This window comes from Poecile atricapillus, chromosome 1 (genome assembly GCF_030490865.1).
Source record: "Poecile atricapillus isolate bPoeAtr1 chromosome 1, bPoeAtr1.hap1, whole genome shotgun sequence".
NCBI lineage: Eukaryota > Metazoa > Chordata > Aves > Passeriformes > Paridae > Poecile > Poecile atricapillus.
In genome coordinates this window covers 124393609-124680642 of record NC_081249.1, presented here as the reverse complement: position 1 = coordinate 124680642, position 287034 = coordinate 124393609, and the positions used below count along the sequence as shown (strand labels likewise).

Here is a 287034-nt window from a genome sequence, read left to right as displayed (position 1 = left end):
AAGCAGTTTTGAGCAAACAGGTGCAGGGCCAGGAAAGGGGATATCCACAAGGCCTTTCAGCTGCTTCGGGGCGAGAGGTCATTATTTGTTCCCAAAGGAAGGGGTGCTGAAGGGCGGCAGCTGTGCCATACGCTTGTCCTCTCAGGGAATGGCAAATTCCTTTAGCACGTCACAAGATTTTTAGGGGCTTTCCGAATTCTGCCATTACTTGCTGGGTACTTGATAATTGTGGCTCTCTCTCTCTTTGTTGTTGGGGGGTTTTTGGTGGTGGTGGTTTGGTTTTTTTTAACAAATCTTTTGGGGTCACTGTGGCACCCCCGGACACGGAGCTGGGCACGGCGGGGCAGGAAGGGGAGCGCTCCGGGCGGGGACCCGGGGCTGTCTCATCGCTGGGCTCCGGCTGCCACCTCGTGGTGGCCCAGCCCGGTGTTCCCCGGTGATGCTGCGGTGTTCCCGGGCTGTCTGGGTGTCCCGGGACAGCCACCCCGCCGCTGCTGCCCCTGCCGGGGAAATGCGATGCGACACCGTCCCCTCCCTCCCTGCCTGCCTGCCTCCTCTGTACCTGCTCCAGGAGCCCGTTCTCTTCCTCTGCCAGCTCTCTATGCCCACAGACATCCCGTCAGCCTGGGGAGAAAAGGAGGTTTTTTGTTACCAGGGGCCTGTGAGTTAATTCAGCCACATTTCCCGAGGGAAACCCGGCGCAGGGCGGGAGGACAATGCTGGATACGGCATCCCGCAATCCCGCAGCTCGGGCTTTCCTAAGGGCGGTGAAGCAGAGCGAGTTAAAAATGTGTGAGGGAGGTTAATTCCCTGCAAAGAGCCTTTTCTCAGGTGTAGGCGGCCCGAGGCTGCGGGAGCCGGGCTGAGCCGAGGACGTGCCCAGCATCACGTACTCCCCTTTCGGGAGCAGGACTCGCCCTCATCCCTTCAAGCCACAAACGGGATGGGCGTGTGTGAGGAGAGGACATCAGGCCGTGCTTCAGGGCTAATGTGGCCAAAATAAAATGCAAACAGAAATTTTGTGATACTTCGTGGATTTAGAGGTTGCTGTGGCTTCCACACAATCACTGTGAACTCCAACTCTCTGGAAATGCCAGGATTCAAAAGTACAGAAAAGCACTGTCTTATGAACTGGCTTCCTGGGTATGTCAAAAATACCATCCTTCAAAAAATGGGAAAGGCCAGTGGTTGTTTTAACATGTAAGATGAAAAAAATATTTGGCAAATGTAGTTGCATGTCACCTCCAGAAGAAATTAAAATTGGAATGATATAATGCAAAACAGTTAAATTAAAAACATCCTGAAAAGCCTTGAGAGGGAGATTTAATGAGGCAGTTTTTAACACCTATATGCACAGCCCCAGAAGAACAGCTTGACAAGAGCCCTTCTCCCACCTTTTGTGTCATATTTTAGCCTAATTGACAAAAGAAATGTAAAAAAGGATATGAGCAGCAGGGTCAGGAGAAAGCCTGTGGCAGACTGGACAGAATATTGATAACAAGGGGAAAAGAAATCACAATCTCCAGCACAAATGCACTCACATTCCCCCATCAACCATTTAAATTCCTTAATAAGACCCCCCCAAAAAAGAACCCTTTCTACCCTACTCAGCGTGCTCATAGCTCACATCACTTTTCTGCCTGCCAAAGGAGCTTGATCCAGCACCAGTTTTACACGCAGTTGTTAATATAATTGCTAATTAATAGAGTGCCTGCTGTGGCCGCAGCACACAGGAGCCTTTGACAGGATCCAGGCCTAACAATGTCTTCATGCAACCTCAAGAGTGACACACCTGCTGTCACTGTCATTGTTACATTATTTCTGAGCACACCTTGGTATTTCAGATGGGATTAAAAGCTCTGGCATAGACATGAGACAGTTTCAAAAGCAGCCTGGACTTGGTGTTGACACAATTTAGCTGTTTCAATGCCTATCAGAGCAAGTGGAGACTTCTCACTCTGTTGTGCAGCTCAGCCGTGACTCAAGGTGCAAGTGCTGGGGAAATGCAGGTTCTCTGGGGTGCTGGTTCCTCAGTCCTGACTAAAAAAGAATAAAAAACAAAACTCAACAAAACAAACCACGCTTAAAAAACTTATGGTCAGACTTTGCTTAGATATTTTCAGAAAGTCCCTCTCACACTGGGGCCGAATTTTTGCATTTGGAGCAGTGCAAGGTTATGTTCTCTGAGCCATTTCCTTTGCCACTGATGCTTTGGGCCATTTTACTCTCTCCAAGCCATGAAGTCAACCACCACATCTTCCTGTGAGGGAGGAACACGCTTCATTTTTCAGCCAGTCTTTCCTCCCTGTCAGAAAGATCCACGTGCCCATGGACTGCTTATTCCCAGACAGAAGGTGGGAAATGATGGAGCAGGGTACAGCCTGCTCACACCCAGGCTGCCACCAAAAGCTGAGTGGTGTGGCACTGCTCCCTGTGGGGATGGAGGTGGCACCTTCTGTGTTTGCTGCTTTGCTTTAGCATGGCCTGCATGTGAGGGTTGCACAATGCCTCTGCTGGCCTGTGGAGCTTTCTGGGGAGATGGCTTGCCCAAAATAACCAAAAAATCCCAAGCCTGGTCTCGCAGCTTAGCTGCACATGGCCCCTGTGGCAAAAGAAAGTCACCTGCCCGTGCTCCAGCACTCTCTCCTTCCTCACTGTCACCTTTACAGATGGCAAGAGCCGAGCCTGCAGCTGCTCTCAGCCCACCTCCAGCCAGCAAATCCTTCCCACCAGCAGGAGAAAATCCAGAGATACATTCCTTGAAATCGTACTTCAAGGAGCGGCGCAGGCATGGGGCGCGGTACGAGAGCCAGCCTGTCAGAGGGGAAGGGGACAAGGGAACGCCACCAGGTGCTGGACAGCCGTGCTGGGCCAGGCTGCAGAGCAGGGACAGTCCTGCACGGCTCGAGGGCAGCTCTGCCTCTGCCCAGTTCTCCTTGCCACTGGTGTCCCTGTGGCTGCCAGCAAATTGGAGGTGCTGAGTGCTGCAGGCTGGGGCAGCTGCTGCAGCAGAGAGCTGCTGGATGAGTGCTGAGCCCGGGGCAGCCTGTGCCGGGTCCAGGGGAACTTCGGCTGAGCCCACACCAGCCCTGGGAGAGCGGAGCTGCTCAACCACTCGCTGCTCTTCCAGTTTTCCATTCTTTTCTCATTTTCATCTCGCCCCTCCTGATGAGCCCCAAGTCCCTACGTGCCGAAGCAGGGCGAGAAGACTGACACGATTTTTCCAAAGCCCCCGGCGAGTCGTGGGACTCGCAGCCCAGGGCTCCGCCAGCCCCTGCCCCGGCAGGCCGGCCAGGCAGCGGCAGCTGCTCCCCCAGAGACGGGGAGAACAATAAGGAATACCAGATCTGCCGCAGGAATGCGGGAGATACCGTGGCGGGGGGCCCTGAGAGTCTGGGCGGCATTTGCTCACGGCTTGGCCGCAGCCCAGGGGATGCGCGGGGGATGCGCGGGGGATGCGCGGGGGATGCGCGGGTCCCTGACAGCAGATGGCAGCCGGACACCGCCGCACGGCCCCGGCGAGCCCGGGGAGCAGGGCCCTGCTCGGCAGGCTCCTAATGAATCACATCTGCGGATCCCGCCCGGGGAGGCAGAGCCGGGATGCGGGGGTTCTACCGCGGAGCCCGTCCCACGCTCGGGGCCGCCTCACCCGTGTACGTGCGGCACCGCACCGCTGCTGCTGCGCCACAAACCCACAAAGCCCAGCAGCAGCCAAAACCTCTGCCGGGGGCTGCGCTGGCCTCCAAAGAAAGGAGGGAGAGGAGCGGGCAGATGATGGCCGAGGCTGTCAGCACAGCTGGGCATCGCGGCTCGGGGCTCCAGCCAGCCGTGCCCCCGCTCCCTCCTGTGCCCACCCTGGGCACCCCCAGCTCTCGGGGGGACTGGAACCAGGCTCTGCAGCCGCCGCTGCCCAGGCCTGACACGCCAATTAGGGAGTCATTACTCTGTTGAGTAACATTTTCCCTCAATGACTTAGGAACTTTAACCCAATTTTGAAATGTAGGGGAGGCTAAGTTGGATTACCTTAGCTCAACTGCTCGTGTTCTAAGCCCTTGAGAAGTGGGACTGGAGGTTTTTTTCTTCCAGAAACCTTTTGTTGGCAAAATCCTTGTTTTTATCTTAGCTCAGACACCAAGAGGGGGAGTTTTCAGCTTCCAAAAATAAATCAGACATCATGATGCCTGTAGGGTATTTGTTTCTCCATAGGAATGTGAACCTGGTGGTTTAATTTAAGGGAGGCTATGCTAACTCTCACATTTTCTACATTCCTCTTTTTCCTGATAGATCAAGATCGACAGGTTTGAACTGTTGTTTTAATGAAAACCTACTACTCCTGAGAGGGTTTCCTGTTTTAGAAAGATGATATTTCAGAGCTACAAGATTCCAAACAATTTGACTTGCTATCACCTTCGTCAGGTCCCTTAACCTCCTTGCGCCTTTGCTGGGCACGGATGAAAGATGGGTGATGTTTACCCAATAAAAAAGCACAGAGACATCTGCAAAACAGTAAAGTGTCCCCAAAAAGAAGGATCTTCGAGTGATACTCTGAATCTGTGCTCACCAGGTGCAAATCAGAGATTGCTGAGTGAGGCCTGGAAAGCCCCATTCACACCAGGGCACAACCAGAGCTCCCTGGCAGCCCCTTGCAGTGTCACCTCCAGCTCCTCCAACTTTATTCCTGATTCCTGGCAGACAGAACACCTCTTCTGAGCTCTTGGGTAACAACCACGAATCGAAGCAGCCTCTAATTAACTGGAGTTAAATCACCACATAGTTTCATGGAAATTAGGCCAGCACTCCAGCCAAGCCCTCTTTTGTCATGTCTCGTTCAAGCTGCTGAATCAATCCCAGGTAGGTTTTCCCCTCCCCTGTGCATGTGGAGCCCTGGGGTAAACAAGACCAACCTCAGCAATGCATCTCTGGAGAGTTTTCAGAGCTTAACCTCAGCATCTCAGAGCAAGTCTGGGGTAGGTGCAAATCCCTTGTTGAAGGTTCAAGTATTTGTTTTAAAGTCACGAGTACAACAGGACTCCTTGAATACATTTTTGGTCCAGGAAACTGAACTTCAGCTCCCAGTTTCGTTAATTCTTCAATCCAAAATGTTATGTTTTCTTTGCTTTTTTTTTTTTTTCTTGACTTTTAAAGGCAATTAGGATTTTCCAACTGTTCTAACAATTTAGAACCCCTAATATGTAAAAACACTTTCTTGTGTTACAAAAGTTTCTCCAAATTGTAAAATGCATTACAAAGGGAAGTGAGCCAGCCCCATGCACACTGCTTGGGCTGCTCTTCTGGCAGAAAATGACCACTGGCAGTGTTCAAGGCATGGAAAAAGGACTTATCACCCAGATCCTTCAAACAGTCAAAACCGCCTTAGCTGGGCAAACCGGCCCTGATTTCTCAGAACTAATCCCTGGAGGTAGAGGTCTGCTGACGTCAAGCCTTCTGTAGTTATTGCAGGGCTCACAGCCCTCCAAACATTCTATCTGCAAGCCCCAGTCCAGCCCACTGCACGGAGAAGCTCTTCAAAAGCTTCTGATAGGGACGGCTGGGATACGGGAATGTCGAGGGCTCTCGACACCTCCCCGCTCACCTGCTCTGGCTGTGCAGCCAAGGGTTTTAGGGATCTTTGAAATTTACACATCAAGAAGCCAGTTGCTCTCCTGCTTGACTCAGAAATCCTCCTGGAACATTGCTGCCTCCTGCCTGAGCTCCTCTTTTAAAGCCAGGTTTTCTGCCTGCTATCTGAAAGAAGCCTATAAAAGAGGAGAGGACAGCAAAGCTCAGGAAAGCACTTATCTGACTTATAGAAACTCACAGGTGCAACAGGAAGGAACGCACATGCCCATCAGGAAAATGGGAAAGGCATTAATGATTTTCAAAGCTAGACTCTCACTTGTTATTTCTCTCTGGCTATTATTTTTGAAAGACTTGAGGGTTCCTTTTATCAGGGAAAGTTTCCTGAAAAGTTCTTGCAAGAAGAGCTTTTTTTTTTTTTTTTAATCCCTTTGCATTTCAGGTACATGAAACACTTCATGAGCCGCTCCCCCTGAGTACTGCTCAAGGGCAGAAGTAATTGGGATTTTGGGGGATGCTGAGACTTATCAGCTTGCTGGAGGAGGTGGAGCAGAGCCAGCAGCTGTGATGAACCAGCCCTGCGCCGCCGGTGGGATGGCACATCCCTGCCCCTTAGAGCTGCCAGGGAGCTGCTTCCTTCAGGATGCAGAGCTGCACATGGGCTCATTTTCTGCTTCCCCCTGTTCTGCAGTGCAGACATCCCCTGGGGTCCCAAAACTGCAGGATGAAAAACTCATCCTTCCTTCTGGCCCGGATCCTGGACAGACATGTGCACATGCTTAGCGCTGAGCATGTGAGTAGCAACACCGATCTCCATGGAGCAATCCACGTGCTCGAGCCTCTGCACATTTGGGAGCAGGGGAGAGGAGGACACTGGGTTCTCTGATTGCCTGCTTTACATACCACTCCTGGAGATCCCACCCAAAAGAGAGCTGTGCAGCGGGATGGCGCTGAGCTACACAGCTATTTTTATTTCCACCTCTCGTGGCCTTGCTGAGACCTGCTACGAATTATCTGGGATATCACACCCCAGACAAGTCCAAACAACAGGTCTGGCTGCAGACTGTCTGTGTTTAGAGGGGTGATTTAGTTACTGCTTTCCCCCCACCCCGTCCTCTTCCTTATTCCCATTAGTGACACGTTGGCTGCAGAGAAAACTTATTCATGCTCTAGAAATGTAATATTTACTGAAAACAATTTTTATTTGGCTTGGCTTCTTCCCAGTGCCATAAAGTGATAGCCAGCCCCAAGTGCTTACATAGACAACATGTGCATCTGAGTCATATTTATGATCCCCGTTATAAAAAGACACAACCTTGTTGTTTGGTGCAATAGGATGGGACTGAAGGCATCAGCACGTCTTGAGTGTAGCCTGTCTCTGGAATCTGCAGAAATTTGCCATGCTCCAAATTTAGAACTTGTGGGTGGAAGCTCGGTCAGGAGCCAACTTTTTATACCATTACATCACAGGAATTGAGGGCTTCATGCCAAGGATCCAAGGAAATTAATAAAGAGCAGAGGCTGTCCAGCTGTTTGAATTTAAAGTCATGGAAGAGAGGTAATTATTAATAAATACAGCTTTATTCGGAGCATCGTCATCTCGCCGCTTAAATTGAACATATCCCCTCTCTTTACTGCAGCTTACGATTCTGTTAGAACTTGCAAAGACAATAGGAAGGAATTGACTTCTGCAAGAGGGAGGCCTGGGGAAGCTGGGATCCTTCTCGACAGAGGCCACGCTCCAGTGAGGGCTCCGAGCGCACGCGTTCGCCGGGGCATCGCCGCTTTCCCGGCTGCGGGAGGGGGCTGGAACGTGGCGAGCGTCCTTCCAGCTAAAACACACAAGGTCTCCAATGGACAGGGATCAAAGCCACAGACAGCTAATTTGAAGAGAAATTCAATTTGTTTGACCTTGCTGTGCCGGGGCAGCCAGTGCAAGCTCAAATGTCAGAGCCTCTGGGGAGCTGATGGTAAAGCTTGGGGCTGCTTACCAAGAGGCACAAGAGTGACCTGAGCGACCTTCCATCCTCTTTGGGATGCTCTGTGTGTGCCCACAGCCCCAGCAGGGCTTGGCCCTGGGTGCAGATTGTGGCTGGGGCTTGGGGAAGGGCTGTGCTGGTGCTGGGAGGGGGCCACTGCCCTGTGGCCCCGCAGATTGCGGAGCCCAGGTCTGCCACGCTCCTCGTTCGGTGCTTCAAATGCTCAGCGCACGCCCCAGGCACCTTCCCAGCCCCAGCCTGCAGCCCCCAGCAGGACAGGCTCTGCAGGAAAACACCTGGCTCTGCACACTGAAAGGGGTCAGGGGTCCCAGTGCTCGGTCTGCATGCCGAGGGCTGAACACAGGCTTGCCATGAAATGCACGGCCGGGAGAATACAGCAGTGTCTGTGGAAAAGGGGCTCCCCTGATGCTCAAACCACAGAAATGTTGGTATGCAGCTTCAGAGATTTACAGCTTACATTGGCCTCAAGGGTATGCAAAAGCTATGAATAATTAAAAATATGGCTCTGGGTTCTCTAGGAAGTTCCCCATTTCCATTTTACAGATAAACAAGCTGATGTAGAAAGCAACAGAAAGCTGCTTCAGTGGAATGATTCTGTCAGCAAACCAAACATCAGAGCTCCCTGGGAGATGCTCCTGCACCCACAGATTCCTCATCATGCTTGCACATGTGTCTCTTGCAGCAGCACATACCAAAGAGTTTTATGCATGGTGCCTCACCAGGAGCCAGCACAGCAAAGACCGGGACCTGCAGCCTCCAACAGCCCCTGCTTTTGTCTAAGCACACACACATATAAAATATTAAAAAATATGGTTTAAAAACCATGGCCAACGGGTAAAAAAAAAAAAATTGAAAAGAATCCCTTCAGCGATGTGGTCACAGGGTGACAATTCCCACAATGGAAAGAAGACAGTCACTGATAGGGATAAAAAGCAGAAATCAAGTCAGTTCAACCCAATGATCTTAGAATAGTTTAGGTTGCAAAGACCTCTAAGTCATTCCTCACTTCTTAAATGTGGTGTTTCCACCTGCAACACAGGCATAGACATGCAGGGGTGTTACAAGAAGTCAGGCTGCTCTAGATTCAACAGGCTGCTCTAGATTCTTTTACTGGATAAACCTCTTGTACTTTACCTAGAAAAATACAATGCCAACCGTTTACTCCTGCCAGAGAACCCACGGAGATGTCCTGGCCCCTGATCAAGTACAATGCTATGTATTTTTTCTCCCAGCGTGTAGCTGCTCATGCTGGACTGTGTATTTTATGTTTTTGTGAGCAGCTGTGAACATCTAAAGATTAAAACCCTTAGGTTTATTGAACATCCCACTTACGGTCAAGAGATGCTCTTCTGTGATGCATGACTCACACAGAGAAACTGGGATACTGCTGGGTGAGGAGAGCCTTTGGATGTTGCTTCCCTGTGGGATGGGAGACCTTTCTGGGTTCTTTCTGGAAACCTGGAGTTGGAGGGGCTCCTGGAGCTGGCTTGTGCATGCTGAGAGCATCTTACATGGCTCTGAAGCACCTCCCCACCTCACCAACGGCACGAGGAGACTTTGAGGAGGGACAATACAGGGTTTTCCTCAACTGGTAAAAATACCTGTAATACAGGACTGAAAAGTATGAATGGACTTCAGTGACTGGATAACATGCAGAGAAATTTTAAAAAAAAAAATAATTATTTGGGCAGAAAATACCCCCAAAAAATATCACCAGATATTTGCCAGAGCAAAAAGGCAAAAGAGTTTTTATTTCCAATATGAGTGCCCCTGGTAGACTCAGACTGAGGAGTGAAGTAGCCATTTTACCTGCAGTCTAATGCTGTTTGGTACCCCAAAGCTTTTTGGTGCCTGGTCCTCCTGCATGAGAGAGTCTGCAATGGCAATGCCACTGCTCCTTCTGCATGTGGATAAAGGTAGAAGAAAAAAGTCTGCAAAATGAGCAGTCTTAAGGGTACCTTCATGCACCCCAGCAGCTGGGAATGCCTGTCTGCCACAGGCTCACTGTGCCCAGCCTTTCCTTTCAGATTTTGCAGGACAGTAACCTCACTTCCTGGAGCATTAGACAAGCAATTGTAATTAGCAAGTGATTCTATGGAAATAGCTGAAATGCTTCAAGCTATAGCCCAAAAAATTTCTAACCCATGGCCAATCTCCAACTCTCTTCCCACCGAAGCCACAAGCAATCCCTCCTGCCCCAATCTACAGTTCTTAGAAACGCAGTGAGCGTTTAAAATTTTGGAGACCTTGCCTGCTCTTATAACAGGGCAAGAGCCAGATTTCCAAAATGCTACTCATGCTGCATAGAAACTTCCTTCTCAGAAGTCCCCTTGTTTCCAGCAGACAATCCCTTATTTCACTACTAGTTCTAGATGCAGCCAAGCATCATCCTATTTAAAAGTCATCTTCCAGCAGCAGTAGCAGCAAACACATTTGGCCAGCTAATTCACCTTCTGCAGTCGTGGAGCTGGACTAACAACAACCTGCTTTATCTCCTGGCAGAGTGGCTTGTAAAACCAACTCCAACTGGTAGCAGAGAAATATATAAAACATGGAGAAGGTTTTTTATGAGAAGGTGGGTTTGTGCCTTCTTATTTTGACTTGTTTCCATGAGAGTCTTAAACGTCTCAAACCCTGGAATTAAGGAACCTTGGTTGCGCCTTATTTTCCAGCAGTTTCTTTAAAAGATGAGTCACTTGGTAAGCACGGGAAGCATCAGAGTAATTGCTTTGATGTCTTTTATAGAAATTTGGGATGGATTTGAAAGAAATGAGGGAAGTGCTGTTATTTCCTCTTGGAATGGCAGCCTGACATGACTGGTGCTGTTATACAACAAAGGGAGCAAACAGCAGTGCACACGCGAGCCTGGCAGCGGCCGAGGAGCTCGTCCTCCTAGGCAAGTTAAGATCTGGATGCTGATGGACTCAGCAAACAAACACTCATGTTTATTATAACAGAATGAACAGAATGTACCACAGAGAATGTGACTCACTTTTCCATAGGACGCCTGTCTGTTCTCCGGGTTTGGATAAGGAAACGTTGCACCTCTCACTTACAGTTTGTTTTACAAAGCTTTAATGAGCCTGTCCCAGCGAGCTGTCGCCCTGCCACATAAAACCTGATTCATTTGCCTTTGTGAAAACAAGCATGGCTTTTGACAGGACACCCTGCACTAGGCCCTACTAAATCAGCCAGCCAGACTCACTCACAGGTGGTTTGAGTCTGGAGTGCTTTTTGAAACAAAAATATGCAGCCAGCCTCAGCAGCATGTCGGCTGTTTTCCCTTGGGTGACAGGCTGTCCTGCTGCATCCAAAGTAACCCTCCTCCTCCTCCTCCTCCTGCTCTGAGGGACAGAGTCTGCCTTTTAAACTGGCCTTTAAAACCACAGCTTTCCGTAAGAGAGTTTGTTGAAAGCAGAGTTCGGGGAAGGGGCAATGAAGAAACAATCACGTTTTTATTTCAAAACACATAAAACTCAAAAAGAAAGCTGCTTATTAATTCACAGGAAATTCTGATTAAAGTAGGTGTCCTTACAAGACCCTCCTGCAAGAAATTCAAATGAAGGGAAGGGGAGGGAAAGAGATTTTTAAGTAAACAAGAGAGAAGAGCCAGGGAAAAGTAGAGCAATGAGCAGAGTCTCAGGTGGCTGACTTGGCAGAGCAGGGCGTGAAGGAAGGAAGAGGCTGTGGGACAATGAGCTGCTGGCGTTTACAGTAGTCAAGAAGTCTCCAGAGTTTGTGACTTTAACCACAAGTTGCTTAACAATACTGTATGACCCTTCTCCTTAGCTTCCAGCCCCAGCCATGCCCGTACATCACTCTCTGAGTCAAGAGAGGGAATGCAGGTGCAGGGTGGTGGTGTTGGACAAAGGAGAAGGAGGAGGGCTGGCAGAAGAGGTGTTTCACTGCCCCCTGAAATTACAGGGCTCATGATGAGAGACAGCTCCTGGCTCAGGTCTCAGTCCCTGGATAGGAGAAGGCTGGTGAGTAACAAGTTTGGGATTGAGGGGCTGCCCTGTGGTGTAGACAGGGTCACTTACTGCTAGAAAGACTTTTGTTTCCCCCCCTGAAGTCAGTGAGGGCTTTCCAGTGCCAGAAGAGAATCACAAGAGAAGAGAAATGTTGTGTTTGTCCCTCCCCAATGATGGCTGCAGGAGAGCAGAGGATCCAGTAGAGAAGAGGTGAATGTGAACTGGCACTTCAGAGACCAACTTGTTGCTGTGGCCTTCTACCAGGCACTGAAAGTTACTGTGAAAGGCACCCTTGATTCATGTTTGTGATGGAGATTAACCTTAGCTAAGACTCTGCAAGTTAGAAAACCATTTCAGATTAAGAAATGAAATATTCCCCAGGCTAAAGACTGCTCAGGTTATATATCTCATCCCTATGGGAATTTGCAAGGATCTGCAAATACATTGTTTTAAAACTACCAGCTGCAATGATGGAGAAACTAACTGAATGACAGCAAAGCAAACCTAAAATAGTTACCATTAACCCCAGGAGGGCAGGGGGTGTGTTGAGCTGTGGTTTTCTGTGCCTGGTAGCGATGTGTCATCATAAAGAGCCTACATTTAACAGCAGAACAATGCTGTGCATGGTGTCACCTTCCCAGGGGTTCATGGTGCAACAGCTTCTCCAAACTGCTCCATTTCCACTGCTGAAGCAGCTCATTAAAAAAAATAAATATCCTCATACAGCTGGGAATTATAAAAATCTGCAAGAGCCTGTGATGCCAAGGACCTTTATTTGGAGGCACACCTCTGTTCCTAGTGCTTTGGAAGCTGGTCTTTTCCAAAAATCTTTCTATAGATGCTACAGCAAGGATGGATCTGGCCACAGTCCATGCAGCATGAGTGATTACATCTTAAAGGGATATTCCCTCTCTTTAAAAATTCCAATTCTTCTTAAAAATTCTAACCCATCTTTGTGATGGATTAAAAAAAACAACCCATCACAAAAGAACCAGCCCTTGTGCCTATGTCAGTGTCTTAGCTGTATAAATTTAAACATTCCATTGTAAGCTAAGATTATCTTGCCTCTTGCCCACTGAGACATGTGGGTTTGGCTTTATAAGACTCCATAACTGGCCTGCTTGAACCCTGTCCAGCAAGTTTTCATCTAAATTGATTAGGACTTGGAACGTATTTCCTTGGACAAATTGTGTTCTAATGAATAGAACACTCCCTCACAGCTGTCCTGCCAGAAAGCCAAGATTTTTTCTGTCTAAAAATCATCCCAAAGTGACCCTTAGATAAAGTTCAGAATCCATTTTCATTTTTTTAATTAAGAAAAGGTTTGCTTAATTCCATTCCATACATTTCAGTGCTAGGCAGCTGACACACGATTCCCCCTAAACATTTTACTTTAAAGAATTTGGTTGTGATGTCAGGTCTGCCACAGACAATACTTTTCTAAACACACTGTTTACATTAAACACAAAACATGAGGATGGTTTCAGCAGGAGGAGAAGCCTCTCTCACCCCTGTAAAGGGCACATAGAGCAAACTCAAGGTTGGCTCTATTCCCCACACGATAAATTTAAACATTAATGGCAACAAACAGGGAACATCACTAGAAAGCCTCACCAGAGATTTCCACAGTGCCCTTCTCCAGAGACAAGGCTTTCCAAGAGACCCCTCCTCACCCCCAGTAAGTACCTTCATGAGCTCACCTTCAAGTCCAAGAGTGGACTGGCTGGGAATTCCTGCCATTAATTATTGCTGGCCAAATGAAGACAGCACTTCCCCTGGCCACTCCAGGGTAAAAGCTCTCCCAGTTAGGATGAATGCACCTTTTCCTTTTAGCATTTTGCTCCACAGTTGTTCTCCAAGATGTCCCAGCTTGAAACCTCAGTAAATGTTTGTGTTATGATTAGCCTATCTGGAATTTTTATTCTATGACCACTCTCATGGTAGACAAGGAGGATTTCATTCAATCCAGAATTCCCAGGGGACATCCATGGTTACATCATATTCCTTATCTCCTAGTAAGAGTATTTCTAGGAACCAGGAGTACAATTTGAGACAAGATCAGATCCTTTCTAGTCTTGAAAAAGATGGTTCTGACCCATGTGGAAATAATATGTCTTCACCACGTTTTCAGGACTTAACTGACACGTGGCGCTCAGAAATTAAATATGTAAGCAGAAATTTAAAGGATCTGGACTTTCAAGAAACACAATTTCCCAAGACTTTAAATATTGGTTATATCTTTAATAAGTAAGGAAACTGAGGCAAAGCCACTTCTCCTCAATCCTGAATGGAATTTGACTACTTCAGCTTCCAGCCACGTTCAGAGAAGAAAAGTAAATAGTGAGAAATTCCTCTGTACAGAAGCAATGAGCATCATGGTACTGCTTGTGGAAAATGGGCCGTAAAAAGACAGGACACGCTGAGCTTCAGAAATTTACCTGGAATCCTCTGGAGAAGATGGTAGCTGCTGCAGTTATTCTCCAGTGCCTTTACTGAAGGTTGGTTCAGTCACACCGACATGATTGGTCAAAATGCATCATTAGATAGCAAGCTTATGCTGCTTTGACAGATTCAGAAAAATATCATGCACCTCTTCTAGAGCCCATGCTGTCTTTGGCTGTGGGTGAAGAAAACTGGGTACATCTGCAGCCATTCCTTTGAGCTCCATTTAAAAAAAAATAAATTTCTGTGTGCTGTTAAACCACTAGAACCTAAATATAATGACAGGGAATGAACACGGACAAGATTTGCTAACACTTTATCACACTGTGTTCTGCAGCCTGCTATTGTCTGGAGATGTGCTTGTAATGGGCAGATTATACAGCATTAAACCCTCCTGAAAGCATAGACAGAAAATATGATATAATCTTGCTGGGAGCAATTATCTTTAAACACAAGAACAGCTTCAGTGCCCAGTGGAGAGCGGCAAGCAGTTATGGGCCCAAGGCAAAACAATGACCAGCTGCCAAGAAACATCCTCGTTAGCCTTTGTTAGAGTTTGCCTTTTTAAAGTCATTGTGCAGCATAATTAAGTTGGTAACATGCAGATGAGAAAGTGGAAAAAAATGTGAAGACATAGGGAGATGAAATGCTAAAGCACTGAAAGATGTCACCTCCTCTGTGAAGTGCTTATATTGTGAAATAAAAAGAGAAGAAAGAGCGAGTCATTTCAGGATAAGTCTGGAATGAGAGATAAGAAGATTACAATCTTCTGGTAGTCTTCCACAAAACCTCTTCATTTGCATTCTGCATCACAAGGGCTGAGTAGGAACACAAAGCAAGAGGGCAGGAGGGCAAGTTATGGAGAGCAGACAAGAACTGCAGCCTAAGAAATGGGATTTCAAGACATGGCTTGAAATGGTGGCTCTTTCAAGATCCTGAGAACCTGATCCACGTGTTCCCTGAAATGGCAGCAACAAGAGCTGAAGGCTTGGTCAAGCCTAAGTCATCAGAGAATGATTAACTTGGAGATCATGGGTGTACAATGGGATTAGAAAGCAGAAAGGGAGCGGAACCCTTGTGATCACCCTCTGGTGGCTCCTGTGTGCTACCAAGTTGATCACAGGCTTTGAGTCTTTTTTTGGTTGTGTTCCAGCTTGTTAAACACGCTCAGCTCCTCTCACTGTGTTTATCTGTTTCGTAGTGTGGGATGTGTGACTAGTTTTATGACATTATTTAAAGCTTTTAAGCAGAGACAGACAAAAACATTTAGACAGAGACAGCAAACTATCTCTTGAGCTGAATATGAGATTTCAGGCCAGATCCCAGTTATCACGTCCAGGTCAAGTTCCCCTTGGGCTGTCTTGGGGAGCAGCTGGGAATTTCCTGTTCCTGAGGTGACCCACAGGTGGCATAAGACCAGACAAGGCCACACTTGTGCTGCCCGCTCCCCGCTGAGAAAGCAGGGGCTCCCCAGATATCGGGTGACAGGAGGGGACAACAGGCATCCACCGCTGCTGTCCCCTGGCTAGGAGCCCAGCAGGCTGAAGCTCCAAAATTCACACAAGCATTTCCTGCCTTCACCTCTGCTAAGAGCTGCTTCAGTGTGCCTGGAAGCACAGGTACCAAAAAGGAGAAAGCAGTGAGCTGCTCCTAGGATTTGTGCAGCAAGCAGAGGGCTCTGCCCTGGCTTGTGCTCCTGGCATGACTCAAAGGCTGGCATCCAGTGGCCCCCCTTTTACAGACAGACAGGCAGGAGACTCTGGCAGCAAGACCAGGCATTCCATTCTCTTTAACTCTTACAGACCCAGCAATTAATCAGCACCCAGGAGTCACTGGGTTGCCAACATCCCTGGCTCAGGCTGGATTTCCATTCTGCTTCAATGACTTCTGCCCAGGGACTCAGTCTCCAGGAAAAAACCCCAAAAAACAGCTGCTGAACACCAGATACACCAGGTACAAGGTCGTGGTGGGTGGTGTTTTGCAGGATCCATCCTTGCTGATGGACTGCACATTTGTATCTCCGTGTCTGGATGGAGGGACAGAAGGGTTATAGGAAAGGCACAACACAGCATGATACGGAATGAGCCAAAATGTCAGTGCTAAGCAAGCAGAACACAGAACCAAAGAGCGATGGGAACGGAGTAGAAAGCTCAGAATTATGGACAAATTAATGAACCAGCAGTACTGGAAATGGAAACAAGCTGTCAGACCTTCATCTCTTACAAGGAGCAATGAAAATATTGTAATTTCTGGTGACTTCGATGGAAATAGAGTTATGCAACACTGATATTGTTCACAGTGATTTAATTAAGACCCTGTCAGCACGGTCAAGCCTAATTAACCTGGTATTTAGCCTTTTGTAGGAGTCAGTTATAAAAATGTTCCCTGCACTAAAACCCAGCATTCTAGAAATGGTCCCAGTCCTAGAAGGGTCACCTTTTGGCACAGCAGGCCTTTGAGACCATCCCACTAAGGTGCTAAGATATCTCTCTCTGAAAAGTTTAAAAGTTCATGCTGCATTCCTTGTCTACACAATCCTCTCCTTGCAGTTTGTGGGAATCTGGGGTGTCTGAGGAATGCAGAGTCAAGCGTCCTGGCTGCATCCCATCACCGAAATTATTTCACAGAGAATTAATCCCCAATCCTGACACTTCTTGTCGTGTGAGATTCGAATCTCTGCCTTTCTGTGCTCATTACAGCTCAGCAAATGCAAAGACTAGACAATGGACTTGCGCCACTAGTGAACATTTTGGTTTCTGGGCTGGACAGTGACAGAAGGAGTTCACTATGTGGAGGAACAGGCTCCTCTGGGTGCCAGCAAGAGCCTATGGGTAGAGCATGCCATAAACCCCAGCTGCTGTCATGTACAGCCCTATTCACTGGGGCCACAGCACCTCTAGCACTACCTCCTGCAGCTGTGGGACATGCCTTTCTGCTTGCCTTGTGGCAGCAAGCACACAGCAGCCTGGAGTCACCAGTGAAATCAGTTAGGTCTCTAGTGGCCTCTCTCACAGGGTATTATAGATAAGATTCAAATAGAGGCTGAAAAATTAATATAAATGAGGGCAACAACCAACACTCCCAGAAAATCCCATGTTCTGCAACTGTTATTGCTTCATCAGTGACAGGAAAAGAGCAGTGTTCTAAAATAGAAGTTCACTTAATTGAATTTCCCTTAAGGCACAGAAAATAAGCTTCCATGAAGTAGTATCAATTGTTTAACAATAACATGTTCTCCCAGCTGAAAACTGGGTTAGGAATTTGTATTGTATTTTCACAAAACATAATTCCAGGCCCAGTTTCTTCCTCCTCCTTGAGATATCCAGGCAGATTCCACCTTAATGACCACTGAGTTAGACTGTGTGGGTCAGTCAATGTGTAATCAACGTTCAGCTTCTCCACACCCCTACTTAACAGAGCCTGCTGGATCCACCACAGGGGCTTTAGATGCACAAAGCCATTAAGGGAGCTCTTTGATTAAACACCTTTATATTTAAGGGATTTTTTATAAGTACCTCTGCATCTTTCTTTATCTTCTGTGAGGTTCATGACCGTGTCAAGCCCAGGTGAGATCAGCTGCACACAGGGCTCACATCCTTGTCCCTCCTAGAGGGCAGGCAGAACTGGACACCTCAGGGTACTGAAAAATACAGAGGAACACTCAAAAGCTGCAGGGCAATGAGGACTCTTACCTTTTTCTGGTAATACAGAAAGTGTTAACAACCAACGCTCACGTATTCACGTGTGAAATATTATCTTCCTGAAAGTTTGTCATAAATGTGGCTCAGAAGGCAGGTATGGCCACGCTTTCCAAGTCTGTGCAGCAGGAAGAATATTTCCTAGGGAATAAGGTCAAAATATTAGCATTTAACTGAATCAGTACGGGCCAAATTAATGAAGTTACTGCTCCATCACAGACTTCCACACGTGAAACCTGAGAAAGCGGTTGTATCAACAGCACATCAATCCATGGCACTGGTCACCAGAGCAGAAAACCCAGCCTCCAGTTTCAAAGCTTCATTCAGCTTTGGCACAGGAAGGTTAACTGTTGTTTAAACAATGCTTCTGAACAGATAATGTTAATTAAATGTTTGCATTCAAATCTTATTACACAGTGCAATATGTTTGCTTTCTACACAAACACTGAGCATCCGGCGCGGAGCAGAAAGCTGGGGGGGCAGACCCTAATGAGTAATAGTTCAATCCCATGGATCCTTTTAAAACTAAAGGCAAGGAAGGGAGAATGTTTGCCATCTCCACACTCTGTGTGTATCTGCCTCTAAGTTTCTTCTTATTCTCCAGGGGTTTGCAAAATTATGTGTTTAAATATTCATTATCCTTCTACTCTAATACTGCTTAAAACTCCTTTTTCAAGCCCAAGGATGACATAGCCAGTGGATGAAAATTATATTCCGTAAAAACAGAGTCTTGTAGCAGCACTGGGTAAGTCAAACACCCTGATGTGGAGGAAAGCAGCTAAATCATCCAGTCAGATGGGAAATGCTGACAGTCCCTTAACCAGAGCAGCTCTGCGATACAGAGAGGTGTGCAATTTGGCTTTGTTAAGCAGACATCATGGAACTATTTATTCTGTCCTCAAGCTGAGCAGGAAGTTTATTAAGCTGGCCTGTTGCTGGATCTATCACCTGGCTGCTGTGTCCTATGGAATGCAGAGCTGGATGGGCCCTTTCTGCACTGACGTCATGCGCTGCCGCGAGGAGGATTTCTCCACGAGCCTGAGACCCATTCTCTGACCCCAGGAGCACATTGGATGCTGTGCATCCAATTCCTGACAGGAATGCTTCATTTTGCTCTTGAGCAACCATTTCTGAGCAAGCCAGGAGCAGAATCCAGCTTTTCTTGGCTGAAAGAATTGGGATGTCCCAAAATGGGGCTTTTTAAACAGATGAGTGAAAAAGCAGAGAGCCCAAAGGACCATTGCTCTCCAAAGAAAATCATACAAATCAACAAGGAAAAATTCCTCTCCGTAGTTAGGCTTTCTACGATGGTCAAACAGCTGTGTGCTGTTGGGCTTAGCTCTGCTCCAGCAAGCCCTGAATATCCGCTGCACCGTCTCAGCAGGGCCCCAGGGGACACAGCGAGCTCCCTGGGCCTGCCTTGGGCAGAGGCTCAGCAAATCCACTCTGAGTGTGCCCTAGATCTCCCGTGGGGTGCTGTCTTGGTTGGACAACAGCTCCTTGCACACCCCTTCCTGCCACCCCATCACCCTCCCTCCCCTGGGCTGGCTCTTCCCTTCTTTGCCGAGCTGTGGCTCCCAGCCCTGCCAAGGGGGTGTCACAGCTGGGGACAGCCTTGTGCTGCCACCGACTGCTCTGGCAGCCTGGAAAGCTGCAAATGGGGCACTGCTTCCCGTGCAGGGCAGCTCCCACCTTCCCCCAGGTGTTCATGGGGTGCTGGACATTGGTTGGGAGAGGACTGAACCCACCTGGAGGCGCAGGGAAGAGAACGGGCGTGATGACCGAGCTTTTCAGACCTCATGTGAGCCACCGAGCTCCCCTGCAAAAGCAGCAAAGAGAACAAGGGAGCCCCTGTTCTGTAGTTTCTCTTTTCTGTGCAGTGAGCTAAACATGACCATCCCCTACTCACCAACACAGGCTGTGGGGCAGAACTGTTTTTTTCCCACTTTATTTGCCCTCCAGAAACAACTAACAGGTCAATATCAATCCCAAATAATTTCCCTTCACTCTGATGAAAGTTTTCTCTTCAGAGCAAAGAGCGTTGTTTTCAGGCTGCCCTTAACACCTCCCAACACACATGTAAAATTTTGCTGAATTTAGCCAGTGGACATATTTTCAAAGTGATAATTAAAAAGATGACTTGTTTTCGGCTAAAACAGTACAAAATACTCTAGGTACTTTGTCCAAAGAATCCCTCCCAGATTTACAGCAGGCCAACTGGATTCATAAACTGTTCACAGGCGAGTAATCAAAGAGATTTAAAATAGGAAATATTTTCTCCTCTGTTTGTGATGATTTTTTCAAAATCAGATGGCAGATACAAAATCAGCAATGTTGTATTTTTATGTACTTCTGTTACATATATATAATATGTAATTTATACAAATGTATAAAGGCCCTTCCCTGGCACTTTCCAGCAGCCTGCAGAAGGTCTCTTAAGAGATAGGCATTTTTTGAAATCTGAACAGGGACACACTCATCCAAAACACACCAATATTTTTGGCTTGTTCTGATCAGAGAAGCTTTAACAGCTATAAATATTTCAAGGAGGTTGGATATCTCTTGAGATGGAGCATTACATCTTTCCACTTCCAGCTTACCACGGTGGAAGCAGGCAAACCCCAGCGCCTGTACAGGCACGTGAACCCAAGCAAAGGCCACCCCTCAACACCCCTTCTTGGCCTGATGTTGTTGTAATTATTCCTTCTGTTTCTGCACCCTGCCTGCTTGGCTTTGCACTTCACTGAACCTCAGAGTGACCTCCATGGGCTGCCACAAAACTCAGGTCCATGGGTGTCACTGCTTGAAGCAGGGCTGTCACCAGCACCAGGGTTCAGCTGCTGTCCCAGGCACCACCAGGGAGTTTTGGCATAAAACCCACAGCAATATTCAAACTTCAGCCCTGCCTGAACTGGTGACCCCTCCAAGGACCACTTGAGTCTTTGCAGTCCTGACAGTGGTCAGGAATTCCCTCCTCTGGAGAAAGCAGTGTGGAATGAAGGTCCTCAGCTCCACAGAAAGTGGGTATTGCTTCACCAAGCCCAACAATGTTACGAATTTTTACAAACTGTAAAAACAACCAGATTCCAAGCTTTGAAGTGGGGAGGAAAGCTACCTCTATGCTATAATTACATTTTATTTGGACTTCTTTTTCCATACATGAGAGCTGGGGCTGAAAGCACTTATTACAGAGCACAGAGGAACGTAAAGCGTGCTCTCATTTAAACCAGCCTCCATCAAAATACACAACAGAGATAAAGCTTTAGTGTAACTGGACAATGCTTTCTAAATTGCTGTCCTGTCTGTTCCCTTTGCAGAGGATTAACATCCACCTGTATGAATGTTTAACCTGTGCTGGCAGGAGTGGGACTGGGAGGGTAAGACTGCACAGGACCCTGCTCCTGACCTGCTCACCCAGCCCCTGAGGCTCCACACTGAAGAGCAGGCAGAACTGGTACCTGTTACATTTCTCACTTCTCAGCAGGTTCCTCATGCAGCTGCAGGAGGATACCCCCAGAGCAGCCTCCTGGGCAGGCCAGGTGCTGAGGAACAGACTTGTGACTGTGTGATGCCCTCATTTTGCTCTGAAGTTTCTTGCCATTAGTCATGTCCTACGCATTCCATCCACTTGCATGGTGAAAAGGCTTTTAGAGCGAAAAAAATCCAGATACTTTCTGCAAGTTCATTGAAGTTCAGTAAGCTGTTTTATCTCAGTGGTAGGAACACATCCACTTCAGCTGGAAAACTTCCTGGCAGAGTGCAGGTCTAACAGAGGAGTCAGTACTTGTCAGCCATGCAGGAAGCTTGAGAGCTCCCTTCTCAGCAAACCTTACACCTTCCTCAGCACTCACCATGCCTTAGCACATGCCTGCAACTACATGCCCCACAATGATATCCTAGTTTTAAAAGTTCTGGGGTTTTTTTATTTATTTTTTTTTCAGAGTTTGAACTTTGGTTTTGTTTTGAAACCTTCCCCCTTTTTTCCTGACTAATGCAGCTCACAAAGGAACACCTCCCTCAGGCCAAAAGCACAGAGGATGCTTGTGATGAACTGCCAGGATTTTAACAAGGGTGTCCTCAGCACCTCAGAGCTGCACATCCATGGAATGTGGCCCATATTAATAATACTTTAACTACTCTCAACACGCTCAGAGACAGCCTTGATGCCAACCCACAGCTTCCCAGGGGCAGAATGACAGCATCCACACGGGCTATTAACCTGAAAGACAAACGTTTGCATTTTTTGCTAATTCCCTCAAGTACTTAGTTTTTCGGAATCTCTTTCCTCATGTTTGCCCTCACAAGACCACGGAATTACCTATTTTAGGCTGAAGGAGGCCAGTCATGTGCTGGCATTAGTTGTGGGAACTGTCACTTGTTTATGACTGTAGCACTCTTGGTGCAAAGACAAAGTACCAGATTTACAGTTGAAGGGCTTTGCCCAGGAAATTGCTCAGACACATGCAAAACCTCACCAAGAAAGAGCCTTTGGGGGATGTAGGTATGAATCATTCACAACGTGCCTGGGGAGCATTCCTCTGCACATCCAGGAGCCAGCCTGGGAGAGATGGCTGCCTGTGCACCCTGTCCCTACCCTGGGGCAAGCCAAGGAGCAGAGCAGCCCTTCCCCCAGTGGCACAAAGGTATCAGCTGCTCTCAAAATTCTATATTGACACTCCAGCTGCAGGAGTGCAGCTGATCTCTGCAGAAAGGGGGCCAAGGCTTAGCCTTTCCTACGGTAGATGCCACTATGGCATCAGGAGAGATCAAGAACCTCATAGTTTGCCCAAACACTTTTGAATTACTTCATCAGAAGGAATATTACAGGCAGCAGGGATCTGAGAGAGTCACTCATCCAGGGTGATTTTATGCTGCTCTTATTGGAAGATGTTGCAACAAGATACTCTGTGCATTGTTTACATTCCCAAAATGACGAAACCAGAGGATGGAACAAATGAAACTAAAACCCTGGGCTGCTTCATGTAGCTTCTGCACCTTGGCAAATCAAGGTCTAAACAAAACCCGAAAATGTCTCCACATCATTTTCTCCCCTTTGTCAAGGGGATAAAGGAGGATTTTTTAAGTGCTGCTAAAGGATGAACTATTAGCATCACTTCCTTGTCTCCAGTTTGTTAAGAGAACTCAGTGGTGACCCCCCTTGTGCCTGGAGACGAGAGCTGTCACAGGAAGGTGAAGAAAATACCAGCAGGGCTGAGAGAAAGCACAGCAAGAGAGCAAGTTTAGTGTTACAGACTTTGTTGCCAAGTGGAGGCAGATCTTTTCTTGTTGACATGACACAGGCTTTACTCTTGGGCTAGGTGTGCTGTGCAGGAAAGAGCTGGGATCCCCCCCAGCTGCTCCACTGCTCTTGCTCTGGTTAATCTCTACCAGAAAGACACTTGCCAACCCTCTCCCTCTTCCAACCATCCTAAGTATCAAGGTTAAAGATCAAAATCCAAAAACAACACATGTTGAAAGACTTGTCTTCTCTGCAAGTGAGAAGTAAGCATGTCTAACTCTCCAGGCTGCGTGCTTTTCAGTGTGGGCATGCTGCGTTATCAGTTTACGCGATAGCTTTCACCAGGGCATTGCACCACGCGCTGCAAACCAGCCACTCTTTAACCCCCAAAGGCAGGAAAAAATGAACCTCTTCTGTATCTCACCGAGCAGAAGAACTAGAGAAATTCAGGGATTTCTGCAGGATCACATAGAATCAGCACTGTGAAGGGAACCAAAATAATGTGGATGCACAGGAAAAAGTCCAAACTTCACAATTTGTCTGATTCTCATGGGATCACAGGCTCTAACATTTTACCAGGTCAAGCAAGTCACGGTCTGCTCAAGGATATACATTCCTTTTTTATCATGTAACCACTGTGTGACCCTGACAAGAAGTTCAGAGGGTTCTTTTCTCTCTTGCTGCCTTTCTTAAGGGGAGGGAAAAAAAGGAAACAAGGTAAGCATACAATAACAAAGCAATTCCTCCAGCCTCACTTCATTTCACTTGCAAACAGCACCAGTACTTTTCTGTTCAGGTATGTAGGTTTTTTTATATACACTGTATATACACACACATATATATATGTATATATTTAATACATATTTTTCTGTTCTGGAATAATAATAATCTGTGTTCAGGGCACAGCCCCAGCAAGAATCTCACACTAGAAGATAATTATCTTGCTACAGTCGTGCACCAAGAAACAGCTACTCTAGCATGGACTGGGAGTATCCCATCTAGAAAAAGGCAACCAGAGCTTGGAAATGAAGGTGCTGTGGGACAGACACCCAGTCCCAGCAGGACCTCTAATCCTCATGCACCCCTCTTACCACAGAGCTGTGCTCCCCTGTGAGCAGCAGCACTACATTTCCCCTTCTGGGCCACAGAGGAAGAGTGAGGGAGATGCAAGGGCTGGTGTTGCTTTTAGTTCTAGATGAAAACCATGTCTGTTGAGCAGTACCAAAGAAAAATAAACTAGGCATCCCACAAAGTCATCCAACATGTCTGTTCACACTCCTAGTAAGTGACAGCTTCTACCTTTTGCAACCAGTGGCATCAGCAGATGTTATGAATTTAGCAATCCAACATTTCAGTGAAGCGTAAACAAATTATAGTGAACAAATGGTCTTGAAATCTGAACTCAGAGATATTTTCTTGTAACTCAGAACCTGATAGGGCTTACAGATCAAGCAGGGAACTTCCCTCAAACTTTAGAGGAGCTTATGGGAAGTGCAGTCCTCTGCAGCAGACATTCTTCTTGGGAGATTCATTCTTCTTAAGCAGAAAACATTTTAGCCATTTAAAAACCCCTTAACTTTAAAGCTAGCAGGCATTCTGACACTGCATGCAGAAGGCTGGATTCTCACTCATTTCCCAGGAGGCTTGAAGACTGCAGCCAAGCAAAAGGATGCCAGAAAGATGCCTCCCACAGACTTGCAGGAACCCTTCTAGCTTTTTAAAACCTGAGAAGACCTTTGGTCCAAAGCTTTGCAGTGTGGAGTTCCCAGAAATGGCAACACACAAAGAAAAAAACACCAAGCCCTGGAGAGCTAACCTTATTAATAATCCGCTTCTCCCTACTTAAAGTTGCTTGGGATAGAAACACTGAATCTCAAACCCAGGAAATTATGAGTGTGAAGCTGTCATGCCCAAATAAGCATGGCAGAGCTCCCAGTGACTTCACACAGTCAGCTCTCAAGTTACAGAAGTTGGAGCTGGATTTACAAGTGGCACCAACCAAACCTCCAAATCCAGATCCTGAGGCACCTTCAAAGCCTGGACACAAACCTTGTGCCTTCTGCCAGTGGCACGGAGATGCATAAACATCCAGGGGCTGGAATGCTGCTCTCAGTCCACTTGGGTGACAAAGTGCACACTCATTGGAAAGGTCAGAGACTGAGAGCCTGTTCTGCACTTTTATTGTACTTGAGGAGGAGACATGGGTGGATGGAGAACTGACTGCTGCCAATAGAAACATTGTTTCTTATTCACAGGGACATGCAGCAGCAAAACCAAAATTACTCAAAACAAATAATACTGAAATTACTGGGGTCAAGGACAGTGGAGCCAAGAACACCCAAGAAGGGTGGGACAGGTATATATCATCCTGACATTTAGAAGGACTTTTTAGGGTTTAACTCTCCTGGTCTCCTGAAGAGAGTCAGTGGTGTGATCAAAAAACCTCTCCTTTCCTCTTCTGGAGCTCTTTGAAAGGGACAGCCGGTGTCTCTGGTTGCAGACACATTTTCCTGCCGAGGAGGGCTCCGGCTGCCAGGAGAGCTGCACAGCAGCTGCAAGTGCAGCCACCAGAGCGAGGGATGGCTTTCCCCCACCCATCAGAGCACTGCAGTAGTTGGACCTTTTGGCTGAGCAGCGGCTGTGACTGAGAGCCACTTTGGGTTCCTGACCCAAACCCCTGAATTTGGCCAAGTGTGGCTTTGCTTGCTACAGTGACAGCACAGCCCAGACCATGCAAGTGCAGTGTGAGCAGAAATGCACTCACAAGTTCCAAACTACCATCCCAAGCAACACAGAAACGAGCCCATCAAGCTCCCAAAACCTCCTCTGGCCTCTGACCCCCAGTGGGCCCAGCCTGGCGAGCTTCCCCTCTACCCCCATTTGCTGCAAAGCAAAGCAAAGCAAAGCTTACACAAAGCCAGCTAGCTCAGAATCCCAGATTAGAAAGTGTCACCAGTTAATGTCACCTGATGGCATTGTTTAGCTAGGGATACTTTTTTTTTAACTGCATGTTTATAGCACTCGTTTTGATAGAATAACCACAGCACTTAGTGTTGGCTTTCATCTCCCTCATGTGATTCACCCCTTGCATTTTCCAGGGCTCAGCTGTGATGGCTGGAGTGGTTCAGCTATCTGCACTGGTGCTGCAGACTGGCCTGTGCCACCAGGCTCAGATCTGGGGCACAAGTGCTGGGAGTGGGGGGCAGTTCAGCTCAGGAGGGTTTAGTCACCCTGCCCAAGGGGGACAGGCTCTTATCTCTGCAGCTGGCTCTGCTGCCTGTCTGCTGACTGCAAAGGGACAGGGGCTTAAAAGGTGGATTTGGCTTCAGTCTCATCTCTAAATGTGTATGTGTATCTTTGTTTTATAGATACATATTGCTCTAAATACATATATATATTAAGAGATACTTTTGCTTTCATATCCACATAAATGCACATAAATGTTTTGAAAGCTTCCCCTCTCAACCAATGAGGGAAAAATACCTTGGTTTGGACATACCAAAAAATTCCCACAGGAGTTTGGAAGAAATATCCCTGCCTCCCAACTCAAAAGCATCCAGAGACTCCTTGAGGAGGTGCCAGGGGCTGGCAGGACAGAGCAGAGGCAACCAGAGCCCCCCTGGCCCAGCCCTGGCACGGAGGAACCCAGGGGGTGACACAGTGGCTGTGCCCCCTGGCCCCAAGAACGAGGTGGGTGGAACAGCAGCTGCATTGAGCAACGTAAAGGTGCTGGGGAAATAATTTCAGTTTCCTGTAGGGTTTCATCATTTTACATATTTTTACATAAGCCAGTATAAAACCTCTTGGCTTCTTCCAACAGCATTAAATAAACATGCAGATTTCCATCAACACTCCTTGAGCTCGCTCTCTTGCCAGTTTTCAGGAAAAAACTGCCCATACATGACTTGCCAATTTTGATGGAATTTTGCCTCAAATAATTTTTAACTACTTAGTACAGATCACATTTATTATCACCATCAGTGGAAAATATTATCTTCCCAGATTTCCTTCTATTGTAAGCAGTGGGAATAAAATTAATTCACTCTGCAATTATACAAATATGCAAATCCATGACAAATACAGCATTGAATGCATTTTCTCCAGTTCCTATGCTGTTTGCAGCTTTGTTTCTGGCAGCACCAATATCCTTCTGCTGATGGTTGGATTGCCCTTCAGCCTCAGAATAATTCCTGGAGTGAAATTATTGATTAATGCTCTTGTGACACACTAACTCATATGGCATTAGGGAACTATTTTTATTGCTGGAGTCCATTTGTCCCTCGTACGTGCACACATTTTGAGTTCACATTTGATGCATCTCGCAAGCTGTGCTAGAGTTTGATGATTTCCATCACCCCACTGCAACTCCAGCTCTCCTGTTAAATTCCATTAAGCACTAGGGGTCAGACAACTGTATCAGAAACATAAAGCAATTTGCTAAAGTATACTTTTAATGAGGCTTCAGGGAGGGAAAGGATGACATGTACAAGTTACAGTTTAGGAATCAGACCTAAGCTTACAGCGGATAAAGTCTAAACTGTGATGAGCCTCTGACAAATCCTCAGCATAACCCCATGCCAGGATTCTATCAGCAGTCTGTATGACCCTCACTGTATCATGTGTTAGGATTTACCTGTAGCTGTAATTTACCACTTTCTCTTTAGATAGAAACAAACCCCAAAGAAATACAGCAAATACCTCAAACACCAAAAAGCTGCTTGTGAATTCAATTTCTGTTGCTGCTGAGCATTCTCACAGTTGTGTACAAGGAGGTGGGAGTTCAGTTTTCTTGCAGTGAAGCCGAGGGTTGGTTCCCACCCCAAAAACCTGTGTGATTTTTGCTAGGCACCAATCACTGTGAGGAACAAATGCACAAAAGAAGACACTCTGATGACAGTGCCAGCAGGACAAAACAGAGCCCCAGGTGACCCCAGTGCTCACAGAAACCCAAACTTTCCTGGATACACCTCCACTAAAACCCACCTCAGCCCTTCGTGGGCACCTCTGTCCCTGCTGCAGGGGATGAGGGAGCCAGACAGGATCAGTGTACACAGTGAAACCCTTCAGCCAGAGTAGATCTGCTGCTCAGTGGAACAGGATGCACACAGAGCTGAAAATGGGAACATTTCAGCTGTGTCAGAGCTCCTCTTGCCTTACCAGCTGTACCATTAAGGCAGCCTAGTTGCAGGTGTTCATCTACACTGTCCCCCACCCTGTTTTAACTAAAGGTGGTCTCTCTGTCTTGTTCCAAGTAGAGGCCAGGCTGGAAAATGTACAGGACCTCTGGATTCCTCCTAATGATCCGGCTGCTTGCACCAATTCCCCTTCCTTCTAACACTTCTCTGTCCCCCTAATCCTCCACAGCCACCTAACTGAGGCTTGTAGCACTGCAGTAACTGGGCAGGAAGACAAGCTCTAACTGAGGATTAGAAAAAAAAAACAGCCAAAGACTGCAAAAATACAAATGATTCAAGGCACGAGTAGGGTTTTGCATACCTCTCTCTCTGGGCTGTTGGGTCACTTAAGCATTGTGCAATTGGTGCTGACTGCAGTTGTTGGGAAAGGTAAGAGAACCAAACAATAAAAGCAACCTTAAGGAATTCTGCTTTGGGGAAGAGAATTGCACAGTGCAGTGCTGTTCTCTCCAAGTGCCTCCTAGCAGGCAGCACCCTTTGGAGCCAGTGGAGTTCTTCCACCCCAGTGCAAAAGCTCTGTTTGTCCGATGCCTTTTGGAAAAGAGAGGACAGCCAGTACCGATGTGCAAGCAAACACCACCGTGGCTCTGCAGGCAAAGCTGTTTTCCCTCTGCCACAACAAGCTCTGTAAGAACAGATGCAGACATTAGTCTGATTTGCACTGAATTTTACTAAACTCCTCTTCTCAAGGTAGACTGATGTCCCTCATTCTTAAAAGGCAAAAACATTTTGAAAATGTCTTGCTTTCTCCAAGACTGGGAAGAACCAGAAAGCTAAAACAAAGGGGGAAGGGGGAGCGACCCAAGCTCTTTGTTCCAGTTGGCATGAAAGAATCATTCTTACAATAGCTCATTTTCTCCTTCCCCCCAACAGCTGACAACTCATGGCAACTAAGGACAGGGCTGCTATTGTCGTTAAGCAAATGCTTGTCCAATCTACGTAGGAAAAAGAAGAGCTCCAGAGATGACGACATGTTCAAAATGCTCCAAAAATGCTCGCAAGGGCATCCCAGGAGGCAAATAAAGAGACAGAGCAGTGGGGGAAAGGGTTCCTGAAGTGAAAACGGGACAGAGAAGTGGCCTTGCAGATGCAGCTGCTGCAGAGGTTGAAGAGTCAGACTGCTTGACCCAGACAGGGACTCAGGCTCTAAGAGTCACCGCAGATACCAGACTGTGGTCATCCTCTGCAAGCCCTTACTCCTGCAACCACACTTTCCTGGGGAACACCACACCCATCACCATTCATTTCTGCAAGAAGTGATGGCAAAGGCACTTCTGAGCACAGGGAGAGTCCCTTTTCCTGAATCCTACCCACAGGAGAGCTTATCTCAAGCATTCAATGGCCAGTGTGCATTGAGGACACATGCTTAAGATCTTCCACCAAAAATTGCTTTAAAAACCCGTGAACAATCAAGCAAACAAACAACTCACCACACTCCCACACAAAATGTGTTTATTGTTAGAAATCTCCTCTTTCTGTACAAAGCCTGAACTCTCCCCCACATAAAGCATTTCTGTGTGTTCACCACTCCAGCCACACACTTCAGGGGAGGATGGGGGCTATACATCACAACCTTAACACGCAGGATGGGCTCCAAACGAAGCACAACACACATTTTTCCATGAGCAGTCCTAATCCTCAAAGCAGGAGCACGAATGACTACAGCCCAGCCATGGCAGCATTTATTTAGTGGTTGGGATAAGGGCAAGTCTGCTGTCAAGGTTATCAGCCTCCTCACCACCATGTCCCATAAGCCCTTCCCTTCATAACAAGCTGTGCAGAAGAGCTCCTGCAGTCACAGCAGAGCTGGGTGGTGACGTGCCTGACGTGGAGACCCAGGCACACAAATGAGTTTCTCCTCTGCAGCAGCAGCGAGGGACACGGCCAGAGGCTGCAAGAGTCACAAGAGTGGCTGGGGGAAGTCTGGCACAAGGGGCTTTTCAAGACCCTCATGCTTTAATACAGGTGAAATTTCAGCTGGGCAGGCTTTGTGGACCTCTCTTTATGAAATTACTCCAGAGGCTCCAAGTCTAAGCAACAGAGTCATCGAAATCAAGCACCTGGGGGCTCCCAGAGGCACGGACTCACAAGTTCCTATTGTGGGTTGTTCATCCCTGCAGAGGGCTTTGGTCACAGAGATTTTACCCATTTGCAATCCCAAATTTACAAAACTAACCTGCCGCCAGGCATCACTGACTGTCCAGACGGACCAGGCTCCACAGAGCAAGGCTGCCTGGTAGGGGCAGGGGTGACATCCTGTGTGCCTGGTGCCAGACCCCTCCTTGGCTGCCCCTACTGCCCTGCTCCTGACAGCTTTGCATGTCTTCAGACATGCTTGCAACAGTCTGTTTATATTCATCACCACGAACATCTCCGTGCTTGCCAATGTTTTTAAACTGGTGCTGGCTCGGATGCAAAAAACAAGATGGATGTGAGGGCAAGAAGAATCATGGGAATTTAAATTTCACTCCAAGCCTCAAAATTCCATCTTCTTCCACTTGGATGCCACAACTCACAGTATGTAAAGTCCCAAGATTTTACACAGCAGTGGCAACACATCTGGGGAAGCCTGGCTCAAGAGTCCAAGACTTCTTTGGTTACACTGCAACGCTGGGCATTTGTAGTGATCTGCAGCTAAATCTACTTTTGGCTGCAGCATTCCCTGCACAATGGTTGTGGATGTACAAGTCAACCCTACAAAACCACTGCATTTCGTTGCCAGCCTCGTGCAAACCCTTCAGCAAAATGTTGGCTGCACACAGCTGTGCTCTGGCAGCAGTGAAATGGGACATGCAGCACCACAAGAGAGCACAGCCACAAAGAATGGCTTTTACTGTGCTGGCCCTCAGAGATGCTTTCGCAAAAAGGAGGAAAAAAACCCCTCAGCTTTTTCAGTCTGATAGATTTTTTTTCTGAGAACATTATGCTTCAGTTCTCTTATCAACTACTGAAGAGTTTGGAGCTTCTCAGATTGTGAAATACCTAAGAAGCCACAGCAGACAGGCACTATGCAGATAAACAATCTCAGCACAACAGCAGCTGCAGAAAGGCAGTAAACATGGCCTTCTGCAACTAAACACTGTAAGACAAAAACAAGAAAGCATCCATGATTAGGGCGATTTATAGCCTAAAATAAACCTGAAGACTGATGAAGAACACGAGACCAAGAGAAACCATCCCTTCCATTTCACCAGTTTTGTAATTGCTTTGGAACAGGAGAGGAGAAGAATTTAAGGGATTAGGGGAAAGTCATTCTTCATTCCCCATGAGTCTGATCCAGAGCTTATTGAAGTCAATTAAATGAATCCTGCTCCAGGTCCACTGGATTTTTTTTGGATCAGGCCACATGAGATGATTCCTAAAGCGGCTGTGCATGAGGGACCAAGTTTGTTTCAGAAAAACATATATATTTAACCAGCACTTTCCTTTAAGGTAATCAAAGAGCCCACGAGGCAGTTAAAACTCAACACATCTAGCCGCAGCACACAAAGGTGAATTTCTGTGAATAGCATCAGTTTAGGAAAACAACATTTGTTTTCAACATTTTTTCCACCCATTTACTGCTAGCATGCCCAGGATGAATAAGGGTGATAAAAGAAAATAGTGTTGCTCTCTGCTCCTTCCCTCCAGCCCAGTGAATCTGCACATTTGAACTTGCACCTTTGAACTTTCACTGTGTGCACTCAGGCTCATTCTTCCCTTGAATTTTTGTGTTATTTCTTTTACAACAGCGAGGAAAACCTGCAAATGTGAAAAGCTGATAGCACATGACAAAAACAGGAGAACCCACATGCAGATTTGAGTTAAACTGCTCTTAATTCATCATTTACAGTTGTTTGGCTTGTCAGTCAATGATGACTCTTTAAGTTGGAGTTTCCCTTGAAATTCTGATTTTACAAGGAAGTTTTTATTCAGGTCTCTGTCCAGAAGGGGGAAAACCAATGGTTCTTGCAGTCACTATCTTTTGGGTCACACTTTTGGTTTGCTTTGGTTTGTTTGGTTTTTTTTTCCTGATAGGAACTTTCTGAAGCAAAGGCCAAATCAAGAAAAATGCTGGTTTCTCAGCTTCCATTATGGAACAATGGAATGTTCTTCTTTGAGAAAACAAAGCCACAAAAACTTAAGGAAAAGAATCCCCCAGGGTCACACTGTGTGCAGTGAAGAAATGTTCAGCAGTTCATGCAGGTGACTTCACTGGGTCAGGAGCTGCCTGTGCTCTGAAATTCCTTGACAAACATTCCTGGCTTTAACCTTTCCAGGACTGAACTAGCTTCTTTTGGCCTCAAAATTAATTAAGATAATTTTGATGATTTTGCTATTTTGAAAAAAGAAACTTTTATCTTTGGAACAGGTGCTCTTCCAGATATATCCAGCCCTACAACAGAGATATTGTACAACTCCATCATCGCTGTACTAAGAGAAGTGTTCATTTCTTCATAACCTAAAATATTCCTAAAGAATGTGAAGCACAAACCATGTCTGTACTCAAACCAGGTCTTAGAAGTAGTGATGCTTATAGAAGGAAATAATTTAATTAGCCTTATCTCAACAAGGTCTCTTTCAGCAATTAAAAAAGGGAAAAAAACACAAAGAAAAAAATGCCATGTTCTGTTCTAACTCTAAAGTTAGTACTGACTCTTGCTGCTAAGGTCTCAGGTCTCAACCAGAAAAACAATTAACAGAGCTGCTCTCTTGAGGCATGTCATGTATACACTTACTCCACTATCAGGGTGCCCACACTGCCCAAAATCTTCTCATCTTGTGCGTTCTAAACTCACTTCTCCTGATGCACTGACAGCGTCCCAAACTATTGCTACACCACAGAGATGGGTAGAAGCTCATGAACGCCTAAAAGTCAAGAAGTGATTCTTTGTGCCCATGTGTCCTCTACTCCAACAGCTCAGTTGTGCCATGGAAGTGAGTGCTTGGATCCCAGGGGAGTTTGAGCTGAAGTGGTGCTGGAAGTGTGGAGGTTTTACCTGAGGGGTGGTGGAGCCATGGGCCTGCAGCCAGGAGCAGGGAGAGCCACAGGGTGCTCCTGCTAAGGTGTCCCTTCCCTGTTTTTAAGTCCAAGTGCTCTTATGGAAAATGATGCAGTTATAGCTCCTCCCTCGAGCAAGGGAACTGGCTCTGTTTTTAGGGAAGGATGAACTGGCAAAAGGATCAGAGTGTTGGAGCTTTGACGGGTTTTTTTGCTGCTTTAACACGGTGAGTTTCTTCCCCCCTGCCCCTTTCCAGCTCTTACCCAGAAAACCCTGATTGTATCCTATGAGGAGGAGGTCCTGAGAAATGAGTCTCAGCTCCTTCTGCTGGCATTATTTGTGCATTCATGACCCATTTAACTTGGCCATACTGACAGCAGTCACTGCTCTAGAAAGTGACATAAAAGTTTTGCTGTGTTTCCACTCTTTCTTTAAGTGAGAGCTCCAGTTGAGACAGAAGTAGCTCCTCTCAAATAGTGCAGCTAAGGACAGGCAGCAGGACTCTTAAGAACCCCTAAGGAAGACAAGGAGACCAGAAACATTTTGAGTCAGAATCCTACTTTTTATTAATTCCTGCCTTTTCCATTCTGGAGAGTGCTGTACATGTGTAGTGCTGGAGCAAACAGAATATCTTGTTTTTGCTCAGTGCTACCAAGTCTGGCAATCACACCGTTGGATCAGAGGTTTACTATTTAGCTCTGCATTAACAGTGGGCTGGCCTGCACAATAATTTTCAATCTGGGGCAGAAACCACAAATGATTAGGGCTGAAGTAGTTGTTAGCCATGAATGATAGGTCTTTGGAGCTTCCAAGTCCATTTTCAGTTGTTGTTCAGGATTTCTGGAAGACTTTTCACCAGTTGAATTAAGAAGTCAAGTAATGGTACATTTGTGTATTCTATGTGTCTGTTTTTTGTCAGTGTATTTGCACACATTTCGTTTTCCAGGACACTCTGATTCTGGAGAGGCAGCAGACATTTGAGAAGGCTGAACTGAAGTGCAAACTGACCAATATATTAAAGCAGCAGAAGCTGCAGGGGAGCCAAATTCCTACAGAAGTGAAGACATAAGAGAGAAATAAAAAGAGATTAAAAAATTGCAGTGATACAGCCAGTTAGTTTTATCTAGTATGGGTTGTTTTAGTTGCATCTCCTTAGGCATTTTTGCAAGAATACTTAATCTCTTTGGGAAGAGGAGGGGAAAAGGAAGAGACTCTGTTCAAGGATTATTCCCTAGACATGTCCTCCTACAAGGAAAGCTTGTAGTAGTTCTGCACCGAGCTGCAGAACTCTTCTCTTGGGAAGATGCAGCGCTCTCAAAGCAGGTGACCAAGGATACCTCTGTTACAGCTTTTTATTTGCAATATTCCTGCCAGCACAGCCCCATTATTGAGCTTCCCTGCTGTCCTGATCTGGTCTGTCTGCTCTGATATTTTGAATCTGGAAAGTGATTTCCAAATCAGAGACACAGTGAGGAAAGAGGAACATGCCATCAGTCTCCATGGCCTACTTGAACTTCGTACTAGTCTGAACAACACTGACTTGCCAACAGGATTCCAAGAAAGCATGGAGGCTGCTTTATTTTTAAATTTGCTTGGGAATATGCCTCTCAGCTGCTCCACAGGAAACAGTCAGCCCATCCATTATAATTACTTTCTTGAGACCGGATTTGAGGTATTTTATGAAGTCTATGAGGTATTTTATTAATTATGCAAGATTGGGGAACTATCTGAGTTTCTTTGAGATCCTGCAGATGGGCCCATAAAGGACAAACAAAGTAAGTGCTGCAAAAGACAAACATAAACATGCCTGCAAACACAATTGTTCACTCTGCCTCGAATTACAAAACAGCATTTTTCACATGGCTGGAGTCTTAGGTCATAGCAAGTGTCAGTGGAGAAGAATTCAGAGAGGCGAGGATGCAATACTCTAGAAATACGTCTGGTAGAACCTGGCTTTGGAAGTAACTCTTCTCAGAGAAAAGGCTTTAATAATAAGCAAGTGTATCAGATTTCTGCAAACACACTGTTAAGGTCGGCAGAGCAGCTGGCAGCAAGGCGAGTTCTGTGACCTGCTCCTGAACCCTTCAAACTCATTTCCTGTCAAACATCAGACCCAAGAGGACAAGCAAAAAGCTGTTAAGCTCTTTTCTAGAAGAGTCTGAGATTAGAATTCCAGTAATGGCTCAAATTCCTTTCCAGTTGTCCTGAACTGGCCACTTGCAGTGATTGCTATGCCGTATGGCAGCGCTGTCCTCCGCCGGGGAAAGGAGGAGAGAGGAGGTGGGAGGAGGAGTGAGGCCATGGAAAACATGGAAAACAGGATCCAGCTTTTCCCACAGCAAGCAGGAGAGTCGGATGTGCCGTTCCCTTGAAGAAATCAGCTCTGATAGGGGTGGGTGGGAGCAGGTGGTGGGGATTGCCCAGCTTGTCCTGAGCGGCAGAGGTGAGCCTGGATGCCTTGTGCCTCTTTCCAAAGGCAAACATCCAACATCCACCGTGCTCCTTCCAGCGCTGGAAACACACAGCTGCACAGGTTTTGTGGAAACGGCTCTTGAGATCTCAAGCAATACCTCTTTAAGATCTTCCTCTGTCCCAAAGTGCATCCAGCAGTTCAGAACACATAAATCAGACAAGTCTAGCAAGGAATATCTATCCAGTTGCTTCTGCGCAGAACCTTCCCAGTTTTCTGCACCAGCTCTGCAAGGGAGTCCAATTTCACAAGGAGTCACGGCAAGCACCTCAAATGCCCTTTGCGTTTATTTGGCAAGACCATTCTGGAGCCAAATTCTTCCATATCTTGTACCATATCTATGGACAAAAAGGTATTGTTCAACACCAGGACAGATCCCCTTTCCTTCCATCTTAAGGAATCACCAGTATTTCTCCCTTTCTCTTTTTCTTTTTTTTAAAGTTTACTCAGTCATCATCAACCTTTCTGTCAGCACCTCCATCTCTACAACAAAGAAACAAATATTATGATGAGATTTTGGTTTTCCATGTTTCCGAGTTGAGAGGCAGCAGGGATCTGAAAACAAATCTGATAAACTTTAATTTACTGTATCTCAGAAGCGATCTTCAATTTCATCTTTCATTCCAATTATACCGTTATAAACTAAACAATATATCTAAATATATAGCAGACTATTTGTATTAAGATGTAAATCCAATAACAAAGAAAAATGTTAAGGAAAACAAGAGAAGTAAACTTTCAGCAAATTAATCATAACATTTGCTTTCCATGTGGGTGAAAATGCGAATAAATCATTACAGACAGACTTGCTTGTGATTTTGTTTTTGTTTCTCTATTATTCTGTCTATTATTGGCCAGAGGCTTATATTCATTTCTGGAAATGAGCCAGCTTCTGATAAAAAGCACTTCTATAGCAGGTGTATAAACTGAACAAATTCTAGCGTCAACAAAAAGTTAATGTTTGGCAGGATTTTTGGATTTGGGTCTGTTTCCTCTACTCAGTTCATTAATACAAAGTTTAACTGCCTTCCTTCCCTAACCCAGAAATAGCAAACAACCTCTCCTCTTTCCCCCCAAATCACACAGCTCCTAATCACTGGTTTGTGTCCCAGGGACTCCACTGCTGCACACAAATCACAGTGGCCACCACACAATCCTTCATGTCAGGAAGGCTGGAGAACGCTTCAGCGGGATTAGATGTGTTTTCCAGGTTTACTGCTGAAAATCCTGGGAAACCTAGGGACGGACAGAGAAGCTAACATTTTAGTTGAGCTCAGTGACTCTGAATTGGCCAGTGCAGCTGCTGGCTGAGCAGGGACTGACCTGCAGCCAGCACGTAAAAATGCAGGGCTAAACAAAGAACAAATAAATAAGGAAAATGCCACCCTCGGAGAACAAGGCTTGAGCTCCTCGGGACAAACCACAGCATAACAAGATCAGCTCCCTCATCAAGGGCACAGCCAGACTCTGCTTTCCCCTCACAGACTTTCTTTCCTGAAAGCAGATGTTCTGTTTGGTGGATCAAGGTGGGATTCCTACATATTGAAGCATCCTGATGAGCAGCTACAGCCTTTACCAGTGAGCTCCATGCGGCTCCAGCCAGGAATCTCTTTGTTCCCAGCGTTCATTACAGAGCTCTCAACGCCTGTCTGCTCTTTCCAAACATTTGGGTCAGAACTTGAGCTTCACAGGCTCCCCCCCATGAAGCCCTAGATGTGTTCAGGAGTATTTCTGAACTTTGAAAAAGCTTGGATGCACCTGGGGCGTGTTTCAGTGTGAACTGAGAGTAGCTGTGACCTCTCTGGAGCAGAGGAGGTGTGCACAAGCACAAGTTTGTACCTATCAGGGTAGCTTGAAGAAGTGCATGAGGACAGAGATTTATACCAGATCCTGTAGAATGTACTGAAAACCATGTTCCCAAGATACTAATCACAGAGCATCGAGAGGCCTAGCACTCCAGACAAAAACAAGTTTTTTTTTTCACTTATATAAATCACTTCATAGCAACCAAACCAAAAACTAAACTTGTCAGTGCCAGGTCTCACTGACCTCAGTCCAGGACAGCAGTAAATACATGTCTACCCTAATTAAGTCCCGTTTGAGTTAACAAGTTAAAAACATATTTACTGCTGTTTTGAATGAGAACATTTGCATTTTCATCTATTCTTACAATTAGGGCCCTGTGGAGAGCTAAAAACAATTCCAAATTCATTATCAAAGTATAAATAAATCAGAGCAGCACTTCCCCATGCTGATATGGCCAAGGCATTTATGCTCAATAAACCATGAGATATGTGAGGTTTACCCTAGAAAAAAGGATATCAGAATAAAACTAGAAGCAAACTCTGTACTGCAGATGCATTTCAGGCTCTAGCAGAAAATGTTCTTGAAAACCACCAGGCCATATTGGCTAAGATTTTTTTGGAAGGCATTACATACCAGCCCTCAGGATCAGTCCCATTCAGACATCAAGGTACAAGTGAGCCCCAAATAAGGGGCACAGCTGAGGACAGGAGCACAAATGGCTCAGGAGGTCAGCACAGAACCATGTGCTGATCAAAGCCAGACAAAACACTGCCTGAAGACTTTCTGCATGCCTAGGTAGCCCTGTGCCAAGATGATGAGTTTGGTACATCCTTTTTTACTGCTTAGTAGCCTTCAAAGTAAAGTTGGGGAGGCCCAGTTAAAGTTGGGTTTGGTAAAAATCACTGGAGTATCATGCAGAAGCAGCTTTGTAACACCCTGGATTGCTCTGGAGAACTCTGCTGGGAGATCCTGAGACTTTGCTTGTTCTGGCTGGCCATCATTGGAAGGAGACCTACAGAGCTAAATTAAAATAAGAATATATGCAGGGCGATTGAAATTTAAAGGCTGCCTCACTCAGAATATTCTGAGTTGGAAGGGACCCACAAGAGTCATCGAGTCCCAAAAATAGTGGGAAGGAAATGGAGCATGGCTGTGCTCCTGTCTCTCCTGCTTTTGAGCAGAGTGGATGCCAGCTGCCCACAGAACTGAGAGAGGGAGCTGGGCTGCAGGTAGAGGCTTTGAAAGAAGGTTGTTTCTGTCATGAACTTTAAGGGAATTGGAGTGGATAACCACTGGGGGAAGAGGGAGCTACAGCTGATCACATATCCCAGCAAGAAACACAGCTCACTAAATGAGGTTACTAAAAGAGGCAAAAAGAGGACAAGGTTAGAACACTACAAAAGCCAATGACTATTTCTACATTGAAGAGTTTAGAATAATAGCTCCCAAGCAAATTGAAAACAAGAAACTGAATCAGGTTCAGATGGTCTGCTCCTGAATAAACTTCACTGGGGAAGATATCACAAGGCACTGCTGAAGCATAAATATCCAAACCCAGTGAAACAATACATTTCTCTTTTGAGGTGAGGCATGGAGTGGGGAGAAAAAAAACCCCTCACAGGTCTAGGCAAGGTTAGATCAGCATTATTTAATATTATCAGGGAGAGATGAACTCAATTTATTACCAAAGGCCACGTGAGTGTGTGAAGTCCCTCAAAACCAAATCAGTTTTAAGCTGTGGCTCCTTCCCTCTCTCCCTCTCTCCTCCCTGCCCAAATTCAATGTGTAATCTACAATAGCATTGGCATTTTGGAATCCAGTCTTACAGATACCTCAGGCTTTGGCATAAAAACAAATAGTTGTCATCTGGAGTAAAGCATCTGGGAAACTGGATGACCAAGTTAAATAGGAATTGGTTGGAGTCTTCAGAAAACCTAATTTTTTAGGGATTACAAAGGTGGAATTTAGGATTAGTTGTTTCTATTGAACAGCATGCAGTGAATTTCACTCACTAGTAGAAAGTTATATTGTACCTGAATATTTTGCAAAAGTTTCTGAAGGACATTGTCAAACAATCTAAAATGATTTTTGGGAATTCTCTTGAAAGCATTAAGAAGCATACTCTGCAGTCCTAGGGCTCATTTGGAAGATGCTAATAAAACTAACCTCTCAAACCTTTTGCATTTGACTTCCCATCTAAGCAGTGTTTGTTACACCCAAGGACAGTGTAGTAAAACAAAAACTTCCAGCAGAAGTTTTTAAATAGAATGTTCATCTTCCAAAGAGCAGGAGTTTGGTTGCAAAGCAAACATTGCAGCACTGTCATAAATGCCCTATAGCAGAGATATTAGTACAGCAGAGATATTATTAACAGTAAGAGGAATTTCTAGGTCAAGAGTATCTCTCTAATAAGATTCCTGAAGACAAAAAAACCCCACATCAATGAAAACAAGCAAAAATTACTCCCAAATCCCTCTCATCCAAGCACTCAGATCCTGCAAGGTCATATTTGCAGTCCATAAGTTGTTCTGCATTAAGAAGGGAACAGAAGTCTCAAGAAGGAGAAGAATCACAACCCCAGAGTGGGAGCCACCTTCACTGTAAATTAGGCAACCCCTTCTGTATTTTAAACCACAGCATGCAAAAAGATAACTGTTCACAGAGTGAAAAAATACACTACACTGTTTGTCCTCTTGGTCTCACTACAAAAAGGACTAGAAGATCTAGAACAAGGAGACATAAATAATTTTGAGATATGCCAAAACTTTGGAAATGCCCACCCAGAAAAACTACACAGAGTGTAAATTTTTGCTTTATTCAAGCCAAGAACTTCCCCAGATAATGACAACAAGATGAGAAACTCAGGATAATCAGAATAAATAGAACATCTGGATAACTACGAAAAAAATGTAGGAGTAAGCTATCACATTGCAAGAGTGAAAGCCTGACCCTGGTGCATAATTTTGTAGGACTTTAGAGACTGCAAATGCTCTCTGGTATTATGGACAACAGTATTTTGTTGTGGAAAAGGCAGAAGGACAGAGGATCTGTCCCTGTTACTGAGCAGCAGGCGTGGGATGCTCCCTCTTGAGATTTCTCTGGGTCCATGAACAGATGCAGGCCATGTCATGTTCCTCACAGAATCCACTGCACTGTTCCAGCTTCCTCAAATCTCATGGTGGGATACAGATGTGGTTGGTTCCTGAGATAATGAACTGCTGAGATAAAAGGCAAATAAAGAGGACAGAAGAAAAAGATGAAGTACAATTTTCTGCTGTTTCTGCCTCTCAATTTACAGGATCTTCCATTTGTCTCACTGCAAAGCAGTGTTCTCAGTTAGCACTTCCTGAACTGGTTCCATTCTCCATGGGTTAAAAGCACAAATAATTCATATTCAGCTGAAGGTTGTGTAGGCTGGAGCAAATCCTTTATAGAAAAAAAGGCTGCTATTTTTTCTATGTGTCCATGCCTTGGTGTGGTTTGGTTTTAAAGCATGAAGTTGACCTCACGATGTCTCTGAACTTGTGTCTTTGGAAAATTGAAACAAATATCAAACCTGAGAGCTGGGGTTGCTCAGCCTTGGAGAGGAGAAGGCTCTGGGGAGACCTTAGAGCACCTTCCAGTGCCTGAAGGGGCTGCAAGAGATCTGGAAAGGGATTTCTTCAAGTGCAGGTAGTGACAGGACAAGGGGGAATGGCTTCAAACTGAAGGAGAGCAGGGTTAAATTAGATATTGGGAAGAAATTCTTTACTGTGGGGTGGTGAGGCTCTGGCACAGGTTGCCCAGAGAAGTTGTGGATGCCACATCCCTGGAGGTGTTCAAAGCCAGCTTGGCTGGGGCTCTGAGCAGCCTGGGACAGTGGAAGTTTCTCTGTCTGTGGTAGAGGGGATGGAACTGGATGATCCCAACCCATTCTAGGACTCTCTCCAATGAGCAGAACCACAGACCCTTCAGAAGGAATGCTTATTACTTTAGCAAAACCAGAGTTAAAAGGAAGATGTGCTACTGTTTTTACATTCTAAATAGTGGATAGTGGGGAAAATGGAAAAAAATGTAAATTAAATAAATGGTTTCAGCATGCTGAGCACAGATGCCAAAGACACAGAAACATTTTTGTGGTGTCTTGACAAAGCAATTTTTTCTGTGACACACTGTAACAATAGCCCAGAAAACTTGACTGGAACCCTGGCACTGACCAGCACAAAGCCACGTCTAAACAGAGAGCAATGCAGGATGTGCACTGCAAGCCGCATGAAATGCAACACAAATAATTTTTCAATGCAAACCATGTGAAAAACCTCCATCTGAAGGCTCTGAGGTAGAGAAATAGCGGCAGCACTGAGTCTGAAAGCGTTGCTTGTCCCTCTCCCGCAGTAAGAACACCGCTGGAAAGCCGTGTTGGCAACCAAGCTGGAGCAGGGCCTGTGTCACTTCAGGATTGTGTGAGCACCAACCAGCTCCACTGAACATCTGGAATTCTGATTTCCTGTGCCATAAAACACTGGGGGTTACATCTCACAGCTTCACTGAAGTTTGGTTTGAACCAGAGCGACAGATCTGCGCCCTCCTGTGCTTTTAGAGGGTTCCTTGGCCTGTGGCTTGACAAGGAGGGATCCATCAAGTGCAGCACAAGGAAATGTCTCTGAGTTTCTTCTCTGGGTGGATCTCTCACAGCATGGTGATCAAAAATGACTGTGCTGACTCCAGGAGGGTGTACAGGAGCAAAGAGCTGCCCTTCCTTCACTTGAGGAGCAGCTTCCTGTCCCTTTTCCAGCGCTGGAGCTGTCCATCCTAAAGTGTGCAGTGACACTGAGGGTGGCATGAACACACCACGGGGCTTTGTGCAGGAACTCAGCTCACCTGGATGCTCCTCCATGTGCCTGGGCATGAAGGTGCAGCTTGAGAAAGAAGGAAAAAGAAAAAAAAAAAGAAAAAAGAAAATGAAAAAGAAAAAGAAAAAGAAAAAGAAAAAGAAAAAGAAAAAGAAAAAGAAAAAGAAAAAGAAAAAGAAAAAGAAAAAGAAAAAGAAAAAGAAAAAGAAAAAGAAAAAGAAAAAGAAAGAAAAAGAGACAAAGAAAGAAAGAGAGAGAAATAAAGCAATAAAGAAATAAAGAAATAAAGAGAGAGTGAAAGAGAGAGTGAAAGAGAGTGAGAAAGAGAAAGAGAGAGAGAAAGAGAAAGAGAGATAAAGAAAGAGAGAGAGAGAAAGAGAGAGAGAAAGGGGGAGAGAAAGAGAGAGAGAAAGAGAAAGAATTAGAGGTCTGCAGGCAGTTCCAGGGCTCTGCTGACCCAGGGGTAATTGCTCATTACACATAATAATGAATCTCATACACCTCATACCATACCTGGCAGCTAGGAATATGTGCTTTACTTATAAATAATTCCAGAGATAATTGGGAAAAATTCTGTAGCCAATACTGTAAATGATGGCTCTACAGCAGTTTATTTTGAGCCGTGTCTCTAAAGGAGGGTGTTGGAGGACTGAGCCCCATTTAACACAGTAAACATAACCAACCCAAGGGAGAGCTCTCCTTGGGCTGTGCTCTCACACTGCTGAATGCTGTGACATGAAAGTTTTCCATTATTTTGCAGATAACCAGATCACAGTGCATAGGAAGCACTAACCAGTTTCCATAGCTGCTGCATTCCTGAAGAGCTACAGCTGACTCTGCAATAAAATAATTCCTGCATCTTATATTCATCTTGATTACTGCTTGTAACAAACACAATCTCATAATTTCTTTTGTGAAATCATAAATCCACAGAATTAAAAGCAATTTATGGTGTCACTTCCAAACTCATGTGAAGTTTCCCAGCATCCCATGGTTATTAACATGTATTATTTTTGTCCTTTTTCCAGAACACAGTATTTTGGAAATTATGATGGTAAATCCAGAGAGGACAGAAACATGGTTCCAAAGTACTCTGCTGAAAGAAAGGCAACTTTAATAATAATACCAAATACTGGTTTCCATGTGGCCAGAGCTCAAACTCAATTTAACAGATATGATAACCTTCATGAGGGATGGAATCTCTGCTTTGCTGAACTCAGGGCGAGCTCTGCCAAATAGTTAAGCAGGTCACAATTTCACCCCCTGAAAAAGACTTCAGGAATAACAATAAAAAAACAAAGGAACTAAGAATAGCCCTTTTCCTGGTCCCACATGTATGACAGCTGTTCAGCTGCACATTTTCCTGAATTTTGCTACCTATGACAGCAAAGAAATGGGCCTGTCAAACAACGTGCCAAGAAAATGGAGAGCTCCAAATATTTTTATCGTTGACAATGCTATTCAGGAAGTTAGTTATAAGTCAAACTAAGTGCTGCAGAATCCAATATATGCTGTTTATATTCATGTAATCACAGAGAAATGCTCTAGTTGGCTGCAGTACCACTCAAGAGCAGAGCAATTGATCCCTTCTGAGAGTCAGCTGAATCCAAAAGTGCTGCAGCAAAGCGAGGAAAGATCCATCTCGTGGAAGATGCTTGGCTTATCTGAAGTTACTGCTACAGCCATTAAAACACAGTAGCTGAGGGATCTTTAAAAAGTGCTTTAAGATGATGTATCCATCCTATTGCACAGAGGAAAAGAGCTGACTGCAGCTTCCATCCTATTCCATGCCTCCCAGACCAGCCATCTAAATGGAATTCACCTGCAGTTACAGGTAAATTCTCCAGTTTGCCACACACTAAGTCTTGTCATGGTTTCTAGCATGAGCTGTTTAACATCATGTAAAAAAGATTCTGCCTCGATTGGCACAGTCACACACCTGTCAGTGACATGTGCAATGCACAAAATGCAAAATGTGCAAATATACACTCCCTGGATCAGAACTGAGGAATCTTATTGTTGGAGTCAGAGGCACAGAGTGTGTGCCCTTATCTCTGATACCTGGCTCTGACATCCAAGAAAACACTGAATTTCATATAACACCATGGAAACAACTGTGAAAGTTAAATAGAAAAACTAGGAGTGTGAGTGTGTAAGTTAGAGAGTTTTCTTAAGTCACTGGGTGAAAAAGTTAAACTAGTTTAGAGAACAGAAGACAAGATGGCGGATTTAGGGTGTTGTCTCTTCCTTCCTCTTTCTTCTTCATCTTCTTCTTCCAGAGGTTTTTGGGTAGTAATGAGCGATTGGATAGAGAATGCTGCAGTGCAGCACACAGGTGGTGGGTCATTGGGTCACTAAGAAAAATAGTTTACTTAGCATTTGTTAATTGGGTAAATGAACATATAAAAAACCTGGAAGAAAATCTTTGTTAGTCATTTTGCACCTTTCTATCTTAGTGCACGTAGCTCCTTGTACCTTCTATACATGTAATGCAGATAAAAGAAGAATAACCAAGTCTGAACAAGAGAAAACTGCCTCTCTCTCATCAATCTCAGTCCAAAGGGGAAAAGAACCCAACCATGAATGTCCTATCAAGACACTTCTCTCTTCTGAGCACAGAAGATTTCTTGTTGCTCATAATTGTTACAGAATTTAAAGAAATAAAATGTTTTCTGACATAGCAGAAGTATGAATTTTTTTCAGATAAAACATAAAACATAGCTAGTTAACAAGGGGAGAACCTGCCCATGCTTTCTAACACACTGTACTGCAAAATGAGTCGAGACTCCTTGGTTGGGAGATGGAAGTGTTTGCATCTGTGAAGAGTCAGTCTGCCTTCAGTGCCTCATGCAGCAATTACTTACACATGCTTTTAGAGCAAATTACAACATCAAAATATTCTCCATCACATTAACAGAATGTCCAAACTGTCTTTTATTCCACACAACTTCAACACGTTCAGCATATGTGCAGATTTGGTGTTTAATGTGGAAAAATTCCACTGACATGATTAGGCTCAGAGGTATTTCTGATCTACACCAAATCCTCTGGGAAGTCAGGATTGGATACAGAAAGGCTCTGGTGTAATGTAGAAATTAGATGCTGAAGGTGGGTTAGCTTCACTTATCTTCTCCAGTTTGTTTAATTTTTATTTGCTGATTCTGAAGCATTTTTTTTCCACAGAGGCACATATGGAACAAAACTGTGCAATAATGTAGTAAACAACAGCTGCAGCCACCTTTTGGCTTCTTTCTGTAGCACATTAGCAGCTTTTGCTAGGACTTGGCAAAGCTCTAGGTGTTACCACTCAAAGGGAAGGGAAAGCACCTCTGAATTTACCTCAGAGCTGACAGAGATCAGCTCCAGCAGGATGCACTATCCACAAACTTTGCATAAAATGTTCTGTGAGAGACCAGTGCAACAAACACATCCCAAGGGCTCCACCGAGTCCTGCAGCTGGGCTTGGGACAATGATTTGAATGATATGCAGAAGCTTCCCTTCTCAGGACAGAGTTCATCCCTTGGATGTCAGTCTGACCCCACACACCTCAGTGCTCCCTGTGAAGCTGGCTGAAGGTGACATGTTGAGTGGCACACAAAAAAAATCACCAGGGAATCTCTCATTGCAGATATAGGAATCCTTTAGCACAAGAGACATCTGTGAACATCTTCCCATCAACAAACCATCCAGAAGAGAACATGCCTTCAAGCACAGCAGCCTCCTATTCCCAAAATACCTCGACAAAAGACTGCTGCAAACCGAGCTCTTACTGCTCAAAGCCTCCCATATTTTAGCAGTTTCTAGAGGACAACAATTCCTGGAATTGCACCATTAATCCAAACTTCCAGCACTTTCCCCCAAACTCCATATGCCTCACAGTTCTCTTTTGGAGCACCCTTTGGTGAATCCCATTTAGAGCTCTGGTGCAGGCTTGTGCCACTTCCCTCCTGCCATTTCATCCACCCACAATGTGCCTCTGGCAAGGGCCAGGTTAATCACCTGTGGGTCTCATGGCAATCCTCTTTTCCCCTTCAGAAAATATCAATTTAAATAACATATACTAAAATGATAAAATTAATGCAAACTGCATGTTATTCTACCCCAAATTTGTTCTCAGTCATTCCCTTCAGAAGAAAATGTTGCCATGTCCCTGAAACATAATTCCAAGGCACTGACCCCAGATAAAAACACAGTTTATAATTTCTATCCTTCCTGGGTTTGAGATTTTTAGTCTTCTGTTCTTCCAGGGTCTCTGCCATCCAATGCAATTCCAAGCAGTATGGCAACCTTTTCCAAGTTCTGTAAGTAAAGAACAATTTCCCATTTTCTCCATTTGCCTGGCTGCTGCTCTGCCCACTCCTCTGCCCCTCTCCTCATTCGATGCCACCTTGTGTAACAAGGCAAGGGCAAAGGGTTTTAGGACCTACTTTATACTTTTCCTATTTTGCACGTGTTGTGTTTGTAAATGCCTTCTCATAGAGGCCTGGACTTTGCATTTTATAGAGAAATGCAGGATAACACTCATAATTTAAAAGCATTTTGTACCATATTAGTATTAATACAGCAGTGAAAAATTCAGATGTTGGCTGCTGTGAGGGTTTGCTTCCCAAGCACTCCTTTCTCTTTGTAACTACAATCCACGTTTGGTCTCAAAAAGGGATTACAGGTTCCTCTCTCCTCTCCCATTCTCTTCCAGCCTTGCAGAGATTGATGACATTAACTTCTGATTTTGCAAAAAATCCTGTCCTGTTTTTCAAGGGCTGTATGACTATTTCTTGTTGAAGTGCGCAGTGCCACTGGGCTTTTGTCTAAAAAAGAACAACTTTACCTAACACAGCAGAAGCTCAGGTTTGTTTTAACTATATATTAGCAGTTCAAAAATTAAGTGTTTGTGTTACTTCCCAAGCTCCTTTAAGAGGAGTAAAGGTGACAGTTCTAAGCAGCATTACTTTCCTCAAGTATTTTTGAGCTCACTTTTACTGCCAGATCATATATTTTGCTTTTTCCCTATGCAGATGAAACGGAACAGTCATGTTTGCTATGTGGTTTCTGGTTGAAAAAACATTCAGTGGATGTACCAAAGGAGAATTTGTTTTAGGTGTGGTGTTGGTGTTTCAAACTGCTAGGAATTCTGTCCTACAGAAAACAACAACATTAATTACATAACATCTCAAAATAACATTAGCAATAATTAGTAATAGGATACAGCAGTGTAGTAGCGATTTTTGGTCAGTTCAGCTACACTGAAGAAAGCCGAGAAAATTTATAATCAAATGGTTTTGGTTAAAGCAACAAACACAAGGCAAAGGCGTTTTATTATATGGATAAAATCCTGTATTGTAGGTTATTCCACATTTGAGAATACCCATACAGCAGATAAGCATGTTACATCATGGAAAGAATGGCCCAAATTTGGAAATTCAAGAAGAGACCTGACAGTGCATCCTTTATACCCATCTCCAGCAGCTGATAATAATTTGGCCAAGTCGGTGCTTGATAAACAAAGCTGTGATGTTGTCCTGGAAATTCACTGATAGCAACATTAGCAATGGTATTTCCAAAGACCAGAGTTCAGAGTACTTGACGCTGGCTTCACGTTAACCTCTTTCCCCAGCGCTGTTAAATCTAATTCCAAAGAGCGATAATCACATGTCAGATGCTGAGGGTGTTTGAAATCCAGGCTCAGATCCAGTGTTATCCCTAATGGCAGCCCAGCAGACCACACTCAGCTTCCCTGCTCCCCCAAATTCCAAAATACACATGTACAGCTTGAACTGGCCACTTGTTTCAGAGCGCTTAGAGAAATAAAGAACTTCTCCCTTTTGGCTTGCAGCATTCCAGAGCACCTGCAAGTATTCTAGGCACCCCCAGGGAAGGAGCTAACATGGATCATCTTTGCTTCTCAAGAATTGCTCATCTAAACTTAGGCCTGATCAGACAAGTAAAGGTCAAAAACAAAACAGGGAGTGAGACAAGTATGGAGAGAGGTTTTGGGGAACAGATCAAGCAACTGCTTCAAGGGAAGCAAAGGAGAGGGGAAGCTGCTGAAGGTGGATGGGATCTGCCTCCAGGGCCTGCTCACCTGCAGCTCTTCCCATTTGCACTGTGAGCTTTCCTTCACCCCCTCTGCTCCAGGCACTGCCTTTTTCCTGTCTCTGCTCTCTGCTCTGCTCCGTCTGCCAGCTGCATTTGCACTGAGCTGCTCACATCTGCTGTTTCCATCTCAGCTCTGCACTGGCATCCCCTCATTGCTTTGCCAGGCACCAGCAACCAGCCAGGGCTTGTTTTTCCCCTGCCCTTCTCTGCTTCCTGACATCCACAGGTTTCATAATCTCACTTCTTCATGGCTTGGTGAGAGGAGTTTTATCTAAAATCCTAACTTCTAATAGACTCCAGTGAGAGCAGTAATACTGCTTGTAATTGTAATATTACTTTGTAATTTGGAGTGTCACTGGAGGCCTCATCATACTCTCATGTAACTCAAAATTAATGAAAATTAACAGAAATCACTGGGCTGCAGTCCCAATATAAATTGAAGGAACTCTGTCTGGTTGGGTTGCACATACATATTTTTCAAATAAAGTTATCAGTTTTCTTGAGATACTATCATGAAATAAGGAAAGCTGTCCTTATCTCAAGTATTGTATGAATTTAATTTAAAAGAATTAAATATGCATAATGTTTCACTGTGAAATGGGGAGCAGGTCTGAGGAAAGATAAAGTAGGAAAGTTGCACAGAACCGTGTTTCCAGGAAATACCTGAACACCATAAGGCAACAGGCATGCAGTGACCTAGACCAGGGGAGAAATATTTTTCAACTGAGGCCTTTCAGACAACAACTAAAATAATTTAGTGGTAGTCCATAGCAAGTTGTTGGATTATGCATGACCTTATTTACAACAATCCTTAGTTTTGGTAGCAAAAAAAGAAAATCTGCTTGCATGGCAAAAACCTGTGTGCAATAACTAAAACACATTAAGCATCACAGGAAATATCTACGTGTTTGGGTTTTGTTCCTAGGCTGAGAAACTTATCCCACCTGCCACTGTGTGGTCAGCTGTGTGGTTTTACTGACTGAAATAATAACCAGTAAAACCAGTTTATCTGAGAAATTCTTTTCTCTCCAGAAATTTGTGTCACTGAAGAAAGGAGGTCTCGAAGGCACGAAGAAGGGCATGCAGAATGTAGATTCCTGGTTAAAACCAGATGTCTGATTGCTGCAGGAACAGAATGACACTTTCTGAGGCTGTCAGGAGACCCACAGCCTGCCCTGACACTGCTACACACATCACACGCTCCGTGGACAATTACACCATCCCACATCCCAAAACCAGCTCCCCAATTTACTCCTGGCTCTGGTTCATTAGCACTTGATGGGATATTTTCCAGCTTTTTTGTACTTATACCAGATAAAGACTAACTGCAAGCTTTCCTTTCAGTCAGGGGCCTGAAGTGAAAGAAACTGAGTTAATTTTGACTTAAATTTTGACTGGTTTTTGGACAGAAAATGGTTTTAAAGACAAAGTAAAGTAGTTAAGTACAAAAAATGGAAGAATTATTTATTTTTATTTTGCTGTGAAGCAAATACATTATTTACCCCATTCAGGGAACACTGAAAATGAGCGATCTCTGATTAAAAAAGAATATTAAAATAATCTGGTGGACATCACCAGGTTTTGGAGCTCCTGTTTGGTGACAGGCTTGGATTACAAGAATTCTGAGTTGAGCAGTGAGAGAAATTCATTAAACAGCAAAGTATTCATTGATATTTGCTCAAAATACACTGATAAACAAGGAACCAATAAATAAAATAAATTCAGATTATGCCTCAGGTTTTTTTAGGTGAGTACAGGGGCAAGAAGGAGTGCTATTTAATACCTGAAATATCTATACCTTTGTATTTCCTTCCAGGATGGAAGTGTGGTCCTTTTAGCCTATTTACATCTCCTTCTACAGCCTGTTTTACAGATAAAAGTATCATCTCTCTGTGGATCTCCTAAAAGAGATTTAAACACAACATCTTCACCAAAGAGTAGACAATGGAAAAACTGAAACTGTGCCAAAATTAAGCATAATTTCCTATTCACAAGTGTGCAGATTCTGATTTCTGAGCAAAATTTGAAGAGGGAGGAAGAATCTTGAACTATACCATGCCAGCTGAAACTGGACAAAAGGTAATTTCCCACTGGATGTTGACTGGTAAGTGAAGAGAGGAAACAATAGTGAGCAGCATCCTTACTGACAGTCAATTCATGAAAAATTGGATGTGAAAAAACTCAGAGATGAAAATTTCCTAAATGAGAATGTGGATGCTACCCTTGGCTTGCACAGTAGCCAAAATTGGGGAAGAAATGGATCACATACAGACAAACCCCCAGAAAGTAGGTGCGACAGTGATACTCAGCATGAACTTCAGCAGAACTGGGGAATGGGTAGATTAATTCCATTTTTCTGACTCTCCAAAGCAACCACAGGATAATCATGAACAGACAAAATATTTGGATGATCACAAATATGAAAAATGAGAAATGTGGTGCAGCCACTTCAATATACTCCAAGAATATTACAGGATGAAAAGGCAAAAATGACAGTATTTGGACAAGATCACCGCATTTTTGTTATGTCTGAAATTCACAAAATATCAGATACAAGTAATGTGTGTGGGATGTGACATAAAATTTTGAACATTTGTTCTTGGGTCTGTTAGCTGTTTGTGTACCATTACATAACCAGTGACCCACATGTGTGGCATGCTAAGTATTTTATTTTTTAGTGTAGTAATTCTAAGGCTCCCTCAAAAGAAAGGGTTTTTATGGAAAACACTTGCTAGATAGGAAAATCACTGATATAATACCCCAGTAACAACCCTTCAAAGCCTAAACTCGCTTCATTCCTCCACCTACGCCGTGGATGTTTTGTTACTGAACACAGAGAAGGGCAAACAATCCTCTCCCCTCATGCCAGACTCGGAATGTTGTAATTCTCTTTTCCACAGTAGGAATGTTGTGATGCACACTGTGGGAATAGTGATGTGACACAGCAGAGGGAGCACCTCTGCTCATCCCCATCTCCTGGGTGGATCTTTCTAGAAAATTTTCATGGAATATGAAGTTGAATCCCTTTGTACACAGCATTTTTCCCAAATTCTCGGTTCCTAATTCTCTGCTGCTGCTGCTACAACTCAAACACACTGGCAAACCCTGTAGCTGAAGCTGTGCTGACTCATCCACATTTTCTCCAAGTCTCTGTTGGGATCTTCATTTTACAGAGAGGCCTTCAGGGACACCTCAAACTTTGTGTCTTCATAGCAAAAGCCTTTTTTTACCATCCCCTTGTCTATTCCTTACACAGACACCACAAACACCACGCCTCTCATTTCAGCTTTTATTTGGGTATTTTTAAGTTAAGTTGCTCAAGTCCATTTTCCATCAATACAGACACTAAAAACTGAGATCAACATTTAAGGCAACATTAGCATCCATGCCAAGCTCAATATGCAAACCACGTCCTCCAAGCAGCACAGCATCCCAGAACTGCCACAGCTCCTCCATCACACGTTCCCTTCCCGTCTGGCCTCTGCTGTCCCACGCCACGCTCAGGAATTCCATTCTGATGCACAGTCTCAAGTAAGACCTTGCCATTTGTGTTTTTTTATTTTTTTATAGTTTCTTTTTTAGGAACAAGACCTTTTTTGCACAAGGTGACACGAGTGAGATACGCCTCAGGGTGAAAGTACGCAGTTGACTTACGTCACGATACCGTACAGAATCTTTTTTTAAAAAATACATTTAACATCATTATTCAATGACTTTAGTATGGACATTACACATATTTAGCCTTTTGGTAAAGGCTGTATGTTGAGAGTTGTTAGAATGATAATTTTGCTTTAAATTCTGATTTCTTTAGTGTTACTGTTGACAAGTGTTTGAGTTAGGGATGCCCAAGTGCAACTTCCAGGTAAGAATATTTACAAGTATACAAAAGACCACATAGTTTTGAATACACCCACTATTCTTAATACAGAGTAAATAAGGATTTGTCTTGTGCCCATGGAACATTTCAACAGGTGGGTCTTGCTTTTCTTTTTTCCTCTTTTACAGTAAAAGGAAAGTTTTTACTTTTCCTTAAGGAGTGTATTTATTACAAGATGGTTAGCGTACATATATCACGTAACATACACGTGTTAAAATTAACCAGTTACAAAATAAGCAGTGGTATGTATATCTTCATATAACCTAAGAACAGGATCAGTATTTTACAAAGTACATATAAAAGTACTTCATATACAAAGAAAAATACAAATGTGCAAACACCATTGTCACAGGTGGAAATTTGTCAATTGAAAAATGCTAGAAAAATCCTTCATATTTTTGTTTTGAAATTGCAAATGCATTAAAAACAGCTGCATTTCCTATTGTGTGTGGTGAGAAATCTATGTTCCTTTCTGACAAAATACATTAGTTATAAAAAAACCCACAAAGTTTAATAACTGAAAAATCTTGTAAGTATAGTCAGTTTGGTTAGGCTGACATTAAATTACAAGCAGAACATCTGGAAAAATGAGAAAATAGTGAATCATATATACAGACCTTTTGTAATATTAGTGTGCTATTTAACATATTAACATTTCAAAGTAAAAACAATGGCTTAATTACCTACATATTCTACTCAAAGTCCTCATTATTCGTAGACTGTAAAATTTCAACTAATTTGGGGCTATTAAAAATGTTTTGCCAGGATTTTAAGCAGAACAAACACAAGTTCATCAAAAGTAAAAATCTATAAACAGTCTTCCAATTAATGTGCAAAAAAATGTTTAAAAAGTATCAAATCACAACACCTCAAACTTGATTATGTACATATCTAATATCTGTAAATGCTGTTAACTAGCTAGTTTTGTTTTGTTCTGCTACAAATAACTTACCTCTGTCCTGCAAAATGTCTGCATTGTAAAGACTTCAGTGCAAGTGCTTGCTTCATTGTTTAGTGCATTATCATGTTTGTTATTTTTTATTTTACAGTGAGCAGAACAGCATATAAATTAACACATACAACTCACACACAAAAGATCCTTCATCTACTGAATTCCTAGTTTGTTGTTTTGCTCCAGGGTAGTGTCAGCCAGTTTTCTTTTGTTTATCCCATTGGAATTGCAAATAGAATCTAAAATAAAAAGTGCTATCTATGGTCTCCAGGTAATCCCTAGGTTTTGAAATTCCATAACGACATTGCAGAAGCACTCAGCAGAGCACGAGATAAGAGAATGACCCACACACTGAGAAGACACTTGAAAGTCTGGCATCAGGCAATTTCACTTGTTTTGGTCTTTAAAAATATCGACTGTCTATAAACATTGGCAACCTGGTGTGTGTGTCACTGGACCCACAAGCTTCATTTCTTTATTTGTTTTTAGGAATTGTAGGCATGTTCCCTCTTATTCAGGACTGGCTTGGAAATAAGAACATTCTACTTAAAAATCTAAATAAAGTGGAAATATACTTCTTGTTGAAGGGAAAATTTCTACACTTTCTTTTGGACAGGTTTTCTAAAATAATAGCTCTGAACTGAGAAAACTGGGATCAGATGCTAGTGCAAATACAGCCCAGTTTTATAGCTAGGAATTGTACTGAAGAAAGAGCAAATTCAGGATAAATGGATTATTATTTTTTCAAGTCCCTCCTGCAGAAAGAAAATAAAAAATAACAGTTACAGTGGTTATAATTATTAAACAGAACTCATTATGAACTTTTATGGCTGAAATGTAAGGAAGGCGGGTTGTGTGTCAGTAACATTCCAAAACTCAGTTTCTTCCAGGATGAGGTGCTTTAAATGGGACTTTATCATGGAACATTTTCCTCCTTTCTATGCATCTGAAATGCAACTCTGGATCCTGTCCATCCACTGTTGAGCACTCTGTGCATCTTGGGCACAAAAGTTATACACACGTTTATTTGTCTTCAGCTGCAAAGGAAAAACAAGGACACAAAGAAGTCAGCACATGGAAAAGAAAACCTGCAATAAACTGCAATACTCAGTGTGCCCATTGTGTCTGAATGTATCATTTTTGAACTATTGCTGTTGAGAGCGATGCCAGCTACATAAATTTTTTTTTGTCTGAGATGGCACAACAGCTCCTTCCTAGCTCACACCTTCTAGCAGGACTGGAAGCAGGAGCTTAAAAACACAAGGGAAGGAAGTTTCACATAAAGACCAGATATACTTACATCAAAAAATGCCTTTTCACTGGCATGTTTTGGAGCTCCAATTGTTGGAGAAGCAGGAATCACAGTTTCCACTTCTGCAAGGTCTATGTGTCCCTTACAGCTCGTATCCTCACCAGAGTCATAATATCGCAGCTGGAACACGAGAGAAAAAGAATCCACACGTGCTTTTAGATGGACCTTTCAGATTAATTCCCTTTTCCTGGATACAGCCTGGGGGCATTCACTGCTAAGGGTGGGAGGCACAAAGATTACTAAGAGCTGAGGAGGTGGGGGAAGAGTATTTTGTCCCCAGAGCTCCAGAGCAGAGAAGAAAATAACAATGGATTGCTCTGGGCAGAGGGCATGTGAGGCAGGAAAGCAGAGCCTTTTCTTCACTGGTCATTACATGAAACTTCACTGAGGCATTGATAGAACACTTATTCTCTGCATTTCAAGAATTTAAAGTGATCAGCAGAAATTTAAGTGTAATTTTAGGTAATTATAAGCCACACAAAGCTCACATTTTCCTGTACTGCACATAGAGTTTGAATGAAGTCTGTGTTTTTGTTTTTTTTTTCTCCTTACAAAGGAGAAAAAAATGATGTGATATGAAATGATTTGATATGAATATTAAACACTCTGTAAACTGAGTTTCAACATGCAAACAAATTCCAAAAAAAAGTCCCAACAACAAAACCCCCACAAATTCCCATAAGCCAGTGCAAAATAGCAACATAAACTTTCACAGCAAAAGTCAAATAACAGAACTCCAGCTAGGATTGACCTGTATTACTCCTGCATCTATCATACTCAGAAGGTTATTTGGTTATACAAAAAATGTAAAAATATCTTGTTTTCCTGCAAAATGAACCTCTTTCCCTATACACAAGATACATAGGATATATTAGGAAGAATAATTATGAACAGCACATTTGTTGGTATTGACCACACTGATCTCCAAGTACTCAATTAGCATTTCAAGAGATGCCTGTCTTTATCTATACTGCACATTTTAAAATGTATTGACTAAAATGAATTAATATTTTTTTAAACAAAAGCATACATGAGTCTGAGAAGTTAGAACCCCCACTTTGTGGAATATTTGTCTCAGAATATTTTACTGCCTGATGACCCAACATTATTTGAAGTACACAAGATCATAAATTTCTACTGCAGAATTCTGGCGTTCACTGTAAATTGGATAAAAAGTTTAGACCAAGAGATGTCTATTTTTAGTGCTCCTTTTTGTACAGTGATTAGGTAGAACACTTATGAATAATTCTGCTACTAAATTTACAGCACTCTGACTAATTTAAAATACTCCTATATATTTTTAAAATCCTCTCATATATTTTTTATAAAATACTCCTATATGTTTTTTTCTTAAAAATAAAAGGCAAAATACAAAACCCCCTCCATCCACTCAGAATTCTGTATCAGCCACAAGATACACAAGACAAACATTGATAGGTTATGAATGATGTAGCACAGATCACATGGAAAACCATCATTACTAACATTGTTTGTAAGACCAATCTAAAAAAACTCAATAAATAAAAAAGAAGCAACATAATAATAAAAAATTCCATTATCTGGAAAGGTTTTACCTGGTGTTTTGTCACATCCAGCACAAACCAGCGAGGTTTCCAACCTTTCAGCAAAGCTCCTCTTTTGTACAGCGTACCTTCAAAAGATCTGAGAGGGACAGAACACACAGCAGCATGTGATTCCATAATATGGATACCACTGAGAAATAAAACCCCCAAAAGGATAGATATTAAACACTTACTACATTCATATTAAACACTTATTTTCCTGCAGGACAACTAGTAAGATTTAAACCAATAGTTTAGCTATATCACAGGTAACTGTGATGCACAGACAAAAAACCCTTTTGGTACTTTGGATGCATTAAATGTTCAACTGCAATTTGCTTGTGCATCAAAGGAAAGGGAAGGGTGAAGGATGCTGGAGACAGAAGAGGCCCACCCACTAAACAACTAATGTAATCAAATCCAAAAAGAAGGAATAAGGTAGCCACAAAATGTTCTGTGAGCATAAAAGTTTCATTTCTTCCTAAGGCAGAGACTTGTACCAACCTAACAAAATACTCATAAATAAACTGATTATTCAGTTTACCTATTTTCATCATTCTTTGATGTGAAATGATTGTACAGCGTCGTTGTTCTTCTGTCTACCCCATTAGAGGGAGAGATGCTTGAACTCTGCTCCTCACCCAACCCACTGTCAGGTATTTCCAACAAAGACCTCTTTTGATAGGAATGCAGATTAGGAGACATCATTCCTGAGGAGCCAGAAGGATGTCTCCGGAGCTGAAAAAGAGGGAAAGAGAAAAAAAAGGGTAATGCAATGTGTCTTGCATTGTGAGACAGGCTCAGTGCTGTACTGATAATAAATAAATACATGGTGAAACAGGTAACTTGGGAACTACTGTGAGGCCAAAGAAAGATTTTCCTAATACAAGTCAGTGCTGCCTCAGAGAAGAAGCCAGAAGGATGGCAATTCTCTGCATTTCTTAGGTAGAAGGGTTCACAAGATGTGAGAAATAAGCATTCCAGAAAAGCTTCAAATAATATATGAAGTGACATAATACTAAACAGTGTTTGCCTTGCTTTCTCAGAAGCATCTAAAACTAAACAGAGATTTGGGCACAATAAATTTTCCTGATTTCAAAGGGAGGAAGGAGGGAAAGGAAAAACTACACCTTCCAAGAGCTAATTTACAGATCCATGTAATTTTAGTAGAATCTCAATAAACTGGAACAAGAGGGATCCTGTACTTGGTCTTAATCTAAATGACAACACTCTACAGATACAGTCTTGAACTGGTAACTCACTGTGCAAAGTGCAGAGGCCAAGCTCCCAAAAAGCAGTATCTAGGATTACTCCTGGTACACACAGAGAGCAAAGAGGCAGCCTTTCACTTAGAAAATATCTATATTGACAGCTCTTCTTGTTACCACAGTCAGGAATTGGACACAAAAGCGTGAATATTTCTTATCTCTACTTAGAAACTATATCTTCATTCAGCCATGGAAATATCTTTACTTATCTCTGAGAATTTGTCATATCCTTCTGGCTGCTTTCAGGAATTGAGCTTTTTTAGTACTTCAAGAATCTTTTAAATATATAAAACCATATATCTGTGCATTTGTAAAATGCTCATTTTATCTGTGATTTAAACTACTCTGGAAAGGCAACTAGATAAACAGCACAAGTAAAAATATATTTTTCAACATGAAGAAATAAAAAGCCAATATCATGGGTTAGAACAACATATTCAGTTTTTCAAAAGCAGTCTTTTACTCCAAGAAATACAGTGATTTTGTCAGTGCCTCAGGTAGCCTATATAGCAGGAATGGAATTATTCTACTGGACAAGCTCTTTTCTACTTACATTGTCTTGTCTGGTGTCATCCTTTAGATTCATTTTGACCCTTTCCCACAAAAGCTGCCACCTCTCTGGGCTCTGGTTTAATTTACTTTCCAACCTTTCGATTTCCTGAAACAAGTAACAAGGGTTTTAAGCATAAACATTTCTAACTGATCACTCCCCAGTCATTTTGAAACAACCATTCTCTAGTCAGTGTTTTCACCCAGTGAAGCTCAAACTCCTCTGTCATATGAAGAATAAACTGAGATCCATCAGAATCAGGAGTCAAAGACACCCAAGGCCAGCATCAGCCACATTTGCTCTTCCCAGGCTGGAGGAGCCACCAGGATTTCAGTTCTCCCCCAGTTCTCCTGAACACACAAAATCCAACACCCACTGCCCTAACAGAAACACAACACTGATAAGGACAGGCTGTATTTTATGAAAATATTTACAAAGAACAAATTCTGTGCTGCGACACCAACATTGTACATTGGCCAATATTAACATTTACCCTGGTTTATAAAATGTGATACAAAGCTGTAATAAAAGAAGGAAATGAAACAGAAAGATTTATTCAATTTGGATGCCAAACTGTAACAACATGTTCTTGTTGTGGAACTTGGGAATATGACCTATGTTGATAACCTCCAGTTAGGGTTATTTCCTGTTAATAAAACAGTGCAAAGTTAAGTAAAAAGAGGCAATTTTATGAGTTTATGTTTACTTGTGAACACTCATTGATACATTTGTCAAGACTTTGAAGTGTGGTCCATATTCCTTGCCATGCTTCTTAACTCCATTTTTATTTTCAACAACCACATTGTTATGAAAATCTCCTTATTAATTAAATAAAATTAAAACTTCAATTTTTCAAATTCAATTAAGAATTAATGATGGAATAAAAAATTGCCACTGGAAAGGCTTCCCATGCTATATAGAAGACAACTAAACACTTAAGACATTTATTTTCGAAGTAGAGAAAGTAAATCTCTACTTACTTCTACCCTACCTAATAATTTAAGTAGACTTCATAATATTGTCCAATTTCTATTGGTCTTCTGATTGAAAATTTTTTCAGGAAATTGCTATTAATTGAAAGACAGAAAATTATTATACTTTTAAAGTAAGAAAACATTTTGATAAGGAAAGCAACTTCTGAACTAAATTTTGAACTCTTAGGTGAAAATAAAAAGCCAGCATTTGACAACGTTTCTATAAAATTTTCTACAAACTTTTCCTCCCTGAAAGTAAACTAGAAAACTCCAAAGTGAAACTAAATATAAGAAATGTGGCTTAACAGCAAGAATCAAACAAGAAGCTTTAAATGCCGAAGGTATGAAAGTCACATATGCTCTCTTTCTGCTAAGAAATAAAACCAGAATACTTTTGTTTGGAGTATCTTCAGGTAGTTAAAAAAATAAGGAATGATGAACACAAGCCAGGCTAAAGCCTTCTCTAGATTACTTGTCTTTGAAAGTGCTGAATACATTTCTGGAGGCATACAACAGAATCCATTTACCACACATTTTAAAAAGTAACATTATTTCCAAATTGCTGCTAAAGGATATAAGCTCTTTATTGCTCTATGTTAGTCAGTTTAATCTGATCATTCTCTTTCTGCCCTAGTCTTGACTTCTGAGTACGAGTCCTTCTCTGTAGAATCTGGAAGTAACTGAAACGTGTTACTTAGCAACTGGGTCACATTCCTTCTTTTTTGGCTCCACAGCAAGTAGTGCTTCCAGAACTTAAAATGAAAAACTTTCATGAAAAACTTTCAACAATCTCCTGTATATAACTTGAAAAGTTAGGACTAAATTCTCCTTTAATAGACCTCATGTAAAAAAAAACATACATGGCAATAAATCACTAAGATTTACTCTTGCCTCTTCATTTTAAAATTTTACAGAAAGCAGCCGATTTTTTTATTCCTTTCCATGTGTGGAATGGACTCTGAGTAGATGTATTTCCTTGAAAGAAAAAAAAATCTTTAAATATATCTCTCTGGTTCATCTCCTGTTGTCCAGGCTTAGAGGAGAATATATATATAAAAAGAAAGGTTAGAAAGGTTTCAACAAATTCAATTATGAGACTATCCATTTCCTGCAATTAATAACAAGCAATCAGCATTACTGTGCCTTTCAGAAGATCTGCTAAATAGCCTGCTTTGGGGATATTTGAATGTTACAGACAGGAGTTACATCTGCAGGAGCTCCAGAAGCCTGGAGACTGATCACCTCCTCTGCACCCACAATGTGTCTGTGAATGCACACAGGTTCATTTCTCACAATTCTTACAAGTACCAGAATCTGATCCGCTCTTAAAAGAAAAGCATCACATTCTACCATGAAAATTCTGAATTAAGGCACTCAATAACTTCTCTGTTTCACCTTTACATCCAGAAGCGCACTATCTAGTTTTCAATTGAAAAATATCTTTAGAACAAACAAATTTGGGCTTATCATTATAAACTAAGCGAGAATCAATCTTCCCCAGTAATTTATGATGCTAAATATGGTCTCAGTTGAAACATTTTTTGGATACCAACACATTCTCAGTGGATTTATGATTAAAGAGAGGTCTTTCTCCTACATCAGCAATAGCCCTAAATTAACAACTTGTTTTAAAAGAAAGTTCACTTTGCTTTTTAAACTTAGAAGAATATTTTTGTAACCTTTATACAACCTCTCCAAAGTTTTCCAAATGTTCTCTCCATTGCTATCTTTTATTACTATAATCTAATTCACAAATAACATTTAAACTCTATAAAACCTGACCCACATATCTTTAGCCTATAGTATGGCAGTTTCCCTGTTATATGGCAGTTTCTCACAGTTGTGGATGTGGATTGTCTGGCATCTACCCCGGGAAGAAATGCAGGAGAACACTGTTGTATTCCTGATGTGCTTCTGGCTCTGGTTACCTGATACAAAAGCTCTCTGTGCTTTGCTGAAAAATCCCTGCAATGACCCTTGCTGAGAGGCTGCTCTTCCTTTGCTTCTGGCAGGTTAGAAGCTCTGAGAAATTCTGACTTATTTTGAGTCAAGGGGGATTTTTACATGAGATTCTCTTTATTTATTATTTTTTTTATTGGGCATTGCTCCTTTGTTTGATCAATTAGGATTGGAAGGAGCAGACCAAAAGGAATTTGAGGAATGTGCCAGAATAAAGCTAACTCTCTATCAAAATCTTCAAGGATTCACATCCATTCAGAAGTTTCCTGCATTAAGACTTGCAAAAAGTCATCATTGATTCAGGAGAATTGGGGGCCTACAGCATATCCTGATTTTCCAAGCATTGGAACAGTGGGCTCCATAATCCCAGCTTTAATATAAGGTAAAGTCTGCAAAGAGTTTTCAAAATAAAACACTGCACACAGGGATGTGTTTCTGGACATACAAGAGGCTTGAAACAATGGAAGTGAAGAATGCCCTGGTCATTTTCCTGCACTGTCAATTATGATAATAACCAAATGTCAGGCTGTTAATTAATTGTAATCATCAAGTATCTTCACCTTGAAGAGAGGACAGATGTTAAATCACTCTAAATAACTACAACAATGATGATAATGGGAACATTTTTCATTTTCTAATGAAGAAAGAAGAAAACCTAAGCAGCCTAAGTGAGCCCGAACAAGAAAAAGCCCAAATCAAGCATCTATTTAAAGTAACAAAATATTTTAAAGAATCTAAATTTATCAGTTTGGTTCTAGTAAACATGAATAAACTAAGAGCAATCATGGCAAGCTTTTTTGAGAAATGTGGGCCAATATTGAGTTAATGTTTATGTATCTGCTTCCCAATTAAAATCAACAAGTGTCAGATTCTATTTTCTGATCCGTCCAAGACATTGGGTCGTTATTTTACCACACACCTACTTTAAAATGAGGAGAAAGAGGTCAAGAAATCAAGATTCACCATTTGCCCACATGAAAATAGCTGTTCCTGCATTTCCTACAAAAGGCAACCTAAAATTTTATTTATTCTTTAAAGCAGACAGTGAAAAAATGAATCCATGAGGAGTAATTGACTACAATTAAAGCACACTCCCAGGGAAGTGTGAATTCAGAACATCATCAGCTTTGCAGGAAGTCTGATTGATTCCCAGAACCAGCATCACATCTCCAGATCATCCAGTCAGTCTTACTAAAGAGTTGTTTTGACATCTATCATGATCCTTTTAATAACAGTATATCTGTAAGGCAATAACTTCAATAAAAATTAAACATTAATTTTGTGAGCATAACAGAATTTACTGTTCTGTGCAACACAAGTACTCACATTTAAAAGGCTGGTGATGGCATCAGGCTGTATTTTTTTTACATCATCATAACATGGCCACACTATTTTCCTCTTACTCTGAGAGACTGAACCATCTGTTTGGTCATTTTCTTCTGAAACACTGCACTTTGCAGGTACCATGGTCCAATCATAGGAAGGTCCTGTAGCCAAAATCTCTTCTACATAATAATCCCACTTTTTGAGGCTGGACATATTTACATTTGGCTTCAGTGCCTATTTGAAACAAAGTGTTATTATAATGACATGAAGAAAGCCTTTGAATTTAAGATTTACAACACAATACCTGTATTTTCCAGATTATTCTAAACTGAATTCTACAATGGTGAGTGTACTGTGAATTTTCTAAAATTACTCAAGACACAGCCCAGTCTAGGGGACAGACACTATCATAGAAGACAGAGATGATGTGATTCAATCAGATTGTTATGAAATGCATCCCATTATGACTCTAAGGTCAATGACTAAAGTCAGTTCCCCTTTAAAGACAATTTTAATAATAATTTATATAATGTAATGAAATCAAAGAAGGAACCTCATTTAGTTTACTAGGATGCATGAATGCATGTTGCAGAATTTGGCCCTTTAAATTACATTTCCATGACTTTCAGACACTGCTCCAATCAATCAGGTAAGGTCAATTTTGTTCACCAAATACTTAACTTGGTTCAGAACAATTAAGATATCAAAATGCACTCAAGGAATCACTCAGAATAACAAATCACCTGTTATTCTATGAAAAATCATACCTCAATTTCAGCAGGGGCATAGAGGTAATTGAAGAAAATAGGGCTCCTTTTATGCATCTTTTCAATACATTCCCAAATACAAATTCCTTTCTTGGCATGCTTATCTCCTTTATCTTCAAACAATGTTCCTGGGGAAAAGAAGAGCAGCAAAAGGATGGCTTTTTAATAATGCTCAACAAATGGTAAAGTACAGCCTAAAGAAATTTCACAGATTGATGGTATAGCAAAGTCTACTATTAAATGTCACCGCAACAGGAAATAAAGAAGATAAATAATAGAAATTAACCATTTTTTGGAATGAAATGATTGCTCGAGTCTAATCTGCCCCACAGCTACCACAGTTTTCACAAAAATCATTAAAATTGATCATATGCCATGAGAAGCAGCCCACAAAGCAGAGAAATTTGGAGCATGTTTTAGTGGACAAGTCCCAAGAGCAGCCTCAGCTGTGGTTATGTAGCCCCAGTAAGGTGGCTCTGAGGGCAGCTAAGGCCTTGGGAGCAGAAAGGTTGCACATGACAGATGGAGTGAAACAGAAAATATAAAAAGAGAAACTCTGAAGATAATGCAAGAGGAAGAAGTGGGAGGTAATCGATGGAAAGGCTTTTCTTTCCTGCAACTTTATGCACTCTCTGATGGATTCACAGAGATTCTGTTTCTGTTAAAAGAAGGTATTTAGTAGGGAAAATGGATCTATGTGGAAAAATTGCTAAAAACCCTGAGGCATGGCACTAATTTCCTGCACTTTCTCTCAGGGCCATCAGAGGCATGGCTCAGGAATCACTGAAGCAGAAAATAATACATTTTTCTCACTTCCATTTTGCTTTCTAGATCTGAAATGTGATGATCATTATGTGGTCACCACATAGCTACTGGACCACCTTAACCCAGGCAAACTTTTGTAGACCAAATATTGAGGAGAAAAATATCAGCAACTACAAAAGCAATATGCAATACACAAAGTTCACACATACCATGTTCTAGTCTTTCATAATCTGAATCCAGAAGAAATGTTTTAAATCGATTTGATATGTGATGAAAAGCCAGAAACTTCAGATAATATTGATTGAACTCAAACTCTGTCGGGTATTGGTTATGAATCTAAAAAATAAAATTAAAAAAATAAAGAAAAAAAAAAAGGAAAAAAGTGGATATTGAGGTATAATACAAAGAGATATGTAAGAAATAATAAAGTGAAATGACAGCAAAACAATTCCCCCATGAATGCTGAAAACAAATTGCAAGTGTCACAAAAATCCTTCTAACATTTTGTCATAGATTATGTATTATGTCATGTCATAAATTAATGTAATGTCTATGCTGCAAAAACATTTCAGAGCTGATAGAGTGAACTGTGTAATCAGCAAAATTATACTCTGTACAAACCCCATGATTCTTCCAGGAAATCCAACTGGATATAAAATTTCTATGATAATTCTTCAGTCACCATGTAACTTCACAGGTAAAGATGCTACTCCTGGGTGTGGCTGGAATTCAAACTTTAACTGAAAGGTTTCAAGTTGGATTTCTTGCTATTGCTCAGAGCCCCACGAGGCAGACAAGTAAAGAGACAATGCTGCAAAGGACATTCCATCTACCACCCCTGACACAGCCAATTTCTCAAGTACTTACTAGTCTACACATATCTCTTCCTTTTCAAAATATGACCTAAAATACTAGAATATGAAAAAGACCCCACACTGAGGAGGTGTCTTGCCATTATTCTTTTAAAACAGTAAAAACCATGTCATTCCTTAAATTGTTACCCTCATTAGGCTGTGGATCTGTCTGATTCAGTGAATGTCTCCAACGTGAGTCAGGAGCTGATATTTATTTAAGAAAACTATACAAGATTATCAGAGTACAGTGCTGTGAAATGGCTGATTCTTCACAGCTGCTTCTCTTTAACATTATCATAAAGAGCCTGATGTAGGATTTTAAGCATGAAGTTTAATATTCATGGCAAAAAAATTTAGCATTAGTTACTGATATTTATACTTGATATCCATATAAAATGAAAGATTCTAAAACTCTTGATGAGATAGTGCTTGGAGAAATTTCATGAGTTAATTTAAAATTTATTTTTCAAATAAGTTTGTGACTCATGATCTTTACTTTCAGAATAAACATGGCAATTACCTGAAAATTCCCAACTGCAGTGGAAATAAGTATACCTTGCATTTGAAAAAGAAACTGCTGATTCAGAATTTCACATTTGAAATAAGCCCCACAATTTGATGTCTCACATCAAACCTGCAACACACCTTTACTTCTGCAATCTGTATCTTGTCTTTTGCATTCCCACCACTCATTTTCCTGTTCCAGATTTTCTCTCTAATCTCTTATCAGTTTCTTAGCTTGCCAGTGACTCAATGGGGCTTTTTCAGTACTGATGGGAACCATTATGAAGATTACTTGAAACTCCTTACATTTGGATTCCCACATAGACCAGCCAAATAAAGGGGCAAAAAGTGTCAGGCAAGGAGAGGTTTTCTCCCGAACATACAACAGTGACAGGAAAATCCCTTGAAAGGACCTAGAAACACCCACACAGCATTTCAGTCAGAGAATTTGTTGTTACTGTATCTCAATATTATCTTGGGGCTGGGCATTTAAAGTGCTAAGATACTTTAAGACATGTCAGTTCAATATACCCACTCTTATTTAATCCCCATTTTGCCCCTGATACAAATACTACATTCCTGCACTGATTTGTAACAATAAAGCTAAGCAATTTTTTTTTCTATAATAAATTTAGGACTTCAATTTTATAGACAAATATTTAGCTCTATTTATAAAAAAGTTATTTTTCCATATCTTCTTTAGTACATATTTTCTCCTTGTGTTAGGAGAAGGTTTTTTTAATATACTGTAAGAAGGAAAGGCAACATTCTGCTATTTGACATGAAATATATACAGGGTCTTAACTTCTACTTATGGTCCAACAATTATTTTAATCCATGTAAGAGTTACAAGAACAAGCTGCTGATAAAATCCTGTCATAGATTTAAATTTTGTGGGTGATTCCCTTTCTGAGATTTCTGGATTAACTATAAGTTATTATAATATAATTTAGTTTTTAAGAGGAAACAGCTATAAAACATTTCTGAAAGAGGTAAACAATGCAGTAATTGTTGTCATAATCTCCATAATATATGAACATTTAAACCCTGATTAAACCTGTATGTCTTTCTAATATTATGATTAGAGAAACTCAGCACTTTGGAGCTCTTTTTAAAATGACCATGTTCTCACTGAAGTATCTCCTAAATGTATTTAATATTATTAGTTAATTATTAATATTATAGATCTATCAGCCTTCCTTAGCTTTCTAATACATTTTGGCTTTTTAATTCCATGATATATCAATTGTTAATTAGTCTGAATGAGGAAAATAGCACTCCAAAGCTCCTGTGCTGGTAATGGCTACAAGGCTGCAACCCCTGGAATAACTGAGCACGTCTCCCGTGGGAGCAGCACTCACCTCCTCTTACACAGGGCACTGTGACAGTTCCTCACTGAGCTTGAAAGATGTCAGCTCTAGAAAATCATCCTGTTTTAATTATATTTAATAAATTACCACATAGATTCCGAAGAAAAATAAGAAAAGCTTCCTCACTGACATCACTTGCATAAACTCAGTCTCCTTAGAAGCAGGGAAAGTATCTGCCAGATGCTGCTATTGTGAAAGACTGATTTTGCATTAATAATTCAGCTGACACCTGGAGATATTGGCATAAACAATGACTTTTTATAAGATGATGCAGTTCTAATTTAGGAACCACTGCTTCATTTGTTTTCTCTGTATCTTTAGTTTAACACATGACATTTAATGCATGTACTGGCTCAGTGGTAATTTTCTTACTGCACCCAGTGTATGGATTCTAAAGGTTAAAAATACTTTGAAAGGACCAAATGTTTGCTTCCAGTTAATGGGTAAATTTTAAAAACTGATCACAATATATTACACTTCAGGGTCAAGTTGCAATCTAATTGGATTCTGTAATTCTGTACGAATTTGCACAGAAACCAATGAAACTTCCCAAAAATTTTCAAGTACAGGTGATGCAAAAACTTTATGGTAAATTCATAATAAAATCCAACTAATAATTTGACTTTAAAATCAATTTCCCCAAAAATCACAACCACACTGTTAGAATTTGGTAACTCACTACTATGCCATCATCACGAGTTAGAAGAATAATCTAACTCTAGTTCTAGAAAATTCTAGAATTGCACTCTCCATGGGACTGTAGGCTGTTCAGGTTACAGACAAGTCTGTATTATCTATATGGGACTGATCATGCTCCCCATGCCCTGTCTTGGATAAAGATAACACTGGGTAAAACAATTACAACCCTTACACAGCCTTCTCTTTCTTCACAAGAAGTTATGCCTCCTTCAGATGGAAAAGCTGAACTGCTTCTAATGGTCTTTTCTTCCAAATTTTCCCCAACATTTTGGCTGGGAAAAGCAGGCAGGCTCCCAAGAAGCCCTGAGCTAAGAGGCTGGAAGGATGCTATCTCCACCAGAGCAGCAGTGAATAGCTCCTGATGGGGATGTGCACACAGCTTAAACTCACAAAGCAGAAAACACTGAAATTTAAAATGTATCTGCTAATAACCTGTATATTTCATAAGATAAAGTCAGATACCTGCTGAGTGGCACCAAAGCTGCTACCTGAGGTGAATTACAAAGGTAATGTTGTATTTCCTTGACACATTCACATGTGTGCAGCCTGAGGTGAAATTGTACCTGACAGTTTTCAACAGCAGGGATTTATCCCACTTTGCATTTCATTCTAACCTTTAATGGTGGGATGATTATAATTCACTCCATATCCTTAGAAGTGTAGATTTTGTTAAACATAACTTAAAGGAAAACTCAATAATTCTGCCGTGAAGAAAACACGGTTCATTCCATTTTGTGACAACAAACCCAAATCCTTGAATTTAATTTTTAACTTTCTTCTGGATAATCCATTTGTCTCCAAAATCTGTGACATCTCTGAAACACTTGAGAAAGAAATACTGCACAGGTATGTGTGGATAATTTCTTTGTAATGACAACTTTCTAAGATCTATTACAGTAAAACTGAAGTATTTCCAGGGGCAGGAACAGGATGTAGGCTATGTCTGCATTAGCAAGCAATCAGAAGCAGCTCAGAGGAGACAGACTGAAGCTCCCTGCAGCCATACTGCACATCTGTGGCTTTACCTGGACTAAATTTAGTCCAGTTGAGTGGATGATTCCACTTTCCATTGGTGACCCCAATGGTTTTAAGCTAAGTGACAAATCATTGGTGCAAATTTAAATTCTTCCCCCCCAGAAATCTAGTGCAGAAGCACCAGATCAGCATCAAAAAATTTTAAGGGGAGGTGCTGGAAGGATTCACTTCAAATTTACACTACTGCTTAAAATCAGAGGTAGGTTTACTCCATCCTACTAATGGATGGTGTTAGCCAATCAGCCAATTTAAGCTTAGAGAAGGCACCTGAAAGCAGAGAGAACACAGCACCATGACCAACACAAATTATTAATTTTCAGAATTGAATGGACCACCAGGCAGATGGGTTTCAGTACTAGAGCACATGGCAATTTTGCCCTGTTGTAGCCATTGCAATCAAGAATATTTTTTTTTTCTTTTTCTATTTCAGAAAAGGAGCAATAACCCCAAGCTTATTGTAAGAAAAAGTGTGACATTTGGGCAGATTAACTTATTTTAACAAAATATAGAGTACTGACTCTCTTTTGAGAAATCTCCTAGTTTCAAATAAAAAACAACCTTACGACCACAGCCACTGGGAAATGGATGAAACAGAAGATGTGGCAAATATTTCTAAGGTTTCCATAAGGGGAAGGCAATGTAAAGTCCGAGAATATGATTTATTAACTTTTGAGATAGCAATAATGATGGCTGTTGGTGTTTACATTGGGACACCAACAAAGCTGGGGATTTTTTCCATAACATGTTTGTCACTCATCTTCTTATAAGCACATCCATTATCAATCTCACAGAGATATATCTAAAGATTGCTTTCCACTGGTTTAGACAGTTACTTCATCTGTGGAGTTTTCTCCAGGTAGTGGAGTAAAACTACTCAGAGACTCTTTCATGCAAGTGTTCACTGTCAATGTGTGTTCCCAGTAAAAAGGCTGGTGCTTTAACAGTGATTTTCTGTGACACATAGTCATCCATATATTTTAACACATGTAAATAATGTCAAGGAAACGTCCAGCTTTTTCAGTGAGAAAAATCAGAGAAGTGGGGAAAGAAGGACACATGTGCAAGAGGAACTATGCAAGAACCCCTCTTATGTTTCCATACACAGAATCTGTTCAAAGAATTTACATTTAATGGTTTGATATGAAGAAAAGGACAGACTTCAGAATTAACCCAGAATGAGTATAATTGTCTTAATTTCTTGCTACACAACACAACTGTGGTATCCACCTTCTTCTGGGCATGGACTAGACATAAAAACCAGAACATCCAAGAACCCCTGGTTTACAGCTGTCATTGTTTCCAGAACTGGTGCAGTACAAGCCCTCTTCAAGGCTCATCATCAGGCACAAGGAATTAAAAACTGTCTAGTCAAGGTACTAGAAATCAGTCCCTTCTTCCTTCTGAATAAAGGATTTTAAAAAAGCCAGCCATAGCTTAAAAACCTTCTAATTGAAATCTCTACACAAATTACCTCAATAGATCAGTACTACCAACCACCCCTCTGAGTCTGCTTTGGGACAGTTTCCTCTAGATAAACATTGCAGCTCCTCTTGAGGTGAATTCCATCCACTTTAATAAAACCTGATGTTTGAATAATGTTAATAGTCATCTCCCAAACCTGTATCCATAACATCTACAATATTGGAATATACACATTTCTTCATGAAACCTTCTGGTAAGTGGAAGTTAGAGATGGGCTTACCTGATGGACACAGTCTAAGAACTGTAAGAAAACAGGAGCAAATCCACTACCCTGACAGTTGAGGGTCAGATTGCTGCGCTGACTGAATTTATGACCAAAGGAGAGCCATTCTTTCTCCACCAGCATTCGGAAGCCTTCGAGAGTCCTGTAGAAGGGATCACTGAGTAACTGCACCAGAGACACCACCTAGACCACAAGACAGAATATTCTGTGTTAGGAGTGACAGAAGTCAGGAGAAACCTTTAGCAAATAAATATAAGCATTCACTCATCTGTTTATTGTTCAAGAAAACAAAAGCTTTTGTATAAACTCAATGACAAGTATTTTATCACATACATTAACTACTTTGATGAAACAAACCAAGTAATAATCCACATGAAAAAGCTTCAATTGCATTGAGACTTTATGGTTTCTGTGGAAGTAAAGCCTAAGCAGCTACAGACTTGGGAGCTGATTACAATGCTTACTACATTTAAATTATGTTTGAAATATAACCCCTTTTATAATCAACATTTAAAAGATAGTATCTACTACCTCAGCAAAAAAAAAACATTCAAGAACTGGTCCAGAGGGTGACTTTAGAGCTTTCTCCCCAGCCAACTGCAGTCTTTTTTTATACACAACATCTAAGAAGACTTTAAAATGCAGCACAGCCTTCTTGCACTTCTATGTATCTCCCCTCTCTACTCTTCACTGTTTGACAATGATCCCAATAATTATGGTCTCATTCTTTTGTGTGCTTGTTTACCTGGTATTTAGTCGGTATTATGGCTGCATATAAAGGTTTTATTTACTAGAATTATGGGTATCTGTGTTTATCCTCTGAATTATGAAGCAGCAGCATGGACACAATGCATCTATTAAATCAGGCAGCAGAGATCTTGATTCACCCAATTTACAATTTGAGGTGATCTGTCCTTGCAGCAGGTGTTACAGGCACTTTGGCACAAATTCAGTTTTCTCCCTGTGTGGTCTCCTAACATTACATATGGAAACTGAATGGAAGAGAATAAATTTCTCCTGTGCTTAAAATGTTTAAAATGATAAATGGACAGTTGTGGCAACTTTTAGCTTTCATTCTTACACATGGTCAGGTGCAGGAATGCAGATTTTATGTCTTAGCCTTAGAACTGTTAAGACCATCAGGACCTTTGGAAGGAATTTATTGCAAGGAATCATCTCATGAAATAAATTGCAAATGAATGCAAGGATTCACGCATTCTGGTTTCTTCTCTGCTGCCACAACACAAACTTATTCATGTTATACCAAATTATCTGTCACTTGTGTAAAAATGTATTGCCTGGTGTTTTTTCTTAATATTTAACTATTTCAAGGTTTTTGTAGCAGCTTACTTGAGCAGTAATATCCCAGCCATCTTCCAAACAAACCAAAACAGAAGAACCATTTTCCAGGAGTTCAGAGATGATCACACCCAGCTGCATTATCCTGTGAAGCTACAAAATATTGTGATTGAGTAACACACTCTAGATAAATCTTTAGATAATATCAATAAATTCAATATTTTCATATTAAAAAATGTATTCCTGGATCTACATATAGCACAGAGATATACATTGATGCAACCAACCAGGCAAAAATAAAATGTAACAGTCTAGGGATTTGCATCTGAACTACAATAAAACTAAGGGAAGTTTTGAAGATAGGAACCAAAAGTATTAAAGCCAATGAGTACTGCAATAAAATAGCTGTCATAAAAAGGAGAATGGGAACAACACAGTTGACAGATTTACTAGAGAGAAATTCCATCCTGGGCTTAACACTAAAATAATTTCCTGTGAAATGTTAAGATTCCATAAAGTCACTAAGTACTTTGATGGGAGAACCCATGCAAGATATTTACAAGACAACATTACTAATATTTAGTCCCATGGAAGTTGGAAATTAATGAATTGAACAATACTAAAAACAAGAGAGAAACAGTTTAGATAGTTGGGCATAAAATATATGAAAACAGGACACTTTAATTATTTGCACTTTAATACTCATTACACAGTGATGCCAAAATAAGCAGGTTAAAGAAGTTCAGGTGACTCTGGGCAATTTTATCTTACTATGAGATTTCACATCATTATTACTAAAAAGAAAAATCTATATGATGATTTTACCATTTTTGTACACTATGACAGCACTCTTGGTAAACAACATAATAGGTAATACATAGCAATTCAGTTTTTTACAGCAGAGTGAAACTGTTCTTTGTGCAGCACTGAATATAATCCAACCAACAGAAGCAATAGGAAAGATGAAAGCCTGAAAGAAGGAAGAAAACAGTATAGGAAAACAAACAAAAGATGGTAACAGTCATCTAAGATCATTTATGCAAGAAAAAAAGTAAGTTCAGAAAGTACAAAAGGCACAGGAAAGTGAGAAGAAAATTAAATTGAAAAAAATAAGAAGAAAAAGGATCAACCAAACCACAGTTTAACCCTTATTCATGGCAGTCTGCTTTCTTCCTCTTAAAAAACTGATGAATATTGCTATGGAAATTGTGATAGAAAAACCTTGACCCCTCTGAGCATTCTCATAGCCATTAATTAGAAAAAAAACCCCAACCCAAACAGACTAATTTTCCTGCAATTTTTATAGGAAAAGACTGAAAAGAGAACCACCTTTAAAACCAACCTTGTTTATTCTTCTATGCTTTCTTAGGCAGTAGAAGAAAGGCTGGTTTTTTCCACCTTTTAACAGGAAACAGATATGCAATCTGATTTTACAGATTCATTATTAAAAATGCAAAACATTATTTTTATCATTTGTGTTCAGAAGATAGGGCAGCACTTCTATTTTCTTCTATGTATTCACATTCTTATGAAGAGATAGCCCGTACTGTGTTATAATCAGTAATGTTAAACTTCTGTTGCCCAGAAGAGAAAAGCATAATACAAAGAAAACATTTCTGAGATGACAGATCTATGTTCTTTCATGGGAATAGCAGAAAATGTGCCAAATCAGTCATAAATTAACTTTATCAGTCATAAATTAGCTTTATCACAACAGTCAGATATGACATGATTTAAACCACAGAAATGTGGTTTAAATGCAACAAAGCCAGTGTGTGACATTATGTCCTAGTCCTCAGCAGAGTGATGCACTCAAAGCAAAGGATGATGCTCTGAAATGTGCCAGGAGAGGAACTCCTGGAGTTCCAGGGGAATATGCCTGGAGAGGAACTCCTGGAATTCCAGGGGAATATGCCTGGAGAGGAACTCCTGGAGTTCCAGGGGAATATGCCTGGAGAGGAACTCCAGTGCTATCCACCCTTGATCCCTGGGCTGCTACAGGGGACATGTTTATTTCATCAATTCAATGATTAATTTATTTGCACTCATGAACTTGCTCAACCACTCTGTGATGGAAAATGTTCACATGATGAGGAAGTCAAGTACTTTTCATGCTCTCCCAACTTCTCCCCTTCCTGAAAACCTTGGTGGTCATGACCAGCTCCTGTTCTCACCTCAGGGAAGAAGTTAAGCCACTCCCTGCAGCACATTTCAACCAGGAGTGCATTTCCTGATGTGTAATAACTGACATGTTACTCACAAGTATTTCCTTTTCAAGAAATCAGCATAAGTTTTTGCTTTCTGTGATTAATTGCATTTGAGAAAAGTATATTCTGCAGTGATTCCTAATGTAACAAGTAGCTGTTAAAGTGGTGTTAAATTCACCCTAATTAAACATTTAGGGTGTTAAAGTCACCCTAATTAAAGTGGTTTTAGAGTTACGAAGAGCTGGCTTTCCCACATCTTTCTTAATTTGAATCTTGCAAAGTTTGCTCCAGACTTACCTCTGTTTGGTTAATATTTATGTAAAGGAATATGAGATAGGGAAATCAAGGTACAGATTCAGAGAGAAGAGAGTAACACATATAGAATCCTTTCTTCCCCATGAACACTTTCCCATATCCCACAACAGATGTTCACTTGATTTTTAACTTGTACATATCAAAATCCAGGGTGGGAACACATATGAAAAGTCAAATATTGGTTTTAAAATCAAAAAGCTCGTTTACTGTTCCACACTTTCTTCTTCTGATTTTTAAATTATATAAGAAAAAGTAATTTAAAATCAAGACCATGAATTTATACAGATCAAAAACCCAATCATCTCTCCTTGTGTGTGTTCAAATGTTATAAAACATAAATTTTTTTATAAAAATGCCTCCCATATTTGTAAATGTTATTCACAAATATGATGGCATTGTGTAATGCCAGAACAGACAGCATGCAAAGTGCTTACAATGAGCAAAGAACAGCTGGTTAGAACACAATAGTCCTCTGTCACAAGAGCTTGGAATTTATTTTGTGTGAGCAGTACTGCATATAGATTATCAGAAGTACCTGTCAGATAAATTACCTGTGGGAACCACTCTGACTCCCCAAGTGCTTTGAGGAATGTTGCCTCAGAATCAGTAGGAATAGTGCTGGGAACACAAGCTCTCATCAGCTTTTTAAAGCTCGCCTTTGTCTGTCGGATGTCACTGAATTCAACAGGAACAAATTCACAATTCAAAGCAAAATCAAGTTTGAAGCCCTGTATGAAAAGGACAACAGCAGATGTAGTTTAAAAGGGAAGCATATTTTTCACTGACAGTCTCCTTAAATCCCAAGGTCTTGCCTGTTTTACTGCTAAGTAATTAATTCCTCATGAAAAATCGGTGTAGTTAAACACCTGCCCAGGATAATAAAAAATATATGATAAATAAATATATAAAATACATTTATAAAATAAATACTATAAAATAAAGAATATAATAGTATTATAATATAATAATAGAAAATATAATATAAAATATAAACTATAATATAAAATATATAAAATATAAAATATATAAAAATAAAAAAAAATATAAAATATATAAAGAGAGATAAAATACAAAATATAAATCCTTGTGAAATGTACCACAATGAAGTACCCAACTATAACAGCAGAATGTACTGCACAGCACTCATGTTTTCAATAATAATTAGAATTATTCTAGCAGTAATAGAGGTGAAGAACCAAAGTTGAATGACAATCTGTTCAGTTCTTTAGACACAACATAGCATACTTCCTTCAACATATTTAAAGCTAATCAACAATAAACAAATGAAAATATCTGTATGGCTGACATGTGAACAGTGCAGGACACATTTTGGGAGTTCAAGAAAGCAGAAAAAAGTAACCTCAACACCCAAAAAAAAGCCCCATAACTGCAAACCAGCAGAGTCATCTAACAATCACTGGACACTGAGGGAGTTGTTTGTCTGAAGTACCTTGTTCAGCACAGAAAAGTAGCTGGATGGTTTTCCTAGCAGAATTCCTCATGTTTTATTTAACTTATGGCATTTAGCAATAGGAGAGGAGGACTGAATTAAGAGAACAAGTTTGCTGACTGAAAAAAACCCACCAGAACCCAATGGATTACCATGAAAAGGATAATATGGAGAACATTATTAGGAAAAACAAGTCTCATGTATGAAGCATCACTGAAGACGTTCATGCCAAACTTTTTGAGTTTTCTTCAGAAATTGCTTTCATTGAATTAAACTTGGCCTGCAAATAATCTTCATTAAGCCCCTTCATAGAATGCCAAGCAAAAATGCAGGAAAGTGAAAGCCTGGTTTTAATTCTGTTTATATTTTGGCATGGCTCAAAAATAAATTCAATAACTCAACAATAGTAAGTTGAAGTAACGCATGACAAAAGCAACTGAGGAAAGTAGCATCATTTCTTTAAAATGTTGTCTATTTCTGTTCTCCTTATCAATTTATGGGATGTGGTAATTAGCAGAATAGAGCAGTAATTTCTGCTACACAACTGTAGGTGCATGACTGAACTCTTCACTTATCGTTCATCAAGAAATCCAACAAATAGAAGCAGCCATTATTAGTAGAATATAGTAATTTAATTCTGTGTAATTGATGCATTATTCTGTTACAGCATGTCTCCTCCACCTCCTGATAGAACATAATTTCAGAAAAAAATGAATAGTGATGTATTTTCCTACTACCAATAATGGGTTTTAGACCTTTTGTATTTCAAAACATACATTAATATTTTATGTATGTTAATATTCTGAACAAGAAAGTAGAAAAAAACCCCGTTTTTTTAAGCTTTGAATGCAGAGTTCAAAAAAAACCCTGAAAACATTTTCAGAAAACAAGTAAAACTACTAAAAATTAGAGGACACCTGTTTTTCAAAAAATGGCATCTAAAACATTAAAATCTATCAAATAATATGTACAAAATTGTAGCCATTGTGGTCCTCTTCATGTAACCAAATCAGGAGTTCTGGGTTGGCCTTATTCTCATCACTGGCTTTATGTGAATTTAGTGCTGCCCACATTAATGAAGATTTCCTTCTCTGATAATTGCTTCCCTGGCTAACAACATCTTGTTTCCTTCATAACATATTTCCATGTTATCTTGAACATCATTTACTGTTTGTAACAGCATGAGAATAATTAAACTCAACCAAATTAAAACTACATTAAACATAAAAAAAAAAAAAATAAAAAATTGTAATTACCCGTAACTGAGATTTTTCTCCAAATATATAAAGGGCTGCTTGTCTCCTCAGAAGCTGACTTTGCAGGAAAGAGCTGCTGCTGTAGGGAGGGGTGTTATCTTTCCCTGCAAGTCTTGCACCCACATCAATGAATGGAGTCTGAGTGTTGATAAATCGGTTGCTGGAACGAAGGCTCGCCCATACACCTTCACAAGGATGAAGAATATTTAAAAAACACTTTGTGTGAGGCACTGGAGACCATAATTAATTAGACATATGCTTAAACATGTCACATGCATCCCTCACAGGAGATAATTAACGGCATGTATTGGAAAGAAATAGATTTGTAACAAAAATTGCCAAAACCATCCTATTGCACTGTTGTTTAAGCTCAGCCACTCATCTAACGCTGCACTGCGCTTTCTGCTGTAGAGAAAACAGCTGCTGGGGTATCAGTAATACAGTGATAAATCCCAATCTGCAAATAGCAATGGCCATGTAAGAGCATGGAAATGAAATTCCTAGAGGGACAGAAATCAGGAAAGTACAGAAATCCCAAAGCCAGCAACAACATGAAGTGCAGGGTGATGTGGAACCATGGACTGCATCTGCAAGCAGCAATTTTTGAATGGCATCACACCAATATCCCAACAGCACTCTGAGTTTGCACACTGCTGCTGCAGCTCTATTGGCACTGCCAGGGGAAGAAACTCCTGCAGCACACAGACATTCTCTAATCTTATCATGCTTGAGTAAGTTTGGGTGATTTTAATGTAAAGTAGTGATAAACCAGATTGCCAAGGCCTGTTTAGTGCTAGAAGAAAAGAAAAGCAGTAAATATTTTTCTGTTTCTTCTACCTCAATTAATAACCAGAGAATGTTTTTGTGTGTGCAATGTTAAGCATATGAAAGGTATTGGATTCTCAGAGTATGAACAGCACTACTTGAAAATCAAATCCCTCAAAGTATACTAAATTTGGCGTCCAAATGGCAGTGTGAAATTCTTTATCCCACTATGCAGTAAATCAGATTATCAGAAGAGACTCTTGTCCATAAATCTGTGAAGCAAGATATCCAAAAGAGGCACCAGAAATACCTCACAGTACTAGAAATTTAGATACTATAGGACTGACACCCACCTCTCTTCAGGAAAATACAGTAATGTGCAAAGTTAACATTTCTTTCACAGAGGAAAAAATATGCAGATAACAGTAAATTCCACTGAAATAGTTCAACCAACAAAATAATATTACTCTGTTTTTTAGAAGCAGGATTGGGTTTCTATTAAAAAATAATTCTGTACAATAACCCTCAACAGGGACTTGTCTGTACAGCTTAGCTTGTCTGCCTGTCTGGCTGCTGGTCTGGGATGTGAGCAGATGAACTGCAGCAACTGAGAGTGGCTGACAAGGAGTTCTGAGTCAGAAACAGCTCTCAAAAGCTCCCACTTCACAGCCAGCCACTTTTATAAAACACCTCAAGTGGTAAAGGAGCGTGTTTAGCACAAATTTTTATTCTACGTTGCAGCTACTACACGTGAAATAGTAAAGACTTTAGCAAGCAGAAATCACAGCAAACACAGTAAGAGAAAAAAGTTCTCATTCATTTGGTATGAAAAATGGAAGTTCCAACACAGACTGCTGTCCCTAAAAATGAAGTGTACAAAAATACACAGTGACACTTTGGAGCATTTCACAAATGCACCCATCCTTAGAACTTGTGGCACACCAAAAGCAACAAAAGTGGCTACAAACACATGCAGATGACCATGTTTACCAGCATGGACAGCAGTGATTAAAAGGCACAATTATGTTTCTATTGTACTTTTGCCTAGTAGTTTATTTTTGTTAGGAGTATCTTGCTTTCATTATTTGGCATACACTGTATTATTATGACTTTCTGGTTTGGCAATAATCAATTTTCCCCTGTTGATTAACATTAATAACTATGGAAAGTAATTAATTGACAAGGTAACACTGTTTCTTAGCTATTTTACTAAAGCAGTAGGAATACTAACTCTTTTCCAGACCCGATTTTCAGCTGTTTAAAGCTTTCACAGAGAAAATTTTCTACATATTGCTGTATTACATCACTGTCACTGTGCATACATTCAGTGGGCAAAAAACCTCAAACCATAACAAATCCACACCACTGAGCTAAACACCCCCAAATTTTAATGGAGAAATGTTAATGCAGAAACAAAGCTTTCTGTCAGTATCACTTTAGAATGAATTAAGACATTGTAGCAGAAGATGGTAGAAAAGAATGGGCTTTCAGGACACAGAATACAGTACCTTGATGGACTCTTTCCTTAGTTGCTGATTTGGAATTTGAATGAGTGAAACATTTATCTCTGTACCCAAGCACTGGCAGATAACAGTTAAGACAGAAGGAGGAGGAATGGAATGCACATTGCAGCGAAACACATTGCAGGAGAGAAGAAAAGGGTTACTTATTAATTTCCAAAGATCTGGTATATATTGCATTTCTTTATAGTACATGATTTATCAGACAGCACAAATCTTAGGCATCACAAGACAAAACATCAATCAAGCCACAAAACCAATATAAAATGGGAAGGAGGTATCCATTTATCAAACAGGAATAATTTTCATTGTCATTGCAATAGTTTCAAACATGTAGCAAAGCCATCATGTGTTTTTCCATAATTATAATACCAAAGGAAATGTAATGATTAAATCATTCTGTTGAATAATTTATTGAAAGTTTCTATCCAGTTGAAAGTTAGTTTAATTAAAAATCTCAACAGTAATGCCTGTTACAAAAACTGGTTTAGTCTAGGGACGTTAAGTGTAGCATTTGATGGACCTCAAAATTAAAGCAGAATGCAAGATATTAGTTCTATACACCTTAAAACATGTTTAAAAGGCCTGTGTACAAGTATATAATTTAGAAAACATGTAGTATCTACCACAGAAAGAGACCCTCTCTCCCCTTGCAAAAATCATCATTTTCTGTGAGAGCCTTATATGTTTATCAGTGCATGTGTCTTTGGCCCAAAATCCACATCAACATAACCGACTCCTTTTAATACAAATATTCTACTAAAGTAGAATACTTTAGTATTCTTTTGAAGAATTTGAGTGAATTGTATTTGAGTACACACTCAAAACATTAATGTTTCCTGCTTTGAAACTAATTCTCTGAGCTGGGTCTGTATTTTTTAATTATAAATATCCTAGTATTTCTCTAATAGCAGCAAAACATCCTGAGAAAACTTTTTATTCTGCTAAATTACACGGCAATGCCAGGTATGAAGTGCTGCTCTGTAGAACCACATTATACTTACAAAGCAATATAAGTGGAAAAGCTATGGCTTTTGAGTGAACTTACAATTCTCATGAAAAATATCAACCATGAAAAGGTCAAAGTATGAAATTATATTACAAAACATAACTATTAGACCAAATATTTCAGATCAAAACCAACTTGACTGAGCTTTGGGCAGATGCTTCGTGACAACGTTCCAGATAAAGTAAAAAAATCATACTTGACACAGACACAAATATTCAGAACAACTGATGAGTGTTCAGAACAATGATGGTTTTTAAAAAATGAGAAATATGATTCAGGCACTGGAACATGTATCCTAACTTATATTTTTAAATTATATGTATTACAAATAAATGGTCTGGCACAAAAAAATAGAAAATGTAATTTTCTACTGCTGTATCATAGCTGAACCTGATTTTTGAGCCCTGCTATGTGTGATAATAAATACAAGGAAAGAAAGAGTGCTCCAGAATCCAAACCACAAAAACACTGCTATTGTATTTTGCAGTGTAGTGTATAACCCATAGCTGCTTGCTGCTTCACACATGAAATATATCTAGCTGTGAAAAAGTAGTCAGGAACTTCATAACAGATTTGAGAACAATTTTAGAGATTTTATATACTCTGTGTATTTTAAAATTTCTTTTAAAAGAATTGTGTCAGCTAATCTAAAAAACCCCCAGGGAGATATTCCCTTTCTCTGCTCCCTCTTCCCTGTCAACTTCTCACCTTCCCTAGGGCTCCCACTGTACTTGTCAAACATTCTTATGTTTCAGCAAAGTCCTCCCAAGTCCTGCTGAGCTGTGAACAGACACCTTTCAGATACCCAAGGCAGGTGTGGCAGCGATCCAGAAAGACACAAGATAACTTCCCTGCCCTCTTCCTGATTACTGCTGAAATTTAGCCAAGAGATTTCAATGTCCAATAAAACAACACGTCTGTGACCTAATACTGCCTTCAGGCTCCTTTTTTCTTCTTTGAGTAGCAACAAACTCATCCTATCACACTTACCACGAACTCTAATCCTAGAAACCAGCAGCAGTTATTTCAGTAATCCCTTTATCTTCAAAAGACAACTTCCACACAGCAACCAGCAAACTTTCCCTGACTTATCTGCACCACTTGGCTGCTGTTGTGCTGGCACAAGGGGATGGAACACAACCAAACCTCTGCTGTCAGCCAGCAGCACTGCCACTGCTCCAGCCTGGGCACAGCATCATTTATCCAACAGCTGCAGCCACTGCTCCCTCCTGCTCTCTTCAGCCCCAGCTGTCTCACCCAGACCACCAGCTTTATTCATCCCCAGCTACGACACAGTAAGAACACAGGGAGCACAGGTCATAAACAAAACTCTTTGATAAGAAATATGCATTTCCTATGATTAACGAAAATGCACAGAATTCCCCATTCTTTGGTGATCCCCATGTCCTCTCCTGCCCTTCCTCTCTTCCCTTCTGCTACAATTCTCTCATCACTTCCCTATACATCTCTTCCTTTTTCCCTCCCTCTTGTGTTTTTCCTTCTCTCATTTCCTTAATCCCATCCACCTCTTCTGGAAGTTTTTCTCTATAAGTACTTTTATCCTTCCTCATATGAGGCTGTGGGTTTTGTATCACACAAGAAGATTCAGGTTGGAATTGACCTCAGCAGGTCTATGAAAATCTAACTCATTTTAGATGAGGTATCAAAAGAGAAGAAAAACAGCTTTTAGATGCTTAGAAATAATTGTAAAAGGAGCCTTCATGGCTGAAAGGTAATAAATCAAATATAAATGCGCTCTCTTACAGAATAGATTCATCCCTATTTTAACAAATGTATTTAAGAAATTTGGTGCACTAATTTATGCACACGTTGCACATTAAAAAAATCATGACTTCATCAGACTAGAAGTGTAAAAGTAGTTGGAATCCCTCAAACATAATGAAAGGTTCTTGTAGAAATGACACTGATGAGCCCCTGTGCTTAAGAACAACTATTTCCAAAGAATGTACTGTACCTCTGCTTACTAGACCTGGCCACATAACTCTCTAATCCGTAGAGTAAAATTATTCACAGATTATTTGTAATGTTATGAAGCATCAGCTAAGTTTCAGACACGATTTGGAATGATCTGTAATTGCAGATTCTAAATTCTATTAAATTCTTATATAAAAATATGCATTTTCAGGCCATACATATACAAATTAAAAATATGGATGAATCCCAAATAATTTAGAAATATAATCCCTATCTGAGTGCTTAATTTTTCACTAATTCCAACATGAAACCAACTTTATTTCAATGGTAAGTAAAGGATTTGAACAGAAATTAGATCATGTTGTGGACTGAGGCCAATCTAATTTCTGTTTTGTTGTTTCACAGAGCAATGAATCAATAAAGAGTATAATTATTTTTATTTCACTAACATTTTTTCATCATTTATTACTTCAAATAATAGACTTTGAGCTAGTCTTACTAACCTCCTCGAGCAAAGCTATTGGATAGATTTACATCCAAATGTCCTGGCACTACCTGCTTAAACACAGTAGACATTCTTGAAGCCCTCGTTTCAGTGCCTAAAGTCAGCCAAAAAAAGAATAGAAGATTAAAAAAGCTACAGTGTTAACCAGACTAACACTTAATATGACTGATAAAATGCTCTTTTTCACCCAATACAGCAAATTCTTGCCAATTTTGTACTTTAGATTTATTTTTTAAGACAAATGCGTACATTGGCAACAGTATGGAGGTGTTAGATACAGCTAAGCAATCAACATATTTTACAATAAATGAAGCAAAGCACACACACTTTGGGATGGTGTTACTTTACAAGAAAAGCCACTGTTTGGCAGTATTAGGCCAATTGCAACCAAGTAAGACAAGACAGAGACACAATTTCAAGTCACAAAGTCCTTCCTGACATGTTGGGGTTACCCTCACCTAAACCTCACCAGGGTTCATCATAAAATAAATGAAATAAAACATGGATTAATTTCTTCATGGTTCCACCAAGGCATAACTCAAATAGTGTATCTTATTAGAGTTTTCACTGCAAAAAGAGCTCTACTTGGAAATTACATTAGTAGAAACCCATTATGATATGCAGTGCATAAAGAATATGTCTTCCATTGCTGCTACACCTAAACAATGTTATCTGTTCTGATCTTGCAACCTCATACTTCCTAATTATACAAAACAGAGCAGATTTTGCCTCATTATATAAAATAGAGCAAATTTTGCAACCTTTTAAATTTTGTAGTCTTTTATTCAATATGCAGTTTATGCTTAATTAGTTCTAAAAGACTTTACTAGATCAATATTGAAAAGTATTTCAGAAAAGATTATAAACATCCTTTACACAAAGAAAACATATTCACTGAAAGTAAAAGCAAATAGGCTCTGGAAAGTCTAAGAATAAAGAAACAACAGAATTCATATGGAACTAGCACCAAATTAGAGAAAAGTCACTTCTCAGCCAGAAAAAAGCAGTGTACAAACCAATTTTACCTGGAGACAGAGCAATGGTTGGGCTAACAGTGAGAGTATTACTGCCATTCATTTTGCAGTGGACGGATATCACATTCAGCAAGGCTTGTAGGTATTTCTCCTGCTCTATACTGCTTGAAGATTCTAGAGAAGTGGGAGCTAGAGTCACAAGAAGAATGGAATGCATTAAAAAAAGAAAAATATGATTCGTAAATACATAGAATAAAAGGCTTACTGTGTAAGGCAGAGCATGGAAAATGTCCTGGTTTGCCTGTCAAAGGTTCAAAAAGCCTTTCCTCTGATGACAAGCTGTTCATCACCTGGCTGCACAGCAGGATGCAGCAATGTTCTCTTGCATTCCACACAAAGCTGAACTTCTGAAACTTTTACCTCATGGTCACTAAGTAAAACATTCATCACTGGCCATTGTGTGATCAGCACAAACCGAGTGAAGATAATGCAGCTTTCCCTTCACTCTCCAAACAAAAGTAACATTTCTAAGTTTGTGCTACTTAAAAATTAAAACCACACTCAACCAGCTCTTCCTCATTCCAGAAAGGGAAGGTTACTTACCTGTACTTGGAGGTTCCTTGAGATACAATATCCATAAAAAAAGTCAAGAAACCATTAACACAACACACAACCAAGGGAAAAATACCTCAAAAATAAGAAAAACAAATAATCCCAATCAGAAAAACTCCACCCATTGTGTCCAGGTGCAAGGGCTTAAGGAAAGGAGACGAAGTTCAGGTCCTGAGCCACAGCACAATGACAAAATAGTTAATGTTTTTTTCAAATGCCAACCAAAATTTTGGAAATTCCAGTTTATTGCACACATCTTTGGACTTTACATAGGGCAAAAGTTTCATAGCTGCTTAAACCAGCATTTGGTATCTTGCTCGCAAGAGCCAAGATTTGGAATAAGAGACAAAGAATTTGATTGAGTATATTTTGAAAAACACAGTGGTAATTTATAAATAGTTTTCTCCAATGATAATCCAATCTCATTCTATGCTGGAGACTAATAGACAGTAAGCTAATTAGATGGAGGTGGCAAAAGGCATTTCAAGATAGAAATTAGTATCTGAATGGGAAGTACAATTAGGATGTGATGATGTTTCCTACAGGAAACATGCTGTTTCTGTCTGACAAAGTGGAAAAAGCCTGAGCAGGAACATTATTTTCTCTTCTATTCCCAAGCAGGATTTACATATCCTGAAATCCACTGGGATGATCTCTGGGTCCTCTAGACCTTGAAGTAATACTACAAAAAGTCAATTTAGGTCTTAACAATTTAGTTCAATTGAAAGAAATGAACTGTCTAAATGCAAGGATAATGTCTATGCCACTCACACTGTCACAGTTCTATTTTGTAAAGAGTACTGTGTGTGTTTTAGAAAACAGTCTGACTTACATCAAAGCCTGTCATTGAACCAAGCAGGTATCAGAACTAAAGACTGAGGGCAAAAATGTCCTTGTGAAGGATGGGAGATGGAAAATTTGCCCTTCATCCTTATCACAATTCATCCCACCACAGCAGCATACAGAGATGACTCAAAGATTGCCCCATCCCAGCACAGGTCAACTGGGGTTTCTATGAAATGACCACCTCCCAAGGGCTGTATCACATGTGAAGGTCACCACAGCAACATGGATTTAAACAAAAGATAAGAGATGGAGAGTCTGGTAGCAATTTTTTCCCATTTAATTTTGTGTTTATCTCAGGAAAGAAATGCACTGCTTAGTCCTGAAATGCTAATATGTGCTTTATATGCCTGGTCACAGGTTGCTCCACCTTTATCTTACAAGTCACTACAATACAATCACTAATTAAGCCTGAAACAAGATAACTGTTCTCTTGGATAGTGTTACTACATCCAAGAAACATAAATGTTCTTTCCACAGGGTAGCTGACCAATAAATGCTAATTTAAGTGTAGAATGTCATATTTAGAACTACATTGCTCTGCAACAAAATTCTCAGCGAGGTCAAAGTAATTCAGAAATCAACTTGCAGATTTCAAGGAAGATTTCAAAAGGAGGTATATACTCTCCATCTCATATTTGAACATCTGTTAATAATTATTTTTTTTGGACAGATGTTAGAAAATACAATTTTGTTGCACATGCAGTTTGGTTCCACACAGAAATTAAGCACTGTGCATAATTTCTCTAAAGATATGTTCTGTGCTTCTTGTATAACATATTGACCTCCCACTATGCTTTGAAAACTTGCGTAACACACCACGTAACAGGAAATCACAAAAATTAAGTTCCAGCAGGCCCTCCTTGTTTCTCTGTATCAATCCAGAACTCACCAATAAAAAAATCTACCCCAGTGAAGTCTCTGCTTAGGAAAGAATGAATTTGTCAGCTTGAATTTAATTTCAGATTATCTTTGTCCTTTTAGTTTGCTTCACAAGGCGCTTTTCATTATAGACTTTCCTTCTCTGCACACAACTCCTGCTGAGGCAGCTGTGTGTAACTACCTTTGTTCATCACCTTTGTTTCAATGAGCTTAACTTCATTAAGAGTAAGATAAGCACCCTAGAAATATTCTCCATTTTCCTTGCTGCACCTTCCTGAGGGAAGTCTCCAATTTCTTCACACTTTAAAGGAAACAGTAACTCCAGAAGCAAGTGTCAGACACAGCTATTGTCAATCCATTTATCTACTCCATAATATTCTGCTGGACAAATGGCAATGGCAATATAAAAGGTTATATAAAATTAAGAAAAGAAACCATCAGGAAACTACTACAGAAAACATCCAAGTGTTTGTCTTTGCATAATTTTGAGATTATTCCTGCAAGTTTTTTTTCAATTTATTCTCTATTTGTAGCAGGTTCAAGATGCCTCATCTGCATTTCAGCCAGGACAATCAGTGTTAAATCAGTTGAAGATTTAACATTTGAATTGCCATGCCTGGGATTCACACCATGAGCATGTGGAAGAACTGGTGTAGCCACCAGCTTTGGCAGCTGCTGTGTCAACTATGGGTGGTACTTCACTGATTCATTTTATTAATCTTTTCCACAAAAAGGCATGATATAAATTTCAATTCATTGCCTTCATTGTTCATCACTCCAACTAAAAAAATGCTCCCACAAAACACTGAAGAGATACACTCAATCAATGTTATAGCAATGAATATTCAGTAGATAATTAGTGATTCTCATATTAACCTTAATAGTCAGTCCAGACACTAACATTAAAAACATTTTTCTAATATCTTTGAAATACTGAGATTTTAAAGGTGCATTTGATACACACAAAAACTCCTTATGTCTGATATAAATTGCTCTTAAAAAGAAGGAAAAATGTGACTTTCATCAAGGTATTCTGTGAAGGAAAAATTATGGAGGACTATGTAAAAAATATTTAAATCATTAAATCGTCAAATTACTTTTATGGCACTTGTGCATAAGTGTACAGTATGCTTCTTAGAGGTTTTGAAAAATTCTATAGAACATGAATAGAGTCAAAACTTTTAGTTGCATTCTAGCTATTACTGGGGAGAAACCCAAACATAAACAGGACAAAAGAATTTCTTTGCTGCCTTAATGAGTTTCTGGTACTCCAATTCGACCTCGCATTTCCTCTTCCTCCAGAAAGAAAAATTATGGCCTAATTCTGGAATAATTTCTAAACAACTATCAGTTTGATTAAAGAAAACAGAGACTCGTTCTTGGCATGAAATTAACTCTGAAAAAGCTATCAGCATGAGATGGAAATGCAGGCAGTCAGAAGTATCCTGAACACTGCCTGTGAATGATGGAAGTCAACAAATGTTATTTCCAAAATGAATGTTACCCTAATATTACATTCTTCTGAAAAACTAACTATTCTGATAAATCCTGTGTTGGTCCAATCCCTGTCCAAATCATTAATTCATATTTTTTTAACTGCTTTCATACCGTTCAGGATTCTGACATACAGTAGCTAATAATATCAGATAACCACTGATACCCTGAGACTTTTGATTCAATCGAATCACTGATTTTCCTCTGGCACAATAAATGTTTCCAGGTGAAATTCCCTCTCCAGAAAGCCTGGCTGCATCAACTCACCCGTGGGATGTGTGTTTTGGGATTTGAAGAGGCCCACCACACTTTTTCCATGGAAGCCCCCAGACCTCAGCAGCAGAGTGCTGTTTTTAGTGTTCTTCCAGCAGACCACGGGCAGGCGATTGTGGCGGTAGCAGCGAGCCACTCTCTGCAGGCTGCTGTCCTGCACAGACTGGGGCACCACCAGCAGCCCAGGATAACTGCATTGACAGCAAAATAAAAACAAACAAACCCAACTCAACAATTAAAATTGCTTTCAAAATGCTCAGCAATGAAAAAAAAACCAAGATTCTTAAAATGACAAGTTGAAAACGCATCTTAACAAAATATACCTTAACTGTTAGAATTACTTTCATTTGTAAAGTAATTTTTAGTTCAAGCCTAGCAAATATGTTAATTTAAGCAAACTGCATTTTAAATATAAATTGAATTATGAAAATTTTTTAAGACTGTCATTACTAATCATTTTCCATTTAAGGTTACATTTTATTTGGTATTATTTCTCTTCTTAGCATATCTCTTATCTGTCACTACAATGAAGCCATATTTTAAGCATGACAGAAAACAGAATTTTGAGGTACACAAATGATGCAGTAGTTCTGTTTTGAGAATTGTATATGAAATATGAGAATTGAAAGGAAAGAATGTTAGATTGCCTAAAGTATCACAATGAAAACAATAGCTTTTGGTTTATGGAAAAATACATTTAAATTTTACAGTCAGAGTAATAGAATAGAGTGCTTGACACTGCATCTTTTGTTCTGTTTAAAACACTGCTATCCACTGAGAGACCAGGAAATTCACTGATATAATACCTTTAAAGACAGGAAACACAGAAGATGGTAGTTTTGTTCATGTCAGTGAAAGAAGGATTTAAGCAATATGAAATAGGATTTTCTATCTCCTCCAAAAAATCAAGTGCCAGTATCATGTGTAAGGAGAAACTAAGATGAGGAACAAGCAACAGCTACTGCTTACTAAACAACTTCTATTCTCTCTACAATATACACTATTTCTGCAAATTCAATTCTTGGACATTTATTCAACTGCCCTCAGATAAAATAAATGTACATAGTCTACACAGCAACCACAGCAATATAGCAGTAGGTAAGTATTTATATCCTGAGATTTGTAATTCTTTCAGATACTAATTATATTTTCAAAAAAGCCTAGAGAATATTAAAAGCTCATGGTTTTAGGGGGGGGAAAGGGTTGTCTGCATAATGTTCAAAGCATAATGAAAATGGACAGATTTCATGCCTTCATCTGCATTGTATTCCATGGTGACTAAACAAAACCAGTACTCTAGACAAGTCAGAAAACAAGAAAGGATCTAGTATTTTTCTTCTGTGCCCTTCTTCCTGCCAATTCCATTGTCCATAATGAAAGCAATGACCAGCCTAAACTGGCTCCAGAGAATGCAAATGTCTTCTGATATGACTCATGCAGATAGGCTTTTGTATGAAAAGGGATTTTTGTGGGCAGTGTCAGTAAACTCCATCAGCTTACACAACAAAAAAAAAAAAAAAGACTTAGCAACACTGATGTGCTAAAACACAGCATGTGACTTTCAGCACATGACAAACTTTTGAAGTAAATACTTTCATGAAGTCAACTCCAACACATACTTTTTAATTTGAAGAGAATAGTTATTTATAATTGCTTCTGAAGCTCGCTTTTTTATTTAGGAACAGAAGAGATTTTAAATGCAAATACATAAATGCAGATATGAGTACATGTGCCTCTAGTTTCAGCTACTTCATTGGTAAACTCACCTCCTGCAGAGGGAATACATCCTGTTCAGTGCAGTTATTCTTAAGTATTCTGTTTTTGAGCGAGAAGAATTAGTGCTGATGGTCCCCAGCCCCAAACGCTGATAGTCCCTAAAACAGGCTCTTTCTACTAATTGCTCCATGGTTGATTTTTCTGATGCTTTCAGGGTACCACTGGTGTGCAGCTCGCTGTCATCTGAAACTAAAGGGAAAAGTCTTACTGGGGAGGCCAACAGTTACACAGCAAACACAGCTACTTTCTTCTAAACAAGTTTGTCCTGCTCTCAGTGATCAATGGCAAGATCCAGGACATGCAAATCACAGTTTACAGAGTTTCTAAGCACTAAAATAGTATTTTAATAATATTTAAAAATAGTATTTTAGTCATCAAACCTGACTAGCATGAAGTTACCTACTGTGCTTGTGACTGGCATGGCTGACATCTCTCTGGCTAAAATCCTGGCGAAAGTTATCTCACATATTCATTTGAACTGAATTGAAGACAGATAATTTCTTTACCAATTTACAAATTCTTTACAGATTCATTACAGATCCAAGATAAAAATAAACCACACAATTTTTTTTCAAACTATCTTCAGAAGAGGTAACAATTTTTTAAGGCTTGGTCCAGCCTAAGAAATGTTTCAGTGTTGTAATTTCACAAGACATGACTGTTGGGTTCTGAATGTCTCAGTTCCAATGTCAGGCAGCAGCTTTCTTCAGCCGTGCATATCAGCTGCCCTTTCCAAAGCAAAAAAAAACTTCAACCATGAGAGATAAAAAACTATGTCACAAGTTCAGACTACTCTGAAATTCAAGTCAAGCAAGGTCTTTGTACAAAACCCGCCACCTGCCTATTAGTGACACTTTCAAGCATTTCCAAATACTTCTGAGAGCAGATTTACTGCTCAGAGCATGTATCAGACACTTGCTACCACCTGAAGCATTGAAACATGTGCATAAGAGAAGGGATGAGGCACTGGAAAGTACATGAGGATTTAAACTTAAAACAGGATTTCATAAAATAGGAATTTAAACTTATTTAGAAAATAAAAATTATGCTATAATTAACATTTTACTGGCAGTAGACAACATTCAGAATTTACAGGACTAGTACCTCTAGGATTTTTTTTCTGCGCATCTTAGTATGAAAGCTAAATGAAGAATTTTCTTTGCCCTTTCAGCTAAAGAAAAAAAAATTCTCTATTTGGCCTAAATAATAAAGTTGAACACTCTGGATCTCTCCTCTTTTTCCTCTTTTTCTCATATTTGTCATGGTAAAAAGAAGTCACACAACATCTGAAGTATGAAGTGCACGAATGGCAAACTAATTTAAATGAGTTTCAGAAATACTTTTTTGGGGTCATACGAAATCTTGGTATTTAACAGGTTTGAATGGAAAGCTGTAACTGTCTCAGGATAAAGGTGTGCTTTGTGAAACATCTTTTCCCCAATGGATTTTTCTCCCATGAAAGCAGGTACATTGGTGATCAGACTGTGCAAAACACTCTCCTGTGCATAGAATGCTAAACTTAAGAGCTCCTATCCACGTCCTTAAACTGAAGAGGGAGATGAAGATATATTTTGTTGTCTCAAGTTTAATGTGATTTATTTGCTTTTGAGAAATACAAGGAATAATCCCTCTGTGTTACTGTTCTTGAGATATGACTATTTTCAAAAGAAGGCTTCACAGTCTCTTGTTTTATTGAACACACCCATATGAGCACTGTAAGTAAGAGAATTTACTAATGATTGAGAGATTCTAAAGTCTGAAAACAAAGAGATGAGGAGGAATTTGAGGGAAATTAGATGTTCATTGGCAACAACTGATAACTACAGTACTGTGCCCAGTTTTTAAAATCGCATTGCAAGTTCTATATGGGCTACCTAAAGAAGCCTGAGAAAAGAACAATGAAGATGATCAGAAGTCCATCAAGACTAATTAAGAACTGAAAGAACTGCATAGATTTAACATTCAGAAGACAACAGAAGAATATTACAATAGATCATAAATCCATTCTGCATTGCAATCAGAATGAGGGGAATCATCTCTTCTCTCTGTATACAGTAGCAGAGTAAGAAACAAAGGGTTTAAATTGCAGCAAGATGATGTTTAGTCCTGAACCTCAGAAAATTGCTTATTTTCTCCAGCATTCAGGATGGTTTAAGTATTAGTATGAGCTGCCTAGAGCTGTGGAACCTTCACCTTCGAAAGCTTTTAGGAAGAAGTTAGGCAAACACCTATGAGGAACAGATGAAGTATGTTGATCTTGCCTTGGGGCAGAGTTGGACTGCTTGATCTCTTGAAGTTCTTTCCAGCCCTATCTTTAATATTTCTTTTTTAAGACAGCGCATCACCTGCTGTAGATAGCTCATTGTTGGCAGACCTGCATAGTTTCCTACACTTCAGTTTTTGAGACTTGAAAAGTAGTCAAAAACAAAGCCAAAGCCAAAGTCACAGCAGTCAATATCAAAGGAATTGCAGTGATTCCTCCCCGTGGCTCTCTGGGCTCTGTCTGAAGCAGAGTCACTGCTGTTGACAGCTCTCTGTCCCTGATGTGCCAGTGCTGCATGGAAAGAAAAGCAAACTCAGCCTTTGGTCACCTTAACACATTCCCAGCCAAGACACCTGGAAAGCAGCAGGCCTACAGACTCCCAAGTTATAATTTTACATTTTTTTTTTTTAGGGAAGGAAAAAAGTGACTATCACTAATCTTATAGAGCACCTGTGTTCATGGAACAACACCGTTGTTTTGTCCATTGGCAATGCAAAAACTATTCAAACTTCTCTGTCATTAAGAGACTGAATACACAGGTATGACTGTGCTTGGTGTCTGTGGGTGACACAAAATCACCCCAAAATCACCCAGGTACAGCCTGCAAAACTGTTTCTGACCAAAGAACATGTAACATTAGAACACATGCTAACTCAACACCTCAGGAAGATGCTGGAAATTCAATTAAGAATGTAATTCTTTAGCACTCTAAAGACACCCTGTGTTTCCCAAAGCTTTCTTTTTGCCTATTTCTCATCACTTTATCTGGAATGAAGGAAGAGAAACAGTATTTTTAAGCTTGCCTGGACTGGCTTTCTTCCATTTCAGAGAGAACAGAGGCTTCAGTCCTGCTTTAGACAACTTTCATACATCTGCTCCTAAGTCACATGAGTTGACTTGCTCAGTGACCAAATATTCAACAGGAAAATTTGGCTTGTTTGATGTTTGGAAGAAATTATCAATGTTTGAAGAACACTTCATTATCTGAGATGCCTCTGTTTTGTTTTTTTTTAAAGAAAGAATGCTTTGACAAAACAACACCTGTTTATGTAGAGGAGAATCTGGTTCCCTCTAGTGGTTTATTATAAATTAGCAGTGGTCCAGATAAGGCTCTACAGACAGCAGCATATGGGAGGAAAAGAGGCTTTTTGGGGAAAGTCAAACTCCACACCATCACACAAACTGCACAAAATACCCAAACCCCTTTCTACCTTCTACCCCAAAACAATTTCAACCAAAAATATGGGAAGTGATAATTTCAGTAGTAACAAGTGCTGCTGCTTTCAGAAATCATTTGCCAGTTCCACACCTACAAAAGTCTCCAATTTGCTCATTCTTGCACCTCACCAGTTACTGCTTCCTCATCACAGACTAGCTGCAGATGTCAGATGTCTAGAGATAAATGGAAGCTGCAGCATGCTTCTGTGCTGTTTCATCTCCACTAGCATGATGTAAAAATGATCTAAAAGATATCATATCTAAATAGTTTGATAATTAAAAAATAATCTAGTACTTTGCTGTACCACTGAATTAAGTCAACTTCCTCTTCTCATTGCAAAAGAAAACACTCACTAAAGGCACAGATTTGAAACCCTTCTCTTTCCTGTCTAGGAAAACCCTTCAATTTCTTGCTGAAGGCATTTCTCATTCAATACACCAGAATGGAAGCATTAACAGGATAGATTTATTAACCAACATGGATAAAATGTCACACTGTTACCAGAGATATCATCATCTTCATTCCAGCCAGGCCGATTCCCTCTTTCCTCCACTATGGTGCCTGTTTTCTTCTTCAATAAGTACTGGCGCCCAATTGTCATCTTCCCAGCACGTTTTGCTCCCTTCACAATGCTTTTGGAGAAGGTACTAGAAATCCAAAACAACAAAAGTATTTGGAAAGATTCATCTGATTCCACCTGATGGCATTTACAGATTTTTATGATGAACACAAATAAAAAAGATTTATTCTTTTTTCACTTAATACAAACAATTATAAACTTCAGAAAAATTGCTTCCTATATCAGTTTTTAAACAAAAATTGTAGTACTTTGTGATAAATTTGTGTCTTTTCTCCTACTGGTAATGAATAAGCAGATATCATCTTTCTTTAGGTTTGTGGTTTTTTGCCAGTAATGTGATAAATCTAGAAAGCTGCCAAAGGAAAGGCAGGAAAGATAGAAATTACCTTTAAGTTTTAAGATTTCATGACTAGCTTGGGATTCTATTTCCTGTGTCAACAATGCACCAATCAACAGAGAATCACAGGAGCTACTACTCTGGAACAGACTAATGATGCAGCTGGTTCAATAAAAACGCTACTCCTATTTTGTGCATTTCAAAATGTAATAAAGTGCTCATTCAAATCTACTGCAGCCAGAAGTTTAGGTAAAAAATATCATTCCTATCCCAAATAAACATCTGCCTACCTGTTAATACAAAGAAATGCAAAATACAAAGATATGCAAAACAGCAATCACTTTATTTTGACATGATCTCCACTGGTGCAGAGCTTTCAGGTTGTTCAATGCATTGGGATAAACAAGAACATCAGAAAAAAGAAGGAAGACCGTACCGGAATGAAGTGTTCTTTTCTTTCTGTTTTGGTAGAATTATCTGTGGTGCTGTTTGCCCTGCTGCAAAGGCAAAAGTGCTGAAGATGGACTGAGGATAACGGAACTTCATCAACTGTTTCTTAAATATTTCCACCACTTCGGGACTTACTTCTTCATCAAATGCTACTTTAATTAACTGTGTTTTAAAGACATGACATGTTAGAAACTGGAAAACAACCTGAGAATTTCAGAAATTGAAAGATTCTAAAATATAGTAGCAAATACCCATATTTACACAGTATTATGGCCTTCAAAAAAATACAGATATATGTACATATGTCTCATTTATTTTGATTGCTATTACACTTTAAGAGTTTTTTATTTCCTATTTTAAATTTATGTCCTAATACTAAGGTATCTTCACTAGGCAGCATCTGGAATTCTCGTAAGATCAAATACAAAATATTTTGGTTATTCCAAGTCGTAGTGCTGGCATTTAGACATCTACAACAGTTCAAATTCTGGTCACATGGGACAGCTTAGCTGGGAAATAGTCTGCCAGCTCTGCCCCTACACTGGGAACTGAGGTTGGTAATGCTCTTCAAAGACTCAGCAAGCCAGCAATTTCAACATTCATATGTCAGAGCCATTATATTTCTATTACTTCGATGTTCCAATTTTGGCCTCACCTTGCGAAGTATAGAAAACTGGTAGTAACAAAAATGTGAGTGAAATCTGCCCCTTAAAAAGGAAATAATCTTGTGCTGTTCAACACTGATACATCCACCTGACTAAAAATGCTTTTTTGAAAGGTTCTGGGGGAAAAAAAAAATCCCATCCAATCATCCTCCGCTGAAGGGAAGTCAACAATTCGGGGAAAACAAATAAGAGACAGAAAATACGGAATCCATAAAGAGGCCCAAAAGAACTCTAAGAATGTGGAGAAAGCAAACAAAGAAATAACATAGAGCTCTATTTCTGAGTGCATACCTAGACACCTTTTAAATTCTTTTGCTTGCCATCTAGGAGGTGGATTTCATCCTTGCTTTTCCAATTTCACTTGTTTTGTAAATACTTTCCAAATGACTAATGGCTCTGTTGTTCTAGGACCTCCTTGAAAGGAGCTCTTCAGTCTTTCAGGGTTACACTGATCCGAAGTTTTAAAGATATCACACAGCAGAGTTGCACAAAAACCCATCTGAAAATCATAATTAATAAACAAAGGGGAGGGGCTATTTCATCCCATATTGAACCCTGGCTGTTACATAGGGGACAGAGAAAAAGCTGTTTGTGGATTGTTTTTGTTCTCATAACCTAACACAAAACTATGCTAAACAAAAGCAAAGATGATGTTTGACCCGAACCCAGCTCTGAAAACACTGAGCTGTGTCTGTATTTATCACATCATAGAAGCATGCTAAGTATTCTGGTAAAAAGATTTCTGGAAAATAAAAGTCCTCTCAGAAGTCCACAAGAACAATTTTTTTTTTTGCTTGTTTTACTCATTTTCATTCCTAATTTTGTGCTTTTGAAAAGAATACTGAAGGATGATTAGCTAAATAATGTTCATTATCGTAAGGAACTACCAAATTTTGTTATGTTTTCCAATGTTGGAGTTATTGTTCTCAATGAAAATATGCTTCTGCAGTCAGTCAACCCAGCAAAGCATTTCCTATCTTAAGCACTGCAGTCTACTTTCAGTCCATAATACAAAATTCTTTCCTTGCAGCTTTTGATCTCTTAGGGTTTGACCAAGAATGAAAACTCAGGAAAGACTTCAGGATTCCTAATTTTCACAAGTCCATCTCTATCAACTGCCCTGCAATACACACATTTGTTGAACACACTGCTGGGGATCCTACAGAAAATTCCAAGATCTGCCTGTCATTGGTTCTATCCTAAAGATTCCTGGCAGTGCAGCTTCCATGTGTGACATCCCATAACTTTCTCCCATAGATTTTAAAGAAAAGGTGCTTTTTAAAGAAGCTTTTAAGAAAGATGGTGAAGTGACAAACCTTGAGAAGAAAGCAATACTCAGAGCTTTTCCATATTGATTCCATGTAGCTGGAGGAGAGAGAAAGCAGGTTCTCACTAGCCTCCCTATAGGCCTTTACTTACATGAAGAGATTCTGGACCCAAACCAGCCCTTTTCTGGTTCCAAAATAGGTGAGGAAAGCAGTGAAAGAAATCCAATGTGAAAATAGCAACCCTCTGTAAATATCAAGTGGGCCAAGAAATGACAGGGTTTCTGTGAGTTCTGCCTTGTCTGTTGACCTTACAGAAAACCGGACTCTTCACAAATACCAGGGCAAAGTGCTGCTCGTAAATATTTTGAGCTGACTGTAGCCACATAAATTTTCACAAAACTTCCTTTTACCTGAAAAGTGGCTGAACTGATCTGCAGCCCTTCCTGCATGCTCTGCTGCAGCTGGTTCTGGATACTGATCTTCTTCTCCTTAGTCATGGAGGCGATAGGAAAGCTCCGGATCACGGTCTGCTCCCCAACTGAGGATACAACACACAGACATTTGTTAGATCACACAAGCAGCTCTGCTCTGCTCACACTGTTACTGGAATAACAAGAGTAAATACAAAGCAACATGAACATGATGGTGTAGGATTAATTTCAGGCAAAAATACCTGAAAAGTTGGCAAATTCCTAAAGCGTCATTTGTAATCTGAATTTCTACTCTATTTCAGCTGTGATGATTAGAAAAATATTCTCCTTCCCTCTGAATCTTTCTACATAATGGAAATGCACCCCCAAAACCTAGGTTGGTGGGGGGTAAAGAAACAATTTCAAGTTTATTCAGATTTCATAATGCAATATATAACCTATAAACAGAAATTACATACTTTGGTATCTTTACATATGACCATGAACTTTCCAAATAAATTTATACTTCTGAACAACAATCTGCTTAGAAATGGCACATGTTAAATCATGAAAAATTATCATTCAGAAGAGCTGACATATTAAGAAAATACTGTTATTTCCAAGCAATAATTTTAGACAGAATACCGAGTCATGAATATTTTTCCTTTCATTTGCTTCCAGTGTCTGAAAAACACTGTTTAATGATGTTGATGCTTGAACAGGTGGAGAGGCCAAAATCCTGCCTATCTGAAGGACCACAATGTTTGGATTTTCTTACCCAGTTGATCATGAGGAGTGCCTTTAAATATAATTCTGTAAGTGGTAAGGAACAAAGCTCCTTCAGCAGGGAGGATATGAGGACCTCCAAGCAGTCCTCCTGTGGCTTCCTCTCTGCCATCAGGATCCAGCAGCACACGGAGACCTTCGCAAACAAATTCTTCTCCTGGCAGTAAAGTTGGCCGTAGAATTTTGGGCTGATGCAAATAAATGGAAGTGTAAGTGTAAATCAGTGTTATACCTCAGGCTAGTAATAATATTTGGTTTTAAAAGCTTGAAAACAAAATTGTTATGACACTGAGTCTAAAGAAGGGAGATGGAGTCTGGACTCAACGAAGAGAAATGGGTCTCAAAAAGCAGTGGGCATGCAACAGCTTGTTTATGATCAGAAGTCTGGCTCTACTGGTTTCATATTTCATGAGACCAAAGCCAAGCACTTTATTTGTCACTGGTGGAAATTTTCTTTTAACGTTTTGATATTTCCTCGTAATATTATGAGAGGAAAAAAAAGATGACAAGATTTCATGAGTCTAATATTTGTAAAGAACACAAATATGTTTCATAACACTTGCCTTCTGTATTGGTGGAAGCCTCCTACTCTCACGATGAACAGCCTCCAGAGTCTCTATGTGCATTGCTACAATGCCTGGGAAGCAGGAATACCATAAGTTAAGTCTCACAATGTAAAAGAGAAAGCTGCCCAATAATTAAAACTCTGGTAATTCTGAAATTCTCAAATTTTGACATCAAGGACAGAATTATCTGAGATTCAACAGCATTTAGAGTCTGGAGAAGAAATCTTACACTCTAACTTATCTGAAGGTAACTCAAATTAGAAAATGTGTTTGTTTAATTAGGAAAAGAAAAAGAAAGACTATAAAGCACCTTCTTGTGACAATTCTCACCTGGTATCATGCAGTGCAGACCTTTGATGTGATCCTGTGTGACCCCACTTTCTGTGCAAACCTTGTCAATAAATCTGGTGATGAAGCGCACGACTGCGTTTGCAACATCGTTGTTCTCCGAGTCCTCAAATCCACTCTCAGTGTCGTAACTCTCTGCAACGCTGCCCGCAATGCTATGGGCAGAAATAAAAGCAGTAACAAGTGGGAACAATTCAGCTGGTGATGCACATAAGACACTTGGATAGACACTGACAATCTGTGGGGTTTTTTTCCAGTTACAATTCGCAAACCTTGCTAAAAGCATATGGTGGTACCACAATTACATTGCACTCTCATTTCCAGAACTTCATGAATGGTGACATAGGACAATTTTCTCTCCATGAGTCTGGCACAGAAAGGCCCAGAAGAGAAAAAATAGCTTTTTGGAAGTGAGCTCTATGTTTTCTCCTCATAAAGTCAAGCAAAATATTTGCAACCAGTGGTAAGCAAATATCCAGTTACATAGAGAAAGATACATTAAATGTACATTTAGGTTGCAGAGCAAAGCAGTCAAAAGCTAAAAGAATCGTAAGAAAAATGTTTTGTGCATTAGATAAGCAAGCAAGTCAGTGGGAGATGTACTTTGAATGTCTAAAAATGCCTCCCATAATAATATTTGGGGCCAAATTCATAGATTGCAACATACACCACAAGCAGGCTACTGAGCACGTCCTAATGCCTGAGATTAGAGGTGTCTAGTCAGCAGAAATTAGTAACTCCAGGGGGAGTTTCATCCTGATAGTCTTTTACTTGATGCCAGTGTTCTCACATAGTGTTCTATAATTTTATCAAGTGAGAATTTGTACAGAGAGGTGATAATGAAGACAATAAACAAAGAGGGAGGAAATGTTATGAAATTGTTATGAAATGTCCTGGATTTGCATACTAGGGAATGAATGGAACTGGTGTTATACTCCTACTGCTTCCTTAGTAATTTAACCTTTGCCATTGTGGTTTAGCCCTCTTGCTTTTTGTGACCTCAGTGCCTTTCCTCCTTTGCAGCTGTTGTACAGAAATGCAGATTTTATAGATGCTATACAAATGCTTTCTCAATTTTAGGTTCATACAGTGATTTTTTTCAAGTTATATAAAAACTATCAGAGTGGGTTTGGGGCTGGTGTTTTCTTTCTCACCCATGTTTGTCTTCAACATCTGCATTACTAGATTAAAAATCCTCACTGGGACAATACATTGTTCCTTTAAATGGAAGTAAATCACTCCAAAGTTCTGCTATTTGAGAGGAACCATGTTAGACTTCTACTATCCTTAACTACTGAACTTGAAAGGAAGCAAAGCTGCTGAAACAATCTGGTTTTTAGAGTACAGCCACTTGGCAAGCCATGGTCCATCCTGCTGGATGAGCACCTGGATACTCACCTGTTTGTGACAATGCTGTTGCTTCCACTCTCCCAGTCCCCGGTAGCTGATGTTCTCAGCAGCTTATTCTTGCTTGTATCCAGTGGTACCAGCAGGTAGACCATGAGGTTGGCAAAATGAATGGCCTGGCTGAAAACTGTGCTTTCCTCATTCTGGACTAGCTCCTGCTGTGTCTGTTTATTAAGGGTTGGCCATAACCTCAGCTGCTCAGCAGCCAGGTCCATCGCTGTCTTATCCTGGTCTGCGGGAGTTTTCTCCTGGAAGACACAGAGAAAGAAATATAAAGACATAGAAGAAATTATAAAGCTACAACTTAATGCTTAGCCAAAGCTTTAACTATTAAATTGCTAATTAAACTTCTTCAGTTATTTAAATTACATATTGTTTTAAAAAGAAAGAGCAAATAACTATCCTCCATAGGGTTTAAGGAGAGTTATGATTATGGGAACTGAGCTTTGAGGTCAGTTCACTGAAATGCACCAGTAGCACAATGTGGGCAGATCTAAATAACATCATTGCTTTTAAGGTCTTTTTTCATGCCATCAGATCTTCCATGTTTCCTCAGAGTGGTTTGGTGATTTTAACATAGCTGCTCTCACTTAGCTCAAATAAGAACAAGCATAAATCAGATTGAGAAATAAAATGCAGCTCATGGCTCAATGCTGGCAATATTCTCCAAATTCCTAGGATGTTCAGGTGAGGGAAGCTTTTATATAAATAGTTTCCAGACCAGCTGAAACATTCATGCTTTTTTATGTTGGAGTCCAATTCGAGCATTAGCTTAAAGCAAACTAGGTAGATGGCACACAGTCAAAAGTAGAATAAAGGAATCTGGCAGCTGATATTAGTGACCTAAAGCCTGATGTTACATTAATGAATGACTAGGTATCTTACAAATGTTTTTTTCCACACTAAATTGAGCTAACATCAAATTATGATGCTTTGCAGATAAATGTAAATTTCTATTATTTCTCATGTTACTTTATACTGTGTAATACAGAAGAAAATGAAAGAAAACCACATAAAATTGGAAAAAACATAACTCTTTGTAACCTAGGAGACAATTAATATACGAACAAAAATATTACTTTACTATTTTAATATATTCTCCTACCTTTTGTTTCAGCTGTACTGCATGGTTGTCATCTTTGGCTGTAAGGTAGAGGGAGCGAACTTGATTTTGCACATTGCTATAGAAGGTTGTTTCCCAAAACTGTTGGTTAGTCCAGATAGGATGATCTTGTACACAGGTGTAAGCAAATTGACTAACCCCAGGTGCTAATTTCTGAAAGCAAAAAATGTGCAAAGTTGACAAATCAGTCCTATTATTCAATTTCTTTTAAGGGCTATGGCTTCAGAGCTGACACACACATGTGTATATATATGATTAGTGGTACAAACTGAAATGTAAAATATATCAACTTTTGTACTGCAATATGGGATAGAGAAATTATCTCCAGTTTTGTGCCATTCAAGAAATTAACACACAGGTCTAATGCCAGTGCAAGGCACGGTTTTCTTGATTCAGAGTAGAAAAATGAGAATTGAGGTAAGAATTTAGTGATAAAAGCACAGAACACTTTCGTAATATAAAACAACTTGCTTGCCAACAAACCACAGGATTTTTAATAACCTAGTGTACAACACAGAAATCAGTATTCAAACAGATGAAAATTATTTCTCATTTTATTTAGAAGTGTAGTAATGAAATTTAAAGCGAGTGTCAACTGAGTCCTTCCAATAAACAGCAGAAGATTAGATAAATCGTTATCTTCAGTGTTATTTACTGAACTGCATGACCCAAATCCAGTTCCTGAAAGAGTGCTAATTTGGGTATGTTCTTTGAAGTCACAAGGATTTGGATCACTGTAAAGTCTCAAACAAACCCAGAATTGTTACAGCATTAGTCATTATGAATGAACCATTTTTTTCAAGTACATCTATTTATTTAGGTTGCACTAGTCTCTGAGGGAGTTGTTTAATATTCTGGATAACCACATACAGAGAAAAGAAATTTATTTCAATGACCCAAATCATAAAGAATTAAATCCTTTATCATACACTCTTACTTTCTGAAAAAATAAGGCCACAAAACAATGTATTGTATTCTGCATGTAGCAAAGCAGCAGGTCATCTAAATTTGTGCTTAGGATTATTTCTGCAGCAGAACTGAAGAATAAAGGACATTACTGGATGCCTCATTAAATGGCTATCACTCACAATACTACCCATACCTGAAACACACACTGTATCTAGAACTTAAATTCTACTTTAGTGATTGTATTCTGAACCACTTTCCTGGAGAGCATGACTGCTACTCCATTTAATATTTGTAATTGTAGAATTCTACAGAACAGCCAGTACTTATAATATTTCCCTAGCTGGCACTTGGGCATTCAAATGGGAGGGTAGGAAATTACAACCAAAAATTTTATAGTCTGGTTTACTGATTTCTGGTTTTGCAATTCTTCAGCCTGTGTTTTCCTCACTGTGCTCTTCCAAGTACAGCATGAGCTGAAAGTCCTGATCATGTGCCATGTATTTATTCCCTATCAAAAGTTCTTGAAAGTTCTACATCTGAGGAAATGCTGTGTGACATGCTAATAAAATTTACCCAACTGAAGTGCCTTCCTGTGCTTAGCCATCTAAAAGTGAGCAGCATAATTTTGATTTGATCACGTGGAATTTCATCAAAATTTCTTGGTAACCTGTTAAGAAATCTACATCTATTTAAATAATGTTAAATGTGACTTTGTTCATTCAATCCAGACTGAGAGAGCAGAGAGCTGGTTTGTTTAACAGATGCCCAAGTTTCAGTTGTGGTGCAGCTTACGGCAGATCACAGGAAATGATAACTGATCTCCCACGCCTGATCCCGTTGTTAAATCACAGAACAGCTCAGCACAAACAGTGTCCTAATGATCTTTGTAGGGATTTCTGGATATTCCCTTGAAAAAACCTAATCATACAAAAGACACATTACAGGGCCCACTAACTGATCTGGCCCAAGCATTGACCTACCTCAAAATCCAGATGCACAAAACCTGTGTTACAGAGGAATAGGGATGATGGGTAAATCATGGAATAAATATATGGACAACATAGCTTGAAAGCAAAGGTTGCTGCTAAAGCCATATCATGACTTATTTTGATTTATTATTTGTTTTTTTCACTGGGACTGAATTCCCAGTCAGACAGATCTGCAAAAAGGGAGTATGAATGTCAAGAAAGAGAGGGAAGGAAAAAGGGGAAAGGAAAGAAAATAGGGAAGGAAAACCAAAAGGATAAAAGAAAAAAAATATCTGTTCAAGCCTAGCTAGCTGTTAGGGCTAACTCACGTCAATTTGTGCAGTAAATGCACACAAAGGAGTGAACTGACCATCAACCTCTGCAGTTGCCTTTGATGCCTCAACCGAAATCAGGTAATTCTGTAAACTGGGTAGAAAAGAGGAGATCTTTGACACAAACTCAAAAGGAAGTTTAAGCTCCTAATCCTGGGTCTAAAGAAATAAAAATGAGATAAATGATTTTCACATGGGGCAAACATGACAGGAAAGCTGAGGGGCTTTTAGATGCTCTTCCTGTGCTCATAATTTAAAATCACCAACAGCCATGTACAAAACATAATTTTTAAACAATGGAGATTTATGTTCAAATATAACGACATAAATCAACATTGACAATAACTCCTAGACCAAATAAAAGAAGTTTGTTTACAAAGCATGAAAGAAAACACATCAAAAAGGCTCAGTGATCATAAATATTATCCTTCTCATCACCTGCATGTTTTGAAACAAATGGCAAAACCTGATAGTGGCCAGAGCACGGAATCAACATCAGGACTTGCAGTTCCTGGCTCTGTCAGTTATTTTGGGCAAAATCATTTTGGATTCTCTGCTTGTTTGGGTTAGTTTGTTTGTAAAAGAAGCAGTGAGAATACCAACCTCAAGAAGCAGACTGTTGTTCCTATGCAGCCTAAATCCATGGACTAAAAATATTCTTGGTACAAATATAAGCATTCCATGAAGTCTCTATATTCTCTATGCTGAGAGTGCTTAGTCAGCCCATTTCCCTAGAACAGAAATCCAACTAACACATCAAAAGGGCCCCAGTGTTTACTGCTGCATTCAAAAGAATTTGCTCAGAATTTCTCCAGTTTAAGTAGGGCAGTAATTTGGTGTTTTCCATCAAGAAATACTACATATATAAAATATATCTTCACCTAGCTCTCCGTAGGGCAGCTAAACTACACTGATATTTGTGCTCTTTCTCTCTGTCCCAATAACTCACTCCTGCCAGACAGAATGAACACAGGAGGCAGCAAAAGAATTTCCTACTTATAAGGGAGGATTTAGGGACTGACAGCTTAAAAGAGACTCCAGAAGAAAATAATAAAAATTGTTCTGAACTGATGAAGTCCTTATTCTAAAGCTGTCAGTATGACAGAAAAAGCCTTGAGGTCTAAATTGTAAAAACCAACAGAAAATCAGTTAACTTCTACAAAGGACACAGTCCTTCAAATATATTAATGAAACTTCAAAACCCATGAACACTCCCTTCCCAAATTCCATATGAAACACCTATATGTTTACTCCTGTCATATGATTACCATGTGATTACCCCCATTAAAATAATTAATTACATACCACAGCTTGTGAAAATACAAGGCAGGTTTAGGACTTCCAATGTCTGACTATAAAGGCAACTTCCTGAATCCAGGCATTATCTTTCCATTATTTCCACCCTACTGAGAGATACTGGATAACACCTTCCTAGAATTTTCCCCATTTCCTGACACTGGATTGTGATTTCACTGATTGTGAAAACGATATTTGCAGCTCAGTAAGAAATATGCACCAGTTCCAAGACTCCCAAACTTGCTGTGGGGTCCAGGCCCTTAAAGAATGTCTTTGTAACATTAAATTATCTAGATTGTTTGGTTCTGATAAAGAAAAGCATCTGTTGTGCTGGTCACTCAGCAGTTACTACCCTCTACACCACAAAAGCTTAAAGAAGGAACTTTGTTTTAGCAAAACAGAGGATCCAACTATTGATTATGAAGTTAAAAAATTATTTTCAAAACAAAAAGAATAAAAACAAAGTATGAATATACCTAACTGCTCTTTTCTCACAGGATTTTGCTGCATGTCTCTCAGTTATGGAAATGAAGGGGCAGACTCGATACTGCACTATTTTTTAGAGAAATACAATTTACTTCAGAAATCAAGTGTATTTCTGTCTCCAACTGACAGCCTGAGTTATTGGTTTGGATAAATTTGCTGGGAGAATGAAGCAGAACAAGTGAGAAGGAGGGTGCTACCAAACACAAAGAGCAGCTTCCTGCTCAGCTCCATGAGGAATCACTGGCTGTGGATTATCCATCCAACCTCTGTGAGGAAGCTACTGCAGCACCTTTGCATGCCAAAGCTCTTCCTCTCCTCTGCTGGTTACAGTCATCCCTGAAATCTGCAGGTGCAGGCTTACAGACCATCAGGACACAGTGGCAGTGCTAATTGGAAGAGCTGCTGAGATAAAGATGCAGCCAGTCAGCACCTACTGCACATCACAAGTGGGTACCAGGCACTGCAGGCAACAGCTGCCCCTGCGCAGGCAATGCAAGCTGAGCTGTGCATGGAAACACGTTCTACGAGCCAGTCCTGCAGCCACACCTCTGCTGTGCCCACACAGATCCTGGGAAACCCAGCAAGACTTTGGAGTTGTCCCCCAGGAGCAACCCTCACTGCAGGTAACACTGCATCCCAGTGTGTGCCTGAATCACAGGACAACAGAACGCCTGGCTTGGGAGGCACCTTGAGGATCATCCAGCTCCAACATCCCTGCCATGGAAGGGACACCCCCACTCATCCAGGGTGTTCAGAGCCCCATCCAACCTGGCAGTGAACACTTCCAGGGATGGGGCATCCACAGCTTCTCTGGGAAACCTTCCCTCACATCTCATCACTATTGCAATAAACAATTTATTCTTATTATCTATTCTAAACTCTCTTTCACCTTAAAGCCGTTACACGCACATACTCCAAAAACTATATGAATATGGTTTTGAGTCTGACTGTGTGCTGCATGGATGACATCAGTCAAGAAAATTCAATTCAATGAATGGCTTTCCCATTTGGACTGAAGTATAAAATTACACCCACACGTATTGTGCACACGAGTGTGGGGAAATGTCATAAAAGCATGAAGGAAGAACTGGAAAGCTTCTGTTAATTTCTATTTTACTGCTTTAGAAAAAGGAAGTGAAATACTAAATTGAGCTTCATCTCCAACCTGAAAATCCCAACAACAAAAACGAAAACAATTTGCCCCCTCTCCTGCCTTCAGAAAGCCACCAAACCAGACTCAAGATTGACTTCTATTTTAAAATAAAATGAGAAGCAAAGTGGTTCATCACACTGTTTATCTACTATTATTCCACCATGAAAAATAAAGGGAAGGTCAATTCACTCATAATTCAGCGCTACCAAATCACAGCCAGGTACACTAAACCAGCAGAGGGCAATAGAATTCTAGAATTTTGCAAAAATGGGATGTAATTCTGGATGGAGCTTTATTTACTGTATACATTTTCTGGCAAAAGTCACTTAAACATGTAATTACTCACAGTCTCTAATCCTAGATTCCTGAAGGTCATGTGTAATTTACTAGACATTACTTAAAAGCCATGCAGAATACCTCAGATTTCTACATAGATTTATCAAGACAGATATAGGCTAATACAAAGTTCCTTGTAACATTAAATAATACACAAAATAACATAGTTCTTTCTCCAAAGAGATAAAAAGAGATTTAAATAGTTCCACTATAAAAAAAGAGAAAGGAAACTAAAATCGTCTAAAGCTAAGTATGTTCAGATCCCCCAAAAAAGAGAGAAGATATTTTCATACAAGAAGTTCAGAGTTCTAAATAAGGCTGAACTCCACGAAGTGGATGAGAAATAGTTTGATTTTTCTCCCTCTATAGAGTTTTGGTGGGTTAAATCCATTAGTTCAGATAAAGATTTCACAAATTCTCAGTTGAAGTGTTGAATCCATCTGAAGAGTTTTTCAAACTTTGACACAGTTATTTTAAAAATCTCCTAAAAAGTCACTGAATCCCTTTGGATCAGGTGGTTCAGCAGTGAGTGTGCACCTGTGAGTGCATCAGAATGGTGGCATTGGCTCTACCCACAAAAATAACCCACAGCAACAAAGTTGTTATCCAGGTCTGTGCTTGTGAAAAAATAAACCCTGTAAATCTCACAAGTTTATGGGTTTTATCTATATTCAAATACTAGTTCTTAGAATTATTGACAGCCTGATAAGTAACTTAAAGCCCAGTTAAATAAAGCATGTAATAATCCCCCGGGGGTAATAGAGTATCTGCTTTAAGTTCTTGTGTTACTTCATTCTAGTAGTTCTTTAATTATTATTTACTTCTTCTATGGTAGCATTCTAGGCCTTCACTGGTCAAATTATTTCTGAATTTCTCTCAATATGCAGTATTTCCTTATCTGAAGAAACTATTAAAACAATAGTCCTCAAGTAGCCCTCAAGAAGAGGATGAACAAATTTGAAAGATATAAGGGTACAATACAGAATATAAATTGCAAATTCATAGGATTTTAACAGTAGTAGATCTCATCCTGACAATACAAATTATAAATACAAATTATAAATACACAACTCAGTTCAGGTGAAAGCAAGAGGATGGGCAAAATCAGGGACCCAAATATTATGCAGAATTTTTGAAGTATGGACAAGAAAACTGAGCTTGCACTCTGAGCTAAGCAATTTGAGAGATTAAGCAAAATCCAGTTTGACCAGCAGACAAAGAAAATGATTGTGGAGGTGCTGAATGGAAGTGCCTTACAGAGCAGGATATTGTCAGGAGCAGTTGTACCAAATGGTAAGATGCAGTTTTGGCATGTGCAGCATGTGAAGAAGAGGAGAGCCACACACCTGCCCTGAAATTCTTCTTGGCACAGTGTTATGAACTCATGGCAATGAGCTGATGTGGCATTCACAAGTTCAGAGAGCTGTGATGAATCAGAGGAAGCCAAGAAGAGCATCCTACCAAGAATTCCAACTGCAAGTACTGTCATGAAGGGTATAGAAACAGCAAATGGAAAAAAAATGCAGTGATATGGATGAAAACAAGAGTATTATGGGCTTAAATCACTTGGATGTGTAAGGAAGAAAAGCAGTTTTGCCACCTCAGTTCTTTGGTCACAGTTTAATTTGTTGATGAGCTATCTAGGATTGGCAACTGAGACATTCACACAGAAGCAGACAATACACCCAAACAGAACAGCTATTTTTCTCTCTTAGCATCTGTAAGCATTTGCTCTCTCATGGAAACATAAAATAATGCTGCTCAAATCATGAAGGATAGTAGTGCTACAATGAAACAGAGCTCAATGATGGAAATTGTGTTTTCCTGCAGGAAGTTCCATTCCCCTGGGATAAGGACATGGTGATGAGGAGGCAAAGTTGAATTTACACATATGGAAAACGCACAGGCGAATCTGTTACTTCATTTACATTCCTTCGCTTTAAGGTCAGAAGCTTTACCAGATTTTAATTAAGCCACCAGAAATTCTTTCACGGTGAAAATTCTAAGTGAATCAGAATTTCTGTAACACTGTAATCCCCCCTAGAAGTAACAACGTAAAGAGATGGGCTACAACTAATTTAAACTTGTTAAACCAGAGTTACGTATCATTTGGAGAAAACATGCTCAAGTAAAATCAGTTACAAATGATGTGATCCAATATAGAGGAAATGCAACCAATGATTTCTCCTTATTCCAGGCAATAGCGGGTCAGTTCCTCAGAAACAGAAATTTACTACAAAATGTATCTTAATTGGGGGGAATTTCCTTTTTTTTCTTCCTGACCAAGTACTTCCTCCCACAAACCACTAAGGAAAGGAACTACAGATTGCTAAGTTATGTTTTCCATGATGTTATCATTTTGGGAAAGCCAGACTCTTCAACAGAGCAAATTTACCCCAGTAATTAATTTCCTAAATTCCTTGTAAAGACACATGTTAAAAACATTCTCTACTTAGTCTCTCCTATTAATATGCTAAGCACTTGTATTATACTTTCCTGTTTAATTTCTTTTTCCCCCACCTAAAAAATAGTTTTGGAATCCAGATATTCTCTACTGCAAGGACATAAAATGTATTCTACTGGCATGTATTGTGTATCCATTCAGAAGCAAAGTGCACAGGCTAAAATCTTAAGGGTTAGATTTGGCTGCCTGTGCAAGGGATACAGCAAAACCACTCAATCATAACTAACAAGAATCCTCAGATTCCTGTTTTAGCTTGAAAAGTATGTTTACTTTTACAAAAACGATTTACTGAACTATAATATTTCTATGAAAATAATATTCATTTTAATGATGTAATTTTAATAGAGTTTAATGGATGTAATAAAAACTTTTGACTGGAGCAGTATTTGGAAATATTGACAGAACTTTGACCATTGCCTTAAAAATGCTCTTCCATGACCCCACTCAAATTCATAAGCACCTGCCAAGTAACCACATTATGCTCTCTGAAAAGTCAATAAAATCCTGTTTTTAGGTCATGTCTTTAAAAACTTCAGCCCTAATTAACTTACTGGTGCACAGAATCACCAACAGTAATGATGACTATTATGAATAATGATGACTGTCATGAATCATGAACAATAATGATGACTCCATAGCTTCCTTCCAATGCTTCAAACTGTCTCGCTTCAAGTATTATTACTTATTTCAAATACTCTTTGAAATTCAAAAGCTCTTGAGGGTAAGTATCTCCATTTTTCTCTTCTTTTGTACAAAGGCAGCACCACCAGTTCTGGTCCACAGCTGAGGCTCCTGGATTTTCCAGGAATTCAAATAAAGCTTATTTACACACTTGATAATAATGTTGTAAATATTTTTTTGTGGTTCAGCTTCCCCCCTACTATCCATTACATGACACAGCCATGTTCTTTTTAAGCAGGCAACTTAATGTATTTCTATATTAAATGGATTAGCATTCTGAGAATGGATAAACAAAATAATTTTAGTACTAAAAATAATGTTGCTTAATACTATTTCAGTCACAAAAACATTTCCATAGACTAAGATAGTATCAGAACTGGCAGGATAGAGATACAAAAAGAAAATTAATGGAAGCAGACAAAACTCCTTGCCAAGACAATAAAGGAAGTCTTTCACGATGGGAGTTTCCTAAATCAAAGCCAGCAATTCAAGAGTGAACAATTTTAAAGTAGAAGTGATTTTAATCCAAGCACACCAGAGAAGGACAGAAAGTTTTAGAAGGAGCTATAATAACTAGGTGCAAGAATGAAAATACTTCAGTGTAGAAAGCTAACACATTACAGAAAGTCTTCCTAGCTTTCCAGGAGGCTAAAAACATGCTGAGGATTATGACAATTACTTGGGACAATCACAGTTGTGCAGAAATTAAAGTTAAAAATCAAAACTCATGTTAAATGTAAAAAAAACCACTAATTTTGCTTTTCTAAATTAACTGCATTTTCCAATAGCTTTATGCAATTCCCTGTTATTTACATAAATTCTAAAATAAACACTAATATACTATTGTTATAAAGTAACAGAGATAACGTTAGTACCAAATTATTCCACTGTTTTCCACAGTACAGGTGGACCAATATTCCACTGATTCCAGCTGACACTAACTGCAAAATTTGCCTGACAAAGACATAAAAATGCAATCAAACTCTTGACCCATCACCATGGATTTTCCACATCAGCCTTTTGTGGGGTGCCCTCCCTGTGACTTTGCAGCTGCTGCTACACAACAAAGAGCACATTAAAAATGATGAAGCTCCTGTTACATAATTAACCTTGAACTGGGTCTCTCTTGGAAGGGGGGGTTCATGATAATGATTAAAATATTATAAGCTTTCTGAATTTTACTAGAACCACCTCAAATCCTCAGGGAAAGCTTTTATCCATGAAACTGGGAATCCCTCTTATGCCCAACAGGCTCTGGAGTTGAGCAGTCATTTACTCAGGCACTTCAAGGAGAAAAGACTTTCTTCCATTGAGTACCTGCCATAACTGTTACTGAAACTTGGTAATCCATTTCAGCTAGGAAAGCACACACTCAAATTACTTTCATTTTATCATTGTGCTGTGCAAAACACCATATATATTTCACTTTGGAAAACATTTGAAGTATTTCTAATGGTGCATTAATGTGCAATACTTCCAGTTTCATGCTTTTTTAGTAATTCAGCTTTTTACTTAATGCACAGTTTTGTATCACCTGGAAGATTATGAAAAAAGCCCCTGGACTAAAATCCTTTTCTTCATGAAAATGCTGCCAGGATAATTCTTAAGATGACCTGAAGAAATGTTCTGTACTATAATTCAAAGTTTTTAAGTTAAATTATTTACACCAAATTTTGCTCTTTTAAAAACTCTGAAGAAAGTCTCCTATTTTATGTAATTATATTTCATTCTCAACAAAGGCACAGGAACATGAAGTACAAATAAAAAATGGGCAGCCAAGCACATGAACAGCCCAATGATGCCATATCCAAAGGATTTCAGCCTGTCCCAGTCTGCAAAGCTGCAGACTCATTTCTCTCATTCCATTTCAAGCTCTACAAAAAAAATTCACATCAGTATCCAACTGAAATTTTATTTGAAACTTTGTGGCTTAGAAGCATTAAAAAAAAAAAAAATCAGTTTTCTCTCTCTCCCTCCCAAGAATTACATAATTTAGTCCCATAAAAATTATAAAGCAGTCTCCAGTTCATCTTGCTAAAAGACAAATGTCAATTTGAATGCAATATATAACTGTGAAATGTTGCGTTTGGGTTATTTTTGCCTAAACTGGATCAGCACTCTCCAAGTACATATCAAACCATTAAAACAACTGACTCAGAAATTCAAATTAAACACCTGTGATTCTCAAAAATAATACTGCTCTGAACATTGCAATTTAAAGAAATGCTTGTTTATAAATGTGGAAACCCATTCATAATATCTACATGGAGATACTCTCAGAATAGGATATTTTTATTATGCCACTTCCTTTATTCAAACACCTTTGAATGCCAAACAACAAAAAATTCGCAAGTGCGTTACTGTGGGTTATGCAGTGTGGTAGAATATACTCAGAAAGGAAGCACAGATGATCATACACACTTTTAACCATAACATTTTAGTTATAATATTTTGGAAAAGATCCCTGAGGGGTAGGAAATGTTACTATAACCTGTACAATCAGGTTCACAGGGGAACACAACTGTGTCTAAGGTTCAGAGGATGCAAGGAAGGCTGATCAGTGTCAAACATCAGCTCAGCTGCAGATGGAGAGGTGGCCTCTGCCTGGGGTAGCAGCGGGGAATGACGGAGTTTGCTCCCTGTGTTGTTGTCCAGGACAGGCTGGAACTGGTGCCTGCCACTGATCCTGCCTGTGTGCACTCTGAGTCTCCCAGTAATGCAGCGTGGGGCTCACCACATCCTGCCACCTTGGCAAGGACCCAGAACGAAGCAGGGAATCCAAACCCTGGGAATCTGACAATGCCGCTTGCGCAACCGTCAAATTGTCTTCCTTGATGAGTTAAGAAAAGGAAAACATGATTAAAATACGTCCCTTTCCTCTTGTCCTTTCTTCCCACACGTAGAACAAGACCTCTTTTCCGAAGCACCGAGGAATACTACATTTCCACTTCATCCACAGAAGAAGTGAACCACATAGCAAATAAGCACGGGTCATTCGTACCATGAAAACATGGAAAAATTCTTTTATCTTCACGTACAAATACATTTTATTTATATTGTTTCAATTTTAAACAAAATTCCAACGGTCTTACTAATGGTAAACTAAAACCTTTTTCTAACCCAGAAGCAAAAATTTGTTTGTTTTTGTGACATTAACAGTACACACCAAAGTCCACTGTCACTGATGAGTCACACTTTGCTAACAGCTTGTGTCCAATATTTAAAATTTTTAAAAAGCACTGGGACTATTTTTTCTAGAAAAATTCAATTATTACTCCAGGCCACAAATATGCACCCAGTGCTGACTTCCTGTCTATGACTTTAATCCCATCAGCTCTGACTTAGAGTGCGATCAAATCCTGCCTGATCAAGTTTCACAATAGATCACTCACCAGACTTCAGGGAGAATTCTGAAATTTCACCAGACATCCCAAGAGCTTCTAGCACGCTGTACACAGTGTGATGTTTCTTGTAATTTTAATTGGATCTGTGTAGAAATACCCTAGACTAGTTTCTAAACAAGCAAAGGCATTAAGACAAGATGGGTTACATCATGCCAGCTTGCTCCCCTCTTAAAATTTTCTGCTGTTTTACCAAAAATATTTTAAAATCCCTCAAGGCTAATGCATGACACAACCATTCCAGAATCTTACCAACATCACCTCCAAGTTTTAAGTTGTGTTACTGCCCAGTTTCTTGGCTTATCTGCTGAACTCAAACAAAACCATGTCCTTCTCGTTATTTATACACCTCAAACACTTGGTGACTGCACTATGTTCAGTAAAACACAGCAAAGTTATTTAGGAAGCACAGGAAATTGTTTCATTTGTGCTCTGCTTTGTCTTAGATAAATAAAATGAAGCCTAACATTTCATGAACACAACAGTCCTTCCATAAAGGAACTGTGATGTTGTGTAACTTCTCTCTACTACCTCATTGGAAGCAACAGGAATTACACTAACAATGAAAGGCTGTGACATGAAATCCCATCATGATTTCCCATCAAAATGTCACAGCAAACATAGATGGTAAAATATCAGGCTGGACTGAATTCTATATACTCTTAGAACTCTACTAGACTTTTAGATTTACTACAGATTTTGTCATTGATAACTTGATTTGGAGCGCTGCCTGTGCAATCACACCAATGTACACACAAATGGAACCCTGTGCCACTGTCAGATGCACAATTCCTGTCTATTCCTGGCTACTAAGGACATTGTCCAGTCTCAAAAGGGGTGAAATGAGATTTAACAGGCTACTGCCATTAAACATGGCATTCTGAGAAGAGAAACACCAATAAAACAAATGCACTCTCCTTCATCCTTGGGAAGCATCAACACAATCATACGGCAGAGGTAAGAGAATTCTTCCTGTTGAAGCACAGGTTCATGCCAGGTAGAACATATTCACTCTAGTCTATGACACAATTTTGAAAACCTCTAGAGAAGCTGAAAAATCCTCCTCCAAAAAGTATAATTTTTTCACTAAAAAAAACCCCCAAAACTCAAAACTATAAATTCAATTCAGACTGAACCTTAAACTGTTAATCTGAATTTTAACTAATCACTGCAAAGTTAGTCAAATAATCTTATGTTCTGAACAGCGTGTCAGTTTGTGTTTAGTATGAATAGTTGTATGCCAAAATAAGTCCTTTTGCCAAAGAATTGTATCTAATGGGACATACCAAAGGGGACCATCACTGAACCTGAGGATTAGATCTGGGAAAAACAAAATTCTTTTTCTATTATGCATTAACAGCTGGCTTTTGCAAGTTAATAGTCAGGTTATTTTAATTTTTAATTCAGGTCAGGCACATTAAAAAACTCATTATGCTTCTTCCATCCTGGGACTCACAGTTTCCTGAGTGTATTTTTAGAGTTAAATAGTCTAGGCTATTAAAAAAAGATTTTAGAGAACTTTCTGTGAGAGAAATGGTGTGAGATCTTGGTACCCCTACCAAAAAATACAAGCGTGTAGACGAAATTACTTAAATATAGTTTATATTTAATCCAGATTTTTTTATCTGCTTGATGGTGAAATCAAAACTTGTTTAAGCTTATTTCAAACCTCCTGATACAACATTTAAAAGTCTCTTATTGTCTTGTTTGGGTTGTTTTTGCTTGCCTACTTGATCAAACTTAGGTAGGAACCTAACCAAACTGCTATAACACCTCAAAACACTCCCTGTACCTCTCAAGGTAAACAGCTATGTAGACTCTCTTGGCTATTCTTATAAGGAAAACTAAAAACCAGTAAAAATAAAAAGAATGCAGAAGTTTCTTCAAAATGTAGAATTTATGCAGTAGTAAGAATAAAATAGGGAAGAGGGAAATTTCTGCAGCTCATTAGCTCTTCTCTCAAATTAAGTATTTGTGGCAGCAGCAAATGTGAAAGAACAAATCTGCTACTGAAGGACTCAAACCAGAGGGAAGAGAAAAAGATAACTTTTGATCTAAAGATGGGAGAAAGTCTATTTGATGGGATTGAAAAATTTACCATCTCACCATGCTACCTTACATAATAGAATGAAAATACCCTGCGCACTCTTCCCTAAAAGCAGTTGGGGGTTATTATGTACCCCACAACTAAATTAAAACACATTTAAATAAAACTTTTTTACAGTTCAAATAATTAGAAGAGGATTTTTCCTCTTTTTTTGCCACTTCATGATCTGTACACGTTGTTAAGTAGTAGTTTAAATAAGAAATGTCAAGAAATCTTCTCCACATTTAAGTTTGTCAAAATTGCTCTTGCTTTCAACAGATGATTCTGGTTTCCATGATTGGTAAATTATGACATTTTTAATTCTAAAAACAACATGACAGAATCTATTTCTAGTTTAAAAAAAACCCAGAAATGGATGATAATATATAATTTAAACTAAAAATAACTGATTTCTCAGCTTTTTGTTGCAGAAACCTTGGTTTCCATTCAGCTAAAATAGGGAACTTTTTGCATTTTACTTCTGGCTACTCCTAAATGCTTCATTAGCCATCTGAAAAGTGGAAGGTTGCATTTTTCAATTTCTATAGCACAAATGTGTAAATAAGCTGTCAAAGCAACTACTGTTCTGCAATATCACAGTGTACCAGTTACCAATGACTAAGCACTTATTTCACAAATTGGGTTGTATAACAACATTCACATTAAATAAAATTTCTTTAATACTGCAAGCAAGTCCACATTCTGAACTTATCTCCTCAGGTATGTACATCCTAAAAAGCAGGACTGGAGCTACCCAGAACTGGTGAAAACACTACTGTATTGGGACACTAAAACAAATACAGTCATACTACAAGAGTTCTGCTTCTTAAATAACTACTTATAAAATTCGCATTATTTACACTTTTGTATTTACTATCATATTGTCTTTTGCCACTATCAAACATTATGTACTTTCCTCCCCAGAAAGAAACCCAAACAAGAAATCGAAAACAAATATAAAGTTGAAACAACCCATTCATAATATCCTCCAAAATTAACAACTACACAGACTGAAAACTTGTACTTTTGGCCAAGTACTTTATTGGCCAACTGTACTACAGTGGCCATTGCATTAAATTGGCCAGTGCATGTTTAACATGCCAAATTAAACACACTAGTACTGAAATAAATAAGTTTTACAGAGTAACATCAGAAATTATTATTTTCTATTATTTTAGTGACTAAGTATAATTCAATGATAATTCTCTAACCCATCATGTAGCCTGCATTTAGTTCTGGGTGTATGTCTCATCATCATAATGACCCAACATTAATAAATGTCCTTCTGGAATAACGACCATGCCACTCTATTTGATGACTTTCATTGACATTCATATATTTTAGAATGAATCTTCCTACCTGTCATGTATCTCCTATCATGCCTTTCTCCATTTTAACAATGTATGTGATGTAAAAAAAATACAAAATAGCTGTGGTTTGCAATAGAAACTTACCCTATAGAAGGCAGTTGTCAGAGGCAGCAATGCTGCAGCAATGCTGTATTCTTCTGAAGATGAACAATCCTGCAAGAAAAAACAAAGAAGTAAATAAGCAAAACCATTTAATGTACTGTAATTTCATTTCTGCCTTATGGAGTTCCTCTGGCATCCTTCTGACACACAACATAATCTTTAATCATTCAATATCAGGTAAAAATAACACATATTCATCTGTGTGTATATACATATATCTTCATATATCTGTATCTTCTCATGATTTCTCCTAGACAGGTATTGCTGTAATCTTTCCCACTTTAGAAATTTATTAGCTAATTTCTAATTCATATGTCTGAAGTACAAATTCACTGACATAGTTTATACATAATAAGGAAAATTTTCCTCATTTAGCAAACAATAAAAAGGTAGCTTGCTTCCATTTGGGCCAAGAGCAAACCTGACTAAAATGGAAGTGATGTGATGACCAAAGAATGCCCTTTCAAAACGTCTACGTGAAGGAAGTGACATTTATGCAATATGAAATAATCACCTCCACAGCCTCTACAAAATTTTGGCACAAGGTTAACTTTAAAAGAAGATGAAAACCCATTTTCCTCAAGTCTTTGAATACCTCATTTAACAGTCAAGTGTGTCATTCATGTCTCTCTAGGCAGAGAAGGGTATGCCAAAGTAAATCAACTAGTAATTGTGCTGATGAAAGTCGTGATTTTATTACAGAAGTCTTTTAAAAGAAAGCAGAATTGGAATGTAACTTAATATTTAAGAAACAAACTACTTGAATTTTTATGACCATAAAAAAAAAAAACAACCCAAAACCAAAACAAAAACCAAAAAACAAAAAATACCCAACAGGAGTTAAAAATGATACTTTTTAAAGAAGTGATTAGGTGTTTTTTCAGCAGGTCTTTTTGCCACCATTACAGAACACAATAACACACATAGCTGTATTAGACAATTGTATCATCACTGTGCCCCTGGATGATCAATGGGCAACCAACATTTCCAGCTGAATAATTTATTTTAATATTTTTAACATCATTGTTGCAGTGGACACCGTGCAACTCAAACCACTCCTATTAACTGTAACAACTGACCAAATGCCAAAATTGAAATATCTCGTGTTCCTCTGCCAGACTTTATGTTCATGCCTTCATCTCCTGTAAGAGTAATCTAAAACAGAGAAACTAGCAAAAACCTGGAATCAGCCAATTGTGACAGCAGAAATATGAAATCTACATTACAAAAACAATAATGTTAAGCATCATTAGGATGTTACTTGTATCCATCTCATTCTTTGTTCTTAAATGGCTGCAGAGTGACTGTGGATTGCAGGTTTAAAACAGCAGACCAAAAAAACTCATCACAAGAATATTTTGCTTCTCATTATTTTAAAGTCTATTTCAACCTTTGTGACTTTTCAGTAACAAATCCTTCATCTTCTATTACTTTAATCAAGCTCACCTAAATGGAATGCCAATGTCCATTATAGTTAAATACAGCAGCATTTAGAAAACTGCTCACACATATATTCTGAAAAGGGATACAAGTTCACAGTTGTGAAGGTTTATTTCTGCACAGAGTTACTGAGGGTTTCAATGTGTCTCACTCTGCACAAATGCAAGAATGTTAACTGTGCACGGACAGCACGAGCTTGGCAAGTGCTCACACTTCATAACACACTTCCAGTCTGGTAGAGGAAAAGTAACAAAAATGGACACTGAGAAACTCAAAAAATGTCTCAATGATGCCTCTCAGTACTGCACCATGCATATAGCAAACCCAAATTAGTTTGTAAGATCTCAGAGCATAAGGCTAAAGGACACAGCCTCAGCTGCTTTCAATTTTCCATTTCTGCATTATTCCCTATTGTTATCCACATCCTTAATCCCCATTTGGAAGTAAGCACACACATTTTTAGTTTAATATATGATAAATATTCTCAGTACTTTTTCACTTAACAAGAATGCTTCCCACTTAAAATTTGACTTTCCAATCTTTAGAAATGTGCAACAGCTTACAAAGAAATACATATCTTATTTCTGTCCATAATTATTTGTAACCAGGTATCAAATAATCCATCCTCAATTTCAGGTTACCTACTTAATCCCTTAGCTCAAACTATTTGAAGGACTTTGGGCTTTTATCCAAAATATACATAAAAATATCTTTATAAAAACTGAGCAATGTATCTTCACCTAGAGAGCATTCAATACTCCAAGAGCTAACATATGTCTCAAAGATATATATCATCACCATATAAACAACACATTAGATTATTTTTCCATTCCTTCCTTCAAGTATGAAATTCTCCACATATTCCATGTCAGCAGTACATGGACTTGTAGTATGGAAGTGTTATCTCTTTATATTTTTTTTTCTTCTCCTGGATATGACAAGGAATACAAAGCGATCTCAGTTAGGAATAAATTACAACACTGTTGTTTTAAGATGAGTGGAAGTAATTGTTTACCTGTTTTGTAGCTGCAAGACAGAATGCCACAGTTCAAAGAGATGTTCTACTGAAATCTCAGCTTCTCAATTTTACAGACAAACCAAAGTACTGGAAATATCATGTATGTGTTTTAGGCAATTAATTTAGACTCCTGAAACAATGCAATCCAGCTGCCTTATATATAATGTCTTTACCAATTGTGAAAAACATCTCTTACTGCTGCTACAAAAGCAGACAAAAATCAGATACCAAAAAATAATCAAAGCTTTTCCATCTAATTTGCACAAAATGAAGCTGTAACACATCTGGGGAACAAAAATTATTTTCAGCAAATTAATCACCAAAAAACCAACGGCCTTTAACAGTGAAATACAGATTACACCATGACATATGCAGAGTACTACTTTGAATCCATGCCTAATTGAGTGAAAACCTGGCACATTGTCCTGGCCATACTGATCCTATATCCAGACAGTTGCTGAACTCTGTAGCAGATTGGAAGTGTTACAGGAATTCATGTACACTTAAAATAGCTTTGCTACACTGAATTGACAAGTGAATAATAAAAGGAGAATGTTTTTCCTTACATCACTTACTTTGACAATGCATGTGAATTACTCTTATACTCCAGTCAGTTTAAATACGCAGCAAAACTCTGGTGGTTCGATATTGCCATCGGATTGCAGAGCTGAGAGCTTGGAATTTACAGATTTTAATATTTACACATTTTGACTGCTTGGCTGGACACATAGGGCTGATATGGGGAGGAACTGATGGCTTTTGGAATCTGGTAGGTAGCTTAGGCTTTTGCTGCTGGAGGAGAGTCAACTCTGCTCCTCACTCTTGGTTTTAGAACAGGTAGTGCCCGGAATCCTTGCCTGGAAAACAGGGTATTGTACACCACCATGAAGCTGAGATCCCTCTGCAGTGTGGTCCTAGAGATGAACAGCTGGGAAAAGCCACCCCAGGAGATCTTCCTTGATCTGCTCCTGGACATGCAGGTTCAAGAAGGCTGGTAGCCCCTCTGATATCCCACAAGAGCAAGCCCAAGCCAGTGAAGCACCATGACAGTGCACAAAAATTACCTCTCCTCCTGCATTAAACAACAACTCACACCTAGGGATTTCTGCTGGCTCTTAGTCACATGATAAAAATCTAGAAGACATGTATGGAACACCTCAATAACATGAGAGGTGGAATTTTCTTTTTAAATTCATCTTGATAGTCTCTCTCATTAACTGCTACCCGATACAGTATATTCCTGCATTAAAATCCATTCTGCTTTAGGCTCTAAGCTTTTCAGACACCACGTTTTTAATAATCTGCAGAAATCCGAGTACGCCAAAAACTTGGGATCCAATTTTGCCTTACATTCAGGAACACCATGAATACATGGAATTCCCCACAGGCCTGACTATTGCACAAAGTCACCGTAGCATGCAGTGAATGCATCCAAAGTAAAAAGCTGAACATGGCAGCACTTGATCCATCCCTTTCTGGCAGCACAGTAGGATGTGTGCATGCTCTGTTAAAAATGCTGCTCAACACTGCACTGTCCCTCTTGAGAGTAACAGAAGTCAATTTTTAGGAATAAGAAGAGCATTCATCACCCTGCAGGACTAAGCTCAAAATTAATCCAGAAAAAAAAAAAAAAGAGAAAAAAAAAAATTATTTATTTTTTTTTTTAAAAAGGCAGAAACTTTAGGATCAGATGTGTTTTTAAAGCACTAACCCAAGAACTGTTAAGTCAGCATGTGTAACCACGTGCAGAACATCGGCTACAAATTACAGGTGAAACCTTAGTTACAAATTCAACAGCTCACTTAGATGGTGTCAGGATTTAATTCTAATTCTTACAGATGTATTATGTAGGCAGAGTTTTACTGAATCACAGAATTGTTATTACTGATGCAGTTTATATTTTGGAAATATGAACTGTCAATCCTAATGCACAAGCTACTTCTTTGGTATAAAGCAGTTACAATCCAGCTTAGAAAAAAATGTTTTTTTTGCTAAAAGGAATAGATATTCAGGTAGAACTGCAATGTTCTTAATAATTAAACTTTAATATTAATGAGGTTATTTTAAATTTTCATTAGAAAATCTGCATAGTTTTTATGCATTCATATACAAATACAATATTAATGTAATTTAACTATTAAAAATGATGGGTTTGATCAAAGAAAACCTATTCTATGTAAATTGAATTTACCACCAATGTCCTTTGCAGAATTAAAAATGCAAGTAAATAAACTGACAATTTAACAATATTGGATTATAGCTAATATAATTATATGCTGTCTTGAAAAAACACAGTCCTACTTGGAATTTCCAAAATAACTTTTAAAAATATTTAACTTACAAGTTTTAACTTCACAAATAAAGCAATAGTTAAAATTACAGAGTTTGTTGGAATAAATGCCAATATGACAATGTAATCACTTATATTGCCTTTACTAGCATCACATAATTAACTTCAGAAGAAAGTTTTGAATCTTCTTATTGGAATCATAAGCAAAACTTTTTTTTCAGTGAAAATTAATATGAATTTATTTTCTTGCTAATATTCACACAGAGCTTTGCCCAGTGAAGTTACCATCAATGCCAGCTGCTCTGCTTTATAGTGGGATCAAACTTTTCCTTTTTTATTTGCTGACAAAGGTGAAATCAAACCTTATTGAAGCAGCTACAATTTTATTAAGTGGAACTCTTCTGGGACCTGAGAGACAGGATGAAAAGTAGACATACTGGGAAAGTCCATCGAGCTGACTACCTGTTGCCTTATCTCTGACAGAACTACAACAACAAGCTGAAAATTTGGGAGATACAGCCTGACAAAATTCTCATTTTTTTTAAAACTTCTCGTCTTGATAAGAATATAAAGAGCTTTTCAAAAGTATTAATTCACAAAAACCAACTCTTCCTTCATAAATAACCCTAATACATTTTATGTGTCACTCATTAACACAAGCTTTTAATTCCATTTCTGTTCTACCTAAACATTGCTGCAGGGATTCACAGTTAATAAAACCAAGACAAGAACACTCTTACTGTCCCTGGTTTCCAGGTTTAACACTGATCAGGATCACTCTCTGGGCTTTTGATGAGCAGCATCTCATTCTGCTGCCTGGTCTGACAGCAACAACTGAACTTGAAATCCAGATCCCAGACTTGACCTGTGCTCTGAATTCTGCTACAGGAACAGTCTCTTCACCCTTTGTGGCCACCACAGAGTGATGATGCCAGTGCAGAAGACAAAGGAACAGCACCCAACCCAGGAGAATTCTCACTGATTTGTTTTGACTTTGTGATCTTTCTGCCTGATCAGAAGCCTTTGCAATGACCATTTAATTAAGGAACCTATCCTGTCAGCAACACGATATGCAAGATGCTGTAGAGCTGCCATTCCAGGCAGGAGATCCAGCTTTATCTTAGAGGTATTTTACTTCCTGAGGAACTTCATGTTTGTCTTCACCTGCCCTTGAAGCATACTGGTATAAGGAACAGAATTCAATCAAGGCAGTTTAGATGCAATTCCAGATGCACAAAGTGTTCAGTGGTCTTTAAGTTCCCTTTTGCTTTACTCCACACATTCACAAGCTAGCAAATGCAACAGATTTTCTCTGTGCAGCCCCATCCTACTCCTGATTTCACAGCAAGTGAAAACAAGAAACAACATTTCACTCAAAGAAGAGCTGTCAAACCCACCCCCACCCCCACGCTTTCTCAATAAATACATTTCCGTCTAGGCTTGAGGTTAGTCATTTCCTCCTCCTTGTTACAAATTACATTTAGGAGATCAGGGACCTCAATTTTTATATGCATAAATTACACATTTGTCACTGTATTTTTCCTGTACCCCAAAAGCTTAAAAACATGTAACTTTTTTTGCAAGATACTGATAAAAACAAGAATGCCATCCCTCGCGTCTCAGCACATCTGAGTTTCTTTAACAGAAATGCCATGCATGTTTCTGAATACTGTCATGAGGCCCATGGCAATAAAGTTCAACATACTCAGTCTGTAATCTTCTCCCAAGGAAATGGTTGGGATGCCAAGATGCCTTTTGACTTTTATTTCACAGCAGGGCTTCATTCACAGTGACTCTGTCCAAACCTTAAACTACACCAGCTGTGATACAAGGTCCTGCACAGCAATTTGTAAAAAGTTTTGACAAACAACACTCAAATGATAGAATACATTGCAATTCATGACAAAAAAGTGATCAATATCCATTAACTGCTCAGTTGGAGAGGGTGATTAATTCATAATATATCTAGGAACTGCAGTGTACTCCTAGAGCCCTGGTAGACCAAAACACTTCTGCAGCCACTGCAAAACATTAACACAGGATATTCTGTAAACTGCTGTACAGAAAAGCCTGTTTAATTGAGTTAAGGAACAACAGAGAAATGCTTAAGACATTAAAAGAACTATTAAAATAGATGCCATATTACAGTATAGTCCAGCTACATATTAACAAATCAGTTCACAAGTACACAGAACACATCCTTACTCCCAGCAGCATCTCCTCTCCTAAATTTTAAAGCAAAGTCATAAAATTTCAAATATGTACAAATACATTCACCTCGCTTGACTTCATTTTACTATTCTTTTCTAAGTTTCATTTCACATACTTTTAATAAAAATGCATCACATCATCAGTACACATTCTGTACAATTTTTACAACTTAACAGGAATGAACTCTTAAAAAAATAAATGAGATTTATATGGGTATGTAAAGTGATTCACTGAAAAATCAGTTTTTCACTTTAGAATAATAACGTTTGGATAGATGTGGAATTTTACATCCATCTTCTGTCACGTAATGAGCCGATGCTCGGTTCAAATCAGCTACCAAAAGATTTTGGATCTACTTCACTATGGAGAAACTGAACAGTGTCTGATGAAATACAACTTGGAACTAGGGCTCACTGAAAATTTTCCACTGAATAGCACGTGATAGCAAAATAATTTTTTTATTTATGCTAAGAACCCTCAATTACATCATCTTAGGAAAGAGAACTTCTAATCCCCAAGGTTTTCCCCTTGGGAGACTCAGTCTCTTGCCAACAGATTTTCTGGGGAACAAGAAATAAAACCTGTGACAACAATTCAAAGAAGGCAAAGAACAGGTTTGGGGGAGCCACAGGCTGGATGGAAGGGAGCAAGTCCTCATAGAGAGCATTTCCAGACACAGCGAGAACACAAAAGCGATTTAGAACACAAAAAAACAGCTGACCAAAGAAAACTGGATCATCTTCTTCAATGAAATACCAAGCTCTGTATGTGGGGAAAGAGCAGCCTGTGTTTTGCAGGCTCCTTTGGTACCCTTGGAGACAAGCTGGGAGAAAAGTCTGGATCAAAGACTGGAAAACTGACTGCACTGTCAGGCTCAAAGTTTAACAGACAGGTGGTTCTGAATCCTGTTTTCAGGGCCTGATACTGTGGTGAATATTTTCATTAACAAAATGGAAAATGGCATGAAATGCATTTTCATCATTTCTAACTGACATCAAATCTGGGAGAGTGCTAAATATGCTGGAGGGAAGGACTGCTGCTGACTAGCAACACAGACTGAAAGAGCCTTCTGAGCATCCCAAAGACAAAAAAGGTCTGTACAAAGGACAGGGTAATTCCATGTGGAAACATGAAATACACATGGACAGCACTGGGAGCCTTGTGCTGTGCTACACATGTCAAACCAAGTCAAAAATCCTAAAACATTAGTCTCACAAAGAGTTACAGCAGGGGCAAAAGAACAAGACAATTAGGAAGTTTATGGATCTGAACCAAGAGACTAAAACTACCAGGAAAGTGCACAACTGAAAGAATCCCAAAAAGCCTAAATAAATATATAAAGAGAAAACAATGCGCTCAACCAGCACAGATAGAAATTATTGGCAAGAAAGCTGATGTCAATTTTATGTATCTATATCTACATCAAATGCATCCACAGGGTTCTGGCAGGTGCTCCTGAGAACCCAGGCCCATGTTTGCCTGGCTATAGCTCTGCCTTTGGGAGAGGCATTTTCCACCAAATGCCCAAAACGGGGTCTCTTTTCAATATGTATTGAAAATACGTATCCTGCTGCAAGACAACTTTGGGCTTTTTAAGCCAACCTTGATAGTCCTGAAAAGCTTTCCTATAGTTTTGGCAGGGGCACCAGATAGTCTGTGTGCAGCTGCACCAAAGGACAACACGAACGACATCGACCAGCTGCTCCTGGAAGAAGTTTCTTGGATCGCCTTTGTTGGTGCAGCTCCATTTCTGGATCCATGAAACAAGTGTCAGCTGCTGGAAGAGGATATTTCTTGGGATGACCTGCAATGGCTGCAGAATTTCAAGGATGACAAGGAGCGTTTTGTGGGTTTCTCTGAGGTAATTCTAAGGTTCTGAATCTCAAATTCATCCAGCGAGGGCTTTTCCATGCTCAGACACAGATGACGCACTGTATTAGTTGTGCTGGTGAACTTGACAGAACCTAAAATCCCTCGTTGCCAACCCCGCTGCCAGACCTCTCTGTTCCCTAATAGGCTGGAATGTAAATCTTCTGTTATGTTTCAAAGAGCAGTGCAGTTTTAACAACATTAATGGAAGTTGTTGTAGAAGTTGCTTAATCCAAAAATTAACTTTGTAACGAGAACCAGAATTAGGCACGCAGCACATTGTGAAAAAATCATGTTACTAGAGCCATTATCAGAAATATCCCATTTTCCTGGGATTTTTTTCTGGACAAAAAAAAAAATCCAGCAATAAAGTCATTACAAGGATAAACAGTTCACAGAAAAGAATACTTAGAGCAAATTTGGGAAACTGAAAGATTTATGTCGTGCATGATTAAGTAGCATGTTGTAGAGCAGTGTCCACCTTGGTTAACCCATCGAACCTGTGTGATCAAGGAAGAATGTTGCCACAAAGCCTGAAAAGCCCAAGAGATTCAGAAATTTCAAGCCTGCTTGATTTATTGAAGTGCTCCCTCCAAGATAACATCCACCAACAAAATATATATTCTAATACAAATATTTAAACTATGAAAAAGGAAAACATAGAAAATACAATGTTTTTATTTAACGTTAAGTATTTTAAACTTTCTGATTGCACTTTTCAGTGCATGGAGCGCAGCCACCTCTTTCATACAGATACAGATTTTATTTGATATCTCACACTTTTTGGTGGTTCAATAATAGAAGTATGACAAATGTACAGGAGGTGTGGGAACTGTTTCTTATGAAGCATTTATTAAAAATTAATTTCTTGATTATTAACAAAATGCTTGCCTTTCTAAGAATCCAAGTGAAAACAAGCATGAAGCATTTTTTTTAAGAGATAAAGACAATGGAAGAAGTAGTAAACCAATTTTGAACTGGCAATTGTAGAACCTCAGAATCCTTCAGTCTTAAAGCTTGCTGAATTGGTATTTTCCTCTGAGATTTTTAAATAGCTTCAGGAATTAAGAAGGTTAGAATTCCATGAAGTAACTCCTCCAACTTTGGTAACAGAAGAAAAAAGTAAACTCACAAAATGTAGTAGTTGGTCATTTAGCTGAAGAGGCATGTTTGGATGTCCTTAAAAAAAATTCTTGTTCTACATAAAAACTGTTTGGCAGGGCAAACACAGCCAGAGGAGAAAAGACATCCTTGAGCTTGCTGTGTGGACCAAAGAAGCAGAAATGTACTAGCACTGCCTTCCAGCAAAATTCTTTCTTTGGTACAAATTCTAGGAAATCTTGATATGATCCCTTTCTGTTCCATAGCCTTCTAAATCACTGCTAGTAGCAACATCCAGCTAACTAGCCAAAGAAAAAGCCTTCTTTGCCAGATTTTGGGTTGCTAGTTAATCCATTTTAAACCCTGACAAATCTTCTCCTAGGCTATCTAATCTTCCTTCCAGAATGTTTTGTTCCAAACACCTGTTTTGTTCTTATTTCATTGACATTCTAAGCAAAAATGCAGAAAGAGCAGCTCTGCTATGTAATCACAGTAAATGGCAACAAGAAGTTCAATTAGACTTCTGTACCTTGGGGTAGAGTGAAATACTAGTGAAGTTCTATGTCCCCACTATAGTCATACTTTTTGGAATTCTTTCCTCACAATTCATGTTTGGAGTTTTTTGAAGGATGAGCTGGATTGGAATGGCTGGATAAAAAGAATGGGTAGTGAAAACAAAAACTGAGAGGTTTAAGCATTAGCAATGGCTTTGGCATCCTAAAACCAGCATGACTCCAATTCCAGAGAACACACACTAGCAAATCACCAAATGAGTGCAGAACACAATTCTGAAGATCAACAGATAATTTCTGGACAGCATGGCATTATTTAGTGCTTATACTGAATGAAACACACTGCATCAGCAAGAACTATCAGCCATGTACAATAAATGTGATGACTCAAATGATAAGGATTTCTTATCTGTGTCTCTTCCTAACAAGAAATATGAGTAGATATCCTGATGCATTTAACCATCTTCTCATTCCTTTTATCTTATCTGCAGCTCTAAGTAGCAAAGAAATCCTCAAGCTTTCAGGAAGACCTTCACTATCATAGCTGACATGAATCCCACAGCACCCCTTGTCTTTCAGTACCATGCTAGTGTTGATGGCCACATTTTGTCCAAATTCCTTATGTTGCTAAAATTTTAGATCTTGTGTTTTCTGGTTTTGCAAGGACATTGAGGAGCGTAGCTTTTGGTTCAATCCTGTGAGACATCCTGCCAGGTACTGCTAGTCAACAACTTACTAAAAACTTCAAATACTCTTACTTACCACCCTTCTCCTTCTTTGAATCTTCTCTTATGCACAGAAGCTAAAACAATGAAGATCTGCGTTATTAATTAATATAATACTTATATAATAATAATAATATATTAATTAATACACAGGGTGAGAGCTGGGTGCACAAGCATGATGCTGCTGCGTCATCTGCTGGAGCCCATTTGTGCAACGAGACATGACTGTGATGGTGCAGTCAAAATTCACCACTTACCTAACAATAACAGAGGTGCTTGACTCTGATGAAAATCTCTGCAAAATACCTTATCATTAAATTGGTTGAAATAATTAATTATGGTTTGCTGGACTGATTTTAAATTAATCAGTTCCGGCACCTACTATTTTCATATGCAGGTTGTATCCTGGATTTGGAAATTACAATATTACAAACAGAGTATTATAATGCAGGCAAGGGAAAATGTGAAGTTTCTAAAGAAGTGCTGAAAATCATGGCACCCTTATAATGCAAGTTGATTTTAAGTGTATTATAGCTATTATGGTTAAAATAAGATCTAGAAAGAGATTTCATTCCATTTACCTGGAAGAGATAGAGAATATTACATGGCAATTGTATGGAATTTACTTATGTTTAATGAGGGGTTTATATTCTCTAAAATGATGTTTAATCAATTAACATTCCAAGTAAAGGTTTTACAAGGTGTTACAACTGACCAAAGGACTTAATTTAATCAAAAGAAGCTGCTTTTGTCCTTAAAAGTCAAATAATTTGTACAGAAAATCAAATCAATTTATTCATTTACAAACATTGTGGGGCTTTACACTGTTAAGCAGGCACTTCCAATTCCAATTCTTAGCTCCCAAGTGGAGTTTTGGACTTCAGAGTTCAAGAATTAGGGGAGAGGTGGGGAAAGGGGGTTGTGGGTTTTGTTTGTTTTCTGTACAGACATGAGGTAAAATATTTTTATTTTTTATTTATTTTTATTTTATTTTATTAATTATTTATTTTCCTAAAAGTATTTTTAAATACTTTGTTGGATCACTAGGTACCAAAGCCTGCCCCTGTGACTGAGTACAGGGAAGGAATTACAAAAAAAAAAAATCCTCATTAAAGCATGTTTACATGGCATTTTCCATGCATCCTAAAAGCCAATTAATTTAAGTCATAATTCTGGGCTGTAATATTGAAAAAGAATGTCAGCAGCTGCAAGAATTTTTTACAACATATGCAGATTGTCAAATATTCTTTTGTTTACACCTTTATTTTGTGTTCTTGTTCTATAATGGCACACACTTTTCATGTAACAACAGAGGAAGGTCTTTTACTGTAAAGAAATTGATCTTTATGCTTTTTTTCCTTAGAAATTATTCTAAAATGGCACACAGTTCACTGCTGTTTATTTGTCATATTAATGCATTTGTCAAAGTTTACACAAAACACTGACAAAACCCAGAACTGGCCTGTGTTTTATGGTATTTATCTCAGCACCACACTTCAGTTTTTGAATGCAAGCTGCCAAGATCTCAATTGTTTAAACCAAAGGTTATGCAAACATGACAGCAACCAAATGATTAGAAGACTTGGGATATTCCATCCTCCTTCTGCTTCAGAAACGACCGTATGCAAAAAATAATGAGGCTCTTACAGCCACCCATCAGTAATTTTTAAGCAAATTCCTGAAAAATCAAACACTTAGAAACAGAAGCTTCATAAAATTCCTTACAGAAACAACAAACCACTTGTCCAGCTGGTGTGTTGCTCCTGGTGGCCAAGGCAGCACACCTTGCAGAGATGTCTCACTGCAGCTTCTCTACTTGGGCTTACCAGGTTCTTGAAGGGTGAAGTGCAGGGGAAAGAAGATCAGAGACCACCTTACACAGGAATTCCTTTTCCTAAAAATAGACTGTGCACTTGTGTGGCCACAGTGGTGCAGTCACTGCATGGGTACAGCAAATCAACACCATGCAATATTCTGCCACTTACTGTACACATTAAATGGCACTCAGAGCAGATGAAGTGCATGTACACATAATTAACAGTGTTATACACACATCTATAGGGAATGAGGGGCCTGTACAGTAATACACTTTATAAACATACCTAACATCCTAGATAAAACCAAAATTCCACGTGTTACTTCCTTATTTTTTATAGATATAAAACCTGTAAAAACAGAAGTCACTGATTTCACATATAAGCAAAGTGCCTATTCTTTCTAACATGAAAGACTTTTTGTTTTGGTTTGTTTTTTACTACCTTTCATCAGTTCACCTCTTTCCCAGCCAGGCTGGAGAGCAACTGCTCAGCAGAACAACACAACTCCTAACCCAGACTTGTTTTATTTACAGCAGTGAGCAGAGTACAAACACACGTCTGCTTTTCATCACGACGACCAAAACTATTCAGAACACAGAGTTATTAGGAACACTTGGCAACCACAAGGCCACAATTAACAGTAATGATCACTTCAGAGCAGTCAGAGCTTACCATGCCAGCACTCTGAGGAGCTCCATGGTTTCAGTGAGGTACCTGCATGCAGGGGAGCACATCCTGCACCAACAGCAAATGTGGCAAGGTTGAACAGAAGGCCAGCAACAAAGAGACATCCATGAAGAGTAAAGCCTGAGTAAAGCCTCCTCCAGCTGTCCAACAGCACAGAGACCCATCTGGGATGGATGAGTTTGCACCACCATGCCAGGGAGATGCTCAGGGAAATTCCCCTGTGAGCCCCGAAGCTGCAACCAGCCAGAGAAGCTGCTGGGGCCACTGCTCATGTGCACACAGTGAACGTCACAGTTCTGCTGATTCTTGCATGAAAACCAACACCCCACTATCATTTGATATTTTTGTGTAATATTAAGCAAAGATCCTTAAAACAAGGCTGGGCCTGCTCTGGATTGCACGTGAACATGTCGAGGGGAGGAGGAAGTGTGTGAACACCACATGCTTTGGTCAGAAGCCAGGAGGGAAGCTGAAGGCAGATGCAGGAATGGACAGCATGCCATGGGACTCTCATTTCTGCTAATCCCTCTCTTTCCCTTTCCTTAAGTAACAGTCTTGTGCTATAGCTATGCAGGGAAGGTCCACACAGAAGTCAAGATTAACAGAAGCAGGGTCTCGGAAGTCTGCAGGAAAACAGCAATTTAGGAATTTCCCTGCCACACACGAGCTCATTCCTGAACAGCACTCCTGGCACAGTCCCAGTGTGAAAAGCAACCATGGTTTTCTGCTGCCTGGTCATCAAAAACCCATCCTTGCTAAAACCACAGAGGCAGCTTAGCACAGCTGGAGACAACCCTCCTGGGGCACAGGCACACGTGCAGAATCAGCCAGCCACCTCGCTGTGGACAGCACTGCACACACCAAGGTCCCCAAGGATGCAACAAGAAATCACCTGGACACTGTCACCTACCCAGGGAGAGTCCAAGCCCAAGGAATGGTTACTGCTATGCCAAAGGGGTCACCTCCTTTGACACCTGCAGTGTAGGGAACGCTGACTGACCCCCTGTTGCTAGAGGACACAAAATAGAAGCAGGGGTTCAATCACAACAGCCGAGGTTTTTCATCCTAACGAGGCAGAAGCCTTTATTTCAGGGTTTTCAGCCCTTTTATAAGGTGTTCCGATACAGGTTAACTTGACTGGTAAAAGGAACAACACCTCTCAGGTCCCATTGGTGGAACAAGAGAAAAACACACCCAGAACATCTGTACAACATTGTTTTGAGAAACAAAACCTATTTACAAAAAACAGTCCTTGAGAGAGAAAAGTTTCCCAAAAGACTTTCCCTTGGGAAACAGATCAGCCAGTGACAGGCTGAAAACTCTCTCAGGCTCAGAAAATCATGTCCCAAACCCCAGCAGGGGTAGGGAAGTTGGCAGTGCCATGACAGCAGCACACACCAACTCCCCTACTCCATGATACAGATCCACACAGGCAGCACTGCAAAGAAAGCAATTCCGTTCTCTGGGTTTCACAGAGATGCCCTTGACTGGAATCTCCCAGGACTCTGTGGCCATCCTATGAGATGGGATGAGTATAACAAAAGGTATGTTCCTCAGAGTGAAGAAAGGAAAAATGAAAACTGATGGACAATACAATCTTTTACAATGTGTTTCCATTTATTCTTCTAGAGAAATTATGTGAGCACTATCAGTTCAATATCAGTGCAATGATATTCTAGTACTGTGCAATCTCTTGGGAAAAAGACATTATCAGAAAGGTTCAGGAATAGCAACTTCTTTTATTAAGTCCAGAATTTTATAGGTGGACCCTTAAAAAGTCAACAGGATGATAAAGTTGTTATTTCTACTTTTTGGGAATCATTCATCAGAGAAACCATACGATGTGACCAAGAAAAACCCTACTGAAATCATGTTCAGCACAATACAGAATTAAATCTGGAAGCTTGAAGCCCAAGCCTTAAACACAGGAATCTCATTTTTTTTCCCCACTTAAACAATACCATTACTACATCTAACATGATGAGAAAGTTCAAACTGGTAATAACTGATAAATTAATAGAATTAAGTGTGGGCCTGTTAAACTCCCATGATTTCTCTTCATGTCTGATTTTTTTTAAGTATTTTTAAATAGTGCTGTTTTTAAAACATGAATTCTGAGACTCTGCTTCCAGGAATGCAAGTCAAACTGAGTAACAAAAGACAGGTCATGAAATAAAAGTCCAAAAGGAGAGAAATCTACTGTAACCCTCCAAAATAAAGATGTTTAGCAACATAGTTTTCAACATAAAATATGAGAAATGCTAGCTCATGTAACCTTCATATTGCCAAGAATTTGAATCATATGACACACACACCGAGCTGATTTTCTCTCAGGAATAATAAAATCTTTCTTGTTATTGGACAGTATTCGTAAACCTCTGAATTCTGAGAACTGACTGATAGGTTTTTAAACTTTATCTGGTGGCAGAACATAATACAAAAGTTACTTGCCTAAGAAAAATAAATTTAATATTATTTATAGAATGCCATTGTTTTTAATTTTGCCTATCAAAGTTTCTTTCACAACAGATTGCACAGTAAGTGCTACAAAGAGGCCCTTATTGCACTAAAACAATATAGAAGAATCACAAGCAAAGTTCTAGAGGCAAAATAAATCAGGATTGTCTTCCATCTGCTTTTTGCCTATGTTGGAGAACAGATGAGGGCCCAGATGTGCCTTTGTTGTAACCTAACACAGGTTACATTTTTAATTTTGTCCTGGTTGCTACTAGGTTGTATTTCATACTGTATACTACAAGGCTATTTCTAGAACATCCAGTATAATCTGTTTCAGATATAAACACCTGGTTATTGCCACACTGGAAAGCCACAGTGATCTATCAGAAACTACCTAAAGCACTAAAACAATGACTGATTAGTCTACTATTAAAGATATTCTCTCAGTTAGTCTGTTGACACAGATGTGACACTGGAGCAGGTCCTAAACCAGCATTGGTGACTGTGAAACTGTCAGATTAAATCACATCACTCATTCATTCCTTAAAGCTTAAGACCAGAATTTTGAGAGTATTTACGTATTTATCAGTTTTATGCACATTTTTCCTGCTCTGACCACATTTAGATGAAGAATCCAGATGTCTGGTGCAGATGTGTTTTCCAATTTGACTCGCATTTGCCAAACAAAAGCATTAATATGCAGTTAGGCAATATTACTGACCAACATCTTAGAGAGGCAGTGTTGTACCACAACATCCTGGAAATCTTCCTTTGAAATGAGAAGTTTTATCTGTTCCAACTACCCAACAAAGGTGTCTCAAAGTCCTGCATTATTTGAAAAGAATCTTTCACCAGAAAGAAATTTTCTTAGGAAGACTTACTATTACTGTTAAACATTTTATGCAAATTGCTCTGAGTGTCTTTTTAATTTGAAAATTGTTTCAGGTTATCAAATACCATCCCCACAGCGTATTCAGGCCTCTTCTTGCTTCTACTATCACTTTTTCAAATTAAGTGCAACTATATTTCAAAATACAGTGTTCACTTGTTGCTGTCAGAGGAAAGTTAGAGAGACAACTGAAACTTTGGACAAGTTATGACTGCAATGAATGAATGGAGAAGTGTGCAAACTGAGCCTTGAGATGGTTTCTGCCATGATTTCTGAACAAGTATTAAAGCACAATGTGTTGTTGAAAACATAATTACATAGAAGTGTTTCCCTGCTAAAAAAAAAAGGCTTTTCAGTTGCATTAAAAAACTTAAGTATTTTTTTCTGAGATGTCAGCAAATGTTATTATAGAAAATTAAAACAGAAAGAAAAATGTTTGAAATAGCAATCTATGTGGAACTGCAAATTTTTCTGAGGTAACAACAGCAGAGGAAAGCAAGTATAACTGAAATAGTGTTTAGAGCTATAATTTCACATTTTTATCTGCATGAATGTTTGTATCTGTTTGAATGAACTGAATTGCCAATCACTATCTTAAGCTTTTACAACACTACAGGTGTTTTTTAAAAGTAGTTTAGTAATATAACATATGGAACAGAACACAATGCTCCTGCTCCTCTAGCAAAGGTATTAATCACTATGGTAAGACAGGCTGATTTAAATGTTTCTCACACTACATGATTTGTCAGGGGAAAAGTGTTACTCAGGGCATGACAATAAAGTTTTCAGCAAGTGGTCAGTGACAGCTCCTAGCAGAGGTAAAAGCAAATAACTGGGGATTTAATTGCTCTCATCAGAAGGTATCTGCTATATTCAATGACCATTACAATGGCTATGTAATTTTGATCTTCCTACTATTAAAATGGATCAGAAATACTTCTCTCACTTCTATTTCAGCAGCAGTAATTGTCAATCCTTCTCAGACACAGAAGAGCATGTTTTTAACACCTGAGTACAGACTCGCTGCATCAAACCTTACTTGAATTGTGTCTATAAGGCCTCCCACAGTCCACCACAGCTGCTAAAGAAGGCAGATTAATACAAAACTCTAAGGTTCTATTCCACAAATCATAAGCATATTAAAATTTGCAGGTTCTACCTGTTGTCAGTTGAAAGAACAACAGTTTAAAACAATGCCCCTCTTGGACTGAGAGAACTCAAGCTGACAACTACCAGAGATGTGGCAAGTCCAAGTTCTGCCATCTCTAGAGAAATTGGTAAAATACCATCCTCACTTCCTCCCAGTTGCAAAATGGCTAAATGAGATCCTTAGGGAAATACAGCCTATGGAATTGGTCACTAAAATCAAATAGCTATTCACTTGAAGCAATAGTAGAGTATTTTATTCCACATCCTTAATTCTCAAGCCCTGTGGCAGCAGATGTAAGATCAGCAATAATATACAAGGTGGGATTATCACAAGCATTTTGTTAACATACTGCTCCTCATGCACAAAACAAGGGTACAGAAGCTCTGAAAAAGCATCTGACCTTTATTGTTGTGAAATAAAAATAATAAAAAAACCCCAGATTCTATTAAATGAAAAAACCTGACACTAGACAATCAGAAAAACCTTGACTGGCAATGGAGGGCTCTGCATTAGACTTTCAGAGTGAAATCTTCCTGATTTTGTGACACCCAGCATTTCACAGTAAGACAAATAATTCAGTCCAAAAGACTTCCCAGCAATGGCCAACCTGCATCTCTTGAAATTCTTAGGTTTTTGTGTCTTGAATTACTTGGTCTTACATCCTGCAGCTAACAGAATTAGTGTGTCTACAGCAAAATGTTGATGTGCTGAGTTTATAACAATTCACCTCATCATTGGCAGAGGTTTGGTGGTTGGAGAGCATCAGATTTCCCACCTGGATGAGCAGGTGAGACTGGTGTGTCCCAGGGCAAACCATGGCTCTGGAGCTTGCTGCACACATGTCCCACTCAACCCAGCGTGTTGGGCAGGGAGCCAGGGCTCTGCCCACCCTGCCAGGGCATTCCCTTCCTTCCTCTCAGCTCTTGGATCACCCTCTCCGTGCCTCCAGCCACAGCAGGATTTCAGTTTGCATCTTACAGAAACCAATGGGAATGTGCAATAACGTTAACAGAAAAATCTGGTGGTAAGACTGAGGCAGTTTCCACAATTCCAGTAGTTCAGTGAGGTCTGAAAGCCCTACTGCAACTTAACTCTCCCCAAAAACCCCATCAAGAATTAATGTGGTATTTCCCTAAAGCTTCACTACATCTCCAGTTAAGACCACATTTCTTAAATTAGATTTTTGTGTCTTTTTAACAGTGCTTAAATTACTCACTCTTACGACCTGCAGCTAACAGAATTCATGTGTCTAGAGTAAAATGCTGACTTGCTGAGTCCCACTGCAACAAGGGCAAACTTATTTAAGTTTTTGATAATGTGCTTTTTTCTTGAATTGATACAGGGAAGTTCCAAAATGTCACAATTTATACATTGTTTCAAATAACACACTTGAGCAAAGTGCATAGACAAATTATTCATCATTTTTTTATCTTCATAAATAACTTCATATGTCATAAAAATAGATGTTAAAAATACTTGCTTCTAACTCACTGCCCAGTGTCAGGAGTTCATGTTGGCCAAGCTTACTCCTGAAAAATGAAAACTTTCATTTCATATTTTCAAAGATATGAAAATACTATTGGGAGGTGGGGAGGGAAGGCATAAAGACTGTGCCTCCTTATTTGATCTCCTTCCCCTGCACAATTTCAGTTATATTTACTAGTTTTACTGAGAAAAAACAAGCCTATTTTAATTTCAGTAATTCTTCAGACACATCCATTTCCTTGAACTTCTGCTCATTTTTGGGCCTTCAAATCACCAGAATGGGAAAAAAGCTGTTCTTCCAGAGCAGAATTGGCTTTTATTATTTTATTAATAGGTAATGTCAGTATTTCTTTCCTCAGAAAAGGAAATATCATTTTCTTCTGCTATCATTTTTGTAAGATACATAAAGGGGATTTGTATTTTGTTCCTATTGTCTAAAAACATCTAGATGTGTTTTTAACCCAGGAATGATCAAAAAAGTAGAAGCAAAATCTGTGACACATCTTGACAATTCTGCTTTCTGGTTTGAAAGAAAATTTCTAACTCTGGAATACACAGCAGGTGCAATACTCCATTAGTCATGATTTTGGGCAGAGAAACAGAGTTTCACAGATAAATTCCATTTTTCTTCCAGCTCTAAGGAAATTTAGAGTTTGGAAAAAGTGCAGACCTGTGCCAAAAAGCAGATTCTATGTACTGTGTAATTTTAGCCAGTCAACTTCAGTTTTCATCTGCTGACTGCAGGTAGTTTTGCTTTTAAGACCACTGCTCAGACAAAGATGAACTTCTCTCACAACAAGTAAGAAAAATACCTTATTGTGAACAAACAAGAAATGCAACAGACAACACAACTTTCACTTGATGGTGACCTGAGTCGGCATTTGCTCAGTCAATGTTAATTTATTTCTACACTTCAGTGAAAATGGCATTTAGCACTTGCCTTCTAAAAAATGTGGGTCAACCATTTTTAAATTGCTGCAGAGCAATTTCAGTGGGTTGTAGGTTAGAGGAGAACGGGATTAAAACACTAAAGCCTCCATCAAGTCCCTAATCTGACAGAATAACTTAGACAGGGTCAAAAAAAGAAAAATTATAACCAAATGTGATCACATTACAAATTAATAAAAATACCACTACATTCTTAGACAAGAGACTGAAAACATGTAAGTCTATAAAATATTTCAGATGATGAATTGAGAACAAATGGAGGTAAAACAGACCAATTATTTAAATGAAAGTCAAAAGAAGTCACCCACATATTTTGCTTTCATAGGTAGCTGCCAGCATATGTTGATGCTTATTCAGCACATAATAATTTGTCAGTAGAATTAACTTTGGAGATGAACTGCAAACGCAGTGAGATTCTGACAAACCAAGATGTCACTGTGACAAGCAGAACTGCCACCAAGGAGCCACAGAAGCAGAAAGTATGCTTCCTTAAGCTATGTTTAAACAAAGAAGACAAACTTTTGGGATTTTTAACTGAGCAGTGGTTGATATATATTTTAGGAACTCTGGGCTGAAAATGACCTGGAAAAGCCAAGACCCACTCATTAAAAAAAAGCACTTCAAGCAATTAAGTTAAATCATTTCAGTATCTACCAAAACTAAATTGTATCTAAATTATTAATAATGGCAACAGTTTTCTTTCTGCTTCTCATATCAGGCGGATCTGTACAGACCTGAGCATTTCATCTTTTATTTTTTCAACAACAAAATATTTAAATACACCATGAAGTAGTATCTGCTATATCGCTGCAGGACATGGATAAGTATTTTAATTATTTTGCTTCTCCACAACTCTCTAAGCAATTTTGCTTATCCTAATCCTAAACAAGAGCAAGACAATCAAGGGCAAAGCCTTGCCATACTGTACCTGCAAAGCACAGTTCATCATTCTCACGATGTAGTCGAACTGCTGATGGTCCAGGATTGCTCGGTTTTCTTTGACATGCTGGCCTAGCTCCTGAGTCAGGCAGTGACGAGCTGCCTTGCCTTTCAGGGCTCTCAGAGCTGCAGGCAGGGTCTGCAGAGAAGAACATTTTACTTCATGGAAATGAATTTAAATGGCACTACTCATACTGAACAGCATTCATTTTTTATTAAGAAATTGCAAGTAGCAGTAAAGAACAACTCTGAAAATTACCCATTAGCTTGAATATCAAACTTTCACATAATGGTTGATTTAGCCTGAGTTACCAAGTACTAAATTTTTCCCATTTTTCCCCCCAAATTTATTAAACAGCATCTCTCACCTACATCTGTAAATAGAAATCCTTTAATATGGACAGGCATTGAATGGATGTGAAATCAGAAATGGATTATTGTGGATGAGAGCAGCAAGTTCTGTACAGCCAGGCCAGGACTGGAGTTTGCCCATCAAGGCTGCACGTTTGGTGACAAGCAATGGATGACAAAGTTCAGAGGTGGCACAGCTCTCCTAGCAGTGAGACCAATAGATTGTTGTGCAGTTTATCCTAAACCAGGGCCAACAGAGTATTTATATCAAAGTTTTAAAAATGCAACAAATGCTACAACAGTGATTAATTGTCAGCTGGGGCCCTTTAGGCTGGAGATAACAGGTAAGTAAGAAAAGGCAGCCTATTTGCTAAGGAAAAATTTACAATATAAAGGGACAAAAAACCCACTGAACTTTCCTAAGTGCCTTGAAGTTGAATGAGGTAAAAATCCACTGTGCTCTCCTTAGATGAAAACTCTTCTAAAGAGCTACACACTTCATTAGGACTTTTCCCATGTGCATTTTGACACTGTAACTCATAAATCAAGCAAAGCTCATTTTCTATCTTGATCTGCACAGTGTCAGAGATATACAGGTGATACTTCCCTGAGAAATCGAAAAATTTCTTAAAATAATTTTACAGTCATTTTTATATGTAGAATTAGATTTGACTGTAAGTTTGAGTGATTGCTCTACAATCAATAACCGAAAACTCTATGGACAGAATCTACAAAACCTGGTAACTTGTTAATGAAAATAAGAATGTCAAGGGTAACAAGTCACTAACACATTTCAGTGAAGACAGACACGCCAAATATTTATGTTAATCTCTGAGTTCTATCAAATTACTGATTTTTAAAACCAGCAGAATTGACTCTACTCAAAATTTCCAGAGAGCATTGGCTGCTAAATACCAAATCACACATGTATGCCTTTTGTTTGCTCTCCTTCTAAGGAGTGCTGCTAGACCAATATACACCCACCTCTTTAAAAGAAAAAAAATATGTGGACAATGCTACTTATAACAGTAATAAATTCTGCAAAAAGGGTTTTCAACTCACCCATGTAGGATTAGAAACAGGTTTTCAAATCCATTAGCCTCATATTACACACAATATTGCATTTAGATGATTATTTTTATTGCTTACTTCATTCATTTAAATGGCCAGAATAATCCTTAGCATTTGAAACAAGACTTCAAAATGTGCTTTGTGATTAGGCCAGTCTCCATTTGCTCATTAACAGAACAGAGAGTAATCTTAGAGAATTAAAATTTCATTTTATTACCTTTTCAGTCTCCAAAAATTTGTTTTCAAAAATGAACGAGATGCAGTTTCTAACAACTTCCAGCCTTTGTGCACTGTTGAAGACTGTGCTTCCTTTTTCCATTATGGAAACTAACAAAGAAAAAGAAGAATATACATCTGTGATACGTCTGCAAGAACCACAAAGAATACCACAAATTTCTTTAAAAAAATAATTACTGTGTCCTCCCTTTTATTCTGTTAAGCAAATACCATTCATAGGCAGATGGGAATAAAAAATCCCAAATTTCTGGTTTTCCTATACCATCTGAAGACGAGAGTGCTCTGAATTTTAACTGGAGTAGCTGATTCTCTTAACTATTTGTTCTCTTTGTCTCACACAGGCACAAAGAGATTATAACCTCTAACATACTGATGGAGTACATAAATAAGCACAAATTAATAATAAATGTGTGTGTGTGTGTGTGTGTTCTGCAGTGAGCTACACAGCCTTGCATATTTTGTAGCAGGAGATAACTATTTTTACATGGCCATGACAAGAATTCTGAAACATGGAATAAAACCTGACAAACCTGTTCTCCTATCTAGATTCCAAATTGCTGAGATCTTATTTTCTTAATGCACTGTTTTGCCCTGATTTTTCAAGAAAATTCAGAATGCAAGAACTAACATTCTCTTTTCCTCTGTAATATCAAATAAACAGTATGTAAATTCAGGATATGTCTTTCTAGTAGATAATAATGAGCTACTTATATCCAAGGATTCTGAGACACAGTTCAGCAGGGAGTGTAAGTGTGAAAGCTGTTCCTCAGAAAAAAAAAGCCAGCAAACCCACTGCTTTGAAACAGAAATTAACTTATTAAAAAAAAACAAAACAAACCTTCTCTTGCAACTAACCTTTTGAAGAAAGACAACAGAACACAAGCACATATCCTTTAAAATTTCTGTAAGTATCAGATTCAATGATACAGTCAACAGCAAAAGCAGGTGAAGAGAGTTCATCTTCTTTTTGCATAAACCCAAAGAGAAACAGGCCTGGGCAGGGCCTCCAGAGGCCATCTAGTTCACCCTGCTGTCCCCAGACAGGATCAACTCTATTTATGCTATTTCTCATGTTTGTCTAACATGTTCCCAATGTTCTGTGATAAGAGAGACTCCATGGCTTCACAAGAAATCCACTCAACTGCCTCACAATCTTCATTTTACCATGTCTTGCTGACAAATAATGCTATTTCTGCGCTGCAATTAAACCCATTATTTCTTATCATTACAGATTATTCCCCTTCTTTTTCTCACTGTCTCTTGTATAATTGAAGCCTGCTATTATGTGTCCCCTCAGTCTCTTATTTTTCAGTCTAAACAACTCCCCATCTTTCCTTGTAGGTCACATTCTCTGGACCACTTGTCATTCCTGTTGCTTTCTTATGGACTCCCTCCAACAGAACCAAAAATGGAGACAGTCTTCCAGTGTCCAAAAATGGACACAAACACTCCAGCCGAGGTCTTATTGAGTACAATGAAAAGATTTCTCCATGGGGTTCACTGACTGCACTCCTGTTTATACATCCTAATAAGATGTTTGGCTTTTTTTGCAGTAGCTTGATATAGTTGGGTCATGTTTGCCCTACAGTCATTAAAGTTCCCAAATTAATTTCTGAAGAGCTGCTGCCTAGTCAGCCCATCCTGCTGATGCAAGTGCCATATCTCATTTGAAGAAAAGCAGCAGAGAAGAACAGAATTCAATGGAGTCTTGTGCTTAGATATCTAACTTTTAAAGATGGTTTTGAATTCTGATCTGCCAATCTATCCTTCAAAGGTTTTGCAGGCTCTGCCAACTTCACGAGCAAGTTTGCTAACCACAGTGGTTTATGCCACCATTCACATTGATGAGTATGACTATGAGTAAATGACAGGCCTACAACATCCACATACTTTATTCTTAAATACAGGTATATTTATTTTGAGACAGATGCTGTCTTGGCTCTTTGCCTTTTTCCTGTAATTCACATGTCTTTCACTGGTATCAAAGGAGGAACTCAAATGGTTCAGAGCTTGGTTCAGCCAGTGCTACAAGTGACCTACGGTGATATTTAACAGGCCTAGCAGAGTAGACAGTACCTAGTCTAATTGTTCAACTCAAGATCTAATTCAGATCAAATCCACTTCTGTTGTTAGCACCCCTCAGTCTCTGGATGTTTGACTTCTCAGTAAAGGCAGATAAAAAGGGCTTTTAAAATTGCAAACACTGGAGTCTACGCAGCAGAGCTTGCTACGATCACTAAAAATACAACATTAACATGAAATTGGGAGCAACACGTTGCAGTTGTGCTAATTATGATTACCAGGAAGGACAGGGAAGAAATGAACATACCCACAGGGGGACCTGCTGGAACCACACACTTCTTGTCCCCACGGGTGGCAGGAGGGACACCCTGACTCCTGGCCAGCCCTTCCTGGAGCAGCTCCTGCACCCGGCCCTCGTTGATGCGGGGGAAAGGCAGGATGTGAACACGCAAGTGAGAGCCCTCCGTGGGCCGTGGCACCTTCTGGAATGCTATGTGGGGATTGGGGTTCTCCTGCAGGTCAAAAGCAAAAGGTCACACACAAAACTAATCATGCAGTGTTACCATCTGTCTCATCTAATTTTACTGTTGTTCAGAGAATCTCCCATACCCGAAAGATGAAGAAGTCAAATATCTAATGCAAATGACTCATAAAATGTTTTATATTCCTATCACCCGTGACTCATTAGCTTTCATATTTCCAACTTTCTTAAAGGCTTTTATAGAATTATTTTTTTTCAACGTGCAAAAACAAGAGCAAAAGAAAATCCCTGCTTAACTTAGGCTGGTTTTATGCCAATTAATGAATGTTAAGGACTTGAATATAAATGAATGTGACAGTCAAGCTCTTCATTAGAGAGACTATCTACCACCATGCATAGGATCATACCTCACATTTCCAGGGGTGCAGTAATCAAGCAATGGGGTATTTTCATCTCTTCATTTATTTATTCTGGGGTTACCATTAATCACATCGGAATTTACTGCTGTCCAATTTGACTCTATGCTGTTACTCATTACCAGCTACATACCACTGCCAAAGAGTGCTATCCATCAGTGAGGTTTCTCTTGTAAATGTACAATAAGTTTGGAAGAAAACTTGTAAACAAGAGCTCAATACTGTTGCTCACAGGAGCAAAAGACAACAAGGAGATCAAATGTATCAACTTGAGAAACAGCAGTCAGAACAGATACTTAGCCACATGCATCCTCTGCAAAGGAAAATTTAATGGAACAAGACAAAAATCCAGGGGTATGAGAGCAGCAGATGCCAGGGGAAGCAAGAGAGAGAAAGGGAACACAATCTCAGGAGAGAGTAACAGAGGATGGAGGGCAGAAAATGCCAGAAAAGGGGAGTAATTCTTCCAAAATCCAGTTCAGTGAGAGGAAAGATTCAGAGGAAATACACAGGAAAAGTTACTTTTATCTCGGACATCACAAATATTAGGTCAGATGTACATGCTATTAGGCTAATTAAAGGTCTAATGCCTTGGATTTTCCGCCTGCACCAGCAAGACTCTATCTCTCCCTAACAGCAAGACATTATCTCTCCCTAACAGACCTTGTCTCTCCATTGTATCTAAACTGTCACAGCTACAATATTTTGATTATTAAAGCTGTGAAATAAGATGTCAAAATACATCATGCAGTCCATTTAAAATCAGGCAGCTCTAGGAACAGCTTAAGCATAGTCATCAGCTATATTTTGTCAAAGACAGGTGCAAGCACAACTACTAGAAATCTGACTTCTCAATGCACAAAGTCATTGACTTAGCAAATATCAGAGTGTGCTCCTGTGAAGTCACTGACTTAGTGGTAGTGAAGGAACAGGTCAGTCACAATGGTAGAAATAAATATCATCATCAGAAAGACACACAGAACACAAAAGAAACCTCCAAACACCCCAGAACTCAGCGGCATTTGGTAGTTCTTGGGGCTTTTTTCCAGAACTGTAGATGTAAATTACACTTTTGGGGAAGTGGGATGTAGAAAAGAAGGGGTGACAAAGGTGTCAGCTGATGGTGTAATAGATAATGCTCTGTGGAGCCTGAATAACCACAGAAGTGTGAGGGGGAGGGAGATCAGTCTATGCCAAAAAAACCTCAAAGGAAACAAAAAATCTAAAATCCACAAACAAGAAAAAAAACATCCCAGAACCAGCTAATGGAATGATAAGAGACTTTATAAAAGCACTATGTAAAATAAACATGGTATGAAGGCAAAAATTAAACTGGAAATGAAGTTGTAGAGTACAAGAAACAGGCTGTAAAAAAATGAAATAATGCTCGCTGAGCATGCAAACCAGGGTGACTGGGTCACACAGTAGGAAAGAACTGCTGAAAGTATACATTAAGCCAAGTTGCATATATAATTTTAATATGGAAAACTGTTGAGGGGCAAGAAATGAGATGCATGTGGCATGGATAGGTTGCAGCAGAGAAAATAGCAGTTTATAGACCTTATGTTAACACACACTAAAAACAGACAAGTAGTTGGAGCCATATCTAAATCAATACTAGCATTAATAAATCAATAGAATCATATTGAATTTCCTTTGCATGTACAAACATAATGACCCTTAAAGTTCCAAAGTCTTTTGCCATAATGCAGATGATGACTACCACAAGCAGTCACTTCCATTTTCTGGACACTGGATCAATCTGAGAAATTAGAATTTTCAATTTTACCTTCTTAACTCTACAGGTGCAGCAAGTAGTGTCAACTTACATTTTTCAAGAGCTGTTCTGCAAGTTCTCTAACATGCTTTATCATTTTCGGTGGATTGCCCTCTTCAGCTTTAATTCTTTCGACTTCAAAGGCCACCAACTTTTTTTTAAAAGAAGAAAGAATAAAAATGTTGACAATTCAACTAAAAAAAAATAAAATTCCTATTTAAGCTATAAAATGTTGATGTTAAATTGAAACCAAGGAAAGAAAGCTGAACACTGAAAAATGTGTGATGTCACATTGCTCTGGAACATGAGACATTTTCAGTTTCATATGCAGCATTTGTTACCAGACAGAAAGTCCTACATACCGAAACCAGTCCTTTCACATTTCTATACCTCAATCCAAATTATTCATAGGTTCTATTACTACAACACAGAATTAATATCACACTCTATTTTTACTCAACATTCAACTCACAGCTAACAAAATAAAAACTACAGCATTACTTTTTGAAATCAATTTTTTTTTGTCTCAGTTTACATTGTTGGGTATATAGTTAATGTTATGTTTCTCTATGAGGTTGCTAACTTTTCTGAGATAATAAAATTAATGAAAATAATTCTTCACTAGCACATGCAATGTATTATGAAGCTACAGATGTGACAATAGGAACAGCATTACCCAAGTTTATACAACTATTTAACTTCATACATATGAGGAGGCACAGTTTTATGGAAGTAAGCTAGAATTATCTCCTTAGCAGAAAATAAGAGTTGGGATGATTAGTATAAACTTGATATAATAAACAGTGGGGATTCAGAAGCATTCCAGTAGTTTTCCCCATGCTGAAATATCACAGTAAATTGTAATTTACTTGGGAATACAAAAACAGTTTTCACCTCATCAAAAAGATCACAGGTTCTGAAGGGAGGACCCCTCTCTGACACAAAGCCAGCAAATGCCATTCCATTGAGGACTTTGGTTAGAAAGTCATTCTCAATTAAGCCTCGCTGGCCCAAGAAGGCTGCCTGCAATGAGGAGAGAAAAAAATACACATTTTTAAAATCAGCATTAAAATTACAATTACAAGTAACTGTTATGTACTGGTTAAACATTTTCACCAGCTTATCAGCTTCTCCTAGAAAGTGGTACTTTCTAATTAAATTTTTTACTATACACAGCTTCTTTTTATACCTAAACGTAGAACTGGAAATTTGATGCACACATTTTTTAAATCTCACAGGTAATAAAAGAGAAAACTAATGCGTTATTACATAGAGAGGTTTTCAAAATTCCTCAAATGTTTATTTGTATTAAATTTCTGTGTTAACTTTGTTGTGTATTTCCATCCTGTCCCTGCAATTAGTCCCACTAAAACACACTGATACCGTGCTGTGCCAAAACAATGTGCTTATCGCATGGAGATAATTTTATTTACATTTTTCAACTTTACCACTTGTTCAAAAGGCAGGCTTGTGGGAATAAGATGGCACAAGGGAACACCGTAAACACACATAACTGCTCCTCCTTTACCTTATGGAAGTGAATGACAGGTTCAGCATGAATTCTGATCAGCTGAAGACACGACCGGTATCCTTGGAAAAGCTGTGCAAATAGCCTCAGGAAGATTGCTCTCACTTCTTTGTCCTGTGAGCAGTAATTGAATATGCTGTCAAAATATCCTCAGATTCTAAATTTCTTCACATTTTGTATGAGTTGACATGAGAAATGCCTACAGATTCATGAGTGCAGCACATGAAGGAGAGGCATTTGTACAGCTAGGAGTTTGTCTCAGAATGGTTGGGGCTGGGAGGGAGCTTGAAGTCCACCAAGTTCCCCTGGCCTGTCCTCAGATGGCCGTGGCAGGTTCTGTACACAGTCACCCTTCAGCCCTGCTGACCCTTCCTATGCCTGCAGCTCTGGGCAAAGCCAGGGTGCCTGAGAGCTGCTCACATCATGAACCACATGAATGAACTGCCATGCAAGAAACCTGATGTGAAGGAAAAAGGCTACTTTAGCCTGGATTTATTCCCTAAAATAAGTGTGGCTTTGAAGTACTACACAAGCAGTCTCTTCAGAGTGGGCAGGGGCATCAGGGGATAACAGGAGCCTAAGGTGGCACTGCTGCTGCTGCTGCTGCTGCTGCTGCTGCTGGAGAATCCAGGCTTGGAGCATCACCAGCTGCAGCTCTCCCAGACGAGCAGACCGCTCCAGGTTTGCCCAGCCACCTGTCTAGGACTCTTCCAACTCACATCTTCACTTGCCAACCTTCTGCCACCAAAACAAGCCAGAGTTACTTAAAAAAGCTTAAAACAGTAGGTCTGGTTTATTTATTTGAGTAAGAAAGTGCTTACATACACACCACCAGATTAATGGAAATGATGTGAACAGCTGGGGCAGACTCGGGGCAGTGACATCTCCACCTGGCCCAGATGCCACTAAAGACTGACATCAAATCCTGGGCCACCCTATCATTTTATCTCAGCAGCTGTGCCAAAAAACCTGAGGTCCCAAAAATTGCTTTATGACCTTTGGTTTTATGGTGTTAAGTTGCAAACCCTAATTCTAAATGTTATACACAGCAAAGAATATTAACTATCAGGTAATCAGCTGATCAGGTAATTAACAAGCAAATAAAACCTAAGTAAATTACAACTTGCAACTCAATTTTAAAGAGAAAACAAATATATAATCTTGTATAAAGCTGGAATATATTGGAGTATTTTACTAGATGGATGTTTATTCTTCACTTCAACACGATTGATGTTGCTCTATTTTTAACTTAAATTTTGTATGGCTCACTTTACTGACAGATGCTCATTTTCTGCTGCTCTCTAGGATTTTAACAGGTACATTTGTAGCTTGACTTTTTTGACTACTTGAAAACATGATAATTTCTTTCAGATTTAACAAAATCCTTATTCTGATACTAAATTATATTAATTTGAAACTTCCCTATTCAAAGTGAGATCTTAGCTGAATTCACCCATTAGTTTAGATGAAGTCTGGATGACATTCCTTGTCTTCAGCAATGAAAAACCCTGATCTTAAAGCAAGAAATAAGTACAACAAATATATTGTAGCACCTGAGAGTTTCACATTTTCATATACATTGACACAAAAAGCCCCAATGTGTGTTCTTAAATTGAACTGGGTTTTGGATTTTATAAAACCACTAACCCATCAGAATGCTATTAGAGGGCAAAATGCATTTCTTTGCTCCACCAACAATAGTATAAAGTATATAGAAAAGCAAACACAAATACCTAAAAGGAAGCTAATCTAAAATTTTAACAGTTTCCCACTTATGAAAGTCAGACACAGAAAATAACACAGAAATCTTACCAGCATTTTTGAGTGTGATAAAGCTGTTCGTGGGGGAGGGAATGCATAATCTGCTGTTTCCAAATCAGGATGCAAAACCTAGACAATTTTGAAAACATAATCTTTTTTCCTTCATTTTGCTGAGAAAAATATATTCTTTTTTCTTCCTCAAACTAATATTCACTGATAGTGAGTACCTCAAGTAATATATTGAGTTACACTGAGCATGGAAATAAAGATAGAATTAACTTCTCAGCTTCAGGTTTAAACATGTGAGTTAGTTCTCAAAAACTCTTATCACAGTCCATGAAACTGATCAATACCATTAGGGATTTTAGAGTCAATTCAACTGAAGCAGATTAACAGACTAAAAATTCTTCTGTTTAAGACAAGATTTGCTCAGAAGCCTCCAAATAAGGTGATTTCTAACTTAGTACAATGACAGCAAAACGACAAACCAAAGGACTTTTAATGGTGATTTCCTAATGTAGAATCCATCATTCCCAAATTCTGAAACAGAAGCATCACATAACTAAACTCTGAAGGATTATTAATTTGTTAAATTTCAGGAAAATGTACAGTTGAAATGAATTTTTTAACACAGAAAGGCAGCAGAACTGAGTAGTAGTAATGCTGCTCAAATACCCTTATTAAAAATAATTATAAAGGAAAAATCTCTACCTCTTGAACAGTGAAAAGACATTTTAGATTTCCATTGCTGACAATGTTGACTTGAACTACAGACAATAAACTCTTCTACAAACAGGAATGTTGCATGAATAATTATATTTAATCTCATTTCCAGTGTGCTTGAAAGCTTAATATTGAAATTTTTGATTCTTTACAAATAGGTGAGAGGGTGAAAAGTGGGGATTTTATCCAAACATACCAGAGAAAGTGCCATTTGAGTCTGGTGTAGCAGTGGCTCTGGCAGCTGGGACAGATGAATACATTCAGGAATTTTAATTGTTCCTCCATCCAGGTCTGCTATGATTACATCTAACTGTAAGGGACAAATAGTAATGAAAGTGCATACAGAGAGCACAGAGAGCACAGCTTAAAAAACCAGCAGTTCTGCACAATTTCTGCACAATGATCTGCACATAAGTTAAAAAAAATAAATTAAAAAAATACCAGCTTTAATCTACAGAATGTTTTTGATACAGGGAATACTCCAAATACTTCCTATTACTGAATCTAGACTGAAAAATGAAATTAAACCAAAGAAATTGAAATTAGGCCAAACTTTCAAAAGTGACTTCTGTTTCTGGATGTTCCAGGTCTGTGTTCAGAGATATGAGGTATCTAATAGGTTGTTAGCAAAGGAACACAATAAGGGCAATTAGAAGCAAAATTTCATGTTTCTAAGCACCTCTTGTAAACCTGGTTCAGTTTCTCCAAGCACATACTTAAAAAGGGTAAAATAAAACAATTGAGAATGCACTTTAAAATCCTAAATGAGTTGCTAAAACTCAGGACAAATAGCCAGAAACAGAACCATTCCTTCCCCTCCTGCACTAGATTAAAATAATTTCCCTTTACTTCACAGTCTCAATATATTTACAAAAAAAGAAAAAAAAAAGAAAAAAGAAAAAAAAAGTTGCTTTTTCTCTTTTTCTCTTCTCCTAATTGTCTTGCCTTCCTTTCTTCCAGTAATGTTTTGAATGTGAATTATTCATACAAACACCTCCAAAGCCCTCAGAAAGGCTCTGCACCTGATGGGCACAAATACTCACAAGCTCATGAATGTCATTGCGAAAGACAGAATGAACCCCAATGATGAAAGGTGTTGGGGAGCTGAGAACCTCCAGCAGCTGTGCAGGAAGAATTGGAATATAGGGATAACTGTGAAAAGAATAAATGAAACAGAATAAAAGCTTATTCCTTTCACATAAGGCAACTTTTTTCTTATTAAAAAAAAAAAAAAAATCTTCTTGTTAGTAATCAGGGATACTGAAGTTATAGATACTACATTCATTTTAAAAACATGATTAGTTTTTGACCACATACCTACCCTTCAGCCTTTTGCAAAATATCATTAATAAGAAGTCTCTAAAGGAAATATTTTGTTTGCATATTGAAATGACAACTAAACATTATGCATAGAACACTATTTCAGGTCTTGTTTACTTGGTTTGACAATTTATAAAACTTGGTGCATTCATGAAAACATCAAGAGTTGGATCTAAACTGATCAATGCATTTCTACACCTAATTTATAGTTATTAAAAGTTTACAATCATTACTAATTAAACATTAGGAAATACATTCCAAAACTCAATTTCCAGCTTTTCCTTTTTTATCTATATTGTAATGAAACTAATCCCTGAAATATTTTAAATAAAACAAGCTATTAAAATACCAGCATAATTTGAAACAGGTGAATTAGATGTCTTCTTCCTAAAAAACCCAAATTTATTTACATTAAGTTTTCTATTCCAAAATTCTGGATCCACCCGTGGCTTTTTAGAGAGGATTGGTTTGTTGACTTAAATTCATTCTCTGGTGGATATTTGTCAGTCACTTAAAACGGACACACACTAATGTAGCTGCTGTCTTTGACCACAGAATCTTCTGGGTGGTGAGTAGGGTTTCTACCCTACATTTGCAGGTGGAATATTTCTCCCTTAATTGTTTCCACTGCTAGGATGCAAATAGATTTTTATTAATGATGTGCACACACTGGGATTTGCATATAGCATCATTAACAGCTTTGTTTATTTGAACAAATCCAGCACAACTCCTTTTGTTTGGGATAAACAAAAAAAAATAAAAGTAATTTGTTTTTGTAATAAATTGTATTTGTAATAAAAGTTACAAATTAGTTATAAAATTATTTAATTAGTTCAAAGAATCCAAACTTAACTCACCTGTATTTGAGGGGAAACATCAAAGACTCCAGAGCCCTACAGGCATCACTGAGCCTTTGAAAACTTGCTGAGTGAAAGAGAACCTTATTTTCTGTAAGCACGGCACAGAATAAGCTGAGTACATTTTGGATTCCTTAAAAAAAATAAAATAATGAGAAAGAACTGTAATAACATGCCAAAAAATTCAAAATGACATTAAAATGTACCATTTTCTGGAGGGATATTTAAAAAGCATATGATAAACACACAAATTGCCAAGTTCCAAGTTTTTCTACCTTTTATTTGACTAGTGCAGCTTCCATCTATTTTTCAGGCTATCTGAATGTATTTTTACATTTCAGATATACTGCATTACATCTCCCTTTCAACTTGCAAGGATTTCCACTTCTCAGCACAAATCCCAGCAATGCTCAATAATGACTACAAACAGTAACATGTGCATCTTCTGCACTGCCTTCTGTGTATCCAGTGCTCAATTCTGGTCACTCATCCAGGCTTAACTTCTAAACCTCTTTGTGTCTCCAAGCAGGGGGAAAAAAAAGAAAATCATACTGCCAAGTTCCAAAGAAAATGAAAAGATTCCTAGTGAATACATTTATTCCTTATCCATGGAGAGCAGCCTAGGAGTTAGGAGGTTAAAAGAGGGCAGTAAGAGAGTGTTCATCATTAAAAAGATAATTAAAGGAAGATTATAAAGATATTTAAAGGAAGATCTGAATGTTTAAAAAAGTCCCACTAGATTTAGGGTAAGCCTCATGAATCAGATGATGGGGATGGTTTAGGGGCTTTTTAAAGACAGTATAATTTACCTAAGAGACAAAGCCATGTGCTTTCAGGGAAAACCAAAAATATATTTCCTTTAAAAAAAAAAGTCCCATCCTGAGAAACAGACATGCCTGACACATATGAGATATGCTGAAATTTATGAAATTTCCTGAAATATGCTGGAATGTATGACGTTTCCCTGAGGACATGGCTTGTGTTATCAGTAAGACAGCCTGTATTACCTTCCCAAAGCTACTGCTTCTCTTGCAATAATGTCCCCAAAAAGAAGTGTGACTACAGAGAGCCACTACATTCATATGAGAATTAACACTTTGGTTTTTTAAAATAATTTTTATTACATGTTTTGACAAATCTTTTTTCTTCCACGATGTATGCAGATTGTCTTGACTGGAGTAAAGTTCAGTTCATTAACACAGCAGGACAAGGATTTGGAGAGGGCTGTTTAGGAAGAGACTTAATTCTTAGGATAGTCCAACAACAACGTAACTTGTGCTTCCAAACTCCATTCTCCAAGACTCACACACCAAAGGCAGAGCCTGGAGAAGACTGAGGATAGAGGGCTTTGCTGCAAGGCTGAGTGAATTCCTGCTGCAAATGTTTGCTGTTATTGTCAGTGCAATAATTAATATTGTGCCAGTAGAAAACAAACTGCTTTGTAACACACAAGGTAAGGATGATGATAAAAAGTTCAATTTGTTTCCACACAGCACCCAGCAGTGAATGGTTAGAAGGAAACTGGAAATAGTGTCCTTCCTTGTGTGTATGCAAAAGGGGTGTGAACATCTTGGAACACAAGTTTAGCAACTGCTGCCCTCTTGAAAAAAATCTCAGTCAAAATTTAAAAACTCAAACTGCCCCTTTGATGCAAAACTGCCCTTGTTCCTTTCTCAGGAAATTTTAAAGAATATTTTGGAGTATACTTTTTGTTTTAAACTAAGTTTTTGCTTTCAACTGGGCATCTCAACTCCATTTCATTCCACACCAAATACCTTAAAACATTTAGGAATATGTATTTTTTAAACATCTGACAATTGTTCCCTACAATCAGATAGAATGATTCTCAAACAGTGCTCTAAAAACCTGCAATGCTTTGGCAGCTATTACTGAGGAAAATAACACCAAAAAACCTCACAAATATTCAAAACATTCGGGAAAATGAAATGCTCTAAAAAAGCCCTTCCTGACATCAAAATACCTATAATTGAAAATTCTTGAAAGAGATGTTTTCCGTTCTGTATATCTTAAAATCCAGTCCTGGGTTCTGAAAGGTAAGAGCACTAAAATATTTTCTGGATGTCATTGACCTTCAACTTTGTTTTGGAAAGAATTAGAACATTCATTTACTGATGTAGAAAATTCAACTGAAACTGAGCTGAGGAAAAACCCAGCCTTTTTAGCTGTGTGGTATTATTTTGCTGTTAATTATGATGATTTAAGAGTCTAGAAGGAGTATTTTAATTCTAACACCTTTGAAAGTTATAAAACTTAGCCAGTATCAGCATTTTTAATTTCAAATCTCTTCTGAATACAGGCTGCCTCATCAGACACCAAAACAATATGCAATTCTCCAGAGTACATAATAACTGAACACTTTAGCAAAAATTTTACTAACAAAAAACATAAATGAAGGGGAAATGAGAATTTTCCTTACATCAAAAGAAGACACCTGCAAGTACTTCACAGTATTTGAACACAGTGGCTGCAGATCACAGTTTCTCTTAGGGACTAGAAAAATTATACACTTTTGTATAAATAATATAGGTAATCTTCATGGTCCTGCATAGTGTTAAACAGTATATTTGTCCTATTATTATTTGGTTTTACAACTGTAAGAAATGGATTTTGTCAGCATCTTCAATTTACAGAAAGTTCTGGATGTTCAGTCAATGGAACACAAAGTTTATTTAATGGCTTTCAGCAACTATTTCCTACAGAAAAACTTGACATGTCATAGCAGAATACAGACTGCACACATGTTTTCACTACATTCTGGGAGTCGTTCTCCCCGATGTTCACTACATTCTAACTGGCCGTGGAAGGTGAATTTGAAATGTTTACAGAGATGTGAATGCACCTGATGCAGCCCCAGATGTGCTGAGCTGCTTTATTTATGCAGTATTTATGGAAAAGACCAAACTTGAGAACATCTAACACAATAAAATCCAGGCTAACCACTTCCACTGACTTAAAAGCTTGTAAAGTCCAGCTTCATTGTACCAGTATTTTCCTTCTTTCTACCTCTTCCTTTCCTTCTTTCTTTCTCTAAATGCTCTGTATGCAATACAGAAAAATATAAAGTACATAACACAAATAAAATGAAGTGTGCAATACAGACAGCTAATCTGGAATTTTCTTGTTTTCAAGATGACAACCTCTAACTCAATACAAAATTATTGCTCCACATGTACTTTGTAACACTTTTTTTCAGGAATATCAGCAGTATAATGACTGTGAAGGAAGCTTCTGTCTGATAGAATCAAACGAATTATAAATGGCAGGACTTTTGATTACTTTCCTTTTCTAAACCATTGAAACCATTGATTAAATTGTTTGAGGAAGCCACTAAGGTGTTCTTTCAAGCCTTCCAAGTTGTTTACTGAAAACAAACCATTCCAAATAACAGCCTGAGCCCAGTTTCCTCGTGCTGCAAGACACAATCATGTCTGTCTGTAACCTTGAACCCTCTGCTGGTCTGCAGACTCCACTCTACATCCGATGCTCATTTGTCAGGGCATAAATAGACAACATGAAAAACAACAAACAAGTTGATTTTTACAGATTACTCCTTTGCAGTCTACAGACAGACATCCTGTAAAATATTATACATATGCTGGAAAATTTTGAATGGAGGCTTCCTGACCTTCACTGTTTTCAAGTATTTAAAGAATCTGTAATTTGTACTAAATTATCTGACATCCTACATCAACAAATGTATCACTCTGCCTGCTTCCTGTTGTTCTAGAATTTAAGTACTTATTTAAGCACGATTAAAAAAAACCCACCAAACACAAAGTCTACTTGAGAAGTTACTCTCTGCTATATTGCATGAAATCAAAATATTACCACTTACTTCTTTAGACTTTTGTAAAGGGTTATAAACATGGATTCAGAAACTCAACTGGTTGAATACATTATTATGCCAATATGCCATTCTTGAATTACTGGACACAAGAAAAAGCTTAATAGACAAAATAATCCATAACTTAGCCAGACTAATCCAGGAAATGGGTCAACAAAAGCCTGAAAAGCCTTTCTGAAAGGCCACTGGAGACTGCATAGTACAAGTTCTGTGCCAGGCAGTGTCAAGCTCTAAAGATAACTAGGAAAAGAATAGAGAAAAACAAAACTCTTTTCATATTTATTTTTAGATGTGGCTGCATAACTCTGCTAATGACCAAAATACAAGCTTAAATAGTAAATAAGAGGCAACAACTGTACTCAGTACTCACACAGGTAATCCGTGCCAAACTGCATTGATTTGTTCACCCAAAAATCAGTGTCTCCAATCAACTACAGAGTTGTAACCCAAATTTGAAACCCAAATGATTGCTGTGTCACTCAGCTCAGGATCAATTTGCATTTAGGAAATCATGCAGGTCTGTTATCAGAACAGGACTGCACACTCCATGATTCAATCACAGCCAAGCTTGCTCACAAACGGGGAGCAGTCTGCCTGTGCCAGCAGGGAGCTTTGGGAGGGTTAATTTATCCTGCTTTTTGGCTGGAAAACAGAGGACATGAGTCAGATGAGTACCCCAAGAGATTAATTTGTTTAGGCTTTGTCAGACTCAGGAGGGAGAAGCAATCCCTACAGCATGGAGCCTTCAGCTGAGACTCCCCCAAAGAATCCAGCATTTCATGAATTCATCCCTAATTCTGAGCCCACAGAAGGAGACACGGGTGTGACACACACTACTGAAGCCAACCTCCATTTTTAGAGATGCATTTTTGATTTGGGAACTGAACTGAAGGCAATTCAGAATCTGAGCCATGAGTTCTGCACGTTCCTTGTAAGAAGGGTGGAATGAAGGCTTCCCTACAAACCGGCGTCTGGGGAGGGTGGGAAGAGGAAACAGGAGCACCACACAGAAATATTCTGGTATAAACACCAGAAAAGCCAACTGATCATTAAAAGCTATCGAAGAGACTGTGAAAATTAAGATATATATATAAACAAGATGTCTTCAGCTGATGGATAAATACTCCTACAGCTATCACTCCCCCGAAGTTCAACAGTATCCACTCTGTTCTGTCTACACTGAGTCAAGCAGATGGTTGTTCTCCAAATCCTAAATTACACAGGCACAAAGAAACAGGGATTAAGCACAGCATATGAGCTACTCAGGAGAACAGTCAGTCTGTTTGTCATTTACATGTTGGTATCACTCCATTATTGCCAATTTTCTTAAATCCCTCTGCAGACCTACTTAAAGAAGCAGCAAAAGCCCTTTTTGGCTTTCTTGAGCCTCCAAATACAGCTCTGCCCATACATTGAGTGAACATGACCACTCTTTTTTTTCCCAGAGACAGTGATAAAGCTAAATACAATTTTTAATAGAAGAGTTAGATAAAAAGGTTTTCATCCCTGAAAAAGATAAGTGCAATTCCATTTCTTATGCGTATTTTAAAGCTTTACATTCCCAAAGGGAGATTGATAAGCTAAAGATTAATATGACTGTGTTAAGTGAATTTTCTTGACAAAGCAGAAAAGACATAGGAAGGTAAACCAGATAAATAACCCTTTCATTCAGCCAGTTTCACATGCAGGCAATAAGCTGAATTACACAAATATACAAACATAACCTGCATTACCAATTAAAATTTTGCTAGTGATTGTATGTCTGGTCCATATAAACAGGTTATGTTTGATAGATACTATAAAAAGTAGATTTATTTAAGGGGAATATTTTTCCTAGAGGGAGGGTAGCAAGCACTATTTCTATATATTGAACTGGTAACTATCAAATTAAACCAGAAGGTTTTGTTGTCCTACTGTGTGCCTCTATATGCACACAGGTGTTAAGATTTGAGTAATAGCCTATTCTGCTGAAATATGGTTTAATTTCTTCTGATTTCACATCTCATCTTCTGCTTCATTATTTAGCTATCTAGAAAGGAAATTAAAATAGGATGCTATTTGTTTTGGATATTAATCTCATAATTATCTACGATTCCAATCCTGAAAAAAATCATAAATCAAGGTAAACAGTAATCATGTATAATTACTAGTAATGTGTGAAGCAATTGCTAATTACCTATATAATTACTAATATCAGGATACAGAATTTTTGCATAACCCTCACAAGTCCACACTAACAGAAACTCAGTGAAATTTGTAAAAGAATTTTGAGTGGACTGGGATAATGGATACACCCTAAAGAACTGAAACGCTGCCCAATTTCCACGAGTAGAGGTGGAAGAGTGCTACTGAAAGACTTCCAGGTTTCTAGAAATTTTTCCAGGTGAATTTCTTTCATTCATTCTTTAGAAATGCCCTTTCAAGAATGATGGTATTATTGCTTGAATCAAATGCTTTGTGAAAACTTTTTTCCCCACATACATTAAAAGATATGTCATAAAAATAAGCACACATTATAAAAATTATTTATAGCAGTTTGATTAACCAAAATTCTCTCTTTGTATCTTGATAGCAAATCTAAAATTGAGATTTGAGAAATGATTTCCAACTGCTGAAATATTTAAGTCAATAATAAATAAAATAATAAAAACAGAGCAGTTTACCGTGCCTCCAAATTGATTCATAGATGGTAGAAAGTAAATGAGGATTCTGTTCAGCCACCAACAGACATTTTAAAATTCAGAGGGAGCATTAAAATTTCTTGAGCAACCTGATACGTTTTTAAGATTTCATAATTTGTCTGGACTCACCTAAAGCAGTAAAAGTGCTCTTTAACAAGGCAATTCAGAGTGAGGGTAATACCAGTAGGGTCCTTAGAAAGTAAATATCTAAGAATGAGAAGAGTATTGTCTTTCTTGAATTGTACACAGGAAAAATGGTCAAGGATACACAAGAAACTGCAAACATACCTGTTTCCTGTCTAAGGACTACAAAGTCTTTCTCAAGGAACATTACTACAGAAGCATTATATGAACATACCCAAATCAATGCAATGCCAACAAGAACTGATGTGGCTGATCAGGATATTCTGGAAGAGCAATCTTCAGCCACTGTTGGCTGATATTCACAGAGCATAAAAGAACAAATATTCAATTGAAGAAACTGAGAAAAATTGCAACCATGAAAATATTTTTTAAATTGCTCTATTTTCACCAAAGATCATGCTTGGAATTCTCTTCAAATCATTTATGAAACTTTAAAAATTCTTTGCCAAATTCTCTGAGATTTTCCTGACCTCCTGAGACAACGATACTTCACCCCAAAATGCAACTGAAGAGCAAAACTTTAAATGGCAATTTACAAGACCAAATATAAGGAAGTAAAGGTCCACGGAACAGTATTAACACTGGAATTTGGAAATTACAGATTTTCAAGTTCTTATGACTTGACAGCTACCAAGCCTGCTCCAGAATAGTGAGAGAAGTTGTGCCTGCAGTTGTACCAGCAAAAATAGAAAGAAAAGTAATCTGTTCCCAGTAGGATCCCTTTCAGTGTTTTCTATAAGCAGAGACAAGCTTCCTTTGAGTCTTTTGGAAATTTGTCTATTTATTAGACCTTTGTTTTTTGGAGTTTTCATTTTGCTTATCTCTGAAAAACAATCATTTGTTCACATTCTCCTCAGATGTGTTTTCTGAAGTCCTGCTGTAAAAATGAAATAACTCTTCTCAAATATCTCAAAACAAATTTTCACCTAACAGTTTAAATAAATTTCATTGAATTGCTATAGAGCAAACTGCAATCTATAATTTTATTTCTTCTTTGAAATATTTCCTTTTTAAAAAAGCTCATTAACTACAGCACTTTATCAAATACACAGCTTCAAGTTTATTTACTTATGTCAGCTAACTTTTATTTCTCAGATTTATAATTTGCTTAAAATAAACTACTGCACGGTTTGTCTCATTAAAATAGAAAAACAAGTTCAGAGTGGATATAAGTGAGCAACTTATGTCGAGAGGATGTACTGAAGGAACAGTTTGGCATTACCTGACTGGAATCTGCCCTAATGGCTCTCTCTGACAGGGATGGATGCTGCTGCTGCTGCTTTCTCACACCTGCAGCAAAGCTCAGAAGGAAGAAGCAGGGTCTGTTCTCACTGCAGCACTTGGCCATCAGGCTAATTTAACACAGCATCAAAGCACAACCTGAGACTGCTGACACAAAACACGTGGGACTCTCCCTCCTTCCACCCTCCAAATATTTTCTGTTAACTTGGTGAGAAAAAGCTTCTCAGCATGGCTGAGTTGAGCACCACTTTAGCATAAGAGATGGGGCAGCACTGTGCAACTGGAAGTGGACATTCCAGATGGGATCATCTGCTTGGAAGTTTATACTGCTGGGGAAATGAAGCCTCAGTGACTGTCCACAAAGTGCCTTTACTTGGAAGTGCAGAAGAGTCCCCATATAAAATTCACTGCGACAATGTCCCTTTATTTCCAACAGCATCTAAAAGAACACTTTCCTTTTGTTCTGCTCTTGCAGCAGTAAGGCCCCATTAGCAGTAAATGCCATGTCAAATCCCTTCATAATCTATTTGTTCTTTGATGAACTACACAAATCTACTTGGAAAGCTTGAATGGTAAATTCTCTTTGGCTGGGTTATGGAGCTAATTGCAGCTCACCAGCCAGTGGGATTTAAACTGAAACTAGAACATAAGCCAACAGCATCCACTCATGTGATGCCAGGTCCCATAGGCTGGAGAGTATACTATTTATTAAGATCAAAGACTGATTAGAAGTGTATATACTTCAGTAAAACAGTCCTCATTTAATTACACACGCTGCTAAAAACCAACAAAAGTTCTACATGTTCCCATCACAGGATACATGTTGTTTCATGGAAAGGAAAGAAATTGAGTGAGTTGGTTGAGAAGTTTGTAAACAACCTGACAAAAGTAAAAAAAGTTCTGGTTCATATCACTGAAATCTCATAACAAAGATAAGATGTGGAAAGGGCACCACATCGACCCTTACTGGAGATGTCCCTGTTATGGGTATTAATGTACTGAAAATGCCTGCAGTTGGACTCTTCATATGCTCAGCAGATTAAATCTCTCATTGCTTTGCTGCCCTACATAATGAAATATTAAAATATTCTTGCTGTATGTCAAAGACACCAGGATTTTCTTAGTCAACAAGTATAAGCCAGCTCACGTGCTGACTGTGCAGTGACCCTTTCATAATGTCTCCCAGCCATACAAATATACATATATATTCATCAGGAATGTCTTTTCCCATTTATACAGTAATTTGGTATTGTCATCTGTTGGCATAAAATACATTACATGAGAGGCTGAACATTTTATCTCCCCTAAAGCAGAATTAAAATAACGAGAAGTTATTTTATTACAGCAAACATTACTCAAAGTGTCAACAAACAAAGCCAAAAGCAAAAATTCTGGGCATTTTAATATATCCTGGATTTAGAAATATGGGACTGAAGGGTCTATAAACAGTGAAAGAGTCCAGCTTTTTCCCCTCATGGCTGTATCAGACAACCCCAAATTGATAAAACTTCATCTTAAATGTACTGATAATGTTTTGCATTACTATTCCCAACAGAAGGTGTTTCAGGATGTTTTTTATTCCACAGTTAGAAATTAGCTTTTAACTTCCAACCTCGAATAACTCATGATCTTTTTGTATGAACCTGTTCTTGGTGATCACCTGTTTCTGTAACTTGTGACTTCTCCCCTAAACAATACTGATGTAAAAAGCAGCAAATGGTAAATACATATGGTCTATGATATAGAGTAAACTAAAAAGATAGAATACAGCAGGAAACCCTAACACTGTTCCAAAAGCAGCCTCTAGAAGCCAGTATGAGCTATAACAACTTAAATATTCATTTCAAACTCTTCCTTATTTTGGGATTTATGTTTTCTAAAGGAAGCTACACTTTTTAAGCAGTAGGGCTACTTTTACTTTCATTCAGAATAAAAATGTAAAGCATAGCATGTTCTACAAGTATTGTGGGTTTAAAAGTTAGCTACCACAAAAATAAACTAATGTGAGGCACACCATAATTCAGTTTTTCTCCTTTTGATTTGATATTTTCTAATTATCACAATAAGGTTATAGTGTTTATGTTACTCTATAGGCTGGACACTTTCACTGTTTATAGTCCCAGTAGCTCACATCGTAATTTCTGAGGCGGGGTGTTGGGAAACAATAAAACATTGGAAAAATAGTAAACAGATGAAACCAGCTTTAGTGCAGAACACAGAAACTGATCAGTGTTCATATTTTAAGACCAAGAAAATAAGACCATTTTAAAATCTTGCTCTCTCCCCCGGGATCAAATTATATCAGGAAGTTGTGGTGCATAATTTCATCTCTCGTAGGACTTATAAAGCTTAATTTTTAGCATCAAAGGGAACAATACCCAAAGTATACTAAATGAAAAGAACTAATACCCAAAGTATCAGCTCAAGACTTTTCAAAGGTAAGCAGGAGGACTGGAGAACCACCAGCTGTCAGGACCAGCAGCTCCGTAGCAGAAGGCAAAGGATGGAGCAAGGTGGGAGCGCCCTGACCCAGGAGCAGTGGAGTGCCTGGAGAAGAGGAGCTGGGCAGGGCTGGTACAGCCAGCCAGGGCCACAGAGATGAGGAGGGGCTGGAGCTCAGTCAGGGAGCCAGGCTGGCACAGGTGAGCTCAGTGACAGAGAGCACAAGGCAAGGCCAGGTCATGAGGAAGACCCGAGCCCAAGGCAGTAGGGGCAGCCCACGGGTGAGGAGCTGGCTACAAGAATCATCGCCTGGCACAAGAATCATGGCCTGGGCAGGCCCTGGGGGCATGGGCTGAGCTCCAGGACAGAACCCAAGCAAAGAGGCCAAAGAGCCCCTCTCCTTTTCCCCAGCCCCTGGGGACTGCCCAGTGCCATGACATCAGCTTCCAAAGGAAAAATGACTTGTAAGAACCAAGGACAGAGCCTGCTCAACTCTCAGCCTGTGCACAGACTTCTTCTGAGAGCTGAACATCTGTAGTATGATACTGGCATGAACTACAGAACCATCCTAAACATGTGGTTTTCACGAATTAACCAAAGCTGTGAAGTGCAAGCCTGTCAGTTTAAAATCCCATGGCACATACAAATATCTACTTCCATTGGAGAAGCACACCTCAATAAAAAAATTATTAAAATAATGCTGCTGCAAGTAGGATCTTGTCCAAACAAATTTTTGAACACAAAATAATTACAGTATATTCATTATATTAAAAAAAACCTTAAACCTCCATCATTCTTCATTAGTTTCTAGCAAATCTGAAAAATTAGAAAACACATAATTTCTTTTATTTCTGTACATTTGACTGCACAATGCCAGAAAATTCAAAACAGGTATGACAGTTAAAATATGATCCCATCATTATGTTTTGACTGGGTTTATCACCATATAACAGTAATAGGGTTTGGCTCCATGACTGTTTAAATCAACAAAAACCATCTCTGCCAGTGTCACTCCATGGAAACATGGAAAACAATTCACTTCTCTTTGCTTGCTTGCTGTTGTTTAATTATTTAATTTTAAGCAGCTCTCTGTGTTATCAGAGAAGTTTCTGCTCTGATGCAAAAGAAAGGCAAGAACATGCAGACAGGGCAAAAGGACAGAGAACACTCCAGACTCCTCAGCCTCAAGTCACAGTGCTGAAATTTGGAATTGAACAGTCACATTAAGAAAATACATCAATGCTGGAGTGGAGCATTTTAAAGTGCTTGTACTGAAGTGCTTCCCTGCTTAGCAACTCTGCCATCACCACAAACATCTGCCTTGGTATTTATATTTCGTGCAACTGTAATGATCTTTAGAAGTCTAATCAATCAATCATTTTTGATATCTGGAATTACAGATATTTAATGACACTGCAGTTTTCAACTATACTCTATTATTTTTAAGTACTCTTTTTTAGAGGCTTCATATCTTGTCTAATTGTACACACACAGTTTCTAGTTACAAATATTTTAAGACACGTAAAAAGGCTGAAGGATAATCAGGTTTAGCACTTTCAATTACATCATAGTTTGGATAAATCAAAGAGAAGCGTACCAAGCAACCTGGCTCCACCTACCATGACCATTCATGTTGGTGTCATTCCACCTATTTTATCTCTCTTCTACACAGCCCAGGATTCCAAAGCACCCTTACCTTGTGTCCTCATCCAGAAGATTCAAAGTAGAATTTATTTCAAAGTGTCATTTTCACCACTTAAAAATTACTTTCTTTTTAACATAAAGTCAGTATGATTTTACTGAAAATACTTGAATAGTGAATTTAAAATACAAGAAGGAAAACAAGCACAGGCAAATAAAACAGATCAGGGGAAATAAGGACATAGGAAAACAGTCCTGATATGAGACTAAACAAGAAGGAAAGGAAGAAAAAGTCTTTTGTCTTTGATTAAGTATTTGGAAAGGAGAGAGAAATTCTTCAGGAAAATAAATTTCCATAATTGTTCTGCTCACTTAGCAGTGTGATTCATGTTGCCAGTCCTTGAAATGTGCAAAAATCAAAAATGCTGGCTAAAACCTTAGGTTTTGGTTTTGCTCCTTAGGTCACTAACTTTTTTGTCCTGGCTTCTTTCGAAACCAAGCTGCCTCTTGGGGAGATGGGGGTTTAGGTCTCAGATTCAAAGGGCTGAACTCATCACTGCTGAATACCCATATGGAGAAGGCAAGATGGGTTGGAGTCTGGAGAAAAGAGCTTAAGGCTGAAACTTAGGAATGTACAGTTAATGCAGTGAGACAGGAGAGAAATCTAACCTAAATATAACCTAAATATAACCTGAATCTCCTTTGAGCCTGAAGAAAGCTACTGCATCTTGAAGCTTCTATGGGTATCTACTATCTCAGACAGCAAGAAACAGAAGAGTAGTGACAGTCTTCTTGCTGCCATTTGTAATTTTTAAAAGTAACTTTATAATTCCTGTTTTTCCACCTAATCCTTTGTTGATTAAATAATTTCTAGAGATCCAGCTACAGGCCTGGTTTTTGTCATACTATTCCTATATACTAGGCTTTTTTTAATTTAAAAAAAAAAAAAAGTATGATTTGAAATGTCAAACACTGCTGTTCCTTATTACTAAGCTTAAAACCTTTGGGGATATTTTTCCCAACTGTAGTTTAACGCCTAAGCACAAATAAGGTCTGTTTCCAGATATGCTGTGGACTTGGTAATACAGGGAGGGTCATCTGCTGACATGGTGTTATCCTGCCAAGCAGAAAAGGCATGATGAGGCTATTATTGCACAATAGCTCTCAAAATAAATGTTGAAATTACTTTTGTATCTATTCATAGTGATACATGCTGTCTTGCTGCCCACCTTCCTCCAAGAAAGAGCTATTTTTAAAAAGGTGATTTATGCAGTTCACAAATATTTTTCTAGCTACTCTTCAATTTTCTATTAATGATTGAGATAGGATGAAGTGATCTGTACCAGCAGAGAAATAACTGAACATGTCATTATTCGTGTCCTGAACGCGAGACTGGATGGAATAACAGCTGCCACTGAAGTACTGAACAGCAATAGAAAGCTTTAGCCCAGGTTGTGGAGACAAATACACATTAAGCTCCTGTTCCAATCAGGCAAAAGAAACAGAACAAGTGTGAATATTGTTCCAAGAAGCACAAAAACTTCTGACAAGTTCAGCTGTGATCTCCAGTGGAAAGAATTAGGCCATATCTTAGGAAAATAAACTTTCTCAAAAGGATGAGCCAGTAGGTTCTATCACATTCTTCTGGATTCACTGCCTTTAACTCTACAGAAGACTACATGAAAGGTGAGAATAAATGAGAATTTATTTAAAACAGTCTGTTCATATTTCCTGGCCCTCCTTTTAAAGTTAACAACCATTGCAAACAGGCACGTGTTGCTGTATTAACAACTCTTTTTTTTAATAAATCCAAACAGAAACTTGGAATTAACAAGCCTTGGCACTAAGAACATGATGACAGCCCACCACCTACATGGGAATGGAATTTTGTGCTGTTCTGGAAAGTGAGGTATGCCATGAAAACACAAACATTTTCTAATTTGTGTCCTTTGAGACACAAGACAGTTCTACCATTGTGCTGTATCCCCAGATAGATACACCAACTGGCAACTGAGGCATACATGGGAAAAAAAAACCCAAACACCCCCCAAAACACAAAGAAACAAAAAAAAAAAAAAATCAGTGGTCAGAAATAGGAGGTAGGAAAAGCAGCCTTTTACAAAATGTTCAAGTACTTGCTTTAAAAAAAAATCTACCTGCCAACTTATCTGCACATTCCTTAACTATGGAATACCAGGCCACTACACCACCCCTGCCACACCAAAGAAAAGGGAGACACAAAAGGCCATTAGACAAGTTCTTCCTGATAGTTCTTACAGTCTTGTAAAAGACAAAGTTCTGTTACAACAGAAAAGAAGGAAGACAATTTTTCTTTTTGCCCATGAGCTTGCATGATCCCCTTCAGAGAAACAGGATGTAAGCTTATGAGCTTCTCGTGACAAGATTTGCCAAGTTTTATAACCAAGCACTTTCTTCAGTCTCTCCCTTCTTCAGGCCAGTTGAAGCATCAGGCACTGAGTTTTCATTCCTTATCTTTCTTCCTCTCCCCCTCCTTCTGCTGATCTTCATATCCTTATGTGCACTATGACTGGAAAGGGCATCTGGTAAACACGAGCTTACTGACTCATACTTCTTACAAGGCACCAAAAAGCAAGAAAAAGGGAACCTCCAAATATTTACTGGAAGTCAGGAGGAGAAAATAAGGCAGAAGAACAGCAAAAATAACAGAAAAAACACAGCAAAAAGGCTAAAGGACTGTTGGAAAAGAAGGATGAGACGGTAGACAAAGAGTAAATCTGAGGTATAAATACTGGAATGCGTATGGGAGCTAATAAGGAATGACACAAATTTAAAATATAAAGCTAAAGGATTTTTGACTGCTAGCACAACAATCTAGTCCTGGTTAAACTTCAAACTCTTCAGTTCTCTGCTACAGTAGATTTAGGAATTTACATGACATCCATCTGTACATACTAACCCCCTATATAACATGTGGTAAACAATATTAAATTAAACAGTATGTGTTTGAAAGAAATGCTAAATTCTCATATGAAAGTTTTATTATTCCTTTCTATACACAATGAGAGGACTTTTTAAAACTTTCCCTGCAAAATACGACAAGAGAAAAAGATGGTCCTCAGTTTTCTCTTCCATATATTTACATTCCCATTCCATCTTCATGGCTTCCCTCTATAAATCTGATGTTTACAATGACTTTTCAGATTTGTCCTCATTGTTTTCCTCAGCCTAAAGCTGTGACACAACACTCCAATCCCAATTTTCCATACAAAAGCCAGGTGCCAGAAGACAGGTTAATTACCTAAGAACTAACTGAAAGCCTCACTCTGTCATTTTCTGAACTGTGCATTTACAACAACCTTTGGTAGAACTGATTTAAAAAACTGCCTCAAATTAGTTATCACACACACTATATTTACAGAACAAACACACCACACCACAGGGTGTGACCTGCTGTATTTATGGTACCTCACACCACATTTTATGTCCTCAGAAAAGGGGAAAAATTATTAAGCCTGTCCATATTCAAAACACTGCCTGCAATCTGATCAGAGCAATCATAATGCATCTTAACATAATAAGACAAGTAAAACCTCAGGACTGTAATGAAGTAAAGAAGCACCTATAATACCATGTTAAACACATTTTTTCTTTTATTAAACTACTATAAAAACTGAAAATCTTCCTTTTGGAAGAATATTCTTTTTGGAAAGATACAATTAAATCATCCTAGTAGGAGATGGCATTGAGCTCATCAATACTGCTTTCTGTGACATAATTTTGTGTTCTTCACTATTGTTTTTCTGGTTTCCATCCATTTTTACTGTCTGTTTGAGAGAAAAATGGATGACAACACATATTCTGAGGCCATTTGGTTGCTTGAGAGTAAAACTAAGATTCACAGGTTCAGAAAAGATTATTAATTGTGCCCTTATCCATAGCTGCTACAAGTTTATGATTCAAAGTCACTTCACAAACCAATGGAATGACTAAAACTAAACACTGAAAGTGTTAGGATTTAATGGCAGACAAGATCAGTGCTGAGGTACCCAGGTAACAGTGATGCAACGTTGTAATTGTAATGAACAAGTAAACATTTGATGAGCATTGTGTTTGAGCATCTCCTTGAAAGATTGGGAGTAACAGATAACAACAGAACTATATGAACTTTTTGATCACAGCAGCTTTATTACAAACCTCCCTGGTCTTCTTTGGAGTTTGTACAGTGTCCAAGGGGACTGGAGCGGGGAATCTTTTTATATGAAGGTTTTTGTGATTATAAAGGGGCCACGCTCACTTCTGCCTCCAGTAATTTAAAGATACTACATGGTGGGATTGGACTAGACGACTTCTAAAGGTTCATTCCAACCCAAACAATTCCATGATTCTCTAATATTGGAGATAACTTACCACAGGCAGGCTGCACAAAAAGATTCTCTGAATGTCTGATTAGGGGGTAAAGGCACAGTTAGTCATTCTCCCACTTGAAAGAAATTAATATTTACCATGCAGCTTTCTTGGCACATGATTAGAATTAATTTAGAACAGAAAATACCTCAATTTATAATTTAGAAAAATACTTTTTTTTCAAAGCAGACCTAGACATACCTAGTTGCTGAAAGAGAAGAGCCACACTGGTGCCTGTTACAGGAAGGCTATCGTGTAGAGGAGTCTGTATCAGCTGTCGGTCTCCAGCTCCCAAAGAAAACAATTTCTGCAGAAAGAAATTTTTTTAAATTTTATTTCTGTAGAATGAACAAGCTGTTGTCATACTGATAAGTGATTCATACTTCAGAAATCATTTATTTTGTATACAGAAATTTAAAGTTAAATAGAGATTTGAAAGATAATTTGGGGGGTGATCATAAGGTGATATGGCTCCTTGAATGTACAGCATGATGGTGTCTCCCTTGCAGTTGAGCACATTTCTATTAATACAATAAAAAACCTCCCAGAGGAGAAAAAAAAAGGTTTAAAATCCATTTAAATAAAAAAAATGTACAGTATTACTAACTGAATTTCTTTGCTATCTACTGTCTTTGCTGTCCTCATGAGTGTATTAAGTGTGAACGTACTTGTGACATCTGGGTTTTGAAGAGGACACTGCTGCTATTCCTGTGCTCCTGCGCCACACTTTAAAGTAGAATTATAACTTCAGTTACCTTTCCAGCACAAGAACACAACTCCCTCGAGGGAGGCAGGAAATGGGAGTGAAAGGAGTGCCCCTGAGTATCACATCCCAAACAGCACTGCAATTGCAAAATACCCTTGCTTTCCTGTGAGTAAATCCACATGGCATTCAAGCAGCGAGGGATTCCAAGAAGTCACCTCTAACCAGACTCCCATGGGCTGGGGGGCATTTCTGTATGGTAAATCTTCACTCTGTATGGCAGCAAAGGTGGGGAATGTAGGAAGGCAGCAAGCTCTGGCTGCTGCACAGCAGGTTTTTAAAACCAAAAATCTCCCCAACAAACCCAAACAAGTCCCTGAGCTGTAGCAGAGATGCTCTGCCCCATCACTTCAGATGCAGGTCAGTAACCCATTTCACAGCTGACTGTTTCTGGAAATAAATGCTTCAAAAGTGTTCCCACTCCAAGACATCTAAATCACCGTAATTTGCCTCCAGCCCTGGAAGCATAAGGCTTAAGAAAGAAATTTCTGATTTAAATGACAGTCTGACAGTAGCAAACTTAAGCTGGAAATGAGTGAGCATTTTATTTGAAGAGAGAAAGCAGAACAAAGAACAACTCGGGGAGCATGACTTTTCCTTCCTCTTCTAGCAGAGCAAGCAGCCACTGGGAAAAGCTGCATTTACAGACAGGCAGAAAAAAGAGAGGATAGAAGCGGAGCCAGAAGTTAAGTGGATCACCGAAACCAAAAATGCGTATTTTTGGCTCAAATACCACTGGAAAAAGGGTTTCTGATGAGGAGATAAAATCTGATTACTCCCCTTCAAAACCAAAAGCCTAGGACAGAAAAAACAGAGATATGGTGGCCTGGAGAGCAGTAAGGTACAGCTTGACTAAGCTGACACTTCCTGCACTAAGAGAAGATCCAAAGCAGCCAGGGCTACGGGAAAACCAGAACAGAATTAGGAAGTTGTAGGATTTAGGAAGAATTAGGATTTCAAGAGGGTTGAAAATCCATAGGTTGGATGGGAAGCTGTGTATGCAACTGACTTCAAAGTGTTGCCATTTGCACATGTAGTTCTGGTCTAGTGTGCTTATGGTCCTTATTATGTGTGCTTCATAATAACCATCATTTCCCATCAGTGTCACAGCAGAAAGCAAAAAGAAAACACAGAAGACTCAACTGGCTTATCAAAACCTCACAAACATAGAGGAATAATTTATAAAAAGTAAATCAAGAAACAAACCTGACTTTCTGCTCACAGAAAGCACAATTGAAAAGCAGAAAGAAGTCTATTCACCAGAAAACTTTATTTTCATTTTTGAATGCGTGGGCTACTTGCAGTATTTAATTTCTCTGAGGAAACTGCATTTGAGTTACTTTTTAGCATTTAAAAAACAAATTATGAAAATAGAAATTTAAATGAGTTATCAAAGAAATGATCAGTGGAATCCTCAACTCCATCAAGGAAAACATGCAAAAATGAACTGATATAAAGGTTATGTTAAAAAATGGCAAAGAAAAAAAGCCTTTAAAAAATTTCTGTAGCAAGCAAAAATATTCCTGAACACTTTACCATTTAAAAACTAAACTTACACAAACTGCTTAATTTGTTAATGTGCCCTGTAAAAGCCAACTCAGTGACAAAATTAACCCTTTGACCTTATCCTGGAATGGAATTTTTGCTGTCTTTAGAAGACAGGCCACAGGGAAAGCACTCACAGGCCACAGGGAAAGCACTCAGCTGAACTATGATCTTTTTTTCTTCAAAAGTATCTCAAGAATTTATTTTTTGTTTTCTTCATAAATTAAATTAACTGGAAAAATACCCTTTCCCCCCCTCCATCCCCAGCACTTACCTGGGACCCTCCAGAAGCAGGGACAAGGCATGAACACAGATTTGCAATGAGTGTCTCCAGTGACACATTCAGGCTGTCCACATACACGGTGTAGATCAAGCCAAGGCAAGCCTAGAAAAGTTGACAAAATATATCAGACTGCAACACAGGGAAAGAAGATGTCAAATCATTCAAAGATCTAGGTATATAATCTTTAAAAAAATAAGTTCTTCTTAACAGTTATTATGCAGTGAAGTACTCTCCAACCAAAGTAACTTGCCAAAGAGGCAATAACTCACTTAAAAAAATTAGCTTGGCTACTTACAAGGGATGTATGTTCTTTTTAAAATGAATTGTAATATTTTTGCTTTGTTTGTTATGTAAGAAATGCTTTATTAAAAGTTACTGTTAAAAATAATAAAAATCAACACAACTTCATCTGTGCTTTGAACTCCAATGGACTTAAACCTGACTGATTCCCAGGGCAGAACACTGATTAAGCAGTGAGCTTCTGAGGCTCATTTTAAGACCAGTATCAATCACTAGTAATTCCATATGTTATTTAACTTAATTTCTTTTATTATATCAATGTAAATATATTTTATATTAGTAGTATATTACTATTTCAACATATTTTATTATGGATCCAGCTTTGATTGAGAAATCACAGATACACCTTTAGAATTTGACTAATAATTTAGTCCAGACCAACATTCCAAGAAGCCTTTGGACAAAAGGAAATAACTGTTCTACAGCATCTTTTGCCTTTTAACTGCTGTAGCTTTGATAAATCAGCAAATATTTTAGTAATTCTCTTCTTAGGAATAAGTCCAACAGCAACTTCTCATATCACACATAGTTAAATGGTAAAACACTGTGCTGTGGGCTGTTGTAAAATATGAATGTTAAGAAAGTGAACTAATTATATCAAAATTCTATACAACCAACACCTCTGGTTCAGGATGTCATTTAACTATTATTCACATTGAATTAGGAAAGCATTTTGTAGAATTATTTCTACAGCCTGCCCTGTTCCTACCCACTTTGCTTTGCATTTGCTATGGGCCACTATGAGCTACAAAATACTGGGCTATGAGGACTTTTAATCTCACATGGTGCAGTCATCCTTAATGTCTAAAGACAACTGCTGAATGATTTCCTCCCTTGATCTGTAAACTGAACTTTATTTGTTTCTGTTAATATGTATTAACTTAGGAGAAATTTAAGCTTTTCATTTATCTCAGATATTTTACCAGCTGAAAGTAATCCAAGGTCCCAAATCTCTGTCATGCATCTTAATTTAGTCTAGGAGAGGCTTGGACATTTTTCTTTATATATGGAGGAGAACTAGATTTTCACTGTTAATTTACCATTATGTAGTTAGTCAAATATTGTCTGTTTTTCTCCTAGTAACTCTTTTCATGAGAGAGTACACTGAGCCCAGAAAAATCTGTATCACTCCTCCTATATAGTTTTAAACTGCTTGTAGGGTAAAAAGGCACTACTTTAACCTACAGGGGCTATGTACTGTCACAGATGTTGAATTTTATCTAGTTCAATCTAAATCTAATTTGCTTTTCAATTCCCAAGTCAATCCTGAGTGAGATATTTTAAATCAAAAGTAGTGTCATTGTTACTCAGTTAAAAAATAACTCAAATTTTTCTCCTGATATATTGTAAATAGTAATTGCAAGTTCTTTACCCTGAAAATTTCTGGATAATCTAGTCTGGACACCAACACCAGGCTTTTAGGAGCAAATACTTCTGCAGGCTGAATTAAACCAGACTCCTCTTCACCTTCAATTTCTTTTGTTCCCTTGAAAACAGAAACACTTCAATTAATAAGCAGGAAGAAAACTCAAACCATAATGGTAATATTTTTACCAGAAGTTAACATTTCTCAGAGCTTCAGAAAAATACTGCATTATTTGAAACTGATAACAAAATCAAGTAACAGGAGCACACTCCAATGGTTGCCTGAACCCCCCAGAGCTTCTAGCTGTAATTCAGTTTATTGAAACTCCTCTGGGAAGTCATGCACCAATGTCCCTAAAATACAGAAGACAGCAGTTTAACAGGACACTGCTTCCCATTAAATAAAATCCCTGTTGCACATTTTAGATAGTGAAGTGGATCACAGAACAGGATCCTTCCACATCAAAGTGTTAGTTGATTTTACAGTCTCCAAATACAGAGATCATGCATTTCACAACAGAATGTTTGGTTGTCCTCCTCATATGAATATAATTCAGTTTCTTATATTAATATAATATTAATATATTATTATATATCATATAATAAAATATAATATTATATATTATTTTTATTATTTTATTATTTTATTAATATAATTAATATAATTCAGTTAGTTCCCCACTAACATTACAGCTGAAATTATCTGTAATGTCATCTCCAGCGTGACCTACTGAATTTGGAATTTAAAAAAATTTCTTCACCAGAAAACTGGTTCAGATTTCCCAAAAAATTCCCTCACACTTAGGAACCACTAAGGTTAGAGGAAAAAAAAAGAGAGATAACAGCACAGTGCAGATAAACTTGAAGTTATTCATGATATTGTGCAATTGGCTATAACTTTCTTGCCAGAACTTATTCAATCACAAATAGTTTGTTATTATTCATAGCCAAAACTGAAGATGTCACTAAATATTTTCATTTCTAAAATTCCATAAATTCTTTGAGAAATTAAGTTTTCAGATGACAGAATGTCCTTCCTTTCCAGTTTCTGCAAGTAATTCTCTCCAACCCCGCACCACCCACCAAATTTCTTTTATTTGTTCCTCTGACCAAGCATTCTTCCAAGCAAAAATCACTACATTATCTTAATTAGGAACACGAGAAAACTTACATCCATTTTCATATGACAACATGAAATATCTGCCTTCTATTTCTGTCCCATTACTACTCATCATTTCAGTTTCATAAAAAAAAATCCAACATTTCTCCTAAATGGGCGAAATCTGATAAAAATGCTCTTAAATGCCAGGAATGCTGCGAGTTCATGAGCTTTATTTCACAACCTCAATTCAGAATGTACAGTTTCTTTAGGCAAATGCTAACCCACAATTCAGCATTCAAGTTAAAATGATGTAAAAAGTGAGTACTTTGGTTTTGATCAAAATAGCTTGGTAACACTTTCACACCAAAATAAAAACAGTTGGTTCAACAATACATGGACACACATGGGCAAACACTTGGCTTTGTACATTAAATTCTACCCAAATGTCAAGGAATGCATTTGCTTTGCATGTGCTTAGTCGAGTTTGCATCTTATTTCCAAGATAAAATTGTGATTCACAAATTCATAGAGAAACACACTAACTCAACAGTCACACATCCAACACAGGTTCATTAATTTCCATCATTTTAATGCTGACAGGGAGAGCTTTTACAGGAATTACAGTCCCCTCCCTCTGCCCCCCCAAATCCCCAAATTTTTTAATTATCAGCAGCAGTTTGCTGTATCAACCATTCTAAAGAGCAAGTATGAGTTCTAGGTATTAAGACAACAGTTTCTGGATACCTGATGAATTGTGGACTCTGACATTAGGAAAAATGAAATTAAAACACATTCCACACTCCTAAAGGCAAGGGAACATGGAAGCTCCTCCATATTCACGTGGTATTAAAATAATGAAACCTCAGGGTGCACAGACAGGGAGGAGCTTTCCACATAAGACCTTTCTAATAAAATCCACACAACTTCAGATCAAGTCTTGAATTAATTCTTAATTAGATTTAAAGCTTTCAGGGCACGACAGCAGCACAATACTGACTGATAAAGCATTTATACTCTTAAACCACGCTCTCCTACTTCATAAAAGATTTACAGAAAAATGCAATGTGACTGCTGTGTTTCTTCCCCAGCTCAACATTCTGACAGCCACACAGGCACATTATTAGGAGTCACTAGACTAAGTAGATAATCATTTCAAACACATGACTTTTAACCTACTTTTCAAGCAAACTATTAACAGCATAAGCATTCTGTACCAAAAGTAATTACAAAGCAGTAAAGCCACAAATGTGATTCTATTTACACTTCTGGTCAGACACACACACATTTCATCTTTTTTTACCTCTTTTCCTACCTAAGGAAAAAAATATTCTCTAATAAAAAACAACAGAATGAAAGAGTTTGTTATGTTGGGAGCTTTTTACAATAATTTTTTATTTTATATATGCAGCATTTAGTTTATAACTTAACAAAGAATAAATGGATGGTATGGAAAACTTTCCTAAGGATACATAGATTGAAAGATGAATTTGAATTACAAAATCACAGAGCCACAGAATCATTTAGGTTGGAAAAGACCTCCGAGATCACTGAGTTCAGCCTGTGACTGAACACCACCCTGCCAATGAGAACAAGGCACTGAGTGCCGTGTCCAGTTTCCTCTTGAGCACCTCCAGGGATGGTGACACCAGCACCTCCCTGGACAGCCCATTCCAGCATCTGATCACCCTTTCTGTGAAGAAATTCCTCCTGATGTCCAACCTGAACTTCCCCTTGAGGCTGTGTCCTCTCATCCTGTCACTCACTGCCTGAGAGAAGAGACTGATCCTCACCTGGCTACAACCACCTTTCAGGTACTTGTAGGGAGTGGTGAAGTCCCACCTGAGTTTCCTTTTCTCCAGGATGAACACTCCCAGCTCCCTCAGCAGCTCCTCATCTTGTGCTCCAGACCCTTCCCCAGCTCTGTTGTCCTTCCCTGAATTTGCCTTGGTTAATTAATATTGAAAGAGATTCCTTCCTTTTTTTCTTTTTTTTTTTTTTCTATTTTTCTCTTTTTATTTATTTGAAATAAGAAAACTTTGAAAACAACTGAATTTAGAAAAATGTACCACTAGAGAGCAAACCAGTGTTCCAGATCCTTAACAATACATTTAGTTTAACAGGTGATAAATCTAAAATCTAAATACATGTGCCTTGAGAAGGCAAATAAATATTTTTTCTTTTTTAACATCCAATTAATAAAGTTCTGAAAAAGACTTTTCCATAGGCTACAGAATAGGCAACTGAGACTGATTTAACTGTATCAAAGAACTGCATGACATGTGGTTATACATGATTTCACCATGCTTAAAATATTTGGTCTCTTGTACACTTAGACATGACCAAAGCCCATCAGGGTCCTGTTCCCTGCCTGTCACACCCATAATCCTCTTTTCTTCTGCATCCTGGCTTGGTTTCTAAAGTCATAAGGAGAATATAATGCAGAGATCTGTAAACTATGGCTGACTTACGTCCTTAGAGCAGTTTTCCCAAAAAAAATTACTGGATATTGCAAACCATCATGAAAACTTGCAACATCACAGTATTGAATGTTATCATTTATGTCACATGAAATCAAAAAAATAGTATAGGAAAAATTAAGATAACCAATTTTAAAACTAACAACAATACTAAACCCTTGAAAAATTAAAATACAATTAAACAAACAATTATTTCTTGTATAGGTAGAACATAGTTGAGGATATGTCATAAGTTTGAACAGAAAAATCTTAACTGGTTTTACAGCAGAGGGTTTGATTTATTTACTTGCTCTCTTTTTTTTCCCCCTCTCTCTTTCTGCATTAATAATATTTGATAAACAGACTCAGAAAATGGTGAAACTTCTTTTGAAGGTCATAGGAAGCAATTTCATTTTGCTCAACTTGGTTGCTATAGTTATAAAGTGGCCTCTTAAGAGACTGGCCAAAAAATATGTGTGTGTGTGTGTGTTCAGTACACTTAAAGCACACCAATACATATATTTAAACTCAAATGTTTTCATGTATTTTAACAAATGTTCACACCCACATCTACACTAATATATATTTTATATATATATAATATTATATATATATGTTTTATATATATTGTATTATATTTTTACACACACACGTATATATATAACCTAGTTTCACAGGTTCTTACAAAAATGAGAGTACAGAACTAGAGAGTACATATATTGCAACTGTTGGCCTTCTTCTTTTATAGAAGTAGCCACTGAACATATTTGTGACCTCAAGTGATGGGGTAAATTAAAATATACAATAACCAACCAGTTGAACTAACAGCATCACTCCATAGTTTATGAATTTGTCCAATAAAAGTAGCTGAATTAACAAATGCATAAAACCAGCTTTGATCTCTGATAACAACAGTTTAGAAAAATTAACTGTGGTCACCACTGTTTATCATCACTCTGGTATTTATTTGTTTCCTTGTTTTCAGAAAACAATTTGTTCCTCAGGTTAGCCAAGGGATGTACATGACATTAAGCCCAAACGACACAAATTCAGTCTTATTATTTAAACATTGTTTAATGATGAAGGTAACTGACAACTGCAGTCACCATGCATGATGTTCCAAATCCTAGAAAAAGATTTAATACCTTCTCAATCATTGTAGTTAAAATTGAATACTTGTGGGGTTTATACACATTAGGTAAGGTATTGCTTTGTTTAATCAGTGTCCTTCTGCTCTAAAAATCCCTCTACATCTACAAAAAAGTGTAAAGCTGAGCACAGTTTGCAGCATTTTATCAAGTAATGAGGTAAGAGTTTGAAAGCTTGGTATTAGAAGAAAAAGTATAAAATAAATGTAATTATGTTAATAAAATATTGCGTATTTCCCTCATAAAGGGGAGTCAATTGAGATCAAAATGCTTTCTTAACAGTGAAACATATATTAAATAAATTAAATATAATATATATTACATAAATAATTACATCATGCATGTAACAAAGAAATAGGTACTTGTAGCCATGAATTGTTTTAATTTAATTTTCAACCCCAAAAAAAACCATTCATGGGTTACCTGATGTCTGATAAAGGCTGACCTTACACTCCCAAGTTTTCCATCGAGTGGCAATGGACTGTGGAATATCCCTCTGCTTCCCACTCACTTCCATGAAATTACACTGCCTCTAAGTCACAGCTGGCTGACACTGGATGTGTTTCAATGTTGCATGGGGTAAATCAGGACAAAACCAGACTACTTCATGCAAGTCTCAATTTCTGCTTAAAAAATTATGTTAAAGCTTCTAGAAGAAAAAGGTGACTGTTTTGTGCTACTTCAGTGAAAAACTGCTACTCATTTAAAGGCAACAGATGTGGCAGCCAAAAAACAAATGAAGCTTTCAAAAACAACTTTACTCATATTAACATTTATCTTCTTTTATTAAACAGAGATATTAATTGCCATGATCTAGCCTTCAAACTTTCGGGCTTCCTCATGAACTTCTATAAACCTAATTTAGCCACAACAATCGTATTATTTTAAGATGTCAGCTCTGTTTCTAAATATTGACATTTAACTTAAAGATAACCATCTAGCCAAAATCAACATTAGGAACCAAAGTCAATTATGGAAGATCAAAAGGACCTACCAATAAGGTCCAAAAAAATTCTCCCTACTACTGAGTGCAGCATTATCATTTGCTCCATCAATGTGCAACTGAATTACAGCACACATGAACCATAACCACCCTTCTTCTTCTGTCTTTTCACCCTAGTCTTCAGAATCTGGAATGCCAGCTCTGATTCATGTTGAGCAGAGAAATATTAGGCTTAGCCTCATGCTAGAGGGAGGAAAATCAATTTAAACTGAAGTACTAATAGAAAAGTTACAAAACACGAGGCCTTAGATGTAGCTGTGCTGTTCTGAGGGTGGAAGCTGGCAGGCATTATTTGAAACTTAAAGGAAATCAAATGTTAGCAGAAAGTGAAGTTGGAGTTGTGCTTTAATAATTCCTTCACCCTTCGAAAGAGAACAAACATCTCTCATTACAAAAGTTGCACTCTAGTACTTCATTATGTCAAAACCAGTTTGCCCTATGCAAAATTTTGCATTGAAATGATGCCAAGTTCAGCAAGCCTGTTGTTTTTCTACTAACTGCCCAGCAAAGATTCAGAGACCATGCTCAATTTCTTATTTTAGGAAAAATTATTTGAAGTTTACTTTAGCAATCTTACGCCAATTAGTCATTTGGGACAGATCCCTTTCTCCTCAAGTGACTTGGTCTCTGCTTGTCTTATTTGCAGCCAAATACACGCTTAGCTGCTTTATTAACAATCAAAGGCCAAAAAACATTCAGCATCAATTAATTTTATTTACTTGTCAGAGTATATAAATGCATGTATCCAATAAATTCTAACACATGTATGAAAGTTAAAATAAACTAAGCTGACTGCTGCCAGAAGTCAAATCTGCAGCCTGCCTGCAATCTGCTGTACTGAGCTAAAACCACAGGTGAACAGATCTGCTTTGTGGTTTGCCTACGTGCACAGAACCAGACCACTGCAGCTAAACTCATACTGGAAAAAATTAAACCAGCACAAATGTCATTATCTTGATTTAATTATTTCAAAATGGGGATAATATACTGTGATAATTCACAGTAAGGAGTTTATCAACTAAAAAAGATAAGGATCAAAGACAGAAAATGACATGAAGATCATAAACTTATCAAACAGAGTAAACTCAAGTTTTTATGACAGGTCAGCTTATTCACTCCCTATGTACCACTGACACTTCAGAGTATTAAATGTGACAAGAAAGAGTTTCCAATGCACCTTCCAGCATTACAAAAAATTTACACCACCACAATTAGATGTTTACCATTTAATACACCTCACTTTGAAAACCTCCAGAAGGTGTTGATACAGATTATCGGATAAAAACACTGAAAGCACTTTGGAACCAAAGGAACCTCACAGGCATGCTTTGCACTTTTCAGGGCAGCTTTCCAGCCAAAGTGACTCTCTGGAATAGGCAACTGGATGTGCCAGCCTCAGAGGATCTGGGAAGTCCAAGGTGATGCCTCTGAGCTGACCTGCAAATGTTGAAATCCAAGGGGGCAATAATCAATAGCATTGAATAACTGCTTTTAATGTGTTAACCTTACCACAGAGGAATGGGAAAGAACTGCAGGCTCTTAGCAAGAGCTATGCATAAGCAAACATCATTTCAGAGCTTCAAGTTTACTAAACCTTTCTGAATTTTTCCAAAGGCAGCTGACTTGGTCCATGAATTCCACCCTTTCTAACTTTACACACCTAAACTAAGGTGAGAAAACTGCAGACACCTACAAAATGCATGCAGAACAAATGGCAAAGCTCAAATCTAAAAACACTGTAATTCATACCCTGTTTTAATTCATCATAATGTTTTTTTTTTTAAAATAATACAGAACAGCATATGTAGACACACACCAAGGCAAAATACTACACACAGATTGTTTTGGTTAATTAGAACACAGTTAATCCCTTTGAATGGGGAAATGTATTGAATTGATGAATGCTGAATGAATTGCTGAATTTGTATCACGCTACTGTTTGAAAGTCAGCTGAATCTGATCTCTGCTGACAAAGAAATGCCTCCGCTTAAAAGATAGCATCTCCTTGTGAGCTGAACTTGGGGCCTCTGTTCAACAACACAGGAGTTAAGAGGACAAGGTGACCTTTCCCCAACACAAGTTTCTGTACCCTGCAAAAGCATGAGTTCAGCTTGGGGATGTGTGTGCAAATGCACGAGCCAGGGGATGAACTGGGCAGGAGAAATAATTCGCTGGAGTTATTAAGATGGAAATACGATTTCCTCTGCACAACCATTCTCAATTTTAAATTTGGGTTCAAAGAGGACCTTAAATGTATAAAAGGACATTAAAATACAGGTCTGTTTCTTATATAGAAAATCATCTGCAACCTGGCCTTTACACCAGAATAAAAAGGAAATAAGGCATTACTTAAATCTCTATATGATGTCAAAACAGCCATTTTTCAGTAGATTCAGGAAGATGATGATGCAACATACTGAACATCACTTTTAAAATTGAGGGTTTTTTTACACAAAATGTGCTTTGGGGCATTAACTATATGAATAAATTTTCAGAATAAAATACGCATTTGCGATACTAACAAAAAATTATTAAACTTCATTTCAGGAAGAACATGCTCATCTAATATCCAAAGGGGGGGTGAGATTTTCCACACAGGTACAGCTGAACTGAGTGTTCTCACCCTCTGGTAAAACCCAAACATCAGTGACTCATTGAGCAGCATATGCTTTAGCACAGCAGGATCACCAACTCTCCCGTCCAAGCTGAAAAATTATAACTTTATGAAGCACAATCATTCTGTTGGCAGTTCTCCCCTTGACTCAGGAAATATCTGTGAATGTTGTGAATCTGCCATTTTATGGTTTGGGATTTTTTACAAGTTCTTTTTCTTCTTTTTGCAGGGGAGGGCAGAGAGAGGAAGGGAATGTGAATGGCAGGAAACAGGAGAGCTGTGAATTATTACTTATGTCCATTTTCCAGAGTGATATATCTAATCCTATATTTGTGATCACGTTTTAACACACATACGCTTGACACAACACACAAGAATGAGACAATCTTGTAATAAGATTGTTACAAACAAATGTTTGGGGTGTTGTGCTGATCTCACTGAGCAGATTTTCTGTAATGCAAGAAATGCAGTTGCACAGGCTCAATTGCTGGCATAAATCATCCTCTAATTTGTTGATGGTGGGGTTGGGAAGAGAGGGCAAATTTCTTTCCAAGTGCAAAGCAATGTACAAATTGACCATTATGTTCCTAAATTATCTGAGTCAACATTTTTTAAAAAAGATTCTATCTGTGGTGCTCTTCCAAACATTGTTAATATAAATTCTAACTGCGTAACTGGTAAGAAGCACAGCTGAGGTCACCAGAAGTATCTGCTGAGTCAAAAGTATTAAATCAAGTCCTTGTCTGCTAAGTGGTAACATGCAGAAATCGCTGTTAGAAATAAGAACCTCATTTTAGCAAACTGTGTACACCACACAGAACTAAACAGATTAATGTATGCATCTATATGTATACAAATGTATACTGTTTGGGTTTTTTTTGATGACTAATAAAGCTACAAGCATAGAGAAACTGAGTTTTATGGGCGAATTCTGTAGATGTAAGTTATGGTTCTTCTGAACATCCTTTGGCTGCTCAACAGCTTCTGGCTTCAGCTGCCAGAAAAATAAACTAAGTACACTTTTTCTTTTTTGGTTGACAGTACAAACCTATTTTTTAATCAAACATTGATTTTTTCCTAATCAATGATATTTCAAGTGGATTTCAAACCTGTGAGGTTTGAGGTCCACAGAAGCAATCAAAATACAGCAATGGGAACATCACACACCTCCACATCCTCCCAAGCCCCCCAACCAACTTTCAAGGCACTGCGAGAGGAAGGGAACTAGAGATGTTTTGATTTACTCTCCTAATTCCTGCAGATACATGGAAGCGAATGAGGCACCCATCTCTGTTTGCTAGAGTATCTAAAAAGTAGGGTATCTAAAAAGAGTATCTAAAAAGCACCTTAAGCCAGACAGAAACCTGGCTAAAGCCAAGCATGTGCTGGAAACACGAGAAGCTGGAAGGAGAAACCAGTGCAGTATCTCAGATTTGTTTACACTCATGTAGGAACTTGAGGTGGGAGAGAAACCTTGCACACAGAACTGCTCTGCAACATACCCAGGATGCCTCTAAATGACAGCAGCTTTATCACTGTGAATTGAACTGCCCTCTAGTAGTGTGTACCCACAATCCAATTTATTCTGCTGTTAAACTCAAACTTTCTAATGCTTCATTTTAAACCTGGACGAGGAACATATCCTTGTTCAGCTTTAGCAGATGTTACTGGGACAAACGAGTGAGACTAGCATCCTAAACCAGAACAATTCATGAAGGACTCCATGGCAAAGCTGTATCACCTGAAATCACACAGCATCAAGTGAGTTCCATTCCCCTACTTAATGGAGTGTGTTCATCTTACTTGTACCTACAGATATGGAATATTAATCAGATTAAAGTTAACAACAATCGTTTTTTATATCACACCATTTTGAGAGCTGATTGCTAATCAAACTGACCAGCACCCACGCAGGTAATAAATTCTGGGTTAGTCAGAACTTCAAAAATGCAAAGGATGATTCACAGATGCCACCAAAGAAAACAGCATTCTATTTTCTGTCCAGGGATAAGAAGTTGAAAATAGGCCATCAGCTGATTGATTACTAGAGCTTATGCCTTCCTCTGGAAAACTTATGACATGCAACTGCCAAGAGACTAAACTGAATCCAGGACTTTCAGAGATAGCAGGGAGGATACTTTTTTCCTGCAGACTGTGTAGTTTTTACAGCTGCTATATTAATCTTGCACCCTAGATTATCATGGCACCACTTACGTAGTCCATCTGAGTACAAACTCCTGACACTTCTGGTAGCACTTATTTACAAATTATCCTGTAACAAACAAGTGAAGAAGATCTGAAGGGAACCAAAACAACAGAACCAAAACAACAGCAGTCTTCTTGACTTGAGTCTTCTCTTGAGTCGTCTCAGACTCAACTGTGTCTAAAGGGTTTGTATTATTATGCAGAAGGCCCCAAAAAGGTTTGATGGCTCTCTTGTAGCATTCATAGACTGAGAGATGAGTTTGTTTTCAATTCCCAGTCTAATTAACCACAGAAACTTCCAAGTGGTTGATTCAATTTTTTATTTTTTATGAAGATGATTCTGCCAGGACAAACATCTCATCTGCTGCTCTGGCTGAATTCCAACCAGTCTCACGTATCAGCAAGGTTTACCTGGTGAAGGCTACTGGGAAAGATGTGGTTTTGTGGGGTTATTTTTGAAATTTAATCTTCCTTTTGCCTCAGTAAGTTAAATCATTAATTTAAGGAAAAATTGAACAGTGTGCAAAGTACTGTCTAGGTTTCATTTCAAGTCCTGGGCACTACATTTCATAGATTGTTTAATTAAGCATGCATCTGAATGATTAAATCAGTGTTACTGTCATAGCCCACTGCTCCATGAGCTTAGGTTTCATTACAGATTGTACATGTGCTGAATTCTTGTCCAGTGACCATGTAACAGGGCACATTCAATTATTCTCTTTGGGTTTCAGAAAGAAACAGGAAGTTTGGCTATAAACAATGCAGTCATAGAATAAATTTCACCACAGCAAGTTCATCTGAAAAATATGCATTCTTTACAACACAGCCAGGAATGGCATTATGAGAACCAACATCCTGCTGCACTCAGTTTTTTATTGTTTTTTACTATGGGTTATTTTGTATTAATATTTAGGCAATATAAGAAAAAAACCCTTGTAGTTAATACTGGATGTTTTGTGATGAGCATTACTTCAAAGATGTGCATAGGGAATCAAAAGCAGCTGCTAGAAACCACAGGATAAATAACAAGTTTGCTAAATTTAGTTTATGTTATGAAATACATAGAATGGAAGAAGATTCAGCCATTGTAAATTTTTATCAGCTGGGAAAGAATTACTGTAATATATTTCACTCTTTACTTATAAAATAAGGGAAATGTGACAGACATGAAATTTTTAAGAGGAATCTGTCAGTTGATCAGTACTGAACTTTAAGAATAAAATATATGTAATATTGGGGTACATTTCTGCTTTCAAATTCTTCTAAAAGTCCACAAAAACATCCAACTAAACTGTAGCACTAATGAAATGAGAATGACCATTATTCTCTGGCTTCCAACTGTGCCCAGAAAAAACCACACCATTATTATTATTATTACTACAACACATCTTTCAATTATTCCAGAAACAGGGTAACCTTTCAACTCCAGTATTAAATGAACAGAGTACTCTTGAAGTATTAAAAACATTTTCTTAAAATAATCAATAATGATACAGTTCTTCACTAGAAGAACACGAAATTACTTTACTCAGCTATTTAGTTAACTAATTCCATTATAGTGCCAAGGTTTGACTTATTTTTTTAATTTTCATGTAGGAAAGAAGGTATTTCAAAACATAGCAATGGCAGTCTGCAATTACAGATTGGATTAGGTTTTCCCTAGGTTCTGGATTCTAAAGATTTCAAGTATTAAGTCACAGCAGATATTCTGTGAAGCACTTTACATCAAATGGGAAACAAATTTCCTATTTTTGAAAGATTGAGGTTGCCAAAAATTAAAAACGAACAGTGCCAAGTAGCTGACACCTCAAATCTGACCTAACTAAAAACTGAATAATTATTCCATCAGCTTTTAAAATCTTGCCAATAAATGCACTTACAGAAATATGGATGTATACTACAGCATCCTTGTGCACATTTGCTCTGACAGAGCAGGCCAGCAGAGGGAGCAGAAGTTAATAAACCTTTTCCTAGAATAAGGCTGAGACTCATCCATGCTATGTCAAACACAAAAGGAAATGAAAGAAACACCATATTGCTTATCCCATCTGTAAAGAAAAATGTGGAGGAGAAAAAGAAATTCTATGATGTGTTTTTGACTGGTGTTTTGTCGTTGTTGTTGTTTTTTTGTTTCAAAGCAGATGAAAACTTCAAACACACAAAAAAGTGCATCAAGTTCACCTTTTGCAAAAATACATGGATTTCTGTATCCAGAAAAGGAGAGAAAAATGCACCCTTAGCAGGAACAGCAAAATTGCCCTTTATGACACTGATCCATTTGTTGAAGGCACTTCTTCCTGCATTTTTGTTTCTTACTGTAAATCTCTTACCTGCAGGTTAATCTCTGCTTCATAGAAAGTTAAGCAGGAGCAGTAATGCCTCTCTGAGTCTATGTCAGTCAAAACCACCACGAAGAACGTTGGCTGTTTTCTCTCTTTTGAAAGCTGCCATCCTCCAGGCTGGCAAAACTAAGGGAGCAAACAGACAGACACAGGTAAGCAGTGACACCAACTGTTTTCAGAAATATGAAAAATATTTCAACATTATCAAGGATCACTTTGTTTAAAGTGACCGTCTGCAGGGTTGCAAAATTTGAAGAAAATGGGGGAAAACCTAATATGACTTGAACTTGGTAAGACTGAGATAAATTTAGCTCTATAAACATCAAGGGAGAGAATAAACACTGTGAAAAGAAAATGTATTCCTCTAAATACAGTCAGTATTCAAGAGCATCTTTGCAGTGTTGAACAGGAAATAACAGGAATAAATTGACACATGAAGCAGATTTCATTTGGATAAAAGGTTAGAATCTGAAGCTAAAATTCTTGTGTCTTAAAATACCTCTACATTTTTAATTTCTTCACTTATTTCACCAATAATTTATCTAATCAAACATAGATATATATCGCTTGCATCTACTTGCAAAATTGTTCAATATTCACTCCTAAAAAGAATATTAAAGAACAGTATTTTTCACCTATTTAGTGATTACTTCTGTGAACTTCATTGTAAACATTTGAAATTTTACATGCAGTATGAACAGGGAACTACAGCTCAACAGCAAAGTGGAAATGGTGAGGGCTTTTTTCCTTTTTAAATGAATACTGTCCAATGGAAAAGTGTGCTGAAATTCAACGATCAGTTTGCTGAAGATACCTGAGATGGCTTTTATGGAATATTGTACCTCTTCTTTCTTTTTTTGAAGGCTAAAGTCACATCCACTAAAAAATCACAAGTACATTTTTAAGAGCAAAATTATAAACCTAGAATTTAGACAAAAAAAGCAATAACCCTTATATGTATTAAAAGTAATAACAATGATAAAAAACCCACAATAAATTCCTAGAATTGTTAAACAATGCAGATACCAAAGGAACCAAACAGATAGGTTAAAATCTCAAGTTTCCAGAATTGCTTCATTCCTCTAGACAGATGCTAAAGGAGTACAAAGAGTAAGTTGTAAACAAACATTTTCTACAGATTCATCTTCAGAACCTCTACAATAAAAGCTGGGTAGTCTTAGGTGAACAGCAGTTAAAACTCTGCCACTGATATACAGTTTCTTTTATGATCCTGGGAAAATCTTTAAAACCAAAGTTTTCTCATGTTACATTCTTCAAATTCTAGATAGTCAGCTCAACACTTGTGAGTCTGTATCCTTAGAAGTGCTAAGCACTCCCTTCTACATCTGAGAATAACTGCTCTGAACATCAAAAAGCACTCTGTGAAAAGACATCCTCGTCATTCCAAGTTAAGCATCCAGTATTAGTCAATGGTTTTGATAATACTGGCCTAATCTCCTTTTGTTTTTCATCCCATGTCAGTTAAAAATAAGAAGATACTGCTATTAATCTTGCAGGACTGCTATAAAGATAAAGTAATATGATCAATATATACAGACATTATAACAAAAACATCATTAAAAAGTTTGACAATAAAAAAATCATTAAGAGCTCTCTTTGAATTGCAGAGTCTGAAGGGTGTCTGTGAACAAATGAAGCCTGGAATCCACAGTTCAACAAGATAACCCCCAAAACTGTGACTTGCTCTTTGCTCAACAAATATGAACCAAAATGCAAAGAATGCAGCAAGAGCCGAATAATAAATAAAACCTTTCCACGATATGCCATTAAAACCAAATTATTCATAGAAGGTAGGTCAAATTAAGGCTGTTCATGCAGCTCAGGCTTCCTAAGGTCCAAACTCTCAAGTTTACCATCTTAAAACTCCTTCAGATCTGCCAAGTCCAGTTCTGACAGGAACTCCTTGCTGCTGCCACTGCCTTTCAGCTTTACAAGTGATGCCCCATCCCACACCTGGAAACAACAATCTCCCAGATTTTTGAGAGTCTGGAATTCCTGGACAAAGCACCACACTGCCCATTCCAAACCCTATTCCCTACTAAAGGCAAAGAAACACTTTGGTATTGTTTAAAAACAATTCTTTTTATTGTAAAAATGCATTATTAGCAGGTCTGCTGCCTAAAATTTATACCAACATCTGCCCTGTAGACTGGGAAATGCAAAGGGAAACCCAACAGCTAAATTTTAGCTACCAGAGGAGACTCTGGATCTGGGCAGGCTGCTGACAATAGCAATTTCTCCATCTGTGCAAGTCTAAAACCTACTCACGTCACAGGTGAGAATTCTCCCCAGTTTCAAGGAGATCTTGTGTATAAAACATGCTTTCTAGATTTAAGTTTTTACTAGAAAACAACAATTAGTGATTGCTGAGGAAAACAGCTGTAGTAGAGTACATCCACTGGCTACACAGAGTCTGTGTTTTCAAATAAACTAGAAGGAATTTATAAATAAAGAGATTGAGGATAAAGACAACAGGCTCCTCCAAGAGATTAAACAATGACTGTTTCACAGTTTCCTTAAAATAAGGTAATAAATATTAGTGCAATATTTGAAATGTGAGCAACATTGGGAAGAACTTTCCAAATTAGTATAAATGCAAGTTACCCTCCAGCACAATTACCAGCACTCTCTGGCTACTAAGAACAGAAAAATGTTTCCTTACCAAACCAGATGCTTTACCAAAACAGACAAAAACACCACTGTGAATATAATCCAAAGGTCATGTGGCTTCTCCAGCAAACAAGAAAAACCCCAGAAGTTTAAGAACCAACACGCTTTCATATTGTTTCATTTATTTGCCAGAATTCTTGGAATCAGACTACAACTTCTGTCAAAGGCAGTGAAAATAAGAATGAAATAGATTGTCAAACTTACAATTTATAAGAATAAGATCCTAATGCTGAGTGAGTGCTTCAAACAGACTCCATGTTACAAGTCATTGCCTGCTAAAATTTGCTGCAGATATGCATAAATTTCACTGGAGAATATACAACACATCTTATACTGGAGGTGCTGAAATTACACTTTATGCATTGTTTGTAACTGCAGGTGCCCACTGAAGCAAAGGACTTTCTCTTAATTTTTCCCACAAATGCTTTCAGACTAAACAAGAAACCAGACAGATTTTTAAATGACGCATGGTGTTTTAAACCAGTGTAACTGGGTTTTTTGCCCTCAAAATATTAGTATGTCATCACTACAAGCCTTCTTGCTAAAGTCTAGACATGATTGATCAATGTTTAAAAGTGACATTTCTTTCTTCTGATTTTTATAAGCTAAACACATCATCTTTTCTTGATTCATAGATTTGTTCCCACTCTCTAACCTAGAGCCACAGCTGTAGTGCTAATGCCTGCCTCATCCATCTCTATTAAAATAAATTGTTTGCATAAATCAGCATATTCCCTAGATATACTGTATACAGTTTTGGTGTCCAGAATCCTAGGATATCCTGAATGGGGAGGGACAGGTCATGGAGTAAATCCTCCTGAGTGCCCTCACTTGAAAAAGGACATTGAGATGCTGGAGTGTATCCAAAGATGGGCTTGATCACCCAGTGGTTTGAGGTCATGACAACTTCCCCAAGGAACACTTTAAAGTCTGTTGCAAAATTGAAGAAAATGTTGAAATTGTCTCAATTTCTATTAAAACACTGGAGGATTTAGAATTTCTAGGAAGGAGGCTTGCTGGTTACTGTGAATATGAAGATTAAATATTATCATGATAATGAACAGTAATTATAAAGTGTTCAAGTTTCATTAAAGATGAATTTTAATCCTTTCTAACCTTACCATGGCAAAACTGTAATACCCATGTCTCAGAAATTTGATCAGAAATGACCCAGCTGCTGAACTGGACTTTAGAAATTCATCATTTTCTTCTGTGCTTGCAGCCCAAGCACAACCAAGTCCACAACAAAAACTCAAATCAATATTCTAGTTGGGTCTGTGTAGCCACAGACTGCTCTCTCTGCACTTTACATTGTTTTCTGTATCAATGATCTGGCCAGCTTTCCATCAGAAATCCACCACCTCTGATGGCATGACCGAGGTAGAAAGGGGAAAAAGCTTGTTCAGAAAGTTTACAACATGAAACATTCTTTGCAAATCATCCTTTGAACGCATTTTGTGAAGGGTTTACACAAAACAATACAAGGTCTGTGATGTACCATTAGAGAATCCTGCACTTGAGTAATTTACTTGAGTAAAAAATATATTTAAGATATATTCTCACACTGTACTTTTTTCTTCAAAATATAGTTGTGCACTTGTTCCTTGTCAAATAAAATCCAAAGCTATCTAGGATGCACATAACATAGAAAATACTTGAACTCCATTGACAACACTTGAGTTAAAAGATCCCAAAATTATAATTATTTTAAAGTTTATAACATCTGACAGAGATACCTTCCTTTCTAGTTCAACTCTTTCACCAAACATTGACTTCTCCCTTGAATGGCTCTGGGCACAAAGACTCATTTTATTAAGCCTGCTTCTGTAGGCTTGTACTAGTCAAGTAAATGTGCTTTGTTTTTAACATGTGTCATCATCATCTTTCCTGCAAACCTCCCTAAAAATAAAGAACCATGTTCTGGACATTGTGTGAAGGAAGTTTGTTCCATCTGGACTTGCATGACCTAGCACCAGCTGCTGAGTATTTCACCACTTCTCCATTCATTTATGTATGGAATTTTGGCAAAGGGAATTTTCTTTCTCAGATGCATACCTCTACTTAAAACAAAACAATTACAATGTTCACTGGCACGATAAAAAAAACAATGTTATGAAGCTGTAAATATGAAGAAACGCTTGGAGCTTTTGGATATTTCTGAATGTAAACAGAACACAAAATATAGACTGAATTTTGTAACAGCCTCCTGCCTTTCAATATCTTGTATCTAAGAAACCATGTATTTATCCTTATCCTGGTCTAAAATAAAACCAGGGCACATAAAGTACACTCCAAATTATTTCCAGGTAAAAACCCATTTCCAGTGTTGCAGAATATTCTGGTGATCAACTGGAAACAATTACACAAAGAAAACAGTAGCTTTTAATCCTAAAGCTCTAAAGAAATAGAAAATCAAGACCTTTTTTAAATTTCTACCTTGGAATGAACTGAAATGCAGTGTTCTCCAAGAGGAACCTTTACATAATCACCTTGTGGCACCTGTGAACTGCGCTGCCTGTGAATTATATACATTATAGGTGAATAATCCTTCTCTCTTTGCCTGGGACAGACTCTGCCCAGGTATTGAGGACATTTCCACCTCAGCTCCTCACTCAAATGCTTAAAACCATGTCAAAACAGACACTAAGAAACACTTCCCCTCGGAGGAAAGATCCTCAACCACATTCTTGAGCTCCCTGAGGTTGAAAGTTGCTGAAAGATCTCTCAATGGCACTAATCCTCCACAAGTGACAGACGAGGTATTCTCTAATTGGAGCTGCAGATTAAAGTGCTCCTCAGTAACCAGATGCTCAAGTTTGTCACAGAGACCCTGCAGCAAAGTTTAAGCAAGAAATCTTAAAATATGTGGGAACATCTCAATTAAAACCAGTAAATTCATCCTCTAAAGTCAAAGACAGAGGAGTCTTTTTCTGAAATTCATGGTTAATCTCCCCCACACACCAGTAAATAGATAATCCTGGGTGCACATCTACACACGCACTTGGACAAAAAAAATCAGTTTCAAGTTCATTGCTTTGTCTTTTTAAAACCTCCTAACGCTGTAATTATAAACACCTTTCCTCAATGAGCTGCTGTAATGAAAACTCAAATTTGTAAATAGCATTTGTGCAGCAATTGTACTCCTAGTTTATCTTCTGAAAAAAAACCCAATTGAACTGGCTTTTCTAAAGAAAACTACACCCACTGGGAAAACAGTTTCTTCTTGTGTTTTCAGAACACATAGTATCACCATTCCAGTGGCTTATTTAAAACAACAACAACAACAACAAAACTCTGTCAAATACTCATCTGACCATTTCTGAACAAAACCAGGCTAGACTACAGAAATGGTGATTTATAAGTACTGCAAGCTAATGCCTTTATTTCAGAAATATCAATAATGACACTGAATGGGGTTTTCTTCACAAAACTTCCAACATCTCTATTCTAATGAAGTTTAGTAAGAATGTGGGATTGGCGGGCTTGTGCAAATCATTTTTTATTTTTTTAGCCTGTTTAAACAGTGGTCCATCCTGTTGTTTTCAGCCAAGTGTTATCAAGATAATCTTACAGAAATTTCAAAATTCTGAGACCCTTGGATCCAGAAATCTCTTCTTACCACACCCACCCACAGTAAAACCCAACACTGAGCTCTGGGCTGCCTCAGGTAAAGTGAGCAAGATAGCTGTGGGCAACAACCAGGAATTCTCAGATGTGCATCAGTGTGGCAACCAAATTTCCATGCATTTGGTGTCTTGAATCACATACAGAGAATTTACAACAGAGAATTTTAGGTACTTTTATATTTAAAAAACATACATTTTAAACTCCATCAAAGAATTAAGAAGTAATAAATTTAAACTTGGGTCTTGCAACTGAACTTCAGGAACACAGGGCCTGCCTTCAGAATTTCTTTTACAAAGCAATCCTTGCTGGTCAGCAAGAATTGCTGCCAATGGTACCAACTGGTCAAAGGAATAAGAGAAGTCTGGAAATTACTTGTTCAACATCATCATCAAAGCAGAAAAGACAATTACAATGCAGCAATAAATCCAAGTAAGACATGACCTTAGCAATTTATACTTCAGTCACAGGTTAGTGAATACAGTTCTAGTGATGCACTGTGTTTTGTTATAGCCAAAAGGACAGCATGGAAGGAGAATTTCTGATATTTAGAATACTTAAAGAACTATAAAAGGATAATGCTATCAAAGAAAATTATTCCTTGTATTAAATGCTTGTGTTTTAATTTTCATCATGCAGTAGATGAAGCATCTGTGCTCCTCTTAACCTTTTCAACAACCATTTTTCAGGAGTGGCTTTGAAAATGCACTGTGATGCTACAATAGAATGAATTCATTTGGGAAGGGGTTTTTGCTTGCTTTTTTGTTTAGGAGCTTGGTTTTATTCCTAATTTTAATGACCCCTGACCTTTTAAAAGATCTGTAGTCATCTGAGGTAGACAAGCCTAGCAATACAGTTTTCATTTAAAAACATAATTGAGCATTTCATACACAATTATCAGTGAAGCATGAAATATTAAATTTGCCTGATGCACTCTTTTTCCTCTTCTCTCTCCTTTTTTCTTTGTCTCTTTTGGCAGTAGTAGCATTGTGCTACAACAGCAGCCATAAATGTTTCCCAGTCTTCAGTGACTGCCCAACTAATTTACTAGATAAACTATAAACTAACTTTAAAATACATACAGCATGTACAATTATTGCACTGGTTGAATGTCCAAAAAAAAAATAAAAATATAGCAGGGTAATTAACACGCATCGCTCAACAATTCCAGCTGGCACACAGTAAGCTATTTACACAAACATAAATTTTGATTTATGTTAATGATTAATACTACTCCAGACAACTCAGGTCAACGTTCTATAAAATACTACCATAATACACAAAGTCCTCATTACCTCATTTTTATAATTCACACCTGCACAATCAGATATTAAACCACACTGTTAATACCACACTGTAGTTTGGAGATTGTCTGTTGCTCTCCAGCAATCGTAAAAAAAGCACGAGCAGCCTTGTGCTAAGATATGTTTGGATTTTTCTATCCATCATCCTGTAACTCCTTAGAATATATACACCAGAGATGGGTTCAAGTCTCAACACTCAGAAAAAAGCACCTGGGTGTTGGGGGCAGTGTGTGGAAGCACGTGGCAATGCAGTGTACGCTGGAAAGAACATTGATGTGACCTGACAGAGGCCCAGTGACTGAGAAACCTGGGATTGCTGCAGCAAAATTGACTTAAGAGATTCAAGAGAGATGCCAACAGCCTCAAGATGACGGACTACAGAGCAGGAAGTCTTGAAACAGGCAAATTAATTTGATGTCAGAATTTGCTCTTAAAATACCAGAAATTCAACTGGAACATACACTTGTGGACCAAACCACAAAAAGGGTAATACATGCCTAAAAATCCCTGGAAAAAAAAAAGTGCTCAGTTCAAAGCGATAACCAATTTCTTTTTGAAATATATCCCTTCACAATGCAAGTGGGGAATGGTTTGGCACTTGCCCAGCCCAGCAGGAGCCCTGTAGCCATGTCAGTGGTGGAAGGTGTGAAGGGAGAGCGCTCCCAGCTCGCATCCCAAAACCTCCACCTTGTGACATGCAGCCATTCCCAGCCTGGCACTGCCTGCTCACCTCCAGCCTCAGATCCACAGAGATGCAAAGGACAGACAAGCTTCCTGTACCAAAAGCTTGACTCAGCTAGGAGAAGTTAAATTAAAAATAAACAAAGGAAACTATAGAAAGGGCAGTACATTGCTGGTCTGTTAATTTTGGGAATTTAACAATACTTCTTATATGAGTCATATTATTGTTTCCCACTTAAGGTCACAATTGATTTCCCCTTTTGCAGGTGTGAGTTTCTACAAGGAAACAGAAGAGCAAGTACATAAACATAGAAAAATTAAATGTGACTAAAACTCTCACAAAGAAACATTTACATAAGTGAAAGACTAGGCTGGGAGCTAAAATAAAAAATACCAAACAACTGGATTGCAGCATGAACATATCCCACCAATGAAGCTCTGTACACTGGCTGCTACTACTGAATTCTACATTTCCACAGAACTAATTAAGAAAAATATGGAACATATTTCCTGTCAGCATTCTCACCAGGAACACAGCGAAATACATAACATGAAAAGACAGCTGAAAAGTTTGGTGCTTTCCACTGAGTTTCAGTTTCCTGTGCAGAAAACTGGGATCAACAACATGAGAAACACTTGTCCTCTCTTCCCACAACACTGGGGCCTGTATTATATATTGTCGTATAACCAATGGGCGCTAGTGCTGGCCTGCACTACAGGATATCTCTCACGGCTGTGGTAAGAGAGCGTGTCTGCCAAAAGCCTCACTGTAAACAAAAAGGCTTTGTGCCACTGCAGATGCTTCCATGTGCACAGCTGGCATGCCAGGAAACAGCTACTTGGAGCAAGAGACTATTTCCTCCAGGTAGGCTTGCTGAATTTAGCAGTCTCTGCACTACAAGAGTCCAAAACTCATCAGAATGAAGCTTGAGAGAGGTTTGGTGCTGAGGAAGTTTGTGCTGCTAAGCTCCTATCTATTCATGGTAGCCACTTTTCCTCCCTTCTGGCAGCTCTGCAGTGTACCCCATGTTTGGATGACATGCTAAACTGCAGTTCTGTACAATCACCACAGCTTGCATGCTCTCTGTTCTCCACCACATGGCAATTAAAACAGAGCATCACCAGTTTTTATGGGGGGCAGATTTCTGTTGAAAGATGTTACTGGAATAATAATAATAATAATTTAAAAAAAAAAAAATTAGAAGCGAGAATGTGAGCACCTCTGATAAAAGTCAGTGTTTTCAAGTAACTTGCATGCAGCAGAAAAGAGCTGAGGAGTTCTTCACCACTAAACTCAGTATTCCGAAAGGAGGAATTCCCAGAGGCCCAGACACCAAACACATAATTTTTATGCTTTAAGAAGGTAAAAAAGAATGTCCATAGGAAATTACTGACTAGTTCAGCACAACAGATAACTCAGGGAAATTAACAGAAGGTAAGTTAAAGCTGTATCAGAGCCAAAATCAAGATACAAACAGAACAATGACTGATACATTTCTGTAAAAAACAAAGCATTAAAATGGTTTTTTGGGGGTAGGGTAATAGCAGTACATTGCAGCTAATAAATACAGTCATAACCACGTAAGTATACCTGGATGTATTTTTTTCTTTCTTAAAAGTGATTTGATGCTTTGTGGCAATTATATTTTAAGAACACATTCCGTAGATTAAAGACAAGCCTGCTGAGGGACCAGAAAAGATAACCCATCTGTGTTACCAGAGACACACATCAGTGAAGTCACCTCTACTGAAGAAGCATTATCTAATACCCAGCCCTGCTCCCAGCTAAAGAGCCTCATCCTGTCCCATGTGTCCTAACTGGGCAGACACAGAACTGCCAAAAAAATCACTTTGGAACATGGTGTAGAGAATACAAAAGAGAGTTTTCCAAGTAAGACAAAAAAAGCCCCAACACTCATGCTGGAAAACAAGTGTCATACCATGAGTTCAAAAGAGCTCAGCTTTTGGAGTCACTGCAGAGAGTTGAGAAACACATTATAGAGTGGTTATTTGTAGATAAGGTGTTTGCTAGTAAGAGGATTTCAGGTAAGTGTTCAGAATTCATTCCCATAAAAATTCAAATCCCAAAATAAGATCACATACTCTAGTCAGTGAAGGGGATGGAAAACAGAGTCAGGTTATCAGGGTAAGAATTATGCTCCCCTCAGCTGCAGCTGGAGTCCTTCAAGTAAAATTGAACAGCTTTTGGAAGAAATTATTTTGTGCATGTGTGTCAGCACAAGTCAGTTGAGACCGATGTGGGACCTGGAAATCTGTACATGAAACCTCTTGCTCTTAAACTTCCAGGGGCTGAACGTGCTCGTAACACTTGAAGCTTTACATTATTATACAGCTATAATCAGATCTCACACTTCAGAGCTTCAACCATTCAAGCACAGAGATTCAGACAGCATTTCCACCTGGATACCTAATTGGACATCCAAGTTTTTGCGAGAGCCAGTGGCAGCCATCCAGCACTTCGTGGGGCTGGCAGGTACTTACAGAGAAGTCTGGCTGGCCTGTCTTGTTTATGTGACTATAAACTACATGCCAAATCAAGGGCTGAGATGGAATTTTCTACCAAATCGAGCTGAGAGGCTTTCAGGGATTTATTTTACTTGTTTGTTTTCCTTTGTAGCATATGGCATGTTAGCATCATCAGTGTAATCAACTCCCTTATGCTCAGGAGATGCTCTGGTTTCATCCTAATCTCAAGAACACTATCAAACTGGAGAGGACTGAAACTAGCTGGAATAACTAGAATTGCTGGACATTGTATCACAAATCAGTGGTGCTAATTAATGGACTCTGATCAGACTAAATAAGCTGATGTATCACATATGGTCTCCTCCGTGAAGCCAAAAAGAGGGGGAAAAAGTTTTTAAAAATAAACTGAAATGTTTTAAAAAGAAAGCAAACTTCATTGCTTGTGTGCAACATATCCAAAACATTATATCATTTCATACCATTAAATTTAGTTCTTGGAAAGTTTTGGGTAGGATTGTATATGAAGAAATAAATATTTTATAAGTGGATTGGTAGGGATTAGATAATTCTATCTTGTCTTCATAATTTAATGCAAAATAATTGGTCAAATTATACTTGTAAATTATACTTGCAAAAGGGTTTACTGCTTATAAATGCCACTTACTGGCATAATTACTTACACAATTAATTAAAACAATGCCATGTTAAGAGAATTAAAAAATGTAAGCTGGTAACTTTACTGTTCAGAAAAACCATGTATTTCCCCTCTGTCCCAAGCAGGTTAAAAAGAGCAGACAAAATATAAGCCCTGCACTTCAGCTGCATGGAAGTGCCCTCTGCAGGGACAGGATGCCAAGAAAGGGCCTTCTCTTTACTTCTTTACTGGTGGGATAATTCCAGTCCCTTATATCCAAAGGAACCTGGGCTGCCCTTACTGTTCTTTGAAACTGAACATTACTGAACATCAACAATTATAGATCAGCTCATAAAATACAGGGAGCAGAAATAGAAACCACATCTTTATCATCTAAATTGCACAAGAGATGGGGAAAATACATTATTGCTATTATTATACATGTCAAATTATTACCAAATAATTACTACACAATAGAAGAGTCTATTGAATAGTAGGAATCAATACATGGAAAATTACACTGTAAATATCACAATCTCATTGAAAAAGATTAAATAACTAACATGTTTGCTTCCCCAAATTAATCGAATGTTAGTGGTACTCTTACATATAAAAATAGAAACACGAGTCAGCCATGGGGGGTTCCCTTCCATTGTCCCATAAGCATAAAGAGGAAATAGAAATATTTCAAGGCATCTGTAATGTCTTACATACTTAGAATAAAATAAAGAGCCAAAACACTTAACAGTACTGAATTTTATTCCAAATTACACCCAAGAGGAAGCCATCTGCAGGAAAAACAAAAAGTAAAACAAGGAAAAAAACCCCACTCTTTTGCCTTGGACATCACTTGTGCAATACAGCTATCCAAAAGGACAGCATGTTCTTTTAAAAGAATGACAACTTATTCTTTCATGATACATAAAAATCACCTGAGAACGTTTGGGATTTTTCTTAACTACTAAAAATAAATTCTACACTGGTTCAGTGAAACACTGAACTACTTTTGGCTCTTTTATTTTTCTCCTCATCTGAAATAAAATATTAATATATTGGCAAAAGACATCTTTAGAAGACTCTGAAACTGTCTGAAGTTACCCACAGCCAAGCAAACCACTGCTGCTACAGTCTAGTTTGAAAGGAGACTGAAACCTAAGGTCTAAAATGCATTAGTAGTTCAACACTGACACCTACAATGCCACAAAAAGTTTGAAGCCTTTGCTTTAAACGAACAGAAGATGCCTGGTAACCTTTCAGCAGAGAAATAATAACATATAATAATAGCAATCCACTCACAGTAACACTAAAATTCAAGCTAGCAGGCCACAGTAAAACTAAAATTTGGTTTATCAGGAAGGCTGGAACTCTGAGACACAGCCGACGTCGGCAGGACGATGACCACGGCGTACGCGCCGACGATGACAACATCTCAGACATGATGGTCTTGTCTGAGCAGCAAGGACTGCAAAGCTGCCTACAAATATTAGCACAGTCATTCATTTGTCTCAGGAGAAATGATACAAGATGAGCAGAAATACCCTACTGCAGGCAGCATTTCCTGGTGCATCAATGTTTCCTACATTCCTAAGTCTCCCAAATATGAAACAGATCATAAGAAAGAAAAATAATATGAAAAGTATTCGCTGTAAACTCCAAACAAATTAAGTGAAAATTTGAAAATAACTATGCAGTACTGGACAAACATTAAAAGAATAATAGATGAGCTTTGACAATGTGTGTATGGGTTACATTAGAAAAAAAAAAAAACAACCAAAAAACAAGCAAACCCCCCCACTTTCAACAGTTGCATACCAGGAAACATGTGTTGACCTATGACACTTGAACAGCAAACAACAGTGTCCTACGCACAACCTCCAGCAGCACAGAAGAAAAGGAATCTTTCAGAGTATTTAGGCATTCAAGGACCCTGTAAAACATTGCAAAAATTTCCTGCTATTTTCATTTTTCCTAAGTCAACACCGTGCAACTTAAGAAGCTCCTTCTTTTTCTTGCAAGAAGGCGTAGCAGTCAGTAGATACTCTATCTAATGGTTTTGGCCCACACAGATAAACTCAGAGTAGATTGCCAAAATGATTTTTTGATTATGCAAAGATTTGCACCAAAATAGAAACCAACAGACTGTTCTTCACGGAAGAGCATTCCCTACCCCCCAGGTATTTAGGATACTAACCATGTCCTTAAAAATCTCAGCTGCTACAGCTTGAAAACACTGGTGTAGAGCTCAAGTTATAAACACATTTCTGCAAGTGGTCAGAAAGTCATTGCACTTCAATTTGAAAACTACATTTCACCCAGAACAAAAAGAATTCTCCATGTAAAGCCAGAACTATGTGCTAATTTCTTGAATACATCATAGAATCATAGAATGAGCTGGAAGGGACCCACAAGGATCATGGAGTCCGGCCCTGCACAGGGCACCCCAAGAGTCCCACCCTGTGCCTGAGTGTACCCTCCAAACACTGCTTGAGCTGTGTCAGGCTGGTGCTATGACCCCTGCCCTGTTCCAGTGCCCAACCACCCTCTGGGGGCAGAACCTTTTCCTGATATCCAACCTAAACCTCCCATGACACAGCTTCAGGCCAGTCCCTCAGGTCCTGTCACCAAACAGAAGAGATCAGTGCCTGCCCCTCCTCTTCCCCTCATGAGGAACTTGTGCCTGCAATGAGGTCTCCCCTCAGTCTCTTCTCAAACAGCTTCTCCCTCAGACTCTTCACCATCCTCCCTTGGTCCATCATCCTTGTTGAAGACAAAGGCAAAGAACGCATTAAACTCTTCTCCCTTGTCCACAGCCCTGTTTGCAGTGATCATCCTCATCCCGTAATGGGCCAGTTAATTTCACACTGCCTATCGCCATTAATGTATTTAAAAAACTCTTTATATTGTCCCCCACAGCTCTGGCCAGCTTCAACTCCAGCTGAGCTTTGGCCACAAGAATTTTCTCCCTAAAGTGGCAAGCAGCACCACTGTATTCTTCCCAGGCCACCTGCCCTTGCTTCCACTCGGCACACACCTCCCTTTTTCTGCCTTATTTCCAAGATCTCTGTTCAGCCAAGCCAGTTTTCTGCCTCATCTGCTTGACTCGTGGCATTTGGGAATTGCTGCTCCATTGCCCTTCAGGAGGTGATGTTTTAAAAGTGACCAGAATCAATTCACATACAAAGAAAATCTCATCAAGATCAACAAAGGAAATGCAAAGTCCTTCACATGGGGAGGGATCTTTCAAAAGAAAACCACACAAGAGTACATTAACTTGTGACTGTTCAGTGATTTTTAAAGACCTAGTTTTACTTTCTGTTCCCTGCAGATATGGAAAGGAATCCACTACAGCAAACAAAGATTGGCTGATACATGAGCCCACTCAAAATGTTTGTAGCCTTCCCCAAGCAACCACCACAATCTACTACATTACCAAAATTCTGAACTCTCTTCTCATTACTTCTCATAATGAAAGCAGAAAATATTTCATTGGTATTACCATGAAACAACTGACACATTTCAAAAACACTCTTCCATATGTCTGTTTTTCTAAAAAAAATTGAATTAAACAGTGAAGCACAAGAAAAGTGACTTAAGCGGATGAGCACAGGATACAGGAAAGAAAAACATACCACAATACCAGAAGAAAATGAGGCAGAGGCAACAGAGAGAACAGTCCTGCCAGGATCTATACAACATTTTCTGGAACCGTAGGTTATGGGAGAGCTCACAGACTGGTGTTCTTCATTTGTAAACCACAGCTAAGCAGCACCTCCGAGTCACAGAAGTTGCCATCAAGCGCTACAGGGAAGAGCAAAGCTGTGAAAGCCCCCTCCACACTGCCAGGCACAGAACTGACATCCCCTGCTCTCCATGCACCAACTGATTCAGGTATCTTACAGTTCAAAACCAGTGGGATAAAAAGCAACACTAGGGAAAAAGGGAAAGGTCAAAGACACGTCATCTATTTCATTACCTTTAATCCAAAAAAAAAAAAAAATCAGCAACGTACATAGATCTATCAACACTTCGGAGTAAGAACTGGATATATAAACATGTTTACAGACTGAGTGGCAGACCAAAATTTGAGTCATTATCCACAGTCTTTCAGTTGGTATTCTCACTCTCATCCAAAAAAATGTAATTTTCTGCCATAGCTGACCACCTACTCTTCCTGTCGCCAGTGACTCACGTCTTTTTGACCCATTCTTCACTTACCTCTGACACTAAAAATTCTTTATTTTGTACCACTTCCTTTACAACCTGTAATAAATATCTTTCTTTTAAATTCTATTTATAATTGTGTAAGTGCTTCACTATACTGAGAAACTAAAGCACTATAATATGAACTGATTCACTTAAAAATCCTGCTCAGCAACTTTCTTTCCTTCAATTACATCAGCTCCTTTGCAGAACCCTTTCTTGTGTTATCTCTTGGACAGCCATGCTAAGACGTGAAAAACTAGACCAAAAATTTACCTACCCCCTTCACAAACCCTTACACTTGTTCACACTTAGGAATAACCTATTTTTTGGTGCAGGTATTCATTCTCTTCTTTTGTAGCCATTTGGAAAGCTCAGGAATTCTCTTCACTACCTTTTCCAATTCAATTCAGCTTGAGTTTCAACAGTGCTCACTTTGATCAGAGACTTCAGTGACATCCCATTTATGAAGAACAACTAACATGCCCTTGTTGAAACCATTTCCTCAATTCAGGAATTTCAAAACTGTTTTAAAGCTAGTCTCAACACACTTCACAAGAAATCTGCTGGGAAAATGTAGTCAGAATGTCATTACTCGAGAAAGAAATTCAAGGAACACAAATCAGATAACCCTCCTACTTTTGCATGGACAGGTTTTGACAGTCTAAAATGGGAATATCTCAATTTTTTGTCTCACTGAAAGCTGCCATTCCAAAATATATTCCCCCAAAACCACAAAGAGACAGCAATGCTGTAGCCATAACTCAGTCCTGAGGGAATTGTCTTTTCCCTCTACTACTGTAAATTTTATTTGATGTTTCTTTGCATATATTGAGTACCCTACACCAAACAGTCTCAGAGATGAGCAACTCCTTAATAGAATTCTCATCTTGTAAAAGTGAAATTGGTATGCTGCAAAAAGAAAAACAGAAAATCTCCTAAACACAAAATATTAACAATAAGCAACAAACACCATCACATTTTGCACTGCTTTAGTTGTAGATTACAAGACACAGATCTTCCAACACACATTAATAAAATGATGTACAATTTCAACTGCCTGAAGCTGTACACTTCTGCAAACTCATCTCCATAAAGCTGGCACAGCGAAGTGTGACTCGTGACCTCATGCCTGAAGCACCGACCGCACCCTCTAACCGTAATAACAGTGATTACAACTTCTGGAATGACAGCACGGGATTTGAACAATCCCGGCGCTCCTCCACCGCTCTGGTGACTCTGCATTCAGTAAGGTGCATTTGTGCTCAGCTAAATGCTTTAACATGCTAAATGTTTTCATGTTTTTAGGAACACTTGTTTAATATTCTTGGGTGAAGTAAGTCAGATCTTCATTAGCATCTTTAATTTCCACTGTCAAAGACTTTTCCTCACTTTTTTGATTTCCTTGGTGGTAAAAATGTAATAAAACACCCCAACATTGAGAATGTGGCATATTCTATGGTATATTCACAGCTAGCAGTTCAATGTCAGCAGCTCATGTTTTACAAAAAATCCCCAGGTCTTTTTTCTCTAAACTCAAATGCATCTATTCCTACATGATTTAATTTAAATCCCCAGACACAATGATGTTTTAAGCCAATAAATGTGGTTACAATTGAAACTAGAGTTATTCTTCCGATCTTAATATTCGCTTGTTCCTCAAAACAATCGTTCCACTGCCCATTTTCTCCTTTTGCTTCCAACTGCTCAGCACCAGCCACCAAGACAGCTTACACAGCAAATTACACTGTGCCTGAAGGGTAAAGTAAAAAGTACAGCAGGAAACAAAGATCAAGAACAATGTCTTGCTTATAATAGAGCAAAAAAGGAGAAATTTGCAAAAGTAGCTACTTTGGTTTTCAAAGGATTTAAATTAGGAATGAAAAAAAAATTAAAAAAAGGGAATCTTTACACCAACTGGTGCCCTTCCAAGTTTCTAAAAGTTTACATTCTGTCCACAGTGAAACAGAAACTACATAGCTGAGGGAAAATTATGTATAAAATTATACAACTTTAGATACTGTGAGTCATAAACGCACCTTAAAAAAGTATCCAGCATTAATGATAGCTTGCAACTCAACATTTTGCAAAACAAGTTACTAGAAGGAAAAAAAAAAAAAGCTAAACAGAAAGCCTGGATCATATCCTTGTTTCTATAAACCCCATGACTTGCTAACAGCTGTGTAATTACCAGACATGTTTCATGAGCGAAATGCAGATTTAATGATTCACTTTGTGATTTGATACCAATATTCTTAGGATTAAAAAGCTATGAATCTTCAAGTAACATTAAATGTATCTTCAGCATGCATTTAAAAGTTGCACCATAATACCTCCCCTTTACTTAACCAACTTTGCATGCAAAGTGTCGTCGACCTACTGCACCACTTAAATGCAACAAGAACTGTTTTCAATTGCTCTAATGGCTTCCACTTCTCTAAAACCATTACAGAATTATAAAATGTCTTCCCTCCCTTTTCTTTTCTTTTTTTTTTTTAATATTTCACAACTATAGTTCAAAACAAGTTTAAGGAGACAAGATGATGTTCAGCTACATACTTTGCATCTTTCAACATATCAGAAAGCCACACAAAACCAGGGAACGATTTCAAATCCAGTATTTCCACACTGATTTGGAAACTTTTCCAAACTCCAGAAAGTAGGGTATGAACTGATACTACTACTTCCCGGTAATAGAAAGCTGGGAGTGGAAAATGATTCAACTCCCCGAACAACTGACAACATCCACTTACTGATGATTTTACTAGAAACATTTTATAGAAATTGGGGAATTCAGATGGAATATAAAGATGACTTCACAATTCCTTGTTGCCTAGCAAACCAATTTTACTTGCAAATTCAGCACCTGTAAATGTGGTAGTTGTAAGCAAGCAAAAGAAGCTTCAGAAAAGTCAAGTAGCAGGGAAAAGCTGCGCATATCATCTGATAAAAGAAGAGGTGATGTGATTTGGATAGAAAACAAGGACATTTAATACACATTGAGCTTCCTCTCCATCGCTGAAGTTCATGCTGAGAGCTGATACTGCTGAAACCTAAAGGAGGTTTCTTAATTCAAGTGCTAAGCATGCAAGCACTCCAAAGAAGATTCACTGCTGCTAAGAAAGGAGGAAAACAAGTAAGGGTGGGCAGTCACAAGCAGAAAAGAAATCAAGGAAAGTGTTTGCATGATAAAACAATACATGTTCAGCCACACAGGTGACCAACTGCTTTGGGAACCAGCACATAACCCTGTGCCCCTGCCACCAATTTTCTGTGTGTTGCTGAGAAGATACTTCTTACTGGTGTTCCCTAATTGCTACAACTGGACGCTACAGTCACAGGGCCAGATTCTCAGAAATGCTGAGCAGATATTCTTTTTAGAATGTTTCCACTTGCAATATTAGTAGTATGAAAAAATTGGGTCATAAATATTTGAGATTTGGTAAAGTTGTTGCAGACTTAAAATTGTCAAAACTCAATAAAAAGATGTTGTGATGTGAGCCTCAAGTACAGCAACCCTAGGGAACTGCTCCTGCAACAGAAACAACAATTTACAGGAAAGAAAGTAACTTTAGACCCTTCCACAATGGCCTTCAACACATCAGAGGCTGCAGTACGAAATGATGATCTAGATTTACCCAGCACCTTGAGTGATCTCACCCATTCCTGACAGTCTCTAAGGTGTCCACTAAATCAGCATGAGTATTGAAGCAAAATTCATTCTAGTCAATAGAAAGTTAAGACTTTCTAATACTTATCTTGAGGGGGGAGGGTATGGAAATCCACACACAAAAAAAAAGGCCTTCTAAAGAGAGAACTGTAAGACAAAGTTTCTAGAACAAGGTTACAGCATTAGTCACACCTCAACACCATCTTTGTATGGTAATATAATGCAAATAAATTCTCTACCTCTATTGGAATAGAAGTTTCATATCCTCACAGAATATTGAGGAAAAAAATACGGAAATATGACAAAAATGAACTGATTGTGTTGGTGTCTGCTTGAGTTTCTAAGCAGAATGAAAATAAAAATTTTAAAAGATGATATTTTAAGTTCATTTCATTAACTAAGATAGCTTGATGGTGACAATATTTTAGGGACACCAGATCAACACCAGAGAATTTGAACAACATGGACTTGGTCATCAGTTCAGCACAGCATCATTCTGTTGGTATCCTCCTATTTGGTCCGCTTAAACAAGTCTGGAAATGTCCTTTCTCAAGACAGGGTGGAAATTAAAATGGAATCAGAAACCACACTGCATGACTGTTTAGGGTAGCTAAGTCTCTAGATAAACATATTTTAACAAAAGTCTCATGAGGGTTTTTCTCTTTTGACAAGGCTAACTAAAGAGAGTTTTAGAGAAATTAACACAATGACTGTATGATCAGTCTTAGGAGGACTTGGGGGAAAAGCCCCAGAAATATTATAGTAATTAAACCTCCACAAGTCTTCCTCACAAAAACAGTTGGCAGCGGCAGAAAAAGTTTTTCTTGCAGTTAAGTCTTTAGATTTCAAGTCTACAGATATTTTGCAACAAGCTGTTGACAATATTCAAGCTCCTGCTGAAACCAAAGACAATATACTTTGAAAACAGCCAGAAAGATGTCAGGGCTCTTTAGGAAATGAATCTCCAATCTAAAAGTGTACTCTCTTTAACAGGACAAGAGGCAACGGACAGAAACTGACCCATGAGGAAGTTCCATCTGAACATGAGGAAGAACTTCTTTACCGTGCAGTGACCAAGCACTGGGAGAAGTTGCCCAGAGAGCTTGTGGAGTTTCCTTCATGGAGATACTCCAGAACCCTCTGGATGCAATCCTGCACCGTGTGCTCTGGGACACCCCTGCTCGAGCACGGAGGTTGCATCAGATGACCGCTGTGGTCCCTTCCAACCTGCCCCATCCTGTGATTCTTTAGCCAGAATAAACAACACCAACCAATTAAAACCTCACAAATGACCACACGATCATTTCACGTGGCTGCCATTTGCACCACAATTATCAAAGTGAGTAATTAAGTACATTCTGCATTCCACTCTTGCATATCCTTAACACACAACTGTTCTGTTTTATAAAGATACTTATCATTTTTTATCAGTCTGATGGCTCAAATGGTTGTTTTTTGAAATGAGATAATGTAGCTTAACTGGTCTGCCTGCATAAAACAGCACCAAGGTTCAAACATCATTTTTGGCTGCCGTATAAGCAGAGAGATGCATGGACCAGACAACTTCTATACAGTCTTACACTTTAAAACAAGTATCAAAACCACAAAACACAGGATTCTAAGCAAGGTGTTATTTTGAAATAATTGTAATCATGGAAAAATTTCAGTTTTCAGACAAGATCAAGAAGAGTTTACCGGGAGATTCCCGTACCTCAGCTTCTTGGAAAACAGTATACTTGGAGGAAATAGATATGAATAAAGATGCAGAGATATGCCAGACACAAGTCAATTAAATCCACCCAAAACTACGGAAAATTCTGAAGTTTTGCAATGCTGGACATTCAAAATTCCAGAGGAATTTGCACCCTCCCCCCCACCCCCCCCCCAAACCTATATAATTTGCAATATATGAATTTAAATGCAAAGGAAGGCATTGATAAATCTTGAGAGAAAAGAAATTTTTAGCTGGCTAGCACTTTTCACAGGCTAACCAATTTTTCTTTATCTTGCTCATGAGACCTCTTTCAGATACATTTGTTAACCATTATTATGAAGAAAATAAGGCAACCGTACGATAGCGTGTTTGTACTCTTTTAAAGCAAATCGTGCATATTAACACACTCATCAATTTTTTATGATTTGCAAATTCCACTCTCATTAACAAGCAGCTTATTTTTGATAAATATGTTGATTCCAACTAACTTGGCAACAATTTTTAGATGAGAACTTCTTGTCATGAGGAACTTCAATGAATTTGTGTGCATTTTTGCAAAAAGAGCGAGCACATTATGAAATCCCAAGACACAACATGAAGCATAAAACAATTTTTAAAATTAGAAAATAGACAAAGAAATGCCAAAATTAGAACATGAACAAATACCTATGAGAAAACTGATTTGTCCACTGCTTGAAAACACAATACTTCAAATTCCATTGAAAATCCTGAAAACCCATAAACGCTTACTCTAATCTTCACAATGAATTTGGAGTTTTTCCATGAAGAAAATCAGCCAACCAGATGTGAATTCAATTGACTATGTTCCTTTCTAAGCCCAGAAACTAAAGAGAAAAAAACAAACCAACAAAAAAACAACCCTCCCTCAGCTTCACTCAGAGACTCAAGTTTTCTGTTTTTCATCCCATTAGGTTACAATCTGATGACAAAATTTCCTATAGATCAATAAGTCTAACGACACCATTGCCATTTGGGAAGAACTTTCACATTGTCCCCAGGGTGGAATTTACTAATTTCACTTAAGAGCAACCCCAATTCTAGACAGCTTGCCTGAGTCTGAGCGCTGGAAAGTGAATGTTATGGGAATAGTCTCCCAGGGATTGAGCTCATATCTGAACCCAACAAACCCAGTGAGGCTGCAGCTGACAATGCAGAAACCACTGCAATAATTCCTATACTGCACGTGCCACTGCTCCAGATTTAGAAACACAACACACAGACTTCCCAACGGATTTGAGGCACAATCAGCCCCAGGCCAGCATCACTTCCCCTTTACACAGACAGAAAGGGGTGGGACTGCTTCCTAAAGCAGGCTAACACGGAAGCTGGACAGTGACCACTTTATAGGAACAGCATCAAGGGCACAGTTAATGAGTAACTCCAATGCTCAAAGCCTGGACAGCTCTGTGTAAGGATATGACTGTCCAGTGTCAGAGCACCTGTGCAGCCCAGGAAAGCATTTTTATTCTGCTTTCCTAGGAAGCACATCCAAGGTCTTGCCATAATAGGAAATTGGTATGCAAATAGAGATATGCGTATCTTTTTGAGAAATCTTAGGTAGCGTTATCAAGTTTCATTGAATATAAATCTGCTTTTAACAGCTATAGTTTTAATTACTGATTTCCCTTTTGCAAAAAGCTTATCATATGGAACCTTCCACATTATTTGTATTAAATCCTCTTGCACTTGTCCTAAATTGCTTTTCTCTGGCAGATGCAACAATTCTGTTCCTACAGAAAATGTACCACCAATCACCAAAGCTCTTCAAAGCAGTAAAGCTGTGGCACAAAACTTTAAGAAATAAAACATAGACACAAAAACACAAAGAGAAAGAATCTCAGCTTCTCAGCAACGTGGTTTAGCTTCACTCACAGCACAGGAATCAGAGTCTCTTCTGTTGTGAATAAAGTGTAAGCAAGACATCACCTCTGAAGATGCCAATCAGGCCCCTTTACCAGAGTCTTTTTATAGAATGCAGAATAAAACTGGCATGCCTTATTTTTCAGGTCCCCAGCACAGTTCAAATCTATCTATTTCACTACCTGCCTCCTGTCCATTATTCAAATTACAATTTTGGAAAGCCATCTATCTTTGGCAATGCAAACAGTGCAGCACTAGAGCTGACAACAGAGATCCTGGTGGCCCAGCAGGCACACAGGGACTCTCCGAGCTCACACACCAGCAGGAAGAGCAGGAATACCCCAAATCTGGAGTCCTGAACAGAAGTGACTTCAGGAAAAAAATTCACAACCCCAATCGCTGTTAGGCAATAGAGGACAGCAGACCATCCTGGAAGAAGAACCATTCCAACATGATCCAATTTCCCAAAATCATCCAGCTGTGCCACTTCCCATCTTCCCAAGTGACATAACATGGGAAAGTCCTCTAGAAACACGTCCTGAAAACAACAGCCTTTCCCAAGAACATGCTTCTCTTTTTAAAACTGAGACAATACCTACAGAAAAATAATCTCCTGAACCATACATAGTTTAGAGTCTGCTAGAGAGGCTAAAGCCATGTTCCTCAGTAACAGGTCTTCAGTGCTCTGCAAGGGGTACTGATGCCTTAAGTTTTAGCTTTCATATTTTTCATATTCTGCGCTGCCCAGGTGTGTAGCTTTGAGTTTCATATTAAGTGTAAGTGAGCTCTCTTCACAGAGTAGGTAGACACAACAATTCCTTTTCTAACTTAATACCAAGGACAACTGTTACAAGTTTCAGGCCCAAAAGCATAAACAAGGGTGAACTGAAGAGAGAAAACAAAGATGGGACTTCATAAACTGAAGCTGTGATTGGACAATTAACCCAAATATACAGATGGAACTAAATTTATAAAAATGTGAGACCTCATGACCAATCGTCCACTTTGTGACCATTTTTAGGTCCATCTTGGGTATAGATAGCCCTAGGCAGGCTCTTGGACTGCCCAAGGTGTATCCTTTAAGGCCTTTCAATAAATATCTACTTTATTCTTAATTCTGTCTAGCCACTGTCCTAGGTCAGCCCTCTCAAGGCATCAGTACAGATGAATCCTGGAAAACTGTCAGCAATGGGGAAGTTTCCTGTTAAAATTTAGAAAACACCAGTCAGAAGAGTGGAAGAGCAACAGAGAGATTATCCAGTTTGCCCTGGAATTTCTCTGAGCTGGAAGAACATGCATTCTTAGAATTGGCTCTGCACTCAGTGGGAGCTGGGGTTGCAGGTCTCTGAAACACACACCTACCCTGTCAGAAATGGTGAAGAAACTTATTTTTATTGAGCTCAGTACCAGAAAATACAGAGACAAGCAGTGAAAAGGACAGCAATCTTTCCACATAGAGAGCTATTTTTTTCTAAGCAGTTATCTTGATCAGCTAAATCTGAAACATTATTCATCTAAATAAACCTCAAGATGGAGTATGCTTGCTAAGATTATAAAAATTGTTTGGATAAGTGTAATGAAAATTCACTCTGGATGGTTGTCAATGTGCAGCTGAAGGTTTAGCAGACTTTACTAAAGCATAAAACCATCATGGTGCATATTTATCCTGACTAAGAATGTCATAATCTTGCTGTAATCTTTACCACATTCCGCAACTTTCAAGGTCAGTATATCTAGATGAAAAATTAAATTCCTTTTTTTAGAACCAAGAGAAATGCATTATAAATTCAAAAATTACACCGCCACTATAAATTCTGCATATCAGACAGTTATTTTTAGTCAGTCAAAACCAACAGATAGAAAAGTCCTTCTGTTTAATGGGAACTATTCACAGCTACAGAAATCTCTACTTACTAGCATTAACAGTGCCTTCTATCAGTGATGAAGCATGCAACACCAGGCATGCTGGTCACTGGTTCTCCAGCTGCTGAAGTGAAAGCATAAACTCAGATGCAAGAGAAGAAAAGGTGAAACTGGGTCTCTGTGAAGAATTACACACACATCAAACCTATCAGTCAATAGCTTATAAAATTTTATAGGAAAATAGGATTTTTTTGGTTGGAAGGGACCCTAAAGATCATCAAGGTTGAAACCCATGCCATGGGGAGGGACACCTTCCTCTAGACGAGAGGGCTCAGAGCCCCATCCAACCTGGCTTTGAACACTTCCAGGGATGGATCAGCCACTGCTTCTCTGTGCCAGGGCCTCACCACCCTCACAAGAAAGGACAGTTTCCAAATATCTGATCTAAACCTACCCTCATTCAGTTAGAAGCCATTCCCCCTTGTCCTGTCACTACATGCTCTGGTAAGAAGTGTCTCTCCATCTCCCTTGTACTCCCTTCAGGTGCTGGAAGGCCACAGTCAGGCCTGCCCAAAGCCTTCTCTTCTCCAGGCTGAACGAACACAATTCTGTCAGCCTTTCCTCAGAGGAGAGATGCTCCAGCCCTGTGATCATCTTCATGGTCTCTTCATGGCCTTCTCTGGACTGGCTCCAACAGCTCCATGTCCTTCCCGTGCTGGGGAACCAGAGCTGGGTGCAGCTGCAGGGGGATCTCATGGAAGTGGAGGGGCAGAATCCCCTCCCTGGACCTGCTGGTTACTGTGTTCCTGATGCAGCCACGCTGCTTTTGATGCAGTTCAATGGAAAGCTCAGAGAAGCCAAAGGGTTTGGCACCTTCAGCTGTTTGTCCACACTCTGGGAGGTGCTGATCAGTGAAGTATGGCTGCTCTGAAAAAGGACAGCAAGTCAGCACGACACTTTTATAGGTTTCCATAACCCAAAATAAAAAAATCTAGATGAGCTGCTCCAAAACTTTATCGTGGAATTGGTGACTGAACCAGGTGTCAGAGGTTTTGGACATGAGTGGTGGCTTAATTTAGCTCTATAAACTTACAGGGATAACCCATACAAAGTGTTTGCTGAATTTCCTGGGGTTCTTGTCAGTGCATTCCTTCAGCCTGTCCAGGTTGACCTGAACGACATCTCTGCATTCGACTGCACCCCTCAGTTTTGCACCATCTGCAAATCTGATTGTGCTGCAGTCTGCCTTCCCCAGACACTGTTTTTCACAGTTTCTCATGATGGACACAACATATATCTTTCTCTAGGCAACAGGGACAAGTTTCAGCATGAAAAATGGAGACATATGGGATAATTCAGTAAATTACAATTTTTAGTAGGTTCTGCCATGTACATTAATGTCAGACTTTTAAAAGCATAGTTCTAATTTTTGTGTATGTATCTTTAGTTTCTCCTCTTTCAAAAGGACAAATAATTGGGTTAGACTTATAAAACAAATAAATTGAAAACAAAAGTTGAAATTAACCACTATACATTCCTCTGACTAAAAAAGCACAGTGCATAAGCAGTTGCATAAGCAGTACAGAGACAAATAGGCAATGTGATACTAGAGACTACATTCCAAACCTTGAAGTTTATTTGTTTGTTTTATTAAGAGTTTCATGATATAAGGAACACTTAATTCTCCAAGCAATGTATGTGCTTAAAAGTATGCCACTGGCATGAAAATGTTAGTATGAGCACCTCAGTGGAAATCACCAGACTGTACAAGATAAAGCACTGTAAGCATTTAAACTGCTAAGTTGTTTGTAATTAGAAGAACACTTTTAGTAGCAGTCACTCTTGCCTGAAACTGATACAAGAAAGAAAGGATTATTTGGTTTTTAAAAATTAATGTTTGAAGTTATTTGCACTAATAAAGGTTGATAACGGTGTGCATTAAAGAGGCAGATATATGTGAAATTACACTGTGATGTATTCTCATATCCTAAATTTGTCAACTGAATCAAAGGTAGAATGTGATACTCACATTTGAACACGATTCACAAATCAATGTTCTAGATGACAGAACTGAAATTCAGACATTCACAACAGCATAAAGACATTATCCAGCTCTGCAGAGGAAAGTATTTAGTCTTCTAGAAAAGACTGAAAAGTTTTGCTATGTAGTTAAATACAGTGTATACAAGAATTTAAGGAAATGCCTAAATGTAACCAGCCAGTATTCTTACAACAGAAGAACATGCATCTCCTGCCTGCATTTTTGCTGAAGAAAATGAGGCCTGAAAATATGTGCCTTCAGACAACCTTAGATTTCCCCTAACTCAAAACAGGTGGCAAGTCACAAAGGCTGATCATTTCTGCATGACTCAAACACACACAAGCATATATAGATTGAATTCAGCTTTATAAGCCAAAGAATTTCTTTATCACAGAAACAAACACAGCTCCCTCTACACTCTTAGCCAAATGCATTTAACCAACACCAAAATCCTGAGCTAACCTGCCACTTGTCACTTACCAATGCTTTTGTACTGCCCAGCTGAGATATTAAAATATTTCACACTTATCTGTGCACATGAGTTCCTGTTCTGGCACATGCACTGCATATACACCCTTAAGTTCTCCTGATGCCATGCTTAATGAGGCTTGGAAAATCCTTGAGGATTTTGAAGGGTTTTCTGGCTGCTGGTGGTAGGCTTTTCTGGTTTGTTGCATTTTTAACTTGTAGCCTCTGAGACAGTAACATGCTGATATAAATTCCTCCCTCCCTGTAGAAAAATTTCCCATACTACAGTTATTACCAAGGTTAAAAGGGATCAATGTTTTAGGGACATCCAGCTTTAGGCACAGAGGAAGAGCCAGTATCTTCTTCAGGAAACTCCTGACAACCTAAGCAGGGGAAGCTATCGACCAAAGAAGAACACAAGAAGCTGCTCAGAGGGTTTCCTTCCTTGAGACACGAAGTTTCAGCTGCAGACTGAAAAGCTGAGCGAAGTGATGGGGCACTCACAGAGCTCTCAGTCGCAGCCCTTGGAAAGGGATGGTGACACCCTACACCTGCTGAGTGCTGGGTAAACAACCAGGAGCATTCAGCACTAACTGCAAATCTCTGCCCTTGCTACTGCTTTTGGGGTTTTTATCCAGGATATGCAGGCTCTGCTTTTCACAAAAACACATTCCAGACATGTCAGTAAACGTTAAACCCATGCTGTGAAATGCAGACAAGATGCTCTGGAAAGTAACCTGACTTTGGGGATATCAAAAGCAGATTTACAGCACCAAATAGAGTGATTCATTGAGCTTGAGAACTTGAAGAAGTCATATTCATTACCCCCCTGGAGGGGAACTTCATCCTGGGTTTCTTAGGGTAATGTGAGCATAATGGAACTGAAGGAACAACCCAATGACCAGAACCACACAGATATCACCAGTTACCAACCACTCTTCTTTCACAGCCAGAGTATCTTGTACAACAATATCCTGCAATGACCACTTCCCCTCACTTGCCAAACACAGAGCAACAGTGTTCTGTAATTATCAGAATCATCAGATGATTGTCTGAATATGATCCTTGATGTGCTCCTCCTTGTTCCTTTCCTCAGCCTCAGAACAAAAAGGTCTACAGCACCTTGGTCTGTATTTTAGGATGATCTTTTCATTACATCCAGTTTTACGTGAAATAGTTGCTTCGTCTATCACACACTGCTAGATTAATTACTGGTAAAACTGAAGTGGTCTCTCTCTCCTTACATATCTACTCATTATATTACAAAAGCAGTGTAATTTGAGCAGTGAAGGCCATACTTAAAACTACGTGTGCAAGAGCTACACTCCCAGCAATTCCCAGAATCAAAGGTTTTGAGTTCCTACAGCTGCTTTAGAAGAGATACACATAGAAGAAATATTAGCATAATTAAAATTAATTAGCAAAGGTAGACACACGAGATGAAAAAAAAAATAAATTAAGAAACAAAGGTTGGCAGACATTATGTTAGCCTTAGGTCAAAAACAAGCAGCAATGGCTTTTCCAAACTTTTAATTTACTAGTTATACCTTTGTGTAAGAACGTCACCAAGATACACACCAAAAATGAACTTTCCATTTAGGATACAAATTTTTAGAAATCCAAATGGCGAAATCCTGTATTCACTAGAAACATACAAACAACATTTATTTTTAATAATGAGAAATTATTCTCAAAAACTCAGTCATTAGTATTTATCTAATGTGTCAGAGTCACAGTAATCCCAGATTTCCTACAGACACAGCTGTAAATCCAGTTTATACTGCAAAACAGAAAACTTCTAAGAAACAAACCAATTCTTTATTCATCTGTGCCATAAAAATGCATACAACAGAGTCACCAGTAATAGATACCTGCATCTCAGAATTACCTCGTGTGCATCTTCACAATGCTTTGCTATTTTGGCAATGGTGCCAAGTGAGAACCTTGATCAGAAGGACAAACAACAGCCATGGCAGTCAGCGTATTTTTTAAGAACAACCATTCTCAGCATTGAGAAGGCAACCAGAAAATATCTGTTGGCAGAAATGCTCTTGAGCCAGAAAGCCTTTTTAAACTAGTTCTTCTGTTGCTCAAAAATGAATTTATTGATTTGCTGCATCTCGCTGTTTCCTAAAATTCACTGTGAACCCCAAATTTAATTGCATGCATCTGCCAAGATTGTTTAGTATTAAAAAGGATTTACTTATAGGCATGATTTAAATCAAAAGCAATCATTCATTGATTAGCATTAATTTTTTTAAAGGATTTCTGCTTTACTTGTTCCAAGCAGGAAGAACATTTATTAATCTTATGAGATGCTCATATACAATTCCTCAAATAAACTGTGACTTACAAATTAAGAAGCACGCCAGTCTAAAGCACAAGGATGAGCACTAAATAACAGATTGAGAGGGCAGTGTATGAACACAAAGTTCAGCTCCAGCCTGAGTGACAAACAGGTACCTCACTGCAAATACATAATCTCACAGGCTGTTACAAAAGCACAGCAAATACCAAAAAAAGTCATTCCCCTAAATATGGAATTTCTCTCCAAAAATAAATTTATCTGAGTTAAAGGGTTTTAAAGAATTTACTGCTGCTGAAGGAAAAACATTTTGTTCATTAACCTGCAAATCCTTAAACCACTGTGAATGCTTTCTATATGAAAATGGAAATGCAAGAATATATCGGTGAAAAGAAGGAACTTATTCTTCTCCTACAAACATCACAGGATTTTACAATTACTACTTCTTGTCCAAAAAAAGTTTTTCTGAGCATTTAACATTGCTTCCAATTTTTGTTTTCTGATTTTTGTGTTTGACAAGAGAGAAAAATATACCAGGCTCCAGAAGATGAAGAAAGACACATCCAACACATTTATTATACATTTCCACAAACTTTTCATCTACCTTGTCATTCTAGTAATCATTCCCAAATTTCTTGTGTGGTTCCAGACAACAGGGGAACTGTTTGTTTATGCATTTTATTTTCACAATTCTATCCTTAACAAATCTTAGCTTTTGCTTTTTTTCACAAACTGTTGCTTACTGAGCCAGACATCTCCAACTCTGCTGTCGAAAACATTGCTGAGATGTGTTCTAAATTTGTCAAATTAATTCCTAACACAGCAAAGCTTTTGCACAGTTCATATTACTTCCTTCACCATGCATGGGTTTGCATTCATCAGCACTGAATTTCATCTGCCATCTTGCTACTCATCCAACTAATTTGCACTCACAAAATTCTCCCAAGGGTTCCGTCTGACCTCAACTAGATAAACAGTTCTAATATCTGCAGTTCTGTATCTGATCTTTATTGCATGTAAACATTCTCATCTCTAGCAAGGAACACTTCTGCTGTGATGAACACTTTTGTTCTGTACCTTTCAATTTCTTTCAGCTCTCCTGGTCACCACCTGATTCCTGACTGTCCCTTGCCTTGTAATTTCCTTGACCTATTTTGAAGGGGGTTGGCAAAGGACTTGGAATCTTCAAATAAACTATGTCAGTGATTCAGCTGTATCCACTGTTTGGTTTATGCACTCAGAGAATACTAATAGATTAGCAAGGCATAGTTTTGCTTCATGAAACCAAGAGAATTTTGTTCAGCTACAGTTTTCTAAAACTGCCTGTTTTAATTAGCTGTCTAATTACACAATGAAACAACCTCTGAGACTGGAACTGAAGTTCCTCTCCAAATTCCCAAATACTGCAGTCCCCCTCCCCCTTTTTTTTTATTATTTCACACAATTATTAAAAATTCAATATCCCTTGTATGTGTCACTCAATGTGATGAGAACATCAGTTCCTGGAAAAGGAAGAACATGTCAGCAGGATGCATCCTTCTTTATGCGTATGTTGTTTCTGGGCTTTCCCTAAATAACTTCAAAACCGACAAGAGAAAAAAAAAAAAAAAGAGAGAGGAAAAAAAGTGCTCTGGATGAGGTGCTGGGTATGGAAGGATTTACTGAAATGGAATGCAGGACACAGCAATGAATCCCTTATCCACTGTGTCACACACTCCAGGTCACAAGATAAAGGGATCAGCTGCATGGACTGAGCAGCTGGATCCAGTTCTGAGTGTACACTCAAACATGCACAGATTCACAGGGCAGTTTTCCTTTCTGGAGCCATTAACTTCTTTATCTTAATTAAAAAAAAAAAAAAAATTAAAAATCTGTTTGATCAGTTTCATTAGTTGTTCTGGTTAAGTTCTACCATCTTTTCAGGGCACACACTTCAAAGATTTGATGCTTTTTATTAATACAAAAGGAATGCACTAAATGGTCTCTAAGGGGAAATGCCCATTTCACTCCCCATCCAGAGCTCTAATCACCTGTGCAATTAAGGCCTGACATGTACAGTACTTATTAAATCACTCAGGGTATTTTATATAGTAATGATGTCCTTCCTGCATGATTTTGTGCTCTTAATTACTAGAAATATGTAAGCAGTAAGTGTATTACTAGAAGCAAGTAGGCAGCTAGTACACATAGCCATAAATTTTTTTGTGCCATGAAAGCATTACTGCTCACATAAATAAAAGACTTATTTCACCATCTGCAAGGTACATCTATCAACTGAAAGGAATTCTAACTCTAATGAATCATCAGTAAAAACAGCACCAAAATTACCCCTTTTGAGCTGCAAAGAAAAATAAAAGGTACCATTTTTCACATGAAAGATCCTGGACTAGTGGAAAAATCAAAATGAACTTTCACAAGCTTACTACAATGTGTGACCAAATATCGCAACTGTAAGTAGTATATAGTGCAGTAACTAAAACATGTAAAATATTGAATTTTACAACAGTACATAAACCAACTCTTCTGATTATAATCATCACACCAACCTCTTACAATAAGATGTAAAACTACAGTTTCAGAAATGCTGGACTCTCGTGTTCTGAGAGGAGCTTTCTAAGTAGTAACACGATGCCTCTGGTCAAAAGTTTTTTCTGGAATATGTTATAAATGAAAGGAATCTTGGCAGGTCAGTGTCTCACAAGAACGTGCGATTCTGCATGTCATTGCCGCTTGCTTATTCACTGAAACAACACATTTCATTACCAAACAAGAAAGAGAAACAAACACAGCCTCCCACAGTTCCTGCTTGAGGAGCTGCTTCACCTTTCCTTTCCTTTATCACGACAGCCATTGCCAAGACCACGTCTCAAAGCTGGACAGGAAAACAAAAGAACTGAGGAATTGCTAAGCTGAGCTCGCTGCCCTGAGTCACCAGTGCTGATCCTCCCTCCTGTTGAGGCTTTTGCTGGAGCAGTGTTCGAGCACTTCCCGGAAGCTCCTGCTGCATTCCACATTTCAGCTGGGACTGCACTGGAACAATGAGCAGAGTTTAAAAAGTCAAGCATTCTCTGTCAGATAAATACCTCCATGCAGAACTATCTGCTGAACCCCCAGCCAGGTTTGCACTGCAAACCTCACACGGAATAAAACACGGTGGATTTAAAAAAAACCAGAAAATATTTATATGAACTGCAGATTATCCATGAAGTTGCCTTTATCTAAATCACATTCTTGTTTGAGGCAAGGGGGTGCAAGTCTGAGTTTCATTTTCATTTCCCTCATGGAACTTTTAATTCACTGAAATTCCTGAAACACAGATTAAGCCTGGAATAGAGTCTAGCCTGAAGCTGAGCACTTCCTTTCTGTAGTAAAAGAAATCATTTAGTACTAACACATGGAATATTAAGATGCTTTCATTTTCCTCTTTTAATAACACTTTTTCAGGATTTCAGGTGTATTAAAAAACTACTTATTTTCAACTAGAAGAAAACATCAGTTTCATTAGATTTCCACTCTAGGATGCAAAAATACATTTTCTAATTTACACCTAGATATCATTCAAAGCAATTCCCACAAAACTTGACATCATAGGCATTTTGTGAAGGCCAAACATACTGGTAAGAAGGATGAACAGAGCTACCATTTAATATTTTTATAGAGAAAAATACTGTCAAAGAAGGGGTAAAGAAAATGAGCAAGTTGACACGACGACAATGAAACAAGTTTCTGCTTAGGATTTCTTTTCCTGGAAATAAAATGATAGAGCAGAACATTTTATTTCTCCAGTCTTTGCAGCTTCTGTTTCTCACATTCCAAGTGCCATAACTAAAAGCAATACATGTGTGCTGTACAGAAAGACCACACTGTACACAATCACATCCCTCACCTCTTCCATGGCAAACATGCACTCCTAGAGCAAAATGTGGAAACACATTCAAACCAACTGTTCATTAACTTTGCTATTTTTAGCAGACAACCACGCTCACCCAACAAAAACACCATCTAACAACTGATCAAAATGATTTATCATAAGAACAGCTACACTGAGTTAATGAAGCATATATACTGTTTCTAGATAGAGCTGATAGCAACTCTACTGGGAAGAACTTCCAAGCCTTTAACAACTTTTGATCAAGAGATTTGGTAAGCCTGAAGCGGCTTTTCTGCTTCTACAGGTTTCTAGGAACATGCACATTGCTATAAAACAGATGCTGTTGACGAATACCACAAAATCAAGGCACTAAATTACTGAGAAAACATCTTGCATATCTGGCTCTACACATGAGAAAGTGACAGAAACCCAGTGACTGGATGGAGTAATGAAAACCATACCACAACCCATCAATAATTTAAATATTAAGAAGAAAAATTGTATTTTTAAATTAGTTGCTTTCTTCTCTATCTTTTTTTTAAATGCAGAGTTGTCAGGCCACCAGTTAGATCAAAATGTTGGAAATCTTGCAATAAATAGGTCTATCTCTGGCATTTTAAAAAATAATTATTATTTCCAGCAAAGTTTTTTAAAAGGTAGAATGTGCACTTTGGTTTTGTTAGCAGGCAAATGCAGCTGCTGTTTGTTCTGGGCAACTGAAGAACATCTCCTGGTACCAATGACCAGACTGATGAACAACATCCAGAACCAGTTCCCTGATGAAGCACCCTTAGGATGTTGGGCAGAGAGGTGGAAAACAACTCCTCAGAGTTAATCACAGCCTGTGTGTGACCTGGCTCACTGAATGTGCTGGGATGCAGCTCTGCCCCTCTTGCTCAGCAGCAAGACCCTTCTGCAGAAGCTGCTTTAACTGAGATGCAATCTCACTGCAGATCTTCCTTCTCCTCATCAACCTCTGCACACGATGATACATTAGGTTGCTGACACCTGGAGGTCCTAGGGAAGGTACTTCAGGAGCTGTACACTCCAGCCTTCTGCCCTAAGTATGCTAAACACCAAATTCAGACCAGATTGCTCAGGGATTTATAAAGCCAGTCTTGAAAACCTCTAAGGATGGAGACCATAAAGTCTCTTGGACAACTTCTTCCAATGCTTGACTCTCCTTATGATGCAAGCTTTTCCTTTGCTTGGTTTACACCCCATCTTACTTCAATTTGCACCCTTTTCCTCTTGTTCTCCCATCACATGGCACTGAGCAGAACCTGGCTCCATCTTCTTAACAGCCTCCATGTAGGTGTTGGAAAGCTGCTGTTCAGTCATCCCAAAGACATCCCTTCTCCAGTTTGCAGACTCTCCCAGCTCCTGCAGCCTCTCCTCATAGGACAAGTCTTCTGGGCTCTGACCAGACCCTCTTGGCTGCCCTCCTCTAGAACAGCTCCATTTCATGGACATCCTTCTTGTACTGGGGGGCCCAAAACCAGATGCAGCTTTTCAGATGGGATCTACTGAGTGCTAAGTAAAGGACTTCAATAACCAGCTCCCTCAGGCTCCTGGCTGTGATCCTCTGAATGCCATTTGGGATGTTGCTGGAGATCTTTGCTGCCAGAGCACATGAGCACACACTCTGGCTCATGTTTAGCTTGCTGTCTAGCAGGACCTTGAGGTCATTTTCAGCAGAGAGGCTTCCCAGCCAGCCAGTCTCCAACACGAAACACGACACGTGGCTCTTCCCTCCCAAACATGGGCTTTGCATTTTTCCCCGATTCATTTCATAATGCTTTCCCTGGCTCGCTCCTCCAGCCTATCCAAGCTCCTCTGGATGGCATCCCTGCCCCTGAGTGTATCGACTCACACATCTTCTAGTACCAGATTCCAGTATCTGCTGGAAGCCAGAGCCTTGTGGTTTCTTCCTGTAACCAGTGCTAACCAACTTCTACTGGCTCCTGCAGCAGAGACGTTCTTAAATGTCAATTCACTTCAACCAAGACACGGTTTGGAGCACCAGCTGGTCAGATATTTGAAATGAGACAGTGAAAACAGTGAAACTTAGATGGTAAATACCTGACTAAGTGTATGCTTTTAATGCCAGCACCAGAAACAGAAAAAGTGCAAGAGAAAGTTTTACAGTCATGAATGCACTACATGCTATAAAAAAATATGCCCCCAGAACTCATGACTAACTCCCATAATACCTGTTAGCCTATTTGCAAAACTGATGCTAATAATGATGTTTTAAAGAGGAAATTATAATATCAAGAGTAATGAGTAAACTTACTTTTCAAAATACATAAGGAGTAAATTATCAAGTGTTCATAGTTGAGAAAAAATTGAAGTGCTCATATTTATCTATAATTCTATCGTCTCATCTGAAATAATTGCTTCCAGAGCCAGCAGGTTTGTGGGTTTGTAATAGAAATAGCATCCTCAGTAAAGGAAAATCTTAAAAAAACTGTTAGAAGGAAATACTGCCAACTGAAAGGAAAAAAAAAAAAATCTAAGAAAAATACTCTGCCTGGTCATTTCCAATGAATCCACATGAAAGTGTTCACAAAGCCCTGTGGAAATGTACATCAACATATAACAACCTTTTACAAGCTTCCCTGCTCCCAAGTATTACACACATTTTTGTCTTAAACAGAGTTTAAGACCAAGATTGATTTGATACAAAATAAAATCAAGTCAAATATAAAATATTGGCTACTGTTCTGAATAGTGAATAAATTACTGTATTCATTGAACACAACATATTGAGAAAGTATATGTAAGAAAAAAATAGTAAAGAGCACTCCATGCTTTTATGTTGCTTCCCTTTAAAGCATGCAATTACTTATTTATATGCATTTTAAAAGCCACGGTAAAAACACAATAAAACTTTCAAAGACACTGCTTCTTTCACAACCCAGAAATTCTAAAAGTAAGGGATAAAAACTGTCAGATTTTTATTTTACATATATTCATACACATATTCATTCAGTCACACTGACAAAAGTCAGCTCTAACTGTGACCCATGGCATTCCAAGGAATAGGTTCATGACCTCAGAGCATTTTAATTATTTTCTAGATGAGGTTATTAATAATGTTTACTGTAGTTGAAAACATTGCACATAAATTGCAGTCTTGTGCAAAATTTATGGCATGTGGCAGTGAAACTAGAGCTTGAAATCTTAAAAGAAACAAACCCCCCTAAAGCCCCCAATAACAGTACTTTTGTGCCCCAATACTGCTACAGCTTTTAAGTAAGGTTATCTGTTTTTCCACAAGTGTGGCACAGCTGCATCCCAAAGAGGATGTATAAACAAGTTCAGACAAAGCACTCAAGTTTAACAGCACCATGTACAGTCTTCCCACTCTGTTATGAAAATATCTGTGATATTCCTTTACTAAAATACCTGGAATACCTACCAGAGCAAGAAAAAATTAACATACTTTTCATCACCTCAGGTATTTTCAGGAAAGGTACATTATCTTCAAGTAAAACCTGAAGAAATTGCAAACACACTACGAATATACAATATGCAGTGAAAACATATTGAAAACAAACTGATTTCAAAGAGGAAGGAAAACCACGGGAGGTTTAGTATAGGAATTTCAATACTGTTCCTACTTAGGAAAATTCAGGCAGTGACAAGCAGCCCAAGCTCCAGAGTTCTGTTCCAAATGAACACAAGTGAGCTGGCCACAGGCTTTTACAAAAGCACACTCTTGCCAGCTTGATTGAAAAGTTTAGAGAAAAAATCCCTGCTTGGAAAACTTCATTAAAACTTTTTTTTTTTCCCCCCCAACATTTCAACACTTTTTAATCATGTTCTTATATCAGACAAAAATCAAAAAGTCTAGAAAAAAATTGACAGCAAGTACATAAAAACTGAGAGATCATCATCCACAATAACCATTCCCTCCTCCTCCTGCCACATCCCAGTGGTGGCCCACATAGTTCCCCTGGTGAGCTGTGCCCAGGCACTGCTCCTTGGAATGTGATGCTGCTGCTCCTCTGCCAGAAAAGCAGCAGGTCAGTCACACCACACAGTCCCACTCCTCTGCTTCTATCTCAGCACAGTGAAGTCTCACATCAAGAGAGCATTATTCCAAGACAGAACTCTACCAGTAGCCTTGACCCTCTTTCCATAGAGGACACTCTCCCAGTAGGAATGTACCTAGCCTGTAAGGAAAAGCGAGTTCTGAAAGCAGGGGAGTAGGACTGTAACTCATACCAGCAAGAACCTGCAGCAATCTGTTTGCTGCAAGTCAACGTGATAAACCTCACGTAGACTTGACTGTTTCTATCTAGGAAGGGGTGATGAGTATGAAGCCTGTTGCTGTCAGAGTGCATCACCCAGCAGTCATAATTACCTTTTGAAAACAATCAATTAACTGTCGGGGGGGGAAGAGTCCTGCCCAAGATAAGGTAAATAGAAGTACGCATCAACTCCAGCAAGTTACATACAAAACTATATTTGAAAATTATTGAGAAATGTGTCAGAGAGATTTGCTAAGGAGTGAAGATTACAATCATCAAATCATAGAATATTCTGAGTTGGAAGAGGATCATCAAGTCCAGCTCCTGGCCCTGCACAGGACACCCCAAGAGTCCCACCATGCACCAGCAGTGTCCAAACACTGCTTGAGCTGTGTCAGGCTGGTGCTGTGACCACTGCCCTGTTCCAGTGCCCAGCCACCCTCTGGGTGAAGAACCTTTTCCTGACATCCAACCTAAACCTCCCCTGACACAACTTCAGGCCAGTACCTTGAGTTCTTGTCACCAGAGAGAAGAGATCAGTGCCTGCCCCTCCTCATGCCCTGGTGAGGGAGTTTTAACTGTAGTGAGGTCTCTCCTCAGTCCCTTTTCTCCATGCTGAACAGACCAAGTGACCTCAGCTACTCCCCAAACAGCTTCCCCTCCCACCTCCCAACCCCTCATCTTCATGACCTCCTTTGGTCACTCTCTAGGAGCTTTGTATTTTTTCTATATTGTGGTGCTCAAAACTGCACACAGGACTCAAGGTGAGGCCGCCCCAGTGCAGAGAACAGGACAATCCCCTCAATTACTACTGAGGTATGTTTCATCATGTATCAGAAGGAGAAAGCTTCTAAAAACTGATGATGGCAATGGCTAAAATAAGAGCAAAGGTAAAATTCCTCAAAGAGGACTGAAAAAACCCTTCTAAGAAGTCTTTCTATGTTAGAGTTTCTTAGAGGGGTTCTTGGGGAAATTCCCAGAATAAAACTGCCTTTTGGAGGGGAAGATACAGAAGATTTTAGAAAACTAAAATTAAAGTATCAGAAAGCATAATTCGAGTGCTCTGTGTAATCAAAGTACAAAATTAGATAACTCTAAATTGTGGGTTTCTAAAGACAAGACAAGATAGCGTTATTTGAAGTAGGCAAATGTTTTACCTGTTTATAAAAGCATTACCCAGAACCTTTGCTTGCAAGTAGCAAACATGCAGAAGATGTCAAATTACAGAACTAGTAACCTTACAGAAAAATAAATTACACTGGAAAAGAATGAGAAAGGCATCTCCACAGCTAGATCATAAATCATCCATTAACAGCTCTTCAACAAAAGTAAATGGATACACTCAACACAACAGAGTCACTTAGTAAAAAGTCTTTTAGCAGGAACATTCACCAAAAAAACTCTCAATCAAATTAAATTGTCATGGTATAGGAGAACAGCTCTCTTTTGCAGTAATAAGCTATTTTTTTAAAGTAAGAATAAATGGTTGGTTTTCCCCAAGAGATGCAAATTAGATCTCTGTTCTGTGCATGTGTCGTAGGGGCTGATTGACTTAGGGGTTTTTTTCTTTGTTTCCTACAGAAAATTTCTGAACATACCACAAACACTCAGTGGTAAATTCATCAAATCTGAGGACAGTAAAAGAATCTAGAACAGTCAATACTAAAGTGCTCTGTGATTGTACATGAGAGGGTCGTACAATACCAAGCAGCTGGGTAACAAAGCATTACACATTCCCTAAGTGAGGAGACTAAAACACATGAAAAAAGAATCCTGAAGATGCATATGCAATACCAGGCTTCTTGTTACCACTCAGGAAAAGGAACCTGAAACATGGTTCACTCAAACCACATCAGCTCAACTATCAACAGTGTAATATCTCTAGCTGTAGCAGAATGAATAGATCTAAACCTATTTATCTGTTCCACTCCTAATTCCTGTTTAAAACCTAGCCTTCCAAAATTCACAGGGTTCCTACAGCACCAACACAGACACTTTAGGAAGGGGAGGGTACCACACACGGACCAGTAAGAAGACAACCTTGCAGAAATCATACTGTCAGCATTTTGCCATAGGCTGAAATTTAAACAGCAAGTCACAGAATAGTCATAGAAAGGTTTGGATTGGAAGGGACATTAAAGACCTTCCAAGTCCAACTCCCTGCCCAGGAACAGGGACACTTGACACTACACCAGGTCACTCAGAGCCCCATCCAACCTGGCCTTAAACAATTCCAGGGATGGAGCATCCACAGCTGCTTTCAGCAACCTTTCCAGGGTCTCCCATAGTGAATCTTCCAATCATCTGATCTAAACCCACTTTCCTTCAGTTTGAAGCCACTCCTCCTTGTCCTATTACTACCTCCCCTTGTAAAAAGTCCCTTCCCAGCTCTCTTGTAGCTCCACTTCAGGCACTGGAAGGCTGCCAGAAGAAGGTTTCCCTTGGCCTTCCCTTCTCCAGGCTACACAACCCCAGTTCTCCCAGCCTTTCCTCACAGGAGAGGTGCTCCAACCCTGCGATCATCTTGGTGGTCTCCTCTGGACTCGCTCCAGAAGCTCCATGTCCTTCCTGTGCTGGAGCAGGGTGCAGTGTTCCAGGTGGGATCCCAGCAGAGCAGAGCAGAGCAGAGGGGCAGAATCCCCTCCTTCACCTGCTGCTTTTTGCAGCCTCAGCAGGAAGCACACTGCCCCTGTGTGCACTGTCTCTCTTGCTGGGCTCTGAAACGTGTAGGTGCACTTTGCAAATCTCATTTACACATTTCTAGATTGCTTCTCAAATTAGGTTATTGGCTTTGTCCTCTCCCCCTGGGTCAGTGCTGGCACAGAGAACTGCACCCTCTCAAACAAGAAAACCCTAAGAACGGGGTAACTCAAACTAAAAAAAAAAATGATAGACAACTCCTGAGCATTCCTACCTCACTCAGTGAAAGACATCACATACTGTGAAACTGAAACAGCACATTCTTTTCTGCCAGACTTAAAGCCAGTCATCTGAAGAGACAGGAGTCATTAAGTTTCCTTCTTTGAACACCCTTCAGAAACCACTACTAAATTCAACCCCTCATTTAAATACGGTTTCCACTGCAGTGAGGCTCTTGCAACAGACACGTAAGGCATTACCCATAATAGGTGAAATAGTGCACATAAATATGCTGTTACCTAACTCACCGTAGTAAATTCATACTTTAAAAGGAAAGCTTAGAAGCACTATCATATTTAAGCAATAAGACATAAGAGGGCGTGCATATGCTGTAATAATGACACACCTTAATAATATAGGAAGTATGTCAACTATTATCCCATACTACACACCCTAAAACACTTCAGCATAGATCCCATCTACATATTTAACAAATGAAATTAGGATACTTAGAAAAGATGTCTATTTAGTGGCTGATAAGCTCAAAATGTTTCATTAAAAAAAGCCAGACAATACATAAAACATGCCACCAAATACTCCTTTTCAGGTAACACTTTCCAACCATTTCTTTTCATGATCTAACTACAGATACAGACTGTTAAAAAATACTTGCATCATTAAATGTATTCAGATCCTGCAAGAACTTAAAAAAGGAGGGACAGCCAATGAAAATCTATTGTTTTCTGTAATTTTGAAGTGTTCTTGAAAGCTTAATGATGAATTTTGAAAGAAAGGTATAGATAAAACCTTTAATTACGTTTTTTGGGTTGGTTTTTTTTTGGGGTTTTTTGTTTTGTTTTTTTTTTGGTTAAACTGCTTCTGTCTTTTCATTTCAACAACCAAAGAAATAGTTCAATAAAAACATCTCACTTAGGTAATTGCTGGTAATTCTCAGTCTGAACTCAGGGGCTGGAGTTAAATGGTTTTAGCTGAACTCTTACTGTACTACTTGCAGTCTAAAGCCAAAGTCAGCACAAAAATCTGACATTTGATTACATTTTCCTTAATTATATCATTGTTCACCTTGGATCAAACTGAAACCTCTTGGAAAATGTATTATTGAACACTTCACTGGATACTATCTACTTAGACTTTGCCATACAAAATACAAATATAATTATGTTTGTGGCAGCCAGAATAAACTAAACTTAACACTGGTGTGCCTTCACTTTAAACCAAGCTAAAATATATTTGAATATTTATTAATTGAATATGATTCCACAGAAGTTATTACTGCAAAATGTTTTTCTCAGGCATAGAAACTCCAATAGTTACTTTCTTCAGCGAAGGCACACTAGTACAAAAAACTGATGTCAACAATCAAGCCTGATCAAACTTCACAAAGTTACTGTTATTTAATGTATTTCTATTCATTTAACCACTCTTTGGTTGTATAAAATGGAAACAGTTTTCCAAATCACATGAAGTTTGCACAGTTGTATTACCCAAACTCACAGAAAACTGTAGATATATATTTATTATAATAGTCACAGTTTTCCAACTACCCAGCTGGAAATGCTGCTAATCTTTTGGAGAAAGACATTCAGACATTAAATGACTAAAACACATCCTTTTAAGTAACGATATTGATGAAAGTGTAACAAGAATCAAATCTTAAATTTCAAAATAGAAAACTTCAGCCATGCTTATATAAATGATTCAGCCATGACCCAAAAGAGCAAGTGACTTTTCAGAGTAATTTTTGCTCCTCGGTGACAATACAAAAACTCGCTGTGGATGCTGAAAAGCCGCTCGTGCAGAAGTGGCTGCTGTGAACACACATTGCTCACAGCAGGAAAAATATTTAAATTGGGGGGAGGGAGAGAATGTACTCTCCACCCACTTTTGGAGGGGTTTTGCCAGTTCCTCTGCTTTTTGGGAAAAGCAAATCAAATCCAATACACGAGACATGAACCAGATATGAAAATGGTCCAACAACAAATCTTCAAAATTGCATATGCCAACAAGTCTCTACAAGTATATTACCAGGCCAGAATGCAGGAAAATCCTTGTGAAATAAGGTTTTCTGGTATGCAGTTATAGCAAATAATCATGAGGTGATGCCGAGAACTAGACAAATCTGGTATTCAAGGAATGTTAAAAACATTGAGGTCACGAATGCACACTGTAACTTTAGTACTCACTTCTTATCCCACTATTTTGACATTAAATCTAATTCATTCTTCATTCTAAGCTTATGAGCCATGATTTTAATGAACATCTCTCTTGTCCACTGCTATAACACATGTCAAAAAGGAAACAATATAGTTAAAAAATGAAGTGAGGCTGATTCTGCGTATGCCATGTACATATCAGGAGTATTGCTTGTTTTTAAAATACTAGTTATACCACATATCTGCCAGTAAACTAAAAAACAGATCTTCTCTCTGGGATCAAAATTTTGAATTTATTTACATTTTTTTAGAATAATGCTTCGTGCACTCCTAGCTCACAGGTAAGCCTAAGAATAAGCACCAAAATTATAACTGCACCGGGCATTTTATTACTAAAAGAATATTTGGGTTGATTATAATGTAGTGTAATAAACTGCATTAATCAACACAAAGTAGTTACATAATCCAGCCTTGTCCTACCAGTCTGTCTTACACACACTAGAATGGATTTGTGTTGAACTGCCTTTACTTAGATGAAGAGTTAAAACTAAGCTCTGAAGACACAGAGACTAGAGCAGAAGAGGGAGAGGGACATGATCAGAAAGTTAAAGCCATTTCTTATATTAAATTCCCCACAATTTATGGCATACTGACAACAGAAATACTAGCAGCTCAGTAAAACAGCAGAACATTTTATTTGGAGGTGGGAGGTGTGACTACACATTATGTATTCTATTAAAATTGCTTTAGTCCTATTTTTATATATGCACTAGTTGCAGTTGTCCAAGTAACTTGGCAGAGATTCAAACCAAAAATATACTTTCAGAAAAAAGAAAAAAAGACATTTTTGACTTGAGGATAACCAATACTGGTCAGTAACAGGACATGATCTGCTTTTCTGATCTCCTTTTGCTGACGTAAATAAAAGATCATTTCACATCCAAGTTAAGGAACCAACCAGTGTGGAGGAAAGATGAGCAAGCAATTTGGGGACACCTTTATGACAAAATCTGGACAGAAATTTTCTTCAAAAGCATCAGAAGTACCTTAGAGCATCACTAACCTTCATATTAGAAACATAAATCCGAGAAGGGCAAGAGTGGGAGCAGGGGGAATTTGCTTTTTTCTAGGGAAACATGCAGAAAGGAGGTGATATTGTAAAGGATACAAACCTGCAAGATTTGTGATATCCACTCAGGGAAGCTCAAGCTCCAAATACCATCCAAGAGAAGACTTGGGTGTCAGAGCTCTCCCTCTTTGTCTAGGTTCACTTCACAGCTCAGATTTAATTAATTGCAGGCTAAGAAATTACTACAGACTGTGCAAGGATCACCATACAAGCAGCATTACCACAAGCAGAGCCTGAACTGCCTCTTCTCCAAATCTGCAAGCTGGAGCTTCAGAGATTCATAGTAGCAGCCAGTTGAAATGCTTCATTTATTACTCTGTTATTGATATAGAAATGAAATTCCTCTTTGGTTTATGCTGGTATCCATGACAGCTAAATAGAAGCACCTGTTCAAGTGATGCTTTGACAGTGTCTCCTTGAAAACCACAGACACTGCAACCCAACAGACCCGAGAGGTCTCCCTTAGCAACTTAAGTTCTAACACTCCATGGAGCAGCTGCACCATTAGCACTCATCTTAAAAATCTGCCACTTCTGAAGGTTTTGGCCTGCACTGGTTTATTTCTGACATCCACAGAGCAATGAGGACAGAGAAAGAAGGAAAGGTTTTGCTAGGAGCAGTCCAGTTAAACTGCTGGCAAAACTATTCTTCCACACTTGGAATTCATTACAAGAAGCCATGGTTGTGGCAGATCCCCACACAGGAGAAGTTCAAAGACAAAAATTCTTCTTGGTGACTAGCCCTAAAATAAGCACTTATAAATTACATCTGAATATAATTATGTTTTTCTTCTTCCTCATAATACAAACTGTATTTTGCATATAAAAGTACATTCTTTCTTCACTCTTTTACCTTATTATGACCAAACTCAAATTCTTGTTATAACAGATAGAAAATTATTGACTTATACTTTAAATAAGATTTCTTCAGTAAAATTCTCATAGTCATTTACCAAATTCATACTGAAATTAGGATCAATATCATACCAGAAATTGTGAAATACCACATTACTAAAGAATAATACAGGAGGAAGAAAGTTATCCAAATAGCCTAGCCACCTTCTGTGTCTTCTAACCTTCAAGTTAATTCAGAAACTTCTTCTTTTCCCATCGACAAATACCAGGTTTTGTATAAAAGAAAACAAATTGTTACATGTTACTGGAATATAGACAAGAGTCCAAAAAGGTTGTGCAATAAAACCTGCACATTTCAAAGTGGTTCTGGCAACTCCATGCAATCAGCCAAAAGCCAGCACCACCATGCTCTACTGAAACAATATTAAGTAGTGTTTGCTTTATAAACAAACAAAACATCCCAACCTCAGGATTCCTAAACTGAGCTCTGTTTGAGACTTCAGTTTGTGGTGGTACTGGAGGTCAACAGGCTACTTTTGAAATTCAGTTTTTGGGGGCTTTTTTGGGTTTTTGTTGTTTTGTTTTGATTTGAAAAAAAAAATTGGTAATAAACTTCCAAGACCTTTGCCAAGGATTCTGCATGGCACAGCCTCAGTCAGACACTGGAGCACTGGAATCAGCTGCTTTCTGCGTGGATGCTGTGTCAGGTGGATGCCTGGAGCCACTCTGACCTGGATGGAATGTGGAAATCAGAAATTACACTAGCTGGGAACTGCAGAAAGCCTCTGCACTGATCTTTCTCTGTTTAGCTTCAATCTGGATAATGCAATGGTAAAATGAGCTGTGGCCCACAGAATGCACAAAATTGTGAAGTATCATCACAAGATTTATTACTGTTTTTTCTGTTCTTTGGTGAACACAACGAGGACACACCTTTTATAATTTATTATGAATAAGCACTTACACTGTATAAAGGCTTCAAAAAAGTTTTCAAGTTCAAGAAGCCAAGCTTTAAAACCACTAAGATGATTTAAGCCAGCAGAAGAAACCTGCATCAAAACAAAATTTATGTAGAGTACAAACTCAAAGGTTGGTCAAACTGAGGAGCTGAGGGAATATAATGATTTAGAAGTACTACTGATTAGAACTTTTCTTAGCATGAAAAGTATCAGCTTTAACAAAACACAAACCACTAACAAATTTGTTCAGAAAAAAAAAGTAAAATACCCTTTATTTTCCATTAATCTGTTTTCTTGAACTATTAGAAAACATTCCAAAGTGATTTACAGTCATAGGAATCAACTTCACAGATAAATTATTTCTGGATTCCCAGAACACATTCAACGACCCAGTTCAAGTTTCACAATCTTGTCTCCAGCCCAATAGGCTGTGTTTGATTAGATGCACATCATCTGCCTTTCTGCTCCTTCACACAACCCCAGAGAGGATCACTTTGTGACAACTGGATATATGGTTATAAATTCAGCACACAACACTCTTGCCGGCTGGCTTTCTCCAAAACCACACAAATTCTCAGCTCCCTGCACAAACACACAGAAAAACCAAACCAACCAACCAAAAAACCCCAGAAACATCAATCAAAAACTGTCTCAATTACAGCACTTTAGGCTTCAAACTTCTTACAGCAAACTGACAGATAATCTGTAATAAGGAGCTGAGACAAAACATAGGAATTTTGAACAACAAACTGGAAAGTGGTTCAGAGGTAATTCAGTGGTTTTCAGGATTGTTACATTTGTCCAATTCTCTCCCTTCCTCTCTGATAGTTACAGGGAGATGATCCAATGGTGACATGAAGTTTGCTGTATTTAACAGCGAGGGCAAACACCTGACAATAACCCCCCTCCCAGAGACCAGGTCTCATCTCCCATAATAATCCACAATATTTCTTCATTCATCTCCATTCTGATATCCCAGTCTGGTTCTGATATCCCAGTCTGGTTCTGCTGTCCCAGTCTGGTAACTTCCCATGGCTCTTTCTGCAGAGAAGCAAAGGAGAAGGCACACAAGAGAGCCAGAGCCTTTGCTTTTCAGCTTAACAAATCCGAGAAGAACCTCAGGAGATTATCCAAGCAATTCCCCTTTCTATGGCAAACTATTAGCCTCACACATGTCATTCTCCACCAAAACCAAATAATACTGCTCCAAGTTTTCATCTAACTAGCATGAGCTCCATCTATTTAAACATTTATTACTGTTTACAACCAATCTCCTTTGCTAGAGAATCCATTCGCTCACCATATTCTCAAAGGACAACAAAAACAGTTTATCCTCTTCATTTTATTTATCTGAAGTCTTCCCATGTCTAACCTCTGGTCACCTCAGAGTAGTGCTTACCTTTATTCAAAAGCTAAACTTCTTTGATTCATGATGAGCTCAGCTTTGTTGTTTGTGGAGACAACAGAAGGGGAAATGTAGACCCTGTACACAATTAGCTTAGGCAGGTACAGTCATCTGCACATGGCACAGGGAAAAACTGGAAACATGAGTTTTGTATAACAGAACTGGATGTTATAGTGCACACAAATACATTTCAATTCATTTCTGTGTGGTTGGGTCAACATAAAAACAGTGCTGTAAACCCAGAAGGTGCAACACTCATAGGAGTTTTAACTGAGTTAGAAATGTACACTGGTGTGTGCCTTCCCAGATAAACTGCTCTTTGGTTGCTTGCATTCCAGACTTATATGGATTTGTGTTCACATAGAATTATTCTGAAATAATCTTCAGGGATGATTAGTCCAAAGAGGAATAGATCACTTAAACTAAAGAACCTCCTCTGATGTTAAGGACACGCTCAGCTTTTCAAAAACATGTGTCACTCTACAATCATGTGCTGCATTCATCCAAGTTAACTTTCAAGTATAAACTAACATTTTTGGAAAAACACAAAGCTCATCCATAATCAGGCTATTCCTAAAGTTGAAAATAATTAAAACCATAATTTTTTTCCCCATAATTTTTGCTCTCACATATAAAACAATAGGATTTCTGCTCTTTTGATTTCTGGAGATAAAGCCCATTTTCATATCCTGTGTTTGAGATGTATGCTGCTCTCCCTTTTTAGTCAAGAGTATGTCAAGAACTTCAAAAATAAATAAATAAACAAGGAACAATAAAAAACATTTAATATTTAAAATCCAGAACCTTCAGGAAAAACAGGGTCTCCCAGGAGACTTACCACAGACAAGTCTGTAAGTTATAAGGTGGAAATACCAAGACTCACAGAATTTTGTGAATGTTACAATACCTCATGGCTTAACTGGGAGTCTCAGGATCTCCTCTGCAGACTGTTACACAAAAACCAGGTACAAAGCAGATACTTAGAGAGAAGTCCATGTTGCAGTCTTTCCTCTAATTCTTAAATAAGGTGAGAAAAACTTATGGAGAGGTAAGAAAGACACTGAATCCCACACAAAGCTTGGGAGGACAAGACCATCTGATGTGCTCAAGTATTGTCTGTGGAGATGGCAGAGGTGAACAATGAAGAAAACCAACCCAAATCATTCTGTGACTCTAAAAACATTGCACTTCTTAAGAAAGCATGTAAAAATGGCTTTCTCCTCCAGCAGATCTGAAAAGACTTTAACTTAAAATGAAAGTGTGAAGATCTTGAACCACCATGATAGATGCAAGAAAGGCTACATTTCAATATACTCCATGGAAAGACTGAGAGTTGAAGAAGAGCTGAAATTCCAAACAGGTGTCACTTCAATATTTTACCATTTCTACCAAAACTGTTGACTCTAGTGCTCAGATGTGGCTATCTTTCCAACTCCAAAAAAATAAAAAAATAGTGGATAAAGCATATTAATTGAACCTTTGACAACACCTTAGTCAAGTGTTACACAAGGACTTGCAAGTAATTAGAAACTGATATCAAATAATTTTATCACATTAGTCTACAAAATCCAGAAGCTAACATCCATTCAGTAAGACCAGATTCTAAAACCAGAATGTAGCTGTTTTCCAGCATAGCAGAAACATAACTGTAAAATACAACACATTAATGGCACTCTAAATTGCCTAGTGGAGGCTGGTATGTTTGAAGAGTACAAGCTGAGTCCAGAAACTTTCTGACATAAAATAAATAAAATAAAATAAAATAAAATAAAATAAAATAAAATAAAATAAAATAAAATAAAATAAAATAAAATAAAATAAAATAAAATAAAATAAAATAAAATAAAATAAAATAAAATAAAATAATCATTGTACTGTTGTTATCATCTGTTTCCTACTAAGTGCCGAAAGCACCTGTTCTGTAATATGAGAAAATATGAGAATAAAGACACAATGAATTTATATGTGCTGCACTGAGCTCTCTGTTCATTGAAGAATTGCATATGTAATGAATCTTGAGAGGTAAAAAACGTTTGAGGGGAAAGGTAGGAAAAAAACCCCACCAAACAAAAATCTCTGCAGCTGACCAGGTGCCCTGAAGGTTAAATGGATGTTGTAGACAACTCTTTATTCACGTTCTTAAAAGCATTAATGTTTGAGAAAAACTGGCTTACAGATCAGCTAGCTAAGACTGAAGCATTTAAAGATTAACTCCCTTAAAACTTTAATCACTTCAGGCCTTAACTGTCTAATCTGCAACCCTAGTTGTCTCTTATGTCTTATTTAAAATAACTAGTGAAATGTTCAAGCATCAGATTTTTTTCTCAGAAAAGATGCCTTATACCAAGGTAGCAAAACAAAAATAATTCTAAGAGATCAGCACTTGAATTTTAAAAGTATTGCTTTCAACTGAATGTGTAATGAATTCCAGAGATTCTGTCATGGAAATTTTCAGAAGTTTAGCAATTCTGTAGGACTCTTCTACTTTAAAATCTGGCCTCCTTTTAAATGTCTTCAATTGAGAGCAGCTTTGAAGACAAATGAGCTGGGTTTTGGTGGGGTTTTTTGGATAGCTTTTTTCTCCCCATTCCAACTGTAAAGCTCCAACAGAAGTAAATATCAGTTAAGATCTCAGAGGTAGAGCTGTAACTCATAAATTATGTATGTAAAAATGAAGTGGAAATTTGTACAAGACCAACTAGATCAGTCAGAATAGAAACACACTTCAAAAATACCATTTTTACTCTCATTTGTTTGGGTTTTTTTGTACCTCAGGTTAGTTGGAATTTGAAAGTTAAATCCATAAAAGACATATTCCACATCCATTTAAGAGTTCATGTCTGAAGCAAAACAAAGGGGCAGAAATGCTAAGCTCCACAGCAAGGTCTGTACACAAAGGAGGAATAAACTGATTCCAACAACTCCAACTCCTCCTTTAGAAGGAAGCAGACAACCTTCCAGATCCCAAAAGGATATGTGCAGCTTTTCCTTCTATCTTACTGTCAAAATACATGTAAATGGTCTTCAAATGGTTGTATTAAATAGCACTTTTTACCAATTAAAAACAGATTTTATAATTTAAGTAATTATTTGGGTAGGTGATTACCTTGTCTAGAAATAGATGTTGATTTCTGTACTTGACCACACTTGAAATTCAAATTACTAAATCATGACACTACTGCTAACACCACCACCAGTCACAGAGGGAAATTTCCTTGCCTGCTACTCACAAACTGTAGAAACACATCATATGCAGTTTAAACTCAAGACAATGTAACCGTTTCTAGGTATGACTTTCACTGGCCTTATTAAGAACAGCCTCCCAACACTGAGTAATGCAGATGACACTTGGTTTAGCTAATTTAGCCCTGGGACAAAAATGACTTTACAGTGTAACATCACATACCAAAGCTTCCTGTGATGTATAACTAATTATGATGTCTAGAAAGTTACACAGTGGAACAAAGAATGGATTAGAAATAAGAAAAATATGCAGAAATGTAAATCTAACTCATTCAACCAACATACACTCTCAAGCATTCTTTCTACAAGCAAGAACAAGAAGTTGGATTGTCCTAATCTTACACTGCTCTGTATGTCTCAGCTGACTTTACAAGGTTATTTTTACACTTAAGCTGCATCTGAGAAAACTTCTCAGAAATAGATAGACTATGGAGAAGGATACCCCAAACACCTTAATTTAAAGTATCAAGAGGGGCAGCTATCAGACTGGTATGTTCTAACTGCATTCTTTCAAAAACCAATGACTGAAATGCTTTTCTGAGCCAAATACTTTATTAAGAATGAGCATAAATCTCTCTTTACCCTTCAGACTCAGCTTACTTCCATAGAACTGGAAAAAATTCACTCTGACTTGCATTTGTCCATAAATTGCAGATGGACTGCTATTTGTCAGTAAAATGAAGATGTTCAGATCCTAAACTGAAATTGTTCCTTAGATTTCTCTTGAATAGCACTCAAAAGGAAGAGCAAATGGAAGAGCAGCACATAACATTCAATTTGTATGATATATAACATCAAAAAATATCATATCTTATTCACAGTTACATCACACAATCTAACAAATGGTAAAAAAGTCTTCAGGTCCTCAGCAGCTACTGTAATTATCAATAATCCATTGCAAACAACTTCAGGTATGTTTCACAGCAATTTGCAGGTGGCTTATCAAAGTTTCTGTGTTCAGTTAAAAACAGAACAAAGCTTAAAGCTGTGAAGTCTTTAGTGAAATGGCAAATGCAAAAAGGATAAGGTTAAGAAAAATCTCTTTAGGTAACTTCAGGGGATGCAGACAAGTAGGAGGTGTAAAAAAACACTGACTAAAACCTCCTGGCAGCATCATTCCCTCAGCAGAGACTCATGGCTTTGCTCACCACTGACAACCAGAAGACACACAATTTATTGAACAAGACAAATTAAAGTACTTGACTTGAATAAAACTTGAAAGAGTATATTTCTGTTGAATTCTGGACAATGTGTTTACTCCCAATCTCACGTGTTTATGACCAGAACACAATTATCATTCTGCTCACATAAAAACAGACCCAGTTTGAGTAACTCTTAACACTTTAATCCAGAACACACACACACCAAATAAAACACCCTTCAGTGAAGCTCAGACTGCAATTACGGTTTATAATGACCCAATTCTCTACATATTTGTGTCAAATTACCAAAACCACAAATACAGTCAAAGTGAAAGGTGAAATTGAGTCATCATTCCTAGAGAAGCTGCTGTCAAAATGATCTCTTTTCACTCAGTCAAGGGTAGGTCCAGTACACCCAGTTTGTCCCATGGGTACCTGTTTATCAAAACTGGGCTCAAAAAACAAAATTAAATATTAATTGATGTGGTTTTCTTATTTAACTTTAAAATTACCACCACAACTCCACTCTTCACATTGCCTTAATTACATCTCAGAAATCTGATCACATGAATTTAAGCCCACGAGGATGGGGGGCATGCAGGGCTGGCAAAGAGAAGAGCCCCCCAAAAAACCCTCAGGACTTTTGTCCATCAGTTTTTGGCTGAAGCTTGGACTAAAGGCATCTCTACAAGCTACACAAGGGTTCCCAGAAGGAATTTTCCATCTTAAAGCATTAAAGCTTGAGGGGTGGGAGCTTGCAGAGGTCTTTTCCACTATTTCCCCCTTGTCTTGTTTCATAAAATGCCATTAACATCATGAATAGGACACACCTATTAGATCATTTAGGGACATAGTGAACGTCTCCCTGCTGGAGGTTTCTGAGATGAGACTGGACAGGGTGGCAGAATAATCTCAGCTATGCTTCCTTTCCCATGAAAGGCTGGACCAAAGCACATGTCCAGGTCCTTTCCAGCCTGGGCTGGTCTGTGATCCTGTAATCTGTGGATGTATCATCCATTACATGTCAATACAAATTACCCCACTCAACCTATCTTATTTGAAAAAAAAAAATAAAATTTAAAAATCCCACAAATGACTAAATTCTCAGGCAAAGAATTTACAGAAGAGCTGCTGAGAGGGGTGGGGGGAAGTCAGTGGCACACTGAGATCATCACCAATAATCAGCTGAAGGTTTTCACAGCAGAAGCACCTTTGACAGAAGGCAAGATTCAAACAGCACAAAAACATAAAAAGCTTTGGACTTTTTCCTTCATAAGAAAACAGTGAAGAGAGCTTGACATGTTTTTCAGACACAAACCATTCCTTTTTTTCCATTTAACAGAAATAACGTATAAATATAAACCATATAAATACCATACAATTTCATACAGATCTTTCAAAGAAGGGGAAGTATATTAAGGAGGATATTAACTCAAACTTCTCATAGAACTACATGCTATTAATATGTCTCTCTTCTTTCTCATATACATAGAACTATTCTATTCTTACCTTTTTTTCCCCCCATCTCCTTTTCCTTAAGGTTTCCCTATTACTCCCTTAATGATATTAAATCTGCCCTTAAGGTGACAAACATATTAACACAGCTTTTCTTCTTTCCTTTCCATGAATTAATGTTGATTCTTGCTGGACTCATCCAAAATCTTGAAAAAAACTTCCTGCCAAAATCTGACTTTCATAAGTGATTTACTTTAGAACTTGATCTTTCCTGTATCTCTACCTCCTCAATCTTCATTAACTAAAATTTTATTTACCGCACTTGGAAAGCAGATCAAAACTTGACTGATTTTGCCAACTGGCTGAATCGATGTTCTTAAATTGTCAGATTTTGTTTTATTTGGGAAGTTTAAGTCTTAATGGCTTTGCCTAATGAGTCATTTGAGAACCAATACAGAAATAAAGTTTTGTCCCACTAAAAAAAAATTTTACAGAAAATCTTTCTTTAGAAAGGTGTTTCTTGTAGTGCAAAAATCATTCCTACAATTAAGCTTAAATGAGAGATAAGACCTGGGCACAGATTAAGATTCACTGCTTGAAGAGAAGCTGTGCTTATTTATTTCACATCTTCACAGGTAGTCAGGCCCATTGCTTTCTCTGAACGAGGTAAAGTGTGACAGAGGAAATCTCACCATGACTCAGCCCCTGTGGTTGTTTGAGGCAAGATCAACCCTCCTGGTGGAACCCCGGAGCTTCCCCCGTTTCAGCAGAGCTGGGCATTGCCAAACCTGGCATTATGCAAGTGCACCACAGAGGCTGCAACTCCCCATCACGTGGGGGAGAAATCCTGCTCACCCCAATGGTCAGGGCATGGCAAGCTCTGAAACCCCAGGCTGATGCCAGGCTGTGGAGAAATGAAACCACAGAGCCAGAGAAAACGAGCGCCCAGCCGCGTACACTGGCTCAGGGAGCAAATGCACCTCTGCCGCATCAGGGGCAGAGCAGCAGAGTCCCCTTCCCTGTCCTTCATGGAGAGCACAGCACGTGGCAATGGCATGGAACAAGGAGCTGAACGTTGCCTGGAAGGTACCAGATTGGTAAAAGCCTGCTCTGTTTGCTGTATCTGTGCAATAAACTCACTGAAGAGTCAGTGTCTTTGTCCTCTGCAGCTGATTCTGCCCCACAGTACAAAGACTCCTATTGCAACATTTCCTACAGCCCATCTCCTCCTCTAGCTCATCCTGTCCCAGAAATTGCTAAGTTCATAGCAGTAAAAGTTTCATTCTGACTTCTCAGAAACCTCATATCAGAATATGACCCCAGTCCTTCATTCCTCTTCAGGATTTCTAGAGACAGATGTTGAGTGAATCCCTGATGCAGATGAGTGAGAGACATCTTTTCATTGCCTCCCACAAGAAGAGACCAAGGAAGGGAAAGAAGCAACAACACCTTGAGATTCTCTGTTTAAAACAGATCCCTGCACACCTGCCTTGCTGACCATTTTAATAAATCCAGTTTATTGGGATATTCATTTCTTTTTTAATCTACATTATACAAATATATTTGTTTGTATAACAAATTTGTATATTTGTTTTATATGTGTTTGTAATTATTTGAATGTGACAATGAGACATCTGCCAGCTGAAGGCTGCTCACAAAAACACAGGGGCACAAATAAGCATTTCTTTTAAACACACTGTTTATAAATTTGCAGCAGACATTTTCTACATTCTAGGAATATTTACTTAGCTCTGCATAGCAAAACAAATTATCTTCTGTTAGCCAAAATTATTGTTCTGGAACCTATCATCTATCCCCTCTGTTCACTAATTTCTACCCATTTTCTGCTGGGTTAAATAATACAGATCATTATATGAAGGCAGATATATCTTCCAATTGCACGTGAAAGAAATCCTAAAAATTGCAAAATGTAATGTAAACTTACCAACTCTATTCCCTGTGGAAAAGGAGTGTCTTCCCAGTCCTTCTGGGGAAATCTTTGTATTATTTTTCCCAAACCTTCTGTTGGTCCTGCTGAAAGATAAAATTCAGTTACTTTAAAGGCAAAATGGTGGAATTTTTTTGAGGATATTTTCAAAATATACCAAATATTAATAAGTTTTTCACCACAAGAGGCAGAACACACTCCTCAAATGTGTCTTGCAAGTCATATAATAAATACAATCATAACATCTTCCAGCAGTAACACAAGGAATCTACACTACATGAGATGAAGCCACGAGCTGCATCCAGCCCCTACCTCTCATGCACACTTTCAAAATGACAGATGATTATTGATAATTTTAGTCTCTCTCTACACACAGCACTGAGTTAAAGACTAATATTATAGATAATGTGATATTTAAAAGAGAAAGTAAAAGTTCCTCAAGAAGCAGTCTTCCAAAAGAAGCCTATAGATTGAAATAAATCTGCAGATTAAAACTCCACATGATTGATTAATCCAGGACACACTAGCTCTTTGCCAGTATTTCTCACTGGTTTCCTTGGACAAGTCAGCAGTGGTTTTCCACACAGAAAGATATGAAGAAAGGCTGGTAATTTCTGATAAATTTTCTGATGCAACTGTCTTCTTCTTTTACATGTTCCTTTTTTTGGAAGCAACAGTGCTATAGATAAATTTTGGAAACACCACAAATACACCACAGTTATAGCACTGCATCATCCTGAATGGCACAGGAATGCACGTACAAACAAGAATCCTGTTTTTCACCTTCTGAAATCCTGCAGTAAATATTGAAGAAACCTTCCCCTAATATCCAACCTAAACCTCCTCTGGCTCAGCTTCAGGCCATTCCTTCAGGTCCTGTCACTGGTCACCAGAGAGAAGAGATCAGAGCCTGTCCCTCGTCTTCCTCTTGTGAAGAAGCTGTAACTTTAGTGACCCCCAGGTCCCTTCTCACAGGGCTGCTCTCCATGGTGTCTCCTTCTTCAGGCTGTCCATCCATCAGGGGCAAAGCTGAAATTTGCAACCATTTAAAATACCTTTTAATAGCTGACCCATCGTATCTAATTGAATCATCTTTTCTCCAAAGTTGTATCGCCAAATTTTGTGATTAAGCATTAAGATTGTTAAACATTTTCTTGTCAAATTCTCAAAGCTGTACTCTGATATTATCATACTTCAATTTATGTATCAGTAGTAGCAGTCCATATGTGTTACCTCCTCTGCAGACACCCAGGCAGCAGCAGTGAATACATTACTCTCCTGGCTTTACCATAAAAAACCATTTTCAGTCTGACACAACTCGAGTCTGCTAGCATCAATTAGTGTTACAGTGAAAAAAGATAGGCTTCCTCTAAGCTTCCTGCTAATTTACAATTTGGGTTTGCTGCTATCCTAAAACCCACATCTTACAAGACGTTTAGGCAGAGCCAATCTGATGGGTTAGTAAGAAGTGTTTTCTCCAATTTCTGCATATTTACACTTAAGGTTCTGTGACTCTCTTGAGAATCACCTCAGAACAGATGTTCCTGGTAAAATGGACATACAAACTACAAAGAGTAAAACTCCCAAAAGCAATCTTACCCCCAAAGCAGCACACACTGTGATTCCCAGGGGCAGCCTGCTGATTAACTGCAGTCCCACAGAGTTACCTACGAGTTCTGCGTGTGAGATCAGCGAATTAAAAGCCAAAGGAGGTATCATCCTATAGAGAACTGCACAGATGCTCAGAAGGCAGAGCTAGGATGTGCCAGAAACTGAGGAACAAATACACACATGGCTACAGCTGCAGTTTTTGTAAGGAAAAGGAGCTCTCTATTAGACTGTAGCAACTGAACAGGGCCACCAGTCACTGATCCCCTCGTGCCTCTATCAAAGCATTTCCACTCCTTTATGCAGACAGTAGTGACTATGGAGTAGGTGACTGCATAAAGGGAGCTGCTCCTTCATCGACTCAGTGTCAGAACTTCTCCCCTTGTCAAATTTACCACGTTATCTGCTTATCCTGAGTCATATCTCTGCCAAATCTCCTCTTCCTCCAGTTGTTCTAGGGCTGGCAGGTGGCACAAAGAAGAGACAGCAAACAAATGAACCCAGGGCAGCAGTGAGCACAAACAGCCTCCACAGCCTGGGGCTCAGAGGCCAACAGCAAGAAAGGGCAGAAGGACCGAGCACAACAGAGATATCCAGACTTCCTGGAAAAGGAAGTATCAAAGAATTACAGCAGCACACAGTCCCTGCTATGTATACGCTCCCTGAGCTTCTCTGTGGGAACACAGGTGACTTTCTAAAACTCTGAATCCAGTTCACAAAAGACTGAGACCTCTGACACTGCCAACTACACTTATAAATAATGACATCCAGGAAAGTAGCTCAAAATTTCTTCTACTTCATCATGTTCTGAAGCTATCAATCCTTCTAGTTCTCTTTCTACTTGACTGCTACAAAGACTCTCCCTACATTACAGTGTAGGAAGCTCTTAATTCAGAATTGAGAGATGTGCATTTTTTTAAAAAAAAAAGTTTTTAATATTCTCTCCTTTATGTCAAAAGGTAATCAAGTTTTTAGGTTGTCTTCCTTAGAAGGTCACTAAGGCTGGCCACCAGTGTTAGAGTTTACTGCAAGTAATTCCATTTTGCTCTCAAGAAGGATTCTAAAACTCCATAGGAATCTACCTGAAGAAAATAATGTGCTTCTGAACATTTTCTGAAAGCCAGAAAATGAACTTCTTATGCTGCCTGAACTTGCAGTTCAGGTCACCTCTGGGATCAAAGAGAAATCACTCCACACATCCCATGGAGAACCTCCCTCCAAGCGGTGCAGCCACACATCCCTCCTTCTGTCCCCAGAACCAGCCTCTTTCCACTGCTGGGAAAACACTGGAAAATCAAAAATGCTTTCTATCTACTTCTACTTCAGACACAACTGATTTGGCATCCAAGTTCTCAAGAGTTTTAGAAAAGGATCTTTTTCAGAACAGCTCACAAACGTTCCAGGTATTAAACAGTCAAACTTAAGGCCCACAGCAATAAAGCTGAATTTTCAGGAAATGATCAACTTAAACACAGAGAAAGACTAAAACTTTCAAGAAGTTCATGAAACAGTGCATGAAGGATGTATCACAGAAATGCAACATTTCAAAGGGAAAAAAAAGGGAAATGAATAGATCTGTGTTCAAGATATAAGCTTGGAAAAGTATTCACATCCAAAGGAGTAAATAGGAGTAAAAAAATAAAAACAGAACGCCAACAAAAAAACAGTGTTAATCCCTCTACAGAAAAGTCCTGTGATACAGATTTAGAAATCTACTTATAATGCATAAAATCTAACTATTTCAAAGGATTTCTCAAGTTGAATACAATACAGATAGGTAGGAAACACTCTTTTCATCCCACTGAAATTTGTTTTGGTTTGGAGAGGGACTGTTGGTTTTGCTTTTTTAAATGAAACTGAACTCTTTCAAATTTAGGGCAATTCTTCAGGATCTCTGAGTTTTCTAGGTTTGCAATTATGAGGTAGAATTCATTGTAATTTGATAAATTTGAAAAATAAATAAAATTATTCTTTTCAGTTACAAAGAAGTTGCCTTCTTTGTGAAAAGCTTAGCCCCAGAGCACTTGAACAAATCTCCTGTGCAAGAGAAGACCCAGCAGCTGCACTTCCTTTAATAATGAACCCAATCCAGTACCGTATGCTCACCACATTTTCCCAATACTTTATAAATGCAATTACTGTTGATTCCCTGTTGACATTTTTCAATCCAACCAGCAAAACAACAGCAGAATTGCAGTAAGTCCCTAAATCCCATGGTTTGGGGTGAGGAGGTGCGGACACTATCTGCCTTCAGCTGACTTTCATTAAATCATCCAACTTTCAGCAGAGCAGTTGTGTCTGAAGATAACAGATTATTCAAGAGGTGGCTGCAACTCAACACCCAAGTGAATTTGCATTCTTGACGGCTTTAGGAAGAAACAAAGAAATATCAGATCATGGGATTTCAAGAACTATCACTTGTTTCAATATATGCTGCTGATAACTACTGACAACTTCACAAAAATACTGACACCACATGAGGAAAAAAAATTAAAAAGGTGATTCAGATTTTCCAATTAATATAATAATTCAGATTTTGACCACATTCCCTTCACTCTGTATCTAGTCTTCTTTTAACCTCCTTTTTTTCATTCTTAACACTAAAAGGACATTCTCTCAGTATCCTGGTGGAATTCCAGTTAACTAAAGCTAATTAAATAAATGTGACACCACATTAAAAACATGCACACAGTGAACACCAGTAGCAGCCGCCTCAGTTAGCACCTGACAGTATCTGCTTTACAGACCTACCAAGATTTCAGAGGTTTTAAGAACATTAGGAAGAATTCCTTCATGGAAGAGGTGATCAGACACTGGAAGGGGCTGCCCAGGGAGGTGGTGGTGTCACCATCCCTGGAGGTGTTCAGGGAATGACTGGATGTGGCACTCAGTGCCATGGTCTGGTTGGCATCGTGGTGTTGGGTCAGAGGTTGCACTTGGTGATCTCACAGGTCTTTTCCAACCTAAATGATTCCGTGAACTGTCACTCATTAACACTAACCTTGCTTTTAAACTGGAAAAATAGTTCATTCTAATGTCAGTAGCTTCAGACAGGCACAGGCACCAGGAGGAACCCCTGTATCCTCAATGAAAGGATGTTTGTCTCTTGGTGTCCTTTTGAACAATTTGCAAACTGCCCAAAAACATGAGGGAAAGCCCATGGCTAGCACTGCACACAGAATTCAGACCAATCAGACAGAAGCTTCTGGAGGTTTTTGAAACCACTTAAACTCAGATGCACATCAATCAGACAACAATCTACTTAATGCAGTATTTGTGTGTGTGAGCAGAGCATGGGTAATCAGTGCACATTAATAGTGTGCTCCACATAAAACAGGAATTGCTCCCATTATTAATTATATATACAAAACATGCCTGGCAGTAACAAGAGACATATTTCCAACAAAACTACTGCTATTGTTTATTATTATTATTATTACTATTATTACTATTAAACATTACTATTGTTATCTTAATAGTCATTCCTACAAAAGCAAAACTATTCCTATATTTCAACTGAAGTATTTTGCAATGTTTTTCTTTCATTTTTCAGTACAGTTTTGTCACATAAAGTGAACTACAAAAGTTGTAAAAAACATTGCAGCCATTTTTCAAAACTGGAATTTGGCACCTACAGCAATGAATTGCATTTTCTTTTTCATTAAAGGTGCCGGGTTAAAATAATCCTTACCATCCTCATCCAATAGTTTTTCTACCTTTAAAGAGGGCTTAACTCTTTAATCCATTAAGAATAACAGCTGACCACAAAATAAATTAGGCTTCAAATTTTTAGACACTACATTCTTGCCCATTTATAGTACATACATAAAGTGAATTACCAAGACCAAACCCCAAATTTCAGCCTTTAAGAATTCTGAACAAGCAGTCTACACCTTAAGCTACTAAGGGAAAAGCAACTTTTCTCCCCAGCTAACTTCTTCTGATTTGCCCTCTTTCTCCTTCTCCTTTTCCCATCTTTTTCTTTAAACAGTACAAACATGCAACACATTAAAATTCTGGCATAATTTGCTGGTTCCTGAACCCTAGTCCCCTAAACTCCCTTCTTATATAAATCTTTCCCCATGAAAGGTCACATGCCATCTCTTGCTCGCCCTTGAAATTCCAGAAGCGAGCAATTAATGCAACTTACATTCCAAATTAATGAGGACTGTGATAAACTCTGTCTTTTCATTTACAAACCCCTGATAAAAATGCATTTGAGGACTAAGTATCGTTAACATGCAGAGCTTTGAATGGAAGCACTTTGGTGACCTGTTAGAAAAGGTATGATTTTCAGGCCTGAAGAAGAAACACAACAGATCACAAAAAACATCAGTAGTTATGCCATGGAAAATAGTTTGAAACTACCATTGTAGATGTAAAGGTAATGGAAAGGTAAGAAATAATTTCAAGTATTCAGAAGTACAACTTTACATGCTCAGAGTTAGGAACACACTGGCAGTGTGAAAGATGCACAGGCAGGTGGCAGAGCACAGTACCTCTGATCCTTTTCAAAATAGGACCTAGTGCTAAAGACACCACTAAAATCTGCTCTGAAGTAAAATCCTTTTCATATCAAGGTTCTTAACTTGAACCTTGCAGAAATTTTAAACTACTTGGGATTCTTGTCACTTTTAGGTGTTTTGGGAATGCTTTTCATGGAAGCATGAAAACAACTCATGTTCCATCTTGGGAACAGAAAGGTACCTGAGGCCTCGCTGTACCTTTATAAACATCACTACAGGAATCTTGATGCCAGAAGACAGAAAATACTACAGAAGATATCCCCATTTTAACTCAGCCCATTTCTAGAAGTCAATCTAGAAAGAAAAATGTTTCTTTGATAGGCCTAAAATACATGAAATTCTGGGAAAATCTACCCAACCCCCACCAGCACATCACAGACCATGTGCATCTTAAAGTCTGAAGTAGCCTGGACAGGGAAGTTTACGTAAAGAGCATTTAATTCTGATTTATTCAAGAGAACAAACACTTCATTGCAGCCTAAAAGCCACAAAAGGTTAAACAAAATGCTGGTACTTTTAGGAAGATGGAATGAAGACGGGCTTCCCAAAATGACCACGGACACTCTTTGTACAACTGGCACAACTCAGAGTCAGTTCATCTTAATCAGGTCAAAGAGATGCACACAACAATCCCGGGAATTTGAAAGACAGACGTTCTGGAGGCTTGCCATATTATCAAGGATGCAACAAATAATGGGATAAGGCGATCCTCGGGCTCTTTTCTTTGTAAACAGGAAAAATTTGTTGAACTTAGCAGGAAAAAAAAATAAAAAAGTAGCATTTCAATCTTCCCCCAAATGTACTGGCACTGCAGTCAGAACTACCTGAAATACTTGGGATGGTCCAAAATCCTGAATGTCTTGGTATTTATTTGATTTTTGTACTTTTGCAATTTGCAGAGCACAAAAAAAGAGATGCACAAGAAACAAACTCAGTCATTACCACCCAAATCATAGATTGGCACATTACTTGCAGGATCATCCTTCCCCCTATTGCAATAGATATTCTTCTAGGCAGGCCAACATTTTCCTTGCTCCTGGCTATCAGAAGTCATTTCTATGCTTTGTAAATAAAGGAGGGAAAATATTCTAGCCTGTATTTTAATTAAGGTAAAGTGGGAATATGGCAAAATATGCCATATCTCACTCCATTAAATCAGTTGGTTTCTGCTGAAAGGAGGTTAGCCACTGGTACTCAGGAAACCTCTAAAACAGATCTTCTAGGAGAAATTCACATTTAGGGATGAACTTCATCCATTGAAGCTGTATCAGTGCCAAGTGAAACAAAAACAGATAAATACCATAAAAAGCAGAAGAGGAAGGAAATGGAGAAAAGGGGAAGCAGAATGAGGAGGAAGAAGAGGGAATGAATAGGGATGTTACAATCATCCCCACAGGTTAGAGGCTGTTGTAATGCTGCTCAGTGTGATACAGCAAAGCAGCACTGGCTGGGGGTGCACACAGGGATCTGGTCAGCCAAGACTCCACCAGCATCAAACCCTTCTGAAGAAACGTGCCAAATGCCACAAATTCAGTGTCATCCTTGGAAAACCCTCATGCAAAGTGCTGCCTTGTGCTGAAAGGCACGTTTGAGAACAAAACCTTAGTGACCAGCAGCAATGAACTCACTGACACTTCCCAAATTTCTGTAGAAGCTCTTTGCTGCTGTTGCATTTCTCATCTTTAAGACCTCGTGTGGGAACTTCTGCAACAGCACGAGCTGTCCTTTAAAAAGCTTTTCTGGCCTACACCTATCAAAGTGCCAGTTGTTCCTGAAGAACCCCTTCATAACAACATCCTCCACTTCTCACCAGGACTGCAATTCCCACTGTATTTTAAGTTACTGATACAATTAATGCAGCTTGGCTAGAACAGCTGCACCTCAGGACTCTTCCCTCCAGACAGAAGTTTGGGATGTAATGCATTCCTGGACAAACTGCATTTTTGCTGGGTGGACAGTAACGTGGTTTTGCAAAAGCCTTAAAAAAAAAAAAAAAAAAAAACCAAAAAAACAACAATGAATGTTAAATCATTTTTAAGTAACTCCCAACCCAATGGCTGGCGTAATATTCAAGAAATTGGAAAAAAGCTTAGGCAGCTGGCAGGGAGAAAGTTTCCTGCTCGTTGACAATTCCCCTTCTTGTTTGCAAACAAATCATTTTTGCCAGCTTCTGCATAGGAAGGGAAGATCAGACTTCAAAATAAACACTCTGTATTAAACAAACACTCTTTTGAACACACCGAACTGAAAAAGACTTCCCAACTGTCTTGGAGAAAAATAATTGTTATTTATTTCCAAGGAAGGTATAAAAATCAGGATGCCAAAACCATACTCAGCTTTGTACTCTGAATCAATGTCTCATATGTTTAAAAATAAACAAACAAACAAATAAATGTAGGCAGCTTCTTAGTTCTAAAAAACTGTGTTTACTTGCCCAGCTTTAAAAATAACCCTGTCCTATTTACTAAATATGATTACTGTTTTCAATAAGTTATCTTCCTTCTACAACCATCCTCTGGAATTATCTTTAACTGATACATCAAATGAATAAAAAAAAGCTCCAGTTTGAAATTTCATGAACATAACTTTAAGATTCTAATTTTACCAAAACAATTTTACATTTTCAATATTTAATCACAGCCATTTCAGCATACAAAATTTGAATATATTAAAAAAAAAACAGCTTGTGCAAATACAAATACTTCTCTTACATATTTTTTTACTTTTTGTATATTTTTTTTTAAAAATGGTTGTTTTTTTTTAACCAAACACAGATGGCAAGGTTAGAATTAGATTTCAGATATTTACACTCCAGAGATGTAAGTAGCTGTTACTGTAATCTGATTTTCTGGAGTAGAAAGAAAAATTATTCATACTCTAAAATTCAGCAAAGGAACAATTTCACGGAAAAAGGTTTTCCACATTTTCTCTTAGAAAATTCATGTGCTAAAACTTATCTTTCTAAATCACTTTATAGGAGTATAATAGGTAAAGAAGACTTCTCTACCAGTATTTATTTACAGGATTCCTGAATATGAAGATTCAAGTCTAAATGCAATACTTAAAACACACCCTAAAGATGTTAAAACACTTAGTTTACTATTTAAGCACAGTCAGGTTTTATCTTCTACTACGGTCTGGGGTTTTTTTTTCCTATTATGTAATTTTTTTTTCCAAGGAGCAGAGTATACAGAGATAATCTGGGACCATGGGGCGGGAATCCCACATTTATAATTTTATTGACTGTACACTCTTTGTTCAGATACAAAAAATAACATCTGGAAGTGTCTAATCATGTTTGATTAGACACTGATAGCCAGAAAAAGTCATAATTAGATCTGTGAGCGGCACAATATAGATAATGACACTAAACAAAATTCTGTCACACTCAATTGAATATGGAAATATGCTACCGTGTTCTATTGAAAATGTTAATAATATATGTTAATATGTTAATAATAATATGGTTTGGGGTTTTTTTGAAACCCTCCTCACTCACACTTGTGTGAACACTGATAAACAAGGTCAAAAAGCCAACACAGAGATTCCTTCTTATGACATCCTGAAAAATGAGAGTCACATGACAAAGTGAAAACTGAAATTAGGCTTAAAGTAATTTCATTTGAAGTGCCATCTACAGTACCATAATAAATTATTCATTTGGAAAACCCATAGATTTTATCAGGAAACTACAATTTTAATAACCCCTTTCAGGGCCTACAGAATATAGGAAAGCTGCAGACTAAATCCTCTACAAAAAGTCTGAAGAAGCTTCCTAATATTGTGGCTTGATCTTGATTTTAAAAATTGCTCAATAAAAATTTAAACTAAGGGGGGGGGGGGGGGGGGGAAGTCAAAAACTAAGTTATAAAAACTACCAAAAAAAAGAAATCTAATCTGGATGAGGGGAGGAAAAAAAAAGTCACACTGTGATCACCAAGCTACTGACACCCAAATTCCTAAAGGTTTTGATCCCTCCCAGAATCTCAGTCTGTGGCTCTGATCAATTTTTCCTGTCTCTGTAACCTCTGCTCCACAGCAGTCCAGTGTGCAACACCATTATTACTGCACTGTAAGCTTTGAATACCTGTACAGTTCTACTGCTGGCTCTACCTTCATCCCCAAACCCCTCAGCATCTCCTGACCCTGAGCTCCTCTGCTCTAACAGGATATCTTCACCAGCTTCTCTCCACTCCCTTCAGCTCTCAGCTATAAACACACTTCCAATAAATAAAAATACAAACCATGAAATGCATCACTCTGTTGCTATTCAATTCAGTCCATCATCACACTTATATTTCTGTTACTTATTCTAAGATTACAGTAAGGAAAAATTATTTTACAGAGACAGTGTCTCGAGCTCAACAAGTTCTTCCAAAATTGATGTATATGCCAACAGAAAAATATTAGATTTGTTCTGTTTGGGAGAGTAAATTACTAGTAGCTGGGTACACAGGGTGGAAAATTATACACAAAGTTTGGGGTTGGGTCTTGTGTTGTAAATGACATGTAAACTCTTGGATAAAAACATTTTTCTAAGGCAAACAATGAGACTTCCCCTGAAGCTCACATTTGTATCCAATGGTCTGAACAGGTGGCTGTGTTTGAGGGAGAGCATCACAGAGTTCAAATTCAGTCAAAAAGTAAAGAGCTCTGAAATGAAATGTCTCATAAATAGTGATTGGAAAGATCATTCCAAAAGGAAAGAAAAAGTTTTCATGCCTACTGTGTCTCAAAATAAAAACTGGAAACAATGACAAGCAAACAGCTTCTCAAAATCTATGTAAAATTAACACACTTTCCCTGTTAATAATCACTAAGTAGAGCACAAATATTTTCTGCTTGAAAAACTACAATGGTTTGTATAACATCATTTGGACCCTGACAGAAGGACTACATGTAAATACTCAGATTGCAAGAAGAATCTTATCCTTACCACATTCTACCTCTGAAAAAAGATAAAATTAGATTACCAGTGTGAATTATCACCTGAAAATTCTGCTGATGAGAAAAACTGTCACTGTACAAGACCAAATGTGTCTTCTCAAGCGTTGACTTGTTTCAAAGGCACCAGAGAGTCGGATATATCTAATTAACAGGGAATGCAATGTTGCAAAAGAGTAAGCAAAGCACTTCCCAGAGCTGGCTGATAACTGCATGTCAACGTAGGGCTCACCAGAACACAGACCCATGACAAGTGAGCAGAGAACACAGTCCTGAGAGACAAAAAGATGATTCTGGAAAGATTTTTTCCATCCCATGAGGAAAAGCAAGCACAGCACCAGAAGACAGTTCTACCTATACCAAGTTCACGTATTTGCAGCAGAAGATCTGGACTCTGTTTTTGAAGACAAATCTTTGCTACAAAGCAGACATCTTTTTTCCCATTTTAAACTGAATACATACAATTCCAAGCACAAACACAAAGTGGGCAGAGAATGGACTGAGAGCTGCCCTGAGGAGAAAGGACTTGGCAGTGTTGATTGATGGGAAGCTCAACGTGACGCAGCAATGTGCACTCACAGCCCCAAGAGCCAAACGTGTCCTGGGCTGCATTAAAAGGAGAGAGGATGGCAGGTGACAGGAGGTGAATCTGCTCCTCTCTTCTGCTCTCCTGAGATCCCAGCTGGAATACAGCATCCAGCTCTCAACATAAGGACATGGACCTGTTGGAGCGAGTCCAGAGGCCACAAAAGAGCTCAGAGGGCCAGAGCACCTCTCCCATGGAGACAGAGAGTTGGGGCTGTTCAGCCTGGAGAAGAGAAGGCTCCAGGGAGACCTTACAGCACCTTCCAGTATCCAAAGGAGAGCTGGAGAGGGACCTTTTACAAGTGCATGTAGTGACAGGACATGGGGGAATGGCCTTAAACTGAAAGAGAGCAGGTTTAATTAGGTAATTAGAATTTTTTTACTGTGAGGATGGTGAAATAGGTTACCCAGAGAAGCTGTGGATGCCCCATCCCTGGAAGTGTTCATGACCAGGCTGGATGGGACTTTGATAAACCTGGGATAGTGGAAAGTGTCCCTGTCTGTGGTGGTAGTATTGCAAATAGACAACCTTTAAGGTCTCTTCCAACTCAAACCATGCTAGGATTCTATGATTCTTAAGTAGAGTCAAGGGAAAGGAATGGAAGAATGTGTGGTTTTAAATCTAGAAATTAACAGAAGCAAAAATCTACGGTTCAGATTTAATATGCAGTGTTTAGGTACTCATAAGTAGGAAGGAACTATCAGATAACATCCCTCAGCTTTCATTTTCCCCAAATTAGCTTGACCTTACAAACTTTAATAGGTGGGATCCTTTTAGTTAAATTGCACCAGCACATGCACACAGAGATCCAGCAGTGGTTACTGAATTTGTTTTTTGCTTCAGGTCTGAAACATTTTACTTCTGGTAAAGTATATATAAATGATATTAATATATATAAACCTATATCATCTACTACTACAGTTCCTAAAAAACAAAACTTTATTTCCAAATCTCACAATGACAGCTGCAATGTTGATTGGGGTGCTTCATTAGTGTTGATATAAAATACCTATCCCACACCAACTGCAGATGCAGCCCTGAACCTCAGGGCAGAAAACTGGGACTGATCCAGCTGTGGCCACGTTGTGAGGTGTAAGAAAAAGCATCCATGAGGCTCTTCTGTCACAGATGACTCACAGAGACAGAAGCTAATAGCCCATCACTCCCACTTTTCATTTTTTTTGCCTACTAAATGCATCATTATCTTGGAACATCATATTTAAAGAGAAACTTTAAATTTTCAAGTGTTTGACTACTAATTTTTCTTCAGCCTAACAGCTGCTCTCAAATGACATTTTCTTTGCGCCAGATGTCAGAACACAAAATTAATGTTTCAATTTACAAAATACTTTCCATCACAGTATCACAACACTTCTGGCCAAAGACAGATGAACTGTCAAAACAGGGACATCCCCATTTTATATTCAGTGAAAGATTAACTACTGAACACAAAAAATGACAGCACTACAGCAACTTATGTCCAACTGCAGTATCTCCACTAAGGGTTTAAGTCCCTGTGTCCCCATGCAGATAAATTCCTACAAAAACCATTTTTATTAATTAGTACTATTGCCACAGAAAACCATTCCTGCCATAACCTGCTCTCAACTGTGGCCAAATAACAGAGCTTCCTTAACATAAAATCTTCTTTAGTTTTGTGGTTTTCTTATGTAGACCACATATAGAAGTTGCAGAAGAATTCAGTGTTATGACAGGCACTACATGGTGATTCTCCAATAGCATTTTTGGTTATGCAGTAGTTTTGAAGAAAACATCAGTCAGGAACAATTTCACATGCCTCTGAATTCCTAGCAGGATGCAAATTAAATGACCTAATATGAATTCTAACTTACAGAAAGCCTCACAATTCAGTTACTTGACACAGAATAAGGCAGACTACTGGGACTGGAACAGCCTTCTACACTCCACACATAATATCAGGAAACAACAGAGATGGAATAACTCTACAGGAAGTTTACTTATCAAAAACCAGAACCTAAGCAGTGCTGATGCAGTGCTGAATACCATGTCACTGGAGTCTGGAGAGCATTCTAACATACAGCAAGAAATGCATTCAACCAGTCTTGAAAAATAAGGTACATAAATACATGTGAAAGACCCCAAGGCTAAGCAAGGCCTTGAATTTTCCCTACTCTTTCACACAAAACAAAAATAGCAGAAGGTCAAAATATCAAAATTTTCTCACCTATCACTTATATAAAAAGAAATGGTCTAACAGTGACATACACAGTCTTTCCTTGGGCTAGAAAGATTTGCAACAGTGGAACTAGAACATAAATATGGCCAGACACCCTGATGTAACTGGGAGTGTATCCAAGAAAGTTTGGCTGCAAACTCATCAAGGAGCAGAAGAGGCTCCAGTTGCTGTAGGAAGAAAAACAGATTGATACCCCACTTTCTACATTTTAATTAGAATCTGCTGCTCATGGTCCAGGAACAATTTCAAATTTACATATTAAGAGTGTGAAGCTTCACTTGGGTGAATCGCTGGCAAGCGAATTTCCATGTACCTATCCCAAAACCCAATTTGCTTATTAAAAGAAAAATGACTGCATTATGTTACCTGGTTATTTATTCATTATGCCAATCTGGTATTAGGCAGTGAGGTTGCTCACCCATTTCCAAGAGTTCACAGAGCCACAGCACTGATGCAAAATGTCTCTTCCAACCAAGACCAGAGACCTTGCACAACATCACTGAGAATGAGCTTCCCAACTGTCACAAAACACATCTGATGTCACTTTTTTGGAGGATTCAGGGAAGTGCTGAACAGTTTTATCACAACAAATCAGAACCATGTTGACCCACTCACCAAAGGAACGCTTGCCAGAAGGACACAGAACAATTCCAAACACTTCAAGTCATCCGAGGTAACATTTGGTGCAATGAGTCACATTAGATAAATGGGTCATCTATTTTAGAAGGAGAACATACTGATTTACCATAGTGGTTAGCTGAGTATGCAATCACAGAACCAAACTTACAGACTGGTATCAGTTTTACAGGAAATAGATCTCCCCTCACTCAGAAATCAAGAATACATCCAGTTACTCCACAACTTGCATTGGGACAGTGTTTGAGCTTTTGCACAACAGCTAACTCCACAGACCAGTATCATCTAGGTCTCTTAACAGCTCCTGAAGAAACACCCTGAAGACAACTTGGAAGAAGAAGTAATTCTGTCTGGTTTCAGTAGGCAGGAAGTCAAAGAGGAACAGCTTGGTCACTTCAGGAAAGCAGCGTGAAATAATCTGACAGCTCAACTGCACTGAGGCAAAGGAACAAATGCCTTTGCTGAAATCAGCCTCGTGCTGCAAATGCTTCTGAACCTGGAAGGTTTAGCTAAGAAGAAGGATTAAAGCAACTTCCTTAAAAAACAACAGGTATTCCCCACTTTGTGAGCAATGAAGTAACAAAATTTGGAGATTTTCAGGGACAGAATCTACTGGGTCTAGCTGCAATGAAGTGAATTTCCTTCAAAACAGCCTGAATGGTGATGTCTTGTGGATGCTAACTCTGAAACAGAGAGCATGTGAAACTGCAGGCCACATGGCTTTCTCAGTCTTGCCTGAGAAAGTGGCCTGAGAATTCATGGCGAGGATTTAAAACAATCCTCAGAGACAGAAAACAGCCTTGCAGGTGCTGTTTGTCTGTTCCTTGTTTTCTTTGCAGGAGAAGGTCAAGGGGTAGTGTGACCAATGATGGTGATGTAGTAGTTTGCTAACCAATAAGAGTTTCCTTTCTGTACTTTCCACGTATCGGTCTATAAAAAAGACCTGAAGTAATAAACTGAGAGATATTCTCCTGATTGACTCCAAGAGAGTCTGTGTCGCTCATTTCACCGTTCCTAATAGAGCGACAATGTCTTTTAGATACGTGACTGCGGCAGTGCTGGTATTAAACCAAACTTTGAGCCAACACTCAGCAGTGCTCGCACAGCATCAAGGCCTTCTTTGTTTCTCACAAGGCTTTTCCTCACTTCTGCCCTTTTGATTCTCTCCCCAGTATTGCTGTAGAGGATTGAGCCAACACCTCAGTGGGGGCTTAGCCACTGGCCAGGAGAAGATTCAGGAGGTTTATCAGAATTCCTTTACAGGCAACGATATCCAGGCTGCAGGCAGATAACAAAACATGATCACAAAGCATGGTTCCACACCGAGGGACTCCTCCTCAGTAGGATCCTCTATTTATTTAAGCAAGTTTCATCACCATGGTACACCTCTCCCAAGAATAAAATAATGGTTCTGACAGACACTGACCACTGGAAAGGTTCTGAGATATTAATTCCATGAAGGTGAGGAATTCTCATTGCAAAAGGAAAGATAAACCTGCTTAAAGTTTCACTATTTTTCCTTGTGAAAGTGTATTATACAAATGTGCACTGGCTGAATGCCTGGTCTGTAGCCACAGTGAAGGAACACAAGTCTTGTGGAGGCATATCCAGAACTCACAGGGAAGGAGCACAACTGCTACTGTCACAATTCTGGCTTCTTACTTCCATTTCCCTGCCACAAGCAGCCATGCCCTCCAAGACATAAGAACAGAGCACTCTGAGCATAAACTAACTTTGTCTTTCTGGGTTTTACTGAATAATCCAATGCTGAGCAGTTGTTAAATTTATCATGTAGACAGAGAGGGAATATCCTCAAAATGGACTTGTTAGGACAGCAGCAGGAGCTGGCTGACAAAAACTCACCTGCCATTAAAGACACTGCTAAAGGCTCTGAGTTTAGGGGGTGTCAACTCATGACATCAACAGGCCCTTCAAGAAGAAAATCTTCCAAGGTAAAGACCTTAGCCACTTTTGTTTTAATGGAAGATGAATGGTGGAGTAGCTTGACACTTCCATCTCTGTGGTAATACGGACACAACACATGTGGAGTACAAGATGAAATCAGTCAAGTCGCAAAAGAAGAATTTGGGAAGCCAGAACATCTTGGAAAAAGAACAAATATGGAACAACTTTTTGCCACTCTAAAAAGAAAACAACTCACAGCTATGGAACACTCCATCTCCCCAAGGAAGAGCTGTGCCAGATGCATTCCAGCTAATGTGTCCACGTGTTTTCTCATTCTCCATGCACGGAGCATGAATGTTCCATCTACAGTGCCTGCAAAAGGAAAATATTCCCCTTTCTCAAGTTTGCAAGCGGTGTGTTCAAATGTGAGCCACATTCAAATACCGAACTACAAATTCTGTGGAACTTAAAATGAAAAATGTATTATTAAAAAGATACTATTATTAAAAGTCTGAAGAAGCTCTCCTGCTACACTGATAAAAAATTTTATCAACTGTGCCCAAGAGGATTCTTACCCCTCTGGAATAAAGGACAAAAAGTTACAACCAGGGAAAACTGTTCTGTACTGGTGTTCTCTGTTACCTTTTGTTCTTATTTTTGAACCCTACAAGAATTTCAATACTGAAACAGAACCAGATGTATCAGAGTAAGTCTTTTCCTTCTGGCACGCTCCAGCAGTATCTGCTTTACATGACTAAACATGACTAAACCTTAAATACTTAATTTGGGAGAGCTGCCTATCTATCAGTGACAAGCCGTAATCATTAGACAGAACACTTAAAAAAGAAAAAAAATTAAAAAAGAAAAAGAAAACTGAGGGGGAAAAAAGCTAGGAAAGAAACCAAAGCCAAGACTCCACTCTTACCTCCTAAATGAAAATTGCAACTGTTTCAAAGGAAAACCACTGGACAGGAGTTCAACTGTGGAAAAACTCATCATAAAACTTCTCCAGAAATAGGAATTACCTGTATGTCAAGAGCATTGACTTAGGCTAGAATCATCTTAAAACTTTAAGCTGTTAGTCCAAACACACTGAAAAAAAACCCACAAGAGCACTATAAATGATTAATGACTAGGAAAAGCAAGGATTGCTTCATATTTGTATCTAACCCATATGCACATATTGCAAAATCGTGAAGAACTGTGACACACCAGACTTGTTACTATTAAAATTATGCTACCTACAAACAAACAAACAAACAAAAAAAAAATAGCATTCATTGTCTGCAGACAAAGTACCATATCCAATCCCACTACTGGCTCTGCCTCTAGCACACCTTGTCTCATCTTTAGGCCATTCATGAGTGTCTATGTGTACAAGTCAACAATTACTGCAATTAATTGGATTCAGCACGTATGACAATCATAGCACTCCACAGAAATGTTAAGGAAGTGTTCAGAATCGTTACCCAGAACCACTTACATTAGAGTGCATTCAGCTGCTTGTATTCAGATCTCTATCACAAAACTGAAACTCCACTATAAATCCTCAATTGGAAGTGACACTTCTGGTTTTTAAAGCACTAAAATAAAAATCAAAGCAAATTAGTATGGCATTGTTTCACAGATTCCAGCCCTAGAACCTTCTCACTGAAGACCTCCTGGGGCTACAGGCACCACTGTTTTTAATATGTCACCTCCAAACTCAAGAAATGTACTATTATCCAGCCCTGCCACCACACGCAAAAGGATATTGAAGTGCAAAAACCCTACAAACTTTGAAATCCTGTGGGATTTGCATGTGTAGTACAGTCTGAGCATCAAGTTGCCAAATTACTTCCAACTGCTCTTAAATGTATCCTTCCAGATCAGCACAAATATAAAGAGGCAAGAATTCCTGTGCATGCTGCAAGTGCCATATTGAACTATTCCAAGATATCCCTCCTCACACATTATAACCTTAATTCAGTGTGGATTTTTTTCAGTTTCAGGGTTGTCCTAGACTTACCAAATGCTGTCACAGAATCACAGGATGGGACAGGCTGGAAGGGACTACAGCTGATCATCTTATCCAACCTCTCTGAATGAGCAGGGGCACCCCAGAGCACACAGCACAGGATTGAGTCCAGATGGTTCTGGAACATCTCCTGTGAGCCAGACTCCAAAACCTCTCTGGGCAACCTGGCCCAGTGCTTGGTCAGTGCACAGTGAAGTTCTACCTCATGATCACGTGGAATTCCCTGCTCATCAGTTTCTGCCCTTGCTTCTTGTCCTACTGCTCAGCACCACCAAGCAGAGCCTGGTCCATGCTCTGACCATGCTCAGACACTGGCGAGGTGCCCTCTCACTCGGTGTCTCTTCTCCAGGCTGAACAGGCCCAGCTCCCTCAGCCTTTCCTCATCAGACAGATGCTCCAGCCCCTTAATAAGCTCTGTCTCCCTTCCCTTGAGCTGCTCCAGGAGCTCTGTCTCTTGTCCTGAGGAGCCCAGAACTGGACACAGCGGGCACTGTCAAACTACAGCAAAGCACCTTGAGCTCAAACATGACGTTACCAAGCTTAACTTTTAAAACACTGAAACTCTTTTCTTCTAAAATGAGTTTGGACCCAAATTAGACTCAGGAAATTAGAGTCAATCAGTGTGCACTAGACACCCAGCTAATGACTCAACACCTACTGTAGAATATTCAGATTTCCTAAATCCTTTGGAGAAGTCCTCATCACCTGTGGCACAGAGGAAAACAAACTTGTCTCTGCTGTGGGAAGAATGTGATCCTGTGATCTCAGTCAAGCACTTGCCAACAGCCACTGATAACATCATAAATGCACCTACAATGTTCCCCAGAGGAGAGATAACAACTTACAAGGTATTTTTATTTTCAGGATTGTCAGACCAATTTCCACATAAGACACATGCCTTCTGAATTAGCAAAGTGTGCTGCAGCCTCTTGTACCAGAACTTGAAAGCCAAAAGTATGCTGGATAAATAAAACATTTTGTAATATAGCTGGCTGGGACAGATGTATAAAAAGGACCAAACAGATACTCACTATCTTAGATTCATATATTCAGAAAGGTTTCACTACGCAGTTAGAGCCTAGTAATACCTTCCCATAAGGAGACTTCTGTAACAGCAATTTACACCAGTTAAACTTTAATTATCAAACTGGCAGCCCATGCTTTCTGAAGTAAACACTACTTTTTACCACAGAGCTCTGCACTTTAAGTACTCTTTGTCCTGTGCAATGTCATCCAGGTCCCAGTTGTTTTCAGCCCATATTTATACAATGCTCAATTAAATGAGTTTTCAAACACTCTCTCCAAACTGTTTTTCTATTTGCTATCCAAAACAGGAGCCCTTAAAATACTGTCAAACCATTTAATGGCATACATACAAAATCCCACATGGCTCTTATTCCATGACACTTTTAACCCCTTCCTTAGTGCTTTCACCAACTATCCTCAGAGCAATTAATTCCTAGAGAAGGAATTACCATAGAGTTTTTTATATCTTATTGTATATTTTAACATAGAATTTTCATTTTCAAACCTTTCAATAAATAAAATCTTCCTTATTTCCTTATTATTGCATATCCAGATATGAAAACATTTTATGAAATTATAGAGTATGGCTTTTTAATAATGAAAGTAAACTGTTAATCTAGCCTGCATCTGGTCAAATGTCAACTAGATCACGCAAATTACAAACTTATATACTCAGTATCTCTTTTCACTGATATATTTAAGATGGTTTTTTACTATCTGTGACCCATGGATACGAAAAGATATAATAAAATCCCTGACCATGCAAGATTACTCTACTTGAATTGTCAGAAACTACACCACCATGACAACTACCCTGAGAATTTCACATGGTTTTTATTTACATTCATGGTAATTTAAGTAATGTGCTTGAGGACTTTCTCCCCAGCCCATAATTCACACAGAGGAGGAGGCTGGGGAACCTGTATTAAGCTATAAATATTTCTGTTTCATAGAAGAGCATCAGAGTGCATGGAACTCTCTACTCTATCAGTTTCCAAAGCTAGAAGCCCATTTTGTCCTGGCTCCATCCTGAAAGTTACTGACTTTTCCAAGCACACGAGCCAGAAAGCACAGCAGGAGAGGGCAGCAGAGGCTGCTGCTGTGCTCCTTGACACCATCTAGCAAGAGCAAACTCAAATCTCACACCTACTAAGGAACAGCTCTACATCTAAAGGGCTGCATCCTGAACATCCTGACAGCGCATGGAGAAACAAAAGGAAGGCTATGAACATGGGAAAAAGGTACACAAGCTGATTGCACATTGTTTAGCTCACAGGTTTTCAGGGAAAAAAAAAATGCCTGTTCAGATACTGTGACACACTAAACCCAAACTGAATGCCAATTAATGTAATATATAAACACTTGGCTTTTTGTTCACCCATAAATTCTATAATGTGTTGAAACTTTTCTGTTATTTTGACCTTTAATGTTTTTCCTCTTCTGAAAAGGAAAAACCACCAATCATGCAAAATCTAGAACTCAACCAACTATCCAAGCAAATAAAGATTGTGCAGCTCTGCTGAATGTGTTATTAGCACTAAATCCCCACTACTCCAGACCAAGAACATCCTCCAGCCAACCACCCAGAGCATTATGAACCACACAAAATGGAGAAGAAATGAGAAACTCAATACATTATGAACCTCCAGGTCATCACTCCACAATCACTACTCCACTCAGCCTATTTTCTTCTATCAAGAATCAAGCACACACAGAAACAGCCAAAGATGCTGAACTGACTGGACAAACACATTTTTGGGGCTTACTGACTGGCCCAACATGTTTGGAATGTTATCTTCTCCGAGATGTGATCTGTTAATGCCACTCTTAGATGCCACCCGTGACACTGTTACACCAGGGACACTACTGCACATCTGAAGAACAGAAGAAAGCTCTTGAGGATAACACAGAATTTACTGAAAGTCAAAACACACCTGTAACTCAAATCTGACACTCAGTTATGGTACCAAAAAAGGGCAGTGTTAGAAACTACCCTGAAAAATAACTGAACTTAACTTAAATAACACACTTCCATAGACTACACTGAAGTGTACACTGCTTCCAGGCACTAGCACCTTCTATTTTCTTTAATGTGACTTAGAAAATAAAATCTATATTCTTGGCTAATTTCTTGCTGTCATATTCTGCATTTCATAGATTTCTGAACAACTACCTAGGTAATTTCAGTGCCATCATTTCTACCTCTAACCTTACTTGTAAGAAATACTGTTAGTAAATGATGCATTTTATAGCCAGGACAGATTCTTATACACAGAAGCGATGGGCTGGAAAATTTTCACATAAAAGCAATAGAAAAGAAAATTAAACAGCTGTCAAAGGCAGTAAAAGTTTGAATTTCAGCTGTCCTTTCAGAGAATGAGATAAAATGAGGCAGGATGGGGAGAAAGGAGCAGCAAGGAAAAACAGGATCAGTAAGTCAATGAACACAAATGAAATCTATGCTGCAGCATTTGTGATGCAAATTTGATAACAATACACTCCTCAATCAGCTTTATTCAGACCTGCTTTGTGATTCATTGTCGAACAAATAATTCTAGTGATTCATTAATGAAAGAATGAATGATCTAATGCTGCTTTGAAGTAGACAATGCACACTAGAGGAAGGTTGTCATAGGTTCAAAAGTAAACATTACCTTAAGAAATTAAACTTTCCATTTCTTTTCAGTTCACAAAAAAAAAAAAAAATGAACTTAACTCCTAATAAGCTTTAATAATTTTTTTTTGCTTCAAATTCTAACCTATATCATGCTACTCTTAGTTTTAGAGGTGATGCAATTACTCCTTATTAGCTTAAATACAGCATTTTTTTTTTTAGTAACTTCATGGATTCTGATGGACTACCTCAAAGATTTCTCTACTGGGTCAATTCCAATTTGCACAGTAACTGCAAAAGATTCAATTTCAGCAGCCCTCCTGGAGTTCTTCTGCACGAGCAAAAGCATCAGAATATTTTACATCACACAGCATTTCACAAAAGCAAGAAAACAAACCCCTGAAAGCTGGGTTATTACATAAATATGCTGTATATTTAAACCAATGCATACCAACGCCGAGTTTTATTGTTTTCAGTCACAGTAAAAAAACTCTTCAAAACCTAAGTCAGGTCTGAAGAGAAAAATGCAGAAATATCTGTAAATATCTCCATACATACCAACAAGTTTCATGATTAAAGCTTAGGTATTTGACCTAGACATTTGAAAAAGAATAGCCTGGGGCTATTTATCCTATTGAGCTTGAACTGTTATAATGTTTTATTTCTGGATGAATGGTAGATGTTTTCTTTCCCTTAGTAGAAATAACTTCCAATCATTTAATTAAGTTCTGGAGAACAGCTAATGCTGAAGCTTAGCCTGCCAAAGACAGGACACACTTAAAAACTGGCTTCAAAGGACACAAATTAATATAATGAATAAAGGCAAAATCAGGTCCTGATGCACTGAAAATAGTACCGGTAACCATCTCAGTCCTGCATGTGAGATGTACAGAACAACCAAAATGACACAACCCAAGTTAACTACAAATCATACTAAAACATTATTTTATTCCTCAGTCAAGCTTAAACATTTAAACAGTAGAGGTAAACACTTTCTCTGAGCACAAAATAATTTACTTTAAGAAATACCTTTCACATTCTTTAGAATGCACAATGCCTTTGGGATTGTACAAGGGAGCTACTAATTTCTAGAAGGGGAAAAGACAGGCAAGATTTCAACTCCTGATGAATGAAGAGTCTGTCATACGAGACTAACATGTCTGGAAATACTTTGACTATTTTTTTTTAAGGCTACTGAGATGCAAACTGCCCATTATTACAAAACACACAGTTAAACAAGTCTGTAACATAAGTTTGTTTCTAAGCTACATATTAACTGCAACCTCCTCCACAATCTGGACAAATTGTTGCAAATTGCATATATTCTCTATCTTCAACTGATGTGGTTTAGTAGCACGTCTTCCACATTATGTATGCTTGGCCCAGAGCCCCAGAGCAGCAGCACAGGACCAGAGGGCAAGTGGAAGTTGGTCAGAAGCCACTTTTCCACTTCCTTTACCCTTTGCCTGGTAGGAATAAGACCAATACTCAGTGTTGTGCTCAGAAAGCCCATGGGCAGTTCCTAGACTTGCCCTTCAAGTGGCTTTTACAGGAGCTGAGAACTGCCAGGATAGCAGGGCAGCACAAGGGCTTCCTTCAGCAGTGACCCATCAGCTATAAAATTACTGCACACCAACACAATTCCAGCCCTCTGCGTTCCTTAACCTGCCAAATTAAACACAAAACTCTTCTACCACTGAACTACAACCAAACACATCAGCAGTAGCAGCCAGTGTAAAATCTCTCCTTTTTAAGTTAATTAATCCACTGACAAGCAGGGTATTCTATGTCACATTTACTTCTGATGTAATGAGAAAGCTCCCAGCTTTATAATTCCATAATCATCATCATCACCACCATCATCAACCCTGAATTTCTCTTCACTGGACCTGCAAGATCTTGTTTAAGTGCTTTAAGACAGTTAAATTTCCTTTTAAGGAAATTATTTTTATAATTTTATATATCTATATTAATATGTTATTATATATTATATATTAATTTATTTTTCTTTTTATTTTAATATATTTTATTTTATTAATATTTATTAATATATTTTTATACAGTTTTTAATAATTTCCTTTTAATGAAATTATTTTTATCGTGTAAGGAAAATGCCCTACACTTGCAGGTTTATCCTTTCCTTGCTTTTCCAAACTTCCCTAAATAACTGGTGGCTACTGGGAGGATTGGGGGAGGAGAAAAAAATCCCTTCACATCACAGACAAATTGCACAAACTGCATCTCTTTCACTGGAACACCTGATACAGGCACCATGAAAGGGAAAAAAAAATAAATTAATACAGTCTATTAGTTTGTTCAGGATGACCAGTATTTTCAGATGTTACCTAAAATACATCCATACATAGCATATATTTTAGAAATATGTATTTTAGTGTCTTATTTTTGAAATAAGAAACGATCATAAACTTATGACTCAGAATTCAGGACATATGACATATAAGACTAAATATTACATACAATACACTGAAAATTGTTTCCGCTGGCCCTTGTATCACAGACATTTTAGCACATAAGCCTGGGCCACAACAACAAAGAATTAGCAGGTAATGTACGTGATAAATATCGTCAGCAAAACCAAAAACTCTACCTTGCAAACAATCTGTTTGCCAAAGTAAAAAGTTTTATCACTCTATTACTAGCCAAAGTGCCAGCACTTTGAAATTTCCTTATCAGATTTTCTGGTTTAGTATGCCAAATAATTGAAATATATATGAGAGCTGCTCTCTGAATTTATAAACTGCAAGCTTTTTTAGTAATCCAAGCAGGATTTGGCATCAGTCAGAAGCCTGACACCAAAAAATGAGCATGGCAGGAAAACACTGGCCAAGACAAACAGCCTTCTCCTCTCTAGCATGTCTTTTCTTACGTACAGGACTGCAATCGAGCCATCACACACTTAAATGCTTGGGATTAGTTTAGAGAACTGAGAAGTTATGGATGACAAGACAACGTGGTGTGTACACAACCTCTCCTAACTTCAACTACAAAAAGTCTCCATGGAGACTTAAGGGGAAAACCAGAACCTCTCTGTCAGAATGAAAGGAGAGTCTGAAGAGCATCAATACTCATAAAACAGAAAGTACAGTGTCCACTTGATTTCAGTTGTTATTAAGGTAAAAATAAGGTAACAGCTCCTACCCACCCTGCTTCCCCCAGGCACTCTACCTACACATCTCTATTTTCCACTTCTCTTGGCTTCCCACTTAACCCCAGTCTCAACTTTACGCAAGGAAATCTTCCCCAACCCATCTCATTACTCATCTTTTTACCTTCGTGCAGTCCCCATGACGAGAGCAGCTATTATTGCACCGCGACAGGAAAATCTGAGTTACAATTTCAGACCTGTTTTTCAGCTCTGTATCTCTAACCAGTATGGCACTGAATAAAAGTAGCTTTAAATTAATCAGGAAAAAAACCTGCTAGATTAATTTCCTCATTTGTTACTTTCTCATACACTGTGAAAGAATGAATGTAAGAGATGAAAAAAATCCACTGACTTCTGAATTTTTTCTTTAAATCCTAAAAGCACTGTGGATAGCAAGCATGGTGGCCCTTAACAGACTTAATAGGTCACACCAAATCCATTACTGTGACAAAAGCACAATTAATATGGCAGCACAAACCCTCAAAGGTGCAACTCATAAAGCAATCATTTGTCTTTAAACTGAAGTAATTTTCCATGTACTCCAGCCAGATCTTGGGTTCTGCCCTACTTATACACAATACAATCATAAAACACATTAACTTGAAATTAACAGAAGTGAGAAAAATTTAAATTCAGAGGTACAATGAAATAAAACAGGAAAATATCCAAAACACTCCCTAAAAGGCAGCTCATACACACACACAAAAAAAAAAAAAGGTGTGTGTGTATATATATAGATATATATATATATATATGTCTCTACTGCTTTCCTCCTTCCCCCATGCTGGAAACACAAAACTATTTCAATTTAAATGCGGAGTACAGATCACCAAGTGAGACACATACTTTTACTATGCAGCTTGCAGAAGAGAAGTTCAACATGAGACAATGTTCTGCATGTTCCTGCCCAGACACTGCACAATATTTAGCATAAAAATCTTCCTGGCACAGAGGTAAAAACCCTCTTGTGTAGCAGAAGCAGGTGTTACCTTTTCATCCTCATGTTTTCTATGCATTACCCCCTCAAGTGGCTGAACACAAACACTATCAAACCCATTTCTACCCATTGCTTCAACAAATGAAATGCCAGAATCCAGAATGTGGGTCTGAAAGCCCCAAATTTCCATAGAAAACATGCAGAAAATGAAAGAAGTTATTTCCTGGAGGTTTTGGGGGGGGTTGTTTAGGGAGTTTTCTTGGTTTTGTTTTGAGCAAGTTATTTTTTGTGGTGGTGGTGGTTTGTGAATTTTTGTCTGGTTGATTTTCTGTGGTGGTATTTGTGTACTCGTTGGTCTTCAAGGTCTCCCTTAGTTTTGTGCAGCTTATCAGGGCTGGCTTTTGGGGTTAACTTTTGTTCAAGTGGTAGAAGAGGGAGGTTACTTAATGCTTTCTAACAAAAATAAAAGTATTTGACAATTACTGAGAAAACCTGCAGTTAGAGAAGATGCAGACCTTTATTACTGAACATCCATAATCTGTTGCCATTCTCTTGTTTGAGCAAAACAGTCATACAGAAATAATTTAATAGCAATTTACTAGCAAGTGATAATACATTAAAAACTCAGCAGTCATGAAACTGTATCCCTGGCTTTACAGTATTTACATTTTGTATCCTATTATACAGTAAAAGGTGTTAATTTTTAATAGAAAAACTTCCTATATTCTTTGGCATCACCATGACTTTCAAGTGCTAAATACACGCCTCACACAGAGGAGGCCTCTGAGGACTTGCATTATTTAATAACTACTTATTTTAATAAGAAATGTGCAAAAAGGAGCAACAAGATTTGCACACATCATCCCTTCCCTTATCCTGGATTTGTACCTGTCGTTATTCATTCAGCCTCATGGACTTTCTCGTTGATTGTTAATGGAAAAGCAGAGGAGAAAAGAACTTGCTGGAGATTGAGTACTGAAACTTCAGTTCTTTCAAAGCTAAAAATTGACTTTCAACATTTAAAAAAACCCCATCATGTTTGTGTTAGGAGAAAATTTAGAATATTTAGCCATTGCTTTGGAAAAAAGCTAATCTCCTTATAGGTAAATAAAACGGCAGACCCCAAATTCTTCTGATGCAGGTACATCATTAGCTACAGAAAATGGAAAGGAAGGTACAAACTACAATAACTACTCTCAATTTAAAATAATTAAAAAACAAAACTTGTGCTAAATGTCTGGATCCTGACTGATTTTTAAGAGCATCTTTCTCCTCCAAGGGAAAAAAGAGAAAAAAAAATCCCCATTCCTGGATATATCTGCCACTAGAATTTTTCTTGCCTTACTAATCTTACCAGACCCCCAACTCTATTGTGTCCATCAGAATAAATAAAAAAGGCAGCTTGGCAACTCCTTCGTGACTCAAACTAGAACATAACCAACATAACCAGAACCAAACAGAACAACTATTGAAAAAGTTTAATTATGACCTTCAGTTTAAACTGAAGAGGCCAAAGCCACTCCTCTAATGTTCCCCACTAGGACAAAACATCAGTTCAGTGTCACAAGACCTAACAAGGCAGCCCTACAGAAATAAAATAATGGATCTAGAATGTATTTTGTATTTCAGCAGCATGAATGCCCAAGTTCAACCCACGTTACTTGCAGGATGAGATGAGATGAGATGGAGAGCAAATCTGCCAGAGCAACTCTCAGCAGTCACAGCATTCTTCCTCCCCCTGCACCAGAATATCCTCACCTACAGGAACACACAACGCACACCTGGAATTTCAACACTCTCTTTGGCACTGCACAGGAATTCTGTGTACATCTGCTACCTCAGAGCTGCGTGTTCATAAGCAGAGTGTGAACTGATCAGAGTTTTACTCCTGATTTTCCAGGCATTGCTGCAGAGCCTTCCCTATGAAAACTGTATTCCCTCATGGCAACCCCCACAGTGTAAACCTTCTGCAGGCATTTCCTCCAGGCTATATTCCTTCAGCTGTTCCTCTGCACTATCCCACTGACAGGGCAGGATTTGCCTTGGACTGTGCTCACAAGCTCTACAGACGCCTCCAAACCAGAATGACAAGCTCTGTCATGACACAGCAGTATTCCTTCCCTCGGCTTGAGGATTTGGGCTTCGTGTCTGGTTAATGACTGGAAAAGGCAAAGGCTTTTCTCTGGTTTTTAATCAATTCCATCCTTGAGATAATCTGGTTATAATATCCTTGAGATATTTTGTGATGTTTCTTCAGAAGCTCTTTATGCCTCCTTACCAAATAATACAAAGTGTAATCATAAACACTGGAGTAAAGTAGTACATAGAGTATTATGACAGTGTTTACATCAAGTAAAAAGTGCTTTGCATCTTCTCACACACAGTAATCGTATATTTCATGTTCAAAAAGACTGTCTTTACACAGAGCAGCGGAAAATGCAGAATGTTTATTCTCAAACTCAACTCTGACACTGAGTTTGGATCTCAGCTGTTTCATTACACTGGTTTTTTCAGAGTTCAAAGTGATGCTTTGGTACACAGTAAAGTATCCAAATGCTTTATAAAGAAGGATCTGTTACTTCTTTGTCATCAAAAGTGCACATGAAGGATTAGAGTCAAATTAAGCAAAAAGCACATCTGTGTAAAAGATACAGCAGCAAAAAAATAGCTCCTTGAAGCCAAGAAAGCAGAAACCAAGAGAAGTGTGTATCAGTCTGCATTTTGCTTTCAAATACATGAAAAAATCCTTCATAAATAACATTCTTTATACAGCAGGCAATGAACTTTCTGAAATTTTCAAGGTGAAGGTTACCAAAGCTCTAAGTCTACTGTAAGCTTAGATGTAGTGTGGGTTGATGTTTTCAATACCAGAAAGACACTCCATGTAAGCAGCAGAGTGAAACTTGTTAAAGTTGGTGTGACACACTTTGAATCAAAACAATCATCACTTCCAAAAGCATTTCAAGGTTGGGTAGCTGATCAATAAAAGAAATATTTCCACAATATCAAAAAAATGCATTGATTTTTAGTAGAAAGTGCTTGCTTGGAATCAAAGGAAATACATACTTGACCCAGATCTTCCGTGGAAGATCCACGTTTCCTGCTAAATTGCAACATAAGTGTAACTTAATGCTCTTTTACAGTGGACACACTGTCACTCTAGAGCTAGGGAATTATCATGACCTCCAAAAATTTAAAATTACTTTTGGATACTATTGGCCAACTGTGTTAGAAGTTAACATCTTGGTAAGTTCAAGATATTCTTGCAATATGTGACTAAACCAGCTCGTCTGCAATTTTCAACCGAGGGCCTGTGAACAACATAATTCAGGTAGCAGAGACAGAAAAATCCCTTGTCTTCACTTCTTTCTTTTGAAAGCTGTATATTCACACACATCTCTCTTTCATCTGCTTCAGATCAAAACAAGCCTCCTCAAATCTGAAATGTGTGAAGAAAGAATCCTCCTCCTAAGGGCCCTTCTGATAGCCCACGCAGTGACAGTGCTGCAGAGATAACATGCAACTCATTTCTCCAACTCCCTCCCTTGAGCCTTCCAATCCAGTCTTTATTTGTAGTCCCATATCACACATCACTGCAAATTCCTGTTCCAGAGCTTGCTCAAGCTACCCACATCTCAACCCAACCTGTCAATATTACTTAGCAAATCTCAACATGCAAGATGTTAGCTCAGCAATTCACTTCCTCCTGATCTGCTTTCCAATCCTCTGTAGGGAGCTGCCTCAACTTCCAAGTCCCTGTTCTCTCTGCACTGCATTCACAGGATTCCTCCCCTGTACACTGCACACTTGATCTCTAAAAGATAATGTTTGTAATCTCTCAGTTCCTCTTCCACTGCTCTTTTCTATTCCTTATTGTTATTATTGTTATTTATGTTTTCCGTTCCTTATTGTTATATATTATTTTTCTATAATGCTTCCTGCCTCTAAGCATTTACAGAGCCACACTTTTTGTGGCTCGTTTTAATGAGAGGAACTGGAGCGTGGATCCATACATGCTCATGCCCCAGCAGGTATCATTCATATACAGCATGTCAGCAGACTTCTTTGCATTACACTTGATATAAAATTTATTCAAACAGAATTTTGTGACTAGAAGGTCACCTCAGCTCTCAAATACAACATTATTTTTCCCTCAACTTCATAACAGCTGCCACAGATCTTTGGGTACTGAGATGCTCACTAAAAGTTCACACACCATTTTAGACAGTACCCTCCTCACATGCATTGGTTTCTTTAAAAACCAGGCTGAGTTTCATTTAAAACAAAACTAAAAGGACAAAAAAAATCAACACGAACTGATTTCAGCCTGTTCACTCAATCCTTACCAATAGATTTGTACTGTACATATATTTTTGCATTGATTAAGGAAGCTTCAAAACTTTTCTTCTCAACACATAAGTATAAGCAACAATAAAGGATGAGGGAGCAAGTTTTCTCTTTTTTCCCAGAACTAACCAGCTGCTAAGATTTGTTTATTTAAGTCTGCGTGCCACTGCTCACCTATGATGATGAAGAGTGACAAGTCATTTGGGAGTTTCCCACCCTGTATATTTCCTGTGATTCCAATAGGCTAAAACAATTAAATAATATTTTGATCTCACCGAAGCAAGATTTTTATACAACAGCTGTGAAAACGGAGGTTAACAATAAAAATTTCTGAGTACATTCAATGTTTTCCTTACACAAAACACTTTCAGAACACAGATGATAAATGATGCTTTACAAAGAAGAATGATTCACATATCCTGGTAGGACAAATATTTTGTCTGGACTGACTATAGTCTAAAAACAGAGCAAAAACAAAGAGATTGCAGTAAGTTGAGCATATCTTATGGCCCATATGTGTTTAGCAAAAATCAGCTCCTTACCTGCCTGCCTGAATGGCATCAATGCCAACATTCAGGCTGCTCACCCAGCTAGCCCCACACTGGGTATGTGCAAACCAAGATTCTAAAGCAGTATTCTCTCTCAAGAGGATTTAGGCACGTTTTGCTCCACATTCTCCAGTCTCCATGAGCTGGGGATGTGCAGGGAATGAGAGCAAGGCTCTACAGTTGTTGGCCTTCTGTCATGGCTGAATTTCAAAGAGCTGCTGTGTCACCATCCAAACTCCCCGAGTCACCCACTGCCAGCCCTGCAGGAGTGAAGAACTTCCCTGGGGAACACACTGGAACAGAGATCCAGCGGCTTCCAGGTCACAGCAACAACAGCCCCGAACCAGGGATCATGGAAATATCCACAGAACGCAATTCCATCCCTGCCCGCCTGAGTGACCCCAAATGAAACAAACCCATGCCCGCGATCACGCGTACACACGGACAAACGCAAGCACATTGCCACAGCAGTCACAATCATCTCATGATGTCATCTTGCTCAACTCCTGCGTGACAAACTTTGTTCTTCACAGCTGCAGACAAATTCCAAACAACACATTTGGCTTCCGAACCCAGAACAAAAAGCAAGGGTCTACTTCAAACAGGCAATCAAAATTAACACCATTGTTTGAAACGCTCTCAGCTGTCCCCAAATTAAACACAATTTGTTTGTGTTCTGGCTCGCAAAGGTTAACAGCATTTCATCCCCTCCTTGCCCCCAGCTGCCACAGTGACTTAAATTAAGTGGGGACCACTTAATTGAATAATTTTAGTAATTCAATAATTAAGGATGTGAATTCTTAAAAATAATGCTGCGTGCAAGTTTCTTTTAAATCCACAGACACAAACTTTGAACCATTGCGAGTCTTACTGTGTATTTGTTTTTCTTCTAGCTCTAGCAGTCTTCACTAAAGCTGAACTTTGCATAATGTGAATTGCAATTTGCTCACTTAGCACATAGTATTTCACCTGATCTCCACGCACAGCTAAACAAGTACTGCAAAATGCTGGTAAATACTTCCCTGATCGGAAAAAGACAAAAAAAAAAAAAATCAAACAGGAAGGCACAAAATAAATTTAAATGTGTAAATTTGAGTAATTATGGTATTTCAGGGGTTTTGAGAGTTCTCTTTAAACTGTAATGTAGGAATAAAGTATGGTTCTGTGCTTGTGCTAAATCACCTATTTCCTTACTGCCATCTCCTGCCCCATAAATAAGCTACACTGCCAAGATTTTGCACATCCAAATGCACTTTCAGTGCATGCACCATTAGCAGTAAAAATAATATTTTTTTTAACTCCTCAATCCATGTTTTGCAATTGCAAGAAACTGAAGCAACTGGTTGTCTGAAATGAGAGCACAAACAAACACAACAGAGTCAAATCCATGTCCTAGCAAACAATTACATGCCACTTGACTATGGGCCCGTAATTAATTAATAGAACATAACCTCTCCCTTCTGAGGCTGTGGCAGGCCCAGAATTTTAACTGGAGCGTGTTATAATGTGTCTGCCACAAAAGCAGGCAAATATTCTCCCAAGTGACAGTAAATGGTGTTCTCACAAGACTGCTACTTGCAGAGAGGTTTCCTACAGAAACAATGTCTGTGTGACCAATGGCCTTTAACCCAAAGAAATAAATACGGCGTGACCCTGATCTGATGAAAAGTTAGTATTCAAGACACCCTGTTCCATGTCTGTAGCAGCACTAGCAGGGCCATTCCAGACAAAAGACAAAAACGTGCAGAAATACGTCACTAGTTCTGTTGTTTAGGAAATAATTTGCTAACTTGCTTCTCCAAGTCCCTGACTCTTAAAATATCACCCTACTTAAATGCACCCCAAACAACACAAAATTTAGTGTGCTGAGGGACATCAACTGAATATGTTTTCTGCAAATTTATTCACTACACACACTCAATCACATTTACAGCAGCATTAATTGTATCTCTCAGACATGGTATGTGAGTCATTGTGGGGTCCAATGCCCAGTTTTTGGCTTGGAGTGGGTCTTCTTTTGGTTTTGATTAAAGTTGCTGCAGGCTGAAACACAGAACATAACTACAGCTGTTCTTCTAATATATAAAAAATACACAAAATACATATACAAGAATATTTTATATATATATATACATTAATTATTTCTTTTCCGAAAATGGAGATTATAAACAGAGAAGACCAGATTAGAATTCAAAGTGATCTGAAAGACTGTGAAAAAAGTTGTGAAAAAATGTAAAGAGTGTGACTAAGAAGAACTGCAAAGCTGCAGAGTTAGGCCAGAACACCTGACTGCACATAAAAGGGATGGCCAAAATGTGGTTTAGGTAAAAGGGATGTAGAGGTTAAAGCAGATCACAAAGTGACCCTCAGTGTTGTGATGCTGAAAGCTAAAAACAAAAAATAAAAAGTTCAGAATGATGTCAGTGCACAGAAGTGCCCACAAAACCAGCAAGAACCAGTCTCACTCTGTATTTTGGTAAGATCTCATGTAAATTACCACATCCAGTTAGGTCACCACACTTCAAGGAGAATAGCATTAACAGGCTGAAAACTGTACTCAAACCCACATGACTCAAACACAGTGAAAAGTCTCCTAAAAGTCAGCCAGAGGAGCACAGCAATAAACTGACAGAGAAGGCTGTGCAAGGCTGTTATTGAGGAGCTTTGAGAATGGGTTAAGATCTGCCCCAGCCAGCAAAGGCACGGCTAATTGTGCCTCGGGAGAGAACGGATCAGGCAATTCCTACAGATCCTGTCCCGTGTTTAAGGTTCTGGATCACAGAAGCCAGGCCTGAACGGGACCTCTAGGATTCACCTAACCCATTCCTGGCCCCCAAGCTGTGAGTCCCAGTACCACAGTGGTTTTGGGTGGGTTTTTTTCACAATTCCACACTGTTTACTTCTGAGTTTACTGATGCCATACCAGACATTAAGCTCAAGTTTTACAGAGAACTGTCCCCACAAATTCCAAGAACTCTTCCACTAAGTGACAATAGCTAAATTAGAGACCATGGCTATGAATTCTTTCTCACCACTGAATGTACTTTAGTTTGTATTTACCAAAACTGCATTTCATGCAAAATTTGAACATTCTAGTCACTCATTATCATGAACTCTGTCTGAAGCCCTTCACCACAAGCTTTAGATTCAGCTATTCACAATTATTTTAATTACTTTCTCTTAATCATCTGCAAGTCTCAAGCATTAAGTATTCCACTTCCTTTTTCACTTGATATTTACAAGTTGAACAAAAAAAATAACTCTGCAAAATTAATTTTGGGAGTTCATGCTACCAATTTTTCCCATCAACAGTGACCACTTGCATCCATCCTTTATCAGCAGGTCAAGAGAGGTGGTTCTCTCCTTCTACTCTGCTCTCCTGAAACTTCATCTGGAGTACTCCATCCACCTCTGAGGGCCCCAACATAGGAAGGACAACCCAATCTAGTGGAAGGTGTCCCTGCCCATGGAAGCAGAGGATCTTTAAGGTCCCTTCCAACCAAAACCATTCTATGATCCTTTAATCTATACATAACTCTTGAGATTCTTACCATTAAATCAGGAACAGCTTAGATTCAGACATGAAAATTTGCTGTTAATTAAGTTTGGCAAGACCATGTTGACAGAAAACTTGGTCCATCTGCTGTGAAAATTGTAGAAAGCATATGGTGTTTGGTACAACTACATTAAGACCACTAAAGTCCAAAGCTCCTCTTAGTAACCATCAAATGCAAAAGAATAAAAAAAGATCCAGAGTCTTCATAAAACAGTAAATAAAACACACAATTTATGTTTTGGTCTCTGCAAATCTATTTTCAAATCTTTAAGAGAACAATTAAGACTAGGTAGGGAGTACATACCAGACTTAGTAAGCAATGAGTTTTCTACTGCTCATTAATAGATTTCATATGGGGATTTTTAAACAGAACTATATTCTGAGTTTTCTCCTCCAGAATTTCAAAGTATTGTATTAGTAGCCATGACTCTTCCTGTTTTCATATGAAACCTAAAACAAGAAGAATTACTGATTTTTGGGGAGTCAGGTTGGAGAAGGAGAAAAGAAGTTAGGGCATGGGAGACAACCCATAGACTTTACTATAACTTCAAGAACACTGGCTGAGAATAAGCAGGGGACACACAACTCGGTTACAAAGGAAGATAGGAGATCCATGGGTTTTACTTTTCAGCATCCCATCTTTAACCATCACAACTTCGGGAAAAGAAACATCTCCGAGGTCTTTCCCACAAGACAGAAACAATGGGTTGCAGACCAGTTATGGCCTTTCTTTAAAAAAATATTATTGTTATTATTACTTTTATCTGAATCTTACCTCTGGGTTTTCTAACTTCAAATCATGGTAAGCATATTCTCAAGAAAACAACAGATTATGAAAACAACAGCCTTCTGAGTTAGGCCTCTCAAATGCTACCTCACTGTAAAGAACAACAATCCTCATTTTTATTATAAGTATAAATTGCTGCCTTCTGTCTTCTGCTAGGCTACCAGCAAGAAAAGCAGCTATGATTATCAATAACTATGTCTAGAGACTAGGCCAGGGAACCCACTTGGTTTTGAACTGCAGTTTTCCAAAAAGGACTATTTACTAAAACACTAGCCACATTTTTGTAAATTTAAAAAAAAAAAAAAAAAAAAGAAGAAAGAAAGAAACTCATAAACAAGCACGTAAGCAATTTTGTAAGAATGCAAAAGCATCTTACAAGGTCAGAAAGGCAGAAAGCATGTTTTCTGAGTTCTTTTCAAGACCATTCTCTCACAAAAAAATGACTGACAGTCTTGCCTCTTCCAAAGAGATGCCATGTGGCAAAAGAGAACAAAATGATAAAAAACAGCCTCCACGAGATTATTTTGTTAAATATGTATGATCTCATCTCTTTTAATAATAAACACTATAAACAAAATATTTGGAAAACACAGTGCTGAAACAACAACCTTACAAAAGTATCACAACTTGAACGGACGCTGTTTACTCAGTGGCAAACCTGGTATCATTATTTATGCACGTTAATCAAACAGGAAAGAGAATCTTTTGAAAGAAGAGTTTTGAATTCCAAATCACAAACATGTGGCTCTCTATGGCTTTGTTTTCTTTCCAGTTGCCTGTAGCTGAAACAACACGCCACTCGCTTTGGCTGTCCTGCTGAACTGTGGTGCCACCACAGCTGCAGCCTGAGGACAACCTACTGATGGGTTTTGGGATGTTCCAGCTCTCTCTGCTGCTTCCCTGCTGGAAAGAATCAACCTCTCAGAGCTGGGAAAGGGAACACTCGGTGTCAGCACAAACCCAGGTGCCTCAGCTTCCAGTGTGCTTACAGGTAGCTTGAGTCAAAACCTTGGGAGTGGGAGTAGCACAGAACTGGCACCAGCATCTGAAATTGCTGCAGACACAGCTGCCTCCAGCTAAAGGGCAAATCTGAGACCTTCATAGGCATTATCTTAACTCACTTTAGCAAAGTAGACCAGAATTTATCACTGGAAATAAGCAGTTCAGTTTTAGTCGCTATAAATTTCTACCCATAGAAACATTCCCATACCCATAGTCGCTATATATTTCTACCCATAGAAACATTCCTCTGCAACACTTTGAATGCTTGCATGGATTTCCAAATAAAAACTGAATATTTATTACCACAGAAAACATCCTTTTATTTTGTGTGTATGCCTTGTTATCTTATTTGTTTTGGAAATACCACTAAAAGCATCCATTGCAAACCTTGGGCCTTCTACCACTGCTGAAACTTACTGATCATGAGAAACACATGCTAATTAGCTTCCCATTTTGCAAAAGCAAGCAGCTCCTGAAAGGCATAAAGTAAGAATAATTCAATAATTGCACTTCTAAGAAATGTGGGGTGAATCCCAAAGGCAATGAATGCTCAGGCAGCAGCTCTTCCCTCCCTTAACAGGAAATTCCAACTTGTTCCTCAGCTGCAGCCGGGCACAACCTATGGCTCAGGCAGAGGCCCCAGGCGAAGATACTTCACAAAAAGCAAATTCTGCCTGGCAGACCACTGAACAAAATACACTGAAGGAAAAAACACTTCACAGACTGAAGATTCTGAGAACTTGCAGCCTAAAAGAGGAAGACTCTAAATAGATTAAATTACCAAAAAAAAATATATGGGGGGAAATGCGGGTTTAAATCTGTGTTTTAGGAAGGCTTTTACAATTGGTTTTATCAACAATTTTTCTCTGAAACTTTTCTTTAAAAAAATTCTATATTCTTAATATCAAATCTACTACTTCTCTCTTCACTATAAAACAAGGAGAAAGAAAATGGAAATCCTCTTCTAAGTTCTACTAGAATGTTTTGTATTAAACCTAGTTTAAAAATAGCATATACCAACAATATAGACCAGTAACAGCCCAGTCATCACACAAGCTTCATAAAACTACTATGTGTTTTTCTGGGAAAATAGATTAATTATGAAGAAACAGCTCTGCAGGAACAAAGCATGTGGCTTTCTTCTATTTTTATGAAATTGTAATTTGCATGTTTATGAAAAGCAGTCTGTGTAATAGAATAAAAAAACACAGCTTTCCTAATTTAACCTTTCTTAAGAAGTACAGTATGCCCATTCAACAATATTTCAAGAATTAAAATTCCATTACAGTTGAATTTATTTCAAGATCACAACTTTGTCTTTCAAGTCTTGAGTATTTTGTTAGTCACACATACAGCTTATTCTTACTGCCATTTAGGAATTAGATTTACAGTTCAGAGAACAATAGTCACAAAAAAGGACAAGCGTCTGCATTTCTTTGTCCAAAACAAAAATACCCATGTTAAATGTACAAATTTAAACTGTGGAAGACTTTAACAACACAGTGGTCAAGCTAAAAGGTTTGTTGGGCTTTAATTGGTGCAGTTGTAACAAGCTAAGAAATGAGAGTGCCATGTTTTTTAGATACACAAATAACTAATGGCTATAGGCATCACTAATGGTGCTCTACCTTGTTCTGTAACTATTTTCAATTATTTTTTACTTAAACCAACTAAACATACCATATAAAGTCTCAATGGTTGACATCTGTTTCCAGCTCAATTATTTCAGTAAAAACTTCACACCAAATATTTTTTCTGCTTCCAAGAAATAAGACTGGGGAGAAAAAGATTTTTTTTGGCCTAAAATTCTACCAAACACACATTAAGGGCTAAAATTTACAGAAGGGACAAAACCTGGCCCTGGTGCTTGTGTGATGAATTGAAATTTGTTTATTTAAAGATGAAAACCATAAGAAATCAGACTGAGTGGCCAGGAGGACTCATCTCAGAAAGCCACAAAGTATATAAAAAGAATTGAATGGATACTGAGAGCAAGAGAAGGAAGGAGAAAGTAGGAGAGATGATAAGGTAGAGATTCTTCTGGAGAAAACCTAGAAGACAAAACATTCTAAAATACCAGAACATATCAAAGAGAGTAAGCAGGAGGAGTGGCCAATGTCTTATAAAGAAGGGTTCCTAAAGGGAGTGATGTGCAGCCCACTACAGAGTCTGACAAAACTCTGAACTCCTGGCATCACTGTCCACAGCAGCTGGCAAAAGGAGCTCAACAAAACCCATCTTCCAAATGCACAACCTTCCACAACTGAAGTCAAGGCTCCAGAAAGAAGAGCTGCCATCTGTTTTCATCCACAAGTATCTGAGAAATCCTCTGCTAGAATGTCTCATCTTCCTTCCAGTTGCCATTCTAGCAGACCCAACCCAACACTCAAACATTTAAAAAAAGACATTTTCTATCTAGCTGAAGATAGATCCAAGTGTCAGATAATGGATTTTCTGGGGTTTTCAATCCTAGGAAACAACATATGAACCACGGTAAAAGGACATGATAAGGACATTATTCCTGCCTTCCATTTTTTCCCCCTTGAATTTCTGAGTGACTGATTTTATAAGCCCAGGAACATTCCTTTGTCTCTTTTTATCCACTGAGGTCTCCCATGGTCCAACAGGGTTTTGCATGCAACTATCTTGACTTTGTATCCAAAATTATGATGAGTTTGGTTTTTTCTGTCTCTTTGCTTTCCTCCACAACAGCTACACACAACCCCAGACAGAACCACGTGCTGGTTCTGGCTGCAGGAGTGACAGAATCACCTATGTCCAGCTCAGTGGAAATTTTGTGGTTACTCTGACACCTTGAGCACAACCCTACCAGAGAGGAAACAAAGAATTCAAGCTCTGTTCAATGACTGCATTTTTTCATACTATTCAATCTGCAGAAGATTGAAAACTGAGAACTGTAAACATTAGAGACATAAAATCATGATCTATCTAGTCACTAGCAGATAAGCAATAACCAGCATGTTCTTGGCTCAATGAGCAGGGATTTAGCTGCCAAATCCCAATCAACACTAATTGGATTGTCCTTGACTTCAGAACATACCACTGACACCACAGGAGTAATTTATTTCAACAAACACATAAAAATGGAACACAATTCCCAAAACACCAAGCAGAAGAAAAATAGTCTCATCAATACTGATAATGCTATTGTTAGAAATCATTTTTTTCACTATATAAGCAAGGAGCCTAAAAGTCTCATGCTACTGCAAAGAGGAGTAACAGAAGAGATGAACCAAAGGAAAACTTCCTATTCACCAGTATGTATTTGCAGAATACAACTTTCACTGACAGTTATCAAGGCTGAACTGTGAATCTGCTGTTACACATTTTACAAATGATTCCACACTGACTGTGGTTTTCCTTTGTGAGTACTAGTAATTGGGGAGGTAGTTGGTACTTTAAATTTGTGTCAGAGAACTACCACAGCAGTTTAATTCTCTTCCTCATTGTTATAAGACAAGACTGTTATGTTTGGGACATTAGAGAAGTTAAATGTCAGTCTCAGTATCCCTCCACTGAAAAATATGATTGTGGTTATAGAAGGCCAGGGCTTACACAGTATTCAGCCTTGCGTAACAAACTGGTTTCCATGAACAGGCTGCAGGAAAAGTGTATTTTTGTCAGATAATCCACAAAGTCAATCCAGGGCAGAACAGGAGAGAGAGAGTTCCTTGACTGCAATTGAGTCACAAAGATAGGAAATGCTACTTCCCTCAACATAATCTGTGTCCTCGTGTTTCAGAACAAATGAAGATAGCTTACAGAGAAGAAAAACAGCCTCCACAAATACTTTAGTTTAAAATGAAAGGCTGAAAAAAGAGGTATTTTTATTGTTGTTGTTTTTATAATGGCAAGACTGAGTAAAGAGTCTGAAATCCAAGTTCTTTAGCAATATTCTTTACAGACATCTGAGGGAAAGATTTACATGATCTCTACTGATTTTAAGATTTCTCCAAAATGATAAATCCACAAACCAAATTCAAAATATTTTTTTAGTCAACGTTATGTACTAGAAGAAACTGCTTGAATAACTTTTATGTATACAAGCTTCCAAAAAATACTGGGGGTCCTCCAAGGAGACTTTCAAGAGAGTTTTATCTCATAAAAAAAAACAAAACCCAACCAACAAACACCGCCACAATCAAAACAAACAAAACCACATGCAATAGAAGTATTTTTTTCCTCATTCCATTTCAGCATAGTGTGGCAGAATCTGTTGTATTCAAAAAATAAAGCACGAGGTTTGGAGGAAGAGATAATTTCATTTACTGCAGCAATTAATTTGTTTACAAGGCTTTTGGGCTGCCATGCCCTTCCCAGCCACAGCCATCTCCTAGGAATGCACAGGCACACTTCTGAATTCTGCTCCAGTTCCAGCGCTACACTTGATGCTTACTTCTGCTACAGCTACAAGAATTCTCCTGCCACAATAAGAAGGACTTTGGTTTCATTGGTCTTTTTAATCCCCTTGAGATTTTCCTGGATTGCATTTGAATCAAATTAAGCCACAGCACAGATAAGAAAGCCACTGAAATAACAGTTTTATTCCCTTATTTTTCTACATTTTCTGTTTTGCAGAGATTGCATGCCATGGCATCAAGCAATCATCCACTCCTTATACACACACTAGCCCAGTGAAATGCCCAACTACAAATATACAACAAATACACCAGAAAATCCTCATGATATATTCTTCACAGACAAAATCTGCTCACAGGAAAAAAAATAATAAAAGAATCAGACAACCCCATTTAGAAACTTCTCCCACTCCATCAACAATCACTTGTCTTGTTTCAAATCCTCTGAGATACGAAGCTATGTTACACAATAAAGGCTTCCCTGAAGAGGAGTTGATAAAAATCAGAACAGAAACAACCACAACAGAGCCTACACATGTTATACCAGCATTTATCAGTTGTGACAACAGCCAAATAAAACTGCTATACTGTTGCATGCCTTCTGTCCTACACATTGCAACTGCACACAAAATCAAGAACAAATCATTCCTCTGTCTTCTTAGAGTGACCAAACCTCACAGAAAACACCTTGCTCCACCTCACAGGTTTCTGCTTTAACTTCTGGGCAACCAACAGCATGCTACAGGAAAGCTGCTACAGGTGTTTGGGATAATTCATCAAATCCAGATCCTCTGTTCTTTATCCTTACCCTTCAGCTGCTGAGCTAAGAAAGACACAATGTTCTCTCTTTTACCTTTTCCAAGTATCACTATATGTAAATTCTAGGGATAGATTTATGATTGGGGCTTATACCAGCAAAACCAAAAACAAACAAAACAAAAAAGGCATTTTCTCATGCCCTTCTATGATCTTTGCAAACATCTGTGTTCTTCATAAATCCCATCCACATTCCATTATTCAGACATATTAAATGAGAATTTTTTGGTGAAGCACATCAAACACACTTCAAAATCCATGAAAAAATAAAATGCATAAGCAGTAAGGCGTCCTAGGATTTCTCTGAGCTGTTAACCCAGAATGTCTGTGTTTGGTATCACCTCTGCTCCTTTCAGAGACTTCTCTAAGTGTCTTTTGTAGCCTGTTATGTAACAGCTTTATATTGTGCTGATATGCTGGGGGAAAATGTGGTTATCTACCTCAACCAAGGTTCAGCTGAAAGCAAAATACACCAAGCTTGATTGCTTTGCTCTGTGTATCACTGAAATCCTTCATGCTTTCACTGTTAGAACTAGAAAAAGGGGGTTTAGTAAAGCTGGGGGATTTATAAATCTGGTTTCTCCAACTCTGTCAGGACACTTAACATGCACTTCTGACAGCAGCTACGGCTGCTGCAGTTCTGAGCAGTGGCTCAGAACAAGTCCTTAAAATACACACCAGCCATGAAAACTATGATCCATCTAAGCTCAGCTTTATAGTGAGAGACACAGACTGAGCAACTTAAGTGGGAATACAGAGCAGTGTACCTGAAACACAGAGAAAGCTGGGTGAATCAGCTCATCCTTGACAACACAAAGACTTCTCAACTCCTAAGTGCCTGCGATTCTACAGACACTTGTCAACAGCAAAGCTCATTCTCCGCTCAGGCAGAGGCTCTGTGCATCTTGCCAAGCATGAATAAACTGCCTGTTAGGCAAATTATCCAAGGGCTCCCATTAGTTTCCTTGGAGCACGTAGGAGGCAAAGCCACCTCACTAACATCTTTGTGCCCAAGGCTCTAGGACCATTTAAGCTGATACAAATTCAGGGTGCATTGATCTGTCTTCCTGACCCTCCTCTATGCCAATACTGGCATCCATCTGACATCCTGGTGAGCCAACACTGCTGGAAAAATTAGCAGAAAAGTAATCCCAGGACAAGATAATACAGCAACACAGGTAACACACCCAGCAAGAAAGGTCTTTTGGATGGGTCAGCATCCTAAAGCAAGCTGGAAACCAAAGGAAGATTTACCGCACTAGGACTGCTGTAACATCAATTTACACAGGCCAGAACAGGAATGGACTTTCATATGCTTGACTCCCAAAGGACACACTCTCTGGTTTATTCAAGGACAATAAAATTGTTCAGTTCCCCTGAAGACTATGCTGGATAAAAACTTGTAGCATCAGTAACAAAGCTGCCCCAAAACAAGAAAAATCTATAAATCTGCTCCTAAACTGCATAAACACTGCATTTCAGATATTTACAGCGAATGTTTGAGTAAAGCCAGATAACCTGCCCAGGAAATCAGCACCTTTACCACATTTTCAGGGCTACTGCAGATATTGGTACATGTAAATAAATCCAAATAAGCAGTAAGAGGAGAGCCAGCAGACACAGTGGGGCTTTCCTAGGAGAGCAGTCACTGCTATAAACACCCTCATATAAACCACAAGGATTTATCATCCAAATGCTGCTGACACACAGGTTGGGGGGAAGGGTACAGCATTTTTGTTTGCTTGTTTACACAAAGCTATTCTACAGATTATGCCTGGGGAAAAAAAACAAAAAAACAAAAAAAAACCACTACAAAACATAATTACACTCAACATTAAAACCAAGCCAGAAGGTAGCTGCAGATGAAAAAAAAAATAGGGAAGAAAAAAAAAGGAACATACATAAAAATATAAAAGCTTTGAGGGTAGCTAGTCTATAATCCTAGAAATGTCTGTCCCTGCTTTTCATATAGAAGGAAGCATAATAAATATATAAAAAACTTAGGAGTTTTATAAGAAGAATAAAGGTCAGTACTCCATGTATTATGGGATTGCATGTGGGGGTAAAGGAATTTGGAAAACAATGCATGCCTAGTCTTCAACAGAATGTTGTTCCTTCAAGCATTTTTCTTATGAAGCATTAAAGTAGCTACAAGTAATTTAAATAATAAAGTCTAAACAGTTACTTTCTGGTCATGACCTTTTCAAATTAAGGTTCAGGAGTTATTTCTGAATCTGCTCAATTTCACCCATGCAAGCAATTCTACCAAACTTCATGAGACAATTTATGTACAGGACGTTAAACACATACTTAAATGCTACAGATAAAGACATTTTACAGACATAAAGCTTTCCAATGCAATCTGTAATTTCACTGCACATACTCCATCAGATTGATCATATGCACGAAGCAAGCAGCCTACTTCTTTGTCTTCTTAAAAGCACATCTGGGTTTTTTGGTTGCTTCTTTGTTCTGATTCGGGTTTTCTCTACTTTGTCAAGGAAAATGCTCCAGACAGGAGAGGGGCAAAAGGGAAGGTCTTTATTTCTAATATAAAATACTCCCCATTTCACCTATCTTGACAGTACAATTAGGACAAACCTATTATCAAATGGGGTGGGAGGTGAAACCAGGCTTCAATTAACAGAATGGCAATTGCAGAATAGTAAAATCCAAGAGACCCTTAGCAGAACTTTGTAAGACACCACATCTTTAAGGACACAGATATAATGATTTCTCTAAAAATTACATTTCTTTTCAAAAGATCCCATAGTCTGAGTTTATTAGCTGCACTTTTTGAATGAACATATACAGACTACACGCAATTGCTACTTCAAAGAATTACGCTGAGTAACAAACTTGAGTGTTGTTTGGTTTATGCACATTCAAATAAATTAGGGAACATTAGACTGTTTAAAATATTGTTTATTAACAACATACAATCAAAGGATCGCTCTGAAATACCCAGCACGAACACATACCAGTTGACAATCACTTCGTTTTCCAATGAGTTTAAACACTGATTTGAGATCTCTGCAGCAACAAAGCTGGTATCATAACGGAGAGTTACGTAACACAAACCACTCTCTCTTTGCCCACAAAACGACAGTAGATAGCACCACTTCCCTCTGCCCCCAGCAGACAGAACGTATCCCCAGGCTTTAGGAAAAGCACCACTCCCGCAGAGCCTCCGGCGCTTCCCCGGGGGATACGCGGCATCGTTCAACAGGCGATGGAGGAGCAGCGACAGGGGCAAATCCCGCTGCTCGCCGAGCCCCCTCGGCAGCCTTTGTTCTCCCGGGCGGCGCGGCTGTCGCGCCCCAGCCGGGGGACACCGGTGGGGCACGGCGGGACCGGCCCTGCCCCGCCACTCCGGCCGCGGCCCGGGGGCCGGGCCCGGGCACGGCCGCGGGCCCCGTTTGAACCTGCCCGCGCTTTCGGGAAGGAACCGCAGCCTCTCCCGGCAGCGGGGCGGGCCGGGGCTGCCCCGGCCGGGCGGTGCAGGAGCCCCTCCGCTTCCCCCCTCGGGAAAGGGGGATTAACCCTTAGCTCGCCCCGCTGCCCTCACCCCTTCCTCCCCCGGCCGGACGCGCGCCCCGTGTGCGCCGCAGTCTCCTCCTCCCGCGGCCCGGCCGGAGGCGGGCGGGGGCCGGGGCCGGGCAGGAGCGCGGGGAGCGGCCAGGCACGGCGGGGCAGCGCTGCGCGCAGCCACACCTACCTGTCTTCTCGTGGTCATAGCCCACCACGATGAAGTAGTCGGCCAGCCTGGCCATGGCTGCGCGGGGCGCGCCTCGGCCTCACCACCCCAGCGGCTACGGCGGCGGCTCGGGGCAGGCTCAGCATCCTCCGCTCCGCGCCCGCCGCAGGAGGAACGGCACCACCTCAGCCATGTTGGAGGCGCGGGCGCGCCGTGCGCCTGCGCGCCGCCCGGACCGCTCGCCGTGACCCCGGGGCTGGGCGGGGGCTGGGGCGGCCCGGCCCGGCTGTCCCGCGGTGCCGCTGCCCCGGGCCGACCGCCGTGCCGGGACGCCGCTGCCAGCGCCGCGGCCTCACTTGGCAGCCCCCCGCGGGCGGGGAGGGTCTGGCGGGGGAGGTCCGCGCCCCGCCCGCGCGGGGCTTTGTCTCCCGGCAGCCTCCCCCTGTCCGGTGGCCGCCCGGGGGGCGGCGGGTGCGGGGCACGTTCCCCTCACAAAAGACACTCGCGGCGGGTGCGAGCGCTCTGCGTGCCCGGGGAGACTCGGGTGCTCGAGCGGGACTGCAGCTCGCCGCTCCCGCTAGGAGCTGCCGGGGCCGGGCATCGCCCTCGCCGAGGCTCCGCGGAAATGGAAGCCGGCGGCGAGATAACGCCGGCCCCGCCAGCCCGGCCTGGGGAATCGGGGATTGCGCTTCCAGAATATGTCCCGCTCACGTTTAGTGCGCGGTGTGCGGGACGTGCCGCCGCGGGAGGAGCCGTCCCGCAGCCCCGCTGGGCTCTGCGGCGGTGCCGAGTGGCTGCACGGGGGTCTCGGCCCCGGGCCCCTCACACCGGCACCCACGGCCCGGAGCGGGCTCTGCTGCCCGGCCCGGCCCGCTGGTCCCCGCGGGTCGCGGCGCCGGGGCCGAGCCCGGCAGGGAGGGCGCTGGCCGGCGATGCCTCGGCGTGACCCCCGTGGGCTCGGACCTGCTGGCCCGGGCACGGCGGTGTCCGCTGGGGCGCTCGGCGAGGCCGCGCCGGGGGCTGCCGTGGTGCTGTTCATAACGTGCAGATGAGGCAGGCACCCTTCGGACCGTGGCCCTCGAAAGCACGGTGGGCTTTGCCAGCAGCCGCGGAGATGCTGAGGATAAATGAGCGGGCAGTACAGCGCTTGGGTGGCTGGCGGAGCCTGCAAAAACCACTCTGATAAGCTTCTGTGTATCCTCTAAGCTTCTGTGCATCCCGTCTGACAGCACAGAGAGAGGAAGCAGCGCGGAGGACACGGGGCGCACTCCAGCGAGGAGCAGTTGTGGGTATCAGGTTGGGCATGGAAATGCAACAGACTGGATTCACCCCTGACGAGGGGCCCAGCAGACAATCAGTGCTCTCAGAAACGTTTCTGCTTCAAACACGCCGTTCTTACGCCTCTTAGCTGGGAGGTGCTGATGCAGTGTCTGATAAGCCAGATGCAAATCGGTCAGGGAGCTTCAAGCAGTGTTCCCGTTTGTGTCTTCAGCGGAGGGCAGAGGTTGACATTTCCTCGGAGTCATCAGCTTCGTGATTTAGCTGTTTTGAAGCAAATGACATGGGTTAAGATCCAATCCTAATAGATTTCCTTGTTTAGGAGTAAAGAAAAATGCGTGATATATACATAGAAAAGATTGACCATACTCTTTGAGAAAGAGATGCACTCTGTGGTCACAGGTAGGAGTTAGATAGGAATACCTTTCTTAAGTTATGCATAGGCGTTTTGGCAGCGCACAACAAAGTTCACAAAAGCAAAGGATAAAGTTCTGTACAGCTAAACCTGGAGGGAAGGTTTAAAGACACTAAGAAATTACCTAATTTGGAGCTGAAATAGGACCTTAGAGTTATCATATCTGCACTCATAAAAAGATTCAATATGCAATAACAAATCTCAGTGGTAAAATCTCACTGCTCTTTTAACGCACCACCTCTAGCAGGAGAGGATCACTCACACCTTTCCCAGGGCATTAATAAATGCTGGTAAAAGAGCAAGATGTTTATTTAATGATTTCCCAATACTGCTAATGCTCACTTTACAGCCTTGCTCCTTCTGCCATCTAGATCAGTACAGCCAAAGTTTATAAAGCTTATAAAGTTTATAAGAAGTGCCACATCTTAAATGAAAAATAGGAAATTCAATTGAGCTTATTTATTTCACAGAATCACAGAATGATTTGGGTCAGGAGGGATCTTAAAAATCATCTTGTTCCAGCCCCCAGCTATGGGCAGGGATACATACCCCTAGACCAGGTTGCTCAGACCCATCCAACCACACTACAAACACTTCCTGGGATGTGGCATCCGCAACTTCTCTGGGCAGCTTCCCTAAAGTATAAAGCAATCTTATGTTCCTATAGGACAAGTGAGGAAGTGGAGCAGACACAGTGTTTGTTCACCTAAATTCTAATGAAAAGTAAAACTGAATGCTCATCCAGACCACCAAACCTTAATTCTCTCACTTGTAGCAGGGTAGCCTGGCTCCTCACAGGAGAAGCAGGGGCTCACAGAGGACACCAAGGCGCAGGTTCCCAGGGGAAGAACTGTGAGGCTGTAGCCTCTCCAGGAGCCTGAAAGCACTCAAGGGACAATGTTGCCACACTCACCTTGTGCACTTGCCAACAACAAGGTGTGAATGTTCACAATACCTTCTATAGTTCAGTCCTCCTTCAGGAAACAGAATTCACATTCTGCCTGCAGTCTCTATCCAGTGTCACCCCATGCCAAACAGGGGGGCAGCAATGACCCCAGCCAGGCTTTCCCATACCAATAGACAATCCCCACTCACTTCAGAAGCTTTGTTTGGTGTACTCAAACCTGCCAGACACAAGGCTCACCAAAGCACCTCCAACCTGACTACCAGAAACGGAACCACCCCTTTGTTGCTGTGCCATTGGCATGGAGAGAACTGGCTGAGTGCAGGCACTAACAGTAAAGTTTTTCTGTGTGGAGCTTGACTGAGGTTTTAGATCCTTCAGGGAGTGCCATTCTTCTATTAGTATTATCTTTCTGCTGATTTCATGCAGCCTGAAATACAATCAAGTCTATTCATACTCATGGCATATGAATTCAGAACAATTTGTTTAAACAAAGTGAAACATGCAAAGGCATTTCCACTGGCTTCAAACAACAGTTTTCTTCCATAATCAGCACAGAATATTTGCCTCACACTGATTCCCCGTTGATACACACAGATTTTAGACCTTTTCTTTTGGAATAAATCTCAGCCTGAATAAAATGCTCCATAAATAGCAGCTCATCTTCACCATGTCCCTGCCAGAGCAGATACTTGTTGTAAGGTCTTCTGTGCATATGGCAACACCAAGAGGCTGAATGATAC

At 39.1% G+C, this 287034-nt stretch overlaps 1 protein-coding gene across 6 annotated transcripts; it reads right to left on the bottom strand.

The window, feature by feature from the left end:
- Positions 1-51589: 51589 nt before the first annotated feature.
- SBF2 (SET binding factor 2) lies at positions 51590-283922 on the bottom strand. 6 transcript variants are annotated; one of them, XM_058858387.1, is made up of 42 exons: positions 283716-283922; positions 238377-238465; positions 183507-183644; positions 170656-170769; positions 168975-169085; positions 166594-166699; positions 149992-150124; positions 148858-148966; positions 148011-148124; positions 147143-147220; positions 145331-145444; positions 144697-144825; positions 143855-143953; positions 141436-141640; positions 139087-139196; positions 137437-137586; positions 115892-115960; positions 100308-100478; positions 99194-99450; positions 97778-97950; positions 97445-97518; positions 96874-97069; positions 96096-96223; positions 93739-93914; positions 92887-93032; positions 88894-89092; positions 87122-87318; positions 83075-83212; positions 82048-82143; positions 78589-78660; positions 76316-76500; positions 74161-74337; positions 71139-71240; positions 69786-69971; positions 63831-63957; positions 62857-62984; positions 62090-62323; positions 57834-57938; positions 56557-56750; positions 56025-56112; positions 54439-54570; positions 51590-54175 (listed from the first exon to the last, which is right to left on the bottom strand). In XM_058858387.1, the coding sequence occupies exons 1-42, from the start codon at positions 283768-283770 to the stop codon at positions 54077-54079; spliced, it is 5703 nt and encodes a 1900-aa protein (XP_058714370.1). In that variant the 5' UTR covers positions 283771-283922; the 3' UTR covers positions 51590-54076. The 6 variants fall into 6 exon arrangements, with proteins under 6 accessions (XP_058714370.1, XP_058714376.1, XP_058714384.1 ...); XM_058858393.1 differs by having other exon boundaries at positions 238377-238462; XM_058858401.1 differs by lacking the exon at positions 78589-78660.
- Between the last annotated feature and the right edge of the window lie 3112 nt (positions 283923-287034).

Bases quoted from the DNA above. Each gene is read 5' to 3' on its own strand.
- SBF2 (XM_058858387.1), bottom strand. From the start codon at position 283,770: ATGGCCAGGCTGGCCGACTACTTCATCGTGGTGGGCTATGACCACGAG. The intron at 87,319-88,893 runs GTGAGTTTACCA...CTGTCAATGCAG, and splicing joins ATGTATTCCCTCTGCAGGAG to TTATCCTGGGCTGCTGGTGG. The intron at 83,213-87,121 runs GTGAGTTGATGC...TTGTGACTCTAG, and splicing joins CCAAAACACACATCCCACGG to CTCCCACTTCTCTAGAATCT.